We start from the raw sequence: 250,637 nt of genomic DNA, 5'->3' as shown, positions 1-250,637 counted from the left end.
ACCAAAAATAGACAATCGTTTAAATACCCATAATCTCCTATAAGCCCCTGCTGCAATCTTCTGTAGCTGCCGGAAACCTGTTGATAGAATAGAATAGAATAGAATAAATAGAACGTTATTGATCCTTTCACATCAGGGATGTGAAACACATTTTGTTCAGGGGCCCCTCACAGCCCAATTTCATCAAATGTTTTACTCTAAACCTCTCCTTTGTTGTGGCTTAGAGTATAAGTGATGAGATTGTCTACATTTTTGCAAACCAAACAATTACTAGCTCAAATTACTACAATCTAAACATAGAGGCAATTTTGATTTTACATTCTGGTGCAAAAATACAGTGATATGTCTAAACAACTTCTCCTCGCTGTTGCGTTATTCATGTTTTCACAAACTCACCCTGACAGTATGGCTATGAGGCATTTGCTCGCAGTGGGGCAGTGATCTTTCATGGCAGCATCACCAATATCCCAGCTTGGGTTACTCAGTGTTGTGTTGTCTTAGAAAATTTGTTTAAAAAAAAAAAGTTTTCTTAGAAGTTTTTAAGATTTTCTTGGTGGTTTGACGAGTCAGATTGGAGCCTGGTTTTGGCCCATGGGTCTTATATTTAACCCTGGTTAACATGAAATGGTTTTGTTTCAGCAACTGAAAACACACCGACACACCCACATCCCAACTTTCCACCCTTCCCATTATAGTTCAATTATAGATTTATGGGAAAAGTAAAACACACACATACACACGCACGCACGCACGCACGCACGCACACGTCCACAATGAGGTATGTGCCCCCCCCCCAAATGTGTGAAGTATGTTATTTTTCCCACCATGTGATTAAACTGAGTAGAGCTCCTGGAGAGGGAGAAGAACGTAGGCAGGTCACATCCAAATGAGGTTGCCAGTCCATCAGAGGGCTAAACACAGAGAGACTGAAAATCACACACCTACAGGACAATTTGCAGACACCAATTCATCTGACACCCGTCGTTGGACTGTGGCAAGAAACCCGATTTAAAAAAAAAGAAACACAAATGCACAGGTAGGGCTCCCAAGTCCACAATCTACCTCAGGATATTGTCTCTGCGACGACCACCATACCCTCATGAGAATATCATAAACAGAACTGGTCACATACTTGACTGTTCTTAAGTCTAACATTTCTGTGAAGTTAAACATTTACAATCTACCTATACCTTCGGGTCATGATTATTAAAGAAGCACATAATAAACAATTGCATCGATTTTTTGGGTCCTAATCATAAGGTATATAGGCTATTTTTCTTTCCTGAAGGCAAATATAAAAAAAAAAAAATGCATTATTTGTGATGAGGAAATGCTGAAAAATACAACAAAGGAGAGAGAAAAGAAACATGTCCGGTAATATAATACCTGCAGGCCTATGGCTGCTTGGGAGGGAATTATAAATGAAATTACTACGGTAAGACTGTCACGGGTTTAAATGCAAAGAAATAACAGACAGGAGGATTAGTCAGGAGCCACACGAGGCTCTGATAATGACAAAAGCACTAATGTGACACACACACACACGCACGCACGCACGCACGCACGCACGCACACACACACACACACACACACACACAAAGACCTAGGTGAATCTTGGATAATCACACAATAGGCTACTTGAACAGGGCTGCTGGGAAGCAGAACTGTAGGCTCATCTTCTGAGCTCATTCCAGGCTTTGTGTCGTATTGACCGCAATCTGACCTACTTTTGATTTCTGGGCACGGTAGTCTCATGTTTTCAGCATTAGCAGTATGACCACTGGATCATTCTCACCTGTTTTCGCATTGTTGGTTTTGATGGCTTTTTATTTTCATGTGTGCTTATATACAATATATTTTCTTCGGTGGCTTTTTTTTTTCCAAACTAAGATCACTGGGAGATGGAACTCATCCCCGATGATATTGGATGAAATTCAGGTTACACTCCGAAGGTCGCCAGCCCATCACAAGGCTGAAAACTGTCCACACACACTGTTACATAAATTGACCAGCATGCACCTCTATATACCTCAATTTATACAGACCCGATGAAAATATTACAAGCACATCAAATCTCACAGTGAGCAAATTCTATTGGAGTTATAGTTAAAGTACGACTCTATATGCATCCATCCACCTTGTACATAGCTTAACCAGCGTGGAGTTGCAGAGATGCTGAAGTTTTTAATTATCTTATGGGTGACCTTATGAGTGGGATTAATCTCCTTGTCACAACTTTTCACAATACCACTCATCTCCTTCAAACACCATGAATAAGATCCGTGCATGAGGCCAAACATGAATATTTGGTAACTCGTCTGTGTAATGACCAGATGAGGGCAGTAGAGGATTGCAAACCTTCTTTGTCTGGGCACTGGATTAACCATACCAGCGCGAGAGTCACAGTCTCAAATCATACACTAACATTAGTCTGTGCCCTTCAAAATGTGGAACAATCAATAGAAGTATTCGCCAAGGAAATTCAATCTGGAACATCATCATGTCGAAAAATGTATTTGACAACAAGAAAAATGGAGGAAAAAAGATTGTTATTGAAAGGACGATATTCTTAGGGACAAAAAAAAGGTAACATATTTTGTCTCCTTGTCCTTCAGTCAATTTGATACCAGAGCCAAGCTGATAGGAAGTCAGATATCATTCAGTTATTCTATAGTCCTGCTTCAGCACTGACTAACATTACTGCTCCATGCTGTCATTAATTAGTTATAGCAGCTTTTCTGCAGCCAAACAAACATCCATTCAGATGTCCAGATCTAACAATGCACCTTGACAACAGGCTTCCATGTGTTCATGAATATCTTATATAAAAAAGTAATGTTTTCTTTCACTACTCTTGAGCATGGCATTTAGAAAGTTTGGTTGCAGGAACAGTTGGAGGAGCTGGCCCTAAGTGACCCAGCAGCCACTAGTACAGGTGTCCACTCAGCAGGAGCTCGCCCCGAATTGGGGTATTTTCTGCTGCACTGTGGTTTCTACAGGATGATTGATCGGTTCTCTTTTGCCCACATTAAGTTTACTGCATGCTGCAGTTGGTGAAGTGAAAGAAGAAACTTGTTGACGTCCAATAATGGTATCCCATTATGCACACCCCTGGTTTGGTGTCTATGAATTAGTCCTCTCCAAGCATATAAATGATCATCCAGCACAATTATACATCTGAAAAAGCAAAAATCCAAACTATAGCATTGCGCTTTGCGCTGCAACGAGGTGTAGTGACTAGCACTCTCACAACATAACAATTGGGGCCCGGCTTGAGTCTGGGTTGAGCTTAGGGGGATTCCTGTGTACATGCCATAGGACTGGTGAACTGTCCAGGAGTTATTCTCCCTCCATTCATTGCCTCTTGGGGACTCCACGTAGTGACCTCGAGGTTGACGAAATGGTATGGAGGGTGAATGAATGGAGCATTGTTTGCCAGGCTTAAGCTATTTAAGAATGGAGAAATAAGTGCAAAACAATATAAGCAACAACAGACATTAACTATTTGTACATTTTTGTTGTTTTTAATTGGCACACTTCATGGCCAAAAGTTGGAAAATGTCTTTTGTATGTAAGTGTCTCCTTACAGCCCCCGGCTAGTTCAGTTGGTAGAGCATTAGACTCGCAATCTCAAGATAGTCGGTTCATGTCCCTCGCCGGGCGCCACCTTCCCATGGGCAGGAAAGGTTCTTAATCAGTGCAATGTGATCTGGGTGACAGTGCTCAGACTGCGACCAGGAAATGGATGGATGGATGTCTCCTTATGAAAAGCGGCAGTGAGAACATGTAATGTCCAGAGTTGTTGGGAGCCATTACACTATAGCTGCCCCTTTTGTTGCAGGCAGTCAGTTTAAAAAGTAGTGGTCTGTTCCTGAAGGTCCTGATGTGCTCCAAGTTCTTCCTGTTCTCCTTTGTAACCACAACAGCAGGTGTGTTCTCTGGTATTAATGATATAATTAATAATTAGGTTAGAAAGTTGAGTTCTGGTATATTAAATACCTTGAAATGGAAAAAGGAACAGAATAAACTATAAGAGATTTGAAAACTGAAGGAAAATATTACATTAACACTATTTTGTTATGAAAAAGTAAATGAGGCTTGCACGTATCTGGATTTCAAGGTTTCCTTTGCATTTTCAGTCGTGTTTTTCTTTCTCTTGATGTCAGAAACCCTCGAGGCATTCATCGCCATACATTTTAGTAAAACAGAACAAATTTAGAGTTTTAATGAAACGTTTGATTTGAAGTCTCTGTGTCATGACAGCGTTATCTTCGCCAGACGACCTCAAAGGCTGCTGTTGTCAAAGCTAACATTGGGTGGTAGGGTGCAGTGCCTGGTGCATCCCTTCAGCCTTTCATGCAGATGGATAGCCACTAATCCCACCATGAAGGTCACCGCTTTTTTCAAACCTGGCTCCGCACTGAAATGAAGGTACATGACTTGATCAGCATAATAGTTTTGTCTGCATGCTGCATTGCGATGCTCGACTTGGTGATCCCCACCAATAGGTCATGGCAGATAATTAAAGAGAGAATCTGAAGGAAATTCAATACACTCTATAACAAGTGTGTGTGTGTGTATGTGTGTGTGGGGGGGTTATTGGTATCCATAAACTTGATCTAAATCTTTTGTAAAGTGTCTCGTAGCTCCAAATCCTGCTGAAGAACACACAAAACCAACGGTATCTGAGCTGACTACAGTGGCGTCGCATTCTAGGCCTGTAAAGTACTAGAAAAGTCAAGAACGCTTTCAAAACTGTAGATCAGGATTGTTGTTTTTTTTTCATATCAAACAGCTTGGGTTGTCAAAGTAAGAAAAGTAAAGGCTTAATGAGTTCCAGGAATGGGTCCATTCTACCCATGTGAGGCAGTTCCAGGGTCTTAGTATTGCTCATGCAGCAGATCGGAGTATTTCCAGGCTGTTGCTACTCCATATCACTTCCAATACAAGGATACAACACGGGATAATGTTTCCCCAAATGCACATACTGCAGGAAAAAAAGAGTTTCTTTCTGTTAAAAGGGAGTTTTGTTTCTTCCCACTGTCATCAATATCGGTACAGTTTGCAATGTGGGATGTGAAGTGCTTCGGAAAGATTGATGTCGCAATTGGTGCTATATAAATAAAATCAAACAACAACAAGCAATATTTGTTCTAACCTCAAATGGCCATAGTGATAATGGAGTGAAGGCAATATAGGGACAAAGGAGATTTATTTACTGTGCAGGTATGGTGGTGTTGCCTCACCAGGGCTTGGTGGTCTTAGTGTGTGAAGTCTTGGCTTTCTCGCTTTGTTATTTCTGAGTGGTCCAGTTTTATTCCACACACAGAAGCGTGCAGACGTCATACAGTCAGTGGACTCCTCCAACCTGTACAGGGTGCACCCTGTTTTTCACCCATTGTCTGCTCGGTTTAACATCCACTTCCTGCTCTCTATTCTGAGTTGGATAAGCCATCTTCTATACAGATGGATTGTTGGATATATAAAGTTTGTTTGACTTTTTGATAGTGTTATTTAACGTCATCTGCGAGTGGGAAATATCCCCACACTTATCTTATCAAACTTCAGACTATAAGATAAAGTTAGTCTTTCTTTGCGAAAACTATCGCTACCAAAACAATATGAATTTAATTAGAGGAGCTCACCGTCTTCTTAATTACATTTATTAGTTTCTATGGTCCACTGAGTGCCCGCTAAAGAGTTGGAGATTTATTAAATTTAAAATTGTGCCACTTATTATATTCTCAAATATACACACTGCAATCTTCCTGTTTATATGCAAAGCAGTACCATTTCTATTCGTGAGTCTGCTCTGCTTGGCTGAGGGCTGTTAGGCGCCCCACACGGTCATTACTTTATAAAATGTGACAGTTTGTTCGGGGGAAAGACCAGACTGACGGTCCGGCAGGATTAGGAGAGAAATAACAGAGGAGTGTCTCTTCCCTTATTCACTGACCTTTATCTCAGGTCTTTAAAATTCTGCGGTTCGCTCTACCTGTTTGGCTTTATATCAGCCTGAATTTATCATCTCTGCTCCGCTCTTCGACATGACTGCGGCAGCCGTGTGCCCGATTCAAAACAAACCCTCCTTGAATTTCGGGATGTTCTCGTGGTGCTGTGTTTGTGCTCCGAGATCCGTCGTTACATTTTCGGTTTCAAGCGTTGCCAGCTCTCCGTGTCGGTTTTCACAACCGGCATGTTTCTTCCATGTCCAGCCCTGTCACAGCCGATATCCGCGGTGCAGGTGATGCCTCTGCTCACACTTCAGCATTGAGGAGGAAGTGAACTGGGGGGCACCTTCTTTTCCTCCCTTCCTGCCCGGCATGTGTGGGCAAGACTCGAATTCAATATTGACCCTATGGTGGGAATGTGACAGGAGAGGGCTGCCAGAGCCCGCTCAGACAAGCCTGCCAAAAACTATTTTCTCCCACTGTGCGAGCTGGAAACAGCTCTCTCTTTCTGCAGATCCCTCCCCGAACCGCACCGCCATGCATCAAGTGAAAGCCGAGACTCTTGACAGCATTACCTGCTTCGCAGCGCAGCGACTGTGGGGAGCAGTACTGCTTTGGGTGTGCGGACACACACAATTACGTACACCGCCTAATGGCGGACTCAGCAGGTGAGCTCCTTCATTCAGGCTGTTAGTGTTGCATTTCAACTCACTATGGACTTGTGAGTTTGTCATCTGTCTGCATCTGAATTCAGATGAAGAAAAAAAAGTTGTTGCGACCCAAAACTACTTCAGACTATTTGAACATAAAGTCCCACTGGATGACGGTACTTTGACTTTCAGTAACACTGTGAGGAACTTGTCTGTTAACTTTGACCAGGACTCATCCTTTGACTTTCATATGAAATAACTTTGCAGGGTCACGCTTACTAAAGAGCTGTTAGTCCCATGCTGTTCCACCAGAAGATTCCAGGAGTTTCTAGACTCGACTTTTATTCTCAGGCTTAGAATGCGAGTACTATACTGTAGTTGCAGCTGGCTCAGGTCTCCCTGGGCCATTTTGGAGTGTGGCTGCTATAGGTTTAGATGTTCTTGACTGCGCTAATCACCTCTGCTCTGTTTGTATGTCGCCATTGCATGTCATTCATTTTCATTCTCTCTCTTCTGTCGTCTGCCCTCTCCTCTCTCTATCTTCTCGCTTGAGAACTCTGTCACTTGTTAGATCTGCAGTTTGTGGATCCACTTGCTATTCTATATCCACTTCTTTGGTTCTATGTCTTTTTTTCCTTCTTCAGCCTCCAGACCCCAACGGGTGCGAACAGTAAGGTGCCTTCTCTGTGTCCAACGTTAATCTACGCTTGCTCATAAGGAACTGTTAGGTTTTCTGCTTTGCTTTCATTGAGTGAACACTGGCAGAGACATTGCCACGTTAGAATTGGCACTATACAGATAAGACTGTAATGGATTGTCTTCCAGGGAGTCACGACCACATTGAAATGGATGCCCAGAGTTCATCGTTGAAACACAACAAGAAACTTTTCTTCTATTTTCCAGGAGAGGCCTTCAGAATTAACCGACCACAATTTTAGACTTTCTCCAGACGTTTGTCTTTCCATCTGTTGGTCCGACTATGCATCTGTATGGTCTGTTTTTTTCATCTCCCTCCAATAAAACTCAAATTTCTTCACTAAAACTCCATCATTAGCTTTACTCAGGGGTTTAATCCAGATAGTCGTCACATAATATGCTGATTATGGCTCATTAACAGACATTTTTTTTGAATGCAAAGATATTAGAAAACAAACAAAACTGCATAATAAGTCATTTATACGTCTGGCATGTGGATTTTGAAGAGGAATCAAGCTGCAGGCTTGAAAAATGCGGCCGTCACTGTGCAAACACTTCAGGCGTCATCGAGAGCAAAGTAAAAGTGTAAATATCAGAGCAGATCTGCCAATCCACAGCAAGGAAGAATGTGACGCTTTAATTAAAAACAGCAAATCATTAGGTGCTGATGGGAAAAAAAAACCCAAACGAAACAAAAAACTGTTTTACATTAAACACTGTAAAAAAAAAAAAAAAAAACGGTGTTTGACATAATTCTCATTACACTTACCTGATTAAACAGCCGCAGTAGATGTTGAAGTAATCAGGTTCAGACTAGAATCAGCTGGACAAACTGCTGAAAAGTGACCCATCCCTGCTGCTGAGTTTGCTCCCCCGGAGCAGGTGCTCTCCTGGTGCGACCACTGAGCCACACCAGTTAATTAACACCACTCAAGTGTGTCAAGAGGAGGGAAGAAAAATTGCTGCCCTTTGTGGTGTCACACCCCGGGCCTGCAAGGCGTGACAAAAGAAGGGGAATGCTGTCGGGACTAGCAATGGATCCATTTTAAACTAACATGATAATAAATTAGAGGAGTATATTGAAAAGCGTAATAGACGCAGAGCCTATTACAATGGAACACAAAGGCAGTTGCGTTTCTGCATGTAATCTTGGGACACAGAATATAAGACACACTTGTAAACAGAGCAGCGGGAGGGAAAAATAGCAGTTGGTGCCTTACGACGGGAGTTGATGCCAAAATAGAACAAAGCTTGGTTATGAGTGTGTGTGTGTTTTGGTGACAGTTACCGCTTCATCAGGCTTTTAGGGGGCAGTGGAGCAATATCTTTTATACTATATATTGTCCTCCAACATTTGTGATAATTATGACTGTGCCTGTCTCTCTGTGTTTCCCACTGCCCCGCGATGCTGCACAGGATTAAATGGTATAGAAGATCATTGCATAAACAGCCAAACTGTTTCTTTAATCTGAAACAATGATGCCATATTCAATTTGACTCTATTCCCCCCAAGACCACTGAAAATCTAAATACCGTTTGTAGGTATGAATTCACTTTCCAAAGGAATAAGATCCTCATTCAAACAGTGCCTAATATCAAACATGATATACTTCCACCATAAGAAAAGTCATACTTTTCAAGCAAACTTCCATCCATCTTCTATATCTTTGTCCAATGTGAGGTGGAGGCGCAATGAAGCACCTGTCTCTGGCTGAGGGGAGGGCACACCATGGACAGGTCGTCCATCACAGAGACACACAGTCATGCAGCAATTTGAAATCACAGTTCAACCTCAAACATGTTTTTGGACTGTAATGAATAAAAGATATGGAGAAAACACACACACACACACACACACACACACACACACACACACACACACACACACACACACACACACACACACACACACACACACACACACACACACACACACACACACACACACACACACACACACACACACAGGAACAAGTCAACTCTGCAAGCAAAGGACTATACTCGAACACGAGACCTTCTCACTAGGCAGGGTGCGAGCAGGGTGCTCTTGCAAACTTTATTTCTTCATTTATTTCTTCATTATATCTCGTCTGCTGGGCTGATTGTCGAGGAACTGCAAGTCTTTGACGGATCAATGTTTGTTTGTACCCTGCGGCATTGCTTCCTCACAGTCGAGTGACTGACTTTTAAATATTTATCCCTACTCAAATACACACATCACTTTTGTTTCAGAGCAACCTAATGGACGTTAATACCTGATTAAAGGACAAAACCCACAATTTCCATTACAACTGGGTTTGCTTTCTGCTTACTATTCTTACTATTCGGCTTCTTATGATGTGGCAAAGGGCACACAGGACCGCGGTTACGATGCTGCTTGGTGGACCTAGTGCAGTGCAATGTATATATTACAGAGTTGGCATTTTTACACGCCAAGATCTCACCAACAGCACAAAGCAGTGGTTCCCAATCTGGGGTGTGTGAACCCCTTGGGCGTCAACATAAATCACTTGAGGGAGCCCAAGGCTTTGCATGCTCCGGGTTGTCAAAATTCTATTTTAGCATGTCAAAGACAAACACAACAGGAGGTAGTGCTAGAGTCTAGAGTCTTGGTAAACTGTCCACTGCATTGATACAGAAGGTTTCTGTCGTTTAATATTGTCGAGAGTCGGACTGTGTCTGCGCGATGTTTGGCGTCACTGTAATGTTTTGGCAAAGCAGAGATCAGAGAGGGAGTTTGGGAGTGCTTCAGTGAAAAAGGGTTGGGAAACACTGGTATAAAGAAAAAAATAAAATGACGAGAATTCCTATGTTACAGCAATCGGGTGAAATTTCCTCCAAACTGACTGTTCTACTGAAGCCAATCGCATCCTGCATTCATCCGTTCAGAGGTCCCTGTGTTCAAACTTCAGTCAAAACCTTAATTGGACTGCACAAACATGCCTTCTCGCTCCAGGTCCTGTTGTTTCGGGGCAGACCGGGGTTTGATTGGCAGCGTTTACACTTCCACAAGTGAACTGAGCCAACAACATATACACACACTAAGGTTTGTTTTGATCAGATCAAGCCTGACAAGTGTGAACACATCAAAACAAACTCAGAGGTGTTGTGGTCAGCACTCAACTTCACAGAGTGATTCTTCATGTCATTTAAATCACATCACTGACCTTGAGGCAGTTTTGTAGTCAAACAATAACACTGATAAAAAGCAAAACAAAAAAAACAAACATTGTAGCTTTTTTCAAAACATTTTTTTTGTACCTATATTGTGCAGCTGGTGACCATATTACACAAATAAACATAAAATAGATCCAAATATGTCAACAAAAAAAAACAAAACAAAAAAAAAAGGTTTAATTATAACACAGCCTCAAGGTGAGTGATGTGATTGACATGGTGTGGTTTGGTTCCTGATCAGTAGCAGTGACCATTACCAGAGGAAACATCAAAGAGACGGGGAGCAGCTCCCTGTTGGTGTCGACAAGCTGTCATGTTACCTTCATCTGCCTTCAAGCCTCAGTTTCTTAGCATCGGTGCTAAATAATTACCCACTTAGCCCCAGCAGCAGCAGCAGCGAGTCTCAGAATAACCCATCGCAGCAGAAATATATGGCACCACAATGACAGACAGGAGTTGTTTGGATTCTTTAATTTTTCTACAAAAATATTTTACATTAGAAAACACAGCTTGAAATATACAGTCCACTTGGTTTGCAGCAACCATGGAACATCTCAACGCAAATATATCTGTGTCTATATTTAAACTGTAGGTAAATATATCAGCAACAATAAATCTGGTTGCTATCTTGTGAGGTCTGCGGAGGATGTCGCCAGTAGAAGCTCGTAGGAAATAGTCGGTTAGCTGACCAACGCCATATGGACTCACTATCTATCTGTATTTATTACAATAAAAAAAATAAAAATAAAAAAATGCAACAAGACCAATACGATCTCTGACCATCATGGCAGGAAATGCGTCTGTGAAACTACTGCGTTTTGTGTAAATACACGAGCAATATTTCCTCGGCGAGCGTGGGCGTAAAGGATTTAAGCGAAGATGATGGCGTTAAAGCGAGGATGAAAGAGTCATGGATTTCAAACTTGTCTGACTGGTGCGACTAACATTCATTTGTCTCATTTCCCCCCCTCGTCCCCAGCAGTTGGCCTTTCTGTCGCTGCAACCGGGCTGGCATTCCCCCGTCTTCCTGTTTACGCCTCCGAACGCCATTCATCTAGCTGTCGGCATCCATCGCTCCAGTCGCAAGTCTTCCTGTCAGCTTCCCACGGGGCCATTCATCTGGAAACCAAACTATCCATCCACGCTACATCCCTGGATATGTTTCGCCTGTCTGCCTTGATATGTGCCACGGTGTCAGTCACCTGTCTAACCGCGGTATCTATATCCCAGCTTGTCATTTTTCACTCTGACTCCCAAGCTTTCAGGCAGGTCTTTTCCATCAGATCCTGTTTTTTTTTTTTTTTTCCCCTTCTGGGATCGGTGGACCTAAAGTCCAAACCGTGGCTATAAAGTTAACTGCAGCCAGCCTGAAGCTGAACCGCAGGAGTTGCGGGGATCACTGGGAGGCATTTAGCAAGTCTGTCGAGGGATGATTTGAAGCGATAGTTTGACATTTTGGGGAGATTCACTTCTTTCCCCCCTCTTGCTGAGAATTGCATGAAAAGATTGACGCTCCAGCTCTTTTTCAAAGGTCACAAAATCTGACTAATGGCATAAATTATGTGTCGTTTTTATACTTGTCAATTACGGAGGTACGACTCCAGGGAGTGCCCGATACCTCAAGCATGTTTGTTCAGCAGCTGGCAAAGTGAGTGCAGGTAGATCGCCTACTGTTAAAAAAAAAAACAACATCTGACAGTCGGAAAGCTCTGCTCCTCAAAGACAACAAGTCACAACGGCTTGAAGGTGCAACTTATCTAAAGTTTTGCCCGAATATTGAGGAACGAGGGGGCGCCGGTGACTTCACAAGGAAAAAGTAACAGAGGATGGCGGAGGTGTGAGGAGGCAGGTGTTTCAGATTTACTGGTTTTCATGGGACCTGTTGACCTTGTCGTCGATTGACGGCAACCGCGGTTGCCGCCAGTTGTAAAAAAATGAGAAAGTGGTGTAATAGTACTTGAAGCTGTTTTTAGCCCATGAGTGTATCAAGAAGTGGACATTTGATATTAACAGTTAAAAATTGTATGAATTAGTAGTTGGTTTGTTCAATCTGAGTTAATGCATCGTTTGTGGACTATGGCATAACAGTCTGTTATTTGTGTGATTTGTTCTATTTTTTTTTTTTTTTTACTGTTTTGAAAGGAAGTGACAACCTGAGAAAGTGTGGGCAACCCTGAAGTCGTACCTCTCTTCGTAGTTAAAAACGTTACGTGAGATCAGAATATTTTCTTTTTTTCATTAATCCTAAAATAATCAAATCCATAAAGCAAACAATAACATTTTGCTTGTTTTAATACAATTGTTGACTTCCACTAAATCAAACCAACAATAAAGCTTTACGAGAGCTCAATCGGCAAAATTAGTTGACTGCAAGGGAAACTGAATCTCAAATTGAATCAAAATACAGCGGCCTTTTAGAGTTACGAGTTAGAGCATCGATGCATTTAAAACATTGAGAATTTTAAATCAGCGTCCGTTTTACAGTTCTGTGGCGACTCTATAATAAACCCAATAGTGACGATAAAAAAAAAAAAAATGCTGCTGCACCACTTTAAATGAACTTATCAGTAATATTTTTAGCTGGGAAGAAGCATCATTGATTGAAACTGAGGTTTCAAAGATGATCGAATATAAGAAAAAAAAACTTTGAGAAGCAATGGATTAAAAAAACAACGTGACACATTAGATATCTGAGGCAGACACAACTCCCCTGCACAATCCCCCCCCCCCCCCCCTCTAATATTTGCTGGAAAGATATGAAAGTGGTATCAGCCTTCCCATCTCCCTCTCAGCAGGAAAGCACATTTCTCAAAACATGTACTTATTCCTCTAAGAGATTGATTTCAGAATACATTAAGCTTTCTTTACACCCAGGGACGCTCGGCGTTATTGCGGCAAACCTGACGTTCATGGAAAACTGTGTTGGCTTCAAGTGACTACTGTTGTATGTCGTGAACATGCACCCACCAGCCACTTTATTAGGTACACTATCATAAAATCTGATTTATACAGAGGAAAAGTGCTGGACTGCATTACGTTGATATTCTGCAACTCTCATGTATGTCAAATGGGCTAAAATAATTAACTATTACCCAGATCTGTTGACGTTATGGATGTTCCCTCCCGCTGGTGAGAGGATGTTTGATCAGACCCGGTCCTTTTCAACCCGGCCTTCATTCAATGAAAAAAAAAATTAAATAAAAAAAAACGGATGCAACTTCTGGTTTTGTGTGACTCAGTTTGTGATGCGCGACACTCCAGCTTCCTTCATCAGTGAGCCGACGCTTACCAAGTGTACCTCAAGATGCTATCTCACTGGGCTGTGACAAATAGCGAACGGAGTACGTGAAGGAGTTTCCAAACCATCAGAAACATTCACAGGGGTTCGCAATTTCCTCGAGTGACAACAGAGGCAAATGTGCTGCTTGAATTTTGAACATGTTCAAAAAAAAAAAAAAAAAAGAAAGTAAATCTGCACTATTTTCACTCCGCAAAACAGTCTCATAGTCATTGTGGATGTCTCAAGCTCTTCACAATATAGTTTGGGCCATTAAAGATTCAGCAGCTTCTGCTCTGGAGTTTCAAGAGACATGCACGCAAACTCCAGGCAGATTTTACTCAAATTCTAATTGGGAGTTTGTGTGACAAACGTAAACAACCAACGTGGTGTGAATCTGATGAAATTTGCATCTTTCATCACATTTTCTCTCAAAATAGTTGCGATTCATTGCAGCCCAGTGAGATACGTAGGTTTGGACAAGTTCGATGGTGTGATGATGATGATGATGATGATGATGATGATGATGATGATGATGGTATGCACTACCCATACTGCAAGGCGCTTTAGATGACCATCAAATGGCATGTTAAATAAATAACAGCAAAACAAAAGCAAAAAAGATACTGATTGATATTTAAATATGAACAAAATGTTCCAGTTTGTTGTTTTGGCTGAGTGTCCACCGGTCCCCCCACCGGTCCCCCCACCGGTCCCCCCACCGGTCCCCCCACCCACCCCGGTGAGTGTCCCTCTCTTTGTCTTGCACCCAAGCTGAAGAACTTTGCTTTAGCATCATAGCAGTTCAGATCGGAGGGCCAGCGAGAGCGTCCAGAGCGGCGGCAGCAGCCACATGGGGGACGGGGAGGGACGGGCGCCTAAAGGCGAGGCGGTGTCGGAGGTGCAGGAGCACACCTCGTACCCGTTCTCTGCGTGGTCGGGGTGCTGGTGCACGTTCACCCTCGTCTCGGTGCTTTTGGAATCAGCGTCCGGCGAGTCCGACTGCATCTCCGTGCACAGCAGCCAGTCCTTGGCGATGAGGCGGGGGAATCCCGCCTCCACCTCCATGTCGCTGCCCGGCACTCGCCAGTACTCCTTCCCGTTGAAGAAATAGGATGAACCTTTGGAGGGAAAGCGGAGGAGGACATATCAAGAAGATACCGTGGATCTGGAGAAAGACATGCAGCAGAAAAACAATACAAATTCATTCTTTCCATTTTTCTAACTTTGTGGGGCATTTCCATTTATGTAAAAGACTTCCCAGATGTCCCTATGTCTAATCAAAACTAAAATCTAACTGTACCTACAGTGTCAGATGCATGCGAGCCAAAGTTGATCCCTCCCGGTTGGACTTTGCAATTCCTGTGACGTTTTTGGCTCTACAAAGAACTAAATACAAGCTGCTCGTTAGAATGCAAAGCTGTGAGTGTAGCGTTGTGTTTTTGTGAATGTCATCACATATTGACCCCGCAAACATGCCATTGGATTGTGGGAGGAAGTCCGTGTGCCGAGGGAAAAACCCATGCACAGTTTGAATGTATAAACTCCACCCAAAAAGGACCTGACCCTGGAGTCAAAAGCAGGAACAGAAGTTCCAGGTTTTTTAAGCCCAGAGTGCTTTACCGCTACCTCACTGTGTGGCCACTAGAAAAAAACTTTTGAGATTTAAAAAAAGAAAGAAAAGAGCATTAGAAATATGATATAATATATAGAAATATAAACACAAAGCCTCACATTTAAAAAAAAAAACAAAACAGTTTTATTGTCCTCCATAGTAGCGAGTAAGAAGACCTCACTTTTTATGAGCAAAACAAAGGAAATAAAAATAAATTAGCCATGATTATAAAAGTGCTTCCACATGATGTCATTAGTGAGATTTACACAGAAACGAGGGGAAGAAAATGACCCCAAATGACTGAAGGTCTAAAAGGTGACCAAGACGGAAAAAAAAAGAAAAAAAAACTGCTTTTGTGCATAAAACTGCACCAATCACTGAAAGTAATGAGTGGAAAATGTTCATTATCCCAAGAAGGAGATGTGCCTGTTAGCGCAGGGAGCATAATGGGCTGCTTGCTCCAGAGATCTGGATTTTATGAAGGTGGTGAGGTATCACGATGAAAACTAGACGAATAAAAAAATCAAAAAAAGTTTGTTTTCGGGGAGCTCACATCATTGCTGGGGTCTTTAAGTGAACGTTACCAATGGAGTCAGGCTTTGGGTTTAACATGTGCTTACAGTTCCAGTGTGGGGAGCGGCGGCGGCTGATCGATGAGGAATGTTGGGCTGCTTTAGTGGCAACGGTATCAAACTGTTGTGCATATCATTTTCTAGAAAGAAAAGAGTTTTGTTCACAGTGCTGCACGGCGGATCAATAAGTCTATGTTGACATGTTCTCAGGAGTGAAGCCCTGCTTGGTTATGCCACAGGCATTTCTCATAGGAGGTTTTAATTTAAAGCAGCATTTCAAATAAAGCATCCAAGCTTGTAAATAGCATACTAATATTATTTTTCAGTACTGCTGCAAGCTTATGTTTTTGGACATACAGAGGCCTTTTCACACTATATGTAGAAAATGGATTCCCTTTATTAAATTATCATATATATATGAATGATGTAGCGAACCAGAGCTAGCAATATGGTGCACTGTCACAGAAATATCCCTTCACTACAAACATCACGGTCATGCTCCGTTTTATCTCCCAAATTGTAATAAGAAGTAAAATTCAAGTTTAACCGAATGGCAATTCTTGCTTTTAGACACTTAGATAAAGAGTGATAGGACACGTCTACATGACACGAGGGATGTTTTGGCAGCCTCTGGTGGTCGATGTGAATATGGCAGCGGCAGTGCGGTGGGAATTGCTTATAGGAGGCATAGACATTAAACATTTATATAAAATAAACATACCAGGAGGTTAAAATTAACATTCATTCAGGCCTCCCACATGTTTTCAAAGTCATTTTGGTTTCTCAAACTCCAATAAACAGCAACTGAACAACGTCGACAAGACGCTCAGTGTCCTAATGAGGGGAACAACTAATAATGAATGTTTTGAGTCTGAAGTCTTCAAATGGTCTCAAACTTGTTGGTGAATAGAGCAAACAAAGGAGTGTTTATGTTAACGAAAATGTAGACAAAAAAATAAACTAAAACCTGACAGTATATCTATCACAGAGTCGCTTCCAATCTGAGTGGAGGGTATTCCTACAACTATGCGGCTTTCATAAGAAGCTTTACCGTCACTGCACATGAAAACACAATCCAACCTAGTTTAGCAGCAATCTCTTGTCACAGCTACTATAAATACACATCTGAGTAACAATGTTAATATCAAGTACCATGAGTCAGATTTATATGGACCTGCACCACCTTTAATAAAGACATCAAACCTTGGCACTGATGAGAGCCGACAAGGACTATGCAGATGTACAATAATACCAACCTAAGTATGTTTACTTTCTCGGGTTTCCTTCAGAAAATGTCCCACTCCTCACTTGAAAAAAAAACATCTTTTGAAAAGACAATCGCAAAACCAGCAGTGTAGATATTCTTTTGCTGCCTTTCATGACTTGCTCTCTTTATGCCGAGATCACACAATGTCTCCTCATCATCCTCGTACTTATCTTCTTCTAAAAGCTGCCATTTCTCCAGGACTTCTGCCTCTCCGAAACTGCCACTCTGACTGCTGTTCACCACGAGTTGTCACCATGTCCTCTTCACTTCTCTCTGCTTTCTGCCTCGCCGTTCTCCCTTCATCCTCGGCTGGTGGAACTTGAAGCCGCCTAAAGGCAGATAAAGGCTTTGATGTGGCTCCAGTACCATTGCCCACAGGAATGCACAAGGCATACGTGGAAGTCTGTGTTCTTATTTCTATAAATGTGTGAAAATCTATGTGTCTTCCTTGAAAAAGCATGGGTTTTGGTGGAATGTGCTCTCTCTTGTCTGGCCAGTTTGTTTTTTTTGCACACACACACACACACATCACAGAGACGGAGATGGACCTCTGAAACTGGCAAAAAACCTAAAGCGCCAAGAGTCTCCGCACACTCATCCGGGAGTTGCCGCAGGTGAGAGAGGTGATGTCAGCTTCCGTCCCTCAGAGAGTGGACCGAGCACTCCATGCTAATGAGTTATTTCTGTGCTACAAGTGCTCGATCAAGGCCTAATCTGGAGAGCCACCTGATGCAAAAGAGGGAGTCGCTTTTTAAAAAGCGTCCAAAACAATGTCGGTTGAAGTGCAACTTATCAATCTCTTTGGGGAAAAGCACTAAAGCTTGTCCACGGCCATTGAGCCGTCATCATTACGAAAGAACAGCAGGTAACCTTTCTCAAACATCTGGGGACCGAACCCAGATCTGAGACTTGTGTCTCATCAAAGCAAATGTCAGGACCATGTTGGTTTTACAATGTGAGTCTCTGGAACAAATTAACTATCACAAGATTTCGCTTTTGCCTTACGACTGTTATAAAACGGTACTAATATATTACCCTTTTAATGTGGATTTATATCACAATATATCTTTATGACTGCTTCAGGCGCGGGCTGCATTTTGCCTATATATCTTTTTATGTGCCTTTAAAAGTCTCGATAGCGTGGATGCTTTGCACATTTTCTTTTCTCAAAACAACAGAACTATTCAAAAAATGACATAATATTGGAAGGAAATAACTGCATTTCAAATGGTAGAAGGAATCTGTACAAATGTGCAGAGGTTTTGAGCATCTGTTTCGGGGCCATGGCACAATCTGAAGCGAGTTGGCAGAATTTCTTTGCCGACTGAGTGGCATTTTGGCAGCACTAATTTGGAACGAGAGCAGACAGCCGGAGTCCAGAAAAGAAAAAAGTTTCACATATTAATTTCTACCAGTGACAGACACAACATAGATTTAGTACTGAGTGAGGCTGGGTGAAAGAATAGTGTTTTTGGTTGAAATTTCAAAAAAGCCCCATTCGTACAATCCTCCAGACAGTAACATGCAATGCATTCATTTATTCCAGAAACATGGGAAGCCATTAACTGTTCCCGGAAACTGACCTGCTTAGAAACATGGGGGTCAACAACAGCGAGCGGCAACAATTCCCTCCTGAGATCACCTTTCTACTACTCCGTGCAGACATAGTGGTCTGGTTGACTCCCCACACTGAGCCCACCATCCCCGGGGAGGAGGAAACGCAGGCTGCCAAAGAGCAGCCAAAATACCCAGAAAACCCCGCTGAGTGCAGGCAGGCACGGCGCACGATCACTGTTTTATTGGCTGGAGGAGGGCTGGTTTTTTAGTCCTCTGTTGCACGGGCTGCTGCCAATCATTTCACACCGAGACGTAACTGAAACAAACAGGGTGTTATCGTATGGGCGGCATCCTTTGCTTGCATTACATGAACTGCCAGGTGTATGTCACTGTGTGTAAAAAAAAAAAAGAAAAGTGGAATAAATGAAACTGCAGAACCGGGGCCCTCCGATCTTGACATATTTGGGACAAAAACTCGACAAAGGCGAGGGAAGCTGTGACTGAGGAACAAGGATGTAAACGGGAGACTTAACAAGTAAGAGAAGGATAAGAAATCCTCCAGGAGGGGTTCCAACATTCATCCATTGCTGACAATTCCTAGTTGGTGACCCAATTTAGCAGCAAATGGCTGAAGCTTATGGAAACAAAACAGACGAAGCTCTGAGATCCAAACTGAGGACAGACGTCTCAAATAATACAGTATACAGTATGAAACTGCTGGATTTGATTAGTCTTTCATCTACACGAAGGCCAGACAACTTATTTTTTACATCAGAGCAGACTATGACTATGGAATTATAATTTGAAATATCTTCAAAATGTTCATGAGAAAACATGTGAATTTGAAGAAAAATTTTATTTCAAAAAGCTGCTGAACTTCCAAGAGAATCTGACTTATTTTAGGTTTCCTAAAGTTTGGAAATTTGGTCTCTACCAATTAGGGACTACTGGGGCAAGTTATGGTTGACCCGTGGCAATGACTGACTTCAGCCGAAAAGTACTTGGAAAAACAAAAGAGGTGATTCATATATGAATTGTGAGCGCCACAAAATAACGGTTACCTTTTTCAAAACAACATTTTACTACTATTTCACGCGCTTGGACGCTCGAAAGACTTCAGTCTTCAGAGGACTAATTCCAGCTCAGCAGGTAAATCGTTCCAGGCTCAGTTCAAACTTCCATACCTACTTCTTACAATCTATTTGCCCGTACAAATGATCGGGAATACATGATCCCAATGTTTACCAGTATGTTAATACCACACATATTCACACCCGGCCAGCTGTGAGCTCGGAGGTACATATATTCTGGCTCAAGTGCATGCGTGCACTTCAATGCAGGTGCTTTGCATTTTATAAGAAGTAAAGACCTGCTTTACAGGCACAGACGCACAGAGTGTGTAAACATTACTGACATGGTGGATTTAGGCGTGACACGCTCTTCTTATGATCGCATTAGCACACCTCCTCCCATAAAGCCCACCACTTTCAAGGATGGGGGAGGGGGGGAGGAATAGCGGGGAAGGTTAGGAGAAAGTTTATAGAGAGGTGAAGGAGAGGGAAATGAGAAGGGAGGAACATTCCCGCCCACACAGCCTTCAGCGACTACAGTAATTGAATGGCAAAAACTATGCATACTTTTTATTGGTGTTTTTCTGTCGCCCTTTGTATGAATTTCTGTTTGAACATCATCTCAGGCTTTCTGTGGCGACATCAAAGCAGCGCACGATGCTTTAAATGCTCTGCTCTCAGGTATTTGATCGCTTTACATGTCACTGAAGTTATTCTAAAGCGACACATAAAGAATATTATGTTAATGTTTCCATACAATATAAACAGTATCAGTGATTTGTATGGAGTTGATATCAAACAGGTAAATGTAATGTGCTGAAGGGAAAACCACTAAAAACTAACTAGCCTCAACTTGTTCGGCCAGGCAATATCACTCTGTACAACCAGATGGTGTTTTGAGTAAATCTAACAGTGTAGTTCTTGGTACACAAAGAGCAGAAAAAAAGATTAGATCCTGAGAACAACGGCTGAAGCTCATTTTCAGGCTTTACACTGGAGGCGTGGACTTTATCGTAACTCTTTACAGCCACACACTATACGCGTATTTATTTCAATATTATATCCATTGTGAAATGATCGGAGGCCATTGTGCATCTTCTGAAGACATTGCATATCGATAAATCCAACAAATAATGCGCAAAATGATTATTTGATTCCTATATTGTCCTGTTTTAAAGTTTCTTTTATTACCTCATTACTCAAATTTCTTATTTTTTTTGTTTTAGACACCAGTGGCTAGGAAAGTACAATAAATTATTCATTCAAATTTTAAACACCTGGCATAATTCAGTGTAGATTTAAGAAAACTCAAAATAATAACATTTTTGTTTTTAGAATATATTATTGCCTGAGAAGCAAATGTAGAAAAAAAGATCATTTAACTTTTAAACAGTTATTTACGTTTTAGAATAAAAAATTAATCTCCATGTTTGCATACGGGTTGGTTATTAGAAAAAAACCCTCAAAATCGGGTATGTAATACAGAATACATCTGCGACCTGATATTAATTCTCTTGTGACCGACACGCAGCTTAATATGTCTTACCTGTTTCATTGCCTGGAAAATCTAATTTGCCACAGAAACATGCAATTCTGCACAAGCAGAACAACCCGATACAACAGATGGGTACTTCTCAACAATAGAACGATAGGATTTATGTCAGAAAAAGGTCATCGGTGACCGACGTGGTCTTTCTACAGTAACTGTCAAGTATTGGGTCAGTGGTTGACGATGTTTCACAAAAGCTCTGGGCCAATTTGCAGCAGTTAGCAGAAAAGCAATACTTCTCCATTTGGCTGTGAAACTACCGCCGATGTGTTTCCAGAAATGTCACAGATGATAAGAATTTTTTTGGAACCGGATTGATTCTATTCAAATAGAAAGCACTACCCCATGCCGTGTGATGAGACATCATTAATGCTCAGTGGCTCAGTGGCAACAGTGTGAGTGTGACACTTCAAAAAAAGGAGTGGAGTCTTTGCTGGGGACACGGAGGACCACAATCAGCTGAAAAGATGCTGATCAGTGTGTGAGAGGATGGCACTCACACACCTAAGTTTACCAAACAAATCACACTCAAAGTGGGAATGAGCCAACATGCTTTGGAGACGTACAAAGTAACTCAAGGAGAAGTGCTACAGAGTGAAAACCAAAGTGAAGACACAAATATATAGTTTGTTTTTGACGTTTGAGTCTTAGTAACAAACCAGCAACAAAGATTTGTCGCTTCAAGCTACTGTTTACAAATTACCAGCTGCCTGACAGCACAAAGGAAATCGAATGGTCGCGTAACTTGACAAATGTATGTTCTGAAACGATTATGTCTACTCTTAAATTGATATTTTACTGACTGTCAAATCCAAAACACACTTTTATGCCACATTCTGCACATTCCACTGACAAACCATGACACATAAATCATGGCATTGCGTAAAGGCAGTCACTGCATGACTGTCATCTGTGCACGCTTGAGTTGGATGTCCAACTGTGAGCAGGAAGTACTTTTCTGAAGAAGGAAATAAGAATCTGAAAGCTGTATTTAGTTTTCACTTTAAAACATATTATCCCCTTATAAACTGATGTATGTGGTGTGGTTAACCTCTCATGAAATGACAGTTTGCAATCCTATGTCAAACTCATAACGTAGCTGGTAACAATTTAGTACCAAGAATTAATGAGCTGCCATTTGGAATTATTTTTTTATTTACTTTGAAAAAATTTAATCGGGGAACTATCAATTCTTCAAATCATTACAAAAAAAATAAAAAATGACACCACCGGTTTGGAGTATATATATCATCTGTATACATAAGTTTGAGACACACTGGCATAGCAGCAGGAAAACTGGTTGAAAGGCAAATGGCTGAAGCTGAACTGAGAGCCGTTTTACTGCAGGTGGTCCACAGAGTGCATCATGATCAACAATGGGGAAGATCAACAGACGCTTTGTCTCAGTCCAGCGTTATAAGAAAGAAAAGATGACCGAGTACTCGGGAAGGGGTGGTGGTGGTGGTGGGGGGGGGGTGGGGGGGGGGGTGGTCAGGATCGACTGTGGCATGCTGATAGTGATAAGGTTAATGCAACAGAAACAATCTCTGCTGGAACTCCTTGATTAGATTGGAGATCTTGTCATCCCGTCTTAGTGCTTCTCAAACACTCCCTGTACATCTGACCGAGCGCGCTGGGCTCACACTGGCAACATGGATTAATTGAGGCCACCAGCTTGTAGAGTCGTAAAACACCCGACACGGCTCGCCACTGTGTTTGCAGTGTAAAGGTCAAGGCTGCTGTTGGCAAGCAGAGGGAGACGCGCACGTTCTCTCCAGTACGACTGACTCAGTGTCTCATAATCTAAAACGTTTGTTGTCGAGGAAACTCGAGCAGCGGGCTTCCGAAAGGTTCCCAAGTAATACAAACGTGCAGTGGCTTGATCTTCCGTATTTTGTCAGATTCATGATGGCATCATTGTGAAAAAACGCCTTGGGGAACCGAATGATGAATGCCAACTCAAAGAGGCTCCAAAGTGTCACATCAACTCATTGGAAACGGTTCACATCAGTGTCATTTAACCACCATGGGAGCATTTCATCAGCTACTCACCATCGGACCACCTCATGGCGTCGTCCAGATGAGGTGGTAGCCCCTTCCAGAGGCTGCTGTCTTTAGGGTAGCCCTGGTCCATGCGTCTTAGGTGGTCGTCATAGCGCCAGTAGTGGCTGTCCTTAAAGAAGTAGGTCTTATCATTGTGCAGCCAAACAAAGGCAGCGTCCACGCCTTCCATCGGGAGGCCAAAGTCACTAATGGGACGAGGGTAACCTTCCTCTACATTGTTGTCTTTAAATACCCAATACTTCAGACCTGGAGGGTTGGACACAGAGACACAAAGAAAACAAATATTCATATGTGGGGAAAAAAAGCCTCTTTATAGGTGAGAAATGAAGACACTCCACAGGGTTAAGTACTAAATGAATTCAAATTTTGTCAGCAGAGCAAAATACTTGTTGCCCTCTTTTATGTAAGTACAGTTATGTCAAATAGAATTATGTCAACAACGTGTTAATGTTTAAAAATCAGATCAAACACACACGTAATTATCAAAGCATTCATTCTTGCCATAAGTCAAACAATCTATCTTCTACTCCGTCAGGCGGTGGAGACAAATCCAGTCAACAATGGGTGAGGGCATAAGACAAGGCCGCCAGTCCTTCACAGGAAAGACAACCACACACATTCGCTGTAAATTAGATCACCGATTAACCTTACATGAGGAGGGAACTGGAGCTCAGGGAGAACATGCAGAACAGGAAGACCCAGCCTGAAGTCGAGCCAACAGCACTCGGCACGATATCAAGTTTATTGTTATCATACCCACAAAGGCCCAGAGCGTCTATCACCAGTTGGAATAGAAATATAGGATTCATTTCCCTTTAAGTGTTTTTACCTTCGTGGTTATTTAAAATATGTAAATTCATTCAGTTTAGTCGACAGTATATATGGTGCATTATGACATAACATTAATAATGCTTAATATCAAATCAAAATATAAAGGAAAAACAAAATGCTCCGATGCATCGACCACACACGCTGCACGTACAAGGTGTTTGTATGTTATGGGAGTAACTTGGAGGCAAAGACATTTTGACACACGGAGACGATTATCAAACAGCAACCAAAGACACCTGCAGCCAAGTTAAAGGGGGATCGACTACCTGACTGCCTTAACTAATAACAGGTGAAAACAGACATTAAACTGAGCTGAATGAGAATGACTGGCTGGTGAGAATAACCTGAATTCCAGCACACAGACTCACCTTTGAAAAACACTATCTTGTGATCCCCTGGTCTCTCGTACACAGCGTCCACACTGTCCAAATTAGGCGGGAGACCCCTCCAGAAACGGTTAATCTGAGCAGGACGAAGAGACACCAGGTTCTTCTCCCGAGTCAGCCGCCAGAAGTACTTCCCTGCGAGAGACAGGGACAGGAGTCAATCGATTTTAATCACTGCAAAATATTCTGTAGGTGTTTTTGTTGTCTTGGCTTTCTTAGTGGCAGACAGCGAGACATTTCTTTCTCAGTCTTACTGCAAACGAAGTATCTTGCTGTGAGACCAGCCTATCCCTGTGTGCGGCTCGACGTCTGCTCAAATAAATCACCGTGATCTCCCTGATTGGTCATGTGATGTACCCGTGAAAAACCTAGTGGAAGATGAACAAGAGCAGTTGATTCTGGAAGGAACAATAACTAATTATGAAAATAGGGAAACCTCAACTCACACTCACCATGTACACATGTATAATAAACAGTTATCACCGTGCTCTTATGAAAGGTGTTTTGGATGACGAAACCCCTTTTGATTTGTGAACGTACAAGTCAAGACTGGCCAATGAGCCAAACGGATCAATTTTGGGGCTCAGCACAAAATATTTATAGTGCGTGAAAGCCCAGCTACTGTAGGACCAATTTGTTTAGGCTGCAGAATACGTAATGGTGTGTGGGAATGTGATATGACCCCTCGGAGTCACGCATGACTTGGGTTTCTATCGATCACTGCAGCCACCACTCTGTCCCCTGGCTGGTTAATATCCCTTTGTGTTTTGCTTTATAGACTCACTCATTCCTGCTCCCGTCTGCCTCTTGCGTCGTTAAGCATGAGAATTAAAAAGCAGGTATGTTCCACATGAAACTCACGTTCCAAGCAAAACACAGTTTTTGTCTATTTGTGACACTGTTGCAATAAAACACTAATAAATATGCACTGCAACATCCTTTGAGTTTTGAGTGGAATCCCCAATGGGGCAGTTCGTATATTGGCAGCATCCAACCTCTGTTTATATGATTTATATTTATGCAGTTCAGTTTATGACTTCTGATTCTCAAACCTTGGCAGAGGGAAAGTAGCTCATTTGCATAAGAAAATGCAAGCAAGAGGATCAGTTTGTTACTCCAGGACAGGACAGTCCAATCAACTGAAGCTTTCCAAACCAACACTCAAAGCCTGACCAGGCTTGTGCCATGCTCTGATTCAACTTAATAACCAAAGAGAAGTTGTCACATGAACTAGTTGCTGGTACGACTGATTACTTGTCAGGTAAGATGTAGACTGTGCAGACCAATGGCCTCAATTCGACTGTTGCCTTCTAAAGGCATCAAGGGTACCTGGGTCAAATTGCCTTAATAAAATGACTTCAGTAATTTGCCGGGAAAAAATCACAGTACCCCGACATGAGGTATAACATAACTGGTAACATCTTGTGCTTTTAGGATTTGTTGTTTCGTGTACAGCCATGTACCATCTTTAATTTCCTGAAAACAAGCAAAGGTGTAACCAGCATAACAAATAACAAATATGTTATTAATGTTCTAGGTTCTTGTTAAAGCCGTGGTAGATCAAAACCCCTTGTGATTATGAGCTAATGAAACAAGAATGTGGTCCAATAATTTCATGATAATCAACCAAGTGAGGTCTGGATCACTCCAAAAGAAAATCCCATCTTCAAGGACCTGAGCCACTCAAGGTATGTGTGTACAAAAAAAAAAAAGTGTGCAACCATGACAATGCACACTGTAAGATGATCTACTCAAGCGGGGACGGGCAACTTTCATCATTGCCAAGTTCTGCTAAAAACTGAATCTATACATCTGCACAGCTAAACTGTAGCCAAGCACTTCTCTCACACGGATTTATGATGGGCTCACTTTCATTACTGTGAAATCCGCTCAATAAATTTGATTGATACCTGCTTCAAATATGCTTAATAAACTCAGCTGAGATGCTGCTCTTATTGTGGCGAGAGCCTCGCTGACTCTCCATGACTTTTATTTAGGCTTTCTACATAAAAAGATCTATTTTCTGTGTTGTACTTCTACTGAGGACTCATTATCTTTTATGAATCTCAATAGCTATAGCCAAATAGCCAAAATTCTCATTTATCTGCTGTAAAACTCCAAAATGTTGGACACCTTGCTCCAATAACACCCAAAACATGCTTTTTGGGGGCTTGGCACCGCATCTAGTGTCTAAACACAAGAAAAAATGTGTGAAAGAACTTCAATTGAAGGCTCTGGTTTGTAAGTGATGCATTACTCTCAGTTGATCACCTGCAAAATGCATGCAAACTGAAAGTGCAACCTGTCCATGAGCATGGAGTTTAGCCTGCTTTATAAAGAATCTAACTAAACCAGGAGATACAATTCTGTGAACAAGTACTATAAGGGACATCAGCAATAAATACATAATCATCAAATGTACAAAGCTACCTCTGACATTTATTCATGAGAATGGCTTTCGCCCTCTTCGTTCCCTCTCTCTCCGTTCCACTTCCTCCCCAAGAAAAGGTTGAATACCTTTAAAAAAGAAGGCCTCCCCTCGTATTTGGGCCACAGCGTCAAAGTGACTGGAGCATCTGTCCGGGGCGTCACGCGCCATCCTGGGAGAGGTGGAGTAAAGTTGGAGGAAGGACAAGAGACAGTTTCAGAAGAATGAAAGATCGCAAGAGTGGAACGAGAGAAAGGAACGATACATTAAAAGTCAAGTACGGAGATTATGTGGCTGTACATACTGCTGCTTTTGAGAAAATAACAAAAAAAATAAACCCCACAAACATACTAATCAGCCATAGGGAAACAAAATATTGATGAATTGGAAAACACAGATCTTTTTGTCACTGAACCACTTAGTGGGCAGGATGTATTTGACAATAAGTTGATGTGAAAGGGATAGCTGGGTCAGAGAAAACTCAGCAAAATTACAGTATCATGGCTGATCGGCTATGCATGCAGTTCATATGAAAAGACTCAACCTATTTAACATATTTTACACATTATAAAAAACAACAGCTAATTTTCGGCAACACTTGCCTTCAGGGAGCCTGTGAATTTGTGCATGCATGTGCATGTGTTTCCTTCAATTTAATTAAACATGGGGCGAAACGCTGCCACACCGACATGGCAAGGTCTTCCAGTTCGTTCATCCCCAGGGCTAACAAGTGATTTAAAACACTGACGTGGCCAGCCTGTCAATGATGTCGCCATTACCACCGACAGGCTGTGGGCTTGCGAGTGGGAGGCTAAGAGCCCCTGCACCAACAACAAAGATTTCTATTTAGAGGTTTATTAACCAAACGCTGCTGCCTCGTGGTGAGCATTTGTGACCCTTGTAGAGAATGATTCAGCTTTTCCATCTATCGAGAACAGACAGAGAGAAAAGTACCCCAGTCACGCAAAGTCAATTTTGCATGCCTGTTCATTCTAAAAAAGCAACATTGTCCTCGTGATTCAAAATTGCCATGCTTTGTCAAAACAAAGCACTGCATATTTTTGTCTGTGCACTTTTGACGCTTAATTTGATGTGTGCCAACAGATTTTATAATATTAATTAAGGAGACAATGGGGGTCTAGGGTTTGTTTAAGATGTCTTTATATAAGAACATCTCGAATGAAAGCAGAATGGCAATTAAATTCTAAACAAAGTGAGCTCAGATGGATGAAGTCAGTTTTCTCCCCAGTCATAACATAACGGGGAACGCTGCCATGAACACATTTCATGGTACTTTTAAAGGATTAAAGAGAGGATTATATCAAACTGAGGGAAGTTTGTGGATTTTGCTTTTTATATCTAAATCGGCACCTTTATCTCACATTTGTCTTGTAATGCACCATATTTTAATAAGTTATATATCGGGGGTTTTAAGCAATCGAATCAGGTCAACAGGACTTGGACGTACGTCTTTGAAGACATTTCTGCCTCTTATCCAAGAGGCTTCATTGGTTGAAGCTGTTCCTTGATTCGGTTGCCTCCTACCCGGACAAATGAGTCTATGCACAGACTTTTCGAGCTCTTAATGACAGTTATCAAACCAAATTGTTTGGCCCGTCTTCTTGAGCAAGCCACTCCATTTCTCTCAATTTAAGTAGCTTTCTTCAATCCTCTGCAGGTTTCAACTCTTGCCGTCGTCGTTCAATAATGTTAAGAACAAGGACTCTAGCTTACCCTTATTGCTGGCTTTTAAGCTGTGCAGCAACTTTGGGCTGCATGTTTGGATGAAAGGCACGACAAAAATAAAGTAAAAGTTCAAGACATGCAGTCATTGTGATTTTCTTTATTAATTTGACATACCTATTGATAATCACGTATCCGTTTGCACCATGCACTGGACTTTGCACACAGACTATTTGCTGTGAAATGGGAAAAGTGAATGTGGCCACAGCTAAATGCCGTGTCAACTGTTTGATCAAATTCTATATTACTTATCGGGCTTGTTGAGCAATAATTGTTTCAGTTCCAAGTCACATTTCGGAAAACATGACGGATCATGTTAAAGAAGGAAAACCTCGAGCAGAAAAAAAGATTAGACACTTTTTCCCCCTTCAACCTCTACATTGCAGTATTTACAGGCCGCAAGAGAGCCTTTAAGCATTTAACTGCTTTTCTCCGTTTATCTACTGTATAAGGGACATTTATCAAACCCTTTGCTCCAGTGTCTTTACAGATGCGGTGGACTGAGAGACCCGAGGGAACTTGGAAATGAATGAAGCCTGAATGTGTTTGAAAAGGAAAGCAAAAAAAAAACCATTGAGATTCGCTGGAAATGAATTGCGATAGAAGTGGGCGACTATACTTGTTTAGACCACAAGAATGATGTTTCACTAGATCTCCTACTTACAGCAGAGTGGACCTGTTCTCAGGAAGGTCCAGTAAAACGGGAGGTTCAGCCGTCGGAGACTGATTTCCCGGTCGAGTTGTGTGGGATACCGAGTCTCTGACACCTGGGAAGGTCAAATGGGATTGCATTTCAAGTCAATATACCAAAGATCAAACAACTTGTCATATAATCGTGGTATTTAGACAAAACTACAGTTACATGACCTCTCAAAATCCTGCATTTGATTAAATAAAATTAAAATGGCACTGTTGGATGATGATGGTGTTCCACCAACACTATACACTCATGGTAAGGATCACATAACTATTTTGACCAATAATAACATCCTGTTGGTCACGTTTCAGCATTGCCTTTGGATTTTCATTTCATTTTAGATGTTCTTTAAGCAACCATAGCATTCAAAATCCTTCATAAACATCCAGAAAAAAGTGGTGGTTCTCCTTTAGAATATTTCTATAACTGATAAAAAATAAACAGCATTTCTTTTTGAATATAAGCGTACGTGTTTATCTTTATCTTGTTCCAATTCATTTATCTATTCCACAGTCAGATCCTTCATGATCATTAGTTGCACATTGCTCGTCCACTGCTGCGATCTATATCAGGAAGTGGGGCGATAAGGTCATATGCCATAAAGAGGTCCAATTAAATGCATCTATGCTCTCATTAATCAATCGCCTTCCTCACGAGAACACGCTCCTCTTCCTCAGTGTCCCACACACATACAGAAAGGAGAGATGTGCATCTTAATACCGTAGAGCTGCCAAACGCGGACTTTATCCTCGTAGGGTAGATCGTACTTCAGGGGGTCTCCTACAGGACCCTGGTAGTACGGCCTCATGATGGACTCCATGGCTGACGTGTGGACCAGACCGATGGCGTGGCCGAACTCATGGACTGCAACCGCAAATAGATCCATCCCGTGAGACTCTGGAGGAGACACACAGAGTGGAAAACCATCCCTTTACATGATCACTAGCTCAAGGAAAGAAAAGTCTCGGAACGAGACGAGTTAGAATATGCATTTACAATGATGTTTATTTGAAGTAAAAAGTGGAGTGCAAAAAGGACGACACACTCTCTGCTTCTTAGAAGTGCTCTTTTAATTTATTTAGAAGAGAAATTGGACCAGTCAGAGAAGCAGATCAAGAATTCTGTGCACAACATATTTCTCCCTTTTTTTTTTTTTTGACAACTGCTGCCGTCCACTGGGGTAGTAAATTACTTAGCAAGAAAACTGCACACTCAAGATCATAAACACAGAAACGTTTTCCTTGCACTCGGCCATGTTTGCACGTGAGGCAGTTAGAGGAGACAGCAAGGATACTATTACTGAAGTTCAGCTTTTATCGCATCAACTTGTTGCTGAACATTCAAGAGTTTGGTAGAACCCGGACGGCCGCTGTTGGCATGTTTATCCCTTTTATGAGGAAACTCTATAGGTTGCGAGTTAAGAGGCATGACGAGCAGCTCTGGTGGCTGTGAGTGCTGTTAGGAATGTGCTGTAGCGAGATAACTATGGTAATACTGCCTGAGCCCCACGGCTGCCAATCAAAACCTAAGTGTGGAAAGACACCTAAAGTGGCTGCAGGCTACTTAATCACATTTCCCCGGATGTTCGGCTCAAAAGAAAAAGGCAAAGCTTCCCCCAAAAAAAAGTCCTCGTCTGGCTCTGCTAAGCGAGACAAAAACCTGAGGTTGTGAGATTTAGATTGGCACCGGCGTTGGTGCCAGCGTGTGGAGTTGAGCGAGCTTAAGAGTTCCTCGGTGGCGAGAGCCGAGGCCGCGTTCTGTTAACCTCATGTTGGCCTCAGCCCGAGAGCATCTCAACGCCACACTCCGTCAAGACACAAAAAGGACACATGGAGACACTTGCACTTTCGCTTACGACACCTGGGAAATTCAGGAGCCAAATGTCAACTCTAATCTTAAAACAGCAAGGGGGGGGGGGGGGGGGTAAAAAGGAGGGATCAGCGGAGAGAACAGGGACTCAGAACAAAGTAGGTACCATGTCATTGTATTTACAGTCCATCTGAGGTTGACAGAGGAAAATACCAGTGCCTGCGGACAAAGACAGGGCTGAGAGACTCGGGTGGAAGGACAAGATTCACCGAGCTAGACAACCACAGCAGGGGAAATGTGAGAATGAAAGAGAAGAAGAACATTTTGGAAAAAAACAGCAGCAACACATAATTACTGTCATGACTGATATGCAAAGTTGTTAACAATTAGAACTGTTTCCAGGGGATAATAATATCTTATTATGTTCTGAAAGTCATTACCTTAATGCACATGACACACTGATGGGTTCCTCTACCTTGGAAATACATAACTCACCAAGCAGCGCGCAACATTCGCTCAAAGTTTAATGAGGACAGTGCACTACGAGAAGACAGAAAGAATTGAGAACACAACCAGCCGAAGGGTATTCCGTTTTATCCTTGCAGAACTGAAACCCGGCAATGCCTGGGACTCAGTACTTCTATCGGAACAATATGTTATTTAATGTTTAATGCAGGTTAAATACTGGGATGAAACGACAAATTAATTCATATACAACCTTTCAATTTCAAAAACATTCTGGGTCACAGGAGCTAAACTTAGCGAACTCGGGGCAAAGGCAGGGTGCGTCCCACTCCATCACAGGGCAATCCTGAGAGACAGGCAATCACACACAGCCACGATCACACCTACAGGCAATTCAGGGTACTCAAACAAACTCATATGCATGTTTCCAGACTGTGGGACAAGAAGACGAAGGAAACACGCGTGTGCAGCAGAGAACATGAAAACTCCACAGAGAAAGAATTTGAACCCACAACCTTCTCACTATGAGGTAAATGTGTCATTCACTACACCACCATGCAGTTGTTTAATATTCAATGAAATGCAGTCTAATATTCTAGTTCATGGCATCACTTAGGACAACGAGTTAAGATGGAGCCAATTGGTGGAGGAGGATTTTTTTGGTCTGATGCAGAAATTCTAAAGTGGATTGATGCTTAAGTGACGGATGCAGCGTGTCTCCAATGAACGTCTTACTAAAATTTGCAAGGCCTTCCTGCTGTGAAAGACACTAAATGAGAAAATTCAAAATCCATGTTTAGCATTGATAACGTGTGAACTGACCAAAACAATCGGCAATACCACCACCTCATAGATTCAGAGATGCTGACTATTGACCGACAAGCTCGGTTTTTCGATTTTGTTTTGAGTCGGCTTTGGCCTGGATTACATGGCGACATATTTGGATCGCAGTCAACTACTGCTTCTTCTTTGCATGACACAACTTTCATTAATGGATTGCATAGTGACGTTTCCACTCCAGAGTTCGGAATTGAACAAAAGTCACACTAAATGCTACTCTATCTCATGTCTCCATCGCCTACTGGTATATACTTAACGATAGAGAAATATAACACACACACACACACAACCATTAATATGGACAAATTGAATCTACAGCGTCCGTAGGAAACCGGAGATCCATGACTGTTCTAAATTGAGTGCTCCATGAGGGCCTGCATTTTTGAGTGTCCACCTTAGGTCTTTCCTCATAGGCAGAGAAATTCACAGGATCGTCTGGCATCAGGTGACGATGTTATATGTTATTATCTATTTGTTCATTTTTCATGAAATGTTAAAATGTCTCTCCACAACCGATGAAGGTAAAAATGTGCCGTTTGTTTCTGGTATGTTTGAGTAATGTTGCTCAACAAATTAACTGGCATACAGATTAGGTTTTCTATTTTTGAAAGAACTTAAAACATTTATTCCGCCATGACAAACCACAAATGGCCCTCATATTTGGTTGATTTACTTTTCATCCAAGTGAAAATACACTTGAATCTTATTCGGGGCTGCAGGGTGGGTCAGAGGCTTCAGTTGAAATTGAAAGCTGACCATGCCATCCATGAAGAGGAATAAACCTGCTTCCTGAGAGGGCAGATTGGGTCTTTCTTGTTTTTATAAGAATTTATTCAAGACAAGAACAGGAATAAAAGCAAGCAACATGTATACCATAGGCTTCTTCAACTGAAACGTCATTATTAAACATGTAAAATGAGCTAAAAGTCAAGGTGAAATAGTTAAATACCACAATGTTCTCAAGTTTCAATGAGCTGGAGATTTTTCTTCCAGGTGCAAAAGAGAAAAACACTTGCATTCTGTTATTTATAATCACCTTGGCCTTGAGGAAAGTCCCAAATTGCTCCAGGCATTTGCATAGACAGCCTTTAAGAGCAAGAGAACGAGAGACTGCAAGGGCATCGAAAAAACATTCAAGGAATTGCTATCTTACTTTAGCATAGCACACGTATAACGTCTTCAGGGTTATGTTATGATTGCTATTGTCCAGCCATAAGAAGGTTTCCACCTCTTCATGGAGTACACACCCAGTGGCAGAAGCAGTTACCTTTATAAATGACAAAAGTCTTTCATTTCATTCTTCATCGCAGAGAGTGTGAACGGAGCCTTGAAAGCAGGAACATTTAACAAGGCAAGGGGATTCGCAGCCAGCATCTGTTCACGGTAACACGTCGTGTTTCCAGCACAAAGCCCGTCTTCCATCCGGCTGCTGTTCTACCATTAATTGGCAGGTGGAGACGTATTTATTTACTAGGATGATATTATTTGTTTTTACATGCCCTTTCACACCAACAGTTGTTTGCGCGAGATAATCGCGTAGGTTGCAGAGATAAACAGATTTAAATTGCACCTTCGTCACCGCCTCTCTCGCCTGACTCATTTGTTCTAAACCCCATCCACGCAGACAACGCTGGTGCCTCCGACGGACTCACGTCCTGACACTCCTGCAGCCCACTGGGGTGGTCTAATTGAAGCTAAAATGAGCTGGAGTAACATATGGCTCCAGGAGCTAACTGTTGAAAAGCAAAGAATGGAAATGAGCAGAGGTCCTGGCGTTATCGTGGTTTGGTCTCCAATGAAAGCTTTCAGCGCCATCCGTAGGGTGGCAGAACCTCTGCCCTCATGTTAAACATTTCTGTAAAGTACTGCAGTTAAAGAAAACGGACTCAGGTCGATCACCAACGCATTTCTTCTCAAACGAAAATGAACTTGCGGACCACGCTATTATTGGATACGTTCACCGACAAGCTCCATATTCAGGAAGTGACCATCTTTGGAGTCCCTCACTAAAACACCAGCTTTCCATCTACTTTACTGAAACACACACAGGGAACTTTTCTTTAGCTAAAAATGGACTGTGAAGTGAAAGGATTTTAAACATCTCAACAATTAGCTGACTAAATGAACTGAACGAATTCAATCAACTGACAGCCCGAGTACGTACTGAGGGTAAAGTGTATCACATGTTGTGTCCACTCCGGTGGTACAGCATCCCATGAAGACCAAAATAGAGGTGGAAAAGTCACATTCGTGTTCACTTTAGTTTGCACTCTAGATAACAATGTTAACGTTGGACCAAAACATGTAAAGAAAAAGCACATAAGATGCGTTTATGACACATCCAGCCAAGCTGTGACTTGGGTTTAATGCACTTAGGGAATATTGTGCCTGTATCTTTATGAAAAAAGGAATTCAATAAGAGCTTTTAAATTGTAGAAAAGAGTCAAAATCAGTGGCTGCAAGGAGGCAGCCATTCTGACTTCTGTCCCATTCTGTGCTTGGTCTGTTTTCAGCTCTTTGGTTCATGATGCATTCAAGCTTCAATAATGCTCTCCAGAACCAATTTGAAAGTGGACTGAGACCTGCTTTTTGCAAATGGTCTCAGTCCGCCTATTAGATGTGCACCAGCTTTTTGGAAGCCACTAAATTTGCCTCTAATAAAGGCTGCAGACTCCCCCTCTGATGTATCCATCCATCCATATATATTCTGGAGCTGATCCCGGCAGACTGTAGGGACAGGGAGGAAACTTTCTGGACAGGATACCAGCACCTCCCCTTTATGAGTTACCAAAACATTATAGAGACAAGAAGCCAATCAGTGGCACACACCAACTTTCACAAAAGTCATGGGCAGGTTCCTTCCTCCTCTGTTAATTTCACTCAGAAATACACGATGATTCAAGTTAAAAAAGCATTGTTTTTGCGTTTTGGCCAGTTCACCAACATACACAGACAGACGACAAAGTAGGATTGCTATTACAGGTGACGCTCAACTATAAAACTACCAAGTCCCAGGAGAACATTGACAGGAAGTCCAGAGGCTCTATTGTTGTTATTGTCCATCGACTCACACGTGTGCACCGTAGCAGCGTTTCAGAAAAGTTTCGTTTTACCACGTTCACATGGGGATGGAGTCTGAGTGTTTTCAAAAAGTTCCACCTTGAAAGCCGTTTTTAAAAAGAAAACGACACAGTTGTTGTGTAAACGGACCCCCAAAGTGCATGGAAAGTTTTCTGCTTTCACTTAAACGAGGCCTCGGGGTCCAATTCTGGTTTTCTTTTGTGCAAATTTCAATTCAACGCACATTCTTCACACTAAACCTGTGGGCATTTGTGTAGCAACCATATCATAGCCTTTGTATTTGAGCTGTTTAGTAGTTCAATCTGTGCCTCTGATTTACTGAACAGTTATTTAATTCAGTATGTTCTACTGAGTAGTGACTGGCAACATCTCCAACTGTACTGGAGCAAAACGTATGGCGTTTGCATCTGAAAATGAGCACAGGCTCTATTCAACACAAAACAGCACTTCGGGACAGTAATTATCAAATTGAGTTTTTACCACTATCTCTCTCCTGTTCCTCTCTCCTGTTCCTCTCTCTCTCTCTGTCTCTTTAAAGATAAGACTGATGATTCTGCCCAAAACAGTGTGTCCTCAACCCTGAAAAATCTCATCAGCATGCCAATCATTCACATAGTGCAGCTGGTAGTTTGCGTCACACACTATAGTTTGTGCTTCAGGGCCCAGCAGAGATATATTCCTTTCATTTTCTGATTGGAGTAAATTAAAGGAAACTTCTTTGCTTTTGAGTGCCTTATTTGTCTAAATTTAGGTAAGGAGTCTCATTGGAATTTTATGGAGCACACAGCTGCGCAATGTAGGGGCTCGCCGGACCACAAACACTGATTTACAGTGAATTAGAGACACAAATTAAGATTTGCGTGGCCATCTAAACATCTATTGCCAGTTTGACTGACTGAAAAGAATCAAGAGAAACGATCTCTTTCTGTCTGTCTGATTGAGAAGCTCTTTTTAACTCGGTTCATCTCAGGTTTTGAGGACCGACTTTAAGAATAAATCCCAGGAGTCGAGACAACAGACTTCAATGCACAGATATTGGTAAAACACTCTAATCACTAAAATATGTGACTTATTCTTGCAGGTTTTTCATTAAAAAGACAAACCCAGAGGATTAAAAAAAAAGTGGGCTCAATTAAGGTCATCGGGAATCTTAAAACTTCTTTTGTTGTGCGTGAGACACCAGACTTCATGACTATCAGAGTGTATTGGAGTATATTGTTTGTTAAGGGAAATGAAATCCTTTTATGCCCCCTCATAAGCTCCTGATAACAATCACCACTGCTTTAGTCACTGAAACCGTTGGATTTCCTATTCTCAGGTCTAACAAGAAAAATATTAATTATACAGTCTGAAAACACAGACGCGCAGCTCGCCACCGAAGTGCAGGCCGTGTTCCAGTTTTGAACCTTTGGCGAGTTTGGAAGTTCAAAACAGTTTTTTTTTTTAGCACAGACTTTCTCAATCTTCTCTATTTTACAGGAGTTTGAGGAGTCTCTCATAAAAGCTTTAATGAGATGTGATTCGGAATTTGATACATTGCCGTCCTTTTGTCTAGAGTCGTTTGATCCAAACAGATTTCTTTCACTCAGTCGTACAATACATGTGTGAGAGGCCCCGGCGCTTAAAAGTGATGTCCCTCACCTGGAGATCTGAAGGTCCAGGCCTCGTCGTCATCAAAGTGCGTATCGCCAGCTGTGAACCTCTCTCCGGGGAAAAAAGCATGCGCCACCGTCCCCCCCGGCCCGTCGAAGGGGTAGCCGTCGTCGTGGTCGGCCTTTGTGAAGTCGATTTGGATGTCCGCGTCGCTGCCTGCCACCTCGTGGAAGTTCAGCGGCGCGATGTCGCTCCAGACCTTCAAGGCGTAGTACATCAGGGCTCGAACAGTGTCCCTGCCGAGTAAGGCCGAATCCTTGGGGAAGGTCCTCACCCTGAGAGAGAGAGAGAGAGAGAGAGAGAGAGAGAGAGAGAGAGAGAGAGAGAGAGAGAGAACAGAGACCTTTTACAATCATGGCGAGAAGTAAATATACAATACAAATAGTGACGTGAGCTTGCAAACTAATAATCTTCTGCAGATTAAAGTCGTGCAGTCTCGTGAGTGTAGTTTCATGCACTCTTACTCGACAACAACACTTATTTCGTACTTGCAGATGTCGTTAATGGCTTGTTTAAAATCACATCTCTTCATGTTCTCAGATTGGATTTGCTAGAGGGGACAGTCGTGGACAAATTGACAAATGTTTGAAAATCCTCACCGTTTGTCATCACTTTTTTTTTTTTAAAGCATTTGAACATCTTTTCAAATGTACAGCACGGTTCGAACAGAGCCGCAAGCTTTCTTCTGACGGCCTTAGAGAGCTCTTTTGATGTCGGCGTGATGACACTTGATGCTTCAATAGCAAAGAGAACGGCACAGACTAAATGGCCGATGGGAGCAGCACGTCGCTTCTGACAAGGTTCTAATTGTTCACACCTGAAGCTCAAATTGTCTGGGTTTTAAAATGTAAAATGCGATTTGTATATATATAGGGGTATTTACATATTTCACAGAGCGTCAACATGATCGGGACTCTTAAGTGACGATTTCAATTCTAGTGAAAATAAAACACGGTATATGAACAAGAACAAGAAGTGTAGCGGTTGACACTCACGGCAACAAAAGCCCGTTTTTGATTCTGGGTTTGAGAGCCTTGCGGTGTGTGTGTGTGTGTGTGTGTGTGTGTGTGTGTGTGTGTGGGTGTGTGTGTGTGTGTGTGTGTTTGCCCTGTGATGGACGGTGTCAGCTCAGTTTGACTCCAGCGTACTGTGACTCTGCATGGATAAAACAAAAAGAGATTCTTTGTATAGAAATGAACATTGTTTTTTTCAGATTGCATATCTCTATTCCGAGCTCCCCCACTTTTGAGGAAAATATTGCCGTTTAACGGTCACTCGACACTTGGTCAATTTAGATTTGTTTCGGTAAACACCAACACTACAAACACAAATCAATGCAGGGCTGTGCTCAGAGAAAAGCACTTTAATACGCTGGAGGAGATCTGTTCACCCATCTCAGGGCCTTTCCCGTCCCGATGACCCGATGACGTTGTTTAACAGCAAAAAGGTGTCGAAGTGTCATTCTCTTGCCAACTTCTGAAGCACAACGGCTTCGGCCACGAGCAACATTTCAGTCCTTTCGTTCCCACACGAGCTGGAGAAGCAGCTGTTCCAACCACTCAGCTCGTAGCTTGAGGGTCACTGGACCTTTACAGTCAAAGTCAAACTTCTGAACACCTGCCAGAGGAGCTCACGCCAGCGAGATCTCTTTAATCCTTTAAATCACTGCCCCAGACATGTGCAAGGGAGCTCGGCCTTGTTTATTATCTGCTGCAGTTTTGTTCTCACTTATCACGGCTTATTTTTTTATCCACTCTTAACTTTGTTCTTGTTACTTTGACGGAATGACTTGAGACACCGTCAATTAAAAAAGGTGTTTTATCGTCTTTTAGATGAACATATTCTGCTGTAATTGGGTTGTTTTGTCATCGATGTGTGTGACCTATATAGCTGTGTTTAAATATTATAAGCCATGCATTATGTAAATGTACATTTAATTAATGATTATTTCATTCAATATCCTTACTTTCAGGGCAATACTCAATAGGAATAAAGCTGATATTCAAAAAAATGGAAAAGGTGTGCAAAATAATGTTAAACAGTAAAATCACTTAACAACGAAACGGAGGGAGCTAATAACCAGAAGCTTGTTGGTTTGAATCCCACTGCTACAGATCCTGACTGAGTCTGTAGGCAAAGTGCTTCACCCTCACTGGCATCTGGAGGCAAATAAAACATGTGACTCACACAATATGGTGCGGTGACCCTGGAGGTGTGCAGCAGAAATGCAAGCCACATTGAAAATTATAGATAATATGTATATTGTGTTTGATATACATTTGATTCACTCGAGTGTGTGAGTGCCTTTTAATGGTAGTCATGCATTATATGAATGTCCATTTGATGACTGATTAGAATGATTATGGATCTTTACTATCCGTATTTTAAGGCAATAAACCCAAACAAAGGAAAGAAAAACAAAAAAGAGATTCAAAGGTGTTACATTAGTGGAACTTGCTCCAATAGAGAAATAATAAATAGCAAACTTCTCGTTGGTATTATGTGGTTATTATGTGGATACCGTGATAATCAACCTCAACCACAACTTGTCCTACTTGAGTGGAAGTGACCAAGTACTCCAAACATAGAAAGTCCTGTGATTCTGGTTTGTTCTCCCCGTGGGAACTTCGGTTTCCTCCCACAAACCCAAACCAGCCAAGGGATTGCAAATGGTTTGTGTGTGTGTGTGTGTGTGTGTGTGTGTGTGTGTGTGTGTGTGTGTGTGTGTGTGTGTGTGTGTGTGTGTGTGTGTGTGTGTGTGTGTGTGTGTGTGTGTGTTCTGTCAACCTGAGCCCTGCATTTGCCCTCAGTTAGCTGGGATACACTTCAGAGGGCCGAGACTTCCAAAACGCTGTACAGAAGATGGATGGATGTCCTCACCTGCAAAAAACTATAAATATTACTATATACAGATGGAATCTATAGAGCAATGTAGTGTCATATAGTACATGCTACATTTCTCGACTCCACAGGGGTGATTTTTTACAAGTCACCATTTAACCTTAAGCACATGTGGTCGGACTGTGGGAGGAGATCAGGGTGCCCAGAGAAGAAGAGGAAGAACAGAACCACTGTGACGCCCCTCAGCTTCTGTCATCAATTCATAAGATATATAATGAATATTGACGCCATAACAACATAGCAAATCTGGATTTGATGAGAAATTTTAACATTTCGTATGTGAAAAATGCATTTTTCCATACAAAAGGCCAATTATATTATATTAGGCCCAACTTATATATGCAGCCAGGTAAACTCCCATCAGAAATATTGTGACAGTGATGTAAGAAATTAAACTGGATCATATTTGAGAGGATATGTGAGCTAAAACTGAAAGAAAAGCCATTTTTACAGTAAAGGTATACAAGATTTGAATGCAACTGAAGCAGATAATAATAAATAAACCACAGAATGGTTCCCATGGGTTGATCCATACTGGATCTTCTGATATTTCCTCTTAGTGCAGATCTAGGTGAATCCTAAATAAATTGTTTAGTCTATATTCATGTCTAGTTTTGCTGCTCCGGTTCTAAGGCAACAGTAGCTGATGAGGCATCATGTTCATATGACCGCTGACAAAGAGGACACGGCGAGTGTCATGTTTACAGCATCTCCAAGAAGTGCCGCTGGTCGAACCAGAATTTCCTTTTGTGCACCATCACTTTCCGTTGTATTAAAATCCCATGTCTGTTATGGCGTCAATCACACGGTGATGAAAGCCTCTTTCTATTAGGGATCATTGACTGAAGACAGCATCTCTATCACCGATACCATGAGGTGTCACTGATTGTGTCATAATGAAGTAACTGGCGGAAACCTCAAGACAAAATCGGATCCTGGTTTGGCTGTGGTTGTTGGCATTCTTCTTCACCATGTTTAACAGAAGCGAGATATCACTGAAGAGATTGTTTATTGAACTCTGAAGGCACATAATGAGCTGGTAATTCAAATTAAACATACTAAACAAACTCTGTAGATGAGTGAATAGCTGACTTACATTCGCCAAGGACCTTGAAAAATACCTTGGTCTTGATGTACTTTAAAAGGTAATTACTGGATGTGTAAATAAGCAAAGACTGCTTCATTCACTGGAGTAATAGTGTCATTTGCTAACTCAAAAGGCACCACATTATTCTCAGTCTGGCCGTCAGGACTGCAGCTCCACTGCTTAATGAAAGATTTAAAAGAGTTCTCCTATGGAAACATAAACTATTTGTTCCATCTATATGCAATACAGGATTTCCATCCTTTCATTATAAAACGGAAACCTTAAGCTCCAGCATCACATCTTCCCAGTGAAACCCTCTCAAGGTCACGGCAGCTTGCTGACATCCAGAGTTTGAGTGTGCATTAAGTGATATTTGCTCTGGCTCCTTCGCTGCAGAGAGGACTGGAGCAGCCCGTTGCTGTTCCGCTGCCACCACAATCTCTTTAACACATTCAGCCGCGCGAATGAGTTCATTAGTGCAGCTAATTAATGTATTAATTAGCAAATGCGTCTAAATCAACATGTTGTCACACAACACATGGACGGTGTTAGTGATGTTGGCTCGGAGCAATAAGGAAGTAGTCGCTTGAAAATGTGCTTTTCATCATTAGTATGCAAATGTATGCAGCCAGTCACTTCCAAATCTAATCAGATCATCCATTCTGTGGGGGAAACTCTGGGCGTACAGTACGGCTGACTTTTGTTTTTTTTCCTTTTGCTCTGTGGTTCATTTCTTCCTACTGTCTGAGTATCTATTCCTCACTGCTCACCGTAGTTAGCCAAGGTCACGGCAAAAAACCCTCAACGTCCAGAGACAAGAAGCTCACTTATTAGTCTTAATTCAGACAGACGAGGCGATTGTGTCTGTCTGTGTGTGTGTGTGTGTGTGTGTGTGTGTGTGTGTGTGTGTGTGTGTGTGTTGGAACATGTTTATGAGAGAGTGAAAGATGGAGGGGCGGAGTGTGTGGCTTTGTCAGCATGTATGTGCATCTAAATGGCGGGTGCATCGACATGTGAGCGAGGGTGCGTGCCGGTATGTAATTGCAGGTAAGTCCGCCAAGGTCAGAGCTTCCCTGCCCTGCATCTGAGATGAACCGGGGAGTCTCTGGGAACAGCTTGTGTTTACTTAGGAAGACTATAAGCGCATGAAAAATGAAGCAGGTGTCATTTCCCCTGCGGAGCCTGCTTTAAATTTGATTATCTTTACAGATCGCGACATGGAAGCTTGTCAGAGTGTCAATCTTACTCCTTGATTTTAACAACCTTATTGATTACACTTTAATCAAGCACCCGAGTGCGGTAAGATGTGATGTTTATTAAGCAGCTTGTCCTCATTAAGTCCACAACAGTGTGTGGTTTTATTAATTGTCTTGTTCTCCTGTCAAACTTTTATGACAGTAATAAATCTTTTTTTTTTTTTGTCCGCAGACATTAATATACACACTGCGGTGAATACATTTTTCAATAAATAAGGCGACAATAAAATTATAGGGGAAACTTTAAAAAAATATATTGTCAAACTGATTTTTTATTGAAGTAAACAGACATACTTTGCACTCCAAACACTGTTTACTGCATACCCAACACTACATTATGACTGATATAAAAAGCTATATGGACGAGGTTTGCAGCATTTAGCAACTCCATAACAAGATCTTTATCTTAGACACTGGATTTAAAAACTATATTATACTTAACACCAATTAGTGGCATTAAACATGGCTTCAGATGAATAACTTCAGTCATTTATAGCATCTAACTATACTTCAGAGATGACCCGGGCACCTACTGTATATTCACCACATATTAACGCTGTAATGAATCAAGTGAAAGAAGTGACGCCTGATGGGGGGAAGAAACAGAAGAAAATAGTTTCTACTAAGAGAAAGAAACCGCAGCATGGCATAATTGCTAGATGCAAAAGCAGGTATGTTTTTATAAGAAATGCTTGAGTTGTCTCAGTGTTCTTCGGATTATCGTACTTACCTATAACAACCACACACCCATTCTAAGACTCACACACTCCGGAGCGACACTATGATGTACAGTATGAACTGGGTGGGATGGAGGTGGGCTGCACCGTGTGGTAGTGGGATCGTTGAGAATTGCAGCTGCATGATGTTAGGTTAACATGCAATACTGTGAATTAATGTTTTTCCAAATAAGAGGCAATAACTATCTTTGTGAGTTAATTGTGATTCACTGGACCTTTGTTACATATTTAAAATTCTTTCATTTTGAATTGGTTGACAATGACGGCATCGTGCATAGAGACAAAACCTCCAGCGGTCTAATATGTGTATTGCACTTGTCGATATCATGAAAACAATAATTCTGTGATATATTGTGGAGCTCTAGCGAGAATAGAACTGATTCTAGGATGTAATCACTATTTCAGAAATGAAACAACAATGTAATATCTTAACTAAACTGTTTAATGAATTGAATGCAAACTAGCCCTCCATAAAACACAGAAAACAAATCTGTCATTTGAAGTGACAATCTAATTCTCTACTGCCACCTTGTGAGGGTTTTGATTTTTGCATTATTCTCCAGTGGAAATATCGCAAAGTACTCACAGGTTATTGTCCTCAGCCTAATAAAGACGTGTGTGTGTGTGTGTGTGTGTTTCTGTGATGTATACAAGACCTGTCCGTCCACCCTCTTTGCCTGTAGTGAGCTGGGATCGGCTTTAGCACCCTGCAAGTTGGATGAAGTAGTAAAAAACATGGATATGTGGGAATGGGGGATTGAACCATCAACCTGGGGAACTGGATCTACTCTACCAGCTGAAACAAAGCGATTGTAGGACAACTCGTCCACTGACAGCACCCTCAGAGGACAACTCGTTCGCGGATGAGATTTCAGAATTTGTTTGAGAAAATAAATCCTGTACAAAGTACTTTTACATATTATTTCTAATTGATATTTTACACATTTTTCATATATCCAGTATATGTCCATATGTCCAATGTGTTTGTGTCAAATATACTTAATAATCCTTCCAAATGTGTCAAATATACTTTGAAATCCAATCCTTCAAATCAATAATGCTGAAAAAAAATAAATAAATAGGGTTGCAGTTTTGTTCACCAAACAAAGCCGCTATTACCTATTTGTTATAAATACATGGGAACAATTTATCGGAGTCACATAAATCAGCAGCATTTGTGTAGTAAAGTGGCTTTGGCAACAGAGTAACCCTCCTGAGCCATTGTACAAGGCAACTCAAGATTGTGCTCCAATAACTGAATCACTTTCACCATTTTCACAGTGATCAGCAGTGCTGCCACACAGCAAGAGGACCCGGGTTTAATTCAGGCTGAGGCCTCTCTGTGTTCCATTAGCATATTCTTCCTGTGCCTGTATGGATATTTTTTTTTCCTTCCTCCCACAATCCAAAGGCAAAGACTGTGATGTTAATTGGTGACTGAACCGAACTAGACCCACCAAAGAAGGATAAATGAATGTATAAATAACGATCCTAAAGAAAAAGAGGCCTACTTAAAGACTTGTGAGCATATTTTCTTTAAGTTTATTGTATCTTAAGTCTTTGTCTTCTTTAAACCCTTCCAACAAAAAGAAAAAAGAAAGCGTGCATTTCATCTTTACAAATGCACGTTGAGGCCTTCATAGTGTAATGAAGTGGAAGTTTTGGGCTCATTCAAAACACTCAAGTCTGCTGTGACACTCCTCTCACTGTCGCATCTGTCCAGTCCGACTTTTCCATCACAGCAGTTAGTAGTTTGACATTTTCGGGGGACTTCGCTTCTTCGCTCTCTTGGTGGCTGAGTCTCACTGGGTCGTCTGACAAACTCAAGGTAATGATAAGTCTCCACGAAATCGATGCATCTGGCCAAGAGAATTCTGCCGGCACACAGTTTCCCGTAAAATCCCAATTTGTTGTTTTCACACTTTATTGTGTTTCTGTACAAACAAGATGAAATATGACAGCCCCGGAGAGGCTTGAAGCCTCGGTTAGAAAAAGCCGGTGCAGCCGTGTTCTTCTTGTATCCCTGTCTTTATAACTGAACTCCAGAAGCAGTGGCCGCGGAGCCCTCGGTGATCACACGCTCCCGACAGGCTGAACTATTATTTGGAGCTGCTGGAGGTCTGCATACATTATGGTTGCATGCTGCAAACATAATCGGAGAGGCACGCTGACGTTCACCTCTGCTCATTAAACCCCTCTTTAATTCTCACATACGCCTGTGAACAGCCTGCTCCCTTTCTCTTGTCCTGCTGTGCTGAACTTAATGTGACCAGGAGAGGAGAGTCAGGGCCCGAGCCAAAATACCGTGTCTGGGTGTTTGGTAACTAGTATATGATGTATAAACGGCTGTACAAGATTTCTGTGTGGAATTCACATGTTCTACCGATGTATCCAACCAATTTGCCGTGATTAATAAACATATGTAGTCTATTCTATGCGTGGAATTTCTCTGGATATTCCTTTTTCTTCCCACTGCACAAAAACACACTTTGGATCTAAATTAGTTACTTGAAACTGCGTGAATGTGACTGTGTGAGACTGTAATGGAGCGGCGACCTGCATTCACCCACTGTTGGCTGGGATTGGAGAGATAAAGCAGTGTACAAGATGGATGGACGCAATACATCATGCATTGTTACAATTTGACACAGACTTCAAAAAAAATAAAGATGGAATGTTAAAAAAAAAGAAAAGCAAAAAGTATTGACATACAGATTATTGAAGAATGAATTGAATATACTACAAAGAGGGAAAATAATTTAAATTCATTTTGGACCAACTGGTGGTGAAACCTCTCGTATCCTATTGGATTAGTTGGATAAAGATTAATATAATATACATATAATGATATGACATTATAGCAAATAGTGTGATTATCTTTAAATGTCAGTATAAAACTGCAAAAAGGAAAAAGAAAAACTCATCTCGTATGGTACATACAATGAATAAAATATTTTGTAGAGAAGAAGACCAGAAAACCAAACTTTGAATGCCTGCGATATTCTGACGCCTCAGGCGACACAGCGTTAGAAAGGCACTACAATACACCGTGTACTTTCAGAAGGAAAATTTGCTGTGCAACTATTCTTTACCGAAGCGGTGTCTGTGAAGTGTAACGTGGTCAAAGTATTACCAAAAACTAGACGCCGTGTCCTCCTTTAAAAGAAAGGGATTATTCAACGTGTTGGTGCACATCAACAAACAAACAAAAAAAAACATCCTCAGAGACTGTACAGGAGTGTAAGAGGTGACAGCTGTGAGGGAATCTTTAAAAGGAGGAAAAAATATTTATAAGCTTTGGCGCGACACATCCTGCCGTCCAGACAACATCTATTTCTACAGTAAGGAAGGCCTTACTTATTGAAGCAGGATGATCCCAAACCTCTTTGTGCTCATATTACCACACACCTCTCTACTAAACTGACCTGCCTGCAGTGCAGAGCTGTCACTCAGCGGAGGCGGCACTTTATGAAAACTGAAGAAGGGAAAAACAATAAAAAAAGGCCCCGAACATTTCCAAGCCACTGACAACCACAACAACTGGCTTTTATGGTTCGGACTTGTTTTTGTGTTTTTAATTCAGCCTCTACTGCAAGTATAGAGAATCCCCAGTGAAGGCGTCCGAAATCAACTCAGACTTCAAATCTGTAACTGATATCCAGCCCATCTAAGGCGAATTATTTCAATTTTATAGAACGATCAATGTGCAATGTTACCTTCATTTTTTCAATCCTTCACCGCTCTTGAATATCTCTGTGTAGATCTGATGTTACTGAGAGTTTCAGGTTACAGATTGTGTGGCAGGCTCTTGAATCTTGTCTTTCTTTACCCGCTCACACTGCTGAAGTCGTGAGGGTCACTGTGATGAATAGTGCCTGTATGGAAACCTCGATTTCTCCGCTTCTGCTTTTTTTCTTTCTTCTAAATATTGTAAACCACCTACGATTTAGAATCAAACAGTCGAAATCCTGTCAGATTTAAAAGGATAGAAACATTAGCGCTGCAGACACAGGGATAACAAATACTGGGTCTTCAAAATAAGATGTAAAGCATCTTTTTTTTTTTTTTTTGATTCAAGCTTCCATTTTCATTTTTGACTTTTTTAAAAAAAAATTTTTATTACATCTTATTCAATTAAATATGAGGTTAAATTGATTTGCACATCACAGCATTCAAAGACTCCGAAATAATTCTGGAATTTTACTTGTAGTTCCCCGAGCTGCTGTCATCACGATTATACTCACAGGGTTTTTTTTTTTAAGGCCGGCATAGGAATTACAAGCTGCACCAGGAGATGCTTTTCTCAGTTCGGCTTTCTCAGAATAAACTTGGGGGGGGGGGGCTGATGGCGCTGATGGCATAAATGTCTATCCCCCCCCCGAAATTTTACAACCGTGACTCACGAGCAGTTAGAGAGTGATAAGCGCATGAGCCAGCAGAGTTTAGAGAACAAAAAAAGTGCAGATGCAAGAGATTTTTGGTTGCAGCATAAAAGCGGGAGTCATCAGCGGCTCAGCGGTTGAAGGGCTGTTGAGCAGCAACAGAGATCCTGAGTGTGCATCATTGACTCACAAATAAATATCCGAGCACGGAGCGAACCGTCGGGAGCTTCCGCATCAATCAAACATAATACCTACATAAAGAACTGCTCACATCAAAGAGCAGCTTGACGCCACAGAGCAGGCGCGCCCGGACAGGTTGTGCCTCTTTAGCTTTTCACACGGAGGTCAGAGGAGGAGGAAAGAGAACGAGGAAGGTAGGGAGGGAAGAGAGGGGCCCACTGTGAGAGGCCGAGGAGCACCAAGCAGAGATGAGAGTAAAGCAGCCGAGCAAAGAGATGAAATATACGAGCCTGTGTCACTGGAGTCCCGATGATTTAATATCCGCTCACACACTTAGTCAAACATTAGTTCCAAATTAGATGATTAAATATGGTCTTGGTTGTACAAAAGAGATTATTTCTGTAGTTTTGCTGTACTACAATAAAATGAAGGCAGCACTTTCTAATTCTTTGTAATTGTTTTCACTGAAGTGGAAAATAAAGTTGAAGTCGTGTTGGATGAGTCAGCCTCCTCCTCTAATACAAAATGAATTATGTTCATTCGCGTCTCTTGAAGGTGTGAGTGTGTCGCGGTTGTTACTCCATGGGGCAAGAGCGTTTTCAAGTGAAAACGGAAAAACTTTCATGGCATTTTGGGGGTCCGTTTCTATGACAACGGTGCTTGGAACCACCGGAACCGCAACTTTCTGAAAGCACTTTAACTCAGTCTCCATGGAAACGGGAAAAGCAAAACTTTCCTGAAACACTGCTGCTGCACACACGCTGATTGGACAATAGATGGACAATAACAATAATGGCGGCCTCCAGAGAGTCGTGACTCCCAGTCGATATTCTCCTGCAACTTGGTAGTTTTATGGTTGCGAGTCACTATAATAGAAATCCAACTTCGTCATCTGTCCATACCCATCTCTGTGTACTCTCCATTGTTCATGTTTATAGTGTTTTGTTCTCTGCATGCACGTGTGTGTTGGTTTTGGTCTCATTACAAAAAACAGCAACTACTACTCGTCATTTTGTGTAAGCACACATCGTTTTCAAAATGTTGCGGTGTAAATGCAAAACTTTTCTGAAATGAAAACACAAAAATTCAAATGTTGGTGTAAAATGAGGCCTATGCCGGCCCATGTATGGCCTTGCTTACCGTCCAGAGTGGGCTCACCTATTAACAACTAAAAGCATCCTTTTGCACTTAAAATCAAAGAAGTTAGAATTAAGAAAAAGGAAAATACAAGACAACTGTTTGTTTGTTTGCATCGTAATATAAATCCAGAATTCGAGGGTAACCCAAAAGTTCACAAACGGCAGTGGGGCCGACTGGGTCATGACGTTGCAGCTCAACAGGATTTTGTTGTTGAGTTGGTTGATGGGGCCTGAACTCGTCCCTTCATTTCAACACTACTGGACGACAAGTGAGTCGTGAGCGCAGCCAACTGCAGCAGCAGCAGCAGCAGCAGCAGCAGCAGCAGCAGCAGCAGCAGCAGCAGCAGCAGCAGCAGCAGCAGCAGCATTGCACTCCCAACCCATCAATTAGTAACTACTTTAATTCTCTAAAATCAGGACAGGCTTGTTTCTGGAGACTCCTCCTAATTCTCTCCTGTCCACATAGGAAATCTTCAGTTTGCCAAGCTGTAAGTAAAAGGGAAGCTATTAAATGAGTACAAACACAGGCTTTGGTTACAGGCCAAATCTATTAGACTTTAAATCAATAGGGGGACGGCAAAGTTTTGCGATGCATTTTTGCCCACCACAACACAATCTAATCTTACTTGGAGAAGTTAACAAAAAACAAAAAAAACAGCAACAACATGTTGCAGAAGCAAAACCTCTAAGAACACAAGGATGGAATGCAAATAGCCACTCAGACATTCCGACTATATCACTGACAACTCATATAAATCACTTCATGCCGAATGCAGTGGGATGAATTCATCAACACTTGAAGTAATTGAAATAATGACAAGAAAATGAGCAAGTGTGATGGACGATTACGCAGTCAGTCATACAATTATATAGACATTAGATTTGAATTCATGTAATAATGTCTCTGGAATGTATATATATATATATATATATATATATTTTTTTTTTAATGTATTCAAGTGGGAAGAGCACTTATTAACATTTAGAGTTAAGGACATTTTAAAAATTGGTTTGTTATGAGTGCGTACGATTTATTGCTGCAGTGAAGAAAAGACCAACTGGAGCTACTGTTCAGCTGTGTTTTGCAATTAGAATGACACAAATCATTAGCTTCATGACACGGTCACGTTATACTATGGTCTTTTTTTTTTTTAAATGGTAGATCTGGTCTCTTCATGTGTCTCACTGTGGTTACCACTGATTGTTATCAGCTTCGCCTCATTGTCTCCTCACGTCCTGTGTGTGCGCATGTGAGTGTGCGTTGTGTTATTAGGGCCAGTTCATCTCACTACATGTCATGTTTTGTACCTCGCGTGTGAGTGTGTTCCTTCACTGCAGAGCATTTCTGTCATAGTTGATTTGGATCTCAATGTGACACTTGCATGTTTACTGATCACGTCATAGGTTGCAGTAAAGGCTTCTACAGACCTTGCAATTTAAAAAAAAAAAAAACGTAGGTACAAAAGGGAGTTTGATTGCAGAAGGTCACTCGTGACTGAATCGGATGTACTTCATAAGAATAAAAAAGTTACTCTGTAAGTTATCAACGTCGACATCTATATACCAATGCCTTCTGATAAATAAACAAACAAAGCTAATATAGAATGAAAATGTTGTTCTGGTAGAATTTCTTGAATCTAGTAGAATTGTGTCACCAGTCAGAGTTTTACCTCCTTGGGAATCTGCTCACCACTGCGTTAGTGCAACACCGGTGTCGATTTAATCACCATTTTCTCCATTCTCCTCGTTAAAGGGATGACGATTCTTATCCCACACAGTATGATCAGTTATCTCAGAAAGCAGCAGCAGTCACGGAACCAGTGCTTTTCTAAAACTGGTCGCAAAAAAACAAACAAAGAAAACAACAGGCTCGGCATCCTGAAGCTGCATTTTTGTTTTCGAGGCAACCGCAGTGCACTCTCACTGCATCGACAACAACAAAAAACAAGGTGCAAGTGCTCAGAAAGAAAAAGGCCAAGTGCAAATGGTCAAAACAAAAGTTTGGATTTTGATTTTATTTTTTATATCTTTTTAGTCTTAGTGGAAAACGGATTCTATTTTTACATTTTAGAAAATGACTGCAGAAATAGGGTGACGCGCGCCGTTACAATGATAAAGAGTGCTGTTTTCTTTTAATTATGCATATTTTTGGATGGATCCGAATCCAAGTCTGACAATTAAAGTCACATGATTGTGATTTAAATGCTACAATTTGTCTGGAAGAGAGTGTTGTGATGTGACAGCAGGATTTTTTTTCTATAATGCAAAGAAATAGGTATAAGGTGAAACTCTTTAAAGAAAATGCCTCTTTTACTGAATATGCAAGTGAAATGGAGAATTAGACAACAAAGTAATGACTAAATAACAAACCCATGAGTGAGTGTGAGTGTAACCACAGTTGTTTTAATCAGGCTTGGGGCACTATTGTCAACAATACCGTCACCAATTACTGTGCATACAGACTGAATTGAAGTTATTGAACTCATAAGTTGCTCTCAGTGGTTGATCAATTGGACACAGTGGTTTTACTTTCAGCTTCAATTTAGCAAACCTGTTCTCACCATCTTAGAGCGAAGAATCAGCACAGAATTTTAGATTTATTTTTATACACTTGTCAATTTGTATTGATCCGTCAACTTTGGCTGGGTGGAAAATAACACAATTTTCCATGACGGGACAGATTCAGAACACTTTTTTTTTTTTTTACTGCTTTACACAGCCTTTAATTGTTTTCACTTCAGTAGAGAATCAAAGGTGTAGAGAAACACACAGGGAACGTTTTGAAATGTTCTTTTTGGCTTTCGAAAGCCCACAAATTGGAGATGACTTCTTCCAAATAATAATATCTTAGCCAACCGCTTGAATTCTTTCAGAGCAGTACATGTTCGTTGTGAAAAAAAACTAAACAAAAACAGACCTGCCAAAGACTGCTCTCTTCTAATTCCCAGACTCAAGAGTGGGAATTTGCACTCTTCTGAGGTGTATAAGGAAGTCCCTCTATTAAAACTTCAAATCAATAATTATATGGTAAGTTTTTCCAATGCTCTTTGTTACTAATTGCGATATTTGGCAAAATCGGAGCCCACCCACCACCACCACCACATAAAGTACACCTAAAGGACAAACAGCCATCCAGGCACTTATTCTTTGGATTGCATGAAAATGCATGTCGAATACAATGAGATCTATTTCTCAACAGTTCAGGTATTTGATATAATTGGCAGGAAGGGGGAACATATCACTTAAAGTAGTGCAGATAATGGTAGAAATGTTCTACTCTATGCTATGGGAGGTTGGGCTTTTCTTACTACACCAGTTTTATATAAATTCTGATAAATGGGAGACTTCCTTTCAAATGGATGTGAAACCAGATCTTTGCAGAGTCTTTTATCCAAATGAATGTATAAATACACAACGAGGAAGTAAAAGGATTTTGTAATTACAGTCTCTTTTAAGCAATAGTGATCTGAGGAGAAATCACATGTTTGATTATAATTCAAAAAGTGCACCGCTTGTATGTGTAATTTCAGAAAGTGAAAACTACTTTCATCTTAATCGTACTCTTCATTTAGTTTCATCAAGTTTTTGTTTTCACATCTTAAACCAAAACTATGATAAGTCATTCCCCTGACCCACAAACCTTTCCTGTCGCTGCCCCCAGCCTGAAGCTGTCACAGCTGCCCCCCCGCCCCCCCACAGGGAAGGCCTACGTTAAACTAACTGCATACGAACTGCACTCATTACATACATGTTTGAAGCATTTTTTTAATTTAGAAAGCTAAACCAACAAAAAAAATTAATAAAAAGAAATGAATATAACATGTTAAAACCATTATATTGACGTTTATAATGCAGTGAGGGTCATTTAACAAACGTGGGGAAGACTGTCGAATGGAGAGTTGCTGTAAAGACACTGACAGCCTGTAGAAGCAGGGGAAGCCATAAATAATTGTTGCTGAGAGGGCTGGCTTTTAAAAGTGTGCTGGATCAAAGCAGATTCATGGAAAGTTGACTGGAAGGACAGAGTGGAGCTGGAAAAGGAGCAAAAACAGCAGGGATGAGAAACATGTGAAGCAGCGATTGAATTAGAAGGGGGGGGGGGCTTCAAAAGAAGTGGACTGAGGCTGGAGGCGGAGCACCAAGAGGAACCACACACAAATGTGTCCTGGAGATGGAATATGATGACAGTGAGATGAAAAGAGCATTTCATTTGGAAATTAGTATTAGCGAAAAAAAAGTACTGACGCTCAAGAGTTCAAGTGATCCATGTGATCTGCTGTCCACTCGGTTTCATCCGGTCCAGACCGGGAGAATTTGGAAGAAGCCCGTGGTTATATCTGCTGACATCTGTCCACTGCGCCAAAACAACTCAGAACGGCTTTGCTGACCGTGGTACAACCGAGCTTGATTGGCTGGCCAAACTGGCCCGACCTGAACCTCACCGAGATCTACGGTCTGCTGTCAAGGGGAAGATGAAAAATGACGGAGCCATAATACAGATGAGCTGAAGGCTGCTTTCAAAGCAACCTGAGCTTTATAACACATCAGCAGGGCCACAGGCTGATCGCATCCAGGCCAAGCCGCGTGGAGGCCAAGTATCTAATTGCAATATATTTTTTCTGAAGTTCGACTCTCCTGTGATACAAATCCTTTTTTGGAGTGATGCTATGAAATATTGTAACGTTGCGAGATTATGGCTTTTTGATGATCAGAATCCCTGAGCTATAAATACCAGGTATAAAACAAAAAAGCAGAATACATTGAAATTCTCCTGAAAGACTTTACACTACAGTAAAGTTTTTTTTGTTTCAATTTAATCAAGGAAAAAAACACATTGTGAAACTGGAATGTTAATATATGGTTGGTTTTTTTTTAGATCACTTCTAATCATCTCAAGTATTACATTAGATCAGCAACTATATTAGGAAATCAGTTCAACAGCATATTAAAATTAAGTTAAGTGAGATAATCAACAGAACCTGGGGAGATAATATCATAAATGCCACTGTGAATCAAAAGATATTGTAATGAGTAACTCGGATGTTTAGCCTGCCCTCATTTTGACAAGAAAAGCAGCAGGTGCCAGCAGTTGTGACTGAAACTGTAAACACAACTATGAATTTAATTATTGTATGGAAGTAGCATTTATTACAGTAAACTGACTGGGCCCGCCGCTAACTATCCAGTGAATTTAAAGTGATGCATGATGCCTTTATACCAGTGATAACGTGACAGTCCAACATGTGAACGAATCTGAAACAAGTGAGGAGTCCACACACTTAGAATAAAAGCCGAATAAATTCACATTCTCTTTCTTGGCAAGAGCTTCAGGCTGGAGAAATCTACAAAAGACACGAGGTCCGTACAGTACATCTTAATTTTCCGTAAATCTTGGCTGCTTTCCGCTGTTACTCAAATGTGAGAAGCTGCAAGCTGAGAGGTGGCTGCAAGCGAAGCGAGAAGAGATGCCGCCTTATGTTGCAGGGTAGAGTGGGGCCAAGCTGAAGGCAGTGTAAGGAGTGCGATTGGCAGTGGTTTCGGATGGCAGTAGTCAGAATGGAGAGCGGCGGAGAGAATATGTGGCGAGAAAAAGCCCAAACGTTCCAGTCATAAAACAGCAGGCCTTCTCAGAGGTGTGCATGCTGGTCCCCTGAAGCAGATGTTGACCGCTGTGTGATGTTGGATCGCTGCCACCTGATTTTTCCAGGTCAGACGAGACCTTATGAGAGGCTCACCGTCCCTCAAGCAATCATAATGTGACCCCCAAACAGGTCTGGCTGTGGGGTAAAAAAAAAAAAAAAAAAAAAGGGAGGGGTGGGGGGTGGGTGGGGGTGCGCGACTGAGAGCATACCGAGATGGAATTTTCTCTCCAAGGCGAAGCTATAGGGGCAAAGTCTCCCACTTAATTTATCATCAAAACACCATAGCCATCCTGACCCTGGTGACGAATGATTCATCCCTCATACATCGTCTCTCCTGCAGTCTGAGCAGTTTCCTTTGCTGCACCCAGTGGGTGCTGAGGAGCTTATATTACTCAGCTGATCCGGGCTCATGAGCCAGACCTCCACCCCGGCAAGCTGGGGTGGATGATTTCCTGAGATTTGTGTCAAATGCCAGCGTTGAGTAATAATCAGCGGTAAAAGCAGCCAAGAGGAACGTTAAGATATTGAAGACGGGATGACTTCCACCAACATGATCCCCTCATGAATAATATCTTTGTTATAGCACAAGTTCCCAGTTTGACTCTTACCAAACTCCTTGCAGTTGAAATGTCAATACATTTCGTGGCGAGATGAAAAATGTCATCAAAAAAAGTGAAATACCAGCTTCGCTGTGCTGTTACGCACCAGAATGGGGCTTGACAGTCTCCACTGCCATTTCACGGCGTCTCCTAAATGTTCCTTAAAAAACATTATGGGAATTCAAATTCGCAATTTCTGATGTGTAGAATAATCCAACGAGCCACAGGTCTGCAATAACACACATCCGGCCAGACCACAGCCTGTCTGAATGTTGTTCATACAAATTGACATGTCAAACTTCAGTCATTCATCTTCATACACCCACTCCGCCACAGGTTAGACTGTTAATATCAGAGGGACTCATCTCGTATCACAAAAAAAAGATGATTCATCTTATTCAATGCTCATGTAGGCTGCAATACATTGTGTACACAAAGAGCTTAGAAACCCGGGATAGCTGGACAAACTGAACGCGGGGACTGGAGAACACCAATGTAACTCTGAGGCAGTGCACATAAGGGAGGGAAGCTATTCTGTTGCCCCGTCACATAAAATTTGTTAAATATTGAAGAAAAGATAGCGATTTGAATACTTTCTTTTCGGGAAAGAGAAGGTTTTATATTTTGATCCTTCAAGCATTTGAACGAAGACATTTTAATTTGAAATACAATGTATAGGGAATATCTTTTTATTCTACATATCAGTGAGGCTCTATCAGCATCACTTTGACTGTAGTGGTGTCACATTTAAAAGCAGCATCCAGTTTATTTTTTGGAGTATTACACCAAGACATTTTATTCCATAAGTTCTCACAATGTCAACACCATCGATTTGTACGATTGCATGAGTATACCTTAGTTTTAGTTTTAATTAGTTTTGTTTAGATTCAGTGGCAATTTGTTTCTGTCAAACCATCTTGAATTTTCATATTTCTACAGTTATTGCTGTTCCTGTAACCCCCCCCCCCCCCCAATGCAAAGAAGCAGAAGAGAAGGACAAAGTCCAGAAAATTTACTTGGGCAGAATATTTATAACCGAGAGCAACGTAATATTTTCACCCAAGATACAAAACATGGTTAATGTTGGCATGGCAACAAGTAAGTGAGACATTTATTTCAACTTAAGTTCATTTCAACAGCAAAGAAAACACCATGTCATTCCAAGTTTACCGTTAGAATGAATTTTAGGAAATGGTACAAATGCCATTGAGAACAACCAACTAAGCCATTAGAAAAAAAAAACTAAATACGTTTAATTGCACTGACACAATCTGAAACAAGATGACGCCAATGCATGCTTATATTACATTTCCGTCTCGATATTCATATAGCACGTTTTCACATTAAACGACCGTTGCTTGTCTTGCTTCATGAGCTTCTCCACTGTTTCCAAAGTCCAAACTTTGTTTTCTGTGCTTCCTCTTAACTACCACAGCCCCCTCACTCCCTCTTGCTCCTCCAGCCTTCCCATCAGCTCCAAGTTCGTGCTTATCGACCTGTTTTTTCAATCCTCCAGTGCCCTGATGTCCTGCTTTCCCTCCGCATCTCGCTTCATTCTGCTTTCCCTCTGTCCTACCTTAGATCTATTAGGCCTCCCTGCTTCATCATTCCTCGCAGGTTTTGCTTTGGCCCATCTGGCCTCTGTGCCCCGCTGTCCTTAGCGGCAGGCTGGTCTCCAAAAGAGAAAATATGTATGGCTTTTTGCTCGAGTACATAAGGGCTGCCTTGAGCCAGTATTCCTCCAGAGAACACAAAAATACTGCTGCTCACTTTAATTCTGCTGCACTCGTGAGCTCGTGCTTAAATACAAACTGGAGTTAATTTAATTTTATAATCAGGTTTAGATGACTCATTTTTCTTTGCACAAAGTCGGATGAGGTTCATTTTCCTGTTGAGAATCGGCAAAACTAGTTAGTCATTGAAATCACTGCATTAGTCCCATCAGCAAAGAAAGCCGTGTGCTGAGACAGTCGGCATACCCCGCTCTCAAACCGAAGCCACGAGAATACTCCCGCGAACCAAACTCACTTTCGTCATAAACGAGGTCTCAGCATCACATATTCTGAAGGCATTGCCGAGATTTTCACAGCCTACCTGCCTGTTGCAGCATTTTCCAGCTGTCAGGTACACACTGCAGCTTGTGGCAACGCAACACCCAGCTAAACTGAGATGGCATGCTGACCCAGCTTGAAGAAAGTGTGAAACAGTATAAGGTAACAACACAGTGCTTACAGTGTTTTACACAGGAACATCCTGCTGCAGGTCTTTTTGTCTCTTTCACACGTCAAGTTACACAAGCTTTACTATACTTTTTTTTTTCTTTTTTTCCTCCCCATCATATGTGTGCAAAAAGCAGCAACAACATATCTGCTATGCCCTGAACTTAAACTGAAGCCGGTGGTGGTTTTGCTTCTAGAATGCATTTCACATCTACAAATATATTTAAAAAAATATTATTTATGACTACATCCACACATCTATCCACTGTAGGGTCATGACCCTGACTGTAAGACATTGGACTCAGAGGCGAGAGAGCAATCCACCATTCCACCATGCAAACCAGTGACTTAGCTTGAAATATAAGGCAACAGTTTACGTTAGGCGGTTTTCAGTTAAATGTATCGTCAACATGAACACCAAATAGGGTTTTTCTGTGTGGAGTTTAGGTGTGTGGGTTTTTTCTCAGGGCAGTCTCGTCCAAAAACATGTATAAAAGGTGAAAATCTCTCCCTCGCTGTTTGTAATGTTGTTGTGATGGACTGGTAGCCTGTCCAGGCTGTGACTGGCCTTCACCCACACACAGCTGAGATCTGCCCCAGCCCACATGACCTCAAGTTGTGATGTAGACGATGATGGATGCATGGATAGTTTAGCAGCGCTATCAGACACGTCCTATCATCTGCAGCTACACCACTCCCTAAATCTCAGATAAATCACCCAACCCATTACTGCACAATGAGAGCAATTTTTAGCAAAGATGTGGTGGACTGAGGAGGGTCAACTCGTTAGATTTCTCCTCATGAGCAGGAGAGAGATCTGATCACGTGGGAGTGGAGGGCGTGGGTGTATTTCTATATGAGTATTACTCTGTGTACAGATGCTATTACAATGTTTTTTAAGATGTTTTTCTGACCTTGTGTGCGTCTGACTCTTTGCTGTATCGATGCGTAGGCTGCTGATTTCAGCTGCCTGAACTGTAGAACTGGATATGTGGTTTAATGGACTTGGGAAATGGACCTCAATTACATCAGCACCATAAAAAAGGCTTTACACTTATTATCTAAATTCACCCATTCACACTCTCATGCGAGATGCCCACCCATTTATCAGGTGAATCTTTGGGGTTCAGAGTGATGTATGTCTGAGGACAATTCAACACATGGACAGAGGGGAGCCAGGGATCAAACTATTAATCATGGGATTTGAGAACAACCGGGTACACAAAGCCACAAAGGTTTAATCTAGCTCAGTTCAAATCCCTCAATCAATTGGACTGTAGAGCGAGGAACACTTGAAATATTACACATGAAGTTGACCTCTTTCCTCTAATGAGATGAGCTTATCCCGGTAAAGTATGTGAGAAAAAGAAGCCGATCCAAGAAGAGGCAATTTTTAAGAAAAGCTACTTGGTTTCAGTCATTTAATCTGTGGCAACTAAAGTTACTTTAAATGTCTTTTAGTTGTGATTGAACTATTTTTAATCCTAATGCGAAGAAGTAATCAGACTTCAATTAGACCCGATACATAATTTCCTGTTCAAGGAACGACATGGACAAACTATCTGTGATCTTCTCCCACTCAGACTGGCTTCGAATGTTTTCAGCTCGAATAAGCGACTCGATTTCTGCAGCGCGAGTTCACACACATCACACGACATGGCCGACACACCACCTCGGATCGCCTCCTCGCTGAAAGCCCCTTGATAGCGCGTGTGAATCAGCGCGGGTCAGCCATATGTTTCACTGCCTCCTCCTCTGGTGTTTAACACCGAGCTGTATCGCAGACAGATGGTCCAGCTGCTCAGAACATGCCCACATTATTTCATTGTGTGCTCTGCAAACTGCAAAAAGACTCTGTGACGAAGAAGCCGATCTTTAAGAATCACACCACCGACCTCAGTGTCGGTGAGGGACGGCATGTACTGAGGATGTTAATGTTGTAGAAATATCTTCACATTGGGAATACAGAATAATGTCATTTCTCTATATACATAACAAAAGTGAGAAAAAAAAATGTGTTTTGTGATTTTTTTTTTCTTGTGACTTCTTGACATGAAATGTTATACCAATGGAAAGTTTAACATACGGTTTTACAAATATTAGATATTGTAAAACAAAATAGGCTTGAACTGCTTCTGTTTTTCCATAAAAAGGACAACGTGCGAAGGGTTTGGCACTTTTTGTTGCAACTTCAAAGCTTCCTGTACGCCATTCTCTGGACAGTAAATACAACGAAAACAATCATTAAGAATAATAAAAAAAAAAAAACAACCTAAGATTCATTAACACATTGTGAATGCTCAGAGAAGGACATGTAGGAGGGTGTAACCTAAAATCAGTGGTTCACTTCAAAAATGGTGTAAAATGTATCCAAGTAAAACTCCTAAAAACTTAACTAAATATAGAATAACATTGATCATTTTGGGTCGTTCAGTCAATCACACCCAAATCAATAAAAAAAGTATAGTCGTACCCCCGTTTAATTATCAATTTGTAAATTCAAGTCATCTTTCTAAAAGGTTCCATCTCCCAGAGACCTTCAGAGATCCACCTTGCCTGATTTCAGACTACGACGGGCTGATATGACGTTCCCGCTCCTTCTGATGCAGAGCTTGTTGCTTGTATGTAGAAATATTTTCTGAACGAGTCTGGATGGCAAAGGGGAATTCATTCTGTGGCATTACCACTTTGGAACTGGACATGATGCTGATATATAAAGCTTACAAATAGTGTTTTTGTGGAGTCTGTGATTTCCCTTTGTCTCTTTGAGGTCTTGTCGTATGACCCGACTCTTGCAAATCTATGCATAGTTCTGTCTTTTTCTCTTTAACATTACTACTTGCATTTTTCATATTTTTCTCTCTTGTCTCAAGTCTTTAGCTTTTGTGAATTTCACACAGCGCGCCTTGCTGTTCGTCGTCACTGCACCTGAATCCAAGTGGACACTGCACTATTTTTTTCTCCCTCCACCAACTCAGCCTGTTCTTGTTCACATTCATCCTCGTCTTTAATATTGACGCTGATCACTGCTGCACGCCGGGGAGTGACCATACGTGATTAGTGGACGTAATTTCAACAAACAACTCACAGGAGCGGTAGTCACCTTCCCAGACACACAATAACATTTATTTACATGAAATTGCAAATCGCAGTCTGTTATATGGTTTTATAATTGCGCAGAAATTGCAAACACAGAAATTCTGATTGGAATTGCTATTAGATTAATCTTGCAGCACTAATTTCAGCCCCACTGAACGCTTTGCGATGCTCATGACCGACACAATCATGTCGAAATGCTGGATACGAAAGGCGGCATCCCACAGCACTGTGCTGCCAGGCTGGAGAGCAGCATGAGGAGTATGTGCCAGGCTGCTGTGGTTACGCACGGCTCTTCCACACGCGACTGAGGCTCCTGTTTGTTGAATTTCCAATATGTCAGAACTGAACAGTTCAATTCACCAAACGAGACTCCGCAGCAAGCTAAGCTGTTTGGCATTAGCAGAAGTTTGCAATAGTTTGCAAATACTTTCAAAGGCACAATGCTCGTACTCAACTATGCATGTTCTTTACAGATGTGGCAATTCAAAATGAAATAAACAAGAGTTTTCAAAAGTATGTTACCAAGTAGCATTATCAAAACAAAGAATTAATGCATTCAACACTTTGTGCTACACTGAAGGGCAGCGATGAGTGGTGGTAATCTATTGTAATATATGTAGGGATGCACAGATTGAAGAAAAAAACCCCAATGTGGATTAACAAAAAATATCTGGATACATTTACTCCAATAGTAGAACACTTCCCCTCTTTGCTTTAATTGTTTGCTGTTTTGTGTTATAATCTAGATGCCAAAAAAGTATCTTGAGTACTTAGTGTTAAAGCATTCACTATAAAATCCTGGAAAACGTTGAGGAAATGTGGCCCAGACATTTCCCTGACTATAAAACTATATCAAGACTGCAGGCAGTTTCGCTGACTTGCAGTATCCACATTTGTTTCAGGTTTGTGTCCGTTACAGCAATTATTTCTGGCTGCCTTCACATAGGTGCTATTAATTGTAATGGTGAACATGAGCGCATACAGGGGGAAAGAAAAACACCAAAAGCCTAATAGCTTATCATGTGGTTGCCAAGTAACAGCGAGACATGTCTCACTTCCAAAAAGCGTGCATAGGTGGTGTAGATAAGAACTGGCTCCATCTGTAGACGCTACGGTTTTATTGAGGTGCAACTTTTAACGGTCAGTCTTACTGCAGAGGGAACATCAGGGAGATGTTAGGTCATTTTCTTTTTCCCTACCTCCAGGAGAGATGTCTCTTGTTCCATTTGTTCTGAGGGTTCAGGCCTCTTTTCCTTCGCCCCGTCGTCACCTCAGACGCCTCGGACACATCTGGTAGTGAACATCTGGGAGTGTTCATTAGACCCAGCGTGTCCTGGTCTGAAAAGGAAGAATTAATTGTGATCTAAACTGAGGGGAATTAAACGTCTTAATTATGCATTGACACAATGCACCGCTTGTTCAATGCAAAGGGAGTGGGGGACAACAGAAGACGTGATTTATAGCGTTATACAACATCTGCAGCTTCAGTCGGTGTAACTCAACGCTACCGCTTTCATTCACTTGCATATGTCCACTAGAGGTTATAAGAAGCCATTTGGGCTGTGAATCATCCACTCTCACACACATACACACAATTATACTCATAGAAACCCCCCGCTGGACTCTCATATATACAGTACTCCCAGATATACAGTATGTTCAGACACAGCATCAAGCTTTGTACCCTTTAAAATGCTAGATGTGAAAGTCGATTGGTGCTGGGCGTGATACAGGTATGATGCTGTTTGAAGAGGACCATGATCTGTGTGTGTGTGTGTGTGTGTGTGTGTGTGTGTGTGTGTGTGTGTGTGTGTGTGTGTGTGTGTGTGTGTAGTATGAGGATGCCGATCTGTGCTGCAGGAAATTACAAGTACGGCGTGTAAGAGAGAAAAGTAGAGTGCACACTAATCAATACACTATTCTGTTTCTCACAGAGCAGGATTATCAATCACAGTTGGCACAAAGCAACGCTGTCGTTCGGCTTCGTGCGTGTGTGACAGCAAGTCTGATTTATGTTTACAAGGCGTTTCATGCTGTGTCAACAGCTGTGCAATGTAATCTGATACAGTACACCGGATTGAAATAAATATTTTCTAATTTTAAAGGTTTGTTGTGTTTGACTCGTGTTGATTCAACTCTTTCAAACGCCAGACTTTGTGTAGGCAGAATTGCATTATTTTGCAATGCATGCTTTACATTTTCTTATCAAATTACTTCGTGGCAGCCACATACCCAAGACTCCGGTCTCTTTCAGCCCGCCAAACTTCTGCATGGCCTTGATGGCATTGGTCAGAGCCTCCTTGGTCTGGAGCTGGCCCGTGACGGGGTCAGGGGGCGGGAGGTAGCCAAACTTGCTCAGCCAATCCTGGAGGGGAAACAGATGTCAATACATTGGATGTGGGACCAAATATTCAAAGCTCCTGATAAGAGTTTGATGCATTTTCATATTCACTGTGTGTGAATGTAAATCACTGTCATATAAAACAGACAACTTGCATGTAGCAGCTGTTTCAATAATTGTATTTAACAGTTGCATGAAAAAGGTACATATAACTCACTACACACATAATCACAGATGAAAAGCCCTAAGGTCTCAGATCATATGTAAATGATTGTAATCTTTTTAAGGAGGTGACGAGTGAGACCATGTCCTCGCCGCTCTGTCGTGTCATCATGCCCAGATCTAAAGAGCACTCCGGGACTTTCAGAGAAGAGGCTGAGGATGCCTATTAGTCCATGAAGGGATTCATAAAGATCTCCACATGATTTGAACCAAGCTATTCCACTGTGAGGACATTTATCTTTAAAGAACCACTAATTTTCCCCTTGACTGATCGCCCCTGCAATTCAGCCCAAGAGCAAAATGTTTGATGCGTAGAGAGGTCTCAAACATCCAAAAGACAGAGACTGCATAACTTTGATTTGCATGGGAAACATTCCAGAAGAGAAGCCTTCTCCCACCAAAATTCTAAAACTCGGATTAGGATTTGCTGGTATACTGGATGATATATCAATTATTTTTTTTAACCATTTAGTTCGGATCAACTCTGAGCCAGAGGATGGGCACACAGGTGAACAGCCCACTTGCAATAATGAACAAACTTCTAATCACCATGATCCCTAAAACATAAAGTAGATTTTGGCAGAATCTAAAGTATCTGGAGAAAATGCATGTCCACAGGGAGAATACGCCAACTCTACACAGAAAGACCTCAAGGGGTTAAAACTAAATCTTCTTAGTGTCGAGCACTACTGGGTATTGCTCCAAAAAGTCCCAAAATTTTAATTTAGGACACCAAGAAAAATCCAAAGCCTTGAATGTTTGGACACAAAATTTAATGACAACTTAAGTTTTACAAGTCAGATATAGTTATGCAATGCTTTAAAGGAAAATCAAGTACAGTCCAGAGAGAGTTCAGTAAATGTATTGGTAATGCTCCAACTCAGTGTAAAATTATTGCATAATTCTGCACATGCACAAGTAGATGGACACTATGTTGTGCAAAGCGGTAAGGAAGCAGGGCGAGATACATCAGATAAGCTCTGCTGTAATAAAAGTCGTTTAACAGTGTAGACTGAAAAAAATTGTCCTCTTTACAAAACAATATCATAAACAAGAATCATCTGATGCCAGTGAAACCAACAGAAACACACAATTTCTTTTGCAGTGGAGCGTCTACAAATTTCATGACAAGAAGAATATTCGACAAGAAACACAACGTTGCACTTAACAAATGAATTTATTTGAATTTACTGATACTGTGATTTAATTATTCGCCCAAGCTAGAAGTTTGAGGAAGAAACTTGGGTCTGTCTGTGATCTCGGCTGGTCGTTTTCACACTGCACATTCCGACCTCTCACAGCGGGGAAAAAGCACCCGGCGAAGCGCCTTTCATTAGCACTGGCTCAGTTCCATCCCCTTTTTTCCAGTAAACCGTGACAGCCAGGGAACCGCCACGATCCCAGCAACAACACTTTATCTAAATGGGATGCATGTGTTTTTAATATTAGCAATTACCACCGTGCTTTTCTGACATCTGTGACAAACGCCTGCTCTAGGGGAGGTCGTCATCGAGCATCATGGAGACAAAACAAAAGCACATGGAGCCCTGCCATCGATTGGATTACGCGGTGTTCATGCTGCGAAATGTCCAGATGCTAGTTCATCCGTTTCATCCCAGTATCAATTACGGTTTAGTTGGAGCGGCGCATTCCTGCAAGTCACATTTTGTCAAAATGCATTTAGCTCAATTTTTTTTATTTTGAAGGACAGCGTGAACACACACAGCAGGGGGGCAAGAGTAGAAAAGGTTCCTAATTAGTGCAGATATTTCCCTCTAATAACCTCCCGAAATTTGATTATGAAAACTATTAATATCCTGAAGGTTAATTTTCACCTCCTATGAATAATCACTGGCCCAGATTACAGCTGAATCTGCCCTCTTTATTCCTCTAATTGATTTTGACTGTTTCTGTTTCTATCTGCCTCTCTTTTGTCCTCCATCTCTCCTCGATCACCTCCCCTCCCATAGCTGCTCCGACAGTCTGGTTTTTTTTTAATGGGGTTTTTGATCACCACTCATCAGATTTGAGTGACGACGATCGATATTAAGGAAGTCGTTTTCTCTTGACAACACAGGGAAAAATCTATTAACGACATAATTGACTTTTAGCAGTTTCAAAACTGTCATTTCTGATATTTGTCCGCCATTATGCACTTTGCCGAACAAACGGAGTCCAAATATGAGACAGAAGAGCAAGTACAGGAAATTTGAAAGTATAAGTGGCAACCCTGACAATATTACTGCTGTTTATTTATAGATTTCTCTTTATTTAGATTGGTAAAACATCAGGCTCGCTGTATTAATTTGCTCTAAAATATAAAAGAATCAATATCCACAAAATTTGTTCTCGTACAGACCGTGGTTGAAAGTGCATCGGTGTGGCAAGAAATATGCTGATTCAATATAAATTAAAGATACATTTTTGCACCAATCAACCTGCGCGTTTACGGTTAGTAGCTGGATCGTGAGCTTGCAGCCTTTCAGAGAGGGATTTGCATGTTGTCCGAGGTACTACGGCTTCCTCTCAAAACTCCAAAGGCATACATACAAGATGTCATTAGGCTGACTAGTGATTCTCAATTGCCCTTAGGGGTGAATGTAAATAGGCTTTTACCTGAACTATTCTCGCATGCAATCATTCACCTATATCATGCTCGGTCTCATGCTGGGTTCCTGCACACTGCTGTGAGGAACACATGCAGTATATCACTCCTTTGTTATTTTGTGTCAATACTAACGGCTACATTTTAAAAGTTGTTCTCTGACAACCTGTCCAGCGTGTGGTCGGCCTTCACCCCAACAGGAGGAAGCAATATAAAAGATGTATCGATTCTTGAGGACATTTAAACCCCGTTTAGGATTTCAAGTGAAAACCGCACTAAATGTTTGTGCACCGATCTCCATTTTTTTTTTTTTATATAAACAGTGGAGATGCAATGTTTCTAGAAAGCACAGATCTGCACATGCACAGAGCACATCTGTGAGTAGATCAATTGCCACGGAAGACTCCAGATTGTTTGTGCTGCTCACTCTTTTGAATGCAATATCACTTCACATTTACTGCACCATCATCTGGTTCACATGGAGAGACTTTTTTCTTTTGAAAAAAACATATGGGCCTCTACGACAAAGAGTGACAGTTTATAGGCGCTTGAACGTTTACTGCATGGTATTTCCACGTGTCTCACTTTCAAAATGTGTCTGAACATGAAACCTTTCTGATTTGACACATGGCCAGAGCAAGACGGGAGCTTGAATGGCCAATCTTTGGATGAGAAGATATCTCACTGAGCCAGAGAGGCTCAGTGAGCATGTGTGACGGTTCATCCCTGCAATGGCGAGGCGACGTCTCCAGGATGCACGCTGCCTTCAGCCTACAAACGGATGATTTTGGATCCGCCATTCCTATAAAATTCTACCCTTGCACATACACATCAAGACAGTAAAATATGAGCATGAGATTGGTATTTTAATGGCCTGATTAATGTAAAAGAGGCAAGCCTCATTTATTCATCTAATAAAATTGAGGTAACTGTCTGTACTTCAATATTGGATGGTTCTCCTTCCACGTGGCGAAATGTCGGCCCACTGTGTTTAAAGAGACACGTGAATGAGGCTGCTTGACAAGTGACCGTAACATAATGGGCTTTAAAAACAACAACGAAAAGTGGTGACTGGCATTGTGAGAGGAGTGGAAGTGTAAAAAGAAACGGCTGATTCAGACAGGGTCGAAGCCTCCGCCAGGCGCGATTGACATGTGGTATGTATGTGTGGTCTGGGTCAAAAGGGATTGAGATGCAGGGGGGCAGGTATTGCTGAGCAGGAAGTTCCATATAATCACTTTATAGTTCAAACGCAGCCAAACCCACCTTTCAGCGCCTGCACGATATGTCAGCAAACCGCTGTGGCAGGATGTACAGAGGAAGAACTATAATGACATAAGTACATATTGATCTGTTGCTGGTTACTTTCTGTGTCAGTTTCTCAGAATCGCGCCACGAAAACAGAGCGCAGGGTCAGACACATAATACTGTAGCACCCTTGCACAGGCAGTTTCAGCACATTCCTCAAGGTCCACCTTGCGAACACTTCAACCTCGGCCATTCAATAAGAAGGAGGCTTCACTTCAGCACCGTGCCGCCACGAAAGTAGAACTATTTTAAAAGACAAACATGTTTGCTGCAGAAGCTTATCTTTAATGTATAAGTGCATCTTATGACTAATAAGTACATGAGGTGCACAGGTGGCATGAATATCAAGGAAAAAAACAGTGCGATCTTCTGTGTGCAGGCCTTCAGCTGTGTGCAGAGAGTTCCAGCCTTCACAGAACACCTTCAGCCACGTCTCGCGACCACTGGTCCCGCCTCCCAATTCACACTGGCCTATCAAATCAGCGCAGAGAGAGCAGGTGCATATTGATGTGATTATATTCAATTAAAGTACCTCTTCTTTAATGCGTCAACATGAGAAATTTATTTGTGAAGATGGAATGAATAACTGTTTAGGTTAATTGAAAAAAAAAAAAATATACATCTCTTTGCTCAATAAGGCAAAACATTAATTAGACTGTAACTTCAAGTAAGGTCCGCCGTATTTTAGCCCAAATCACAGTTCTTCAAAAACACCGACCCAGGCAGTGGCTGCAGAACCATAACATCCACCCGTCAATCCATCCATCCACTTTAAATACCCACATTATTGAAGGTAGAGTCATTAAAAGATGGAGATGAAATTGAGCTGACATTTCACAAAAGACAAGACAGACCTGACAACGCCCGCACACGGTTGAGAATTCAGCCTCAGCGATTAACCCAACCGATGTCTTTGGTTTGGGGTTTGGAAGCCAGCGAAAAAAATCAAGTCGTGCACAGAAAGCACATACAAAACTGCACCTAAAGGAGCTCTGAGCCCATATTTAAACTGGGGTACATTCATTGCGGCCTTACTGCCAAACTATGTTTCCATTTTACTGACGCCAGGGACTCTTTTAAAACCAAAAACTTTTTATTGTGCTCATATAAGTCATTTCTTGACTTCAGCAGTCACTGGTTATCAGGCAGTGAGCTGCCTTTTGTGTTACAGACGCAAGAGGCAAAAGAGTATATAGCTTTTCTTCTCACTTAGGGAATTCAATATGTTTTGGACTGTAAACACATAACAGCATTTATGCAACTACCGAAGAGGAAAGTAATAGGAAGAGTGAAATCAGTTGGAAAAATAATTCCCACATCGGGCGATTTTAATGAGATTTATGAGAAACTATTGCAAAATAGTTCACGTGTATACACTTGCGTTCTATATAGTGGCAACTTGTGCTTGTACAGCGGACAGTAACAAGGTGCTTTCAACAATCAGCAGGCTGTGTCATCCTCTATTTGTTAATTAGCAAATATATAAAGCAACACAGTGAGTAAAGTATATGTCTCCGAAGGCCACATTTGCTCATAGCACAATCCAAAAAGGAGATATCTTGTTGGGACAGCAAACATCTTGCTGTCATGCGGCGAGAGAAAATGTTGTATATGAGGAAATTATTGCGGCCACCCATTCAAGTTCATTCTCTCTGAATCTGTGATTAACTGCAGCGCAACGGGGCTGATGCAGATGGCTGAACCTCTAGTCCTCTTTAATCATGCATTATTAACCAATAGACACCAGGAAACAACAACACAGAGCAGTGTCTAAATTGCCACAGTCTTGTATCTTAAATGAGAAACATGAATTCATTAAATAAAAAAGAAAACGATGCTGCCCAGCATGGTGTCATTTTTGTGAGCTTTTGTTTTTTTTTCTCCAGACAATCTGTTTGGTATGATTTTGTAGTTCTTTTGCACAGCAGTGTGTGGCATAACTGTGTATGTTTTTTTTTGTTTTTTTTAACCATTTCTTCTCTATAAGCAGTAGCACAGAACTGAAAAACAACTGAGTCAAGTAAAGATCTGTCTCTCCAGGTTCCTGTGTTACATTATTCAATACGGTGTATAGGGAGGCAAACAGGGGAGGTCTCCTTGACACATCACCATTCTGTGCAAAAGCATATTTAAAAACCCTGTGCTCACATTTAACCACCTCTTCCATTTTTTTTCTTTTTGGGGGATAATGTCGAAATCTATATGCCATGATTAATCTCACTGCCTGGCAGCTGCTCGGCACACAAGCAGGTGCAGATTTGTTCTTGTACCAACATTTCTCAGTATCTGTATACGGCGAGTGTCTCAGTGGTTCCAGTGCCCTGCAGCTGTTTTTTTGAGAGACACACGCTTTGAATGTTATCAGGCCGACAAATAACCTTTGTTGATTCATATCAGCTCTATGGATATACGAAAGTAAGAACCAACTCCGCTTGCGAGTTGGCGCAGAATTCTCTTTTCAAGAGAAATCTCTGCATGCAATAACAAAAGCAGATCTGCTTTGTAATGGTTAAAAACATAAATATCCTGTTAAACATAAATGTAGGGTTAACGAACGCGCCCATAACATTATGACCATTTCTGTTTTAGCATGAAAATGTAATACTTCAGACTAAAAACACCTACTTTGATTGAATTATGGGCAGCAGATAGTTGGAGTGGTAAGCTTTCTCATGGGAGTCCCCAGTTTGACTTTCTCAGCCTTTCTGCGCAGAGTTTGCATACTCTCTTTGCCTGTGCAAGGGTTTTTTTCTCTCGGCGTACAAATTCCTCCCATTCAATTCAAAGACATGTAATTTAGGGTATATGTTCACTCTTAATTACCTGCTGGGGCATGAATGTTAGTATGTGTATTGGCGACCCATCCGAGAAGTGCTCTGTCCATCACCTGGATGAGCCAAGGTTAACGGGATTTATGTCTCCTACCTTCCAACATTGCCCTGTCAGTGTTACTGTGGCAAGTGAATGTTGCCATGATTTTCACTTGTTGGTTCCTAAAAGTTGTTCACTAGTAGTTAACAACGGCATGGCAGCTGCTCTGCTGGAGAGAGGAAGACCCTGGAGAGGGTGGTGAAGGCTCCCGAGAGGATTGTGGGAAGCAGTCTCCCCTCCACCACGGACATTTACACCAGCAGATGCAGGAAGAGGGCACTCCGCATCTTGAAGGACTGTACCCCGACAATAGAGAATCCTTGAATTATTGAACAAAAAAAAAAAAAAGAGATTCGCCACAACTTCTAAACTGTTCTTGAAATGAAATATTAGCTGCCGACAAGCAGAAATGGTTTTCGTGTTCAACAATTCTGCAGCCCACAAATGTCAGATGTCAGTCCGTGCACGGAACCGAGTGACCTTCATTTAACAAGGCAAAAGCGCGGAAGACAAAGACTCAGTTAATTCTTTATTTTTTCTGTCCTAACTTTTGCAAACTAGACTTTCGCAGTACTGTTCATTACAGTTTGGCAGCGCACATACTTCATTCCGTCGCGTGTTTGTGGCAACGAAACAAGGTCAGACTGTCAACAGTCCCAGAGTCTGTCATCAATCTAACTGTCAAGGCCGCCTACCGTTCGTAAAGGTGACTGTACAGTGACTATCAGCATGTATGTGTGGGGACAAGTGCGAGGGAAAGGACAGAATAAAGTCAAAACTTTAAACAGACTTGGCTACACTCTGAGCGAAGATGCACCTGAGGAAAACAAAGGCAAGAGGAGACGAGTGTAAAATAGGAATAAGGGAAGAGGAAGTAAAGACCGCGAGGGAAACTAAAGGAGACCTCTGATGAGACGGCCGTCTTAAGTGTTAAGATCTCCTAGTGCTCAGGGGAGCTTTCTGTTGTACAACCTTGTAAACATCAAACCAAACCACTGACTACGATTTCACACAACACCAGAGAGAAAGAGGGAGAGTGTAAATGTGAGTCACGCCTGAACCAAATGAATAAAATTGACCCCCAAAAAAAGAGGAAAAAATAAAACACCAAGAGATACACTCACACACACAAAAAAAAGCAGCATCCCATGTTTCCCATTTCTCTTTTTTTTCTACCTGACCTTCTTAAATGTAAACGTATGGTGGTTCAGAATGAGGCAGGACAACCAGGCAATGTATAAACAGAAGCAGCGACTCCCACAGCGTGTTTGAATACAAACACTGAGAGCTCAATCCATTAAAAAAAAAGGGAGAGTTTCTTGCCACACTGAGGTTTTAAAGTTCCCCAGACCATTTTCGCAGCTTTTTCCACTGTTAAAATGCGTTTCCTGTTCCACACGACATGAATTTGGGCCGTCGACGAAGTTTTTGTCTGTATGAATCCAGACAACTTTTAACAACTGCTCTTAAAACCAACAAAGGCAAGATACTGGCAGTAAAAAGGCGCACGTAAGGTTTTACAGTTTTTCAAATAAATTGTTCGCTTGGCTTTGTTATTTATACAAACGTATAAACCAGACCGAGGGGGGGATCTGTTTGAGAAAAGTAGGAGAGACATGAGAAAGGAATTGGATTTTTAGGAAGTTGATTCTCAACTTTGACAAGTCTTTTTTTTTTTTTTGGTCGATTGAAGGATAAATGTAGAGGCCAAATAAGAGTTATTGATATTTTGATAAGACCCTCACAATTTATTCTGTCTCCAGAGCTGCTAGTGTTTTTAAACAAAGATGGGGGGAAAAAAAAGAGTCTTGTGAAGAATCATATTACAGGATTTTCTTTTCTTTGTCAAAAGAAGGACGATACCTTCACAGAAGCAGGTACGAGATGTCATCAATCGCGCCAAAGGATAGTCTGACGGCTCACATGCGAGCTGGAAACACGACATCTGGAGATTTAGTAGAAATGCATGTTATTTTTGCACGACCCATTCCGAGTAAATGACAGACGAGAGGCCGGCTGCGTTTTCGTCACCGTCTCTCGGAGGGTAAATGAAGACCCGTTTGCGCGACGACGTTTCAAGTGAAAACGCAACGGTTTTGTGTTTCCGTTTCAGAAAAGATTAACCTTTGCACGGCAACGTTTTGAGAATGATGTCCTTCTCCGCTGAAATTGCGGAAATGCTGAAAACAATGCAGTTTTTATGTAGGGCCACCAGTGGGCGCTATTGTTTGCTTTTGTCAGGAAACCACATTCGCATGCAGAGAACAAGACGCTTTATAAACATCAACAATGGCGAGTACATGGACATTTGTTTGGACAGCCAAGAAGAAATAGCTCTTGTGGCTGACTCAACTATAAAACTTCTAAGTCCCAGGAGAATATCAGCCGGGAGTCGTGACACCCTGGAGGCAGCCATTGTTGTTACTGTCCATCTATTTACTACGGCTGTGGTGTGTGTGTGCACAGTAGCAGTTTCAGAAAACTTGCGTGGGAGTTGGAGGGTTTTTGAAAAGTTCCACCCTCAGAGCCGTTTTCTAAAAACTGCATTATTAGTGCCTCCAAGCACCGTTGTCGTGTAAACAGACCCCTAAAACACAACAAATGTTTTCATATTTCACTTGAAATGGTTGTCGCGTATACGAGGCCCAAGCTTCATTCTTTGATTGGAATAAGATTGACTCGACTATAATTTTAAAGTTTCGCCCTTTGTTAAAGAACGAAACAATAACTGATGCAATTTAAATGAAACATTTTGATGGACTTTAATTACTTTTATTGCCATGAGAATAATGATTTTTTGGGGTTATTGTTGAAAAGCCTGTCACTTCTAAGGCCTTTCATTATCTGAAACCTGCTCTCACAACTCACTGCACTTTCTAGCAGGCAGAGTTTGGCCCATTGGACTATATGTTTGACGCTCCAGTCTGAACTGAGGCTCCTGAGACCTCTACTATTTCCTACTATTATTATTTATCGGAATTACCTTCAAATTAAGTACATTCCGCTGGAAGAGGAAGACCCTCTCAACCTCAACTAAAATAGAAATCCAGATTTTCTTTGATGTTTTGCAACCGTAAATGAATCAGTAATTCCAAAGGTATGCATGTTGATTTGATAGACTTTGTTTAACAGACGTACACTCTCTGGAAATATGAATTATAATATTCATGTTTTCCTGTGGTTGATGTCTCAGTTGTCATGATGTTATTTTTGTGGCCCTCCTGATGAGAAAAGTTGCTCATCTGAGGTTTGAAGTGACATTATGACAATCTTGAGTTTAAGTCTACCAACTTAAAATCTACAAGAAGAACCTTTATTAATCTGTATGTGGGATTATAAAGGAGCAGGGCTCCCCACTATTTGTTGTTTTTGGTTCAACTCTGATCTTATTGCCGCTCTGAGCTGACATCTGAAAAGGGCTTCAATTACAAAGATAATCCATCTGTTTCTACCTCAGAAAATCCTCTAGTCCTTCACTTCCTATACTCATCTCCTCTCCCTCTATCCTCCATCCACCTCCTACCCTGACTCAGCGCAGCTCCTGCTCATCCTGACACAGGGGTCAGCTGGGGAACATGATTTGAATCAGTTTCCTCCGGAGCTCCGGCGCAGAGAGAAGAAAAGAGACACTGAAAAATGTAAGATTGACAAAACAACAACAGCACGTTAGCAAAGGCAGCGGAGAGACACAGCAGCAACGTGAAGTCCGTGTTCTCTGCTGGAGCTTCGTATATCTGCCAGGCCAAAACGAACAGGGGAAAAGACTCGACCTTAAACAGCACACTGCGGGAGAGTCGGAGAGACTGACGGCGTGGAGAAGGATGGAGAGAGGCGCCGCGTGAGGACTGCAGACATGGCAACATGGACCTCGTGCAGGAATGGGCGATTTGGATCATTGACAAAGTTACGACTCAATAACTCTAACATACATTCCGATCATGGTGAGCCGCTAAATGAAAATAACTCACCTAATACAGTATGGCAAATTACTTTGCATGTAAACAATAAATGCTAATAGATAAACTTAATTTGTACATTTCCATGGCACTGACACACCAATGGTGATGGCTGCCATTCAACACTTGACCTGGTCAAATGAGCCAATGATGTCTCATTGGAAAATGACAGAAGCTTCAGCAATTTTTGAAGTTTAATATTACAACAATTATAAGTTGTAAAAGATTTAGATGTTTTTGATTGGACCTTTCTCCGAACATGAACTGCACGGTGAGAGTCAGTACATACAAATTAGCTGAATTTAGACAGCAATTTGAGCGGCAACAAGTAAAATACGCGTGTAACTGACATACATTTTTCCTTGTTGTGATATCAATGCTTTTTGCCTATTAAAGCGGCACATAATAAAAACATTTGAAAACTCATTCTGCGTTTCATGAGCAGGCAGTATGAACACAGTTTCCCGACATGCAAATCCCCTCTTTTGTGTTTTTTTTTTTATCTGCTTCTTAATGAGACACTTTGAATTCCCACACTTGTTTTAATTTAGACATGAAGCTGTGCAGAGGAACTTCTGCAGCATCGGCGGGGGAAAGATGAAAGCATGAACACCGACCTGCATGAAGATTTACTCTGGCGATGTGAAATGTGTTGGATTTTTACATATGCAAGAGGAAACAGATTGGTAAACACAAAGGATAGATTTTACTCGCCGTCTCAACATATGTAATTTCATAAAATTACCAAAATTTATTCGAGGCTTTTTGCACATCCTATTTGCATGAAACAAAAACATTTGATTTAGGCGGCTGCATGCTGGATCGACCAGGCAGCAGTGATGCACAGAACAAATGACCACGCTACACTAAAGTGTTCACTGATAATTATAGTGATTATGTGGCATAGTTATCATTTCCCTCCATAAGCATAATGCTCATTGCTCAAAACTGGTACACTTTAATTATACGCTGCATTTTACAGGGCCGTTATAAGACTCCCTGCTACAGTCTTGCTCAACACTGTTTTACAGCCGAGAGCTTGGTCGTAGAAGTGAACCTGTGCACGGCATCTCCGAGCTTCCTGAGCACATAACCACGTGCAAGACGAATGCATAAACAGGTAATGTCATGGCCCATTCGCCTTGTACTTGCCTGTTTTTCATTCTCTGAGCAAATGTGTTTTTGAGTGGATGGCTGACTATCATTGCCTCCCGACAGTCCGCCCGGCAACCAACCTTTATTAACTTTAATTTTTTCAAACTTAATGCCCTTCAATACCAAGGCAAATTTTCCCATTTGCCCTCAAACCTAATCTTTGCCAAGATAACAGCACTGGGACACTGATAACAGCTAATTCTGACTCGCCAACATAATGGTGAGGTTTTATTCTCTGGTTGCACAAGGAACAGACATGTACGAATAAATGTAAATCATTCAATGGAGTGCAAATATTCCAACAAAGAGATGTTTAAAAAAAAAAGCAAAACAAACAAAACACTGCAGTTTAATAAAAAGCACGATATGTGTCGAAATGATTAAAGAAGTAACTCACACCTCTTTTATTGCTGTCAACCAATGAAAAGCGTCAGTGTAATTGTTTAATAAAGGAATATCTCACAGGTCATACTGTTGTGCTGAAAACAGGCACTCCTGTAATTATCTTGGGCCGAACCGCAGCCATGCTGACATTCAACACTCCCTCTCGTGTAACGTTGTTTAATAAGCATCAAAAGCCGTGCCATTGTTGTTTTGACATCGCTTCTCTTCATATTCTCTCTGGAGCTATGCCAACTCCTGACTTAGTGTATGAAGAGAACTCCACAAGTGAAGTTCATTTACCATTTGAAGACGCACTCGTGCACCAAAAATGGGGGCTGCCGCACAAAGTGTCCTACCCAAGGACAGGGAGAGACGACGATTCCAGTTGGCTATCTTGCCTAGAAAAACATTCAACATCGGTTACTAATCGGGTTCATGGCGATAGTTGAAACCAGAAGAAGAACGTCCTAGAAGTGGAATAGTTGCAGACTTGTCTCTTTCCTTTCGGTAATCCTTCATTGATTATACTTATTTTGTGTGCCTGTCATCAGGCATGATGTGAGGTCCAAACAAGCAGTTCTGTTTTTTTTTTTTTATCATTAGATTTACTACGCTTTCAGTGTAGGAACTTCCTGTTTCGCTTGAAAGATGTTGTCTGCATATTGTGCCTAGGATGGAGCCTTTACAAGTCTTTTCTTCGGGCACCAGGAATCTTTTCGAGCGCTGCAGCCACACCAGTTTTGAAGGTAGCAGTTAAATGCCCTTTGGCTACAACGTCTGATAGCTACCCCAAGGGAAATAAACCTTCAATTATCAATACATGAATAGATTGCCCATCGGCACACGCCTAATGGGATCGAACTGCCAATCACAAACATTGACAGAGAGTCCACAATGTAATCCACACCACAGTCGCCTCAATCAAGAAGCATTGACGTCAATGACTTCTTCCTCCAGCTGGTACAAACTCGAACGCAGGTTTTATTTGGTGCTTCAGCTCATCACCTTGAGACGCTGGTTGCATGTGATTATACCGACGAGATGAAATGGTTAAGGCAGAGCAATGGTGGCTACATATGTCCGTAGCGTCACTCATGTGTGATAATAATTGATAATAGGCGCAGTTAATGAGTCTGGAGTGTGTCGTTTTAGTTTCCTTTCTCCAAAAACCAAGCCATTACAGACTTTCACTCTGCCTGGAATAAAACAAAGCCTCTTTTTAGAACTGAAAAACTAATTAAACATCCCTTTATACAAGAGTTCTGAGATGACCTTTTGAAAAGTTTCAGCCAAGGTGCATCTGTGTCAAGCATTTAATATTAAGGAGTTTTAAAAAAAAATTAAATGTCAGACCCAGAGTACCTTGAACTTTTCTTTTTAGATAAAAATGAGAAGTCACAAGATGATTTTGAAGATTACAGTAAAAAAAAAAAAAAAAAAAAAGGAAACAAAAGACATCTTTATTTAAAAACCCTGGAGTGCTTCACCTCAGTTTGCCCTCTAAAACCACTAAAATTAAACAATACGAGAAGGAAACCTCTACACATAATACACCATAGGAGTTTGTTGTAAGCAGACACTGTTTTAGTGTATTGTGGGAAGCAAATGGAGGCCGATAACCACTGCATTATATTTTGCCACTGTGGTAATTCACTTAAAAACATTAGTTGAGCTAATGTAGTCGGCATGCGGCCTCCCCAGTTTAATCGTCCCTGAATATGCAAAGCAACAAGTAAGTCACCCGGGCGTATAACACAATTGTCAAATATTTGCTTCAGCTCCAAAGCACTCAGTTCCACTAAACAACAAATCCAGTATGCATTTCATCCACACTTCTGAATAAAACAAATTCGATTCTTACCGTATTCTCATTTCTGTTATGCCGTAATTTAATAGTTCACACATACATTTTGCATGCTCCCTCTGCGCTGATCCCGCTCTCCAGGACACTCATACAAATCGTCAGTGAGAATTAAATGGGATGTTTAATCATCTGAGGTTTTGTTTGCTCTTTGTCATGCTACATTTTCTGTAAAATGCAATGCGTCTGCACTGAAATGCCAAGTCCTGGTCAGTGGCAATCCAATTATACAGCAGGTGAAAGGCAACACGATGCACATCTTGTTCAATACAACTTCTTTGTCTCTTCCTTCCCTCCACTTTCTCCCTGTTGGATCAATGCTCCTTGTACGGAGACATTTTCTGAAGAAAACAAGAACGATCCTCCACCAAAGCGATGGAAGTGTACGACAGCGCACGCACGCACACAAAAAGACGGAGGCGCGCTGCCTTCGCGTCGACTGCTTTCCCTCGCCCTCCTGTTACAGATTAAAGTCTTGCAACATCATACAAACACAGCCTGTCAGATGGAATGAATTCTCTTCCCGATTCCCCCCCCAAAAGGTCAACGTTCACCGTGCACATCCCCTCAGCCATCTATGTAAAGCTCAGTCTGTTTCATCCGGCTGCTGTGAGCTCCTCCATCCAACTAAACCTCCCTCTGTTTTTTCCCTGATGAGCAGCTGCTGAGTCCCGCCGACCTCAGCGTTATTGACAAGAAATGAGTCACCAGGAGACGTTTAACCCCGCGACCCGGACTGTCTCTTGGCGTTCAGCGAGGCAGCGTTGGACACTTTGGTGTTTACATTGTTGTGCAATGCCTCGGGAAAAGGGGGCAGGCCTGGACTTTCTTGTCTGATAAATGGTTTTGAAGCAGTGAGATTAGCAGCACCTGCCAGGAGATATGTTCTATAAAGTGCTTTTGCACACCGGAAGGCTTCATTTGCTGAGTGGTTACACGGCTACTCCACCAACACACTGAAATACTACGAGAATGCATCTCAAGATTTGGTGTTTTGAAGAAAAACCTGTGAATGGTTTATTCAACAACGTGCTCATTGATAAAGAAAAAGGCTGAAACTGCAGTTAAGAGCAGCTCTCAAGTGATGAAGTGATCGATTTCACTCACTTTGTCCAGTTTTGTTTTTTTTCCCCTCTTCATTTGAAGACCTTTTCATACATTATTGATTCTATTGGTGATTCAAATACTTTCAGGAGTTGTTTTTTTTTTTTCAGTGCTGGAAAAGTTTTAGTATTCATTATATCTATGCATTATGTGCTTCTGCAAATACACAACGTATTCAGAATGTTTGAAAACAAACCTTGGAGCAAGTGCTGCGACAGTGCAACTCATTTGTATAAGAAGTCCACACTCTCATCCAAACAGGAGGCTTTAGAAAGATCGTCTGGGAATGGAGCTGTACAGTGGTGCAGTGGTTCGCACTTTTGCCGCTCAGCAAGACGGCCTTGGTCTCAATGCCGGGCCTTTCTGAGCGGAGTTTGGATTTCTCTGTGCGAGTTTGTTTTTTTCTCCAAGTACTCCATGTTGTTCCTCAGAAAACGTTAATATGGTGAACCTAAATTTAAACACCAATGTGTATGACTGTCTTTGTCCTGTGATGTACTGGTAATCAGAGCGTATGCTGTGGTCAGCTCCAGCGACCCTGACCTGGAAAAGCCTGTATGGGAGAAGGATGTTTTGAGACTTATATTTAAATCTGACGAGGTCTTGTATTGTATTGTAATGGCTGTACAATGAACAAATTCCTTAAAGAGATTGTAAGTTATATAACACAATTTACGTCATGACAGCTGTTCAGCATGTGTTTCTGGATGTTAAAAATGCATTCGAAGATATAGAGTAAATGAGTTCACACTTACATAGTGCTTTTTCCAATGATTTAACAGCCCCCAAAGCACTTTACATCCACTCATTCACGCATATATTCGCACACTAATTAAGGCAGCCGCCATGCAAGGCGCTTAAGTCCATCCATTGGGAGCAATTTGGAGCTCAAGGACACTTTCTATATATAGACAGATGGGGCCTACATGTTGAACCTACAATATCCCGATTGAGGGATGACCCCCTATACCAACTCTGCCACGGTTGACCCAACCAACTTTGTTTGTCCGAGGTAACACAAGCACGAACACTGCATTAATCACATTTTATCGCTCCGTTTGACAGTCACACAAGATCGTCAAAGGCTCTTCCAGAATTTCCGCATTGCGCCTCCGCAGACCATTTTGAACCGAAGATGTGGTAACATAACGTAACATAACAGTCCTTAAAATATTTCCATTGATGGTGGGTGGCATTCTCCTATTTTTCTAAAGTTATAGTGAGTTGCTATTTCACACCAGGAGTTCTGAGCCATCTGGTTATCTTTATACTCTCTCAAATTGGGATTGTACAGATGGGGATACTGGCAGATCTCCTCACACAAGCGCTCAGTAGGCGTTCACTGTTGTCGTCTGCGCGGTTACAAAAATTGGGCTACACCTGGTCGACAGCAGAGGGGTCCGTGTGGACCCTCAGGGGTGGGTGAGGATATTTACATCACATGGACCAACTCGGGCACAGAAAGTATGAATTGGCCTTTAGAAGAGAGACATTATTATTATTGCAGATTGGTGAAGTTTAAGCTGTTTGATGAGATTTAGGAAAAGCTCACGTTGGGTTTGAAATTAGCACGTGTAACATTGAGTACTTTGACTTTAAATGACATGGGCTTTGTTATTCTTTACATGACATTATCAGATTACTACAACCACGAGAGAGGGTCATCAGAGCTACTTTTGTGCTCAGTAGAAAAAACTTTTTACAGCACTTCAATGCTCAATACATCCACGATGTTCTGAAATGGCATAATATTTCTCCGGATACTCGGCAGACGACAACAACATTACTCTGCATTCTTTACTTTATATTGTCTCAGATGATGATGCTCGTAGGATGTAACTATATTTGTTGCACACCGTGTTTAATTTATTGTTTGTGTAATCCAACAAACCCACATGCTTTCACACATAAAAGGATGACTGTTGTCTTCCAAACACATCTCCTGGACAACCATAATTCTGTTAAAAAGAAAAAAAAACCCGTAGTGTCACATTAATCAGCAGCTTCCAGCCAGACGGAGTTCTTTAAAGCGTCTCGCTCCATAACGCGTGAGGAGTGCATGCAATAGCGGCAGTGATGCTATCATTCCCCAAAGCAGTGGGAGCAGCTTTCCATGTTTTATATGTCAGCAGCTTATTCGGAGAAATGGTTTACTTATAGCATTACATTGGGATGATATAACAGGCGGGCAACGGCAGCCTGTGTGTTTGACTAAGACGCTCATAAAAACCGAAAGCACGGGTGGACTTTCAAAGCAAACACCATTTCCTGAAGAAATGAAAAGATTTAGTTTCACCTGTGCAAACCGAGCGAGTGAAAGAAACAGGATATAAAAAATATAAAAAAAAAGAAAAAAAGAAAAAGGAATAGCAGGAGAGTGAAATTACAGGTTCCGTACAGGGATGGCGGCACAGCCTCGGAAACATGTTTGATCACACTCCTACTCGGAGGCACGGCACAAAAACAAAAACAAAAAGAAATTAACCTGAATGGAGACATTATCTGTTTGCCTGTGATCTATTTCCCTTCACTGCTAGTCTCAGTTCCCACAAACAAACAGGGCTTCCTTCTTTTCAACTGGAGAGCAACACTCACTCGCCAAAAGAAATACGAGCCGGACTTTCTGCCAGCAGGAGAGCCAGACGACAACTGTGATTTAGTGCTTTGGAGATAACGGCTCTGACCTATGACAGGAATGTTTACAGGCCACAGTACTTGCCGGTTCTCAGCAGTGCGAAGATGAGTCTCTTAAGTACTTTCAACAGAACGGAAGGGATCATCGCTGATTGCAAATGTTTAATATCACTAATAAGTCACCCGTGTTCTCAGAAAACACGTGCAGTTAAAAGTTAATTTATCTGACCGAGCTCAACTGAACCATCTGATATCGTAATTTAAAGCTCCCCTCCAGACATGGTTTACAATGGGCATAAAATACTATCCATTTCCCAAGAATGCATGTATCTTGGATAAATCATTTGAATCACTTTCTTTCTAATTAAAATATCCGGTGTCTGTTAGGGTATAAGCCTTTTTTCATTTGTGAAATCTCGCTGCTGTAAAGAGGAGGTGTCACAGTTTTCTGCACGCTGGAGGTTTCAAGCCTACTGTTTCCAAATTCTACAAATAAATTCACTTTATCTGCACAGTGTGTGAACTACAATTTGCTGGGAAAAAATGTTTGATGGTGTTATACTTTTTATCCATTTTTTTTGTTATGACGCTTTTTTGTTTTCTTTTTTTGGCTCAGTGACAAAAGTGACAACATCAGGGTTCACTTGAGCCCATGGAGATCAGCACCAACCCACAACCTAAGCTGGATAATGCAATTTTAAATACCGAATGGGCCACTTGGTTAAATACCTAAACTAAGGCAGTGTTGAAGGTCAAGGTCACTTTATTTGTAAACATGGGTAGATTTGTCCTGCAGGAAGTGATTGCATTTGGCACGCCATAACAAACAACACACACTGAACGGGACAGGCAGGTACTTGATCAACTGACAAAGCAAAACAAGACAAAACAAAACCGCCATTCACCAAATTAAAAATATAAAATAGACAAGATCAAGAGAGATAAAAATGGAACACAATTTAAAAAAATTCTTAGGGCAATAAAACCCGTTTCTGAGATAAACAAAAAAAAAAAACAATAATCAGGACAAGAATATACAATTGAAATCTAGATGATAGACAGAGCTAATAAATACAATGAATAAACAATAAAATATTACACATCGAGTCTGCTTTGCGCTCATACATTTTTAAAACCGGACCAAAAAATACTGAATTTAGAGGCCGAACCTCCACAACAATGCCGCATGCTGCAATAAATAAAACCTAATGCATTTTGGATATTTAGAGAACTTGCAGACAGCCTATAAATTGTATAACGAAATCATAACAACAGCAGAAAATACTGTGATATGCAAATGAGTTATAAACTGTGAAGATTTCTAAAGACCATGGTTCACTTACAGCTCTTTGTTATGAGCTGTTTTGGACTTTAAAGGTCCCATATTATGCAATACTTACTTTATGATGGGTTTCTAACAGTAATGTGTGTCCCCCATAGCCTTTGTATGAGACCCCAGAAATGAAGAAAGTCTGTCATCTCCCTCACTTACTTGCTCCACCTGTCAGTGAACGTGTGCTCATACAGGCGAATCACAGATTTTCCCTTCATGACATCACTCCGACAGCGAGATGAGCTCTGCCCTCTTAAATTACAAGCGGGCACCTTTGTTTTTTGATTTTCTTGCAAACATTACCAGAAAACAGACATAGGCATGGCCAGACACAGCTCATTAGCATTTAAAGGTACAGACACAGAAACAGCCTGTTTTCAGTAGAGCTCATTCGAGGGACCTTTAGACCGGATGAAATTCAGGACCGAGGCTGGATTTGGGGCAACAAACTTTGAATATAATGTTATTGAACTTCTGAAAACTAGGTGAAATTGTTGAAAAACTGTATAATAAGGGGACTTTTAATCAAACCGAATGAGAGTACATTTGCAAGACCTAATTTTCAAGCTTACTTGGTTCGATTGTTTCATGTGCACCAGGGTGCAAATGTCAGTGTTTACACATCTACAAGTGGACAAGACTGAGGCAGAAGATGTTACCAGGGTTTGTTTTAACCAGACCAAACATGAGAGGTGAGAACAAACCCTTCCTCTGAGGCTCACTCGGGCTAAATAGGTTATCACAATTTATTCTGCAACATAAAACATCAGGAAATACTCAAAATGTAGTGTTCTGAAGCTTTTTATCTACCTTAAAATGATGGTTCGTTTCAAGAGGTCATTACTCAAATACACACTACTACACTTATTGAGACATCTAGTTCAGCAACCTTGAACTATTCAACTTGTATTTTGTATTACTGAAGTAAGTGGTGACATTTATGCAAAGGAGGTAAAGGCTTGAAACTAATTAAAAGGTGATAAGATCATATTTCATGACAAACCATGAGGTTTGTTTTTTACACATTTTATTTGCTGCAAAAGTCTATGAAACCAATGTAACAATTCTATTGGCTATTTGTGGAAAAAAAAGACAGAAAATGGAACTTTTCCATAAAACTGCGTCATCCTTCCAGCACACTATAAAACTAGGATTAGTTTCATGCTTAAAAAAAAAAAAAAAAATCATTGTGTACATTTTGTTATTCTGTAAATGATCATGAAAACAGCTATCCCGTTTGACACTCTGCACAAAGACTCGTCTGTGAAGCTCACACATCCATAGGAACAAAGAGGAAATCATACCGAGCTGCAGAATCGGGTCAGTAAACAATTTTGTTCCCTAAAAGTTGACGCAGTGAGAAAAAAAGACAGCACCGACTTCAGAGGTGGTGGCAAATTGAGATATTTAACATTTAGCATTTCAGAGGATCCGTTCATGGAGGCGCTCAAGAAGAACAAGTGTCTCACAGAAAACATGCATTTGAATTCTCAGTCAATGCAGAATGTAGAGAGAAATGAAGTTACTGAATAGGTGGTCATTCCAAGCGACATTTACCTCAACAGATAGACACATCTGCCAACAAGCACAGGGCGCGTCGCCACACCGAGAAGGAACACTTTGCTATAACTACCCATGAATACTTGATTGATACCTGGAAATAGCAGAAGAAGCAACAGAGGGGAAACAACTGGCGGAAAAAATGAATTTCCTGCTGTGGGAATAAGGCGACACGATCACCATCTTGTAATCACGGTGTTGAGCCAGCACCGCAGGAGCACTTTCACAAGCCAACGGGGTCGAACACATGAGTCACTTCTGGTTATTTCATTGTACACCGTAGGACTATTTATGTTTTGTGTATTTTTACTCTCCAGGTAGCATAGAATGCCGCTTCCATCAGATAAACTGGCTGCACAGTGACTCACGGTGACATAGGTTGGCCAATTGTTGTCACAATATACAAAAGGGTTGATATGTATGCAGCGGTGATGCAGACAATGCACGGAGATGCACTTGTGGTGCCACTGGAAAATAATAAGAATGTCTACAATTTTGGTGACGGTATTAATTGCTTCAGTTTGTTGGTTTAAGTGTTTCTCTTTGGAAAGAAAATAACAGGTGTTAGTGGTCTCCTTGGTGATATTGGTCCCCCCAGCAGGCCAGTTAATAAGCTATTAAACCAAACCCTAAGCAGTTAAGTGGTACAAAAACGATTTCGGACAACTATTTCAGTTTCAAATATCACATTTGGATATGATGAATCCAGTTTCTGCAGTGGGGTATCATGAAAATAATCTCCCTTTTGTCATCTCACAAATTCCATGTTTTATTCTAAGACATTTTTTTTAAATTAATATGTTTAAACATTATATGTTTTTAACCACAGGCATGTGATTACAGCCTACCAGTTTTAGTCAGATGGCACACAGCTTGCTGAACAGAGACTATTTTCTCCAACCTGAATTTGTAGCAAAGACTCCCACAAATCATCAATTATTAACTTCTTGATCCTGCAAACAGGACAGTTTCGACAAGGGCTACTGCCAAAGCTGGTAAAAGTCAGCACCCCTGACCTATATTGGAGGACCTACAACAAACTGGTATAAACAGTCAGCCTCTCCATCACTGCAATTCAAAAACAGTGAACTCTGAATTCAATTTAGTTTAAAACAAATCTTATATGGGTGAAACTTGAAGCAACCCTTAAATGAAATATGTTCCCACGGCTGTGTCGACTGCATATCTTTTATATTTGTTAACATTCTGTGGTAATGAGCAGCCATACCCAGCATCATAGTACCCTGACTACACAATCTTTGCATGCTTTGTGTTTTCGTCGCAGGATATCCTTGTACTGACTTTGAATCTATCACCTGTAATACAGATGATAATACATTTCTTAAGCCTGATGTTTAAGCTCCATCCCCCTGCATTTCTCTCATACTGTAATCTATCTGCTCAGGATGAAGGTCACTTTACTGCAACTTGAGGGAATAAAAAAAATAAAACTCACACAAGCCCCTAAATCTTTGAATGCATGACACAGGTACAAACTGCAGTGTATTCATTAAAAAGTGTCCTTTATCCTGCATTTTAGTCCTTCAATGTATCCTCTGTAATAACTTACCGGCATACAGAATTTCTTTTCTACACTGGAACCACTTTTAAAGTGTGCAATTCAAAGATCAAACCTCTTCAATGTAAATCCCACAGAAAACCTATACTGGCAGGGGGGTTGTGGGTGTGGTTGATGCGTGCAACACGGCGCGATGAGTGAGAAACTTAAACAGTCATGCCGAGAGGGCACCACAGTAACGACATATGTTGACCCCGGGGTCGCGCTTAATCTGAGATGTTCCTACAGGGTGTGTGTGTGTGTGTGTGTGTGTGTGTGTGTGTGTGTGTGTGTGTCTGAGTGCGCGCGTGTGTGTATTTGCAAGTATGTGACATTCACACTTGCAAGCATGATGTCAGAGAGGGTAAGAAGGGACTAAATGGAAACTCGGTGTGGCATTTTTTTTTTTTTTTCTTTTTCAGCGTTCAGAAGCTTGAGACCCCACACACAGAGAACGAAAAGGAATGACTAGAGGCGCTGCAGGTCACACATTTTGAACTGCTGACATTCTTGTATTGATTTTCCTCCTGTCCCTTTCCGTCTTATCCTTTTATTCACAAAAACAAAAAGGTGAAATGAATATATCTTGGCACTGGATCGAGCGGCGCTGTGTAATGTCTTTTAGCCATTTTTTAACTTGCAAAAAGATGAACTAGCTGCACGCCTTGTGCCTCCCAAAAAGGGTGAATATTTGATTTACATTCATCTGGTGGCCAGAAACTCCACGTGAATGCTAATGCGGCCCTTTGTCTCCTGGATGTGCAAACGGGTGACAGTTTGGCACTTTCTGCAAAAACTTCTTAAAGCGACAATATTGTGGATGTGTGTTCAGATTAATGTGGAGTTTGTCTTCCTCTCAGGGAGTTAAAAAAAGAAAAAAAGAAAATCAATTAGTTTAACATTTCCTATATTTTAATCACAATCTTGGGTTCTTTTTTGGTGTTTCCAACCATGAAGTCCAATTTCACTTGACGGTCCCTTGGGGGAGGGGGGGGGGGTTGATGGAGGAGAGAGGGAGTGACGGTGGAAGGGAGCAGGAGAAGACTTAAACCCCTCTCTGTCTATTGTGTGGAGCGATGTACGTAGGCTGGAGAAAGGAGACGAGCAAAGGACGCAGGAGAGCCCTCTGCTTGAGAAGAACACAATGGGTACATATTGACAACAGTTTTATCCGCTGCAGGAAAAAAAGCTCCGGGAGAATAAATAGGCAGCAAAAGAACTGGCAATTTTTCAACAGGTGTGAAAAGACAGGAAATTGATAAAAGTCTTAAGATTTATAAAGCTTATCATCGCTGATTCAAGTATTTTGTTTTTGTTTTTTTATTCTAAACCAAAACGAGCAACAACCACTTCCACTCTGGATAACATAGACTAAAGCCGCTCAAAGATTGAACCAGTGGTTTCCTACATTTTTCATCCTCACGTTCTGCGTTGTTTGGGTTGCATTTTACATGTTGATGAGTTTTTAATTATATGTGATTTTTTTTTCCCCTCTTCCTCCCTGTAAACCTCATTTCGCAGCCGGCTTTAAAATGCTTGTTTGCTGCCGCGATGTTGTGTCTGTCTCACTGTGAGTTTGAATGACAAGAGACATATCAGGGTGTTTCAGCCCCAGGGGCAGTAACAAAGGAGAAACAGTGACCGTGTGAATGCATGAGTCCCTATGGTGGGAACGGGTTAAAGTCATTTTACAAAAAAATTCTCTTTAATTTGAATAAATATTTACCCTTTTATTATTCCTGTTGCTTGTAAAAGGTAAGACATGCGTAACTCTTTTTTTTTTTTCTTCTGGAAAATGTAAAAGCCGCGAGAGAAATAGAGCTTCGTGTTCATATATTAGAGTAGATTTATGCAATATAACCTTCTAAGCACAAACAAGACTTCCAGACGTGTCATATATCTGTAACTTGAGCTTCTCAGCACCGTCATAAACACACAGGAAGATTGAATAACTGCCAGATATTGAATGTTTAAGTTATTGTCCTTCGCTCTGTAATTAATCGTTTTCTCCACCCTTCAGACTTCACTGGTGGTCCCCAGAAAAAGCGGTCCTAAATTAACACGCAATTAATAGTTGTATGATGAACTATAATAGTAGTCTAGTGTCTGCATGCAGTACTTGAAGAAATTCCAGTGGCTGTAAAAGTACCACCCCCAGTAAGTCTGGGCTCCGTCATATTGCAAAAGGTTCATTTGCCTTCTTTCATGTGAGTCACATTCACTGAAAATTGAACAGATCATTTCTACTGTGCCATTATCAAAAACCTGTCTGGTCTATTACCAGCCGAGATTCACCTGATCTCTGCTCAACATTTATGGCTTTTAAACGTTTTCCTGTGTTACATCATGTCTGCACACTCCCCTCTGCCAATCAATGACACCTCTCAAAACATAGCACTTATAAACACGAAACGCACCGGAGACGGTCCCCGGAGACACATTAGACCTCACATAAAAGCTGCAGCAGCACTACAAAAAAATAAAATGAAATAATATGCAGGTCCAGACAGTATCCGTCTTTCCGCACCTTGCCATCGCTCCTCTGCCTCAAAAATAGCAAGGCCCTCTCTTGATGTCTCACAGGCCCTTTTTTTTTAGGAAGGTTTATGACTGATGTGCCTGATTAAAATAGAATAAGAAACACTTTAGAAAGCACACTTTTAAAAAGCCGATGACAGTGGCGTGGTCCGTCACACATCCATCCATCTCAAGATATTAGTGTCACATAGACTTAGAGTCACCTTTTCTTGACAAATCTTACTTCAACTTGTGAGGGACGTCGCTTCAAAAAAAAAAAAAGAAAAAAAAAGAGGCCCACTGGGATTTGAAAAATGTGTGGCCATTCTATCTTGTGCACACATTTTACTGCGGCGAGATAAAGAAAAATGACAACGGCAAGCATTAGAAACCTGGGGGTTTTTTTTTTCTGGGGGTTAACGCACAATGTATGTTTAAGTGCACGTATCGCTTAAAGCCGACTTCCACATCTGAAAGATGAACAAGTGAAGTTACTTCTCCAAAGATTCGTGAAAATGTGTTCAATAAATAAAAAGATAGGACGGTGAGGAATTTCCAGATTGTGGTATCTGCACAGCTCTGTACAGATGATAACGTAAAATAAAAAATACAGTTTGATGTGAAATACAGTGGGCTGTACAGAGAAGTGACACAGCCTGTGTGCCTCAGATTGAGGCCAAAGCACTCCCGGCACTGAAAAGAGCAAACATGAAGAAGGAATTATGGATAATATACTCCGATGTTCGGTGTCCATTCAGGAAATTATTTGAAATCTTGCCTGATTTTCACGTACCATACATTTTTATAGATCAAGTCCACGAAGAACTAGAACTGGCAATCCTTTGCAATCATCCACACGACCAGAAGATGTATTTTTAGTTTTTAAAAACGGATTACAAAGTGGGGACATTATAAAATGCCAAGTCGGTTTTGAGGTGTGAAAGGACAAAGACGCACATGGAAAACGATGATGTCTCTCAACCCCACACGCCACCCCCACCCACCCCAAAACTCGCCATCCTCTTGACATCACTTAATAACAACAATAATGGCGGACTAAAGGAGTATTCTCAGTGTCTTCTTCTGGGGGTTTGCATGCTCTGTGCCTTCTTTTGCAGTTTTGGTGTATTTATGTGGCCGTTACAGCACCACCTAAAGGCCTGGCATGGTTACTACATTGTTTTGAGCCATGGTCATAGTGATGTGTGGATGGAATTTTTTTTAACACTGACGGGGACAAAAAATTGCATTTTGGCTTGTGTGGACTGGCCCTGAGAAAAACAGACCCTATTTACTCAACGTTTCATGTCAATTTTCTATGGCCGTGGTGCATAGCAGCGTTTCAGAAATGTTGTGTTTTCAGTGGCTACGAGCACCGATGTCATGGAAACTGACCCCAAAAATACAACAACGGTTTTCTGTTTTCACTGAATACTTAATGTCTCCAGCAGCCCTGGGCCAACGGTCCTCACGTTGGTCCTGTGTGGTAGACCGCCAACAGGAGATATACAGTAGGTTTGTCCGAATCAGATGCCTGAAAGCCCACCTCTTGGCATCAGTTTTTATTTTTCAACTGAACCAACAATTTTCAGCTCTGCAGGTTAAAACAGTAAATACTACAGACTATACAATAATAATCCATACTATAATTGATTACATAACAACAGTATAGAAACATTTCCATATTTTGTCACGTCAAACAATTATTCCTTTTTTTGTCTAAATTTAAAACCTTTTCTCCTTTTTTCATTTTAATCATAAAAGCTTATTCACCGGTCCCCTGGCTAGCTCAGTTGAGCTCAGTTGAGACTCACAATCTCAGGGTAGTGGGTTCGTGTCCCACGCCGGGCGCCACCTTCCCGTGGGCTCACCACCTGCAGGAAGGTTCTTAAATGGTGCATTGTGATCTGGGTGACGGTGCTCAGACTGTCACCCCCGCGACCCGGAAACGGATAAGCGGAAGAAAATGAATGAATGAATGAGCTTATTCACCTAATGCAGCCCCGATTTATAAGAAACAGGCATGATTATCCAATGTGGCTGTCTTCTATGCAATTGGACAATAAAATTAAGATTTGCCAAGGCTAGAACATCTGACTCAGACGGATTATCTTCCTGTATCAAGTGTTAAGCAGCATCCACCCACATCGAATTATACTTGGGTCAGAGGTGAGAAACTTAGTACTTTTCGTTGCGGAAGTCGTCTCACGTCTGTGTATTTGTAAGCAGTATCTTTTAAAAGGCAGTTTTACATAATGAATGCCCGCTTTCCTTCAAGAGCTATTCTACCGACAACGTTTCATTTATTACACATAAAAAAAAATAAACAAATAAAAAAAAGAGACATTTCCAAAAGGCCATACAAAGTGTAAAAGTAGTGGGCAAGCAATCCTGGCTTGCTTGGGTTCAGAGTTTGGACACTTCTGCTCTAATCGCAAGTGCCTCACATTTTTGTAGTTGAGCTATTGTGTGATTCGATAAGTTCAATGCTGGGGCAGGTGGAGTTCATGTCCATCAGTGTAGCCTCTCCAAATACACCATCATCTATTTTTCATCCATTTCCAATGTGTTGACCTTCTCCCGTCTCCTCTTGGCTCCGAGACATAGACATGAAATTTTAAATCAAAACCATTTCTTTATTCATCGATTCATTTCTTTTTTGTCGACTCCAGCTGATGCAGCGGTAATGGCATGAGGATTGCTTTCTGTAGTTTGCGCTTATCTGGAGCAGTAATGCCTCTCTAAGATCCAAACTTCTTATGATAGGACGACTATCTCAGATGGAGCAAAGTTTTTTTACTTGCTTTGGGAACGCTGTGTTGCGGGGACTGTGGACTACTTTCTGTGTCTTTCTGCCAAACTCAGTGGCCTGGTTTGTTGCCGTCTACGTGACACCAACTTTATTTGGGTTCACCAGGGTGTTATGCCGCAGCTAATTGGGAAGCGTTAAGCACATTCCTGAAGTTTCATACCGAGTGTGAGGTCGTACGTGCTGTACATGTTTCAGACTTCTCTCTTTTTCACTTCTCTCCTTCTACATTATGCAAATGCGTGAAGACCACTTTCTGTTTTGCACCTACGGTGCTTCTGTGTTTATATCAGTGGAATGTGCATGAAAAACCCAAACTTCCTAAGGAAAATAAATAATACATTGCCTCCCACTACCTGTGATGGGCTGCAAGACTATCAACCCATTACTTAGTGTATTTGCATAAAAATCCTGATAATGTTTGCTGAAACACACACAAAAAAAAAAATAGTTAGGTTAGGAGGATGTATTCACCAAGTACCCACATGAGCAAAACATTATGTGGAGGCCAAAGCTGACTGCAAGCAGAGCTTCCAGTCGTCACAGTGCACTCGCAGTCTGCATCCGATATATTGCAGCCATTATCTAATAAAGTGTAGGCATCAGCGTTGATATGTATGAGCTTTCACGTCCTTTTAAAAGCGGTCACCAGAGAGCAAATAATCACAGTGCCGCAGGAATCTGTGGCGTTCTCTGCCGTACTGTAAGCAAAATGAAAAACAGAGGTGGGATGCAATTATGTGTTGGGGAAGATGGCCTCATTATGTTCAGACCAGCTGGTACCCGACTCAAAAGACTTTACTTAAGTGGGTTGACATGCTGTGTTAGTATTCATAGTATGCTTTGCAGACAAAGATGAACATGGCACCACCCCAACCGCCACACGTGAAAGAATTGAGTACCGCTGCTATGGCAAAGGCAATCACAACCTGGACAGCTCACCAGTCCATCCCAGGTTACAGGATAAAACTACTTAAAACCAAATTATGTTCATTTATCATTGACAGCAGGAAAACAATCCTGTGGATCAACGTTGAAAACAGCTGTTATATCGCAGAAGTTTATTGAAAGGTAATCTGACAAATTGCACATAATTCCACTCCCCCCCCCGTCACCAGACAGATGCTGCTGTGTCTCAGGTAAACCTTCGTCTTTTCAAAGTTTGATTTAGGTGGGGAAAAGGGTTAACAGTGCTATTTACGTTTGGCTTTGGACACAAACGGAGCTCGTTTCTCGAATCAGTTAACTCTGAAAAGTTGGAGGCAGGATGTTTTGTACAGACACCTAAAAACTGCACTTTTTCTGCTGTTGCACTACACATATTTCACATCAACTGCAGCATGTGGTCCGACCAGCTTATTCAGTGTAGCGAGAGTAAAGTACGTGGTTTCGAAGACGGCCAGTGTTTCATGAAGTGAGATGAGACGACATCAGCTGCAGTGTTGGTCATCATAATTTTCTGGCTCTGCATTCACCTATTTGTGCCAGCTGACGTTGAATGTAGCTTAAATACATTCTGAAAGTTTTGCATCCGGACGAGTCCAAGTACGACTCACGAAGGACGACACTGCTTAAAATAGGCCATTTGCAAGCCAATGTGTTCTGCTATACTGTACGAGTTGCAATTAAACAGAATCTCACAGTATTTCAATTGACAGAGCTTCATTTCATCTTTGATGCCTTGCTGAGCTGAGAGACCACTTAGGATAAGGAGCTGTTGATGTGATAAAAATTGCTGGCTGAGAGAGAACAGTATCATTTTCCTGAGGGGGGGCTTCAGAAGCAGATGGTTTCCTGGGTGGAAAGGGTCAGTCGAGCACTTTCTTGTTGATTTCTTGGCTCTGCCCACGTGCAGATTGTCAGTTGAGAGCGGTTAGTGGCTGGACAGACTCAATGCCTCGTGTCGAACTGTATTTAATCTGGCTTATTCTCCTCCAGCACAAGAGGGACGTTTGTCTTCTGGGATGCAAGAAAGTATGGTGGACGTCGATCTCGACAACGACGAGGTGAGAGATTCCCACAGAAGTCAGTGCAGGGCTGAACTGTTTTACGTCTGCTGAGCTGCAAAGCGAGCCGGTGAGTTTGTGTCATCTGAGAACATCACCAGATGTACAGTAGAATTAACAAAGCACAGGAAGAAACACGAGTAAACAACCCTATTGGCAGAGTTGGCCGCTGCTTTATGCATCGTCTCAACAAGAAGCCACAAACGCCACATGAAATCTGTATTTGCTCCAGAGTTTGCTTCTCTTTTCCCTTCAGTGCCTTTTGTTCCTTTGCCGGCTTTAGGAACACGATATCCTTGGACATCATAGTAAAATAAAGATCCATGCCAGGGTGGGCTACTTATAGCGCAGGGGCAAATAGCACATGACAGAGTTAAAACAAACTTTAAAAAAAGAAATAAAAACTACTCTGAATAAGACAGAGCAGTACATTAATGAAGAGTTGCAACCACAATTTGCTGTGAGTCACTGCTTGGATGTTTATCTTCAGCTTCACCGAGCACATCCATCCAGTCATCCATCTTCCTTCCCAATTACTCCACACGGGACCACAATGATAATATAGAGAAAAAGCAGCTCAGTCATCACTCTCCCTACAACTTCCACATGATCTTCCTACGGATGGGCTGGCGGACACTTTGTGAGTTATGGCCTTTGTGGTGAGGAAGAGCTTGCTTGGCTTCAGAAACTCCAGATGTATGCCACCAGGGGAAATATGCCACCGGTTGGCTCCCCCAAGGTGGAAAAGTCCCATCAACCTTCCCACCACTCAATAAAAGCCAAAATAGGGAAGAAATGCAATGCTGCTCATACAGTATAGCAGATATCTGGTCATATTGTGGAATTGACCAAAAACTTATTCTAACATATTAAATATTTTTATAATTTTAATGTTACGCTTCAGGACAACCACTAATACAGTAGAACTTGCACTAGAAAAAAAGACCTGTTCTTCAATTACTCTTTCTTGATGTCATGTGTTCCTCACTTTGTCTCCCCCTTCTGTCAGTAGCAACGCAGAAAAAAGCTTCACAAAACAGAACACCAGTGTTCATGAGATGTAAAACCTAGGTGTCTTAAAAAAAAAATAAAAATGCTTTCAAACATATTTTTAGGATTTACAAAAAAGACAAAGCAAGTTGTTTGGACACGCCGCCTCTGTGATTGCAAGGGAACTAAAAGCGTAAAGAAAGCCAAGGAGTGACATGTACCAATATTCATCTGCCGGATTCAAAGCCACTATGTTACAAGCAGATGGCACAAACCCCGGCTTGCTGAAGCACTCAATCACCTCATTAGACAAGTACTTCCATCTAATGTGCTTATAATGGAACACATGGCTGACTTGTTGTAAAGATACGTACCGCTGGATGGGCTTGCTTTAGCAGCCAGTTTCCGTTGGTAGCCGCGTGTCAATGTTTAATTACGTATATCTGACACTCGCGCATAATTCAAATATGATTCAATTTAGCGGGCCCACGTGAAGCAACAAAAGTGTGCACGAGAGCGAGAGTGTGACAGCGGGGATTAAAATACGGCTGGTAAGTGAATCATTTAATCCGTGGCTTAGAGACAGCTGGTTCTACCGAGAGCTGAGACACAACTCCTGGGTTGTTGAATGAGGCGGCGGAGGAGAGGAAAAGAGTGACAGACAGACGGGAATGGGGGGGGGGGGGGGGGGGGGGGGGGGGGGGTGTGAAAAAGCGAGAGGTTTAAAAACAGCACCCCCATTTCTCTCTCTTCAGATCTTCAACGCTAAGTGACCGAGACATGCCTGGTTAATGGAGGCTGCCATTTGTTCAATCCTGTTAAATACGGAGCAGTGAAAGAGAGGGAAGGATGGAGAGATTGAAGGAGAGTTGGTAATAGAGAGAATTGATCTGAAAGGCCGGAGCGCCCGGGGTAACGGAACAGGGACAGCCGTGCAATGTAATGAATGTAATGACTCGCGAGCTGTGCATGTGGGGCACAGTGACCCGTTGGTCAAAGAGACCATCTTGTGACTGAAAAAGTTGGTCTGAACCTTTTGCCTGACTCAAAGGTGCTTCATCGTCACGCCTGAGCACGGTTGTTGCGCTATGCAGGGCCCTTGCATGCTTTTGAATGGTCCCCTCACACATATCACTGATCAGGCACAGGGCGACGTTACTCCATTCTACAGCTGCATGTCTCCCGACGAGCCGAGTGACATAACGGCCACCATCTGCGTTTGGAAAAGCTCGCCGTGCAGATGTCTGAAGCAGCTCAAACAATCTCAGACGTCACAGAAGGCTCGCTGAAACAAGCGTACCGAGCGCACACGCATGGAGTCGACCCAGATGTTTGGTGCACGTACTACACGTGGCTCAAAATTAGAAAAAAACTTCATATTAAAATCACTGCAACCAAAATGATCATGGTTATCTAGATTCTGATATGTTCGTAGAATATCCTGAAAATGCCCATAATGTGCTGACAAACTAAAATCGAATGTGTTTTCATACCGAAAACCACAAAATCAGCCATTTTCAATTACACTACACTGTTTGGATATTTATGGTTATAGTACCATGCAACTGACTATATTTATCAATATGATGCAATGTATATTATTAATGTAATTACTCCAACATGACTCATTTTTAGTACTTCAGGTCAGGAAAAATCCCCCTTTGTAGAGTTTCAAATTGGAAAGATGCTTTTTTCTTTCTTTTTTTTAACTATACAGAAAGTATGGACCATTGCTGCTCTTAGCAATTATTTTCATCAAGCATGCTGTGAAGACCCGTACATAGCGTCAATCAACTTCCCATCAGCACTCTTGTCACTTTATAAAAAAACTAATGAAACACTTTCAGATTGATGTTTGTGAACTTTATAAAATCCTCAAAAGGTTTGTCACGATGCTTTCATGACTGGAAAAACATGTTTATCCTCCCCATTGTATACGTGGGACTAATTTTAGACACTATTGATGAAACTTTTTTTTTTTTAAATGTACAGCTTTTTAAGAAAGTTGGAAGAAATAAAATGATCAAAAACTTCACAATGGCCAACTATTACATCGACGACTGTTTATTCTCTGCTGTAACATCATGTTCGATATTTTATGGCGTACTCAAATACAAGGTGAACGATTTTCTTTTCTCATTTTGGGCTGACAAACAAATTGAACAAACAAGCTCTTCTTTATAATGTCAGGCAGACGCCGTCATTCCAGACCGGTGCTATCCTGGTGCTCCACATTCTTCATCACCTTTTGTCACTCTGTTTCTCTGACTTTTTTTTAACACTTTTAAAGATGTCCGCCACCATCTGATCACACAGGCCACGTAAAGGTGGATTGTCTATCTATTGCATCACTCATCCACCACTCTGCTCCAGCAGCAACTATCTTTTAGACTCCTACGCTAAGACAATTTCTAAGATTCTGCTTGGCAATGATTTCCATCCATCCATCCATTCATCCATATTTGTAAAAATGACTCATTGTTCACAGGACCTCTACTGTTAAAGAAATAATAGATATGTTAAGTCGCAATACATGTTTCACAGTCCAGACTGTAGCATCTGGCGGTACTAAACACCAGTCAACTTTTCTTACTAAAATATCTGCCAGATGAACAGAAAAGCGTTTTTTTTCTCAACTGAATGTGACACTCAATGTTGTATAGAGAAGTTTTCACAAGGCCTCGGGAGGATTTTTATCTGTTGTCACAACAAGCCCTCCTGTTCTATAAAGTGATATCTTTGCTTTATTTAATTCATCTATGACTCCTCGCCAGGCCATTACTTCTTTTGCTCATACTTTCCAGCTGACTGACCGCCCCTGCAGTGCATTTCTGCTTTATACCGACTGATATCTAGTTCAACAGAAAGAAACTTCTCGCACCAACTTTAGCTTTCCGGCGGGCTCGTCTTACCTCCGTGCCACACTGATCCAGACGACTGGCAGAAAGATGGCTCTTTATTATCCACATTTGAAAACGACCCAAACCCGGGGTTCTTCGACTCTGGTGCGATGTGACAGTCATGGACAATTGCTATCAGACATGCTGCTTTCAAAGACATGAAAATGTTTTTCATGTTGAACAAGAAAAAAGAAAAAAAAAGAAAAAGTACTTTACAATAAGTCAAACAGTGATGGGAGCAAAGCTCGCACTACACTTGGGGAGCAATTTGAGGTTCACGGCCTCCTTCGACCCATTACTTCAGATGTGCCGACTTACACCCACCCCCGACGAGGCTGAGGGAGTCCACGTCCAGCCCTCTATTGATGTTGCTAATGTCAGTTCAAGGGGGGGGGAGCTACAACGGGAGAGAAACGGATCATTGACACATCGTTTTAGTCACCTCAGTGCAAAGTCCTTCAATGTAGGACATTCCAAGTTTAGAAAACAAAACAACAAACTCACTCATAGAGAAAGAAAATGGGGCCAAGAAGGATATTAGGAAAGTACTGCAAATAATACGTATAGCAGGGGTCTGAAAACTGCAAACTTTAGGAGTGGTTTTTTTGCCCACTTTCCACCCAACCCTGTTCAACATTTCGAATGGACAATGCTCATGAGCTTGCAGCGATAGTTTTGTTATATTTACCAAAACTGTCGCTTATGCTGAATTTATGACATTTAACATTTTAACAGTCAAAGCCATTCCAAGCTGTTCTTCCGTGTTCATTTTTAACAATTTCTCTTCATCGTTCAGTTTAATATTGAACTGTCTGATTTGTCACATCTGTCCCTCGATCTGCGAGATAAAAGATTGTCTGTTGTGCAACATAGTTAAAAGAAGATAAACATGCTTATTCACACATCATTTTGTGAAAGCAGCAGGAAGCAATCGAGAGGCTGTGCCTAATATACATAATATTTACTTTTACAATATAGATGTACACCTACTCACATAGTCATAACAACTAGGAATCATAACACCATTAAAGACACAAATAAAACATAATTTAATGTGTTTACAAGGGACAGATTTATATATACATATAATATGTAATGAATCCAAGTGCGGCGGAGCATTGCGATGATGATTTTGAAAGTGGAGATGAGGTGTGAAAAGGGACACACTGGTGAATAGGGGTGCAGGTGGGCTCATTTAAATAAGACATCCTAAAAAGCATAAAACAAAGCATCACAAGACCTTTTTCACACCGAAGTTCAGGAGTTGTGAGTTTGTTTCTCTTATCCGAGGTCACAACTTTATGACCTTTTACAATGCACATATAATTAAACCAACACGTTGCTATATCATGTGAGCAAAAACAAATTACCATTAGTGGTTTGTTATAAATGTGGCAAATACGTGCCTTAATTTCTGAACAATGAATATGCAACCCTAAAGTAAAGCATCCAATTAATGTAGATTAGAGAACAAACCTCCCTAACAGAGTGTTTTATGTGCCTGGGTGTTCTATTTATGGGCTTGGCTATTGTTCTGCCGGTCCCATCAAAGTGTGGAGAACAGCTCTGCAAAGCTGCGCTGCACTACAAAGGTGTCAGTCTTCCCACAGCTGTCAAGAGTCCCGTGGACTTCTGACAAGCACTGGACAAGATTATACACCAAATGGCATATCTTATGTTTGCCCCAAAGGGGGATTCACACAGAGTGCGTGCAGTAAAAATAAGTCAGCCTAAGTTTTAAGATAAACAAACTGATGGCTTTTGGAGCCAATTAGGACATGCCCCTGCAACAAGAACGTTATTTAAAAAGGCAGAAGAATCAGAGGCTCGACTCTGGGGAAAAAGCCCCCAAACCTTCTTTGAAGTTTCTCTCTCTCCGTGGGCGGTAATGTGGCATGGCATCCAGCCAAAGCCCACAAACACTAGGATTGAATAACGCCTTGCCTGGTGCCCCTGCTATGGTATTCATCATGTATGCCACAATAAAAAAAAGAAATATGCAAAGTCACACACACACACGCAAACACACACACACAGATATGAATATAAAGGCAGGCGCGTGCACACGCAGTTGATTGCTTGACAGATCTGCTCAACTGTCAACATCTGCAGCTTCTCTGCCAGGAATAATCTCTAACTTCGGAATGTGGGTCTGAAAGGCAGAATTTGGGAGTGGGTTTCAGTCAGGACAAAGTTTTATGCGTGACCGTCTGAATAAATTCATTTAACTGAGACGGCTGCTTCGCCACTGTTTAGGTGCGCGCTTCGATGCCTTTGCCGGTTTATTGGTTTGTGAAGAATTCATGTTAAGTTAGAAGAGATGTCAGCTATAAGTTGAAATGAGCTGCAGGAATATATGTGAGCGTATTTATGGCTCTCGAAGGCACATTACAGGCCAGGCGGTTCAGCTATGATCTATAGTTCATGACTACACTTACTGAGAACTGTTGGGCAACTGGTCATAATCTCAAACACATTGTAGAGAGCAACATACTGTAAAAATGCAGAAAAATGTTTATATAAAACACGCCGAGTGTCAAGTGACAGATTCTAAAAGTATTGTGGGTTGTTGCTCGGAGCACAGAGGGGACATAAGAATACAAATCAACCACTTTTTCAACGCAAAGTGATAAAACTGCGGATGGTATTTGTTTTATAGCAGTTGTAAAAAGTATCTATTTTGCACAGCCCCAATAAATTGACTGACTTAAACCCTGAAGTGTGAACATACACTAAAATTGTGCCACATATTGGATGCCAGAATACACTTTGCAAACTATCAATATGTGTATAAGTTAAAGTCTGATATCCGGCATCTTCAAATATTTGTTTCATACTAAATTCTACATGTAAGAATATGATCTGTGTGGGGTGGAAATTAACTATTTAATAGCTTCTATATAATTCTTTATTGATGATAGTTTAGACTTTTCATAACTTGTACCGCAGGAGACAATGTTGGATCTCTTTAAATGATCACCACTGTGAAAAAACTCAACACACAACAGCAACAGCCACAACATTAAGAATAACAGCCATTTTCCATTCAGTCACACATGAGGCTGATAACCATAAGTTTAGACGTGAAATATTAAAGTTTCACAGCAAAAAAAATTTATCAGAAATCTATTACAGGAATGGATGATCGCATCGGAAAAGTCACTCATAAAGTTCCTGTCTTCACCAGGAAATATACACCTTCCTGAATAATAGCAAGCACCGAGAGGGTGAGTAAGACTGAATTTACCCTGTTGAGACTCTGCTACATTAAAATATAACCAATAGAAAAATAGCAGGGATAACAATAGGAAGAATGAACCACTCATTAAAAAAAAAAACATGAGGTGAATTAATTCAGGCCAAATCCTAACCCGTAATGTGTTATTAATGTATTTCACTTAGTCATGTCAAGGAATGTCCAGCATGTTGACATGGTTCAAAAACATTAACATACAAAATGCTATTGGTTGCCACAAAAAAAAACAAAAAAACATCTCGTTGTGCCACAGAGGACGGACTACTTGGTATCAGTGTTTACCAGCTTGCTTTAAGTAAATATTGTTTTGTTCACTGATGCTGGGTGAAAAAGTCAGGGCAAGGCACCGAGCTGTTTGCATGGCCTGACTTTCCATCCTTCCCACTGACCTCCCTGTGCATAATGTTGTTCTTGCGCCTTTGGCACAGTCTTTTCTTGCAAGTGGAACATCTTTCTAAATCTGGAAAGGTTACAATAGCAGCGATGATGTATGTGATGAACGTTACAACTCGCACAACACTCCATGGTAAAAGCCAGTCATTTATAAAAAACTAATTGTGCACTTGCCTGCTTTACCCCACTTTGGGTTTTTTTTTTTTTTTTTAAGGCTGTTAATGTTGCATAAGGATGCATAGACACAATGTCTATACCCTGATTCATTTGAACACAAATCGTTTCATACAAGCAAATGAAAATACAATCACCTCTTAGAGAAAAAATAAAGGAAAATAAAGGGCATTTTATTTCGAAGCCTTTACAACCCACAGCAGCACCAGGTGATGAGCAGCTATTGTGACACCTGTGAAAGGTTTTTCTGAGAAAAGAAGACTCGGACCAGAGGGGAAGACGAGGTGGGGACGAGCTTATGCTGCTCTGTGTCTGTGTGTGTGTGTGTGTGTGTGTGTGAGAGAGAGAGTGGAAGTGTACCGCACCTGCAGAGACATGAACTGTCTGGATATGTGCCGTCTCATTACGGAAGAGAAGCTGAGAAGAGCTGCGCTGTGCCCAGCAGCAGTAATACTGCTGCAGAAAAAAAAAAAAAGAAATGACGGCCACGCGGTGAATCAGCTCTCATGCCTTCACAGCCAGACACTGAAACCTACGGCAGTGAGTTCACGCCACAAGAAAGTCCAGCTTCAAGGCTGAAGAATGGAAGGTTGAATTGGACAAAATGAGAAGCGGAGGGAGTTTTCTTGCTTTGCAATGTGACAGAGCTGCAGCCTGGGAGTCGGGGCATCATCATCATCATCACCTCGAGACTCAACAAGCAGCTTGTCCATGTATGCAAAAGTCTGGACTAATTTATTTCATGGCTTGGCTGTAACTTTTCAGTGTCTTCATTCCTAATGCCTTCTTTACTCTCCATGCTTGTTGTCAGCAAGTGTGTGTGTGTGTGTGTGTGTGTGTGTGTGTGTGTGTGTGTGTGTGTGTGTGTGTGTGTGTGTGTGTGTGTGTGTGTGTGTGTGTGTGTGTGTGTGTGTGTGTGTGTTTTCAACTAGTCTGGATGAAGCTGCGATACGCTCATGGGTAATGAGATTCTCATCTGCCACATGTGCAGCTGCAGAGCCAAATATAAAACAATATAAAACGGTATAGGCTAAGTAAAAATCCAAGTAGAGATGCATTATTTTCATAACACTGGGGGTCGATTTATTCGATTTTAATCTAAAATCTAAAAAAACAAAAATCATTTGTCCTCAAGTAAAACAATCAACAGTTTTCCTAGATACACAGGTCAAAAACTCTAAAATTCCATTTCAATCCAAACTGTTCATTTGGTGTTTCCACTTTATAATAACGATAATACATATTTAAAGTACCTATCAAAACACCTGTCAACACTGTAGAAATACGAAACGGGAACAATCAACAGATGAAAACTCACACGCAGAACAAAAGATGTAATAATTACAGTACAGAAGCTTGAACAGGTGAGTTTTGAGCGTGGATAGGAACAGGGAAAAGAGTTGATGTTGTGAATGTCCGGAAGCACCGGGTTCCAGATTTGGGGAGCAGAGCGGACATTATATTAACAATGACTCGTGGTGGGGAAGTCTGGATGTCTATAATTTGTGTGTCATCCATTTCAATTCGCCATTTAAGGCTTTATGCCCTTTTATCCCCCTGCAGCTGCAACGGCACCATATGTAGAGGTTTTTCCTCTGGTTTCTCTTTTGTGCTGCATCCACAGGTTTTGTGCAGAAAACGAGGGAATGATGATAGTTCAGATATGATTTCACACTAAATTATAGCTCAAAAAGTATTCTTGTTATTTTGTCATTTTTGACTGTTAATTTTATTTGTTGAAGTAATTTTTTTTTTTATTTACTCAGTGAAAATACTAAACAATTTTGGGGTATAGAGTCTGTTTATAATAATTTTGTGAGCATTCCTTAATTCATTATAAAAAGCTGAGACTTTTCAAAAATGCACGACTCATGCTTGTACCTGTCTTTAATCAGATTTACACAATCGAGTGACATTATTCTCCGTCTCTAAACAGACCCTGGACAGCAGACTGCTGAAGTTGCGAGTTGCTGAACGAGCATGGAAAGGACACCACACCAACTCAAGAGTACAAACAGAGAATTGTTTGTCTTTTGGAGTGAAAGGAAGGCCCTTCACGAAGAACGATTTTGATTTTCTTCATAGTTTGATCTAATCAACAACCAGTGTAAGCCTGACTTGATACTATTGTCAGTTATGATAATGCCATAACATCAAAAAATCTGGCATAACACCATTATTACAAAATCAATGTTCTAGATTGTGTGCCTATATTATGGGCAACTTAAGTTTACAATGAAAATGTCATCCTGTTTACCAGAGGGCCAGATTGTAATGGACTACTTAACGATACATGAGAAGCTACTAATTTAACTACACTTACTGAATTAAAATACCTGCATTTGATTATTTTATCGTTAAAACACATTAAGTTTTTGCAGTATTTAAATAAGAATTGCAACTCAATTATGGCTTCCAATGAGGATAATTGACTGTTTTCCTTGCATCAACCATTTATAAGAAATCTCTGAAGGGCCTTAAAAAAAGGCAGGTGAGGGCCACCAGTCTCCCATGTCTGGTCACATATCGTTCATCCTCAATAACAGAGCGCCAAAATGTGACCAAGTGTTTTTATCACATAGACGAACGTGAACGATCGTTACTATTTTCATTAAAACTTAAATACGTCAATAAACTTTCAAACAAAAAATATGCTAACTTTTTGATAACGGGACGACAAGCTGCAGAGACCCCGTAACAAAGACTAAATGCGGCCTGCCATCAACTAGCGGCACATGTACGAGCTAGTTATACCTAAAAAAAATAATGTTGACACCATAGGAAAATGGAAAATGTTTATGTAAAGTGTGCATGTTTTTGTCCTGTGTCTGCATTACTCCCAAATCAAGATCTTAAAGTCGATTGAAACTTATATATATATATATATGCATGCACTTTCTAAGATAAGCTGTTGACCCATACAACCAGGTAGGCACAATACAGAAGTTAAGATCGGAAGGTGAAGAAATGTAGAAACAAATCAGACAAGTTACAATTGAGGAAACAAAAAACAAAAACGGGAAGATCTAAGAAGTGTACTTGAGTTTATGAAGCTGCCGGGTTTTTGTTTACCTCAGCACTACTTCAAACAATAGAAGAGCTTCAAGCAAGCGTGGTTGCAAAGAGTATCTGGCAGGCTGCGCTCTGATGTAAAAATGCACCTTCTTTCTAATAATACATGCATTAAAAATGTATTGAAAAATTGCAATGCCCTTCAGCAACCCCTCTTTGATGTAGACATCAGCATACACTACAACCCAGGGTACATGGTGCATAGAGTTCTTTTTGGTTGATTAAGTAAAAGCTTTGAGAGTAACCAAATACACAGAACGCCATTATGTAATATGGCGAGATACAAACTTCTGCAAAACAGCAGTAAAAGCAGCTGAAGTCGGCAATGTCCTTCATCGAGTTTGAGGGACCACACTGTCATCGCTATAGCACACCTCGGTGTCAGTGGGAGGAGAAAAAAAATCACTTTTCAACAAAACATGTTTCAACAGGTCAACATTATGTAAAAAACTGAAAAATAAACAAAAAACAAAGAAAACCTACCACTCTACACAAAACATTGTTGCAGCAAACAAAAAAGTCACTGACATAGCAGTGTCTGTTGGACTCCCCCACCGTGCAAAGAAGATTCTAAAAATCCGTATGCGTGTAACCTGCTTTCCATAGTGAAAGAACATGAACCTGGGGCCCTATTTACCCGTTTACACGTCACTACGGTTCAAGTGAAAACGCATAGTTTTTGCAATTTCTTTTTTTTCTCAGAAAATGTTGATGTTTACACAACAACGTTTTGAAAACTATTCATATGGCAACAGCAGAAACGCTGAAAACTTACTTTTCATGTTGGACCATCAGTGGGTGCCTTTTGCTTTTGTAATGAAACTACACAAGCGCACAGAGAATACTCTAAAAACATAAACAGTGGCGAGTACATGGACATTTGTACGGACAGATGATAATGTTGGATTGCTCTTATGTTTGACTCTCAATTATAAAACTACAAAATCCCAGGAGGATATGGACCGGGGGTCCTGCCATCCTGCAGGCCGCCACTGTTGTTATTGTCCACCCAGTCACGCATGTGCAGAAGAAATATTTGCTATGGCCGTAGTGCAGCGGTAGCAGCGTTTTAGAAGAGTTTTGTTTCACCTCGTTTAAATGTAGACAGAGTCAGAACAAAAGGTTGCATTTTCAGTGATTCGCAGCAGGAAAAAAAAGTTTAAAGAAAGTTTAAGACAGTGTAAACTGACACCCTAAATGCAACGGAACTTTGTCCGTTTTCACCTGTTAAAGTGATGAACATTAGTGATCATTTAAAAAGCTGAATCGGCTCCGTAGCGATAGATCAAATAACTACAGAAGACTCGCTTTATAACGGGGCCGCCAAACACACCAACGTACTTCAGTTCCGCACTAAGAGTAATATATATGAAAAAGACTGATCCATCCCGGAGTTCATTCAATAAATATGCAAAACAGAGGCCTTGCTGTGATTGCCCTCTTCACAGACAATGCTTGTAAATATGCTAACATATTCTTACATCTGTAGTCTTGTCACTTCCACCGTCCTGCTGCAGAAACTCTGCCCTGCTCCGTGGCTCTACAGGCAGCGGTGCACTCACCGAGGGTGGCTTCGCTCCCGCTCACAAATTAATGGCTGCTCGAGTCAGATCAACAATGGATTACAGACATGCTGTCAGACCTGAGAATTTGTTTTGCATCTACAAGTTTAATGAATGTCAGCATCTGAAATAAAATCAATACATAGCCGGAGCCTGTGTGCTCATATGCTGATATTTCGTTCCCCCGAATTCATAGAACAGGACTTCACAGTATATGCAGATACAGACTATGTGCTTCACCCAAGTGCAGGAATACCCTGATCATACTTTTAAATTTGAACATCAATACCTTCCCAACACTTACATTCCTGAATGATCACGATTTTGACGGCAAAGTTACATGAATATCAGCTTATGCAGAACCAAGTGAGTGGATCCAACAAGGCAGACTGAGCGTTCTGGGTATTAACAAATCTCCCAACAGGGGTTATTTCTTTGGTCGATATTTTACTTCAAATTGTAAAAAAAAAAAATCCAATCTAATTTAATTGCTTGAAAACACAAAAAGACAGTTTAGAAAGCCGAGCTGAAGGAAAAGTCTCCAGACGATTCGAAGTCGACGGTTACGAATCTTAAACAGAAAGGGTGGGGGAAAAAAACTATGTTGTGACTGCCTTCAAGAATCAGGAACAGCCACAGAAAAACAAAACCTCCAACTTGGTAAACTGAAGAAGATTCTGGAGATTTCTCTTGTTGCATCAGTTCACGAGTTCAGCTTAATCCAGGTGAGATTATATCTGGAACAGGATCTAATTCATACACAGGTGCACTGGCCACCCGCCATTTTTCTCTGAAATTTGATGAGTTTACCAGATTTCAACAAGCATCCTGATCATCACATTGCTTGTTCTTTTGTTGAGGATGTGTAATTAGATTAATTGTCACTGAGGGAGACACATTTTGATATCACTCTTTTTTTGTTTGTCTCCCATTGGGCTGGAGTGAGAGGGGAGGAAAAACATTTCAAATATCTAATTAGCCAATGAATAATGGCTGAGCTAATAGGCACCTCAAGATACAATCTTGGATGTAACAGTTACACTCCAAATTAATGTGGCTGTGTGCACTGTGCTGTGGGACAAGTGATTCTACTCTCTATGGCAAAGTCTGATCTTTATGCCTTAATGTTTATTGCATCCAAGTTTTTATTATGCTTCTAAAAGACATTACTCACAGGCGTTGGCCAAACACTCAAAGTCTCCCAGTTGTGCAATTTGTCTGTCTGTCTGTCTGTCTCTCTTTTTATTTTTTTGATTTTTGCTCAGAGGTGCAGACGTAATGTGTCCTCATCTATTGAATTGAAAGTTAATTCCACAGCACACATCAAGCGTTCCCTTAGAAACTTCTTATTTTTCCTTTTCTAACAACTTTATGCACAAACTCTCCTTCAGTTTTGTCATGAGAGCACCCAGAAAGCCTACAGTGGCAGTCACGTCTTTGCCAATGTCTTTATATATATATATATATATATATATATATACACACACACGTTTCTTCTCAGCACATAGAAACACATTCATTACAATGCTGCAAGATCTCGCCAGTGAACTTCATAGCAGTGTTTTTATTGCTTTGTGATTTTTTTTTCCCCCCAGTTCATTTGGTGAATCTGTGGATTATTTTAACCATAACTGGCAAGCAGCACAACTGCACACAGCACTGTAATTACAAAACCTGCTGAGCCCTCTGAATGGCATTCCCAATGAAAACTTTGATCTGGCGTACCACTTGAAAGGGAGGCCGCGCATCTCAGCTAAAATAGGACGGCCACATGATTTGGAGGTTCGTATGAGGACAGCCTGAGGAGTGAGCCAGTTTGCATCTTAATCCATCGTCTTTGAAACCAGTTGAAGCCAACGGGAGATGGACCTTATTCAGCCGTGGAAAACTGTAATTTCCTTCTAAATTGCTAACTAAATTCGATGCACTACTAATGTATACTCAATATGTGGCAGTGCCAAAACCAGCCTGAAATTCTGAATGAAAAATGTTCTTTTAAAAGGACACAGCAATACCAGAATAAATGATATAGTTTAAATGAGCGCTTGAAATCAATTTCCATCATGTGGTTGCATTTAGAGATGTTCTTTCTCCATTTTCCATTTAGGCTTTGCCAAAGCCAACCGTCTTCTTCCAATGCTCTCTGGCTCCTATATCATTCCTCACTGAATCCATGAATCCCTTCACTGGTCTTGCTGTTCTCCTCCTGCCTCACACACCCATCCTCAGCATGCCTTTTCCTACAGCGGCATAATCGCTTCCATATACATGACAGAAACCATCTCAACCTCATCTCTCTCACATTCCCACAAAACCGGCCAATACGAGCTCTCCCACCAACAGAGGCATTCTTAAGCCCGTCTATTCGGCTCACTCCCAGAGAAAACCTCCACAATTTCAGCTCCAGTATGTCAAGTTCTGAATTGTTTCCTTTTTTGGTCAGTGTTTAAATCTATGAAATTAACTCGGACTCTTGGATCATATAAACATTATTTATTAAGTGAAAGCTAAAACAGGTATTACCAGTATCACAGAAGGCTGTAAATGTTCAGAAAGTATGGATACACACAAAGTGACGCAAAACTGACAAGAATGTGGGACAGAAGGATGGAAGGCATGAGAGTACAGGGTGCATGAGCCATAAATAAAAACACCAGACAAGATGGACAGACACAGCACTATTAAGCTACAAGTGGAGACAGATAAAACACAACTAAACGTGAACGGAATAGAAACACAGACAGCACTACCAGTGTGCGGTGTAGTGGAATTCTGGGAGGCGGTGAGGCTCAGAAATGTTGGGAGCCCCACCAATAAAAGTGGTCCAGCAGAGAAATGGAACAGAAGCCACACCAACTGTGATCAGTAACAATGTGCGGGGTCTAAAGAGCCACACAGCTTGCCTATGGTGACATGGACTGGCTCTTTACAAGTTGTCCCAATAGAAGCTGCTCAGTCAGGTGGAGCAAGCATCCTTTGATAGACACACACTCAAAACACCAGGACCCAGGCTTGAATTTGAATGCCAGCTTGTATTTTGTGGAGGTATAAACTGATGCATAAATGTTTCTCCTACACCAGGCAATGATTTTTGTTTTGGTGTTTTACGGATGAGTAAATATTGTCAGTCGTCATGCAAGTCTTGTCTTTGGGGTGGGGGGTGGGGGGTGGGGGGGTTGGACAAGTATACTTGGTTTTCCAACTCACTTTTATCAATAAATCACAAACTGTCTGCACAGCTACATTTTCTGAGAGCCTTCATGTTTCAGGGGGTTAAAGCAGCAGTCTTGATAAATTACTCTGCCTGTAAGTTAGGGAGTGACACTCACTTTGTCTGTTGCCTGCATCTGTTTTCAACGTTATATGTGTGAAATTAGTCCATTAAATGCCCACAGCCGTCTGAAGCCAGCAAGACAGACGCGTTGATAAATCGACAGGCTCCAATTTGAGAAAGGCTGCGACCGAGCACGGCGCCATTATGCACGACCATTTACTTTGATTAAATCACATGCAAATGACAGCAGGCTGTTACAACACAACAGCACACATTTCTTACAACTTTGTATTCTCCCCATTTATGTGCCAGACGCCGGCGCTCATCAGCCTCTTGCATCATTGCCTTTTTTCTTCCCAAATGTGTTGTCTCGAGTTTTTTTAGTTTTTTTTTTGTTTTGAATTTGCTGCCATGCAAAATTGTGAGATTTGATGTGAAGATTTAGATTGCGATTAGATGCACTACTTGGGTATTCTTTACTTCTTTATGAATATCCATACATTTCTTTTGTACTGTGCTTCACGTAGATGAAGCAGGATATCAAATGTGCTGAAAAACAGCCACTAATCTTTTGTGCCCAAGGCCTTTAACTTTTTAGAAATGAAAGACTTGATACTTTGTCATAATGTGCAATTCTCCATCTCAACCTGTATATTAGCAATTTCCACCATAGTCTGTTGGGAAACAACATTTTTGTACATGACAAACTCACAAGTAAATTCTTTTTGTCTCCTTTTGTCATTTATGCATTTAACCAACACCACCAGCCATAACCCCATTACCTGGTATAATGAAGCCCTTAATAATGTACTTTCTTTCACTTATGTAGTGCTAAGACCAATATGGTGATCCAGAAACTTTAGTCTTAAGACCAAGCTGAAGATCTTCAAGAGTAACCAAAAACATCACAGTTCCAACCTTGGGATCCGATGGCCTTTGGTAATCTGTGATGAAAATCTATGAGATATTACCAGAATGGCACACCAAATACGCAGAAGGAAGTGAAAGTGGATCGGGCACACACTCCAGGGCTGTGTCACAAGACGAGCGCCCTCTTGGGACCCGCAGGGCAAGAGAAAACTGGGCCGCTCCAAACAGAGCTGGAAATGATCAGCAGAACAGGAACTGCGACACACTGGGTCAGACTGATAAAATCACCAGATTAGCTCAAGATCATTTGGACTGGCATATTTCTGTGGCTGTCGAACCAACTCCATGGCACTGATTTGAAAATATTCGAGGATTCATAGCAATTAAACAACTGTTGCCTTAATAAAGTTGACTTTATACATTGAAACATTGGGTGTATTCCTCTTCGCTTCACAATTATTACTTTATAAGACCTGGTGAGGAACACATGGAACGACATGGTCTTGTACTCATTCCTTACCCAGAAGATGAGACGCTTCTCTCTGCTGTCTCGTGAAATAAAACTTCTATCGCTGCCTGGAGGCAAGTAAAGTTGCAGTTTACATCAATGACTGTAAAGTCTCGTTGAATGGAGACACTGAGGACGTTTGAGGAATAAAACCGTTTGACTGAGAAGATGCAGCACAAATGAGGAGAATTGTGTGAAAATTGTGATATTCCATCAACAAAACATGAGGTTCAGGCAACCTTGATTTCTGACCATCATGATCCGACAATCTTGCAAATACTATTCAAATCAAACATTTGTAAAGCACCTTCTGTGTAGGTTGGTATAATTCAACGTGTCTGTTGGTATTCCAGTTCCCCCCTTCCATCAAAAACGTGGATTTGAGGTTGACTGGTGACTCCAAATTGCCTGCAGGCATGCATGAGTGCATGTTTGCAACGTGATAGGCAACTTCTCCATCGGCCTTTGTCAGCTGAGATCAACTCCTTTCACAACCTTAAGTGGGATAAAGCCCAGCAGGAGATAAAAAGATGGACGGTTTCTCTCTTAAGGACTTCTAGAAAGCCACTTGTGAAATGACAGTTTGACCAGCAAAATCCAATGGATTTATCTTTGAGCAAGAGGGATCATGTTGCCTAAATTAGAGGTATTCCCTTAGACATGTTTCAGAGACGTTGTTGAAAAGAAAAGCTGGGAAATGGTGAGACAACCAAAAAAACATGTCTGAGTGGACACATATGCAGTCAATTAGAAAACGCTGTGCACCAACACTACTAATGTTTACTGGTTTTCCAGGTTTCAAAATCCAATGCTTTCAATAATTCAGGAGTATGGAGTAGGCTCCCAAAACATTACAACTCCATTTTGGAAAACCGCCCCCAGTGCATGAAGTTCTGCTTGCATCCTGTCAGGTTATATTGGGAGATCGATGTTTGCCCTGTCTGAAAGCATGCACACGTCTCACAGCTGCCACAGATCAGTCCAACAACACCTTGCTACAGTGGCAGCCAATGAGGTGTCACAGCTCTTGAGACCCTCTTTAAATTGTCACGAACTCCTCACTAATACTGACAGTCTGCTCAGAAACTTGCACGTCTCTGGAGAACTTTTACGCTTAACACAGCGGAGGTGACAGATTGGATGGGAGCAGACTGAAGGACTGGTTTTCCCTCTTTCCCGAGAAGCTGAGCGAGTGCTACATGTTACGCACTGAAACATTCGTTCACTGTCAATCTCTACGGAGACGTAAGACTCTCTTCAGCGTTCAAATCTTCGCCCACATGACATAGTTCCTGAAATAATCTCCTCGCCCTGAATAGGAGTCCCTTGATGCATCTCTGCAGACAGGAGGTCACACTGGTTGAGGGAAATGGGACAGTGGTGCTAAAAGTATTCTAATGACCCTCAACGAGACAGCAGTAATAGATTTACACAGAAACAAGCGTCCACAGTCCTCATCACTCATTTCAAACCACTGGATAATCAATCCTCCCACATAATGCATCTCTATGCAGAATATGCATCTGTCTTTCTCTGCGAGTTTCACTTATTTCTTTTCTTGACCCTTACTTATTTTAGTCCAGCGATCCTTGACTGTCACTGCATTCAATTTCCTCTTTAAGCTTCCTCCATCCACAAGCCTCTGGGTGTAATCAGAGGAACCATGATGTGCAAGGAGAAAGAAAGTGCTCGGGTAGAATGGGAGGAGAAAGACCGAAGACAACTCGAATCTTTGTGAAATATAGAGAAATCAGGTGCCGATCAGCGTGGCGATACTGTTTGGGGTATTTTGATTGCAATGCTGAAACAATTATTTAAAAAATTGCTCAATCACCTGTAAAACACACATATGCCACAATTTGTTTAAGTCAGATGAGTAGGGAAAGCCTAGATTTTCATAAGCATAACAGCAGGGTTTTTTGGGGGTTTTTATTTACAGATTCCCAGCTGAATTGATTGAAAAATTGTTTTCAGAGCATCTATTGTGTATTGGAGTGTAGGTCACCCATGTTTTAGAGGTGCTCAGAGCCCAGTTTACTATTTACAGTAAAAAAAAATAAAAAAAAATAAAAAAGAAGCTTCTGGTTGAGATTAATCTTCCAAAAGAGAAAAAGAAGAGGCACTCGGAGACAAAAATCAGCACAGCTGCTGTCAAGCACATTTGTATTCAAGTTTGTCTTCATTAAATGCATCTAAAACGTTTTACCATCATCGAAAACTGAATTGTTTTGCCAGTATTTCTTTACTCATTGTATAAGCTGTAAGCTTCAAGCATTTTATATATTAAAATACTTCTGGCCTGGTTATATGTATGATAAAGAAAAAAGTAAAAACGTCTGACCTTATGAAATCTTCTACTATTTAAACATGAGGTATTTTTCATTTTCATGTCTTATAACCATTTGCTATGGCTGTGGTGCACATGCGGTAGTGGCACCATTTTCAAAAAGTTGCATTTCCAACCATTTACACGAGTACAGGATGTTTTCGAAAAGTTACACCTTGGGAGTCATTCTCACAAACGTGCAAATTCAGTGGTTCTGACCACTGTTGTCATATGAACAGACGCTCAAAACGCAGTGAAAGTTGTGCGTTTTCACTTGAAAATGTTGTTTCAAGAGAATGTTGGTGTTGGAGGTGGACTGGAGCTGCTAAAGCAGAACTTCACTCATAAGTGACTATGCACACATTCACATCCACAGGCGATTTTATTGTTGGCCATTAACCTTCAAGGCATTTTAGACTGTGGTAGGAAACCAGTGGATCCAGAGAAAAACCCACACACCCACGTGGGCAGTTTTCCTCAAAGTGGAAAGCCATCTGACCACAGAGCTCTTTTGATTCACAACTTTATTCATCTGTATGATTTTGCTCAGCAAATTAATTTTTTCTTCCTCTAAGAGCACTGCTTGTGTGTTAAAAGACAATTTTGCACAGAGAGGCAACTTTTTAGGACATATCCATAAAGCACTGAATGTTGAAAATTAAAATGCAAGAATGCAAAAGTTGTACAACATGATGCACTTTAAATAACTGAACTGTAGATGTGATTTTTATTTCATTCCCTTTGACTTGTAATATTAGATTTTGGATTTTTAAAAGGGGACATGGTTGAAACAGTTTGGGAACCACTGCACGAGGAGAACACGCCACGCTCATGCAGAAAGGCTTCAATCCCGGATTTGAGCCGAGGATTTTATCAGTACCACAACATGCTTTTCTCTTGCTTTCAGAAGGTGGTCAACAGGTACCATAAAAACCAGTAGAACAGAAAAATGTCAGCCCTCCATTTTGCCTTTTCACATGTGACGTCACCCACTTCACCACACAGCGAGTTGTGATAATCACAAAAATGCCGCCGACATTTTGAACGATCGTCATCTTGTCTGGATTGTGACGAGGAGAAATCTAATCTTGCCTGCGCCATACCTCAATCACATGACAGTCGAGTAGTTCGTAAGGCACACAATCTCCTCCCACCACATTTCCAATCTGCCGGACATCCCCACAGATGTATTGGACATCAGCAAATCCTACATCCAATGTCACTTCAAGACTCCGAATGGCTTCTACACACTGTGCGATTTTAACTATCTTAGTACCCACAGCCTCTCACACTGTACGAGACAAATCTAAATAATCATGTCTGCAGACTGCATGAGGGCAATGCGAGCCGAGTCGGAGCAGACCCGACCGGATTTCGCAAGAATGAAAGGTCATAAGCGTGCGCCATCCATTCAGGGAAAAGAAAGGCAGGAAAAAAACACACGGCGCTCTCGCTGTTGAGGCATTCTTATGTGGCATTGTGCATTTCACCATTGTAGGTAAAATAAGCATGTGTGGAAAAAGACCCAATACACTGATCAGCGTAGGTCTGAGCGTCTGTCCTGCGTATTTCCAGTGTCGCACGGGTAACTGCGTTAGTTAAGACGCAATCGCGGCCGCCGCCACGATCACCCTGAATATCAGACACGGTCTGATATGGATCCTAGGCCGTCCATGAATTCGCCAAAATGAGCGGCCCGTTAAAGCCGCGACCCAAGATTTCGACGACTCTCCCACGACCCAACCTTTCATCTCTGACGGTTGAATTGTGTGTGGGAGCGTTAAAATGTTTTACTCATCCAAAATAAGCCAAAAAGGACGCCAACAACAGTTTTGATGTCATATTCTGGAAAATATATTTGTCCGATTTCTGGTCCTAGATGCACATTCAAGACTTGATGAGATTATTTTGACATTTTGCATGAGGGGAGATTGAGCGGGGGGAGGTAAAAAGGGGCCAAGAGAGGGGGAGCAAGTCACTCCCCAGGAATTGATGCCAGATGGTGTTCTCGTCGAAGAAAATTAAACCGCAAAATGAAAGTGAGCAATGGACTTTGGCGGTTTGTGGTCGCCCTTCCAGGCTCGCACAGCCTTGAGGTTCGGAGAGCATTGAGTGAACGTGTTGAAACGGGGTTTCCTTAATGAACAACACCCCACACGTAGATGAATGTACAGTAGTTTAGGTAACTTATCGGTCGCTAATCTGGTCAGTACATGCTCGTTTATGAAAAGGTAAGCTCAACGTGTTCAGGTGAATGGTTTCTCTGGAAGCCCTCACGGTGACACTCCAGTGGAGGAAGTACTCCTCATGAGGAACATAATATGATGAGAGGGAAAACACACAGCAGATTACGTTTTAGTTGTTATGACTCAGTTCCCTCAAGTGCTGAAATTGCAAATTGAAGCAATGCCGCGATATATCAAGCTGGATTGTAGCAAAGCTATAAAATGAACACTCCTTATCTGTGCTTGAGCATGTGGCTGAGTTGCTAAAGGACTTAGTGTGAGGTTCTTATGAGGACACGCGCCATACATAAGACTCAGAATCTCAACTAAGTCCCGGAATTGGATGTGAACGACGGGGGATTATTTTTTCCCCGGTTGTTTTCATATTTCTAAGTCCTCTGCGAGAAGCAGCCCTGATCAGCTATGATCAGACTGACTCTGAGGAACACCCACACATGTACGCGCATGGGCGGAGATCCCCGGCAGCGAGAGAGTTATGTGTACAATCATCTGATAATATCTGTTCTTTACAGCCCGCCCAGTAGTGCAGAATGATGCTCCCTGTGTGTCCTCTGCCTCCCTGGTGACAAGAAATCAGTCACTGGCCAACCAATAATCATCTGAGCTGTCTCCACCGATACCCACCTCACTCTGTCTTTCATGATGAACTACGGGCCAGAGTTGGCTTATACTGCTTAGATCGACTCAGCTCTGTGATCAAACGTGTGACTCTTTCTACAATACATAAAGCAGGGAAACCTTATTTCTAAGGAAACTTATCTGGATTGCATTCTTTTTAAGTGGTTTCCCTCCACCTATAAGATTGTATAAAAACACTAACAATCATCAGCTATGAAGCTCTGCATATTGCCCTACGTGGGCTAAGAGACTTAATCACTTATTTCAATGGACGAGTTGCAACTTTAAACCTCAGCTATCCACCTTCTTCTTCTCAAACCTGTACTCCTTTCAAACTTCCAACATGGTGGTTGGATGTGTGCAGCTTCCAAAGAAAAAGTAATGTGATTTCTTTACACCAAAAGAATAATAATAAATAAATAAAAATTGTAATAAGAACCCACCCGGCACTTTGACATGGGAACTCACTGGGAGCGGTCAAGCTGGGTTCAAAACTATAAACTTGAAAGGTGCTTTCATGTCTTTGCAGTTCTCGAACAGGAAGTTTATAAGTGTGGCCCATAAGTGTACATCATGTTACTTTTCAATTGCTCCCATGTTTCTCAAATGTATGGCGACTATGCAACAACTGTCATCTTGGAGCTTTAAGGTCTAAGGACACTCTTCACACTCTTTTTTTGGATAATTTGATATATTCTCTTTGAAATATTTGATAAGCTTTAATAGTCTGCAACATATAGTTGGGCTATGACAGCTGCAGGAACTTCTAAAACTGTGTATTAACAATACTTCCACTTCTTTGCTCCACTGCAGTTTGAAGCTCTCTGGGAGAGGAAGTTTATTTTATATACTCAAGTCAATTCTTCCCCACTTTCTATGTGCATTACTCACATATAATGTAGTGGGCTCTGGACTTTTCCAATACTGGGTGACCTACGCACAAATCCGTCCTTGAATGCGAGTCACACGTATCACAATTTAATGCTATATAATGGACTAATGCCATTGCGTCATATTAGAAAACACTCTCATTGTCAAAGTTCTAACCCCTAATTAGCATTAACAGAACTTGCTAGAATTACTGTGACGGTTTCAAAGGATCAGACTTGTGCTTCCAGTAAACTTCCCGCAGACGCTCAATTGAATTGTGATTCCTGGGATTTTCGAGGACAAGTCAACACTTTAGAGATCCTCAAACTAAAGAAAATCCAGAATTTCTTTGAAGAAGTTGGCTGAAACAATGTTTGGTTGGTGAACATAACAGCCACACCAGAACCTTACCGGTTCTGCAGGCCGCTTCGTGCACGTCCTCATATTATCAAACAGACCATCCAGGATCCCAACTATTAACGCTGATTCAACAGATCCCTGCAACTTTAGCCAATCCTCGCAACTTTTCCGCAATTTCCCAATCGTCGGGCAATTTAGACCGTGATGTCGGAACAGCTTTTTCTATTTCAGCTTTCACATCGGCATATTTATCATCCAAGATTAGGGCTTAAGACAGATAAAAAAAAACTGTTTCTGAATGTCTTACACAAGAGTGGCACGAGACTGTTTTCTCCAATTTTGAAGGCTGGATTCTGGTTTGTGCTCCACAGTTTGTGGCGTCGTGCTCCATGCAGCGCCTGCTGCTGCTCCCACACTGCAGGTGCAAATTCCGCGAGCGACACACCAGTACGCTGCACCGTGCAGTGCAGTGGTGTGCCGGTCGTGAACGAAAAAGAAGCTTTGAACGTAGCAGGAAAATAATGAGTCAAATGATGTTTTTCCTCTATAACAACTCTGGAACTTCTCCCGGTTTAATGGTGTTTGCTCCGTTTTGGTTAATTTGATGTTTTCTGTGCTGATGTTAGTCAATATTTACTAATTTAATATAATTACTTATGTAATTTATATCCTGTCTTATATGATTTTCTGTCTATATTCTCTGTGGAACAATGCTTAAAGGAATTTTCCCGTGGGATTAATAAACTATTTCCATTCTATTCTGTCAACATTTTCTGGAAAAGAAGGACGAATCCACTAAAATCAGGTACAAGAACAGCTGAAAATGTAATGAAACGTTTAACATCATTAATTGTAATTGAAACTTCATAAATACGGGACAAGTTAGTTATTTCTATATGTTCCAAAACTACTGCATTTAATGGAACTTCAGAAGCTGTGTCAGCCTCTGCAAAGCCTATTTTATTACATATATGTCGTCCTTTCAATCTCTTGTTTGTTATGTTAAGGTGATAAAGAGGGTTAGACCATTACATTTTTTTTTTTTTTAAAAATCTACTTTTATCACAACTTTCTGTAAAAGCTCCCGCGAACTCTGGGATTTTTGCCAACGCAAAAAAAATCCAGTGAAATCCGAGAGGGACTGATCAAAGATAATGCGGCTCTGCACAGCAAACGCCACCGTTTTCTATTCTTGCAGATCCCAACGCTGACGCTCACATGTACAGGACATCCACCACAACTGTGACAAGAGCGCTCCGACTGTCGCTGTGCAGCCTCGCATGCAGCGAGGTTGTTGATGTTTTCATATCATATCATGGCATCTCAGCGTTTTCCACTCTGCAAGACAAACTGCCGTTGAAATAAAGTTGCATTGTGGACCTATGAAATGCTCCAGCCCCAAAAATAAACTGAGCTTTTCAAATAATATTCAGATTTCACCTGCCAGACTAACCTCTGGAGTATTACATAATGGGTTTCTCTCAACGAGGATTGGCTCCAGGAAAGAAAAGAAAAAGTGCTGGTTAATATTGAAGGAATGGCAGTTCTCATTGCACAGGGTGCCTCTCGTTTACCATGAAGCATATTTACGGCCACACAAAGCAGGGCAAAGCATTCCAGGTCCACTCCGACTACAGGCTGCATGGAGGACTTTAAATGCAGGACTGTTTCCACCTCCGATATCATTTTGCCCACTGCAGTAAATTGTAGAAGATTGCTGCCGTTACCACAGCTTCTCATCCGGTGACACCGCTGTGCTTGTGTGTCACAGTTCATCCAATCTTGACAGATGAATTTGTGTAAAAAAAAACAACAATTTAAAAAAAAAGAAAAGATATCTCATGCTAGTCTTTTTTTCTTTTCGCTCGATGACAGTGATTTTTCTTCCAGTTGAAATATCTGTCGGTTTCTTGCGGTGCACTATATCGCCTCGGTTTTAAATCTTCGTCATTTCATCAAACTAAAACCTCACATGAGGTTTTTGTGCGCCCACGCCTTAATGAACAAATTGCAGATTTCTTTATGAAAAAAAAACAAGTTCTTGTACAACACCTGCTGAATGAACAATGAGGTGAGGGTGGTTATTCCCGAGTGACAGGAGCCTTCATTCACGCTGAGGCCAGGAAATTAAATGAGGTAATCATTTAAAGGGGGGGGGGGGGGGGCAGAGCTTCTCCCACGGTGTAATAAACTGCCTCAAGGCTTTTGTTTTCCAGCTAAAGCCAGCAGTAAAACCAAGGGAGGATTGTGCACAGGCCTTTTCTTTTTTTTTAAAAAACTGTTGTCAAAAGTTGGCCAAATTGACCTTTTGGAGAAACAGAAAAATTTCTGATTTGAAGCTGGAGAGCATCCGACCATGTCTTGACGTCAAGCGTGCTGCCATCCACCTGATCGCAGGAGCGTGCCGCTTCGCACACCCGGAGAAAAAAAAAAACCCCGGATGCTTTGTACGACTGTGTGCACGGTTCGTCTTCTATGACATAACTTCTATGACTGCAGGAAGACAACAACGTACCATGTTATCTGTTAGCCCACACGCCATTGGAAAAAGAAATAGCTATCAAAAAAAATTACACAAGTTCAAATAAAACCTGTCTGGTGTGCAAGATCTGTCAGTGTGAAGCGAATCAAAGACAAATCAGAGGAAAGATGAAGCGCTTTAAAGTGTAAAAAAAACCTTGAAGGGAAAACACAAGTAAAGAAACAGAAACTGATCTATTTTTGAGCTCTTGTTCTTTTTCTCTTTAAGGGAAAAAAAAAAAAAAAACTTAATCCCCATGTGTAGGTTTTAGAAAAGAGTTTAGGGGCTGAAAGAAAGCAAAAAGTAGGGATGAGTGCCGGCAAAAACCAACGCTATCCTGGGGATTAAAAAAAGAAGACGATAATCAGCTTTTGGCAAACCCAGCACTTGCACTTTCTAAAAGGAATATATTGCATTTTCTCACATGTGCATCCAGCCCTGCTGATCGTCCATCAGCTATCTACAGACACGTACAGTGGTGAACTCACACGCCGCTTGTCATCATCGCAGCTCTTCGTCTTTGCATCCAGCAGCCTTGGCCGTGGGGCTACATGCTGCTGCTCGGTGACGAAGACGACGACGACGACGATGATGTATAACCACTTACCACTTCACAGTCTGTGTGTATTTCAACATCCATCTCCCCTCCCGGGCGAGCGTATGAAAATATAATGTATTAAAATCATTGGCAAAATGACTTCTTGAGCTGCTTCTCCCTTCAGACACAAAAAGAAAATGACTACAGGTTTTCCCAATGAAAATGTCTTTTTGCCAAGAACACAAAGTGATTACTTCGTGTCCTCCATCAATGGAGCTGCCTATTCCCCCTGAATTCTTTTAGTTCAATCCACTGATCCGCCACACAGCAGAGGAGTGGATCGTTTGTTTGAAACACAGCAATTTTCTCGACTCTTTCCAAAGGCATTACTGAGGAAGCACCGGTGTGCTCGGAGTCTCTCAGAATAAGGTGGGAAGAGGTCGATCAATCATTGAAACAAAACCATTCACCAACTTGATTCCTTTTTTAAAAAAAAATTTTTTTTTTAATGAGCTCATTCCTGAAATAAGATCAGGTTCACATGAGAGTTTTCTTCTCCCTCAATCACGCAGTGTGGAAGATACCGCCACTCTCCCTGCCTTGTGAATGGGACTGCAGAGCGCTGTTAAAATTCAGGGCAAGTATTTGGAGAAGACAGCTCTTGCTGCTTTTTTTTTTTTTTTTTTGCTGGACCTTCCAGAGTAGCCCAAGAGGGAGAGGGAGGGAGAGGGAGGGGGAGGGGGGGGGGGCAGAGCGAAAACCAGCGAGCGCACTGTTACCCTGAAGCATCTGCAGGAAAAAAAAATTATCTGAACATGCACATGATAGAAAAACTTCAGAGAGGGAAAGGCAAATATGGAGGAGTAAAAAAAATTATTAAATAAAAACTTACCACTCCGGTGTCCAGCTGCTCGGTGGTCTGAGAGGGAGCCGCTCCGATCAGCGGCAACACGCACAAGATCTGCACCAGCAGCAGCAGCAGCATCTCACCGCAAATATTCCTCATCCACACGTGAAGGAGCAGGGAGAGCATGATGCCCTTATGACAGGCTGGTCCTGCAGGGCTCAGACGCCGACCCCGACAGCCGCATCCACGGGATAAATCACACGCTTGACACGCGCCGTGAAAGGTGCCCGGATATATAAAGTCTCTACCTCACCGTGGAGCGCAGGCACATAAAACACATGAAAGCCGGTGAAACTGTTTCAACCATGAGGGCAGTTTATTCTCCCTTCTGACAGAAAAAAAAAAAAACAAAGAAACCAAAAAAAATAAAATAAAAAACTTGTCTCCAAACTCCAACAGGGTGAACAGAGAGACACGCAGCGTCCCCCCGTCGGCTCTCACAGTCCAAACAGAGGAGGGTCCGTCCCTCGAAGCCAGAGTCGCGAGCTCTACGCGCCGTCGCTGCGTCTCCGCAAATGAAAGCAGCTGCGCGGCGCGCGCGTCTGTGTCGCGAGCAGCTCAGCCTCAAGCCAAGTGCAATAACCCATTCAAGTTCCGGCGATCAGCCCCGAATAAAATCCCCACGAAACAATTATTACAAGAAAAATAAAAAAAAAAGAGCTCTGAGGTTTTCACGGTTTCATAAAGACTCTGAGCCACTGCTGATACTGTGATTCAAGGTTGGAGATACAAAGACATACAAACAAACATAATTGTGAACGTCAAATATTTAGGTCATAAACTTCCCTACTAAGTGGAAGTTTAACTTCTCTCCTTGTAATTTTTGATATTTTCTTTCTCTTTGGACTGCTCTTAATTTGAATTGCCCTGAACCTAAATTATACAGTTTGCAGGCTAAACAGGTAATTGAGCCTCACAAACCTTCTATTTCCTTTTATAGTATATGTGTACTGTGGCACATGTACAGTTCAGATGAACTGTATTGCTCTCTTCTTAATTTTCTACCTCTTTATGTATTTATGTGGCACATACACAGACTGCACTTTCAATGTAATTGTTTTTAACAGAGACAGTCGAGACTGTTCTCATTCTGCTTCTTCAAATGAAAACAATCATTTGTTGCACAGTCTAGATATTCACACATTTAACTCAAAACATTTGATTTGCTCGTACAAATATCCACATAATTAAAAGTCATATTTTCTCCGACTGTGCTGAAATGAGATTCCTGCTGTCACGCCACCCAAACAAATCACATTGTGAGTGGCACAGTTCTTAATAATTCTCAAGTAGTTTTTTTTTTTGTGTGCTGTTATTTTGAATTTCGTTCCTCAAACTTCCTCTGGATGACACTGAATCTTTGGTGTGACTTTATTGAAACAGCTGTAAGGGAATTTGAATTAACATTTGAGTGGTTTCTAAATCAATGTGGACTTCAATCAGGAATAATCAATAGAAGAATAAAATAATAGTGTGTTAGGATGATAATTAGAATATGGTAGCCTACAAAAGGAGAAGGGTGGTTGGATTTGGTTGCACTGCTGATAAGATAATATGAAAATGCATGATCAACTGACCACTGCTGCTACCTCTGACAAATAATATAAGCATCATTATACATTTTTCTAACATGGTTCTGAAGGGCACCTTGAAGTAAACAGGGACCTGACGAGTATCATAAAGGCTGCGGCACACTTTGCGATTTTTGCCCATCCAAGACGAAAGACAGCACTCATGAGAGAATTGTGGGGATATCTTTGGTTGTGGCTCTGAGTCGGTAGTCATACATCGAACTACCAACAGGTTCAAGGACGGCTGTTGTCGTGGTTTTGTGAGCAAAGACAACCTGCAAGAAAATTCAGACGGAGTCAGATATTTGGAGTGATCATGACGGCTGCTGTGACCCGAAACCTGTTTGTTCCATTTACATGTGGTGTGTTTCGCTGGAAAATGAAAGACCATAAAAGTAAATGGTGGCATGAAATGCAAGTCGATGCTTACTGCTTAGTACTTACTTCAAAGTTGGCCGCTCTGTTCGAGACACAATTCCAAGAGGGGATTCCTCTCCAAACACATAAATGCCACAATAGTGACACAATTATTGACTCACTAAAAAAAAAAAAAAAAATCCCTGAAGTGATAATAACTCTGCGATGTAACAGATAAGTTATTGAACAACATTCTACACATTCAAAACTATTAACAAATGACTTAGGAAAATAATAATAAGGTCAGTTAAAAAAAAAAAAAAAATCAAATAAGGTTGCATGTTCCTTTCACCTTGATATACCTCACATCACATCCTTAATATATCATTGTCTTTAAATATATGTAGCGGTGATCTTGAGGTTTCTTCAAACTTGTGACTGCAGGGGTTAAAATCTCACTTTCCCACTGGGGGCAGCATCAAGAAGACCTTCCAGCTTAAGTAAAACTTATGGCGAGTCAAATATGCAGACCACAATCCGGTGTGACGACCCAGAAAAGAGCAGCCAAAGGACCGGAGCCACCACCGTCTTTAAGGATGAACCATGCAAATGTAATTATTCAGGAAGTTAGAACAAGTAGCCTCTCTTAACATTCAGTTCCCTTAAAGTAGTCTGACTTCCAAAAGGTTAATGACCTCTGCCCAGGAGCCTGCCCTGCTCATAAAACTCTGTGGACTTTTGGAGACGACTCACTCGCGAGCAGGACTGCATTGAGAGGATAAAGGATGGCTGGTGTCTGGAAAGGCTCGCCCGGCTAAGTAGGGAATACAGGCCATTACACTTTTTTTTGTTCCAACCATGGCAGAACCTCAGGACATTATGGGCGCAAACTGACAAATAAGATCTTTCACCTGAAGGAACCGAGCTCAAAGGCCAAATATGTTCAATTATCCACCCTCATGAAATGTCCTCGAGACAGACTCTGAATCTTATTAGCTCAATCCAGCTCTGACCTGAAGATGACCCGGCACCGCGGCACTCAGGCCTCTCTCAGGATGAAATACAATAAATAAATAAATAAATCAAAAAACACCAGCCAAGATTTACTTTACTTTTGTGTTCATTGCGAGGATTCAACGTTGGTTTTAACATCAAGGGGAAATTTATCATTGAAAACTGAAATGGTATTGCAGACGCATGGACACTTCTGTGCCCGCCCTTCACGCACACGCCGAGACGTTTAAGCATCCCAACTGTTCTACCAGTCTGCTTTGATAGGCAGTCTCCGAAACCCAACGGCACTTTCACAAATGAATCGCTTCTCGTCCTTTATTGCACCACGGAACTAATGATTTGACTGAAAGTGAACACATAATGAGCGCCTTGTCACGAGCACCCACACACAGACACAAATTATGCTCAACCAGTTGCCGTGACCCTCATATCTCCATTTCAAACCATTCTCTATGGAAATATAATATAATTACATCCCACCGGTAGGTCTGAACTGGTGGTGCCATTTAAAGTCCAGAAGCACCACAACGTGCCGGGGAAATTCTTTGGAAATTAACTGACACCCATTTAAATCCACGTGTCAGCACAAGTTTGTTCCTGTAAATGATTGAAGTGAACGTTTGTAAAATGCAGAGGAATTTTCTTCCCTTTCGTCACGTTAATACATTTGACCATTTTTAATAGATCTTAACAAGAAAGCGTAAACATTTGCCAAACGCACGAGACATAGGCTACTGTTAATTTAAAATGTTATGAGAAATAATACACGCACTGTAAATGGACAATACTGCTTATTAAAACCTGCTTTGGACTTCCACTGGAGAGAAACAATTTTGCTAAATATCTGGAGACGTTTTGCCATCAATCAGCTGATCAATCAGTCCACAAAAGTGCAAGTGACACATACACGCAGCGCCTCCCTGGGTGCTCCCTTCTCTTATTCAGATCCATTACGGCAGTCATTCATCACTGGTCTAGAGGAGGGCGATGTGAAAAATGTGCTTTTTGCCGGCAGGGCCAAGTTCTACCTCCTCAGTGCTGCCGGCTCCAAACTCCTCAACTTTACTGCTTCCCGTCGCAGCCACATACTGTATGTCTTATAGCCATGGCATTATGATAATTGTAGCATCTAAATATTGCGTCTTCCAGCGTGTCCGCTGGCAAAAGAGAGGCTCAAGCCATTCCGTGTGTCGCATGAACAGAAGGTTAAAACATCCTTTTACTCTTCTCAGTCTGCCGCGCGTACGTATCTTTAGTGAAATATCGCACAGTTTCCCCCCGACTATTCCTCACCCAAATTTGACACATTTCTTCATGTCAGATCCTGCAATTACAGGACATCTCATTGCCAAGTGTGGCTGTGGCATGAATAGACAATGCTGCCTTTTATTACACAGCATGGTTGAAATACAATCTGCCAAGGCAATGAAGGGGATGTGTATTTTGATTGCGAAGGCTCCCAATTCTGGAAATAAATGAACATCCTGCCACCGTGTCTCGTAGAAACACTGAGGAACTGTTGAACCTGCTTTTTTTTGGGACTTACTGGGGATGTTGTTTGAATAGCGAGACAGTGGTTGATTGTAAATTTTAATAAGATAATTCACGGCTAATGTAATTCGTGTTCACACTTTCGACTCAACTTAATGGACTTTCCCATTAATCAAGTTAACACTGGGTATTAAAAACCAACACGGCATTCATTAATCTTTCTGCTTATCCTCTTTCTCTGTATTTTACTTGAGACATCATCACAATTTGAATGTTTTCACTCCTTTTCAGTATTATCCCCCCCAGCATAATATTAGTGGATTAGAAATATTTTCTTATCTCTCACATTTCTCAAGGTTATTTTAAGAAGAAAAAAAAAAAAAAAAGTAAAAGCAACAAAGACGGCAGAGTAATAAATATTATGATGATGAAGACAATTACGACTATCCATGGCCAGACCCATTACTGATTAAAAATAGCTTCTGTGCTTCTCCTTGTCTTATCATCTATTACGTGGAAATATATGAAGCGAAGCATGAAAACACCAAGTGCAATTTTCAAATGTTAAAAAGTTCATTTGACATTGTTATTACTAATCAGTATAAATAGATAAATTACTGTATCAATGCCACTGCATTTTCATGTACTCCAATCCACGCTGCAACCCCATGGGTATGAGTGATTATGTTTGCTAGATTACAGGGCGTGTACCACGGGTATCCAGATGTCAATGTGGTTTTCACCCTCCTGTAGAATAAGTGGAGGCAAGATTATCTTATGTTCTCATTATTGATTGCTGCTAATAAGGGAACCTAACATTACGCAGGAGGTTATTGCTGACTTATACTACAGCTTTTGTACTTTAACTTGACAAAAAAAAAAAAAAAAAAACTATTGACTGAAGCCTAAAATTTTATAAAGGATAAGTAAATAGCCATTTGTTTGTCATTTCTAACCTCCAACTTCTGTCGCCCACATTTTGTGAAAACTTATGAAAATGTCAAGCTCCTGTAACTATGCAACTGGGAATAACTGTTTATCTCAATTTTATTCAACACTTTCATTTATTTGTGCCGTGTGCCATTACTTGTTTAAAGGAATATTCCTATTATGTGATGGCTGTAAGCTGTGCAAGGTGTACCCTACTTGTACTGCCACAGACCTTTCACCCTGAGCTGGATAATTACTCTTGGAGGTCGAAAAGTCTTGTTTGCTTGTTTATTTATTCATGACAGAAGGAGGAGAGGCTGATTTTGAGCTTTTCTCACAGTGATCCAGAAAGAAACAGCCATGCAGTCTGAACATTTTTCTTTGGGCTATTATTGGCACATTTTGGAGTCTATCCTATTGGTCTATTCTCATCCACTGTGCTGCAGCAGCGATGAGAGCAGTCCAAATTGTTCCCACACAAAAGGGTCTTCTTGAGTAATTCAAAATGGACTTTTCTCCCGTTGTCTACTGAAGGAGCGCAGCTCTATTCATGCCGGCACGTGTTGGGCAGAACACGGGAGGAACACCCCAGAGAGGACGGTGGTCTATTGTGGGCCAGGAGAAATTCCGTTCTGATAAATGCAAATCCCACATCTGTCACCCCGGGGAGGTCTGAATGTTAAAAAAGAAAGCTTAATTAGTCTTCCATTCTTCAAATGTGTGTCTGGAAAAATGGTTGAGGACAAATGATGATAGTTACGTAGTGAAAGGCCAGACAGGAAATCAGGAGCTGTTGGGCGAGGACTGATATATGCGCCGGGAATTTGTTATATATTTGCAAGACTTACAGTAGTACGGGCTTGCTGTCAGAGAAAATATAATAAAAAAAATCTTTTCAGACACAAAAGCAGAAATTATGCAGGGCTGGAGAGGTCCCACTTCAATATGTGGAGTACCGCACTCCTCTTATTATAAGGACCTAATTTAAAAAAAAAAAAGAAAAAAGAAAAAAGCCAGTAGAGTGGCATTCCTCCATGAGATTGTTTCGCATGTGTAACCGTGATACGAGTGCGTGTTTGTGCGTTTGCTCTGGGCTGATCTGAGCTGCGCTGAATTTCGCTGCCCGCTGCACATCCATTACAATAAATGATAAAGCATTGTATCTATTCTTAACATCAGCGAATCCCCTATGGCACTATGTGTGTATTTCTCTCTGTACTCTTGTCCCTCCAAAGACCGGGCTGTTTATTGAAGTCTTTTTCTCCTGAGATCAATAAAAACATGTCATATCTTATAAAAGGCGAGCCTGTCAGACGTTCTCACCATCCTGGAACCAAGACTCTTTTACCATTAACGTCATCGACTCTTAAGAAAACCTCAGTGTACGGTCAATATTTTAAGAATCAGTCCTTCCAGATATATATAGTAGACGCTCATTTCATAAAGAATACTCAACAATGAAGCTGGAGTCATGGGACTACGAGCTGAGCTTAACTGAGCTTACAGTAAAGCCTGGGAACAAAGGCAGAGCAGCTACCCAGGCTCTGTTAAGAGGTTAAAACATTTAAAGATGACCAATTAAAGCATTTTGTCCCGTTTTCTGCAAACACATACAGAAACCAATGCGTTTTCTTGCCATGCAACTTGCTGCAACCTCTCATCAAAACATTACAATCTAAAACCATTCGTGAACACTCAGCTTGATTTTTGTCATTGAAAAAGGCTCATAAAAAGGAAAAGAAAAGAAATACCAATCTTAATATGACCATACGTGGACGGACAAGGCTTTTATGTCGAAATATGACAAATCAAACAAAATATAAATTAAATTCAGCTCATTCAACCCAATAGTATGTTCAAGGTTATAGCCGTCATTGGACCAGCGGTTACAGTACATCTTGCTCTTGAAATATTTTTAACAATGACAATGTTTTGTCAGAAGCTCTTGCCCACGGATACAAAGGACATCTGCTGGTATTGTGACAAATTCCATCACATAAATCAACAGTTTGGAAAAACTGGCTGTTTGGATTAGATTGAAGCACTACGCTTCAAACTTGAAGTGGAAAAGTGTACAGTAAAAGTTAGTGGCTATGTTTTATGTTGTGTTGATAGTTATGTTACAGAAAGGCCGTATAACAAAGGATTGCATAGCTGACAAAACGCAGCAGTTTGAAATGACGGCCCTTTTTTCATTGTTTAATACGTTTTTGTAACGGTCACACTCACTGATGACAATGGGGCCGCCAACGTTAAGATTAGAGAGTTCCATAACATGAAACCACAATCTTCCCTCACGTATGTTTAAATCAGTGGTTTTCTAAAATGGAAAGGCCTATTCCATCAAACCACTCAGGTCTCCTCGCCGTCTGCACTGCACCTTGGTGCACGCATGTCCTTTCCATGTCTCGGCGGGCAGTACATGACACTAACGTGACACTGGTACACTATCTGCTAATGGAATAGATGTATTACATGATTTGCGGCGATACGGGGCTGTCACGTATACAGGCCCAATCAGAGAGAGAGAGAGACGTGAGATGAGAGAAATATTGCTTGCGTCACGAGAACATGCTTTCCTCTTTGTCCGCCGAAGACGGTGTCTGTTACTGTCAGTGTTACAGCGCTTGATGTGGCAAGAAGGGACCCGCACCTGCTCCTGCTCTGTCACAGAGGCTGCTCTAATAGAAAACGTGCTCTGTGTTAAGAACTCGCTCATCGCATTGGTAAGACCTCAGTGCGAGCCATCAGTGAGAGCCATCAATGATTTAGATCAACAGCACTCTCCCTGCTCCTTAACAGGATCCGCAGGTGTGCTCGTGCTATCATTCATCAGTGAAATATTATCAGTTCCCCCTCCAGATACCTGCAGTGGCACTCAACGCGCTGGTTCTTCACCCTCTATCTGCCTCACTAACAATGAGTAACATCTCTTTTTATCAATCATATTCATTGCCCGGTGAACTATTGTGCCAAGAGAAGTGTAATTAATGAGCTGTAATTGAAAGGGACTCGACTGATAATAAACCTTTTGGTCAGATTCTTGTCGGACTCCAGAGAACATGGAGCGAATGGGTAGGTTGCAGTTATTTTGCCTCCATCAAGCGAGAGATCACAAGGAAAGGGAAGAACAAAATGATATCTGGCAAACTGCGGACATCAAGATTACACTTGATTTTATCTCCGATTGGCCGGCCACCCTGCACACGTTTGAACAGGAAGGAAAGTTGTGCCTGGACGCGTTCCCATGAATTTTATCATGTTGCTCTCTTCCCTTTAAACACTGAAAATATGTAAGGGCTGTGCTACATACAGACATATCAGCTACTTCTGTGTGTGTGTGACTTTACTTTTTGTTTGTCCTTGTCTCTTCTTTCGCTCACTTCACTGCCTTATTAGTACACATACTTGAGGTTGTTGAGTTCATCCTAACCCCGACCCCAGTACCTTACTCTAACTATATCAGGTACATCTCCATGTATTTGTTTTATCGTGAACTATGAGTAAGAACTTGCTTTTCAGACTCATAAATGGGCTCCACAATCCACAGCGGATTATTGGCCTTTACACTACGCGCAGCAATTCCAACAGAATATCCCCTTCCTATCCAAGTGGAAGCCGCAGTCTTCATTTGCCATTCCTCAGAATGAACATCACTACCTGTCCATCATCCTAGACTTCACCTCATGCCTCAGTGGAACTGTATTATCATACCTATCACACCCTCTTTGCCTCTTTTTTGACCTTAAATAAGCCATGTCAGTTTCGTTTCCTCATACATGGTTTCACCTATGGTCCCCCCCCCCCCCCCCCCCCCCCCCCCCCCCCCGAGCTGTCAGGATTCCCCATTTACCTGCAACAATCTTCAGTCAGCTCCTATCAGGCCAAACACAGCCGACAAAAGTTCAGCCCAAAAGAAGTCATGGCAGCGTCTGAAAGCTCCTTGGTCACATCCACAATGCCACCACAAAGCACTCCGGCAGTGAGCATTAACATCTTCCCCCTCAGTCGAGGCTTCTCAGTGCATTGTGTTCATAGTCGGAACAATTTCATTAGTTTGCCATTAATGAGTCAGAAAACGAACCGCAACATCATTTTTCGCTTTAGCTGCAGCAGATGGGAGAAAGTTAAATCGGACATGGATGTGTACGCTGATCTTACTCGCACTTGTTGCCATTTTTTCTGTTGCTGCTTCAATTAATGCAGCTGGGTGGTTGTGTAGGAAGGTTAATTTCTTATTCGTAATACCATCATGGTATTAGTAGTGTGATTTAAGTGTGATTTAAAACTATTTACAGAACGAAGAAACTTATTATCTTAACCGCCAAAATAAACAGAGACTTTGTTCACTTTTAAAGTTACTCTGCCAGAAAGAGTCTTTAAAATATACATCCCAATAAATGTATGACTTCTGCACAGAGAATAAACCAATACACGAAAAACAAGACCATTACCACTCAATTCCACGAATATCCAAAATGCAGTTGACCTAAATCGTTTGTTTACAAACCAACCAGAATTTGTAGCCATCAAACTGTGTTTTGAATTTACTAACTGACGTCATCTTCGGAATCCTCCCACATGGATTTCTGGGATATTAAAGATGGCGTTGCAGCAGCTCGAAACGAAACAAAACAAAACGAAAATATCAACATTTGGCCGATTTGGGACGAAAAAAAAAAAAGCCAGACTTTCTCAAAGAAAGATTATTCAAGCCACGAGAACAGTCTCAAATGTTGTGAAACTGATTGATAATCCTTTTTCCAGTGCGAATCAAGATCTTGTGAGATCAAGTGTACAAATGGGATCTTGGTTTGGGAATCTTTGGGAATTTCCGTGAGAGATGTCAACAAACCCGGGCATCCTTCATGAAATACTGTATAAATGCTGGAAAAACTGAATGTAATGAGGACTTTCATTGAGAAAGGTATTGACAACGTATTACAGATGTACATCAATAACTAAAACTGGTTCCTAAACGTTTCATTTTTCCCGTGTGAATTCTGGTAGTAACTTTAGACAACATTTCAAGTGAAAATGGATTGTTTTTGCATTTCCATTTTAGAAAAATGTGACTTTTACACAGCAACATTTTGAAAACGATGTCTGTTTACACGGAAACACTGAAAATGACATTCTTGTCTTTTAGCGCCACAAATGGGTACTGTTGGTTGTTTTTGTAAAGAAACCACACAGGCATGCATGACAATAATATCCTACAAACATAGTTTATACTATATTGTTTATGATTTCAAAAAGTTCCACCTTGGAAACCGTTTTCAAAAAGTTGTATTTTCATTGGCCAAGAGCACAAATCTTGTGGTATAAACAGGGACTTACTCCAAATTGTAATACTTATTAGGATAAGCCAAGATTGCTTATAGAATAGTCTACATGACAAGAGGTACATTGTAAAATAATTCTATAAACACATTTTAACAAGATGTCCAATTCGCTTTTTTTTGAAGTAACCAAATAATGTTTGTAAAATTACTAGTCAGTTAAAATGAGCTTATATATATGTTTAGTAACCAGAGGATCTGGAGTTTAACTGTTGCCAATCTTTATTGAGTAGCAAATGTTTCACATACTCTCACTTTGATTATTCAAAAGCATTTCATATGAAAGTACCAAAAATAAAAAAATAATATTGCCAAGGAGTCTGCAAATATACCTATTTGCTTTGTTGTCTATATAAACTCAACTCCTTTGTCATATTTGTCATCATTTCAAGTTTGAAAAACTAAAAATGTAATATTTTACAGTTCTGAAAACACAAACCAGGAGATTTTGACAGGATTTTTGCATTTAGTGTTAAATAGGTAATGACACACTAACAAGGTAAGAAGCACTAAAATTTTAATTTGTATTCAGGAAAAGATAAAAAGTGAAAGTGGCTCAGATCGAGTTTGAGACAGATTTCTTTTGACTATTTTCTTTTTGTATCTATTACTTATTTGGATGTGCCTTTCATGTAAAAAAAAAAAAAAAAAGAGGCTTGATTGTTAAACTGTTGTTATACAATTTCTCCCTTCATGCTCAAAGTAATTTAACAGCTTTAGATGTTGTGTTTTTGTAAAGAAGACATGGGTGGCATTCAATTTCAGCCCAGCAGCCTACTTCAACAACTCTGTGCCTCCACCAGAGAGAGTATCGGGTCTTTGAAGTCAAGTGCAAAGTAAGTGTGTTTGGGAACAGTTTGTCAATGGCCCTCTGGGAACGATTTCGACCTAAAGGACAAGGGCCAGGGGAACAAAGGAGCTAAATGTCAAAAAAAAAAGAAAAAAAGTTGACTTACATTGTCATTGCCTGTGCAATCCTAATAAGAGATGTTTTGGCTGTGTTAAATACAATGGGACACTCAGCCTGCACCACCTGAAAATTTCAATGGTGTCAATTTACTTAAAGCATCAATAAACCAACGACTTCCTGTTTTGAAATGGTTGAATTCATAATAATTCATGTTAACATCGAATAACAGGTCACAGCAGCAATGCCTTTGTTCTGTGAGGAAAGCTCACTTTGGAAATCACTTCAGTATTTCCCTTTAAACCTTATTGATCGATTGTTTTATGGCAATTTTTACTATATGGCATTTATTTCCAAAGACTCATTATGAGTTAATGACAACGGGCCTCTCCATAACACTTTGCATATGATCCTCCTCAGTGAGCACAAGGTTGCTGAGTCCTACATCTCACGGCCAGCCTCCTTTTAATATCACCACCGTGGGGAAAGTTATGATGAACAGCATTCAAATCTTAAAAGTGCTGCACATTCATATACACTGCACCTCCAAGTATGTGACGTTCTGCGTCCAGTCGTTCACAAGAATACAAGCAGATACTGTTGAAAATTCTCCTCCGAAAATCTGTCATTCTTGTCAAGCAGTTTCATTAACAGCTTTGGTGTCTCGTCAGTGCAGCATGTTTTAGAGGCAAACTCATGATCAATGGAACATTTAAACTTGAGGTTAGAGGCTTTTTAGCTTCAAATTATGCTATATTTGTTATTCTTTGATAGCCGCCCATCTTCTGTATTGCTTCATCTAACTCAGGGTCGGAGGGCGTTGAAAGCAATATCAGAAGGCAGCGTACAGCTCAGATGTCAGTCCATCACAGAGCAGGACAGGCAATTACACACAAACACGCTCACAACCAAGGGATGGTTTAGAACCACCAACTAGCCTCAATTACATGTTTTTTTGGCTGTGAGAAGAGCTTGTTTTTATTTTATAGATTTTCGGGGGGAAAGACAGCTCAATATGAATACATTTGTTGTGTGAAGTAATGACAATTCAATTAGTTCACCACATTTTGATGTGACGTAATATATTATAATGACACATCAAGTTTGATTCAACTTGTGTAAAATTATTACGGTTTAAGAGAGTGGATTTTTATGCAATTATCGAGTAAAATCAACTCATCTGCATTAGGATTGTAATGGGCTCTCGTTCCTGCAGCTTTAGGGGCTCGGTAGGACATGAATGATCAGCTTAATGTACTGTAACGCTGCCATTTCTTTAGGATCGAATCAGAGGTATGACCGTCGCGACCATAAACAATGTAATAAGAATTCAACTTGGCCACAGAAGATGACACCCTTTATCAGTTCTGAGCCCTGCGTCTTAAGAGCTCCATTAAAGGGCTCTGTCTCTTTGAAGAGAAATTATGCAGCACATGGCTCGAGTTCCCTGAACACAGGTGGGCCCCCTCTAACCACTGTCTGTGCGGTTCCTGTAGTTAAAAGGAATTAGTAATTTGTCAGAGGGCCTAATCCCCAGTGGGGAACCCTCACATGCAAATTATCGCTGTACAGAGCCGAAGCTGAGTGGCCCTAAGAGGCGTCTAAGTGCGTGATCGTAAAAATAATGTTACAGTGGGCAACTGCATTGTTTTACTTTCATGAGATGCATATTGATCACAGAGTGCATTTCCATTTGTTGTTAGTGGCAATGGCATAGATTACATGCTTGATTAAACCTGTGGCTTTGCCCCAGTCATAGCTCAGGGTAATCAATTGTGACATGCTCGATGCGAGAAGGCTGCACAAAGACACTGTAAAACAGATGAGTGTCCCAACTTTAACATTTACCGTTTGCTTCCTCTCAAGAGCCACGAGGAAAAGAATATTTAAACAGGACGGGTCAAGAGCGTCAAGTTGTAGATATGCATTTTTCATTTTCCCGTGTGCAGAGTGTAGTATCAGTTCGTCATCAAGAACACGGGATAGACATAAGTGATCACCGATCCCACCGCATTAAATGAAACATGAAATGGTGAATAAGCTTTACAAATGTAGCACACGCTATCGCTGCAGCAGTCCTTTACACCATCATTCACACACCGGTGGTGACGGCTGCCGTGCAAGGTGCTCGCACACCATTGGGAGCAGCTTGAGGATCAGTGCCTTGCCCAAAGACATGTAAAGACACAGAGCAGGGCGGGTTAAAGTGCCAACCTTTGACAAGATGAGCCGCTCTCTACACATCTACGCAACTGATCCACCAATGTCCATGACACAGTGGAGCAGGGGCGCCAAACATAAGGCCCGTGGACCAAAACCAGCCTGCAAGAGGCTCAAATCTGGCAAAACATTTCAAGAAGACATGGATTTTTAAAAAAAAATCCATTTCTTAAGAGTCGCGGACACAACACTGCCATGAGATAGCATCTTTCGTGGCATTGCGGAAAAGCAAACATAATGCAACAGTGACAGGAGGAGGTATTTTAGTGGCATTTTGCTGTATTTCCCACCAGAAAGTATAATTATGATTGGCTTTATCTTCCGATTGTAATCATTTTCCTTAGTAATTATTTGGTTCTGCCAAAATATTAGACAGTTTCATCACTTATAGTATGTGCCACAACATAGAAAAACTCAAGTCAGCGCTGTTGGAATAATTTATTGCGAGTTAAAATAGCTCTGATTTAGAAACCGGGCAAGTTATGTCACTACATATGTTGAAAACATTACTTAAAACTCTTTGGAGTCCTGAGTATGTTGATTTAAAAGTGAAAACCACTAAGCTTTCTGACATTATTGATGTAGTTCATGACTTGTGATTTAGAAAAACAACAACAAAACAACACAACACAACACAGAAACAGGCTGCAAAAGATGTCTGCAACCCTTCCATGGAGAAACTGGAAGACTCTAACATGAATCATGGCTGTCAAACAAAGATAGTTGCCAGAAAGCATTGCCTCTTTCTTGAACCAGAGATTTTCTTCACTTGTTGGCAGAGCGTCAGTTTTTACTCTCACAGTACAGTTTGGGGATTTATTGAAGATACTTCTGTGTGATTTTGAGTCACCGTGGTATCCAGTCTGCCCTCAGGTCACTTCTCAGATTTGGTGATTAGGCTGATAATGTTTGTCATTTACTGCGACCTGCTGCTCTTTATCTGAGCATGAATAGATTCACAAATGCCATATAAACTCCCAGACACACTGTATAGATGCACAGGAGTGATGTCATCTGTCATGTTTACTCACATCGTGTTGATTATTCAAGGCTAATTTCAAATTAAATCAAAAGGGCTGTTCCTTCCGGTGTCGTTGGTGTTTTATATCATATATTATAATATAGCATATCTACTTATACGTCTTCACTTCAGGTTTTCATAAAATCACAAGGGAAAGATGTCTTCAACACGGCAGCACCTCGACTTTTAGTTTCACAACCCCGTAAGCAATATAAGGTAAAACCCACAACAGCAACAATTTTAATCACAAAGACTTTTAACTGGAGTTAAATCAGGTGGTACCTGTTTCGGAAACACACCTGGCATCATTTCTCAACGGTTTCTAAGAATTGCACTTTGAATGAAACGAGCGCATGGTGATTTGATGACTATGATTATTGTACTATTTGTTGGGAGTTGAGTTGTTAGAATTGGTTGAATAGGAATGTTTTCGAGCACATTATTATAAGGCCGTCAAATTTACAGACGTGATCAACTGTAAACAAATAGGTCATTTTCTTTTTTTTGTGCTGGAGGTTTTCAAAACTCACTCTGCTCTGATGATAAGGACTTATTATGTTTCGAAAGTCCTCTAAGTGTCGGTTATACATAGAAGCGGAGGCAGTTTTGTTTTTTGAGGCTTTTCTTTCAGGTGGCTATTTTGAAAAAAAAAAAAAAAAAAAAAGTCCCTCGAGCATAAGCACTTAAACGGTCTGCAATGCGAGCGGAGACTGTGACAAGGAAACAGCTTGCTTCTCTGTGTATATGTTTAGGCGTTGGGCGGTCCATTAAGCTTCATTTATTCAATGTTAATAAGTGTCAGCACAGCGAGGACTAGTTAGCGTTGCTTGCTCTCCCTGGGCTCTGCGGCGCTGTGACTCTGACAGATAACAAACAGCTGCACCATAGGGGATGCGGCAAACCAATACATCATGGAAGCAACAGTCAACTTCCCCTATCCTCCTTCTTCTTCTTCTTCTTCTTCTTCTCTCTCTCTATATTCCCTTTTCATCCGCTCTTCACACATCGGGTTATTGCATCGCCCATGTCATTCGTGTAATTTGTTTTTGTCAGTGCTTGCCGCTCGTCTTTGAAGGCCTGCTGTGTCTCAGCTGCAAAACAATAAAAAAAAAAAAATGAAACATTGGCGACCAGCAAGCACGGTGGCTCAAAGGAAAGATCAATCCTAAGTTATTTGCATTGTCGCAGTTTGTGAGGGACCGCCTCAGAGCTTAAAGGTCGGAGTCAAAGAAAGTCTCTAGTCCAGGCACTCGAGGACAAAAAATAGATAAGATTTATCTTAGTACGAGTGGTAAAGAACACAAACAAAAACATGCGGTATCTTTTATAGGTATTATAAGAACAGAGCGAAACACTACGAAAAGGTATGAACATGGTACATGATTCTCTACACCAGTGTTTTATTCAACAGACAGAATTAGGTCATGAGAACACCCTAAGGACTCTAATTAAAAGATCTACCATTAGCAAATAACTGTAAAACAGTGGGGTTAATAGCTATTTAGTTATCCAGCTTCATTTCCAGCCTGCAGCTTCCCATGATTCCTATACAGAATAAGTTGGCACATCGCTGAAACGCCTGTGGTTGTTTCAGGTACATTGTTTCTTAGCCATTGTTAAATATGCAGATCTGGTGGAATATTCCAATTTTAACCTGTCAAATAGTTTATTTACATTTCTGTAATTAATATTTTTGAGAGAAGAACAAGAAAAGGATAAAAAAAAAAGATGAACTGCTGAATGGAAACACCGAGTTTAGAGATACTTGTTGCCCTGAAGACAACACATTAATTAGTTGATTGGAATTTACGATGCCAAATGTTTTGGCTTTGACAGTTTCACAAGCTGTGTTAAGGTTTTGCTCGCATAAAAGGCGACATAAATCAAACCACAGCAGCTGTCAGGGCTTTGCAGGTAACTGTGTATTGGCACAGAGGTGGGGGAGTGAAGGACATCAGTACTGTGTATGGATAGAATAAGAAAGGAAATGTTGAGGAGTTATTTCAGAAATCGAGACGTATTGCTGCAGCGGGCTCAATTTCACTGAGCTTCCGGTTTGAGTGTATAAAACACTCCACATAATTACATTCTCTCTCCCCCCCAAAAAAGTAAAGATACATACAATAGAAGAGAGTTGCTCTCCTGCTGCTTTGGTTCAGATGAAACTTCAAAACATAACATCAGATATTCAGGATACAAACACGAGTCTTTTTTTCCTTCTAATCAAGCCCATCCAGCAAACCTACCGATGCCGATGTTACTTCCTTAGATCAGGGGTGTCAAACATATGGCACTAACTCTTTATCGGGGGAAAACTGCAATTAAAACACTCAGTTTAATTTTCAATGAACGTAATGACTGCTACCTATTTATTTACCATGGATCAAACAGCGATGCCACATCGAAATTCTCGCAAAGTTAAAGCGAGACAAGTGGCATTCGCGTCAAAGCCAAACTGTGAGGTTGAATCTGTGAGCACTAGACGCTGACGTCTAAAAGCTACAAGCAGTAGAATGTTTGCCAGACAGAACCCAAGGATGAGGAGTGCACAAGAAAGTTTATGTAGACTTTGCAGAGTATACACGCAGTCAAATGACTGAGAGCAAAGCTGCAGGTTCTGAGCAGAACTCCACGGAACGCTGCCATTCCTGGTCTTTCTTCAGCTCATTTAGAAGAGCAACAGGCCGTTTTGTCGCCTGGTATCTGGGGACGTCGACTAATCGGAGCTTATGACGCCTCGTGGGTCAAGGCAGTTTGACTCTTCTGACAATAGTGTAAGTTTCAGGGAAACTTGAAAACTAAATCTGCTCCTGAAAGCAAAATATTCTACCTCAGTAACTATCCTTCACCAACATTTGGCTGAAAAGAAATTCTTTGGCAGATCAGATTTCAGATGATTCAACTGATGTAGCTCTAAGAGTGCGCAAGGTCGAATTGTTTGTTGGAACAGAATTTGAATTAAAAAGATTTGCCACAAATGGGAGATATTCGTGTTGCATATTTCACGGTTTTCTGCAGCTGAAGGCTTCTTGAAAAGGAACATAATGAAATTTCATTTATTTGTCTTTAAAATACCAGCGTGTGCAAGTGTTTGGAAAGAAAAAATGTTGTAATAAATGTATACTTGAAACGCCCTCATTCCAAATCCCAAACAAAGGAAACATGTAGAACTGTCTTCATTTATAGATTCTTGTTCTATTTTGTCACAGGTCTGGCCCCTGGAACTATGAGTTGATGAAACAATGAGCCACAAATACTCTGACGTTGTTCAATTTTGTACCTGTCATATCTGCCACCGCCACTAGAGGTCACTTTTTACGCTCAGAAGTGGAAATAAACAAACTTTGCCAACCGATGCTTTGCAGAAACGCACAATTCAATATTTTCTCTCATGCCTGGGATGAGTAATCTCCACCCGCTGACTTGCAGAAATGCACTGCAGATTTTGGTGCAACACGTATCTTAACTCTGATATTTTCCATCCAAAAAAACCTGCATCCTCCAACTAAATTTCATTTCCTCAGTGGAGCAGTAAAGAGTGGCACACTCCTGGTGATATTTATGATCCTGTGGTTCTGCCAAGCATTTCAAGATATTCAGAAATATTTCCAACTATCTGCCCCCCCCCCCATCTCCCACTCCTCACAATGATGTGCACTTATGGTGTGCTTTGCAACGTCCACATATCCATTTCACACGGCTGTGAACAGTCTCGCCGGGCTGATTCCGACAATATATTCTCAAATAAGACCTCCTGTAAATCCCTATCAATTGACACACGGTGGATGGCCACCTCTCCCCCCACATAACTCCAACTTAAATTGGAAGCTAATCTGGCACAACCTGCAACGATATTGCTGGAGAACTGATCATCAAGTTGGAAATTGTGATTTCATAGACAGAACAGACGTCGCCTCGACGCCACAGAACTGCATCCCGTGCACTCAAAATGCAGCAGCACAGTTTCTCATGTGGATTGGAAGTGTTTTGAGAAAGTTTATTTTTTTGTAAATAAACGTTATCAAGAATGTTCTCCGAAGAAATGTGTTACATGCCACATGTCTTGATAATTCGAGCTTGGGCACTGTGTGTGAGGCGCAGAAGTGTCTGGATAGATGATATTAGAGCTGCAATGTGACTTAACTCTTAGTAGAAGGAAAGCTTGTCCATCTGTCAATTAACAACTGGCACGTTTTGACTTGACATGGAACTCAGGAAGCACAGGACTGCTGATATGATGCCTGAACACACACATACAGGGCCAAATGGGATGTTTTTTCTCAGTCTTTTGCATTTTGGTTCTCCACTAAAGTCTCTTGTTTCACAGGGGAAAAAAAGAATTTCCTGAGTGGAGTTTGCTCCCTCAGACGAAAACCAATGCAAACTAACTAACCATAATTTAATAATCCCCTTACGCATTTTCCTTTTCTGCCTTTACCCATCCTATTTCTGGGATGCAATGGTCCCGGGAGCTGTTGTTGGGGGTTATAGGGATCCAGAGTGGCGACTTGTCCGCTCTGAGATTCAAACTTGCAAACTTTGATCCTGAGTTTGCTTCTCCTGTCACCACTGCCCATCAATTCTCACCTATTAATATGATCATGTACATCAATTAAGGTAATTGATGACACTGTACTACTAGGTGTTTGTTTTTGTGTGTGTGTGTGTGTGGTTGTCTTTCTGTTTTTTGTGTTTGACCTGTGATGGACTGATGACCTGTTTAGGATGTACTCGGTTTAACGCAGAATCTGACTGTGATGGAGCGGCTCCATCAGCAACGGGGCAACAACACACGCACGCGCTCGCCCGCACTCCGCCCCTGCTGTTACGCAGGCAGCGGAGACCCTCGGTCAGTGAAAGCGCAGTGACACCCGATCGCATACACACACATACACACCCTGCGTAGCAGACGGCACACCACGATACACGCCACACTCATTTCCTCATTCCCCTCCGTATTTCTCATGACATCATTCACTGAATTCATCTTTCGTTCCCCACCTGTTAGCATGTTTTTGTTCATTTTATTAGACAAATGAAGTGTTCTAAAGTAGGATGTGAATATTATTTGTTTTATGAAATAATGATTGGTGAAGATGACTCAATCACACCCCTGGGAGGGGCGTAACAGTATAAAAGCAGTGGGCAAAGCTGCAGAAGGGAGTCATTCCTTGAAGTTGCACTGTGGAGCAACACGACTCAGACTAGAACTGTTCTTTTCAAACCCACCAGCTAAAGGAAGAGCTGGGATCAGGTTATGTTTTTCTGTTCTTGTTGTAAATATTTTTCTCACTGTATATAACGAGCACCGGCACTGTTTGGGGACAATAAAAGAAAAAGTCGACTTGCCATTTGGAGTTGCTGTGGTTGTTCTTTGAACGGGAGCGAACCCCACCACACTGACCACATTGACTCTGCCACCAGCCACAAAGATCATCCCTTTAATCATTTTGTTGTGTGTTTTTGCTCTTTGACCAACTCAACCATTGTTGCTGGTTTCTCTCCTTGCATAGATATGAAGCAGAAGGACTAATGTGATCCCAGTAATACCTGACAACATGCGTCACAAGAACACTTGATGGCCAAGGTAATTAGAGGGCAACACAATGTTTTAACTGAAGGCGCCTGATTATAAACGTATATCTATTATCATCACTGCATTATCGCGGTGAGTGACTGATGTTCTTCACCAAGTGATCTACTGTCGCAAACCAAACCAAAAACCCTTCTCACGCATTTTCTTTCAGGATCATTGTATTCTCAACACACCCCGCCGTGTATGTGACGGTGGAGAGGTGGAATGGTTTATGGCGACTCCTCAGCTCCATTGTATCAGAAAGTCAACAGGCGAGATGGCGTCCGAGCGAACAGGTGAGGCAGCACGCACACACGCACGCACGTATACACAGTAATGAGTTATGTGTTGTGCCTATGTCATATCTCTGTTGTGGGCAGCTGCTGGCTGTTAAGAAAGTTACGAGCAAGAGGGGGACTTCTGTGTTAAAGGGGGCTCAAGGGGAATGGGGCTATAACTTCTTTATGGTTTCCATGACATCCAAGCTGCAATGTGTGTCTGGTCAGGAGTCCCCAAAGGCCATAAATGTCTTTGACAATGGCACATTGATAGAATTCGTGTAAGGAACTAAAACGATCCAACCATCTCTCTTTTAACTGGTTTGATACCTTTCAAATAGCATGGTCCATTTTATCAAAAGTAGAGATGAGCTGAAAAACAGCGTAGGTTAAATTTGTCTACAAAAAACCCCATCTGAGTCAAAGCCCCTGTTTACACGACAATATTTTCAAGTGAAAACAGAAAACTTTCATTGCAATATTAAAGTGACAATGGCGCCACTGAAAACGCACCTGCTCAAAAGTAAAGTTTTTTAAGTTCGAAAACACTTCAAATCCATCCACATGTAAACGAGGGAAAACACAACTTTTCTGAACCGCTGCTATTGTGCATGCGCACTATGTCCATAACGAATAGTTCTTCTTCACATGCACGAGCAGATGGACAATAACGAAACAGTGGCATGACTCCCAGTCCACGTTCTCCTGGGACTTGGTTGTTTTACAGTTGAGAGTCACTGTGCCAGAAATCCAATTTTATACTCTGTTCATATGCATAAGAACGTTCAGGTACTCGCCATTGTCAATGTTCATATTGGATTGTTCCCTGTGTGCATGTGTATGAAATGAAAACCATTTTCAGTGTTATCTGTGTAAATGGACAAAGTTTTCAAAAATGCTGCCACGTCAATGCAAAACTTTTCCGACACAAAAATGCGAAAATGTTGTGTTTTTCACTTGAAACGTCACTTAAACGTGGCTTCAGTGAGGATTTGTTAGTCTGGGAAGATTTGACACATTTTACGATGTTAACAGATGTTGACATTTATAGGCAATAGAACTTACGTAACTCTTCTTGTGCCAGTTTGTTTTCTATATATAATCTGCAAATTTTGTTTGCTTTTGTCCTAAAGCTTTTAAATTCCACGACACTGATAACTGATTTTGATGAAAAAAAAACAGCTTAACCTTCACTTATTTTTTTTATATCCTGAATTAGATCCTTTCAGAAATTAAAGAGAAAGAAATGTGACCCATGACATGGACATTTCTTCCTCGCTCCCATGATGCTCTTTGGTGCCACCTTCCTAAACGTGGGTATTTTAAAAAGGAGACATCAATTAAAAATGCCGATGTTACTTGCAGATAAAAAAAACAAGCTGAAAGTCATTCCGCTGTCGCATTTCTTTTTTTTTTTTAAACATATCCCTCCGTCTGCGGTGGGATCCACAAAGGTTGTCACAACTATTTCAAAATTCATTATTCAGTGTGTCAGTGTGACATTTTTCGAGCCAAAGTCATGTTTTAACCTTGTGCCTGATCATTTATTTATGAAAAAAAAGTAACACATGTTTAGAAAAAAAGACAAAGTTAATGGCGATACAGAGCTCCATCCCAGCTGTTATTGATGCGATTGTCAGTTCAGACATTTGTCGGTTTGCTGTTTGACATTCATATCATGTACACGTATGTGACCTGTCGTAACCTTTTGCCAGATTACTTATTCATATGAACACAGTTCAGATAAATGTGCCCTGCTCTGGGCTTATTATTCCATTTCCTCTTTTGATTCCCCCAGTAAATTAACATTAATGGAATCATCAGAGTGCAAGTAAACAGACTGCAGTCTTTTTGGTGCCGCATAAGTGCGCACTGCTCTGTTCCTGGTCTTTTTGTGCTGTTTATCCATCATCTTTGTGTCCGAGAATGTTTTCCTAAACTTCATTTAACTTTCTGATCTTTTGACACAAGGAGCACTGACTTTCCATCCACTCGGCTTCTCATTTGGAAATTCCATTTGGCTTAATAAATAAGTCATGTTATTGTGTACTAGGTCCAAACCTTGCCTCCGTCCACTTCATGAATTCTGCTTGCTCGTGTATTTTTTTCCTGCTTCGATGTGACTGTTATATTCAGGCTTTTCCGGAGAATAAATGAACAGCAGGGTAGTAAGAGTTTTGACTGTTGAAATTGGCAACCTGACAAGACTATTTTGGGATTAAGGTGTAAAATAACAGTGTCAACCACATTTTCTGTCTGTTTACACGGCGCCAGTGTGCAGATGCACTGTATCCGCAATGTTTTTAATCTGACCTCCCAAGATTCTTTCACGGCCGCTATTCCCTCTTGCAGAGACTGCAAGAGGCGACAGAGCCTGTTACTGCGCATGCGCATCTCTCCCCCTCCCTCCTGCTCACCCAGTTGTAAACAAACATGGCGGCCGCGTAGTGGTACGACTCACGGTCTATATTCTAGTTTTATCGTTCATATCAGTAGTTTAATAGTTGAGACTCACCCCCGATAGCATCCGATGCGTCATCAGTCCTTACGGATGTCAGGTTCTCTCCATTTTCTTCACGTATATAGTGTATTGCTCTCTGCACACATGTCGGTGTACTTTCATTACAAAATCAAGCAACAGCGCCCTCCAGTGGACCGGCATAATAACTACATCGTTGTCTCTGTGTCCGCTGCTGCAGCGTAAACACACTGAAACATGCACGTGAGGTTAAAAGGTGAGCCTCACTTGCCCAAAGGTGTGAATGTGAGGTGTGAGGATATCACTCTCTGTTTGCCCTGTTAAACAATGACAAGCATTTCAGGGTGTTCCCTTCTTTTATTTATTGTTAGGTTGGTTTTGTCTTAAATGCTCTGCAACCAATTCAATGAAGTGGTATAGAAAATATATTCTATATCCAATCTGCTTTTAAATAAATGTTAATCACTGCCAGAGTTAGAGGGATAAAGAATAATTCAGCACATGGAATGATGAATAAACCTGCTTAAAAAATATAGCCTCACCAGTGTCACTCAGCACATTCAAGGACTTGTCACTAAGCTTTGGGCATTCATCTTTAAGTCCCAGGAGTTACTGTGCGAGGTGTGTTTTAATGGGCTGAGGTAATTTCTTTCATGCTCCAGAGTTCAATGGAATGTTTTCCTCACACTTAAACCTCAGACACTGAAGCGTGTTCAACACCGGAACATGCCTTGCTTTCCCCAGATTGCTCACCTTGGTGCTCCAGCTGGAACTCTTGTCGCTCGTGCTCCATCCTGAAAAGCCTCACAACATTGTACTGTCACACTCTGTTGAGTGCTCACATTTTTTGCCCCTCTACCCCAATTTCTCTGTTTGGCACTTTGCCTGAGAGGACACCATTGCTCTGTTGGAGTCGCCACTAGGGTCTCTCACACTTTTTGTTTGAAATATTTGATTGTCCTTTCGCCACTGAGCCCCGGAGCGGCTTGTATACAGTTCTCCCTGGAGAGTCTGTTGTGATATAAATGCGTGACCATGATCTGTAGGAATACATGCTTGAAAATGTGAAGTCACTTCCAGCTCTACAGGGAGAAGCACGCAAACATCGCTAACAGCCTTAAAGAGATGCAAATGTAGCTCTGGGTCTTGTTAGGTTGAGGTCATTGACTTCCTCAAAAATGCACAAAGCACATCAACCTTATTTGGTTGCATTATGCCTTCCTAAATCATATCTAATCTGGTTAATATTTTCTTTTTGCGAAGGATATTGGATGCAGATTGGTGGCAAAACATTTTTGATTAAGTCACAAACCAACTAAATTGTGTAAAAAGTAAAGTTTTTCAAAAACTGAGCCCAATTGAATTGCAAATTATTTCTCAGAAACACCCAGTTTTAAACAGTCTGCCTTCTCAAGAAGCCCCTTCTATTATCTGACTTGAGACAGCGATCACTGTGGCCCCACAATAGCATGTGATGTTCTCTGAAAGATGAATGTACCCTTCAGAGGGGTCAGACCTTCAAAATGTCAGTTGTTAGATTTAGTAATGCATAACCCACTGGCAATCTTTAAGCAGCTTCTCTAAGACGTTGTTGTCCCTCATAAATCTTGAAAATGTCCTCTGTGCTTTTGTTGGGACACAAATGAGTAGAGACAGGCTATGAATTGTAAAACCACCATTTTTTTTTTTTTTTTTTTAAAGCAGCAGCACCTTTGACGAAGAGCTGCATCAATGATCACTTACATCATTCACTGAACGTGAACTAATAGAAACTTGAAATGATTATTCAGCTCCTTTTTGTTAAACACAACTAAAGATGTCACACATTTGAATAACAGTGTAAAACGGTAAGGTTTGCCCAGGGACCCAAGACGCCAGACACCGCCATTTTCCGAGCAGGAGCTTATCTTATTAGATCAAACCATCCATCTTCTACGCTGCCTAATCTTGTGCAGGGTCGTGGGTTCACTGGAGCCAATCCCAGCTGACCATGGGTGAAGGCAGGGTACGCCCTGGACAGGTTGACGTTCCATCACAGGGCACACACAGAGACACACAACCACACACACTCGCATTCACGCCGAGGGGCAATTCAGAGTCACCAAATACCCTCACATGCACACAACAAGAGAACATGCAAACTCCCCACAGGAAGGCCCCAGAAGGTGTTTGAACCTGGACCCTCTCACTGTCAGGCGAGGGCGCTAACCACTGCGCCACCAAAGCAAACCAACAGGAGATGAGACGGTAGAACGTCCAGACACACAGAACACAGACTGAGACACTGGAAAGCTACAGATGAACCAACAACCAGAACTCACAGAAGATGCCCAACATATACCACAGCCACACAAGCATATGTTTATCTATTTCTTTTATTGAGTCAGTCATTCCCCAAAACAAGTTTGATACTGACATGTGATTAATAGCAAATAATCTATTTAAAAAACAAACAAAAAACAAGTGAAATAGTGAAAAAATTGGATTTTGATGCAGGAACTCGTGGTATTTAACATACAAATAGTGATGAATAAGATAGTTGTGGAAATTCATTTTAAAGCCTTGGTTCAGCTGTCCTGCCTGTACTGTCACCATGTCACTCTTCTCCCCTCACATTGAATTAACAAGCTCCAAAGTAGTAGAGTACCGCTTAGGTTATTTCAAGAGTACACAATGGGTCCTTCAAATTCACACTGCTGACACCACGCCCTCCCACACACACACACACACACACACACACACACACACACACACACACACACACACACACACACACACACACACACACACACACACACACACACACACACACACACACACACACACACACACACACACACACACACACACACACACACACACACACACACACACACACACACACACACACACACACACATACGCACGCACACACCCACACACAGTGAATCCTCGGCGGTGTCCTGCCTATCCCGGTGACACTCCATTTACCTGTTCCATTAAACCCTAAAGGGCCGACCTAATATAGTGATTTATTTACAGCCAAGGATCACTGAAGCACACTTAAAATCACGCTTTTCACACACCGGCCCATTTGTTTGAATACGTAGCATGAAATAAAAATGTTCATTTATCCATCCTGGGGCAGCCGGCAGTATTTCAGCCTGGTGACACTATGGGAACTATGATCCTCAGTCAATCCTAATCATATAAACTATCTGGATGCATGAACGTAAGAAAGGATTAATTACAGGATGAAGGAGGATCCATAGTCATTCCCATTTTTCAATTTAACTGGATTATCATCATCTCCCTTAGCTCCATGAAATTGCCTAAGCTGCCCATAGTCTGATACATATTTGCCCATAGACACTTGTGCCCTTCAGTGAGCAATAAAGTAGAGTGTATAGGGGAACCATTACCTTCCATGAAAGGATCGCACATCCATATTTCTTTCTGATCCTCCACTTCATGTTTTCAACCTCTTTTGGCTTCTGTTTCCCACTCTACCGTATTCCTATTTTTGCTGTTCCTCTTTATCTCTATTTATTTTCTAAATCCATTCATGCCTATTTACTGTCCCACACAGCTGCCAATCACAATCAGTTGCCATCTCGTCTTCCCTCTTTCCCTTTTTGTGATCATTTTCTGGTTTTGGTCCCCTCTCTCCATTCATCCCTCCATCCCATCACATTCATTCAGCCTTTCAAATGAATTGGCGTAATGGCCCCAGCCTTTGTGCGACCGAGTCCTGGAAAACAAAAAGCGTGCACACAAGTGCATCTTTGCACTTCTTTCACACAAGTACACTATAGCTCTGTGCAAGCAGCTTTGCACACATGCACAGTCAACAGTAGGAAACATATATAGCACACAAGAGCAACACATTTTTATCTCTTAGCGAAACACTTTTTGTGATGAAACTGCCGGCGTCCCATAGAAAAAGGGAAGCTTTTGATTTATCTGTGCAGTGATTTGATTGGGTAACCCTTTCATGGCACTCCATTAATTAGCGGCCGGGTAAGTAAATGGCAGGGTGGAGCATACCAGAAAGGACAAGTGGGGGGCTGGGGCTTTTTCCTTAATTACCTCAGTAACTCTGAGGAGCATCTGCAGAGAGAAGAGAGGATCAAAGAGCATGAGGAATAAAGTCTCGAGCAGAGCAGCCAGCAGAATTTCTCCATCGTTTGTCTCGCCTCTGCAGCTTCCTCTCTGCCGAGGAGCCAGCGTCCATTTTCAGTTTCCAAGTGCACGCAACATTTCGGCCGTGCAAGTTTAATCTCCAGGTGTTATCTGAGGCGAGGCCACAGAGACAGCAGGCGAGCTTAATGTGGTTTAGATGCCTCTCTTCCACCGCAACATCTCCCGGCTCCTCTCGGGGGGGGGGGGGATTCCGAGGTGAGTCCAAACAAGATGTTCATCGGCCATACCAGAAAAAACCCAAGACGGCCTTATCAGGTCCACCTCACCTGACTCCACTCTGTGTAAAAAGGAGCATTCACTCTCCTCTGGGCTCGATCTGAACCCACCTTTTTTTTTTAACGGGGGGGTAATTTGTGTTGATAACAAGTTCTGAGTCATCTGTATTGACAAAGATATTGAGCTAAACCTAACACTTTACACTTTGAATCTTTTACCTTTTTATTGCCCACAACTATTTATTAGCGGGAAAAATGAAAATAAATGATTTATAACTTCATCTCTCTCCTCCAAACAAATCAGTTTTGCAGCTTTGTGGGACAAAATAAACTTGTGAATCACTCAAAACTCAAATCCGGGGGATTTTGTTTGTTTGCTTCTCCTGGTGGCCAGTCCAGGACAAACACAGAATCTAATAACTGAGGCTCAGACCAGTCAAGGGGTTTCTGCTGTTTACCTTGTTCCCAGTCTTTCCAATGTTGCCTGTATGACTTTTGACTATCCCCTGCAGAATACAGGGATGGTCAAGTATAACAGTCTGTTATGCTGGGCGACATCTTGGCATTCCACACCCTCAAAAAAAAATCAAAAATAAATAAAAATACCTTCCACCTTCCACCGACAAATGATGTTTGCAAAGAGCCTTTCAAAGGCGACATCCTCAATATGTTATTTGTACCAACGGACTTACTAGTAACCCACTTTGTCTGCACCACACCAATGTCCATGCCAATGTGTAGGAAAGGGGTTAAAAATGCAAATGTGTGACTGCAGAATGCCAAACAAAAATTTCTCAGAATTATTTCTGGATGCAGCCATACCTCATCATTCTTTTCTTTCTTTTTTTTTCTTTGAGAAACCAAATACGTGTAAAATATGGGCTCCATTCAAAAGCATTTACACCAGTGTTAAAATTTAAGTGGCCAGTTGGCTAAAGAACGAAGAAATATTGACATCAAAGTCTCTCTGGTAATATGTCTTAAGCACCAAGAGTGGGAAATCCCATGTTCTGACAGTGTTGGGTGAGACAAAAAAAAAATGGCAGGAGGTCCACCAATGAGATATCAGGGATAAGACAATAATTTGTTTTCATATTGAAAGATCATCATTTCCACCATGCCTGATTGTCTAGATTTGTCAGTGCACAGAGCTGTTCTAATCTGGTTAGAACATCAGTAAAGCTCTTGTTTGTCTTACTTAAATATTTCAACTGCAGATCAATAGAAGTTCTGCTTTCGCCTCACTGGGACCGAAGTCTGCCGAAAACCTGACCACATAATACAAACAAACATGAAAATATTTGCACTATATTATGCTACCAGGTCAATATTGCCTCACTGTCTGTCAAGGCTTTGACTCTGTTTTATCTTTTAACTGCAGCTTGCCTTGAGTCTTCCAGCGCCATAGCTCGAAGAGTGTGCGTCAGGAACCCAATACACATTAGGAATATGAGAAAGCTTTGACTTCAAATTACTTGAAAGCTGTTTTACTTCAATAATGTTGGTGATATGGTAGTTTTTTTTATTTGTTCAAGAGAGTGTTTGGCACCACTCAGCATGACAACATTGACGTTGAATGTATAATTAAAGGTAGCATACCTCACTACTAATATTTGACTTTTGGCAAAGAAACTAAAAATGCAAGGGGTCTGCCTCAGTTTATAATGGTAAAAATGTGAGATGAATGAAGCATCTCGAGTACCCTGCAACCTTATTACAGTTTCATATCATTGCAATGTTTTTGGAGACGTTGCTTTTGATAAGTATTAAGAATTTTTCACATATCTTATTCATCTGTTTGTCACACAGGACTTTCCTGTAATCAAATGTTGGATTTCATGTTGTGAGGTAGAAGTGGTGAAAGTTGTCCAAAATGAGGTAAGAAAGTTAGAAAAAAAAAAAAGGAAATTTAAAAAAGGATTGTGGAAAGAATCTTTCACAGAATAGATTACATTGATTATAATAGTTACAAACAATTGTACACATTTCCTGCTCCTCCAGCGGCCATTTATATGTTACTGCATAGATATTCAATTGATCTAAAACCCTTATATCATCATAGTTTGTTTATCTCATACTTTCCTTGATGACCAAAACATCCTGCAAAGTTTTATCATCTTGCTGCGAGAACCTTCCCATTCACAAAATTAATTACAATGAAATGCCCCATAATCCTGTAACATCTGCTCTCCTCTAAATTAAAGTTTCCAAGTTAAGCAACGTAATAGACAATGTAAGAATTGTAATTTTGCAATTAAAAAAGAAGCACCAGGATCATTTCCCACAAGAAACTGTTCAAATTAAAAAACCTGGACAGCAATGTGGTTGTTTTTTTCTTTTCTTTTTAAAGAATATGTATCAGAGTTTGAGAAAGAAAGGATCCTAGAAACTACTGGGGGTATGTATCTACTCTGTTTATTTACAGGAGCCACCACAGCAAGTCATTGTCTTGTTTTGTAAACTTGGACGGGTTATATGTCAGATGTGGTTCCTGCTGCTGCTGGCATTTCAACCCAATTCCCCTATACTCAAGGTCAAAACCTGAAGCACCACCAAGGGGGACACAGGAAGAAAGAAAATGAGAATATAGCACACACACACCCCCCCCAAAAAAAATAAAAAAAGCCTGTGCAAGTGACTTTGTGTTTGTATTCTTCTCCATATAGTGGTGTTGCTCTGTTGTGAGGAACCCATATACCACCACACTCAAAGCAGGAGTCAAAGCACAACTAAACTTATATAATCAGTGCCAGTATGATCCGTCTAATGAGCCTGAAGAACAGCTGTGAACACATGGTTTATTGAATAATAGATGCGATGGGCCGGTGGTTCCAGCACTAATCAAACCTCACTGGCCACAGGTGGAATAAATCTGTAATACAATAGCAGCCGTGTACATCTGGCCAAGAGGTAGAGCGGAGAAGATCTATTGATGGATGATCCGGCTGTAAGGATCCATACGTAGTGTGGAGATAGTTTATTAAGGTGCCGTGTCTATGAAGTGTGAGGCCGCCACATAAACTGTAAGGACGGAGGAGGCGGGCTTGATCCCCCTAAAGCCCTTAATCCTGACATGAGTTGCACTTTGGTCCACATGACACGCTTCTTGGTAGCATGTGCCATTTCATGTTTGAGTGCACGTATCGGCCGCTTTATCTGAACATGAGTAAGCTCATCATCACATCTGGGCTTTTCTTCCTGGAAGGATCAGTCTCCCGCAGGCTCAGTGTGGAATATATCATCCTTTATCCAATTCCCAGGTGGTGGCGGCTCTGCAGGCAACACATGCGGAGTGACTCCATGTTCCACTGATCTTGGCCCCGCGATTAAGTGTCTCTTTGTACCACTCGGTGTACACCCGCTCCGTTTTCAAGACGGGGGCAAAAAATGAAAAGCCCCTCGCCGGTGGGAAGTCGTTGTAGGAAGCCATGTCAATTATGTACCTGTGGAGCGCAAGATGAGTCTTGATAATAACGGAGTAGGAATTCAGAGCTCCTGCACATTCATGTTCCAATGGCAGAACAAAGCAGGACTGAAACGGTCGTTTGTCTTGCAAACGTGTCACTTTTCTCCGCATGTGAGAAAGCAGCCGCAGTGTCGCACGCACACACCCCCACCCACCCACACACCCACACACACACACACACACACACACACACACACACACACACACACACACACACACACAGAGAAAAATGAGAGCGAATGACAGGAAATAATTAAATATAAGATTGGTAGGATTCAGTCAGACATTTTTTACCCATCTTTTGGCCGAGAATAGCTTCATAAAAAGAGCCCCTTTGAGGAGGATCGAGTAACATCACACATCAGCGAAAAGGGTTGTTTAATAATACAGTATGAACTGGCACCTCTGGGATTAAAGATCAGATCTTTGAACACTGCAGCACATCAATCTGACAGGGCCACAAACAATAAACTTCTCATTCAATCAAACTGACTGTAAAGACAACAACACTTTAGGCAGTTTATGGCAATCAATCGACTTGAGCTAAATTGGGAACCAATGGGAAAGCGTCTACATTTCTAATTATTCCTCTTATCTGGAGAAAATGCATTGAGGTCGAGGTTAAAGTTCACCTAGACTTTAATCAGATTTGGCATAAATACTCTCAATCTTTACAAGAAAAAAGTTTAAAGAAGTATGCATTCATCCCGGATCCCTGCAGACTACGTGGTAAGAGAGAGACGAGAGATAGAATCACTAATTAACTTCAAACATGTTGGGTTTTTTTTGTTTTTGTTTTTTTCTTTTACTAAGGGTGGAAACCAGAGTACTTTGACAAGATCCAAGCGCTCCCACTTAAACCGGGTACATTCTCGCCATACTGCTAAACCACTGGACCACTTCATTAAAAAAAAAGGTACACTCTGAGATGTACTCAAGTACAAAAGTAAAATGTAAAAAAGAAATTTCACTTTTACTGATACATGACGACTTCCGTTAACTCATCTTCAACTTTTTATTTCTTCATGTAATCATCAGTGATGTTCGGCGATTCCTTGTAAATTAATCAGCTTGTGCAGCATCAGTATGTTAATTTGTGCTTGGTCATTAGAACGGGTCGCGTCTCACTTAGAAGGTTGCAGATATGATCCACCGTCTCCCACTGTCCATATGTCAAAGTGCCCTTGAGCAAAACAGTGAACGCCAAATTGCTCCCAGTGGATAGATTGAGATTGAGGGCCTTTGCGTGGCAACTGTCCCCATCGGTGTGTGAGTGATAATGGGTGAACGCGACTCACATTGCGAAGCCGTAAAAGCAGTGGGAAAGCGCCATACAAGTGGAATCCCATCTACTATGAGACAGTTAGCCTCACGCGCTTTGATCATTTCACTGTATCTCTGGATCATCATCAAAGAGGTTAACATGAGCAATGAGCCAGTTTGATCAAAGTAAGGAGTAGAACGTATGGACATCTGTAGAGTTAAATATGTAGTATTCTGTAAACTTTTCTATACTTTTAAAGTACATTTCGATACAAATCAGGTCAACAACACTTGAAAGAAGTTGAGCTTGAAGGCAGTCTATAGTGGAACCTTATAAAGTCCAATGAGACCACTGCAAAATAACAACAACAACAACAAAAATACTAAACATAACTGTGCTCTCTTGCAGCTGACAGATTTGACCAGGATTCTTGTTAAAAACAACCAGAAGCTGGAGCGTTGCACCTCTGATAGTCATTACAGTGTTCTCAAGACCTCTGCTGTATATACGATAGATATAGTTCCAAAACACAGATATTGAACTTTGAAGTTGGCACGCACTCATCCCACCAGCATAAAATCTAAATAAATCCAGGCATCCGAGCTGATGGAGGATTAACTAATGAGCCCACATAATATGTGCAGGTTTTGCTCACAAAAACATTAAATATGTATGCTCAGTATGTATGTAATTACCATGGCTAATGGAACCAAACATAATGAAATACAGTTGTGTGACATGGTTGAGCAGCGTGTTTATCAGTGTAACGACAAAATAAAATGTGCTGTGATACATCGTTCATGTTTGCCATTGATGAGCGGTGCTTGAATTGATTAAAATGACTGACATGTCCTGCAAGGTAAGCTTGTTTATGTTGCATCATTCAGAAGCGAAGCAGTTCAAGGTACTTGGAAACACGCAGAAGGGTAAAATTAAGGGAGCGTAAAAATTCAGTTTGAAATACGGAAAAACAAAACCCACAAGCAAAACAATACACAGTTGAAAACATTAAAGCAAACATAAAGCCACGGCCATGGCAGACATATATACAAACAGTAGCTGGATGATGATGATAAAAAAAGAACTAGGTTACATAACTACTTCACTGGTAAGATGAAATAAACAGCAGTGTGCTAATCTCTGATTTAAATGAGACGACGAGAACTTTAAATAAGTAAAACAAACAAATGAGCAATTAAATCATTGTCCTTTCAGCCTGACATGAAACTAATGTGTGTAAAAAGGATCCGGTGCATCTCCAGAAGACTGCACTGGACATTGCAGGCTACAGTATGATCATTTTTAGAGGACATTTCTCAACCACCACAGGCTGTCTGGACAGGGAAGATAGGAGCAGGTTGTACTGGACATTTCATTTTTTGGGGGGTTGGGGGGATGTGTTAATTTTCATCCTCTATTCTTCAGCTGTGGCATACAGCATGAATTCTAAATTATTAATTGCATTACATAGAGACAGTCCAGCTCCTTACTACCAGGAATCATTGGAATCTTTCACAGGATATCACTGTAAGAAAAAAAGAAAAAAAAAGCTGTATTATTTTCTCTGTATTTAGCCACACATCAATCAATCAATAGACTAAATGCCACAAGCATCAATAAATCACTCCTCCCATCAAGCTTCCTCACACTCCGCTGCGGTTTGTTGGAAACTAACCAAATCATCGCAGGGATCAACAGGCGGCACCTCAAAATCAACAAACTCCTCCATCTCTGCGTGAAACAGCTCCGCCGTTCTACCAACATGCCATTACTGAATTCACTCATCTGTAACTCGATGGAGGCCTCAGCGGGGGCCCCGGCTAAATAGAGTATGTGTTTCACTTCGATTGGCATAAAACATACAATACTCACTCACCTCTTTCATTTTCTAAAATGTATTGATCCCACAACTCTCATGACTCCATGTGAGCGATCCATCAGGAGTCATTGAGGTCATTCAGCCCCAGATTGCAATTGATCTGTTAAAAGTTGACTGTGGGACGCCAGGGAGTAAAGGACATCTTTCCAGCTCAAGGAGAGCAGCTTAAGTGAGTATTAGAGGCGGGACTCATGCTCTGTTGAGTGCGCACCTCTTCAATTAGAGTTAAGCTCAGACATCAATGGAATCAAGGAAGAGGATTTGAGTGCTCCTCTTCCTTTCCTCGGTTCTTGTGGGATGTTCTTGTGGCAGCCAACTTTTGCATGCGGCCCCTTTTCACAGAGCCGATAAGAGCCATTGTAGTGGCCGTCTATTCATTGGTCCTTTGCCTCCGCAAGGACGTTCCAAGGGCTATCCATATAAAGATGCACTTATCTGTCTGCATTAAAAGCAAGGTATTCATCTTTGCCTTGGGCTTCTCACTTAACATTCTGAAACAACTGTTTAACAGACACCGAGCGTGTTTAATTGACGCGCCGTTCTCAGAGCAAACCGCTTCATGTTTAAAAGAACTCTTGAAGTCATACTAAATGATGAAAATAGCCCAAATTTTCTCCTCGGTGCACATTTAAAGCAATGCTCCATGAACACAGAAGTGATGCAGATTGCAGGATGCAGATTGTTTCCCAGAAAGACTTGTGATGCTTTCATTATCTTTTGATTACATTTCCATTTCGAATTGAAAGTGATTATATCCCCCTGCCTGCCAGCAACCACGGCAGAAGCCAGATCTGGGGTAGTTCCCTCAAACCAGCATAACAGCATAATGGAGCCTTTTCAATGGATACTGAAAAAAAACCCAAAAACAGGAGATTGGTAGAGAAATGTGCTTATGCTTGTATCAAACGTTTTTTTTTTTTTCTGTATCAAAACATGGATATCAAAGCAGGATTTTAAAAAAATAAATGTTTTTTAGAGAATTATGGTCCGTCAACATTTGCTTCAGACTAATACATAATCAACCACTTGATGGAATTGCTTTCATCCGGTCTTGATATCAAGAGGTTAAATATTTAGTTAGTTTACCATGAAAATGAGCGCCTTCATGTTCCCCTCTGGATGTGCTGATGCTATTTTCATGTTCTATTTTGCACTACCTGGGACATTTCCCTCAGGGGCGAGCGCCCAGAAGCACAAAATCAGAAAATGATGGTAAAAGAGATTGTTTTGATGAAGATAGAAGATGAATTAAAGGGCAAGACAGGAAACAAAAAAAAAAAAAAAAAGAGGGAGAATTCCATTAGAAACAGATGGTTGGATAAATAGGGAAAAAAGAGGCAGAACAAGGTCAATGAACAAGGGTTGGGAGTGATCAGGAGTGAGTGCACAGATAAAGGATGGTGACCAAAAGTACCAGGCCAAACCCATCAGCTTTGGGAGAGTAGTCACTCAATGAAAATATATCGACAACATGGAAAGTGACACAAAAAAAACAAAAACTGTGCACAATGTGTGTGACCATGACATAAATCACAAGCAGCTGGAACAACTGAAAATCCTTAAATACTCACATTTTGCATTCTTGACCAAACACACTTTCACAAGATATTTTTCACCACTGATTACAGCCGATATCAGCTGTACCTAAAATAAGCACATTATTCCTCCTTACTCCTTATGGCTTGAACTTCCACTTCCTTCCTAAGTATATAACACAGGTGCATTTAAAGTGTCTGCAACATCCACGTCTAGTTTACCAGCAGATAGTTTAATCACAAGGTGCAATGCAGGGTTCAACGAGGTTGCATCAGATTAACCACATGCTTGTTTTGGCGGTGACATCTCCTCGTCCATTTAAAAGCCAGTTGTGCTTGTCCCTTGAAAGGCTGCTATTGTAAAAGCAGAATGGAAGGAACAAACTCCAACACCTAATTACTATCCTTAAAAAGAGTCTTCAGGTAGGGTCTTTTTTTAAATCCCTTAAATGAAATACAAATGCCTCTACTTACTTTTTCCAACACAGGAGTCTTACTTTGGTTCTAATTCTATTAGGCTATTAGGAATGGCAACCTTTGTTTGTTTCCTTCAGAGCATTGCATGCACCAAGGGCATATTCCAAATAAAACTCTGAGCAAATGTTTAGAAGCAAGCACACTCATTCATACATCGTCATTAGAGATTACTTAAAAAGAGCTTCACTCTCAAACTTTCAGTATGTTTGAGTAGTTTACGGTATTGGCACTTTCTGGACTCACAATAGTTCAGAATAGCTGATACCAACTAGTACTTTACACCATTTTGTATCTACCTGGTTTCAAACCTTTCCATATTTAGTGTGCGTGTTCTCCATGGTGGCAACCTGTCCAGGGTGGAACCTTCCCTCCTCCATAGTTAGCTGGGTTTGGCTACAGCATCTTTCGACCATGAACTGGATAAAGCGGAAGCGGTGTAGAAGATGGATGAGTGGATGATTGGATAAAAGTATATTTTGTAAGCCTTGTAAAAGTTGACAAAAATAAATATATATATATATACACACACACATATATATATATATACACAGTATATATCAACTTTTCTTATCTTAAATCGGAGCTCTGTTGCTCAATTACACATATTTTCCATTACCTCAAGAATGCATTGTTGATTTTATGACCAGCATGGGCACTCAGATGAGCACATATACTACTTTAATAACATAGGCTGGACAGCGAAAAGACACCTGCACCATCCTGAGACTGAAAAAGGGGAAGTGAAATAAAGACCCTTTTGTGAGTAGTTTCTCTTTTAGTTCACAAGACCAGACAGGAAATAGTCATTTATTGACTTGACTGTAGAGGCCAGCAGCCTCAGTGGATATTGCACTCCAACAAACCACCGCCAGTCTGAAGTCGCTTTGGGGCTCCCCCGGGGTTCCTGCAAAAAGGGACGGCGCACTAGGAAAGCTGGGCATGGATGACAAGAATATAAGAACATAGCATGAAACATAATACAAAAATAATGTGGAATTCGACATTAGTTTAAAAAAAGCACAGATTAGAAAGAAAAAAAAAAGCTAAGAAGCCGTCATAAGCAGATAATCGTCTTTATCCTGTCAGATTATGACTAAAATTGACTTCATAAGACGCATCGAATGCATTATGTATAAATTTCAACATTTTCAATATCACAACTTCTCCTCAATCCCGTTGTCACAGTCACGCCACATTAAGGTGGAGGAGCCTCATCTCTGTGGCTCAGTAATTGTAAAGGAAGCTTTCCTTTATTCTTTTCACACACGTTTGGTTTGGCGATGTGAGCAGAAGATCCAGTCTCATGAATATGGCATGACCTCAGCTGACTTTGTGGAAAAATATCAATCTTTACAAACTGCTTAATGCAAACTCCTGAACCACGGATCCAGAATTATATTATGTACGACAGGCTTGGCAAGGGAATCAAAAATAATGGTGTACTTCTCAAATATTTCCACTTCCTGATCTATTCTGAGCCTAAACACTAAAGTTTAGGTTATGTTATTTTTTCTAATTATACTACCTGTGTTTTGTTCTGTCTTGTATTTAACTTTTGGAAGGCGCCTATAAATAAAATGCCTTATTACTATCATAATGAATATGTGTCTTTAAGTTCTATAACTGAAATTACTCAAAGTCTTAGTTTCCCTGGAACTGCAAGACTTCAAATGTTGCAAGAGCTTATGTTTATGTTGGATGACACTAAAATCAGGGATCAATTTTCTCTTACATTCTGCCTTGAAATATCCTGGAGATACTTTGTCATATGCTGAATGATTCAACCTCACCAGCTTCAACCACTGTTTTGGCAACTGAGGTCAAATCTGACCTCTTATTGCATTTTTGCACCTTTTCTTTCAGCTCTTTCTTCACTTGCCATCCTCTTATCTCCAATTTAGGTTTTGACTCCCCGTGAGCAGTCTAGTTGAACTCCATTCAGTCGATTCATTTCCCTCAAGTAACACTGCGGCACGTCAGCTGCTCACGCCCACCATACCCACCTCACCACATCCTCCCTCCACACATTCCCAACGCTTCAAACTATAGTGCAGCCTCACGCGCTAACAGCCGACTGATATCAGCCACATGCCTCTTTTCTCTGCATGTGAAGCGATCACACATCCCAGACGCTTCCTCCTTCTGGAGAAGTGACTTCACTTTCAGTCAAACAAGAAGTTCCATTCCAAAATCGTTGCAAGAATAAAAATCCCCCACAATGTTTAATTTATGTTGATTCGTCACACATAAACCAACACATTTTTAAGACCTTTTTCATAGAATTCCAAATTAAGTATCACAAAATTTCATGAGCTCCAGTTCTTTTTTCCCCCCCAACTACAGAATTTTTTAACAGAAGGGAAAATAATCACATTAAGACTAAAAAAAACAAAACTTATATTTTAGTTTTGTACATTTTCAATGGGGGCCACACAGTGGAACAGCGGTTAACGCTCTCACCTCACAGCGAGATTGTTGTGGGTTCAAATAGTGACCAGCCTTTTTGTGTGGAGTTCGCATGTTCTCCCCATGCATGCGTGGGTTTCATCTGGGCATTTAATTTTTTCCCCCCACAATCCAAAAACATGCATGTGAGGATAAAAATGTGTCTGAAATATTCCATTTAAATTCTACTTGCTCCTTTTTTATCATGATTTCTAGTTTTTTTTTTTTTTTTTTAAATAACTCAAAAAAGTATGGGAGAAAGAGACACACTGCCCCGTGTCCTCATCAGAAAATACCATCCACCCCGATGGGTACTTCACGAATCGCACCTTGCATGTTTCAGTTCAAATGCGGCAGGGATAAGCCTGTGTCTTACAGACTGCTGGAGGTATTCAAAAACAGTCAGCTCGCAGACTTTCCATCAAAATGAGATATGTGAGGGTTTTAGTACAAAGTAGAAGTCTAATGTCCAGATAGCTATCTAGCTAGCTAGATAGATAGCTAGATAGATAGATAGATAGATAGATTCCACTTGGCACTTAGCAGTGTGGTTTTGAGGGAAAACAAAAATCAGGATAACAATTCATCTGAGATTAAAGTTTTATGATTCTTTGTCTGGGTCTGTCTGGTGGATTCGGCAGACTGCACCGGCTCGATCAGGCTGGCAAAATAAAACACCCCCGGGATGGCGGAAAGGGATCAGCCAAGAGTAACAGGAAAGCGGTTCATTACACACAACAATTGTCTTGTGGGCCGTGGAGTTACAGTTGAAGTGTGCTATAGAAGAGGTGAACGTCTGAGCGTTGGGCCTATTGGCGCGATTGTTTTTTGTCTTTGCCCAAAACTTAATGAATTGCCAATGAACCATATCCTCACATCAGACGGAGCTGAAGCTGCTAGACAAAAGGCGGGTAATTCTAAACTTTAACATTTTTCACCAACATGGAAATAGACACTGTGAGCTGTCTTGCCTTGAACTGACCAGACTGACCTTACCTTTGCAGAACCTGGCTCGGAGGGGGTGGCTCTCTGCAGTTCCAGTTGGGTGAGGGGATATGAAGCTACCAAAAAACGGCAAATATAAATATCATAAGTGAAATCGGATGTTTTCAAATGATGGTTACATGAGGAATGATCATCAGGAAACTGTTTTTTTTTTTAATGTGTCTTTTGCTTGTGTTTACAATGGAATGACTGCTTGGAGCACTCAGAGTCCACAAACAGTCGGGTATTTTCATGGAGGAAGTTCTCAAACACATCAGAGGGTTTAAGCAAGTACATCTGAATTTGAAAAAAACAAACAAACTGCAATCGAGGAGATGATCTATCACAAAGTCAAAAAGGTAAGGTGCCACAAAAAACACAAAGTGTCTTGATAATATAGTCGGAAAACAAAAAGTGGTGGTGAGCCAGATGAGAAAAATGACTCTTCATTGTTAACAACAGCATATCTGCTGGAAGTTTGCAGTCACTGTGACTCCAGATATTTTGGTCTCGTGTCGATTCTTGTTGACTCAACACTCACAGACGTCATACCAACAGGGGGAAAAAAAAAATAACACAGCCTACCACGAGACACTTATCTCATTCAACCTCGGGGACGTGCACAGGAAACGTCATCATCCAAGTCTGACCCATTGACCCCTTGACAGTCTGTGCAATGAGCGCATGGCCCTCAGCATGTTTGAAAAGAAACATGACCTGCTTCCTTTTGGTCTGGTCCCATAATTAGGCCCTGACATGTGCTGCTAAACTCTGAATGGTCCGCCCACTCCAGGTTGTAGTGATACCTTTTCAGCTTGCTTCACTCGCTTCTCACCAAGTTGAGAATTTGTCAGGAGGACTTATTATAACAGTAATATGTAAACGGCTGGACAGCGAAGCATGTTTAGAAAGAAATGACGTACAAAGTGAGTGCAGCAGCAGTGGGGAGCAGGTTAATACAGCTGTCATTGAAGTGGAAAAGGTAAAAAAAAGAAAAAGAAAATCCCTTTTCCCTGTAGAAAACTCAGAGGGGCTCTGTGTCACAGCTCTGTTATTGCTTGGCTGCTACGTAGGTGGTCGAGGTTATGTTGTTGTAGACTCACATACTGCTCGGTGGTCAAAAGCCAGATCAGATGCTCAGGACTACTATAAGGGGGAAAGCCATCGTGCCTGCCAGTCAGAGTGAAGCTCAGACAGGCTGCGACCTCCCTCTTTGTCGAACGTGGAGAGGCTGGCGTGTAGAATCAGGGGCGAGCAATAGAGCACCGCAGCCAAAGAAAAAGGCTTGAACACAGAGCGGACCAGAATTCAGCTGAAAGAAAGAGAAATGTTTTGATTCAGTTGTTTGACAGGCAGGAGGAAGTCTACTGGGGGAAGCAGTACCAGGACCGGAGGTCAACAGAAGACATACGTATACGGCACCCACTGGCTCCCTCAGCGATACTTTTGGAGTAATAATGGCCCTAATGAAGAGCCTCCCTCACCCGCCACTCCAACCATTTTGAGGCGAAGAGCACTCCCTGCAGAGGGAAGCAACCACTCTCCTTTTATTAGGAGATATTAGATGTGACTGGGCTGTTCTGCTGACTGGTAGCTCATTATCAGAAAAAGTGCATTACCTCTGCAAGCGTGTTTAACCAACGGCTCCTCCAACCTACGTCTTCTTATGAGGAGGGGAGAGGAGTATAAAAGGAAGATAAAGAGGAAGAAAATTAGAACGATTTTCATGTGCATTCCAAGGAAGGTAGTACAGAGCCCACCAAGCACATCAGTGAACGACAGTTTAGCCTTTGGAGAGAATGCAAATCAGGCAACACCAAAGGAAATGATGTGCACTGTGGGAACAAACTGTTCCACCAAGTGGAAACTCTCACAGCAAACCTCACATGCGAGAGGACAATACTGAAGCGGTCCTATCTAAACCCCTCAGAGGAGAAGTATAATGCAAACTCCCAGGCTTCAGGCTTGGTGGTCAGGCATTCAGCGTCACTCAATAGGGGTCTCTCCTAATTACAGTGGGACTGGCTTCACATCCAGGGTTATTCGGGGGGAACTGTTTCAGGAGCTGCCCGGGTTCAAGAGTTTGGAGTCGAAGCAACATACCGGCTAGAGTTTTTGCTCCAGGAGAACAATGGGTGCTTTACACCGAGTGAAGTCCAGGAACACAGAGGCTGGCTGGCTGTGAGAACAAGCCAAGAGACAGCAACATGGGAGAGGAGGAGTGAGCTAAAAACAGGAACAGCTGCTGCTGCCGCTGTCCTCACACTCAAAGCAAAAGCCCAAGTGATCCTTCCCCCTGTATTGATTGGCCCTCTTGCACTGGGAAGACAAGGAGGGGGATGTAGACAGACCCCACACAGACACACATAGCATCCAGCAGAGCCCTCCTGGATCACACGCTGCTGAATTGGAAAAGAATAAGGAGACAGGTGAAGTGAGTCAATTCATACATAATGAGAGCCAGAAGAATGCGGTGGACAAAAACAACTGTCTATCTAGGTCCTGCACGTGTGTGTGTGTGTGTGTGTGTGTGTGTGTGTGTGTGTGTGTGTGTGTGTGTGTGTGTGTGTAGAGTGTGTGAGTTGGTAAGTGGTTTTAAAAGCACCGGGGAAGATCTCTCCCTTCTGTGTTGCTCCACTAAGAGGGGTAAAACAATTGAAGCATGCACTTGAAGGCACTCAAACATTTTCAGCTGGCTGTAAAATTGATGTTGAAGAGGAAGAAGGTGAAAAAAAAAACAAGACAAAAAGAAGGAGCTCAAGTGTTGTCCACAGCTGTACTCGCAATAATAAGTGCAGAGTGTACATGTGTCTATGTTTAGAGTGATTCCCGCCTGTGTCTCAGTGGTGTATGTTTTCAAAAAAAAAAAATCCCACATGGGTTTGGCACACAGCAACTGGCAGGCAGCATCCAAAAGCTCAGCAGTATGTGATATAAAGGGTCAGCATGATATGAGGCTGCAACAGCATGATCACACATATCAACCGTGCTGAGGAAACATTTTCTTTCTTCTTAACCTCGCTCGTAGCTACAGCGTATTTATAGCATATTTGCATAAAAGCCAGCAAGCAGCTGTGTCAACACCTTTTCTTCATCAACTTGTTAAAGGGGATTTCCTCATAGTACCAATGTGGCAACCCGGTCGATGATGAGAATGGAGCTGAGATGTTTTTGAACATGGTTGGAAATAAAACTGACAAGAACTCGACAGGATCCCAATAAAGAGAAGGTCAGGTTTGGCATACCTACATCCTGGGAGCTACACAACCCTGAGTTTGAGCCCCACTGGTAGAGAGAACCTGCATATGTTCAATAAGTCAAGACTTGTTCTTCTCACGGTGATCCATACATCTGCTCTGAAAACAGCTTTGGTTTTGTTAACAAAGCCACGCTCCCCTTTAATGCTCTGCCTGCTCTGAGGTATATTATCTTATTGTGTTATGTTTAGTGTAATCTATAAGAAAACAAATAGACAACCTGCATTTCAGCTTCAGAAGGGTGTGATTAGATGAATAAATAATGCTGATTAAACCACCAACAAATGGTATTTCAGCTTGAAATATGGCGATATTGTTTTAGTTTAAAAATACGGAAATACATTTCAAGATCCGTTGTAGTAAGGTTGTGGGTTGAAATATGACCTTTCTGTGGGGAGTTTGCATGTTTTCTCTGTCCTTGCATGTTGCCCCCCCCGCCCCCGGTCAGAAACATGAATATGAATAGTATAGAAGATGGATGAAAACAAGGTACAACTAAAAACCTTGAGCACTTTTTTTTTTTACAATCCAACAAAGAATTTAAGAGGGTTTGAAGTTGCCTGAAACAATGTGAAACAGGTATTTGTTGACCTTCTGGAAAAAAAAAAGCATTGCAATCAGATATTGTCTGAAATGATTTGTATAAAGAACAAGCATTAACCCATAATGTTTTATTTTTTATTGTTTTATTTTTTCTTTAATAGCAAATATTAACTCTTTTTTTCTTTCTGAAATTGAAGAAACACAAGCAAATATCAAAATCTGGATATGAATAGACCCATTATCTCCACAAACTGAAATGTTACATCTTCACTGGGCAAAGCCTAACGGGATGGGATTAATATGTTGAACTCATTCTTGCTCACTTCCACTTTAGGAACTTATTTCCTAATATTTAAAAATGTTTTCAGATTTCCTATAAAATGGCACAAAATATGATTAAATTGGGATTTCCCATCAGTCTGATGGTATGAATTTTAGTGACGACGAAACGTGTCAAGCAGCTGTTGCAACGATCAAATGAAAAATAAGAACAGTGCAACAAGTATTACTCTGTTAAGGCCAGGGAGAGTTTTTGGTGTTTTTGTTCCTTTCTATTATGAAGGCAAGTGGCCTTTTCTCCTTTGTCCTTTCAGCTCCGTCTTATCAGTTTTTACTGCAGCTGCCACTTTAAGAAAAAATAAAATAAAATACTGTAAATTATACTGATTAAAACAGATGGAGAACAGTATCGGCCTAATGTAACACTAATGAGAACTGTCCTCTTTATTCTTGCGATGAGAAAAAGATTTTTTATTTTTTTTGCCATCCTTCCTCCTCTCAATATCCTTTCACTTCTTTTCCCCTCCATTTCCTCTTCTGTCTTCAATAGAGACTAAAGACAAGAAAATCAATGCCAAAACCACAATATTGTGCAGTGTCAGGCTGAGTCAGGTGCTACACAGTATTCCAACGATTGGTCTTTTTTGAAATCAGGGCCAACAAAAAGAAAAAAAAAAGAAAAAAAGAAAATCACTCTGTTATTTAGTGCAGGTTGACAAGGATCACTGTCTGGATGTGTAGTGACTGAAAAGAAAAAAAAAAAAAAAAAGGTACCAATATGTTTCAGATAAATGTTTTTTCTTCAATTTTCATGGCCCCTGAAACAATTTTATAGAAGCAAGTGGCTGCAAGGACAAATTAGATGTCTGTTTGATTCAATATTTCCTTGAGATGTGTTAAACTTTCCCATTAGTTAGTATTCTTCATGAAAAGGTGGAAACGCTTACCTACAGTCTTGTATGTCGTCAGTCCACAACAGAGTTCAGAAAATATTTATTGGCTTCATTAACATCACATATCTTCACTTAAAATCGCCACCAAGAAACTTTCCCTGTAGTATAAAACCTGTTTTGGCTGTAAATAACTGGTGTATATATAGTTGTTATTTTTTAATGTTGACATGTCCTCCTATTACACTTGTGAAAATGTCTCTTTTTAATCTGATTGGCTACAAATAATCCATATAAAAGCAATAACAACAAAATGAGGACAAAAAAAACAAAACATTAGAAAGTACTATTTGAGCCAGACCAAGCAGAGTCCATTTAATTATTAGCAAGCTTTGTCTAAAAAGGTCAGTCAGTCCAGCCTCAGGAGGTTTGACGTGTGGACGGACTACTTTGACCAAACAACCTGAAAGTGCTGACGTTGATGGAAAACCTTGGAGGACAGAGAGTTTGAAACTCCATCAGTATGAACACGGCCGAAATGGAAGCGCAGTCCAATAAAATATAGTAAAGATTGGAGTTTACGCCACAGAAAGCTTACGGTCAATAATAGCAAACAAAATTAGAAGGGATTTTGTGGAGGGGAAAAGAATAAAAAAAAAAAAAAAAAATGGACTGCCTAAAGTCACAGGTAGAAAATAAGAAACCGGCCAATTTCAGACCTCCGTTTATTGCACTATCCCGAGCTTCCAAACGGCAAGTTCACTGTCAGCTCTCAGCAGCATCGAGGAGAATTTCCTTCCTTTCTCATTCATCTGAGCTCCCTGTTCTCCCTCCAAGCATTCTCACCGGCACAAAGCTATTTACCAGGATGAACACTCTTGCTTGTGACGTCTGAGCTTCCAGAAACAAGCGGGACTAAATCGGTCCTTGATATCACGTGACTTTCGATTTTCTGTGGCAGATGGGAAGTGAACATTGGACGAGCAACAGATGAAGGTTTTACATATAAAAGCCTGGCTGGGAAGCCACAAGAAAAGAAAAAGAAAACTTCACTGGAGGCTTAAATTAAACCCGAAAGGTCAAACACTGGCTGGAGAAAATTAATCCGGTGTTTGGTTACTGGCTCACTGTCAATAATAAGTAGTCAAAGTCCAGCAGAGGTAAACACTCTGGTGTTGGGAGGCTTCAGAAGCTCCTGGTCGAACAGAGAGATGAGAATATCTGGGTCTTTTCCAAAAAAATCAGATCACAAAGCTAGATTATTGAAATCCTTTACTTCTCTGCAAAGTTAAACTGCATCATGACAACAACAGAAAGTGTCTGGGTTGACAGCACGTTCTATAATGACATTAGAACGACTACACGGCTGCTATTGAATTAGAAAATGATCAAAATGCTAAAGAAGCCATGTTGCTTCGAGGCTTCGAGCTCAGTTTTCCTTCTCAATTAGCTCAAAATATACACTTTGGAAAGAACTGAGCCGCATCAGGCACAGAAGAAGACAACGCCAGATCCAAGTATCCTGTGCCGTTTCAATCGCTGTTTCAAAAGTGATGAAATAACTTCGGTTGGGAACTCGGACCCTTTGAGATGGAAATTCTGCTTTGCTTGAAGAAATCCTTTTTCAACGGGGAATGGGAGAGGCCTGCAGAGATGTGCTCTCCGAGCTCCTTTTTGTGTCGCCTTGAAAGAAGTCGTTCTTTTTGCAGCATCGGCACAGTGTTTTCCTAACCTTGCAAATCTCACGAGGATCTCGACCCGCATGTTATCTGGTCCCTGTGGGTCAAGAGGAATGTCAGGGAACGCAAACCTAAGTAAACTGCTACTTATTTACTCACTTTTCTACATAGATTTTCGGGTTGGAAAAATAGAAATAGATAGAATAGAAATAGAAAAATAGATAAGACACAAAACAAACACAGAGTCGACATCCTCCACAATGGTTACAAAAAGAGCCACAGACAATAATGGAGAAATAAAACAACAATAAGAAGACATAAAATGACACAGAACCAAGTCCATGGGTTAATCTGTCCCTTAGGACGCTGTTTTGGTTTGGGTTTTTTTGTTTTTCTATTTTGCCTCAAGCAAATGCTGTGGACCCACTTCCCGATCTCCGAATCTCTAATTTGCCAAAACATTATAGTGCGGCCAATTGCTGGTGGATGTGTCCATCCCCTCAAACACACAAAGGCAGGAGCATCCAAACTCATAGTCTTGATGGTGGAAAGTGTGTTCTTGAGGTTTTTCTTCGACATTTGCTAAATGAATTTGGACAACCTCAGAAAGCAATTTGGAGTATATAAACCAGATGAAAAATTATTCTCAGTCCACAAACACAAAAGTTATTTGTTGAGTTCATGTAATTTAATCATGTCACACATTTCCATCTATTCATATTAAGTAGATTGAATTCCTTTTATTCATATTATCTGAACAACATGTGTTAGAATGAACCATTTAACAACAAGAAACTCAATAAACTCATGGTAATCCAACATATTTCTGATATGTAAACTGAAAAAACTGCATAGTTAATTTTTTTTTTTTAAGCGTACAGACAAATTCCAATTGTCTGCACAGTAAGTCATTTAACTCGTATACCATGTTTGACAAGTTCCATTCACTACAGTTTCATCCTGCGCAATAACACTTGTGCGTCATGACCGGGATTTGTGATCACCGCGGTTTTCCTTCAGCCCGCCGAGAAGATTAACAATTGAGTTGTTGACTATAACACTCTCCACCGCGGGACAATAGCTCCTGACAGCACACCACCAACTAGGCCCGGATTAGATCGCAGGATTCGGGACACGATTCAAGTTATAGTAATTACAGCATACACAATGAAGTGTTTCCGTGATGACAGTGCTCCAAATCGCCTATTCACAGATGAGAGCAGTTTATGACTGAGATTCTTGGCACACGCCAACATAGTGATTTTCTGTCTATTTCGTGATTCTTTTTCCTCCAGGAAAAAAAAAAAAAAAAAAGAAGAAGAAGAAGAAAAGATCTGTTGACTTTCAGATCCCAGGGGCTATTATCGCGCTGCTGTTGTTGCACGGAGACAGGGATGTGATGTGACTAACTATAAATGGAATAACCACAGGTGTGTTTGCCAGCGTTGTACTGTATGCCACCCTGCAAGTAGCGGAATACCTTCCCGACACAAAATGTCTCTGCCTCTGCACATGCTGGAGCGAAAAACACGATTATTTTACCCGTTCCAATAAGACCAATGTAATGCAATTGCACTCTGGAATGCTGCAAAGTTGAAGAGTATAAACGACAACTCTTCGAGTATTGTGTGTTTTGACTGAAGACATAAGGTGGGTAATGACCTTCTCTCTTCTGGTTTGGATCCCACGGAAAAGCTCAATTCTGGCAACGGCAGTGTGCAGGGAAATCTGCCTGGGGAAAGCAGAATGTAATCGCTATCCATCATAAAGCCACCGTCCTGAGCACTTCTCTCTCGATAGAGGAGGAGGATTGGTTCCATCTCTCTGCTGATTTCAGCCTTTTTTTTTTCCAATCTCGATCTGGGGTCAGAGATCTCAATGGGATTGTGTAAGGGAGGGGGGGGGGGGTCTCCCTGCTGTGCTGTTAACATTTAAATTTTGGCTTCTTCTGTTGGTCGTTATCCTTCTGAATCCCACAACAGTTTATTACCTTAACTTTTGCTACTACCCAAACCCACAGCTTTTGCCCTGAGTGATTTCAGGTCAACCAAAACGAGGTGCTCAGACCCTAAAAATAAAGGCAGATACGCAGCTGTTATATTTAATGTCAGTTTCCAGCCTTTGCACACACAGGTCGCAATCAGAGAATCGGCAGGTCAACTGGACTCGAAATCAAATCAGGAAAAAGAAACATTTCTGTAAAGTTCAGCCGGTGGACAACACAGAAACTCACTGGACACTGGCTGCGTATAACTAGACGGCTGATTGGACAGGAAGACCTGGAGCTTTAGACTTGGTTAAAACAGGGGTTTTCTTAGGTTACACTTACACTGCAAGACCTGATGCTCAGATCGGATCCGCTGCCTAAATCTGATTTATTTGATCGTGTGGTTATACCTGTTTTTATCAAGTGACACCATACGTGATTCTGGGGATTACCCTCGACTTCAATGTCAGAAACATTGTGAACGTGTACTTGTAGTGTTTGTAAACTTCAGGCCACATCATAGCCAAACGCTAACTGTGTTTCATGCTGACGTTCGCCAAACTTCGCCGGGATCTTTGGGGAGGAAAAGCGCCAGCAATTGCATCTTTTGAATATTGTAGCTCTGGCAGGGCGTGCTATGAGTGGATCACTGAGATATCATTTTGGAACTTGGAGTTCGGACTTTATTAAAATAGACTGTAATGCATCATCCAACAAAGAGGGATTTGATCGGCTGGAACACCCATGAGTGTAACACTCATGGCGTCACACAGTTATAACATAACCTGCACCGAGCAGGGTGTTAACTTCCTGTGTGAGTTAAGGTGCTATCGTGAGAATCAGTGAGACTTCGAGATTACCGTTTTTATTCATGGTGTGTTTGTTGCCTGGGAATGGAGAGGAACACAAAACAAAAGCTTTATGGAAAAACCAAAGACATTGGGTTTTTTGGCGTTGACACGGGATCAGTTTCTGTTACTGATCAAACAGCAACAGAAACTGAAAACCAACAGGTATAATTACTATAATCTTGGAGAAAGAGTCTTGGCAAATAACATCCCATAATCCCTTTCCCAGTTCCCCCGACAGCGTCACCGGCGTCCCTCAGCCACCTCTGCCATATGCTGCAATTAGTCCTCCTCTCCCCAAAGACATGTGACCTCCACAACTGACCACTGTGCCAGATTTTCCTCCTGTCCGAAAGCCTCCATGCTTCTCATTTGTCTGCTGCACGTTCACTATTTTTGCAACACGATAAGCTTGATGGTTGCACATTTGAGACGTAATGAAAACCTGATCCACCTGGTTCACGTCGCATTGGCCCACATCCTATACATACCTGATTTATTTCCACATATGAATGAGGTGTGTATCCTATATCAAAATATCAGAATGCATGCGTCTCTTTCTTGCTTACACTGTCCAAATACATCTTCGACCTGTGCCACATCGGAGCAGAATAATTGAAATTGGGTCACGGAACACTGACAGTGTATAAGGTCATATTTACACGGCCCCCTGGCCTCCACATTCTGGCCCCGGGATTCTTCCCGTCGCTGTGCTCCAACTGAAGCTCTCCGACGCCGCCCACACAATTTGAAAAAACGCTGCTTCACCATATTGACCTGAAAGTTTTCGGTTTAGTTTAGTGTTCGTTTTGTACGAATCCCAGTTGAAGATTCGACGTCATAAACACTCCCCGTGAAGCTTGTTCGGTGGAAGCAAGTTGAAATCTGAAAAGTGACAAGAGCCACCGTCACAGCCTCCATGTGCACTCTTATTCAATAACATTCTCTTCAGACATTAATCAGCATTTTTCTGGACCTCTTGCAGACGTGGCGTACTCTTTCAGGTTGAAAAGTACAGTTACTAATATACTTGTATTTCAATTTGTCTTTTGGATGATACTTACAAACAAGATCCGTCTTTCCACTGCTCCATATTTATTCAAAGTTGTATTCACTTCTGAGACCAAAGAGTCAGTGGATGGTGATGAAAACAGATTTGTGAATCATGACTTTGTTGTCTCATCCTTTGCTCTCACTTTGTTATTCATCTCGCCATCTCCCCACTTTTATCTGCTGCCGCTGTATTAACAACGTATATAAAGTAGTTCAAACTGGCTCCACCTCCAGCAGCTCCAACAACAACTTGGCACTGACACGCCGATGATTCACTATTAACAATCCAGTGGCGTCATATACTATAATATACAAGCCGGGAGGACCAAAACAGTAAATTTATGAGTTGATGTTTGGAAATGATGAGACTGACCTTCACTGGAAGTTGACTGACTGACTGACTGACTGACTGCTGCTTCATCTGTGTTTTTCTTCACAGCACAGGAAAAGTAGAAATACAATAATTCTGTCACGCATTCAAGAGGCACTCACACAATATTATGCTTACCATCATAGCCCCTCTTCTTTTAATATTTTGAATAATTTGACCCGCGGAATATTGTAATCAGATGTAACGCTGACATCAGTCAGGCATCCCGTCACTCTTACTTTTACTTTTAAACACAATAATCTACTTTACAGTGGGTGAGCAAAGAACAGCTGCTAGGACCCAGTCTATCAATACATGCGAGGCTGCTAATGAACACTTACAACTAATGTTATGTTATATTACTGATAATTAGCGCTGGATTGTCTCTGTCAATAAGTTTATGCTGTTAATGTGCTGGTCAATAATATTGTGACGTGAGCTCATTCACTCATTCACTCATTAAGTTCAGCTGAAGTTACACAATTTCTGTTGGGAGTCAGATTGCGGTTGCACACTTGTTTAGTTTTTTTCAGTCCATTTGTGTTAATTAGTCTTTATGAAAGTTCAATATTTTCATTTGTAAGTGCTTCACTGCACACACCATAAAGTTACCAAACATACGCCATGTCCTCTCTTCACAGCCTGTCTGCTTTTTCTCTTTTGTATAATTTCATAAATGTTTGCACAGTTTCATGTGGATTATTAATTTGACTGGTGTTTGCAGCTACACTGCATAGTTGAATATAAGTCGAGTAAAACTCCAGTGTCATTCCAAATATTTTGAGCCCGTCTGTCTTTCGGGGTTTTTTTTTTAAATAAAAATATGAACAGCAAAAAGCAGGTTTTAATAGGATAAGACAATGTTTTTATAGGGTTACAATTACATGACGATTATTGGGGGACTTCCAAGCGGTGGGAAGCGCTGGATTTTTCACACTTACAACCAGACACACAAGATCAAGTTCTACTGCACATGTTGTAAACGCGTGTTGAAAAGCCACCAAATTACTTTATTGTTCCACTGAAAATGTTTAGGTTGAAGCCATAAATGATACAAAGGCACACATCCAGACAAATAAAAGCACAAAACATGGAAAATTAATATAGAGGCACTGACCAGCCTGATGACAAAAAAGAAAAAAAAGCTTATTTACCCCAAATTGTCATGCTTGACTATTGTGTTTCTCATTCTTTCTTTTCCCAATGCAGTTACTCAAGAAAATGGCTGGTAGTTCTAGTTGTTCTTGAACCAAAAAGTCTCCAGCTGAATAGAATATATATATATATATAAGAAATATATCTCTGTATAGTGAGGATATTGATATGTCACTGAGCATCGTTGCAGAAGAATGAATGGACAAAGGTCACAGTGATCTTGACTTTTAACCGGCCATGTTTACGATTATTTGAACCAAGCTTGACAGGAAAAAAAAAAAAATGTATCTGTGAGTCACACGAATGTGAATACCACATTTAAATAAAATTCCCTCCAGGATTCCTAAACATATTGTGTTCATAGTAAAATGACCTTTCCACCTGTTTTCTCTAAAATCCGACCAGTCTGAAGTGAAAGTTTGTGAACATGTAAATTCCCTCTGGGGTTTCCTGAAGTTTTGCTTTCACTAAACATGAGGTCACTCTGAATTTGACCCTTCATTTTTTTATTTTTTTTTGCTGTCATCTAAATCACATCAGTTCATGTTTGATTCGGAGCAAACATGTATGCATAATTTGACATGTCAGGGGGGAATTGTGGGATCTATCCAGACCAGCAGAAACAGCCAACATAAAAAGTCGCAATAGACTTAAAATACTTCCCATTTTTGAAATATTTGCATATTTTGGTTGATGCCAAACATTTGAAGGAATTTCACGGTAGCCCTTTATCATTGGCAAGTAATTAACTAAAAATAACTTGTAGACAAGCACAAAATTGTTGTAACAAGACTTCTGCGTTAAACTTCTCATATATTGACATAAAGTGTCACATTTTCCTGAGAAAACCCTTCTAAATCCCAGTTAGTGCACAATGTTGCCTTCTTTGGTGATTTTATTTAGAAAATGTGAGAGATTGTGACACAATCCTTGAAGCCAGGACTTGTTACAAATAGCACAACACAGTAAAGGACAGTAGTACTAAATAGTTTATAGGTGATATTTACCACTTCAATACATTTGTAAGCTGTAAATCAAAAAAAATAAAAAATTGATTTTGAGCTGTTTTACAATTTTAATAAGTAAATTTCACATTGTGGTGTTAATTTTTCTAAACTTTGTGATTTAAAAAGTCTTGACGAGAAGTGAAATTTTAAGCTTTAAGCTCGAGCGACAGTGTGAACACACTCCCTTTAATGCCACAATATTATCAGCAGGTCACATGGATGCTGTTCATTGGCTGCAGCTTTAACACCCGAGGCTCCTGAGTGGAGGCCGCATTAGAAACGGGACATTTAAACCCACCAGAGGCTCAATTCTCCAGTCGAACTGTTGAATTACAAGTCAGAGACCCTGACTCAACTCTTCTCTCGCTACCGTCTGCGAGAGATTAGATTTGTGCTTGTGGATTCAGACAAAGACAATTTAGGTGCTTTTGTTGTAAAGTACTACTGTGTTTTGGTTCGGGAGTTTTCGATTGGCTTTAATGACGACTTTTGTAAAAAAAAAAAAAGTGTAAATAGTTTAGGTTCAGCTTCAGTTGAGTTTACAGCTGTAGGGGACGGCTGCCATTTGTTTTATTCAAAGCTGTCTCCTGTTACCCGAGGGAGGTGGGATAGCAAATGCTGTTTTTTTCTTTTGTTCTTTTTCTTTTCTTTCTTAGGGTTGGTTAGTTTAGGGGTTATCTGGTTGAGTGTTCTGGCCTTCGGTACACCCGGAAGTTTTGCTGCTTTAGTGTTTGTGCTGCACTTCAGTAGGTGTCTTGTATATGGAATAACGTGGATTGGGACGTTGAATTCTCTAGCACTTTATCGACGCAAGGTAATCAACGGTGCTTTATAAAGGAAATTAAAGAAATACATTAGAACAAGGTGGTTGAGAATCTTAACCCTAAGCCATCGAGATAATTAAAACAAAGCAAACAATAAAAGAAGAATCAATAAAAGCAAAAGCTTTATTAAGATAAAGGTAATAAACTAAGCACAATCTATTGTTTAATGGAAAGCCCGGGCAAATAATAATGTTTTAAGTCCTGATTTAAATTAAGTGAGTATGTCAGCAGCCCTCAGGTGTTCGGGAAATTTGTTCCACAGGTGAGGAACATAGGAACTAAAAGCTGCTTCGCCTTGTTTGCCTCTGACTCGCTGAACACAGAGTAAACCTCTTCCTGATGTTTCATATTCTACTAGTAAATCTGACATGTATTTAGGCCCAAGACCATTCAAAGCTTTATAGATAAGACGTACGTTTTTGAAGTGGATCACTTGACGCATAGACAGCCAGTGCAGGGATTGGAGCTCAAGTGTATGTGCTCCACCCTCTTTGTGTTGGCGTAATGTGTCGCCACCCTCTTTGTGTTGGAGTAATGTGTCGCCACCCTCTTTGTGTTGGAGTAATGTGCGCCACCCTCTTTGTGTTGGCGTAATGTGTCGCCACCCTCTTTGTGTTGGAGTAATGTGTCGCCACCCTCTTTGTGTTGGAGTAATGTGTCGCCACCCTCTTTGTGTTGGAGTAATGTGCGCCACCCTCTTTGTGTTGGAGTAATGTGCGCCACCCTCTTTGTGTTGGAGTAATGTGCGCCACCCTCTTTGTGTTGGAGTAATGTGCGCCACCCTCTTTGTGTTGGAGTAATGTGCGCCACCCTCTTTGTGTTGGAGTAATGTGCGCCACCCTCTTTGTGTTGGAGTAATGTGTCGCCACCCTCTTTGTGTTGGTGTAATGTGTCGCCACCCTCTTTGTGTTGGTGAGGATCTTGGAAGAGCTGCAGTTGTCTGCTAGACTTTTTTACAGAGATCTGTAAAGACAATAATCCAACCGACTAAAAATAAATGCATGAACACGTTTCTCTGAATCTTGTTTGGACAAAAATCCCTTAATTCTTGCAATATTTTTCGGATGGTAGTAAGCTAATTTTGTTATTGTCCTAATGAGGTTGTTAAATTTCAGGTCCGAGTCCATAATTACGCCCAGAGTTCTGGCTTGATTTGATCTCCTGAGTGACCTGGAGTCAAGATGAGTGGCGACCTTTAATTTTCCTCTTTGTGACCGTGAAGAATTACCTCCGTTCTTTTCTTGCTGTTCAGTTGCAAAAAGTTCTGACACATCCACTCATTAATTTAATTTATGCACTTACTCAGCAAGTATACGAGGCTGTGGTCATCACATAGCTGACTTGAATAAAAACAGACTTTTTTGATAATAAGAAAAATGGCAGGTTTGATATGGGCCAGTGATTATCGATTCCTGATTTATCCAGACGGACAGAGAGACAATCACGTAATCAAACTTACACTTTTTTTTTTTTTTTTTATCTCATATACACTTTATGGAAAAAAGCATGAAAACCTAATCCTGGATTCAATATTATCGCTTTTAGGCGAATACTAATCACAGCCCTTGGACCTTGGAAGTTGAAGTCCGGTACACAGAACTACTACCTCCTGTACTTTTTTTAATAAGTGAAATTACACATCATATTTACTTTACATTACATTGAGTTTGAATGATTAAAATAATGTATGTTTTGAAACCGATTCCTTTTTCACCGCGATTTCTTGTGAAACATTGCGTGCAGGTAATGCAAGCCGTTAAAAGAAAGAGTCTCCTTTAGTTGCCAACATCTCTCCCTCCGGCGGATTCACAAATCACAGCCTGCCCATATGTATTCCTGAGCTATGGTGTAGGATGGCTATGAGTATGCAAACAGACAAATAAACTTCTATTAGGTTGAAAAATGAATGACAAAAAGACACAGGAAGAAAATTGAACCCATAGAAAGAATACAAAAGAGGAGTGGGAGAGCAAAGAAACAGAAATAAATCAAAACCTAAATAGGATTGAAGCCGATGTTTTATGCAAGGATATGCATACCAATGATGAACAACAATCAGTTGTAGAACACAGAAGGTTGATGCTGAATTGTCAGTGTTCGAGCGTCACCTCGGCTGCTCCATCCATCTCAAATACGTATGTAGATTTGTGTGAAGCCCTCAACAGGCACGAGTACCGAGGGCTATAAATTACATTGCACCCAAAAGGAGATGGCGATACACCAACGATAAAATCCAAGCATAATGGCACTTCCCGGTTCCATTGTTTGTTTGTTATTCCAAAGACGATGGTTAAACCCACAGCCAAGACCGAATTTGACACTGCCTTGCCTGCAGCAGGTCACTGCATGCGAGATAAAAATGGCTTCTTAGCTCGAGCCATCATGGCAGGATGTCTAAACTACCTTGCAGAAAGCAGGAGCATTAAGGACGGCAATCACATTAAGTGGATCGGACGGGGGCTTTGAAGCACATCGTCTGCTCTGCTTAGCGTGAGAGCAGGGACACACTTTAAACCCCCCCCCCCCCCCCCAACTATAAGAGGTACACGAAGTTAAGACTGAGGGCACCTTTCTTCCAGACAAAGACATAGCGGTCTAATTAAGAGCAGTGGCAACAAGGTGGAGAGGAGAAGTCTGCAGTCTCTCGGACTCTCAGTCTCAGCGGTGGTACACGGAGCGTACAGTCAGACGCGGGGCTGAGCGTTTGGAATACAGATAGGTAAACAGATAGGCAGACGCAAACAGGAACACAGAGGAAATCCATCTCATCCCAGACTCTTGTTTACCATCGGGAACTCTGCCAGCCGGCTCTCTTTCTTCATGCCACGTGTCTTAATTAGACCACTGTGTCTCTGTCTGGGTCGGCGGCCAAGGTGCCTTGTGTCCTCGTTCCATGTGCAGCTCGCTCCTCTCGTCGGTGCTCTGATCGCATCTGTCAAAAGCCACCTCGGCGCGCTTCCCTCTGTCCCCCGTGAAATATATTGGATCTGCAAGCACTGATTACACTAAAGTGCTGCAGTATTTCTTCAAAATTAAACATCAGACCACCAAAGGACGGAGTCATATGGCGCGTCGACAGCATGTCAAGTCCTGTCACGGTTAGCCGAGGAGCTGGATCATCGTAATGCTCGGCCATAAAGTTGTGAATATAGACACGAATTGCCGTTTGGGAATGGAACCTTGCCTTTTTCGCCACCGACTTCTTTTATCCCGCCCGCCTAGTCTCATCTACTTATGCGTCTGGCTGAATTACGACGCATTCAGGTCCCGTAAAGCAAACAAATCACTCCCCTGCCCTCGTGTTTCGCTCTAACTGCTCGCCTGAGTGACTTTGCCAGCGCACACTCTCCCATTCTGCTGGCGCGTCCTGCTTACACACACATACACACACACACACACACACACACACACACTCTCTGCCCGTGTGAGTTAATGAAATTGCAAATGCCAGGCAGCAACTCAGTGTGGAATCAATCTGTGCAGATGTGAAGAAGTTGATTTGATTACATCTAAAGTTGTGATTTAATATTTGTCTGAAGTCTTGTGGGTATTATGGTCACCACTGAGGGATGAACGGTCCAAACAGAGCCCTTATTCTTGTGACTTATGTGCTCTAATGTGTTGGGCTAATAAGCACTTTTTCCACCACTCTGAGAGCTTTTGTCTTTAAGCACTGTCGGATGTTAAAAATGATTATGGCTTTTGTCACCTTCATCATGTTTCCACAACTATAACCTGTCTTTGAAAGGCAATTCTTAGATTATTAAGACCTGAAGAATAGATTGTTTGTCGATTTTTCAGTTTCTATATTTGCAAGTATTCAGTAATTCATGCAGGTCGATCTGTCAGGCTGCATGACGGCGTCGCGGTTCAAGCTTTCACCTTCCAGTCGGGGGCTTTTCTGTTTAGTTTGTCTCCCACAGTCTAAAAACATGTTTACAGGAGTAATATTCACAGTACAAATGCTTGAAAGTGTGAATATGAGTGTGTTCAACGTGCGATAAACCTGGTGTCTGCTTCTCAACCTGCCTTACTGTGTGAAAATGACGTGTTGTCTGTGTGCGAGCCCGTTGAGTCACCGACGACCTCGGATAGCCTCCATCCAGCTTCTGCAAACCTAACTTGGATAAAGTGTGCGTAAAAAAATGACACCGCTTTTCTTATGTTCGTACCTTCAAATAAAGTTATCAACAAATTTCTCTTTTGACTTCATATTGGACTCTTCTCGTGGATTCAAGTGCTGTCCTTGATTTTCTCTCCAACATGTTTCCTCATCAAACATCCGGCTTCCAGTAGCATTTGTCATCATCTTCCCTTAAGTTTTAATTCTCACTGCGGGCTGATAAAACTGTGTGGCAGCATAATCCACAATCTTAACGCTATAAAGACCCTCTTTTTCGCATTATTGGTAGAAGAATGTAAAAACAAATCAGTAGGAAGAATAATGGCAATGCCACATTGGTCAACTGCAGAAGTAGAAAAAACAAATATTCATCAAAAGGAGATTCAAAAGTTGTAAATACATTTTAAATAAAGACGAAATGTTTTATTTTTTTTGGTAGGATCATTTCAAATAGATTAATTATTCAAGCCATTTCCAAACAAACCCGCATTATGTCTGTTGTTTCTCGTCTCTGAGGCAAATTTACATGTAAAGCTCTTTGTGTGACATTTTAGTGGATGGAACGTGCCCGACAGGAAGGCTGACTGATTGATTAGAGGTTGTCATAAATCATGTATTGAAGCTGGCACAGTCGGATCCTCCTACTGCTCATCTATAGAACCGTTTGGAGGTAATTCATCAAGACAGACGACGCTCACATCGGCTGAACAAACTGCAAATACATTGGAAAATTTGTGCGAAGCCGCAATCAAAGACTTATTTCTACGCATCCAGTGAGATTAGTTTTGGGGTCAAGGATTGTGAGAGACACCGATCAAGTTTTTGCGTTTCATTAAATCATTCACAAATGGATTCCGCTGCTCGCGTGTATAATGCCTCCACTTATTGACTCTTGACTGTCTCCGAGGAGTTAACCTCCAAGGGTTGCGTTTTGTTTTGAGACGTAATCAGCTCTGCGTGCAAAAGGCGTCTTTGTGGATTTGAACCAGAAGAACAGACATCATGAACACTCTCCTGAAAACCACTTTTCAATCACTTCTAATTAGAGAGGCTAAAAGAAGCTTTAGAAAAAAACAAACAAAAAAAAAACCCTGATGAGTGGAGGTCAACACAACCTTGTTGGTCCATACTCTCTTCAGCTTTCATAGAACCTTTACTATTATGACCGTTACCGCAGAGTAACTGAAATTGTTCTCTTACAAAATATGTTACCAATTACATAAAATGAACGAGGGGGTTAAAACACGATGAGACAAGCCACTTGACGGCAGAAGCAGCGTCCTTCTTGCCTCTGTTACAGACATGAAACATGGGCCAGACAAGCTGAACAGTACACAAACTTCATGTGCTTAAAAAAGAACTATGAGACTATCTGCTTTCTTAATAAAGGGATCCAGGCATGTCCCTCACATAAATCTTTCTCTCTCGACTCGGTTTGACTCATACTTATCTATTCCTCAGCGGTAGCACACAATTACCCGTTAAAAAATGCTGCATAAGGCATCACTCGCCTTCCTTATCAAAGCCGGTGCAGCTGTACAGACAGATAAAGGGCAAACATAATAAAATGAGTGTCTTTTTGCATGAGCTGGTATGGCCAAATGGATGATTTTGACCGTAGTGTGGTACAGTAGAAGACATTTGCAGATAGAGATGAAGGATGCCCCCGCCCCCCCAAAAACAATCCAGTTTATTTTATGAATCTTTCACTGAAATTCAGGAGGTTCTTCATTTACTGGCGTGTCAAACCATGCAGTATTTCTTCAACTGCAAAAACAGGCTCCGATTGCTCGTAATCGTCAGGCGATTCATGTTTGTGGGATATCTGCATGATCGCTCATCTTCCTCCTCCAAGTTGTACAGTTGAGACTCCTCTGCGGCGAAACCTGTTTAAATTTAGACCTAGTGACTGAGCCCAGCTTAGAAATTAATCTAATAATTGGCGGACAGATGTTATTTATGCGCCAATTTTTTTTTGTCTTTTTGATATTCATAGAGCAATCTTTTTTTTCCTTTTCTGTTAATGTTTAACATTTTTGTTAATATTTCATTCTCAACTGTATACTGGTCAGGAACAGCAACAAGTTGGTGGTTTGTATGATGTTTGTGCAAATGTGCCAGATTGTGGAAACATGTTTTAGTCTTTTAAATATATAGATTGAAAAAAGGCAAAAGGGCCATAAAACAGTAAGAAAGGTTTGATAAGATAATGAACATACAACTGTTAATGCAAAATTTTTTTCATTGAAACATTAGAATAAGTCACACATTTAAACCACCCGACACTAAGCGAAGACAATACATAGGTATTTAGTCATGATCCACGATGTCCCACATACTAAAGACAATCACAATATCGTGAAGTCTGAAGAGTTTTTATATCAGTTAAAAACGCTCCATGCAATATTTATTTCAATTTGTCCGTCCGTCTTTCCCATTGTCATCAAACACAGCGCGTTCCAAACGCCTCGGGGTCACAACTTCGGTCTCACTCTCCAATAAACCGATCAGACAGTGGAGGTCGAAGGCCACCGTGTTCTCACACAACATGTGAAGGAGCCACAGGCGCCAAGTCTGCGGAGACTCCAAGGCTTCATGACCAAACAAAATCATTTGACTGGAATTAGTTTTTGTGCACAATCCCCTCCCCTTTAGCCCCTCAGCCAATCATTGCAAAGCACCGCTGGTCTCATTTCAGTCACAGGGAGGACTGATTGATCGGAGGTGCTGCCATTGCTGTTTAACTACTTAACTTGAGCAGGTACCATCAGAGTAATTCAGCCCGATATGTCGCCAAGAAATCCTATTCGATTTTAAATATAAAGGTATTCTTTAAAAACCTTACCGTTAGTTTTTCTAAACATATTAATCACACTTCTTACACTTTTGAGTCACAATATATCCTAGAGTTTGAATTTGTCCTCACCTTTCATGATAAGCTGTTTTTTTTTGTTGTTTTTTTTTTAATTAAAAAATATTCCTGCAAAGCACACAAAAGTAATTTTGACGACTTGATTTATAATCCGGATTTCTTCTCAAAAATGTAATATATAGAGGATGAAGGCAATCTCGGAATCGATCACTTATTAATATTGTCCTGAAGTTGGTGCTACTCGTCGTCAGAAGTCAACAAACATGATTTTATGGACGTTGTGACTCGATTTCACACACGTTTCATGAAAACTCAGGTGGTTTGGGATTTTGTTAGAGGACCAAAAAAAAATTAACAAAAGGCACTTTTTAATTGCTGAAATTTCCAAATCAGACGGATTCTCAAAAAAGGTGAAGAAACGAACGACAAACCAAAAGAAACAGCAAAATATGCAGAGAAGGAACAGAGACTAATCCTGGGGAGAACAGATCAGAACAGGTTAAGAAAGCAAGGCTCAGGTGCACAGACAATGGGATCTGAGCGAACAAAACAAACTAACAACTCACAGGCCTGTGAAAGACACAGACACAAAGAAAGAAGGAGAGAAACAAGGCACAGCAAACAACAATCAAGGGTAATGAGGGGAGTTAAGGCCAGGCAATGACACTGAACTGAGAATAGACGTGAACAAAAAAATAAAAAAATAAATAAAAGAGAGAAGAAAAACACTGAACGACATGAAATACAAGAACACCTGGAAACACAAACCATGACAACAGGCCAATGCACGGCAAATAAACTACTCGCACAACGATAGTCTCCTTTACCGAAAACAGCTTGAAAAGTTCCAAATGAGAAAAACTCTCTCACCGATCCCATCGTCAGTCGACAGCTCCATATCGTGTAGTTTTGCTGACGGAAGTTTTAACTCATCCATATTCCAGTTTGGCGGTTGTTTCCGCTGCTCTGCTTCGGCCATCATATTCACCCAGACACGAGGGGCACCTGTTAATTTAATGCAGGGCAGCTCGACGCCGCCGCAGAGTAAAACCTTCTCATGCCGCCCCTCAGTTTATGGCAAGTGTACCTAATGAATTTCCCAGCGAGCGTATTGTATTGTCAGCACTTTATTTCTCAATGAAACACTCACTTAATACCTTTTATTTCACCCTTCACATCAATGTCAAGTGCAGCTTGAGCTGACTATAGGAGGCGTACAACCTGCAGGCAGTTTTAGTGTGAGGGGGTGAATAACAGGGCAGGCACGCCGCCGTAAAAAAGGAACGCAGCCCGCGTAGTAGTTTATTAGACCAGTGTCAGAACGGTGTGGTCACATAAAGAAAATCGATGAGGTAAATAAAGGGAGCCCCTCAATGCTTTTATAGACGGCATATTTTAGCTGTTATGTTGTCGTTTGTTGTAGGGCTCTGCGCTGGCACGGCATGAAGGACTTGACTTGTTACTCCTCGTACTGCGTGTACCCTAACCTGCTGTCCATGACTTGGATTTGTTCCAAACGACTCTTGGAGTTTTACTCCGAACCTTAAAATTCAGCTCTGCAGTTACCTAACAGTTCACGTGAAATCAATAGTATAAAAAAGCTTTCTGCCCATCCTGAACAAGCCTCAAACAAAGCAAAAGAGCTGGCAAATGGTAGGACTGCAGTTGGGCTTCCGACTGTTGCTGCTGTCCCTCCTTTTGACCTTTTCCGTGAGGCGTTCGGCTTCATCCCTTCAAAGTGGCGAAGCACAGGAGGGAAAGTCAAGTGAGGGGGCTTAAAAAAAACTCCCCCGCGAACCTAGAGCTTGAAAGTGGTCAAGCTGGTTTGCGTACCAAAATGTCACCTGGTGTGTAGTACGTGTGTGTGAACTACATGACACACAGTCTTCAGTTCTCACAGCTCATTGTTCGTCCGGCGGGGAGGAAGAAATCTCTCCTTCCTCCCGGAACCGTCTTCGCGGCTTTGTGCAGGTTTAAAAAGGTGCCGATTTCTCCAAAGTGTAATTATTTTTAAATGTCACTTCATCAGTAGGAGCAGTTCATTATAATCTTGAGAACAAAAATGCACTATTTGCTTTTGTGTTAAACAATTTGGGGTTTTTTGTTTTCTTTATGGGGTCTGACAGTATGAGACCTAAATATGTTACAATTGTTTGAAGACAGCAACACAACTGGATCTATGGTCTGAAGCTGGGGTGTGAAAGCAGGCAGAGTAATAAAGCTAAATGGCATCAAGAGTGAAAAATAACCTAGATATTTGTGTAAATCCATTCTTTTGGGTGATTTAGTCAAAATTGATGCATTTCCTGGTCAAAAACTGAGGTATCATGAAAATACAAGCTGATTGTCAGATTGTATAATCTAGCTTGAGTCTTTTGGGAAGAGTACATCTTTGCTTCCTCATCCATATTTACAGACACTTTCATTACATATCTTCATTTGTGATTTATTCCACCTAAGTTAATAAGATATTTACTGTTGTTGATTTGACAGATTTGTATATAGTTTGAGTCTTTATATTTGTGTTTAATATCTTCTTCACCAAGTGTGTCAGAGAATATAAAAGGTTTGACGTTTGGCTCAGAGGAGAACTCAAGACACCGGATAACATTGGAAGTGGAACGGGAGCTCATATTTTTTTTTTTCCAGCACGGAAAAACTAAACATCTAAATGACCAACATAACAAAGTGCTTGAGATCACGGGAATATAATGAGGAGACCCTGCAAAGTCCAAACACAGACTGAGGCACCGGTGAGCTCGAAACACAGATGAACCAACAACTAGAACACGCGGAAGAAGTTTCATATATACCGTCGCCACCAGGTGCAGACAGCCACATACTCAAACAACACAGGTGAAACACATCAGGCCAGGGAACAATCAGACACAGGGGGGGGGAAGTCAAGCAAGAAACTAAATATTTGTCTTAGGGCTGCTATAGTTTAAGAAGCACAGATTTTTCTCTGTCTAAATGAATGTTTAATGTAATTTACTGTTGAGTTTTGTTTGACTGCCATGTTTTTTGATGTTATGTGTTTTGGAGCCCGTAGAAATTAGATGGCTTATCTGATGAGCTTTTGAATAAACGAAATAATAATAGAAATAATGCAGCTTTACATTATTTCACATCACAGAATAAAATATATACATTAGTTAGTTTTCAACATCTGCAATAAGACTAAATATATATATATATATATATAATGTTTGAATTATAGAAAATGACACCCAAAATGACTGTTAGAGATGTCTGAATGTCAAGTGAAATGATCTAAAAGTAGAAAGACTAGAAATTAGTAAAAAGAAAAATGAATAAAATCAATCATCCACTACGATGAAATATACTCTCCTGTCGCCTGATTAAACATTTGAATGAAATCGAGCTAATTAACTACCAGTTACCAGCTTTTTAAAAGTCGCGTTAGCTGATAAAGGAGCAATATGTTTATAACTTGTTTCCACACCGCTCCTTTTTTCTCTATTTCATCATTGTGATTTAGGAGACTGCAGACTTCTTATATTAGCAATATGATTAAAAACTACTGCTTCCATCGACCGGTCCAGAACCGTTACGGCAGGCTGAAGCACAGATATTGAGTGGTTGTGGGGTGACGGAAAAACTGCTTTGTATAAGTAGTTTATATGCTAAATTGTATAGATAGTTGAGCCGGTGTTTATAGTGAGGGCTGATCAAATCAAAAAATAAATAAATTAACTGATCACCATCAACGAGAAAACTCGAGAAACTCCTGAAGGAGCTTCTCACTTTGCTTCGCTGGCGTTTCCTCGATGACAGAGGTCAGAGCTGTTCGAAAAATCCTTTGGGTCAGTTGAGATATTCCTCACAGTGCGGGAGAACACTGACTTTAAACGATAGATCTCTTTATGAATGACACTGGAGCAGCGACGTGTCGTTCAGATGCTTTTTGCTGGTGTTTTAAGTTCGTCATAATAATTTGTCATCCTGATAATAGGCAGAACAGCTCTTCTGTGAAAACCTCACCTCCTCATTTGACGACGTTTATATGCAGATGATGCCGACCTTTACTTACGAGTTAATGTGAGGGATAATTATTATCATTCTCGTGATCCAACATATTAAAAAAAATTTGCAAAATCATGGAGGGCTGTAAAACAAAAAAAAACTTTAAATGTGGGAAGAACGAAAAAAAAAAAAAAAGAAAAGAGAAAAACATTTTCCACTGTGTGTGTGAGTGTTTTTTTCTTTAAGTATCCTGTTTGTTTGAGAATTGATTTTGACGTTTTATTGATTACCATTAAGGCTCGGCCCCGGCTTTAAAAGAGCCGTTGTCCCTGGTGAGCCACCACCCTGCCTCGGGTAATCAACCCGGAGTTTACTAACAATTTCTGCACCGCAGTTTAAACAAGCAGTGGGTCACGACGAGCGGCACCTCTGCTGTCGAGGCAGGAGCAGGAAGCCGGAGGTTATCAACCAATCAACTGCTGAGTTTTCAAAAGGTTATCGGCGATGCTCCCGTGACAGTAAAACTTCATGCAGCCGGGTGGAGGTGAAGTCTCGGGGCAGAAAAACAATTTCTCTTCTTTCTTTCCCGTCAGCGTGTCCCAAGTGCAGGGGAAGGACAGGAGACTGGTGTTCAGACTTCATCACGTGTTGAGAAAACAACCGTCCCGTTGAATTTCAACGTTTCCGGCCCTAATTATCCTTAAAATGAGCAAATATTTTTGCATGCCCTTTCATTGCTTACAGAATAAGGACTTGATGAATTGTACGGCAGCACACGCTCCGGACCAGGTGGAAATGAAACAGGGTGGACTGCGGAGTCAAAGGCGGTATGTTTTTGACCTTTCGGGGGGTGAGATAAAATTGAGAGAATTGAAGAAAGAAATAGCAAACCACCGACACTCGGCAGGTTAGAAGGCTCATAAAGTGCAGAGCACAAACAGAGACATGCTCGGAAGGAGGAGAGGAGAAACACACATACGCTACGTAAACGCAGTCCACCAGCAGCCCAAACCCACGGCGGCAGAAATATGTGATGGTTCGGATCCACCTGAATCAGCCCAAACCATCACATTTGTCAAGTGAAGATTTAAACTAACCGGCCGTTTGTTGCGTTGCGGTTTCGGGAGAACCTGCGTTTACATGGAGTCACTCCAGTACTAAATCATCTCCGTCTGTAATGAGTCAAGTTGTAGAGAAACACCTAAACTCTTCACCGTCACTTTGAAACCCTGCTCGCAAAGTCCATGTGCAGTGCCGCGAAAACGTATTTGCCACATTCTCAAATTCTTTTTTTTTGCATATTTCCCCCACTTTAATGTGACTGACCTGAGCTGAGACGAGAGAGGCCTGCAGTCGCTTGTGCTCTTGCGGTAGTTTCGTTCGGCCGGCGACTCCTGGGAAGCTTCAGGTGGACGTCAACGACTTTATTCCTCATCTGTTCTTTGGAACGCGGCATTTTGTTGAAGCTTTTTGAGAGCTTCCATTATGCCAGACAGGTTCTATTTAAGGAACGTCTTGATTGGACAGGTGTGGGGGGAATCAAGTTTGGGGCGTGGTCAATGAAAATGGACCCAGCTTTCCAAAAGAAATGTCATCAATTGAAAACAGCAAGCGACTTCAGGTTGGCCAACATTCACAGCTCAGAGTGGTTGAAAGTGGATGAATTTGTGTCATAGTGACAGTAATGTCCATCTCACGTGTGGATGTGTTTACAGGACATAAAATGTTTTTGTTTTTTTAAAAATGTGACACTTTCAGTGAAGTTTGACAGTAAAACGATGAAAAACAAACAGCAGAGGAATCTCTTTGTTGTTCAAATTAAGGGGTGCTTGTTGAGAGAGAGCAGAACATGTTATTTTAGAAAGACCACGTTGTCCCTGAAACACGCCGCCAATCTTCTTTTCACTGATTGTCCTCTGAAAAGCTTTGGCTAATGCCATCATCCCACAGATTCACATCCTCATCAACCAGAGGTGACCGCCGATTAATGTCACCCCTCGGTGAGAACCAGGCGACCTGTGTCCTGCGCTCAAACGGCTTTGTTAGTTCACAATCACAACTTGAGAGAAGATTTGATGAAGGACTTCAATTTTGCGTTTGGTAGTCATCCATGATGTTAATTCTTAATGAAAACTTTGCAGAAAATTTTTTCAGGAAAAGAAACATTGCTCAGATGGAAAACAGTACAGACGACCATTAAAGTGTGACAACTGAATCGTGGTCTACGCTCACTGTGTTGCTTAGTCAGGGTTTTTGTATTTCAATCACCTTAATACACATTTTTGTCTTCAAGAATCTTCACGTGACATTTGGGTCACATTCATTATTGTAAAAGATATGTTCAAGGAATAGGGGTGCACCAGCTTTTATCCCTTTGCGATGATGTCGCAACACAAGCCAGATGTATATTCACATTTTTAGGTTCCTCGTCAGAACCGACAGCAAAATCTCCTCAGTCGAATTTATAAAAACTTGCTCAAAGAGGTTTGATTGAATGAAAACTCGACCATTGTCCACTTTCTTTTTTTTGTTTAAATACAATGAGAGGATGAAAAGCCACGAGTAAATCAGAACTGAAATTTTTATTGGCAACTGCAAAGCTGCATTAAAGTCATTACAGTACAGTCCAGCAGAACAGAACTCGAAGGCCACACAAAGTTGAGAACGGTAAGATCTGAAACTGATTTTGGGGGAAAAAAAAAAAAAAAAAAAGAGTGATGCGGGACAGAAACCAGTATAGGGGAGGTCCAGAAGAAAGAAAAACAACAGCACACAAGTAGCAGGGGGTAGGTGGGGATGAAATCATCAAAACATAATCCTTCATAGAAGGAGACACTAAATGCTTTCAGCAGCAGGAGGTGATGGGATACATTATTTTAACTCATTAAAATCTGAAGCAACATTATAGTGGACTTCTCTTTAGAACTGGGCCTGTTGCAACACATCTGGACAGGTTCGAACGATGCGACACTTTAATTATTTCCGTATCAGAGGCTCCCTGCAAACTGGTAATCCGTGTACTGGTGAGTGGCGTTCTGGCGGTCAGGTGTTAAAACGACACAACTTTGTATCTGTTGACACTCAAATCAAAATTCAAATGGATAAACGCAGAGATCTGAAACAGACACCGGCTCAGATATTGGGGCGTTGTATTCGCTGACTGGCCGAGAAGAGGTTGGCTTGTGGCTGAGAGAAAGTCGTCCTCCCTTCAGGAGTTGGCGGATTGGAAGGTCTTGGAGGAGGCGAGCATGGCTCGCACTTTGGCCATCAGGTCCTGAAAATGAAACAAGACAGAGGGAGACGACAATAAATGACGAGCCGTCACTCCTGCAGGTGGATAAGAGAGACGATGGATTCATCGCAGGTTCCAGAGGGTGCCCTCTAGTGGCTGCAGTACTTATGAAAGGAGCAATGCTGAAAATGGGAATATGGAGTATTGGAGTAGTGCTGCTACTTACTCGCAAATTATAGTTTATCTGAGAGACCATGAGGGTCAGAAATGTCACTTTGACTTTTAATTTGCTAGATTTGTCGCTTTTCTTTTCAGAACCCGCGAGGAAGAATGAACTCTGAATGAACTCGCTATACATTTGTTGGGTACATATCGTCACCGGCTGGTGAGATAAAGACACCTGCAGGGATGATGCTGAAAAAAAAAGTGTTTTTCATTCATTTTCTCTTCGTTAGACTTGTTGACGTTCTGCCTCCTCGCCAAGTTGATTAAAAAACTCGCGGCTGAGCCGAGGACCAACACAAACAAAGAACCAGCTGACAGGATGAATCAGGTTGATCTGGAAACAACTCCCTGCTCTCTTAACTGTGTATCACAGCTCCTTAATGAAGAATAATTTCAGCCATAATTAATCATCAACTTAGTCTCGCAGGCTTGAAAGAGCTGCTGCTGCAATGGGGACTCCTGAATGGAGCCTCAGGTGCTTTTAAGTGCGCCGAGTGTTTTCTCAGCACGGACCACCTTGATGCGTGCATGAATGAACCGTCTCACTTGTTCGAATGCTGAAAGTCCGTGAGCGGGATTGGGTTTGACAAGACACTGGAAGTGGGATTTTAAAAAGAGAGGCGAAAGTAGAAGCACACTTTTTCGAGCAGTGTTACGTATTACATCTCTATAGCTATAAAAAAGAAAAAAAAAAAAAAGGTGTTTGAGAGGCGTTCCCCTATTTGCTTCTGCCATTTTTGCCAAGAAATCGCGATAAAGCAATCAATTTATTTGACTGATTGTTAGTTGATATTAAGTTTACTAATCCTGGATAAAATGCAACACAGCGGCTTAAAAGAACCAAGTGAACTATGGAAGTAATCACAAATGGTGACTCGTCCTATAAAAGGTTAAAAACACACACTTCAGAACTGAAGAATGAAAACTTAAGAGTAGGTAAAGTTTACAAGCAAGGCTTCATATAGAGACATAACTGATTCCAAGGATTCAGGCAAAAAAACTAACAAAACTACTGACAGGATGAGGCTGCTTTAATAATTTGAAATCTAACTGCAGTAAACATAATCCACCAGAATATGCTCTAAGCCGGGGGTGTCAAATACATTTTACTTCAGGGGCCACATACAGCATAGTCATCTCGACTGGGCTGATCAGGTAGAATTAGTGCCATAATATCCTTGAAAAGGATGATTTTCAGTCGTTGTTGGCAAAGAGTATATCTTCTATCTATCTCAAAAATGACTACAATCTCAACATAAAGCCAATTTTAATGAAACCTTGTGCAAAATACAGTGAAATGTCCAGAAAAGTTCTATAGCTGTTGCATTACGACATGTTTTTACAAACTCACCCTGACAACATGGCTTCGAGGTTCATGGTCGTCTGGTAGCAATGAGATCGCTATCTTTCATGGCAGCATCGCCAAATCTCAGCTCGGGTCTGGGTTTTATCTCGTGTCAGCTACTCTTAACAAAAGTGTTCAAAAATCAATGATTTACCATTTGCTTGGTGGTTTGGCCAGATTTGGAGCATCTTCCGGGCCGGTTTTTGGCCCACGAGCCTTATGTTCGACACCGTCTCTGAGCCGTTCACATCTACAGACCACTAATTATTCAATCGTTCTTTTCTAGTTTCCTGGTTGCTCTGTAAACAAGTGGATGAACCGCTGTTGTAAAAAAAACAAAACTGTGTGGAGCAATAACCTGCGCAAGCATAGCGATTCCGGCAAAAAAGGAGCTGTGAAATGCAGTTTTTACTATTTACTTTCTTCTTTCGCCAAACGTTTCAGGTAGGAAAGGTAAATTTGGGCCGACTGGAGGGGCGGCGGGAGCGACAACTGCTTGCCGAGCAGAACAGGAAGTGATAATTTGCATCCCACGAGTGACTCATACACGCATGGACAAATATCCACCCCTGAGCTCTGCTGACAGACGAGACAAATTAACAGCTGTAATCACAGAGGGAAGGAGCTGTCATATCAAATCACTCCAAAGGCGGCTTCTCTCAAAACCCTGGTGGTATTTGAGTACACGCACACGTGCACAATGTTCGTGCAAACGCGAGGAATAAATGCACTGTTATTAGCGAGTGGCTGGAAAGCTGCATGTAGCCTTGGTGAATAAAATGGCAACAGAACCTACAGTACATGAATAGATCATCAAACATCCTGACTGTCACACTTGGGATCCTCGACTTTAACTTTATGTAATACTTAAAGGGAGCGACGCTCGCGCACAGCGTGGAATGTCAATAAACAATGGGTGGGATGTTAATGTAAATATTTCTCATAATACCCCTGTTCCTGTAAAAGGAATAAAAACAGCCACATTACAGTAATCCAGCTCAGGGCTTAGTTTCACCGAGAAACAAAGCACTCCACAGTGAACACTCTGGATTCCTTAATCCACTAAGATGTGATCGCTCCATTGTCGTATTGTCGTCTCTGACATTCACCGGCTTGATACACTTTCCTGGTCAGAGGACTTTCATGGCAGTTGTGCAGAGTTGGCACACACCACAATATAAATAACTTATAATATAACTATTTCCTACACATTTTCAGGCATGTTAAACTTGATATATGACTTATGTACTGTATGTAAATAAGTAAGTATAGGTACTGCAGCAAATCTGGTTTCCGTGATGACATCAGAAGTACGGCGTTTACGAGGCTTCATTAAAGATTCAGTACTATCAGACTATCTATGCCTCTTGTGCTGCATTAAAAAGCGGCGTATAAGACCACGCGTGAAAAACAGAAAGAAACCGAGCGGAAAAGTGTTTTGACCAACGTCGTCATGGAAACATGATGCTCTGATGGTCGGTGCCACGTTTGGATCAAAGTGCTAAAAGTGGGTGTGAACGCAAACAGTACGGACGACAATGCATCAAATAAGGTCTGGAGTAAGAAGTCTGAAAGAAAAAATAAATAAATAAATAAATAAATAATAATAATAATAATAATAATAATAATAAAACGAGCTATCAGTGAGGACGTGAATCAGACAGTCCAGGTTCAAATTCAAGAGGTTCCAAACTATTTCAAAAATATTTAGGAATCGCAACGGTAAGACGTTCAAAAGGGGGGAAAAAAATAAATAAATACAAATGATGCCAACACACTCACAGCAAGGATAAGCCACAGCTCTCTTAATTTCAGGTCTATAATCTACTTTAAAGAGGGCGTCTACAAGGAAGCGGCAGAAGAAGAGTGGACGGGGAACAGAGGGGGGGAAAAGACAAACATGAACTAAATGAGGGATGGGACGAGAAGACACCCTCGGGGAGGCTGAGCCCATTAGGCAGATGAGGATGCGCTGAATTATTCAAGATGTGTTAGTAAAACATCACAGACGGGGTAGAAGTGGTTAGTGGTCTTGAATGGGTGCGCGGCGCAACATCGTGTTTCCACGAGTTGGTTAATGACGCTACAAAGGTGGGGGGGGGGGGGAGCAAGAAAAGGAAATACGGGCTTTGTGATTTCTTTTTTTTTTTTTTGGGAGCTGAAGATGACAGAGAGGCACCGAGAGATGTGAAACCTGTGATTTAGTATCTGGGCTGCATCTGGTCAGCAAACACCAGGAGCTCATTCGGAGACGCACTCAGTCTCTCTCTCGCCCACACAGACATTGGCCGAGGGAGAAGATAAGCATTATTTCAATGCAGGTTGCGCCAGTGTTCACGGAACAGCCGCCGTTGGCTTTCTGTTCACATTGTGTTGACCTCCATTACCTCACGTCCTGGTTACCTCTCGAACACTATCTCGCACTGCAGTTCCCCCACATTGTGGTCTTGTCGGTGCAACGCTTCGATCAGTGCAGCTCTCGCCTACCTCGGCTACGCCGTCGTTTACCGACTAAAAAATATAAACGCACACCTGCAAACTCAGTTGTGTGCTTCGTCGCAAAGTTTTCCAAGGCCGCCTGCGAAGTGGACACTAACCGAGTCGATGGCAAAGCTGCAACGAGTGCAAACGCCTTTGCATCGAAGGTTGTTGTTAAACGTGATTCTCAATGTTCTCGCATTGATTAGATGAATGGAAATGTAACTGCGGAAGAGGCAAATTAGACTTTCCAACATTTCAATCTCATTGGACAATAGCGACACGCGATCATGCGCTGACCTCTGCGCACTTCAAAACAATGCGTCTTTCTTGCGGAAGCGATCCGTGCGCGTGCATCCGATCCTGCCGCGCGTCTCAAGGCGGCGTTATGGCGGCTGTAAATTGGACGCCGGGATTCTGAACGGGGAGAGCGGTGCTCCGGGGGGGGTCACGGCTTATTGATGAGGTGTGCGAGGTTGCATTGTGAGTAACGAGCGTGTGCCACTTACTCCTTGTTTCGCTCATCTGCATGAGATAAAACAGGAGAACGCCGACAAGTTGGCCGAATTCAATTCCCCGCCGGCGGCCCAGTCATCCCATTACAATAAACAATGAGACAAAGTCATCAGTCAATACTTATTTCCTTTTGGTCCGGGGGCAATTTGTCATTGTCTGAGCCACACAAGCAGAGGAGTCTTAGATCGCAGCATGTTGCCACGTTCAATGCAGGGGGCGTCATGACGATGTACAGGTGCGTAAATGCTTTAATAGTGAGATAGTGTCGTGTTTTTTGCGCTTTAATAAATCAAAGCTGTATGGTTGTAGTGGGGAACGGATCAGAACGCACGGTATATTCACAGACACAGTTTGACAAACGTGTAGAAACAGCTTTATAACAGTATGAAATGTAATGCAAAAATCCATTTTAAGGGTAAAAAGATGTTAATCAAACTGTTCGTGGAGTTTTTTTTTTGCTTTCCCCTTTTAAAATTCTTTCATTCTCGTTCAATGAAACAATGTTAAATGTCTGATGTTTTATCCTGCACTCAAAGGTATTTCCTAGTTATGCAGATTCTACAAATGCCCTGATGAACATTGCGATTCATATAAAACTTTGTGGCCAGCTTCGGTGTGTGTGTGATACATTAAGTGCAGCACTTCCACTTTCCAATGACAAATGTTTCGTAGGGACCTTTCAACTCAGCAGCACCAATGACAGCAAGTGTACTTGGCTGCATTTCTCCACACTTGAACACAGTAAATTAATAACGTCGTAAAGTATCAGCATTTCTTTTTTCTTTTTTTTTGCATCACTTCACAGAGAGAATTTGTCTCCACTTTCTCACAGCAATGTGTTTTTATGCTGCGACTGAAGCCGAATTCAAAAAGCTGGGAAAGTGTGTGGGATGTCACGTTCAATTGATTCGTGGCCGTGCACTCGTCTTTCTCGAAACAAACAGGAAGTACTAAACACATTTCCACTGGAGTGCCACCGTCTCGTGCAGAAAATGCTTTACAACTTCACGGTGGCATCTCGCACCTTTGGCCGCATGTTGTCTAATTTTAATGCCGACGCTGAATTGCTGCGATGATAAAAAATTTGCGGCGGCAGAGGCGAGCAAAAAGTGCAGCTTGCAAAGAAAGTGCCATTTTGACAAATGCTACATGCAAATGCCAGAAAGCAGCTCCCGACAGAGCCTCGTGGTTGATTACTGTAATTTTACAGCTGAAGTGCCCTGAGATGTCTTTAACACCAAACAGGAAACCAACGTGGACAGGTCCATGGCAACTATCCAATCAGAGAGCCATCTCCATGTTTGTTCCGCTGTGTTTGTCTTTGAAATCCGCAATAATTGATATATTTTTTTGGACCATCCAGAGTACAGCAAAATATGTTGTGAATAACATCACGTTAATAAGGGCTTATTTTTTCTTCTGACTGATACAATGCTGAGTGGTTACAGTTTGTTTTCAGAGTATTTCTAGTTAAAGCCGACTGCAAGTCGTGACTGTGGAAGAGAACTGAAAAGCTCAAGACCAGAAAGTCAAATAAGGAGCCAAAACTCACCATAAATGTCAGTAAAGACAGCTTTTTTTTTTTTAGTATTGAGGTTATAATCATTTGCAGTTGCTGTCGCAAACTGTGGCTTTAAAAACAAAAACTGTGTTTTCATTCGCCCACCTTAGAGAACAACGGAGCTGCAAAGCTTCATTAAAAAAAAGAAACTGACAACTTACTGTACTGTGCTAAGTACCTCAATGGAAGAGGTAACTCGCCTTCCCACTTGGATTTCCAAGTACTGGAAGACAGTTTCAAGGCCATGTATTAGTTCAGCCTGCTTCCTCAGCAAAGAGGTGAAATTCTGACTCTCACACGATTCTCGCAGCCGGGGGCAAGTTCGGCGAGGCCTTCGCTTACGCCTGCAGCTAAACTGGCACTGATCACATTCAGCCCAGCTCCTTCTAAACTCTTGGCTGAGGTCCCAGAATGAGTGCGAGGGGCGGCTGTGCGATTCCAGCCAAGGCGAGCTGCTACACTTGCAAGACTGAAACTGTCTTGTGTGTTTAAAATAGGCGCGTATCGCCTTGACATCGAACATGACCCTGTCGAGAAATACAGGGGTGGCGGTTCACTAATGAGGTCTAATGCAAAAGCACAAGAAAGAGAAGTCTGAGAATCAGTTGATGGTAAGCTTGTCAGACATCGTTGACAACATCCATCTTCATGTAAAGGAACATGTTGTCAGCCTGCTTTGAGCAGGGTTATAAAAGAAATGCTCAGTTGACTTTTCATGAGAGTTTTAACTACATGGCAGGACCGATAATCCTAAAACGTTGGTGCTGTCTGCTCCCCCACAACCGTTGGAAAGACTCAATATGCTGAGGGTGATCGCTCATGTGTGAAAGCTACAGGACGAGTTAATAAGACGCTTGATGTCAAACTGCTTTGTTCAGCGCTGTTTACGGAGTCTTCGCCACACGGTTAAGACCGCATTGCACTGCCAAACACTGTGGCCATCTTGTTCCTACTCTCACCTCACAGTGAGAAGGACTGACTCAGCTCCAGGTCTGGGCCTGTCTGAGTGGAGTTTACATGATCTAGCTGCACACACTTGGGTTTCTCCAGACACCGCCGCTCGAAAATTTTGCTGTCGACAAGAATGTGCATGTGATTGGTCGACTCGGTGTGGTATTATACAGCTGGAGATCTGTCCAGTGAACGCTCTGTTCTGTTCGACCTTAGCTCACAGGTTGTTGTTTGTTAACGGATGATGGATGAGTTTGTTACGGAAGAGTGGTGCAAGAATGACTGTTGATTAAAGAGTTAAATTTAACCTCAAACATATTTCAGTGCACAGTTAAAGCACACTGTTGGAGCTGAATGACTACGTGTACAACTTTACAAGAAGGATGCTGTGAAACAAGCAGCCCCCCCCCCACCCCCCCACCCACCACTGGAACAAGGACATTTAGTCAGAAATAAAGAACACGGTCACGTGCTGGTTATCTTTTGAAGGAACAAACTGCAAAACCATGGCGAACTGAAGCCTGAGCGGAAGGAGTATTATCTAGAGTTAGATTTACAAAGACCCGAGTCAAACCCACTTTAACAAAGCCCCGTCAACACTTTCACCCGCTCAACAGAAAACCTTCTCTCCCAATGTGACCCTCAATGTGCTTCAAACAGATAAATCTGCAAGTTTGAAAATGTGACTTGGACTAGTTTGTAAGAGAGCAGACACACCAAAGCTGTAAAGGCATAATGATGACACGTCTTTGACAGCCTCTGTAGTCCCATTCAGCCACTCGTTAGCAACCGTCCTTTTCAAACAGCTTCAAAACCCAGGAGTGAAGTATTTACTGACATTTTCTTTTTAGGTTGGGAAGAGAAAAAAAGAAACTCTATTGAGCCTGCGTTAACGACAGACCTTATTTCAGGCATCCAACCAAAAAAAAACTGATGGAAAAAAAACTGATCCCTTTATGGACAATGGCACCAAAACTGATTGTTTCTTTTTGGGTTTCAGGACTCATTTGTAGGATACTTGCTTCCATTCAGCGTTTCATTTAATAGAAACCCACGCTTGCATTGCTACACACAATCCCAACATTGTCAACTGCCAACATTGTGAGAACTTTTCAAATAACTATATATATATATATATATATATATATATATATATATATATATATATATATATGTATTTTTAAAGGTGCAAAGATTAATTCAGATCAGAGTTGAAAGTGGACTTTACTTAGTTTGACTGGAATCAAACTGCTCACCCTAATATTTGAGCACAAACCCAGTCCATAACATGTAATTGACTTTTAGAGTATCAAAATGATGTGTGTTAGCAGAAAGATGTGTATGTAAAGACATTTGTATGTAAGGAGATGTGTTAATAGGTACTTTATATTTGAAAATGTGTTTGATGTGTTTTTGAGCTTATCCGGCTTCTGTAAAGTTACGTTTGAAACCATCAAGCTCTTCTGCTGTGCTACTTAGTGTTGGAAATGCTCTTTAGGTTACAAAACAACCCAACAAGACTTGAGCCTGCTCGTCTACATTGAGGGCAAAGAAAACCCACTGAGGTGGAGGTTGAGACGCACAAATCTCGGTGCATACAAATTTCACAGCAAATTTTTAAATCCGTTTTGTTTACAGCTACACGAATTAAAGGTTTCAGGAAACGGATATAAAAACATGACGAGAACTTGAGTGTAACGCAGACGTGTCGTAAAACCCCTACGGAGGGCGGTACAGAAGGTATGTTAATATATATAAAAAGGGATTTAGGTAACACTGCACAATAATGTCCCAGGGTAAAGCTATAAAAGCTTGGGATATTTTGAACTGCACTTTCCATCCGTCCCTTCTGCATGATGGAAACAAAACAACAGCACTCAGTACTTTTATTGGGCTGGCTGTAAACTCCAGCAAAGGACGTATCGAGGATAAAAGCAAAGAACAATACCTGAGTTATTTTGGACTGAACGGAGGATACTATGGATGAGGACACGGCTTTGTCTTTCTCCTGGGATCCCCCCCTAGGAGAGACGAGAAAGAAAACATGGGAGAGAGAAGTGAAAAATCAATCATGTTAACAGGAGGGCATATGCAATATTCATGATATTTTCTGAAAATTGGACAGGCATCAAGAGCAGGAGAGAGGAGGAACAGAACAAAGAGGTAGAAAAGGGGAAGAAGCAGGCAAGCTGCAAAAACTCAAAAATACCCATTTTGAGCCATAACGGCACCAAATGCAGCAGAGATACGATCAGGCAGGCGGTGCCAGAACCGCGGGCCTTCCGTTCAACCTTGCACGCTCTTGTTGAAAGCTTTCAAACTCTTTACTGTCAAACATTTCATAATTTATCAACGATCGTTTTTATGAAATGGAACAAAACCATGTGCACGAAGTTGATTGAGCGCAGCAGTGTGGAGCAGACCGACGCTGATGTTGAGTTTACAGGCTCAAGAAGCGAAGAAGGGGAAATATTTCTCTTCGTGCTGCAACTCGTTCCCTCTTGGCATTATTATTATGGTATCCTGCTCCAGTTCATTCCCTTCATAAAAGCAAAGTAAACAGCAAAACTTAAAATGACAGCCAGCGTCCTTTCATCCAGTTTATTGGCGAGGTGCTCGCGGAAGGAAAAGTACACGTTTCGAAAACAACAAAATGAGGGAAAACAGGCCAATCGTCTCCTTCGACGGTTTATGTGGCGACTCAAAATCCTTGTGACCTACTGGGAAGAAAACAAACCAATTACTCCACACAAGCCCAGAGGTTTTCACGTGTAGCACAGGCCATCACAAGGCTGATCGTCTCAGCGAAGTCGGATGCTGCTCGAGATGATTCAGCGTGAAATGTCAAAATGGACACAACAGCAGTGTCGTTCTGTTTCTTGACCATGCAAGTTAAAATATTTACACGATTTTCCCTCATTTAAAATGTTTCTGTGTGAATGTTAAAAGTTGCATCGGGCTCCACATGTTAGACTCACAGCCTTTGTTCACCAATTCCATTTTATACATGTGAGAAATCCACCAGCCCTGATCTTGACATTTGTGTGGTGTGTGTGTGTGTGTGTGTGTATATATATATATATATATATGAACCCCAAGAGGTAGGATTTAGAATATCAATATATCATCATATTATATATTCATGGGTATTCAGCATTAATCTGTAATAGGCATATTTTATTTATCAACTTCTACAAATGTGCCGTCCTTCACACTGTGCGTCTGTGACTGAGGTCACATAAGAGAGAAAATAACTCCAGAACACAAACTTGCTGGTTCAGATGTAGAATTGGATGGAAATGATGGTCGTAGCTGGAGAAACATATCCCGGGTGACTACATTCTTTTGGCGTGAACGATTACAGGGCTATGCAGCTGCATGACATTGGGTAACTTGTTCATGTTCTTGCTTTTGTCCTCTAACAAACAGAAGTGAATGTATGCAGCTCTAAGTGTGGAGAATCTCTCAAAGAGCAGAGCAGCAACAGCAGGACATCTGAGGGGACTGTTTCTGTTTCCAGCCTCTTTGCCTTGTGACCTTGAATCTAAAAGATGAAAGCCATAAGATGAGCGTTCGCTGTGTTTAGTGGATCTTTTTTCTTTTTCTTTTTTTAAAGGTAGGAACTGCTCTTAATGCAGAAGAACTCCTGTAAATTACCAGCCCACAATAAGCTGTTTGGCCTTTTGACAGGTGTTACAAGACCACACCAGCTGAAGTGCTGAATTATGAACAGTGTTTCATTCAATGCAATAGATTCTGTGCAAACCAATAAGTGGTAATCTGTTAGTGTTAATACAGATGTGAAATGGAGCCGATTTACACCTTCTCGTCCTCCTCCAAACGAGCCTTTCCACTCTCCATGAAGAGACTCCGAGTCGCAACTGGGAAATGTATTTAAATGCCGATCTGAATTATTGACAGGCTTGCAGTGGAGTTACCTTGACTGGGCCAGGCTGGAGGCAGGGCTTGCTGACTGGGACAAAACTCTGCTGGGTGAGGAATAAGGGGAGACGGAGGAAACAGCAGTTAGCATCTGCCCTGAGGATGACAAGAAGCTCCTCCTTTGTTCAGCAGGCGACCTGAGAGACAAAAGCAAGGAGCGAGCAGAGGGAGGTAAATATTTTAGAGTGAGCTGATAAGGCTTCATAATACTCAGTACATCAGAAGGGCAGAAAAACCTTTTTCCAACATATTCCGACAACCTCATGCACTTTTATCATTTCAAAGAGTGAAACCAAACAAAGCTAGTTATTCAAACAACATCAGCACATTATCACTCTTGTACTGTTTCATCAACATGGTCTCTTTCATCTAGTTTCTTAAGGCTTCCAAAGACGATTTTAGCAGTCTTATCAGTGTATGAGCAGCTACACTGTACACTGGATTCGAGGTGAAGAGTACTTTGTAACCCTTATGGACAACAGTGTCCTGTATGACACAAATGTACTCCATCAGTGCTTTCAGGAAACAAACCAAACGGTTGTTGTAGCAGCATTAATGTGGAGTGCAAAAGCTCGGTGTTGAAGTAAATGGAGAATGTGGACGTGGTCCAAAATCTTCTCTCCTCAAGGGAAAAGATTGTTATGTCATCACGTCACATCCAGCTGCATTTCTGTTGGCTGTTCGTCACTGTCGCTCGGACGATGAGTCAGACATTGTCAAGATTATCTCTGAATGTTTGTGGCGCTATAATTATGATGGTTGTCGACGAACCCCTCTCAATGCACCACATAAGAGCATAGACTTGAACCCATGATCAAAGAGATCGCCATGATTGCCCACCTTTAGTCTCAGATGGACAAAATACCAGCGTAGAGTGTTTCTTGACGAGCAACCACTCTGTGATACAGACACTAAGGACAAATTACTGCAACAAGCAAACAAGAAAAACCGAGGACTGCAACACGAACCAAGGCAGGGGTTTCTTTACAGTGTCTTGAAAGAGAGTGCACTATAGAAACAACATTAAAATGATGGATGTCCAATTGAGAAAGAGGTGAGATCAAATGATGGCTCATCAGTCACACGTAGTCTTCTTCCTCATTTCTGCAGCCCGTGAGCCATTAGCCGAAGAAATCCACCAATAAGCAAAGACATTTTAACAGAAAGAATTTGAACCGATGATGCAAATTTTTTGAGGAATTTAGGGTGAAAATGATCAAATGTGTACCTGTTGATTAAGCATACACACTTAACTTAAATTAGCATCACAGTTAGTTTTTTCATCACGTCAGTAGACAAGACTGTCCCATCTCTTTATGATGAAGGAGGTCAACTTATACTCTGGCCCCCTGGTATTAGATATAGATATTTTTTTTTTGTTTAAAAAGTAAGTTTAACGAAGGAAACCATCGCACAAAAAGGCGGTAGAACCACAGCAGATTGGATTCCCTGTTCGTTTCTGCTGTAGCAGTGCCAGTTTTAAAACAGACACAGCTGTGTGTGAGACGGTTCGCCAAGGACTAACGGCACCTGCTCTTCGATTTACCTGGATCTGGAATGCCCTCTCGGTGGACCGGAGCTGCTGCTGCTGGGATGATGGCGCTCACGCTCCCGCTCTCTCTCCTCGTGTCTCCTGTCTGAAGAAGCGCCCCTCCGGTCCCTCCTCCCTGGGGAGTGTGAACGCGATCTATGCGAACAGGAAGACAAAGACGGTGTAGGTAAGGAGAATCGCAGGAGGCCGACAACGGAAGAGGAGATAACACATTTAAGAAACAAGTGACGAAGACGAAGAGGTTGTTAAAATGAAAGCAGCATTCAGAATGATTTTCTTTAGATTCAAACTAAACTGACAAATTAGATTAATGTGTCTATTTAACAACTATTTCATGATCGGATTGTGACCCATTCAAGTGGATTTAACACAGCAACAGGGTCACAGGCAAAAACACAGAATTCCCTAAAACATTTTAATAAAAAGTATGTGGAATAGATGACAATAGAACAAAAAGAGCCTTTTCTGAGCTTTCCCAGAAAGAAAACTGTATCAAATATTTATAGATGACCTGGGAGATTAATTACCTTTTCAGATTGTTTTCATAAAGGGCAGAGCTAAACTCGTTCTGGCCCTCTGGGAAATATGCAGATCATGCATGTCATTTACAAATATCAAATAACAAAACTAAATGAGGAGATTAAACTTCAAACTCAAGACAGTAAAGAGCAAACTTGACTGCACTGCACAAACCCCAGCGCATTCTGAGAGAGAGGACTGCTTGTGAAGAGCTTTAGTCAAGAGGTTTACACTTCCCCGGAACACTGTTGCTCCAACAAGTAAGTTAAAAAAAAATAAAAATAAGAGAAGGGAATACAACTATTTCTCTGGGTTTTTTTTTGTGACAGTTGTGAGTTAATAAAGCAATAGATAGTTGTGGACATTATTATCTTATGGTTATGAGAAATAAGCGTGCTTCCTTATATTTTCACCACTGCCGATAAGAGGTACTAAAAAAAACTTGTCCGGTTTGTTTTGCTCTTGTGGTCGTGTTGAAAATGAAACCAATTATTGCATTCAAGGCCAATCTTTCCAAAAAAACCAGCTGAGTAATAGGAATGTTAATAGGAATGTGTTTTTTCTACCATTTCCTTTGATAATTTGTCATGACGGTGCAGTGGTTAGCAATGTTTCATACTGAGAAGGACGTATATTAAAATACAGGTCAGGCTTTTCTGTGAAGAATTTCCAGGACTAAGGTTTCCTCCTACAGTACAAAGATACATGACGTGAAGTTAACTGGTGACTAGGTGTGAATGTGAGTGTGCAATTATCCATTTCTCTGCGCTTGTCGTGTGACGGACTGGTGACTTGTCCAGAATGTATCCTGCCTTCGCCCATTGTTGATCCTGAACTGGATGAAGCAATATTGCGTTTCTCCAGATAACAATACCATCTGGTGATGTTTTCAAAAAACAATTTCAACAATTTCTGATGTGTCATGTTCACGTGGAGTCTTTGAAATTTGCAAGTCCATGAAAATATTTTGAAGTACCCGTTTGATTGCTGACTAACTCCTGTGACGACAGCCATACAGTGAGATAAATGTGCACATAAAAATCTGGGCTGTATCAGGACCTGTGACCAGGTTCCAGTCCGCTGAATCGTAAAGAAAATGAATCATGGGGTGTGAGGGGATGACGTCAGCTGCGAGTCAGAGTGTAATTGATTCTACAGTTTCTTACCGAGACCTGCGGGATCGTCTATAGGCACTGGGAAGGGAGACTTTGTTCTTCGATCTTGACCTTGATCTCGACCTCCTCTTGTGTTTTTTCTTCTTTTTGTCTTTGTCCCTACCTTTATTCCTCTCTCGATCTCTCTCTCGATCTCTATCCCTATTTCTATCCCGGTCTCTATTCCTGTCTCTGTCTCTGTCTCTGTCTCGATCTCGATCCCGGTCTCTATCTCTATCACGATCCCGGTCTCTATCTCTGATTCGATCTGATCCCTTGGAGGTAGTGTAAGAGGATGATGAGGACGCGGCCTCCCTGCTGCGGTACGCTGCATGATTCTCCGCAGAGAGCCTTTGATCCTGAGGATACACAGGCAGTGCCGGTCCCACTTGAGGAGGAGCAGGATCAGGCGGAGCAGAAAAGGCTTCCTGCAGCTGAAGAGAAAAGCAGATAGAGGGGAGAAAGAGCAAAGACACCACATCAGTGTTATCAGCAGTGTCTGTGAGTTGTTGGTTTTTTTGTTGCGTTATTATTCTGGACAATCCTCTACTTTTAGATTGAAAGAAAGAGAAAACCAAACACTGATTAGATGAAACTGTCAATCTTTGTTGGCGTCAAAGACGCGGAACAAATTCTCAAACGATTTATATCTCCAGAGGATCAATAAGGAAGTCTGTCAACTCTAAGAGATGCTGGTGAAGCACGAGATTGGCTCATGTATGCTATTTTCATGTGGGTGCCACGTATTGATGGTGATAGGAGAATTACTAAAACAAGAAACAGTTTATTTGATATGGATGAAGTAATTTCTCTAAAGAAGATGGAGTTGTTTTTGGTTTTGTTTCCACCACGTCTCTTATCTACAGAGGTTCTAAATATCTAAAAAGAGAATCTAAAGTGTTTGCCTTTCTTATCTTTTTGTTTGGTTTGGATTCATTTGTGGGCTCCGGCTTGCTCGTGTATTTGAAAATAATTAATAAACCTTATTAAATATTTAAACACTTTTCTTGAAACATTTAACAGTGAAATATGAGAATAAAACATGATCTGTTCTTGATGTATTTTCTAAATTGAGCTTCAGCTACAGTGACAAAGGTTGAAGGAGAAAGATGTGCTTGAGGGGAATTTTTAAGATTTGTATTTATTTTTTTAATCGCCATTCATGTTCTGAAAACAGGATCGTAACCAGCTTGCCCAGGAAAGTCAAAGTCCCTCTTGGGAAATTTTTACTCATAAAAAAAGAAAGAAAAAAAAACCAAAACATCAACAAACATAGTCAGCTGATTAAAAGATGTTGCAGTTTAGACAACACAGTGAAGCCCTCCAGCTACACACTGAGTTACAACAGTCAGCTGCAAAGTGCTTCTAATTACCCCAATGTGAGTCTGTCTGCGCATTTTAGCATTTTAGCTGCTGCTGCATTCACAGCCGGGAAAAATGGCTCTGGCCCATCAGTGGATTAAACACGGCTCTAAATCTTCAGAGGTCAGATTTTATCTCCTGAGGTTGGATCGCAGATTGCACACGAGGCCACTCTGTTCATGTAGGAGCTCCTGATTGAAGGGACACGTGAAATGGCGCACTCTCTATGCTAATATTAACATAAAACGATGAGACAGGCAGGACGTGAAATAATGAACGATGAAGACACACGAGCCAGAAAGGAAAGGTGTGTGGTATTTTGCGTGGGCGTTATATTAGCTACTAATGTACAGCTTGTGTCGTGTCCCTGTCGAGCCGAACACGTACAAAGCTCTTCAATCTCTTCACGTCAGCAAACCGCACATCCTCGCCATCTGTTAAATTTAGTCAGAAATGGGTGGAGCGCGACAAAAGAGAAGGGGAGGGACAGGGAGAAATGGAGATGGCTCGGATGATGATGAAAGACGATGAAAGATGGAGGTGGACATGGTGGAGGAGCAGTAGGCGCGGGAGAAACAAAAGGATGTGATAACGAAAGAGGACAATCAGTAAATATCTGAAGGTACACAGGAACATGGGGGGGGGGGGGGGGGGGGGGGGGGTTGTTGGTGTTGTGTTTTATACACCATCTGGCTTCTGGGTGAAGAGAGAGATAATGAAATGATAAGAAGTATGGCTCTGGTTTAAAATTAGGACTGGCGTATGGGAGGCTTATCCCGACACCAGGCATGGGAAATGTCGACCTTCTCACACCTGCTCGGGGAAGATACGGAAGTTCGCACAGTCAGAGGGGGAACAATGAAAAAGTGGAAAGGAGAGGATTGCATTCTGTCCGTCTTGATGATTACTAAAAACAGCCTAGTATTAAGTGATCATTTAAGACACTGAGCTGCATACGTCTTTTTTTTTATTTAGAATTTATTTTTATGTTTATTGCGAGTTAATGCAATTGGACACGAGTCATTCATGACGGGTTCAAGAGGAGGGCAGCCACCACTAATGCATGACAAACAACAACCAAGAACCTTACCTTTAACAGACAGGCGACACCAGCGATGTCTATTTGAGTGAAATTGGTAAAAACTATCTAACATAGCATCATATAAGTCAGATGAAAGCCTTCATTACACAACCTTGATGAACCGACATATAGAAGAACATGATTCCAAATTACAGCATGTTTTAGAGTCTTCATTGTCCCAGCCTTGTAAGAGACCCAACACACTAAACTCCCTGACTTTCCAAAAATGAAGCATCAATTGGCAAGATGACAGCCGGAATTTTCACAGAAACTAAAAGTTTTGATAATAAAAGGAAGGCGGAATCTTTTTTTCTGTTCCTAAAAAAATGGTACCTTCAAAGTGCTTCATTTAATGAGTGAATCAATGCACAGGCTTGTACTGCTTTATTTATCTGGCTTTCACTTTGACTCTAATTTAGTGTTCCAATCAGGAGGTAAATTCTCCTCTTCGCTCGAACAATTACACGCCACCTCTTGCTGCCCCAGCAGGGTGTCCCTTATGCACGTGGACTGTCTTATGACTACCGATTTCCAGTAGCACTATAACACACTCACTGGGAACATCATTAGGTTTATTCCACCAAGTACTTGTCAGTGCAACCAGCTAATGAAACACCAATCAGACATCGAGTACTTTGGGGTCTGTGCACATGTTCAAGGAAGTTCAAACTGAGGATCAAAGCTGGGATAACGGTTGGTAAAACTGACTTTCAACATTGCATGCCTGTTGGTGTAAGACAGCCTCCATTAAGCATTTCCGCAATGGTGGATCTTGTTAGGATAGGTAAGGCAGAAGACTATTTCCGAATGCTCAACATAAACTCTTGACAAGAGCAGAAAGTCAAGCAAGGTTCCGCTTTGATTACCTATGAACAGACTTCTGAGGCTCTTCAAAGTTGGACGAGAACCAAATGAAAACGTCACCTTGTCGTTTGGTCCAGTCAGAATATGCAGTTCAGACTCTTGTGACCACAATTCAAGCTCCTGGTCATGGCGGCAATTTAATAATGATGGTGGGCCCTTCGCTTCCTGCAGAAAGTTGTTCTGATGTCGACTATTTCTACGTTTGCGACCACAATGAACCATCTTCCGATACCTTTGAGGAGTCAAACTGCTATTCAAGTTGACAGTGACTTCACTGGACTGACGTCGTCTTAACAGAAACCAGATCATAGTCCTACAGAGCCCCAGTGGGATGCTTGATTTCACTATGAACTGAAATTTCGAGAATGCCTCCAATCGTTGTTAAATGCCATTTTGAATGCATTAAGGTGCACCTTTTTATGTGGTTTGTCAGGGTGGTTATTCTACTCAGTCTTCGACTTTACAGCATACGTATAGAGCAAAACCTCTGATGTAGGGATGCCCTAAAATCCAAGGGCAAGTGTCCCTTTATCGGAGGGACAGGCTATGAGTACAAAATGTAGGACCAGTTGAGATTGAATGAACCAAACACCAAATATGTTATGGAAGAAATATACTTATTTAAAAGCACGTAACCGAACCAATAAACATGTATATAATATATACAAAGATGTATACGAAATTAATACAAAATAAAATGTTACTTCAGGGGCCACATACAATCCAGTTTGAGTGGGCCAGACCAGTAAAATAGTGCCATAATAACCTTTTAATTTACACAGTTAACAGTTAAAAGCCTGTCCGTGCACGCAGATTCATCCGCGCAGTACAGGGTGTCCGTTCTTCCCAGGTCCACTCGCCAGAGGTTCTACTGTAAACCAATTTAACAATCTATAATTTCTGTTAAATCAAACAAGAACATCCATTTGTTTAACAGGAGAAGTTATGGTCATTAGAAAATCCTCAGACCACAATTTTTTTAGTTTTCCTTCACTCTTACTCAGTGATAAGGGACCACTAAGTGTGCACGGACTCATCACCCTCACCCGAAGTTTACCAGTAGCTACGTTTTCTAAAGAGGGCTTTGCTCTCATCTCAGTTGTTGGATTTCCACCTTCAGCTGGCTCGGTGTTTGCTGTATGTGGGATTTTGCCTTCTTGGCCTCTTTTGGTTCATATCCTCTTCTGGTTTTGTTTTGTTCCCTGGAGTGACTCCCATTTTTGGCTTTTCTTTTAGTTTTTTGTCTGTCTCCTTTGAGGACTTTAGTGTATTGTTGGGGCTTCAGAACCTATTTTTTTTTGTACTTTGTATTTGCTTCGCCATTGTTTGATGTGGCTAAACGCAATGCATTTGTTACTTTCCCTCGCCAATCCACCCAGTCTATGACTTTTGTTAAGGGGGTGACATAACATTAAGTCAATTACTTCAGTCTTGTTTAGAGCAAGGAGGATCTTTCCGAGCTTCTGGGTGGGGAAAAGAATGACAGAGCTAGAGCAGTAGCGACGGCAGCCTGCCCACGGCCACCTGTCCGAACAGGCTGGAGGCCAGTTCACTACGCACCAGTTGGACTGACATGAGGTGGTGACATGCGACATTCATCACACAGGCCGGCGATCTACACATCAAATGGCCACCGAGTCTTATTTACACTATAAAGTCTTCGTCCCCTTTATGTGCAGTTTAATGCGGCAGACAAAGTAGCCTTTAAAGTTGGCATTAGTACGCCAGCACGAGATCATAAAAGATTTTTTTTTTTTAAACAGAAAATCTGCATTATCTATTGGACACCAAGACCGAGAACAGGCAGCTTAAAGAATAAAATGTTGTAAACATTTAAGCTTTTATAAAATCTTTCATAATAAACACAGCAGATTGGCTTTTTTCAACCACCATGTGTGCTATAAAGATTTTAATGACAGGATTATTTATTTGCCAAAATGGAGTAAGCATTAAAAAAAAAAGAAAAGAAAAAAGTTTCTTCTACCTTTACAACACATCCAAATACTGTAGGTATTTTGACTACCTCATTCCATTGACCAGTAATAAAAAAAAGACCTGTGCTTTTTTGTTGTTGAGTGCAAGTCTTGACTTTTAAGACAAGTTGACTTTTGTGAAACAGATTTATTTGTGAAGTTAGGAAAATAAAAAAACATTTAAAAATATATAAGTATATCAGCAAACACGACTTAACCTTTTTCAGAACAGTGCACTCTGGTTCAAGGAATAGATGCAAAGCCTTATTATCTATGCCATCAGCTGCACCAGGAAAAACCTATTCTGCATACAGATGCAACCTCAGGAAGAAAGCTGCCCATAAGAAAAGCACGCCGGCCTTGCAACTGAGTTATAAGCACAGACTCAGCTCTTCAGCTCGACTTCAACACGGTTCATCTGCTGTACACACAAAAAAGGCTCGGGATGGACGGTGTTTGCTAAAATTCACTTAAACGGCATGTCAAAGAGACATTTTAATCCAGAGACATTAAGAAGTGAATCAATGTTTACATACGTCCATTTCAACAGCGAGATGCAACGTGAGTGTGTTAGAAATGACGCCGACATGTTGAAGACCTGTAACTCGCTGTCATAGTAAAGAGAGAAAGCCAAATCGTATAGGTTGAAATGAAAATGAAAAGTAAATAGAAAGGACTGGCTAAGACATGTGCCTTACTACCTCGTTCACCAGTGTGAAGTTGTAGATGTTATAAGAAATGTATAGGAAAGTGGTTATTCTCACATAACGAACATTATGTAAAGTCTGGTAGTAAGCAAGTTATCTTCCTTATATTTATGTGTAATTGAAGACAATACTGTGCTTATATTTAGCTGGTTGGAATCAATTGTAGTTTGGGATGTTTATGGACATTTGATCTGTAACTACTAAGAATTCACAACATTATGTGGTTGCATTTTATTGTCTTCTTGTCACTTACAAAGTTGAAATAAACATTCTTAACTGATACTTAAGTCTACACACAAGATCTGTGTGCATATTAACTTACACACAAAGGGGTCCTGCACTGGGTCTCATTTTTTCTCCTTTACATGGCCACAAATGTTCCCTTCCATTTTATCAGCGATGACACAAAACTTGATCTATTTTTGCTCATATTTAATAAAAAATGTACTGTATCGAAACAACGGTTTGCCCTCAGGAGCTACAATCTGTACTTGTTTACTCAAATGTAAAAATGCAGCTGTTTTATTTTGAGGTGTCGTACTCATTCTCTTTGACTGAGTCTCTCGTTTGAGTAAACACAACACTTCAAATCAAAGAGGTGAAAATGAAACTGAACAATCTGATAAGACGGGCTGTTGTTTAAGTTGTGCAGGGATCATTTTTAACTCACTGCAACTAAGCTGTGCACCTCCATATCCCAAAGCCTAATCAGTTTTAATGCTCACAAGATTAAAGGACATAAGGTGGTCGGGGAAGAGAAAGAGAAGTTATGCTTTCAATCTAGTTGCTGGTGTTAGTATGACCTTCCTGTACACCCTGCATCTATTCTCCAAAAGACACATCCCGTCTTATCAGGATTAAGACTAGCATTATTTTGTCACATCTACGCCGAAGCAAAGGGGAATTTGTTCTCTGCATTAAACCCACCGAATAAGGAGTAGCGGGCAGCCACTGTGCAGCACCTGGGAGGTATTCTGGCTTTGAGGGTGGCAATGAGGATGGAGCCCTTCGATTGGTACATATCGGTTTACAGGACAGTTATAATGGTTTATGGTTCAAGACAGTTTGATATGGTGCCTCGGACCGCAATGAATGGCAAAGCAGGTTAGGATTGGCAGAGAGTATGCTGAGCACAGTGGTGACAGGGATGATTTTTGCTCAGCAGTGTTTGTCCATGTCTTTTACTCGTCCACTGCGTCAAAAGAGATGTACTCAAACACTGAATTTATGAACTATATGCATTTATGTAATGTCATTGAATTTGAAAGTTATCACATTCTGATATAAAGTGACACGACTTTACATTCATGAGGTGTGACTTGAAATGACAGACATTCAAACCTTGGGACTTGCTTGTGGATTTGGATCAACTACTCGCTATGATTTGAGGGGAAATGAATAATCAGTCCAGCGGGAAATTAACCAACCTAACATCTACCATACAGGGCACACTGGCAGGCAATGTAGAGTCACAACTATCCAAAAAGCAGGGAATGATGCAAACTGAAACGTCTCACTTTGAGGCACCAAAATAAAAAAAAAATAAATAAAAAAATAAAAAAACACCCACTGATCAGTCCTTCTGTTAAAAATAGAAACACTGACCCGAGTTTATCGGCCCAAACCTACCTCAAGCTGTGCACACGAGTCGAGCTTGGCTCTTCTGGCCTCGGGCTCTCCAGCGAGCGGGCTGCGGAGAGTCTGTAGGAAGAGCGCTGCCTTCCGCTTCCTCTCTGCTTGAAGCTGTTTCTCCTTGGACTCCTTAGAAGCCTGGGCCAGCTTCTCCCTGGCTGCAGCTGCGAGACGATCCTCCAGTTTCTGCTTGGCTAAGGGCGGAGAGACGAGAGGGTAAACACAGGAGAGATGAATTTAATTGTGGTCACAGTGCCATTTTTGTTTTTATCACAGCTTGATACATTTCCGACTAAGTGGTGGTAAATGTGGAGAAGGATAAGAGAAAAACAGAAAAAGGTGTTCCTGAACACGAGTAATAAAATAAAATAAAGGCTTTAACCAGATAAAGAAAATACAGAAAGAGGCAAGGAAAGATACCGGGGGGTGAATAAAAGTATTGAAAGGTATAAAAAGTAAAAAAAAAAAGAAAAAGAAAGAAAAAGAAAAAGAAAAAAAAAGAAAAAGAAAAAGAAAAATGTACAGAGAACATCACGTTGAGAGTCATTTGTCACTCTTAGTGTCAAATTTACCTGAGGTGAAGTTTGGCATTTTTCAGAGTTTCTACCAAGTGCAGCACATTGAGAAGTTCCGAGTTTGAAATAAATGTCCTGATTAACTCGCTGGTGAGATATTACCTCATGTGAGTCGGCGGAAAAGTGAAGTGGGTGGGAACACGTGGGTGGAGAGGAAGAATACTTCTGAGTCGACAAGAGTTAAAGGGGGAAATGCTCAGCTGGAGAAATGAGTTACGCAGATGAAGTGACAGAAACGGGTAAGGGACTGGTAGGTAAGGCGAGGGAGAGCATGAAATTGGTAGCTGAGAGCAACAGCATGAGCGAGAGAACGGAAAGAAGACCAACAGGGAAGTCAAAAGCAAGAAAACAAGGTTGTTGTTTTTTTGTTTTTGTTTTTTTTAAGTTATGCAACCACTGGGGCTACTGTTATCTCTTCAGGGGTTAAAAATACGGCTGTCTGCTGAAGCAAATCATATTTGAGTACAGTGAACAACAGCTAAGTGGAGCAGAATCCATCTGTACCCGCAGACAATGACACAGCACAGCGTCCTGCCCAGCCTGAGCCAGACTACTGCATTTATATACTTAATTTGACTTCGCTTATCACCAAAGGCAATCATGCTTTCCTTTCTTTCGCTTTCTGTCGTGTGTTTTGCATTAAAGTTGTCGTTCAACCTGACAAGTGTTAAAAAAATTTTTTTTAAATCCAGTCAAATGACTAATCATCTTGCTGAAAACTAATTTGACACCCGAGTCATTTGCCAAACTGAGAAACAATCTCCGGTGTGCAAGTGCTTTGGAGTGGGCTGCTTTTCTTTGTTTCACTTGACTGTATTTAATGATTGAAGGCTAAACCGAAAACATGAAATGATAGATAGAAAATAAAAGTAATTGTGTTTACTTTTAATTGGAGGACGACATTAAAAATTTTTAAACTGCAGTCATCATTCAATGAACACAATGAAAATACCCCCCCCACACACACACACACACATTACTTTTCACTCTTTTATTTCCAAAAATGGCGCCGTGCCTCTTTCACCATGTCAGTTTCAATCCCAGAGAAAACAAACTTTTCCTCTTTATCGTTACACTATTGCTGTGCTCCGATTGCATTTTGAACAGATCCATGTTTTTCCTAAAACTAGTCAAATGATTATTTTCTTAATTTAATTGAGGTGCTACACATGTGCATCAGAGAAGTGAGAAGCAAGTTTTACATCACTTGACTCTACTGTGTGCATCTCTTTTGAGAAGGTCAGACTCTTTAATATTAATCATCTCTCATTCTTGATTTAGTTTAGTGTCAAAGTGTCACTCTATAATGACTGAAAGGAAGACTTTATCTTCAGCCCTTTGGCACAGCAAAGGACAAAACTGCTGGACCCTGTTGGCTGAGCCTCCCAAGTTTACTGCCCGTTTCAAATGCTATCTATATAAAATTCAAACAAATGTAGTGTACAAATAAATCTGATTTTGTGGGCTTCATTTCATCTCTGTGCCACTTTATGTGGGCGGCCACGAGGTATTTATTCGCTGTAAGGACGAAATGTCGGAGGTTGCTCATGTTGCCTGTTTATTGTTGTTGTGTGACCCCCTCTGAAGTTAACGTCCACCTTGGATGCAAAACGCTCCAAAATGGAAACTTTCCAAATCCCCACCAGCCAGAATGATAATCATCTCATTTCTTTCTGTGCCAAACACAGGTTTCCATAGGCCTTGTTATGAATACAGAGCCATCTTAGACAATGTGTAGGTGCAACAGCAAAATGAATGCAAAATGTTATGTGACATCACAAACAATTTGCTGTTTTTGTGTGAGAACAAATTTGTTTAAAGATTACATGAAGATTTGTGAACCAGAGCAGAATATGTTCTGTTTGTATGAGCAGCCCTTTTTTTTCTTTGAATCCCCCTCAGTTTTCCTCTGAAGGCAGCCAAGTACCCTGTCTCCAGGCTGCAGTTGTAAAATATGGACAAAACAAAAAGCAAAAATGCAATAGAATTATTTTTTTTATGAAAAGCAATGTTTTACTCGTGTAATCCAGATCTCAAAAAGGGGTTAACTTGTAATTTTGTTTGACATGTAGGAATATAATTTTGACACATTGTCAAGGTGTCCTTTCACCACACTCCAGGGGAATCCTGGATCCCAGGTTTGAAAGATTGTCAAGAGAACCATAACAGACACTACAAAGCTCCAGAGAAATAGGACTTTGCAGCTGATCCAGCCGATAGTTTAAAAATAGTTTACCCTTATAGTGACAAATATACTGAGAACTGTTATTTGATACTCTGTCAGAAGAAGAAAACTGTCTATAAATGTTTAAATGCCAGAAATGCGGCGGGCAAAACAAGACTTAGACAAATTTCTGAGACCAAGATTCACTATCATAGTTCTGAGTCTTACTGATTTAGGATAAACATTTCCAGATACTCTGTGGTATTTTAGAGTTTAAAGCACCACTATTAAACATGCACATCCATTGGGAGACGCTTGCAGCCTGAACGATTTATGTACTTATCACTGGAAACGGCATTTAGTCTGGTGTGTGTGTGTGTGTGTGTGTGTGTGTGTGTGTGTGTGTGTGTGTGTGTGTGTGTGTGTGTGTGTGCGTGTGTGTGTGTGTGTTTTCCAGCCCATCAATACAGATTAGTGTTTGCTGTCTGCCACCGATTCTCCTGCTATCTGATCAAGTTAGGTCTGCTGACTGACAGCCACTTTGCTGCATGGCAAAGCCAATTCAGTCAGCTTTTTATTAGGCCCTTCAGCCCCTTTCTCCGGCCGCCAGTCAGCTCCGAGAGAGGCCCCATGACAATGGAAGACCGTTCTATTGAACCTCAACAGTGACCCGTTGCCCCATTGATGCTGAAACGCGGCAAATTTGTCTTTGACAATCGGCCTTTCTTCTGTACTTTTGCCGGTTTCTTTGGGGTGTGAAGGTGATGATTGCATTTCTGCTTCAGCCGAGGAAAAAGAGACGCTAAAATCTGCATCTTCAAAGACGTACGCGGTCTCTGAGGCATTTGGCTGCACAGGTGACGAGAGGGCTGACACCTCAGTCATGTTGCTAAAGAGATTTAGTGAGCGAGATTAGACTTATCACACAAGTCTTTACAGAGAGCGCTTACAAAATCCACCGTGCAGAAATCACTTCTAATTGCTAAAAATAATTGCTCCCAAATCGGCTCCATTTTACTTCTTTGTATTAAAGATATTATTGCCCAGAGTCACACGTTATAGAAAAAACTGCTGTAATATTGTTCATGGTCATTTGCTTTTTATAGCTTGAGAATTAACTATTTTAGATTTAATGGATGAGGTTTCAAAGCACAGATGTCTCGGCACCTGTTAAATTTACAATCAGCAGAAGTCATCAGTTCTGATGAACCCATAAAGACATACAGTGTACGATACACGGCACAACAAACTAGTTCAACAACTTCAATATCGGCGCATTGAGTACACCAGTCAAGTCGAGTTGAATTTCCTTGATCTGAATCACAGAGCAGCTCAAATTATTTTGGGGAAAGAAATGGACCTCATTGCCGCTGTGTGGCCATTCAAATGGGCTTGAAGCTGCGATTTCGCAGTTGTGGAAAACAAAACAAAAAACCAACAAATCAATGTGAAGTATATCCGTGTCGAGTAGAAAATGGAATGTGCTTTTTAAATTAACATCCAGTGACACAGCTGGAAATAAAACCTCGCATTGGTATGCCGCTGCCATATAGTTGACGTTAATATCTGTCCAGAATCATAATTAATGTAGAAAAGGCTGTTAAACAATTTATGAAAATGTCTTGAGCTTAGGCTGAAATATTGCACCGCACAAACGTGGGGTTGTAGTCACCATTCATCAACACAGAGACCAAAAAAGCAGCGCGCGTGTGCACACACACACACACACACACACACACACACACACACACACACACACACACACACACACACACACACACACACACACACACACACACACACACACACACACATGATTTAACCTAACAAACATGTCTTTGGGTTAGACAAAAGGAAACACCTAGCTTAAACTGTCATGAAACATTGCAACTGACATGCAAACCCGATACAAAAGGGTCGTAGCCGAGAAGCAAACCAGGGTTTTTATAGTCAGTCAGCAAGCATAATACCACTCCACCATGTTACAGTTCTCTTGACTAATAAAACCAAACAGGTTTATCTCTGAGCAATACTTATTGTTGGCGGTAAAGTTGAAATAAATAGCTTACAGCACTTTAAAGAATGAGTGTGACCACAGTGTTCTTGATATTTGACCTTAGGTCATCACATCCTAACTAAACCATTTCATGAGTCATTTTATTCTGTAATTTGTTATAAACTTATCGGCTGTTTTTCTTTTCTTATCTTACATACATTTATATCATTTTTAAATTCATTCAGTGGCAATTATTTTTCCTCTACATCTGTAGCATTGCAAAAAATGTAATCCTGACAGGATCAATGTTGTTCGGCCTGTCTGACAGCTGCATGTTTTTTATCGGTAAAAGCACAGTGTAAACTCTCTTCTCAAAGGTTTTATATGAATAAATGTATTCATTGTCATAAAACTAAAGTCTGAGTGAGAAGAAACGTGTTTGCCAAATATAAAGAGACCATCTAAAGTACATACGAACACACAACGTCACCAAGGTAATGACTTCAGAGTACTGCTGATGGCCGGGAAGACGGATAACAATACACAAGTATTCTGAGGGATGCTTGTTTATATATATATATCCTTGGAAATAGTATGGGCAACATGCATATGGCAGGAAATGGCATTGTTATTCTCTCAGTTATATACGAAGTAGCTTTCAGTAAAAATGCATTATTTATTATTGCGGTACCGACCTGTATATGCATCTGTCTTTTATTTTCATGATGGAAAGTCACTAAGGCATTACTATCGTTAGGAAGACTGAGCAGAGCCAGAATGCAATGCTCTACATTCATGACCAAACAAAAGAGAGATGGGGGGGGGGAGGGAATATATATCTCCATTACGCCTTTGGGAGAAATGTATGATGTCGTTTATTGTGCTACATTACTTGCCCCTCACTGCAGAGTACGTCCTGTCAAGAGAATTTACAATTCACTCTTTGTAGATTTACCCCCCCCCTCCCCTTTTTTTCTACCAATTCTAAGTTCTAGAAAGCCATAATATGCATGGAGGCATGACAAAGGTGCCTCCTGTACTTACTGCTCCTGCTGAAACAGAGGAAAAAAGGCCATAGAGCTGTGGAAATCTCCATTAGACGTGTTTTAAACAACCTGTCATAGGCAAAATAAGACATGGAGTCTTTCCAGTAATCCCACCTTTCTCCCTCATTCTTTTGTGGATTTGGATTGGCACCTGCTCTGCCCTGAATTGTTTGTAGTAGAAAAGTCGTTCCAACGCCAAAACAACCAGTTTGTTCGCCGGATGAAAGGTGGGACTTTTTTTTTTAAACATAGTTTGTTGGAAATATTCGACCTCCTACAATGTGAAAAAAGAACATTCAGATTCAAAAAGGATGCAGCGCTCAGAAATCCCAAACAAAGTGGAACAGGCTGAAGAAAATCTGCAGATCCCTTTTCACTGGTGCCACTTCCACTATTTCCAAGCCAAGGTCAAGTTTTCACCGAACTGTGAGAAACTTCACCCTCTCTCGCCAAACCCGAACAAGTCGAAATCTCACGCTCTGGCAATTCTGTTTTTGGAGTAAAACTTTTGTTGAGCGGGTTGTGGTGGATCACGCCGAGGTGAAAGTCATTTAGATAATTAGCAGCCCGTGTGTGACCTGTACTGCCTTTTCTGTCGCACTGCTGCTGCACACGGCTTTCAATGGCAACAGGCTGAAAACAAGACAAGCAGCTCTTCCTCTTCTTCAGTAACTGTGAGAACTGTTGAACAGATTATTGCAAATACAAATAGGATGGCACCCTTCCGTTGCGAGGAGATAGGCACATTTTTTCCTCTTTTATTAGTTTATATTGAATGAAAAAAACATTTTATTCTTTTTACATTCTGTCATGTATTCATTTCGTTTATCATCTCATTGATTCTTCACGGGTGAGCTTCAGGTTCTATCAAATTCCATACATTTATATGGTTTGGAATATCTGTACATATGTGACCAAGGTTATATGCACCCTTGTTCACGTGCACAAGGTTGATTTGTAAGTTTATGCTGTGTATTTCTGCATCTATTACTCCTTTTACTGTTCCTGCGTCTGTTGAGAAGCACTTCGATTTACATTTTATTGTCTGAAAGGTGTTATGTAAATCAAGCTTGAGTGAGGTTAGGCATACTATCTCTGTGTTCTTTATGCCCAAAGAGTTACCTTGTTTTGCCTCCAATTCCTCCAGACTGAGCGTCGGTTTCTTCTCCTCTGGGGTCGAGACTGGCGGTGGCTCTTTGTCGATCATCATAGCTCCACCAATCACGGCCTCCAGCTGCTCGTCATTCATCAACTTGAAGAAAGCAAACATGACCATTTTGTTATCAGACGTGTGTTTCCCGAGAAGAAAAAGTGCCCTCGAGAATATTCCAATAGGAATTAGACCTTGTCCTCGTCTGAGTCATCGTCCAGGCGAACTCTGTTCTTCTCCAGTGGCAGCATGTCAGTTTCCTTTGCCTTGATGGCAAAGCAGATGGGCGCAAAGGAGGCTGCAATGGCACAGAGACGGGAGGTTAAATTGCAATTGGTAGGGACCTAACAGGATTTCGGCGAGAGCTCATCCATAAGTGCGCCCTCTGAGCATATGAAAACTATATGAGAAGCAGAGGAAAAGCTCAAGACAAGTTGGGAGACTGACGTGGCAAAAGAAAAGCAAGAAATACGAAAGTGGAAGAGAGTTTACAAAACACGAAATGGATATACACAGAGTGGCAAACAGACAGGCTGCATGAGCGGCATAATACAAAGTATTTCTATTTTCTAATCAAATATCTGTGCTCCAGTAGAGATGAAAAAGGCAGCGTGTTTCTCTCCCTCAAGACGTAACCTTAATATAGGACCTTGATCTTTATTGTGTAGAGCCAGATAGTTTACTTGTGTGCTACTGTGAGTAGTTATTAGTTTTGCTGGGCCTGTTCCATGATGTGTCACATCCCAACAGCCTGTGTGAGTGTAAGCCTTCATTTGCATATCTGCGCATGTTTACGGCTCCCGCCAGCATAGTGGTAAGCAGACTCTTTCATCTTTGCACAGACATTTCTGGTCTGATATCGCCAAATGAAATTGCCAGCATAAATGCCAATATACTTGCAGGCGGCTGCACATAAACACGAACCATGCAACTCATCGGCACACTCACATACACACTGGGGCAAAAAAAGCTACCGCATTCTCAATTAATCAGATTTACCAGGGGGGGGCTTTGCATCTTATTTTAAGAAGGAAGTAAAGGGAACGGAGCGTTGTGTGTGAATCTGTGTCTCTTTGTTTGTGTTAATGTCTCACCTTTTGTCAACTTGGAGTCTTTAGATGAGTCCGATTGAAGCGTATCATCATCGGTTACACTCTACATGAAGGAGAGAGGGAAAAAAAACTGTCAGGTGACAATTTCTTTTGAATAATTAATAGTGCAATTTGTCCAGAAACACAGTAATTTCTACATCATTCAGTATTGTACAACTTAAGACTGTGGGGAGTTTTTATCGAAAGAGAGACGTACAAACAGAGAAGACAATACAAGTCAAAACAAAAGAAAACACAACAATCAATCACATAACAGACTCGGTCCACAGAACATAAAATCTGTGTTGGCATCGATGAGATAGGCAGGAATGATACCATCATATGTCTAGTCATTTGAAAGTCGAAAAATGCATTGATATATCAGCCGCTTTCATCCACTCACTGACACACCGATGGTAACAGCTGCAGTTAAAGGTGCTCTAACACCTTTGGGTGCCTAACGACAACCTTACACACAGAAACAGGGAAATGGTATTAAAACCACCAAAAGTGTGATGATAAGCTCTCCACCATCAAACCACAACATTAGTGTCCAGGAGATAGCCTCTTAGACAAGAGTTCCTGATGACTTGTGAGGAGTCTGCCCCAGTCCAAAATAGTTCACTTTGTGGTTTAGTGAACGTTATAATCTGACTGGAGGATGGAAACCTCAGACTGCTCCTTCTTTGTAACACCAGCTATAGATCAAAGGTGAGTCCTGCGCAGCTCCATAGAGATGCACGCCCTTCTTTCAAGTGTGTTGAAGCAGACAGTGATTGATTGAGTGCGGAACTAGAGGCCGGGATTGCCCGCCTTCACAGCTCAAGTCGCTCCAGTCTTCGTTGGGAAACTCGTATGAAAGTGGATCGTTGCTCTCTTGATGTAAACAGCGATTTCATTTTGGTGTATACGTAACATACAGCACGGTCGGGATTTACGATTGGTTTCTACTCTTAACTCCATAATTTTGATGTGAATCGGTGTTGCAATTAAACCAGTAGCACTTGGTAGACAGATGGTGCTGAAAATTAGATTTCTATGGAAATCTGCATGTCCTCATTTTTCCATGATATTCTTTCACGGTAAGTTGGGTACAGCGGAGCAGTACATGGAAAGGGTGGATTAAAGAAAGTTTGAAGGACAGAATTATACTGGCTTGATGGTTGAAATCAACGCAATTTTGTACGTGTGGTCAGACTTTTGCGCGGAGTCGGTCACGGATGGATCTGAAATGTTAAAAATGAGCCCCTTCAGTGCACCAGCCTCCAGTGGAACCATAACTGTTGCGTTTAATAATTCTAATTATTCCTCTGTGGGGTGCTGTGCACGGTTAACTCTGGACGTCCCCCTGCTGTGCTTCAGTGGATGTTTCTGGAGAGAGTCCAGTTGTGAAGAACTGAGAGTCACGCCGCTGGCCTAATGTTCTGTTCTTTGGTACTTTTATATTGCCATAGAGGGAGGCAGGATGCCATTAATGAAAGTCGAAGACTGTACAGTATCAAGCCAGTGTGAGAGGGTGAGTATGTTTCCTGATTTTACGCTCAGGCCACAGTAATGGATTGTAAAATTCACTTTTCTACCGTCACAGACCTTTAAATCCCATTCAACGGGCAAAGAATATAATGCAGAACACTAATTTGAGTTCTAACCACCTTAAAAGGATAAATCAATTAGCATGTGAATACTCTAATTTCACAATGGATTTGTTTGGATAAAAACTAAATCAGTCTGGTGTCCAATCAGCAGCTGATTAGTCTGTTTTCCTTAATTTATCTGTTAATTTTAGGAGCTTGTTCTCATCACAATGTGACCTTCTGCATAATTAGAAAAGAAAAAAAACAGAACACTGTCTGCAAGAAATCCATTATTTTAAACAAGTGTACGCCTTAAAGATGCCGGGCCTGGTTGGCATTCAAAGATCAACTTATGGCAGCTTCTTCAATGTGAATTAGGGTCAAGTATGTTGTGGCAAAAGCAAAAGCGATTTCCACAAATTGTGGTCTGTTTTGTGAAATGAAACATCCAATCCACTTAATTCCTCATAAGAAAGGTACCAAAGGAAATCAAATGACGCATAAACTGGGTATTTAGCATTCATGAAAAGGAAAAAAAAGTGCACTTGAACATCAGAGTCAATCAAAACAAAAGATGTAGTGTCTCTGTTTGAATAAATATTTATCAGGCACTCACAAACTGAAAACTATGACCTTCAAAGAGGGTACGTGAGAAAATACAAATATTCTTAGATGTATTATTGTTCACAAAACAGTTTTATTTGACATTCTTTGTCATTATTATTTTTTTATTTTTTATTTTAATGATCACGGCAGTCAGCCGCGCATTCGCCACAAAAGTTGTGATCGAATATATAACCCCATCAAATCTGCAAAAGTCGATAATGCATAAGTGACAATCAGCTGTAACTAAATAAAAAATAATAATAATTTCCACACGGCTGACAGTGTTTCTCCTTCCCCGATTGGCTGCCGGGGGTCGGTATGCAGAATATCATTGTCGTGACGCACTTTGAACTGTTGAAGTTCTTGTGCACATCAACCCAATAATGTTATCTATGCAACCCTAATTATATATGATTAAACATTTCTGCTGCTCACTTCTCTTTTCCCACCCATCTACTTATCTAGAAGTGTAATTAGTAGCCTTTCAATGTTTCACTGTATGGCCTGGTTTCCTCATATCTTGACAAAGCCTTTTTAGCTTTTAAGCTTTGGCTTGTATGCACAGGCAAGCGCAATCAGAAACCCTCTGCAGTGATACCTGGACAGAGTGCTTTTAGCTGCCCTCCCAAATATAAACCACTGATGGAATGAGATGGAAAAGTAGTGATGAGAGACTATCCCACAGGAGAGAAAGGGGGAAAAAAAAAAAAAAAAACCTCTACTCTCATAAAATACATTTTATCATGTTTGAAGAACGCTTCAAAGGCAACTTCCTATCATTCAGCTGTAATTGAACAGTCCTTTCAACTGTCAAAGCACTTTACCAACACCCCGGAGGATAAACTCAGAAAAAAATGCCGAAAAAAAAGAAGGCGGGGGGGGGGGGGGGGACACAAAACTTCTAAAATCAAAGCTCACAAGAGACAAAGCAGGACGAAACACTACAAGAACTGTCTGGAGGAGCCCTCAGCTGAGAAATGCAGGAATCAAATTGTTCTCACATCTACACCTTTACCTTAGAGGAACAGCTCTCCTTCTGGTAGTGGGGAAGTGATAAGCTGGAGTGTGACCAGTTCAGGAAAAAAAAAAAGACCCTTCGCCAGCTAAATGTGTCAAGCATTCAGCTTCGTTGCGTCTTTCCGGTCGGTTCAAAATATCCTTTAAGCTTGAGACGGTGGTAAAATGTTGAGCCAGATACAGAACATTGTACTTAATGTGTTAAATTGACTTAATTACGGATAATCTGACAGCAGCGGGGCTGAAAGCGGCCGTGCTGTATATCCTCTATAAGCCTGCAGTGCTAAACACAAAATCAACTCTTAACATGACGGCTTGTCAAGCGGATGTAACATCATTACAAACATCGACTGCACATTTGGTGAACTATTTTTGTTTTTGATTGAATACAACACATGGAACTTTATTTTCCTTCACTTCTTAGCCAGAAACAAACTCAATTCCTTCCAAGTGAGGCGTTTTATGGTTTATAAATTATGAAGTTTTCCCAAAAGTGGGGCTAAACTTTCTTTCGATACCGATACTGTGTTGATTAGTAACGTGTTACTCTGTTATGACCTTTTTACTGTGGTACTATTTCCAAAACAAGGGTTCATTTTAAAGTTATTTATCCAAGACACTGTGCGTTGCTATTATAGCGTCCCAAAGCCGCTATATTATGAAACAAAACTCTGCCGCTCCTCCATTCTCCTCCAAACAGAAACAGCGCATGCATGCAGTCTGCACGCTAAACCTGACCCGCCCCCTTCTCCACTCTCAGCCAATCACAGGACAAATCGGTCTTATGGTGCGTTCAGGTCACGTAAAAGAATGGGAACAAACTAACGTCATCAATAAACCTTAACATTGCAATCAGCCCCCCTTTTTCCAATCAATCAATGAAAGACTCATGAGGTAATAAATACAACAAAGAATGAAGGTAAAAGGTTAAATCTGTATAAGCAGGAGTTTTTGGTAAAACTGGTTGTCATTGTTATGTTGAGATAAAGCTGCTGAAAGTAACTAAAAAGTTACTTGTAGTCTAACTTAGTTACTTTTAAAAAACAAGTAATCATTAAATTAACTACGTTACATTTTAAAGGCGCAACCAGTAATAAGTAATCAGATTACTTTTTCAAGTTGACTGTGGCAACACTGATACCGGAGCAAGAATAAAAGCACAACTTTTACTGATTGTTTGTGAGGATCGTCACTTCAGATTGGGCACTTCAGCTCCTTCCGTTCCATTTTAGAGGTAAAATATCATCAAACAGATAATGTCCAGGTTAAATAACTGACTAATTACAAAGTAACTCCACCGCATCCACTTTAACAGCTCAGCTTGTAAAGCATTTATTGACGCGTAGAATTCAACACTTAGTGAAAGCTAATGACTTTAAGAGCCTTTCTCATGTTTTTCATTAACTCTGAAATTCTCAACAGTCGTCACTCGAAGCAACAATATCTGCATCTCATTAGCCGCAGCACAAAAGACAAGCGCATGGCGGGTTTCTTGATAGGAACACTGTGCAGCTGCAACTTGGCAGAGCCTCGCCTGTGCATAAAGGGCCACACTTCTCTGCTCTCTGACAAGCTAATGGATTCGATTCATCGTAAGACAAATCGCCCTTCTGTAAAATTCACTCTCTTTTTGCGTTTCCCTCCTTATTCCAACAAAACACACCAAAAAAAGCCCTGGATATCCATCCACCCGTGTTCTACACTGCTTTATCACAAACTGTCGGGCCGACACCAGATGAAAAGTGTTGTCAATGAAGGCATTATCATATACACACATCAGCAGCTTTTGAAGGATCTTTTGGTCGACTTCACTTTGTCCGGTCGTTCCTATTTAAGAGATTTTTAGATAGAGAACAGGTGTGCAGTAATCAGGCCTGGGTGTGGCGACAGGAATTGAACTCAGGCGTGATCAACCACAGTGACGTTTTAACAGGAGCGGCGGGGCAAACGCTTTTTCACACAGGGCCATGTAGCTTTGGATTTTTTTTCTTCCTCATTAATAAAACCTTTCATTTAAAAACTGCATTTTGTGTTTACTTGTGTTATCTTTGACTAATGTTTAAATTAGTCTGATGATCTGAAACATTTAAGTGTGGAAAACATGCAAAAAATCAGGAAGGGGGCAAACACTTTTTCACACCACTGGGGGAAAAAAGGCCAAGAAAGGAGAATGCTCCAAAAAATGTCAATGTCAAATTAGTGCAATGGAATGCAAATTACAGATAAAGAAAGACATTGCTTAAAATACACGTTTCCTTTGGTTAGACAGGGTGGTTATATCCCAGTGATGTGGCAATACCACGTCTGAGAAAAACAAATTTGCTGCAAAGACAGATTGACAGAACAGATAGAGACTACCACTGACACACCAGTGAATTGTGAATGCAAATGTCATGCAGCTTTTCGAGAAAATCAAACCATAATGGAATTGCCACTTTAAAGGTGTATGGCTCAACCAACCCAGCAAATCTGCCGCTGAGAATCATGTCTTGTGTTTGAAGTCTGGGAATATTTACACATGTATGAAGTCCGGGTTTCCATGCGAGAAGACATTTATAAACAGGACAGTAAATATGAAATCGCAGTGAGTTTGATCTGTGACCACTTCAAATGAGATGTGCGCGTGTACATTTTGAATACATCTCTAAGGGAATCCAGGAGTTGAAAAGAAGACGTATATTCCCCGGCGCGAGTATAAAGAGATGTGCAAAGAAAAGCGGATTGGAAGTAACTGTCCCTGGTATAGTTAAGAGTAAAAGTAATACTGCATGTTTTTATAATAATGGCTTGGATTTATATGTTTTCTTTCGAGGTGACTCAAAGCACGTAGAGAAACCATTATTCCCGGTAAGCTACATTGCCTGGGGCATGCTGACAGAGGCGTGGCTACCTACCACCACCAACATTCATGTACAATTCATACAATGTGGTCAAAGTGCCTTGCCCAAGGACACAACAGAAATGACTTGAATAGAGCAGGATTTGAACCACCAACCCTTCGGTTATTAGACAACCCACCCTACCACTGACCCATGGTCGCCCCGTCACTCCTACACACTATGCATGTTCCCACACAAATGATTGCTGAATTTCCACATGCTTGCTGGTTCCCTAACAAATGCTCAATGTCACTGTGCGACACAGATCCTTTGCTGTCATTTAGTATCATCTGCTTTGCATCCAAGCTTCGCTCTTTGGGTTGTACAAGAACATTTTACGTTGTTGCTTGACTGACATAGACCTAATTGCAAGGATCTTCTTCATTTCTTTAACCCCACTGGTTTTGTAAAGCCTTTTCTTCCCCTGTGTCCATGACAGCGACGCTACTCAAGGGCCAAATGAGTCACTGCTTTATTGAGCTATTCAGGGCTTTATATGGGAGCTTTAATCTTTTATGAATCTGTAGCGGCTCCGATGCAAATGATGAAACTGTAGCAGTACAGTCATTATAACGGTTATAATTCATTATCTCGAAACTGTGTTTATTACATCTTCATTCCATGAGTATGTGGAGCGTGTACGGTCAACAGTCTCAAACACATTCTGGTGTCGAAAGTACAACTTCTGATTGAAGGTGATGGGATTAGGACAAGAGTGCTAAGTGGTGCAGAAAAACAGCGAAAGATCAATTTGCGCACACGCACCAACACACGCACACAATAATGTACCTCTGACAGAGCCCTTCCTTCCTTCTGCATGAAGTAATTCTTCTTGAACTCATAATAGGTGTTGTACTGATTCCAAGACTGCAGAAAGTCAAATCTACAGTGGACAGAAAGGAGAACAGGTAGGGAATGAGATGAGAGGTGAGCACTCATAAAAGATGAGGTAGAGGATGATGAAGAGGCTCAGCGGTGTCTGAAAGGCAAAGCAACTCAGAAGACCTGATTGTAATCCCAGATTTATTTCCGGGCTGGATCGCTTACCGGGGGTCGTTCTTGGCACGGACGCTGGCCTCAAACTTCACGCCGTTCCTGGCCACGTACTCCGCCAGCTTGTCGATGACAGGCTGGGTGTCGGGTGGCGGGGGGATGATGGCTGGTGCTGTTGATGTGTGAGCGGGAGTTTCAGCTTTCTGGCTGTTTTTGGGAGAAAATTCAAGATGTCAGTCTTAGCTTTTAAAACCTGCCAGTTCGCACTTGTGCCTAATTACTCTCTGCATTAGTGTCAACGGAAATTATTACTCTTCACACACTAAATCTGATAAACACTCTCCCGACCAGTAATTAAAGCTACGAGACACGGAGTAACAAAAAATAAATAAATAAAAAATCCATATCATTTAACATGATCAACACCAAAGAACCTAATCAAGATTCCATTAAATCAGATTCATGTGACTATATTCCTGATAAAGCAAAATTAAATTACATTTTTAACGATAATGAGGCTCTCATAAGGACGAGCGGATGTCCATTCCTTCCTACCTGGTTTCTGGCACGCTCACTGGCACTGCAGGGCTGGGGACTTGGGGAATGGGAACCGGAGCTGGTGCTGCCACTGTGACTGACTCAGCAGGAGCGGGCGGAGTCCCCAAAGGTGGCATGGCTTCAGTCGAAGCAGGGGGGACCATGACAGCTGGAGGCATGTTGTTATAGTACGAGCTTGCCTCTATACCTGGTGGAGGCGGGGCGAGGCAGAACGAGCCATCGGGGAGCATGTAGTACCCGTAGTACATCGCTGCTGCGTTTGCTGTAAACGAATGAGGAGGAAATCATTATATAGAGCGCCTCCCTGATATAAATTAGTTGTGCTTGATAGGGAACAAACACTTCTGTCGATTCTAGTAGGATGTATGGATGGACGTGCTGCGTTGTGAGTGTGGTGCATAAGATGAAACGGCTCGGCTTTGTTCATGAATTAGTTGGAATTAAATGGGTCTGCTAAGAAAAGTAGACACAAATAGCACAATGCAAAGATGTTTTTCATTCCGAAATACCGGCTTCAACTGTATCCAATTTCAGCATTTGATCAGGCATCAAAAACTTGCAATTCAGTAGTAAGCTTTAAGCGTGAGGGGTGTTTTCGCTTGTACCCCTCCCTTGTACAGTTCAATAGAAAAGCTATAAATTATGTAAAATCATTATTTATAATGTATGTGGGATGATGAGGCATTTATAACAGTAAAAAGTTGACCGTTTGATTCATTTCAGGCCCTTGCATCATGAAATGGCTCTACATTAACCTCAGTAAAGAACATCAAGCGGTTAGGGGAAAGTCGTCTGCCTCAGCAAATTAAAACTGTCAAACTGGGCTTGTCTGGTCAGCCTATAAATAACAGAAATATCATGACGTTGAATTTAGAGTTTTTAAGGCAGGAAAAATGGAAAGCCTGGTGTCAAAGAAAGCCTTTGATGATCACGCTAAGTTTCTCAAGAAATTATTTTAATATGGCACATTGACCCCAAATCCCATACTTTGCCTCCATTCTACAAATGGGGTATTTGGAGTAATTAGTAAGACTTTAAACTCTGTTGGAGAAGGCGGACCAAAGAAATTCAAAAAGCTAAAAACATCAATACGGATGTGGGAAACAGACTTCAGAAGCGGAGCAGAGAAGACATTCATTATATAGTAGTGAAGGGCTTTTCGATTCCTGAAGCGGGCCCTGTTTTATATGTACGCTTTATTTCTATGCTGTGTTTGATGCATCCTATTAGATGGACTCATTTAATCTGCAAGAGGACAAAAATATAAATCAGCCCGAGATTTGGGTCACAAATAAGGTTATTTGGAATATTGAAAGGAGGCGGGGTTTAAGGGAGACAGGAATGGGAAGGGGCAACATGAGGACAGGAACAAAATAAATGGCCAGCGTCACGGTAAACAGTGTGATATTAACACATTACTCACTGAGCTGCTTGACTTTGATGACACATCGAATTTTCTCAAGCCAGGAAAATTGAAAGCCAAAGCGGGGGCTCTCGTTTACAAGCTGGGTCGTGTGACGCAAGCTAAAGTGTGTAAGCAGGGTGCCAAAATCAAAATATAGCGGAGTGGTATGCCAAAACAGATGGAGCAACAATGCGATGCCCAATATACTTCTCTGATCAACTTTCACTTTGATGTCTTTATTTGAAATCAAATAGTCTTATTGTTTGGTTTTTAGCAAGTATAATTGGGTCAGAGTAATGATGATATCCATTAAACTCCTGGTTTTAAAGGTGGGACGAGCCCTTCCTGGGGGGCAGCAGGGAGACAGAAACAGGAAAAAAAAAATCTGTTTTCTAATTCACAGTATGATTTTGGCCTTTTAATTTTAAATAGATCTATGTGAAAAGAATCACAGTGAGGGGGAAAAGTGATCACTTATTTTATCAAACAAATATTTTTTTTAGAAGTGATTTATACCGTTATTGTAATAGAGAAGAAAATATATAAAATAAGCTCTAACGGTAAATTCCTACCCCACCGGGCTGCGATAACTCGACTGTGAGAAGACAAATATAAGTGGATACACCTAAATGTGCAAATTATAAATTACTCACCTTTACGGCCGTCTTCTAACAAACACAAAAAAGCCGTGTAAGGTCACAGACTATTTTGCTAATATTAAACATATTCAAAATTCACACGACATGGTTTCGATGAGCTTGTTGAAAAGCCTTCAACTCGCATGAGGCAGGCTCTGCTATTGTTGGTCGATGGATCTTAACGGCTGTTAATAACATCTTGGAATGTCAGAAACATTAGGAGGTCTGGAATTCAAGCAATAATTACTAATTGGCATCAAGGAAGGGAATGGCGGCTGGTAATGCACTTCCCCGTACAAAATAGGGGGGGGAAAGATGTCTCACTAAATTCTAGTCTGCATAGCGAGAATACGAGTCGTCACATACGCCGAGGCAGATCTGCAGACAGCAGATCTGCAGACAGCCGCTCGTACACCTGTTACGTCTTGTGTGCTGCCTGTGTGAACATCTTTGTTCTGTGCTGTGTTGATACATCAATTAAGTCAGTTGTTTGTACCAGGATCCAGACAGCCATCTTCAAACTGTACCACAAATCGCTTGCTCTCATAAAGATGCAAATGTGCAATCAAAACTATTAAGGGGAAAACTTGCCATATTTCCATACACTACTCCGATTAAGGAAGCTTCATGTGAATCATGAGGTTGCGCCAGATGGCATCACAGTGTGAAGAAATGCTCTCGATGAAAATAACAGAGAAAGACAAAACAAAACAAACATGTACTATTACAGAGAGTCACTACTTGGGTCACTTTTATAAGGTGGTACTAAATAAATAATACCCCAACACAAAAAAACAAAATTAAAAAATGAAACATGTCTATAAGTGAAACATTTTGATGGCTGCTCCCTGTTTTCACGCTGCGTCTCTGTGAGATATTGATGTTGGATTTTTTTGTGGCTTTCTTTGTAAAATCCATAATCTCCAAAATCTGATTGGATTATTGCTATCCAGTTGCACTTTGTTGTCCTGCCCATGCACTCCACGTGTAGACCTGCTCCCTTCGCCTCCCGCTCACCTGTCTGCTAATCCCACTCTCTGTCAGGTTCCTCTCTGCTATCCTGTTGGCCCTGCAGCGGTAGGATTCTCTCTATTGGAACTTTTTATTGCACCAAGGAAATGTACCAACCTAATAAAGTGGTGAGGTCAAGCCACACAATATCCCTGATGTCATTCAACCCGATCAAAACAGGATGAATAAACACAAGTTTCGAAACGCTTTAGGATTAAGGTGAAGTCTGCAACGATGTCAATCATCATGAATAAAAGGTACACTTCGCCTTGTACGCCGGCGTTTATTTTACAATACCAACAAAATTCTACTGTTTGAGTTCCCTCCATTTAAAAATGTAATTTTGATTCATTTCAAAAGCGTGACCTTTGACACTTCCTCGTAATGTTTTATATGGGAGGCATGACGGTTAACAACATCCTGAGTGGCTCTTACTCATCTTTAGGTTTTCAAAGGAGCTCCTATAATTGCAATTGGTCAAAGTCTGTGTTGAACAGGTCACTTCCACCTTTCAAGTAGTTGTGAAGTGCACGGCTCCACTAAGAAATGAGTCACAGAAAAACCTTTTATTCTTAAGAACATTAAACTAGTTTTAAGGCCACGAAGAAGCTCTGTGATATTCTGGTACTTCAGTTTTTTATTTAATGTGTCCATTTGTCAAAGCTTGTGAAAGTGTGACTCTTGAGAGGGACTATAATGGGAATGCTTTAAAGTTTAAAACCTCTCTGGTTTGAACTTAGAAATCATGGATTAATTCATATGGCTGCCAGTGAGCCCCTCTAATCATTTTGAAGAAATAAAACTGTGCATTATATCTGAATCACCGTTTGCATCTGCATTCAGATCATGCCTTGTTTCGTTCCCTTGACCAGCTGATGTAACCAATGCCTCTTACGCGAGACGAAACACACTACACGAACCAAAGAACACCACGTCTATTTAAGGCTGAGCAGACCCACGTCCTCGTCTCTGTTAGGGTTAGGGTGAGTCTGTGAGCTGATAAGATCTGATGCTTCACGTCTATAGAAGAATATGGTCAGCTGCAGCAACAAGAACTTGTGTTGAAGAACCAGCAGAGACAGAACAATATAAGCAAAGGGTTGTTCAAGAGTAAAAAGATACATTTTTGTAGTCAAAAGTCTCACAGTAAATTACAAGCTTAATGTTGCACCATCAGCAGAAGGGCTTCCGACAATCAAAAAAAGAAAATCAGACGAGTTCTGCGCTTAAACAAAAGCAACACTGTCACGCCAAAATAATAAGTGGTTTAGATGGAGGTGCACAGATGAAAGAAACTCCACACAACACACACTGGAGTTTGTGCTCTGATTCCTCTGACAATGTTAAAGTAAAACCGGCAATGGAACAACAACAACATCTTCACACAGAGTGCAAAGTTTTCCAAACTCTCCGTCTCTGTTAGAAAACCTTTCTGCAACACTAAGTACTACACAAGCGCATTACGGTTTTAGTAAACAGTTGTGCTCATGAACGAGTGGATGATCGAAAATAACTGGAGGAATCCAGAGTGCTAATTGTGATTGAATTTTACAGCACTTCTCCAACAAATTTACTAGACTGGGTCATATCTGGAGACTTTCTTTCCCTCCTCATAAGTCACATACCGAGAAGCCCTATCAGAAAAACTGTTTCTAAGAGTTTGAATGTCTCCATCAGTGCACGTGAACTTCATAAACACAGTTACCACTAGTGGTGTCGTGTGCAAACGGGCGTTTCTGTGTTTTCTAAACGTTGCATTCTGAATGCAAAACGTTTCTGTAACCAAAACAATGATGTTGTCGGTCGACTGTTATGAAAGAGAAAAAAAAAAAACCACTCACGGTCAGTGGGGTACTGTGGCTGCGCAGTAGCTGCAGCTTCCTCTGGTTTGGTTGTCACTGCCGCCGTGCCATTTCTTTCCTGTTGGGCTTTTCGCACGAGAGCTGCCAGCGGATGGTCCGGGTCCATTACTTTCAAAGGCTAGAAAGGAACCAGGTCAGTCATGGTGAAAATAATATTTCAGATAATCAGGGTATTTGGTTACATTTAAACATTTTTAGCCTCATGCCATGTGCTCTACACCAGTCATTTAAACCACAGTTGCCAGACACCCTTGATCAGGGCACCAGAGACTTCGCCCTCTCTGAGATTGTAAACATCTGACAACGAGAGAATTCCCTTTCTAGATTTTTCGTTTTACAATAACTTTACGTTTATTTTACTACGTGATAACTTCAAGTGAGCTGAGCTGAATTGCATATTAAAAAAATCTAACTAAATTATTTTGAACATATTTTTGTTTCTTTCTATAGCAAGGCAACACCTCCACAATCTTGTTTCTGTCTGAAATCACCGTCAATGAATGTTTAGCTTGGAGCATTTTAACGTACTATCTGATTATGGTCTCTCTCTAAGAACTCAACCTCTACTACCCAGTTGTCTTTCATCCGTCCGTGGGGGGGGGGGGGGTCCTGGACCTCAGGATGGAAAGTTAGGGCACGTAAGCGTTTATTTCTGTACTAATCAATTCTGCATTTATGAAGTGAATCCTGCACATGTTTGAGTCATGCCACAACGAATACAGCCTACAGTTTATGAGCGAGCTATGCTTCAACCAAAACATGTTCCTGGAAGATACTTTGAATTTCCTCAAAATTATAGAGTAAGTCATCACTTTTTTTTTTTTTTTTTTTTTTAAACAATCCAGAACCTTTAGGGGATCTTGGTGATTTTGAAAAAAGTAAGAATCTCACAATTCAATTCGATGTCATTACCTTGACCAGCTCCTCCAGACGAGAACACTTTTTAGGGGCAAAGAGGCTTGGATGGAGGTAGCTACCATCCCCATCTTCATCCGAATCCGAGTGAGAATCTGCAAAAAAGGATCAGAAAATGTAAAGAATGTATGTCTGAAAAACATGTTTGAGATCATCAATAATTCATATCGGTCTTTTGGTCTGCAATATTGGGTTTGATGATTTATGTATCACCGCTCTGATATGTATGCATGCCACTTATTCACACACACATTCTGCACATTTAATTTTTTACGTGTTCGTGCGGACTGCAGTGGATTGGCGGGGGGGGGGGGGGGGCGCTCGTTTCTTCAACTCACCCTGCGACTCGTCCTGCTTGCTGGTGGAGATGAGGTTGTATCGACCTTCCTTCATGGTTCGCAGGATGTGTCTGTAATACGGGTTCAGGTAATGGTCAAAGCGGAGAAAGTCAAACTGGGAGTTACCGGACTGCTTGGCTTTCAGGACAATCTCAAACTGAGCCCCCTGCTGACACACAAAGTTCGCCGTCCTCTCAATGATGTTGTGGGTCTTGACGGTGGCCGGCTACAAAAGAAAACAAAAAACATGGCACATTTCTTAAGAACACATCGGAAACACCCCCAAAAAAATGTAAATAAATCACATGACTGAAAATTGAATGTAACTCCTGCAGGTCCCAGAAACAGTACCATCTATGATCCCAATCAATAGTTTGTACTGAGTGGCTTTAAAATTCAAGTGTCAAAACCATGAAAAGGAATCGATGCTCAGTGTGTCTCAAACGTTTTCCTTCCAGGCGCTCTTATGCTCATTGCGATGACATTAAGTCTGAAAATACGGATGAGGTGGAAATCAGCAGAACAAGAAATGGTCCATTATTCATTCATTATTGGTCGCCTTTATGTGCGTGCAATGATTAATCATTGTCATTACTAAAAGACTACAAGAGAAATGCAGCAATCTCCGAAAGAACACACATATCTCATCAGGAAGAAAGTCCTAATAAATAGCAGCTTTCAAAACAGTGGCCAAGAAGACGCCAATGCCCCTGTGCCCACGCACCATTATTGTGTTTTAAGCTGCCAAGGACTTTCTAACTTACAAGGACCATTCTCACTTCAATTAAAGAACTTGGCCATTAAGGGAAAAGGGTGCATTTTATATTTAAGTGATCTATGTGTGGTAAACATCGTCACTTAATATCAATAAAAGAGCAAAAATGTCGACCACAATACACATATAAAGCGTGTTAGCACCTTGAACGTTTTATGTACCATTCACAGCTCCGCCTTAGGCCATTAAATACTGAAATAAGAGTGATCAGTGTTTTGACTCGAGAGTTTCAATTTGGTTTCAAAGTATCACTTCACTGCCTTTCGGTAAATATCTGCTACTGTTTGGGTCTGATCACACAAAAACTTACTCAAGCGAGCCTATATAATCTGTAAGTGATGCATCTGTTGTACATTACGTGGTACAGAGTCACTTTTGCCCTAAGATTGTTTTTTGACAATATTTCTTGGCCTGGTAGTTGTAATGTCCCATATTTGGCCGAATGAGTGAATATTTTATCTAAATCTTTTGACATTAAGATTGAAACGATCCGTGGTCACAATGGTATATCAAACACTCACATTTTATTTATTGATTGATTTATTTAACCATTTGATGAATGAACAATGGACTGAAGAAAAAAAAAACTGGGACAATGAAAATAGGATGACTCCATTCGGAGCTCAGGAATCAAGATTTCATCCCCAGTGAAACTCAAAATTGCAAACTTCATACTTTATTTACTCCCTTGATAGCGACATGCTTAATGAGGAAAATACACTTCAATGTATTCACAAAGAATTACTTTGCAAACGTACAGCAAGGTAAACACAATGAATAATAGATGGGCATTATATATTGTAGCAATGACGTGCTGTGTATGTATGCACATATAAGAGTGTTCTGCTTGTTGTCTACAGAGTACAGTAGATACTGAATATGCACACAGTCCAGCGCTGTCTTAAAGCTCGCCCCTTCTTGTCATGCATAACAAAGTGGCAGCTGTAGGGAGTCGTCGGGGCCTTGGTTACTGACACCAGATAGAACAAAGCAGCAGCTATTTACATTATTCAGTATAAGGTTGCTACTGCAGTTTTCATTGGGCGGTATGTTGTTGTCTATTTTATAAGAATATACACATTTAATGAGATTCATTAATTCATATTATACATTTTAAGGGCGCTGCTTGAGTCTAGATTCTGCTCACAACTTTTGCCTGTACAGTCAGACTTATAGCTAATTAGGACATTTTTTAAGGTGGATGTCATTGCATTTTAATTAGCAGCAGCATACAAATATATACTCTTCTTTGTTGTTTTTGTTTTGCTACAAAGTTTGCATGCTGTTATTCCCCCAACTGGATTCAAACTGATTCCAGGGGATGTAAATAAATGGGGTTATATAACACATGGAGCATACATAGTGTACATACAAACAAACAAAAAAAACATACTTGCTGTATAGATGAGCACAGTACACTTGGGGTATCAACATCAGTAAGGTAGCAGAATATCTACCACTCACCAGCTCCACATCAGGAGGGATGGTCAGCCCTGCGGGAGCCACGAACGGTTCTTCGCTCTCTTCAGGCTCAGTCTCCTCTGTGCATGTGAGGAAGCAACAAAAGCCGTTTTCATTACCCGACGGAAACCAAGTTCAAGAGAAGACACCTGTCTGTTTTTCCTACCATTTGTGCAGTAACAATCTTACTCCGATTTGATAGGAGCATTTTCTTTTCAATTTGAAATAAAAACTCAATAGCTTGAACACATGCATCCCACGATTTATGCAAAAACAATCGCGCCAGCCTTGTGGCTTTGTTCCAGCATGGTTATGTTTGAAGGTACCCGACTGTTTACTATTATAAAATGGCAGTTTGCAGAACAATTCCTCGCCCTTTGCGGCGCATCCCGACGCACGTAACAAGACCGGCATACAACAAACCCCATGTGAAAAGCGGCTAAGAACAGTAGCAGGCTAATGGATGTGATGCATGAATAGATGAGAGCACATTTCTTGGCCCAGTGAGTGAAAAGTTTCAGCTTGAAGAATTGTCGGATGGATAATCGCACAGCTGTATCCAAATATACGCAATACAGAATTTACATAACACCAAAGCAATTCAAGTCTTTGGACTTCACCGCAATGCTAAACAAGAAGCCAAGAACACAGAGCAAAGTCAATGATATCAATCTCAGTGTTAAATTCAAACAACGCACAGATGTCGACAAAATTAGATAAATAAACATTTTCTTGCGTTAACATTTGTAAGTCTATTTATTGATTCATTCGTGTGCATACATTAGGTTGAAATGAAAAAATGTACTTTGTGTTTTAGGTCGTTTGAGCAGTTTCGGTCATTTTTTTAGGCAATGTAGCCACTTTTAGCTATGTAACCGTTTCAAAATAACATTTATGCTTTTCTTGGCGGCAAAAGTAAACTAATCTGTCCAGCGTCCACATTTAATTAAACTATTTAAATTGGAAATAATTATTTATTTGGATTTATTCATCTTGTTGCGGTTGGAAAGTCAACATTCAATATTAAAATAATGAACCATTCTCTTATGTGAGCGTCCCAGTAGTCAACAAAAACCGTGAGATAAGAGGTGACTTTGAAAGGTAAACTGATGTCACCAAAATAAAAGATATTTATTCACACAAATATTGGTGGATGCCACAGGGAGCCAGTACAGAGGAGCTACATGAGGTCAAAGCGTCATGGGATGCAGACCCCCGATCGGAATGACAATGTGTGTCCAGGTGAAAATCGTGTATATTTGTTTCACATTTTTTAGTGTAGATAATGTATAAAGTGATTAAAAGTCCTTAAAGGAAAGAAAAAAATATCTAGATGTCACTTGGCCTGACATGTTGTAAGGCTCACTTAAATATTGGCTTTTGTCTCGGCCTGATAGCCATATAGAGTGTGTTCACGTCATCTTATATCAGCCCATTATGTTTGCCAATAACGTTATGAAGTTGTAAAAGATTTGTTACAACCATGATTGACAGTGTTGCAGAGTCTGTATCCTCAATGAATGAATATGAAAACTCTTCTATCCACTAAACCTGCAAAAAGAACTATTTTCATTTCAATAAAACACAGCCATACTTATATATTATTACATTATTGGCTGGAGTTACGACATACTGGAAGGATATTTTTATATGTTACTTCAATCATGTAATAACGCGTTACAATATTGGCAACATTTTTGGTTAAGATAAATTATCAAATATTGTCAGTTGCATTTTTTATTTAAAAGCCAAAATTATTATATAATTTGTTGTTACAGAGCTGCAATTGTAAGGCATGTTCTCAATCATCACACCAGTTACATACCTGCATTATTTCAACTTTTAATTGGATAGTGCTGCTCAGTGGGATACAATTTAGGAATCCAGCTGGTGGTGAGACATTTTAACAAGATTGATTTTTCAACGCAATTCAAAAAATATTGAAAAGCGACAGTGTGGACAACCTTCACTCAGAAGCTCGATACACATGGAAAGTCAGACAGTGTGTTTACAGTCTGGTGGAATGGTGCGAGCAAAGTGGATGGCTTAAGAAGCGCTCAACAAATACACACCATATATTCAGTTAAAGTCATGAAATTCACTAGAGTGAAAATACGGATGTGCAAGTCGAAGGAAGTCCAAAAATGAAACATGTTCATCCTGTTTTGACATAAAACACATAAGACAACGACACTGCAATTAACCTTTTGGCTTGTTTGGTTTTCCTTCTGAAGAGGAAATAACAGTGATGATGTTTTCTGACGGGTATTCTGATCATGTGTCTCTGTATCCGTCAGCCCAAACGTGGCCTTTTTGACAGCATTGCATTTGCATGTCTGTGGAGAAGGCTTTTCTCTCCCCCCCCCCTTTTTTTTTTTAAAGACCACATTTGCATTTATGATAATGTCAAAGACTTTAAAGAAAGAGTTTTGCTGGAAGTAGATCAAATGGCCAATGGGACACATGACCCTTACTGGCATGCTCCCCAAAGGCCGGTTGTTCTGCCATCGGGAGCTTCGGCAGACATATTAATACCATGAACTCAACTCTATGAAGTCCCCACAGAGACCGAGCGGCGTCTTGTCTGTGTAGCTGTCAGGTCACAAGTGCTTCCAGCAATCTCTACATCAAATATTTAAGAAGTGCTTACGTGCGTGCAGAATTTGAGTTTTAAGCCCTGAGAGTGAGCACATTCATGGAAAGTGTTGAAACACAGGTCTGTTTAGGGGTTCAAAGACCTTTATTACAGCGGGTTCACGCTGATGAACCAAAGGTCTAAAGGGGCGTTTAGTCAGAGACGAAGCTCATTGGTTTACAAACCACCTGATTACACATTCTTGTCTAAGCTCTACGATTTAAAGACCTACGTACTGCCATTCCAAATTTGGCCTCATTTTTCCATAACCAAGAACCCATAAGTCAGGCGATCTGGAGTGATGCGAGCACTCACCGGATTCCTTGTTGGCCGCCGCCTCCTCCTCCTCGGTAGGCTGGGAAGGGTCGTAGTAATCCGCGCTGTATTTGAAAGCCACCGCATTGTAAGTGCCTTCATCCGCCAGAGCCTCACTCAGACGCTTGTACTCCTCCTCTGTGGAAGAAGTGAGCCGAGAAAGATTTGAATAACATAAACCTGTTAGAAACTCCATCATTATCCCAAATCAGCAGATTCTTCAAGTGATCGTGTAAGCAGCATGATTCTGATAAGACTCATCAAGTAGATGCAGTTAGCTGATTATGTGAAATCCAATGAACACATCTGGATTTATCCCCTGTGAGTTGAAGTCTACATGCAATGTGTAACCTATTCATCCGACTCACGACTTGCTCTTGCATCTGTGCAAGTGGAGGACAAAAAAATGCCAGATATAATGTACAGCATCTGAAAGAAAACACTTCTGGAGTGTGGAATCGATCAATTAACCACAGGCACGGCAGTGTTTAACAAGACAAGATGTTTTGCAATCAACAGAAAGTTTGCTATATGAAATTGTAACTCAAAACAGCCGATGACTGACTGAAAATTCTAAAGTGGGAGTTTTCAATTGCAACGAACTGATGACTGCAATTAACTGCTCTCTTATCGGGCTCAAGTGTTCGTTCTAATTTGAAGTTGAATGAACAAACTCATAGCAGTAGAAAAAGCACAATAATACATAGATGCTCTCGTATGTTGTGGTGCCTGATGTAAACTCTAAGACCATGTGTGTGCACAGTTTGTTCTGATTCATTCCGCTGGATGCGACAGTGAACCTGATGTGGTTAACAAATCACTGAAGGTAAACAAAAGTGCATGGGGAAAAGGATAAAATGTCACTCGTTTAGCACCAACTTGGAGGATAGAACCTTCTGTTGGGTCAGAATGCATTCACGACACAAACACAGCTCTCCCGAATGCGACTGTGAGTGAGACCGATCCCTGGGGTCTCTCTGCAGCTACTTTTTGTTTCATCTGATATAGACAGTAATTCATAAAAGCAAGCTTATGTTTGGAGCATACAGCACAACAATGGCTTTGATATTTTTGGATACCTGACAAAAAGGCTCCCTTGAATGCATGTATTTATACTTTTAAAGGATTTTTGTCCAATTATAAACAAACCCCGGGTCTTTGATCAGTGTTAATGTGGTCAAAATTAGAACAAAGCCCTAATGAAAGTCTATATAATAGCAGGATACCGACAATGGGAATGTTACTGATACTATGAATACTACAGATCCTATTTGAAATTCAGACAGTGTATATCCACAATGATTACAGCGAGAACAGAAACAAAAGTTAAGTGTTGCCAATGCATTGATGTATTTCTAGCCGCTTGTCACAATATCAGCATGGAACGGCACATATTGACTTTCTCATTTGTTTTGGTTCTTTTTATATTAAAATTGGTCAAATCGGATTTTATTGGAGAGCTGCATGCTGCCCATTGATCTGCTTACTCTGACAAACACAATGACAATAGGACCGACTGTGAAAACTCCTTGGTTTCTATGTACACACTGAATCAATGTCAGTTTTCTGTGTACACTGGAAAATTGCCCATTCACGTTGATATGAGTGGCCCACAGCCGATTACAGCAACTTGCACTGAACAGCGCCGACGACTGCAGCTTTGCCTACGTCCACAGCCGAAGTGAAGAAACACAATCAATTGTGTGAAGAAGGCTGGAGAAACAGCAAATGAGGAGGCTCCTACGTTGGACTTAAAGCCTAAAGGTACCGGCTCACAGGTTGACTGCATCATTCTTCATACTGGTGGATGTAGGTTTACTATGCGACAAAGTATTTAGGACTACTTTGGTCTTAAAGTCGTGACTGACTGAAGGGCTTTGTGGATTTCTGCCTGATATTGAAAGATTATCTCACTTTGCCAACCTGCCTCTTCACTGAGGAGGTAAAGCAGATAAATGCCAGTGAAGATGTGAACTTTTAAGAGCTTTGTTGGCACTGTGGGGAGATTCAGCATGATGTCTGCTGAATCAGTTATTTCTCTGCTGACTTTGTTTTATCTTCGATAAATATATATCTTTTTGTTTTCAGCCCTCACTTGATTATCTTGCCAGAGCTAACAGGATCTGTCACGTGCACTTATTGTGATGATAACTCCGAGACTGTTTATAATTCCTCGAAAATAAGTTAACAGATAAAAAAAAAAAAAAAAAAACAAGAGCGGAGAAACACGTTATTGTGCTCCTATGCAACTCATTACAGTGGCTCCGCCAAATTTCCACGTTGTGAGTGTTCATTCACCGTGGACACTCACCAGCATACCATACATTTAACGCTACATGGATTGCACATATATTACATTTTCCACTGATTTAGCAGGCCCCAAAGCACTTTGCAATGTGAAGTCTCATTCACCCACTCACACACCAGGGGCGGCGGCTGTCATGCGACCGACTCAGTCCATCAACAGGGAGCAGTTTACGGAAATCCAAAAGTGTCTTGCTCAAGGGCACTTCGACGTGGACAGATGGGGGGGGGGGGACTCAAAACTGCAAGATCCTATTGAGACACAATCCACTCTACTGCCTGCTCTACCGCCCCCAATAATGTCAAAAGCTGAATGTTACAATTACAATTCAACAGATCTCAAATCTACATCAATCCAGGTTACCTAGTGCTAAAACCCTTTTTAATCATTGCGGTTTTTTAGAATTTTTTTTAACAAATAATAATGAAATAATGAAGTTTCAATTGTGATATACAGTGGTAAACATTATACAACATTTTCAGGTGTTTTGAATAGAATCGAAAGAAAGAACAGCATTTTTTAATTTTCTTTTTAACATTTTAGATACTTTACCGATTTGGCTCTTATTTTAAGCAGTTTTGCAAGATTTGAGTTGTTTTTTAAGCCATTTTAGCTGTTTTTGTGATTTTAGCCTTTCCTTTTTTTTTTTTTTTTTTTTTTTTTTTTTTTAAAGCTCTTAATAGCCAAGAGTCCTTTTGAACATGACTGGTGGGTAAATATTCTAGAAATAAGATGAAACGTTCATTGACGTAGAATTTTGTGAAAGCTTCAGGAAGCCACAGGTTGCACGTCCCTGGTATAGGATCATCACACTGATGCCAGCCCTCATTTTTAGAAGCTTCAGCGAATGCAGCATTGTCTCGTAAAACTGCCCTTCAACTATTAAAAAAATAAAATAAAATCAATTAATGAAAGACGAGAAAATATTCTGTCAGAAATTTTACGATGCAAGTTAAAATGACCGCGCAAGAAAGTCTGGCACAATCTCCTTCAGAGGTGTACTATACACAAATAAATCATTTATGTTCATGAATGCTTTCTATTTGACCAACATTAACAAATATTGACTCCAATTAAGGCAGTTTAGTCTATTTTGTCAACACAATCCTTGCAGTGTCTGAGAACCTACATTTCTTATATGATCTAAGAAAGCATGTCAGGGATTATCTTATTTTGTGGAGCTACAAAGATAATAAGGAACAGAAGTCCTTGCAAAACTTGCACTCAGAAAAAACAACAACCTCGGAATGTTCTGCCCAGCAAGATTGGATAGTCAACTAATTTCTTTTGAATATTTCCAGATTTTGCTCAGTCCTGCTGTGCCAGCTGAAGCAGCAAAAGAGGGTCAGGAAAGGATAGCTGCTGCTAATGCCGAGAGAGAGATGTGGGAGAGGAAGAGGCGGAGGAGAGAAAACGCCACCAAAAGGCTTCCGCAGGAGAGCCAACTGAAGCAGAAGCAACAGGTGATGGCAAAATCAGAGAGGCACAGAGGCATATTTCTCAGGAAAAAAGGCCTCATTTCTATTCTTTTGTGCCTCATGAACAGGACGACAGCAGGCAATGAAGCGCTAGACTATTGTTTGGTTATTTCGATTCTCACAAAGTACTTGGCAATCAAAATAACTGCCAGAGTCCCCTATGCAGAAGACGCTTGACTTAAAAAAGTCAGGACCTTTGCATGTCGAGCCCCTGTGACCCGCCCCTTTCTTCTGAAATTCTTGAAGATCTTTAGTCTAATGAAGAAAGAAAAATAAAATAAGGGCAACACTCCAACAAAAACTATCAATACTTGTGCTGCTTTCCTAGTGTGCCTTCAGTGGACAGATGGGTAATAGCCTGAGTGAATGAGGTCAGGCCTCCAAATTCAAGGGCAAAGCAGCCTGGGGGATGGACCTTCTGCAGTTAGAGTGAGAGCGCCTGTGTGACACAAACCATTAGCTGACTCATTCTCCCCTGTCAGTTTGGGCATAGGACACCATATTTCACTTAAAACTGTGGCTTATTAATTCAATTACATTCATTAGGTCTGTCTTTTGCGAGGGTGCTTTGTCATCAACACAGCCAGTTTCATTATAATTTGCGAGTGCCCTGGATGAGTCGTAATCGATTTCCATAGAGATGAAAGCACTTGCGCTCACGAGTCAAAGCGGGGCCTTTTTTTAAAAGACAGAAAGCTGAAAACACTTTGAATGGAGGGGTTGGGGGTGTCACTCCGCTCGGAGAACTTGCCCAGGGAAATCACATTTTGTAAACAAGCAGAGATTAAAGTGTGCTGCGGATGCAAACGTTGCCATTTTCCTGTTTGTACAGCTCGGCCTGTCGACCGCGGGTGACGATAACGCAGGAGAACTGCAACAACAGGATGCAGGTCTGGATGGTCACTCAAACACAGATTTAGCTGGGACAAGAGTAAGTCGACCGACAGGAGCTCAACAGATGACTTTACAAATGTCATGAGTATAATGATATCTGAGTGATGGAGTTGATAATGAATGCCAGGTGTCTCATTGCTGCTGTGCTGCGTTGATAAGCTCGAGTTATGTTTGGCTCTGCAAACTCAGCCATTACACTGCTGTCAAGTCTAAAAATCAGCTGCCTCATCAGGACGTCACTCACATTAACTTACCTGGTTACTGATTTGTAAGCAATTTTGATTAAAGAACAGAGCAATGACACACATGCAGGAAACAAAGTTTCCCTTTCTTAAAATACAGTAAATTCACAGTGGTACTCGTGAGAGAAAGATAATTAATGATCTGAAATTATTTCAATGCAAGAATATAATGGAACATTAACTAAATTTAATTGACAAACTCACAAGATTTGGTTATTTGTGTGTTTACGTATTAAACCTGACCATTATGTACTACTGCATATCTCTTCATATGAAATGTGAACACATGAATAATAAAGTTAAAGCTTACAAATGGTTGTATTGCATATGAAAAGATGCAGGGCTTTTAACTTAAATAAATAAACAATACAAGACGGCACAACACAATTGTTGCTTTGAGAATTCTTAAAAGAACCGTAGAGCAGATTTTTGTTATAGCCTGTGCTGCAGGGAGCTCAATTTCAGCAATCACGTTTGGTTCAATCATAAATATGAGAAAAAATCGTAAAGTCATAATCAACTTTAATCAGATAATTTCATCAGTGGCTTGTAACTTTTAAAAACATATTAGCCAGGGGAGCTGATGAGCAAAAAATCTGTGTTCAACCATTGGAACTGGTGTGCATGTAATGCCGCTCGATTCAAAAGAGGCTCAGCAGTGACATGGGGTTATCTGACGAAAAACAGTAGTCACTTCTTGTGTGAAACCATCTCGTATGTTGTTACATACTCTGTGGTACAACTCCAGTGAGGCAGTGTCTGAAATATAATGTCAAGACAGAAGGACATACTGCAGATCCAATAGCTTTAAAAGCATCAGTCACTTGGTTACAGACTAGATTGTGTGCGTGTGAAAAGGAGTGATTAATATCCTCTCTGCAAGACATTGACTGAACACAGAATATACTGTCGTCGTGTGTTGTAGATAGCTGTGCATCAAATGTTTGGATCAACAAAATACATTTAAAAAAATAATAAAAACTACCAATTATTACATTGTGACAGTAAGTGTCTGTTCAGTTGTTCTACTTCACAGTGATCGCAAAAGAAATTCACCACAAGGACAGTCAAGGACAAGACTTCAGTGTCCCGCCTGCAGGCCTGATAATTACATTGTAATGAAAACTACAAATTGAAAACCATGTAAGAAAAAAAAGAAAGAAAAAGAAAAATACATAATTTAACTGCCATTCTTTTAATCTACATTTATGACTGACATTCAGTTCAAACTCCAAAAAGGTTTTGTGTAGTCTTAAAGCATTTTGGCCTTTTTATGAAAAACCACCATTGGGCCAATTCATACTGAAACAAATGTAAACACAACGCTTTTGGTTTTGCTCCCATTTGTCATGAGTTGAAATCAAAGATCTAAGAGTTTTTTCTACATACGCAAAAGGCCAATTTCTCTGAAATATTGTTCACAATTGTATTTAAACCACCTCACAGGTGTGGCATATCAACATGCTTAGACAACATTTATTATTGCACAGGTGTGCCTTATGCTGGACACAATAAGGCCGCGTTTTACACGTACCTGGGTATTTAAAAAACGGTGATCTTTCTCTGCGTTTGAGCCTTGCATTTACACATTAGCACAGCTACAAGTCACCACAAACGATGATTCCTAAAAACTCCAGCCACAGTACAGAAAAACTGAGTCTCCGTTTGCATCTAAAGGGAGGTAGGCGGATATTTACGTCACAATTCGTGACGTTCTGGTTTTTTTCCAGGATTCTGATTGGCTATCATGACTTCATGCTTCTCGTTACACTGCCCCCTACAGGCTCATAGTAGCTCTGAACTAGGTGTATGTGGGTCCGTGTAAATGTTTTTTTTTTGTAAACGATCAGGTGTAAATGAAGATTACTTTTGGAAACGTAGAGTGGGAAATATCAGTTTTTGTAAAAACCCAGGTAGGAGGGCAAAAGGTGTGAGTGTGATCACACAGTGGAACACATTTCCTTCACATAGTTAGTCAGGTTGTTGAGTGTTGCCTGTAGAATGTTCGTCCACTCCTCTTTAATGGCTGTGTGAAGCTGCTGGATAGTGGCAAGAACCGGAACACGCTGTTGTATACGTTGATCCAGAGCATCCCAAACACGCTCAATGGGTGACCTGTCTGCGGAGTATGCTGGCCAAGCAAGAACTGGAATATTTTCAGCTTCCAGGAATTTTGTACAGATCCTTGTAACAAGGGGGCATGCATTATCATGCTTCAACACAAGGTCTTGGATGAATGGCCCGACAACAGGCCTCAGGATCTCGTCACGGCGTCTCTGTGCATTAAAAATGCACCTGTGTTCGTTGTCCATAACATACGCCTGCCCATACCATAACCCCACCGCCACCATGGGCCACTCGATTCACAATGTTGACATCAACAAACGCTCACCCACACGACGCCATACATGCCGTCTGCCCTGTACAGTAAAAACCAAGATTCATCCGTGAAGAGAACTCCTCTCCAAAGTGCCAGATGCCATTGAATGTGAGCATTTTCCCACTGAAGTCGGTTCCAACAACAAAGTGCAGTTTGACAGCTTGTGCAGAAATTCTTTGGTTAAGCAAGCCCATTGTTGTAGCAGTGTTTGGATGGCTGCTCTCAGAAGATCTTGGAGGTGAAGATGCTGGATGTGAAGGTTCTGGGCTGATGTGATTACATATCTGCGGTTGTGAAGCCTGTCGGATGTACTGTCAAATTCTCTAAAACACCATTGGAGACGGCTTATGGTAGAGAAATTTACATTTAATCCACGGGCAACAGCTCTGGTTGATATTCCTGCAGTCAGCATGCAAATTTCACACTCCCTAAATGCTTGATACATCTGTGGCATTGTGTTGTATGATAAAACTACACGTTTTAGAGTTGACTTCCTTTTATTGTGGCCAGCCTAAGACACATCTGTGAAATAATCCTGCTGTCTAGTCAGCATCTTGATATGCCACATCTGTGAGGTGGATGGAATATCTCGGCAAAGGAGAAGCGCTCACTAACAGATTTAGACACATTTGTGAACAATATTTGAGAGGAATTGGTCTTTTGTGTGTATAGCAAAAGTTCTCGATCTTTTGAGTTCGGCTCATGAAAAACGGGAGCAAAAACAAAAGTGTTGCGTTTAGATTTTGCCCAGTGTATTTTATGCTATTGAATGCTACAACAGGCTTCACATTTACCTTGTCGGGCCTCCTCTTCCAGCAGGTCAGTGTGCAGAGCCAGATACCTCTCTTCATCGCAAAGCGCTTCGATCCTGGCTTCTTCCTCCGACAGCTGGTAGGACGTATTCCATGACCCGCTGTCATACTCTGATAGGTCATGCAAGTGACCACGCCCATCGTATCTGTTGAATGATAAAAAGGATTAGAGGGAAGGGAGTTTACTAAGCTTTAAACATAACACATGGTCCTACTTACCAAGGTAGTGGGGGTGTAAAACCACAATTTACAGCATTAAACTGTTCTACTTCTCCAAGTCTGCCATAACTGTATAATACTAGAAAGTCTAATATTGTCTGACAATATTAATTTAACACAATAATGTCCTAAATATGAGCCTGGATTTTTTTATACTACTCTGAATATAGCTTTAAGCTTTTATTCCCCTCCTGGACAAATATTACAAACAAGAACCCTACATCCAAACAAACAAAAAACAAAATTTAAAAAAAGAAAGACAAACAAAGCAACTCGCCTCTTACCTTACAGGGATCAATTTCCCCCCCTGTAACATTCATCATTACTTCTACATCTGCAAAGAAAGTTACATTCACACAAACCCGAGCACATAAATACCTATCCGTAAGAACCCAAATGGACGACATTTTCCAGGGTTCGTCCCTCTACGCCATCTCTCTGTTGCAGTTTCTTCACGGAGACAAAGAAAAGGGGGTGCTGTGGAGGGCATTCGGGGTTTGGAAGGACCCCTTAGCCTACCTTGCTGTAGGAAAAACTGGGTTATGTGATAAAGACACACATACACAGGCCGTACAAATGAAACATAAGTCGGTGGCAGTGACCGCAGACCAAGGTGATTCACCAGAGTTAGATCAAATGCATTGAGAAGAGCATTGGATGCTTTTGCAAGGAGACCACAACAAGGTTACTCCCTCACCTGCAGAAACATTGAAGACGAAAGCGGCTTTCAGCATTTTTAGTGGTTGAACTGCATATTGGCCCAAATACTGTGTCCTTATGAATCACCTCAACTACAGTGACTTGGTCAGAATTTGCTCTGGTCATGTACATATCTGCAAAAATAATAGGTCACACAGTAGTGACTCTGGGCTTAATCAGAAGATAAAATTAGACGTATTCATTTTGAAGCCATCGTGTGCATATAATGTATTTTTCCAGAGGAAATTCCTCTAACATGCCAAGACGCAAAGCCTGGTTTTGGAACAGAAATTCGACTGTCCCGTTTGCAAATTTAAGATGCACGTCAAGCTTCAAACACAACAGCTCTGATACAAAGTGATTTAATCTGTTGCACACGTGGTTAACCAACACAGCTCTTGTCACTTGTATGAGCGCCGCTGCACTGTTGACTGATCGTGTTTGGGGAGCCTGGAAGGCTTTTTGCATGTTAGCATGTTATCGCAGCAATTTCTGATACAATTTACTGTCAGTTCTGGACGTCCAAAGACACATCAGCGTGCAATAAATAAAATGAAAGCATTCGTCGTTATATTTTGGGGGGTGTCCACAGGCTTCTGCAAGACAAAACTCCCGAGGGTTCGCAAACGGACAGGAGAGATGGTTAGCATAGTGTTTCGGCTCTACGTTTGTTCAACCGACCTATCAATCAGGATGCTCTTGTCCCCCATCCATGGGATAAGATGTTTTCCATGATCGTGGTAAAGAGCCTTTTCGTCGTCCCGAAACAGTTTGCAGGCATAGCCGAACACCAAGAGGTCGGCGTATTTATCACTGTCACTCACATCCTTCTTCACTGGCTTGTTGTCTTTCTTTGCCGCTCCTCGGCGATACATTTCCCAGATACTTGGCAAAAATCCCGGTGGCTTACAAGACAGACCAACACAGACGGTGCTGCGATGGTAATGTGTTGAGCAAATAGCAGACAGGCGGTCCAAGTGTGAAAATAATCCTCAGCGTTTTGGCCCAAAACAAATTTCTACACACAGAGTGCCGCCATGTTGGACAGGGAGTAAATGTAGCTGCGTGTTCCCTCAGCACATTCGCGACGTTGTTAACTTGCTAAAAAAATATTGAATCAGCGTCAAGAAAAGCTACATTCATCAATATGAATAAAGATTTCTAATTGTGTTCTTCTTGGTTGATGTCTCATTTTTAAGGAGACTTATTTTTCAGTGTGTTAATTTTAGTTTGTGTTGAAAGTGCTGATCTGAAATTGATCAGTTCTCTATGTAAACACCCCCAACCGAAGTGAGGCCGCACGTTGGGTGAATATAATTCACACTAGTTAAAGGGTCAGAAACAAAGTATTGAAGAATAAAGTGTGCAAACCATAGCCCAGTAAATAAAAATAGGAATAAACAAACAAACAAATAAATAAATAAATAAATGGCTAAATAAATAAATAACATCAGATGTCAAGCTAGTGAAGTTAAACTTTAGGAAAAAAATGTATGATCCTAAAAACGTGTATTATTGTTAAGGCTACAGCTGCATGGTGGAGCAGTGGTTAGCACTCTCACCTCACAACAAGAAGCTGTGGGTTCAAACACTGGCTGGGGCCTTTCTGTGTGGAGTTTGCATGTTTACTCCTTGTGTGAGATTAATTGGTGACTCTAAATTGCACTTAGGTGTGACTGTGATGTCTGGCTCTGTGTTTGTCCTGTGATGGACTGGCAACCTGTCCATTTTGTACCCTGCCCTCACCCATAGTTAACTTGGATTGGCTCAAGCACCTCACAACTTTGACTTTGAAAGCAACATTATATATTGTTTTGAAATGGGATCTTAAAGGACATTTATTCTTAGCTTTCAAAACATGCAACATTATTAACAGGTCTGTGGTTATACCCAACAGCTGGAACCACAGCCATTTTGGTTTCAAAGAGTAACTCTAACTCAATGTTGATCTGATGAGGTGGTTCTTGCAAACTTAATTACTCTGTTATGTCACATTTGGTACACATTTTTCCAAGAGGTGAAGATTATACGGTTGTGTTTAAAAAAATAATGCAACCCAAGGTCTCAATTTTTGTTAGTTGAAGAAATGTCACGTTTGAGATCGCAGTTACTCAAACTTAAGGATGAACTGACGATGATGTTGTCGTTATTGGTAACACTGTTTTAAGATGAAATATATGAGGGCACACAATAACTAAAACAGTAACTGATTGTGGTCAGTAACATTGACACTCAATGAAACTGAGTATAAAACAGTTAAGAGCAAAACTCTTACCAGGAGGTCACTAGTGAGGCAGTCATTTCTCCACCCAAGGCTTGGTGGTGGCGTAACATATTTATTTACCTGAAATTATATAATAAAATGAATATGCTGAAGCAACTGGCACTCTAACTAAAGCTCATTTGGCTTATGCAGTCCATCTCATACCCATTGTCATGATGGTACTAACAGGATTTATCAAAGTACGAAACATTGATCAGAATTTGCTCCAGCACCTCTTGATGAAAAGGATGAAACAGTGCAAAACATGATTGTATTGATAGAACTATTACAGGATTGCAACTCCCCATAGTGCCCAGTCATCTTCCCTCATCCAACATGCTAAGCTTGTAATGTTAAAAAATGCAGTTATCAGAAGTGTTTTTGCTGGATTTATATGCTCATTAATAGAGGTGATTCAAATAATCTGGATAAATTACTAAATAATTTAAATTTACTAGAAGTCCCCATTTTTTAAACAAGTGAGTTACTTTTTCCACAGTAAGTGCATTACAAAATATCAAAGCAAAGGTACTCTTGCATGCCTTTTACTTGTTTCTTAAAGCAATTTTGTAGTTTTGCTTTGACACATTGGCTGAACAAGACCCCCGGCTAGGTCAGTTGGTAGAGCATGAGATTCACAATCTCAGGGTAGTGGGTTTGTGTCCCACGCTGGGCGCCACCTTCCCGTGGGCTCACCACCTGCAGGAAGGTTCTTAATCAGGTGCAATGTGATCTGAGTGACGGTGCTGAGACTGTCACCCCTGCGACCTGGAAACGGATAAGCGGAAGAAAATGGATGGATGGATGGATGGACATTGGCTGAACTGTTAGCACTGAATGGACCAGTCCGATGACTAAATGAGCTGAAGTTAGTCTTGTTATGTCAGGTATTGCTGATCCTGGAGGAATCTTTATTTCGATACTCTCTGTTCCAACACACCTGGATTCAATGAATGTGTCCTCACGCTCAACAAAACCTTGATAACCAGACATTCATTATAATCAGCCGTGTTAAATCAGGGGCACAGGGAAACCATGCAGGACTGTGACCCTCCGGGACCGAGAGTGTTCAACTATAATTTGGATGTTTGTTCTTTAAATATATTGAAATTATTATAATAGAAACACTGCTCAAAAAAAAACTGCGAAAATGAACTAAAAATGTACTGACAGCAGCAGACTGTCTAAATTTATTTAAGGCTCATAATGGATGACATGTTCTGTGGGTATATAGACAGGCGTTGGTGTTACTTCTTGCCAGACATCTATCATGTCAGTGAGACTGAGGTAGCACAGAATTAATGAGGCGCTCCTCCTCAGGTAAACACAACTTTGCTGGAGAGCTGATTCTCCCTATAGACAAAGGCTTCAGATATCACTCCTTATTGATAAAAGAGCGGGACATCTTTCCAATAACTTTGAAACAAGTTATACATTTCCTGGCTCCCGTGTAATTAATTCTATCCCAGTATTCTCTTACTCATGTGCTTCTGCGAAAAAAACGATTGCATTACATAACACTGAAAATTGGTAGCCTACTTAAAAACCCTTAAATTTAAACCAATGAAACCTCAGTTTTGAAGAATACTGTGCAGCTTAGCTTTAACTCACTTGTTCCATATCAATCACTACTCGTTAAAAAAAAAACCCAGTGAAATCATATATTAAATCACATGGAACTTGAATAACAATGTGAGATAAAAGACATTCAAGAGTATTTTGTATTGAGTTGTGATGCATTCACACAAACAGTGGCCTGATTTCATGTTACATATAACAGCGGCTTCATAAACCAGAAGTACACAGCTGGTACGTTGCAGTCACACAAAGCATGTTGGCTTTGTGTCCCTGGCCACAAAGGTTTTTATCTCCCCTCTCTATTATTTACAAGCTCTTGTTGTGTTTTGTTAGGTTTGTCTATAAGTTCTCTCGAAAGCAGAGACAGAAACCATTACAGAGCCAGGGAGTGCAAGAGGCGTTTTCCAGACAAGGATCTGAGGCACTGCAGTGAATACACCTGTGTGTAGGGTAGAAATGCACATGGGATGTTGATGGTTCAATTTGTTAGTAACCATCCTCAACAGTGGAGCTAAAGCATATTAAATAATACAGCGTATGCAGTAATGTGTCCTCTGTTAATCTTCACACAGTGGCAGCTGTGAAGTAATAAGCGAGGTCCATTCATGAACACATTCACCACGTGCAGTGTGCACAGAAACAAGATGAAGGATTCGAGGACTCTGTTTTCCACTTTTATCGCTACTTAAACTTATTGAAATACTACATATGGATACCAATTGTGTTCTAATAATATTTTTTTACCTTATCATGGTCTATATGATTTGTGTTTTCTGTACTTGATCTGTGCGTAGATTTCACATTTACCAGCCCCAAGTCTAACTTTGTTGTACTCGTCAAAAGGGGCCGCATATTTGTCGGTTTTAAACCCACAGTTACACAAATTAGCCCTAATTACCACATTGATGTACAGATATTTTGGTGTATATGTTGTT

General features: G+C 41.2%; 2 protein-coding genes across 5 annotated transcripts; both read right to left on the bottom strand.

The window, feature by feature from the left end:
* Window positions 1-14,546: 14,546 nt before the first annotated feature.
* Window positions 14,547-120,354, bottom strand: LOC308117504 (matrix metalloproteinase-17-like; the record flags this gene model as incomplete). Its single annotated transcript, XM_080476422.1, has 10 exons — window positions 14,547-14,872; window positions 23,434-23,691; window positions 24,645-24,797; window positions 27,180-27,262; window positions 29,498-29,600; window positions 30,251-30,427; window positions 37,367-37,653; window positions 61,819-61,957; window positions 62,852-62,984; window positions 120,214-120,354. The coding sequence occupies 10 exons, from the start codon at window positions 120,352-120,354 to the stop codon at window positions 14,547-14,549; spliced, it is 1,800 nt and encodes a 599-aa protein (XP_080332548.1).
* A 66,942-nt stretch (window positions 120,355-187,296) lies between these two features.
* sfswap (splicing factor SWAP) lies at window positions 187,297-246,914 on the bottom strand. Of its 4 annotated transcripts, XM_080476669.1 has the most exons (20): window positions 246,543-246,914; window positions 245,541-245,612; window positions 244,926-245,089; window positions 236,833-236,970; window positions 233,886-233,962; window positions 231,647-231,872; window positions 231,306-231,403; window positions 230,373-230,511; window positions 225,475-225,739; window positions 224,974-225,126; window positions 224,716-224,809; window positions 217,854-217,914; window positions 216,954-217,057; window positions 216,732-216,861; window positions 209,826-210,022; window positions 202,222-202,643; window positions 200,531-200,671; window positions 198,981-199,121; window positions 196,991-197,063; window positions 187,298-188,008 (listed from the first exon to the last, which is right to left on the bottom strand). In XM_080476669.1, the coding sequence occupies exons 2-20, from the start codon at window positions 245,567-245,569 to the stop codon at window positions 187,943-187,945; spliced, it is 2,718 nt and encodes a 905-aa protein (XP_080332795.1). In that variant the 5' UTR covers window positions 245,570-245,612; window positions 246,543-246,914; the 3' UTR covers window positions 187,298-187,942. The 4 variants fall into 4 exon arrangements, with proteins under 4 accessions (XP_080332792.1, XP_080332795.1, XP_080332794.1 ...); XM_080476666.1 differs by lacking the exon at window positions 245,541-245,612 and having other exon boundaries at window positions 187,297-188,008; window positions 246,543-246,907; XM_080476668.1 differs by having other exon boundaries at window positions 245,541-246,914.
* Window positions 246,915-250,637: the final 3,723 nt, after the last annotated feature.

The sequence above is a fragment of the Lipophrys pholis genome, assembly GCF_963383615.2.
Source record: "Lipophrys pholis genome assembly, chromosome: 12".
In the NCBI taxonomy this organism is placed as follows: Eukaryota; Metazoa; Chordata; class Actinopteri; order Blenniiformes; family Blenniidae; genus Lipophrys; species Lipophrys pholis.
The sequence above is the reverse complement of the archived record's forward strand: the minus strand, read 5'-3'. Positions and strand labels throughout refer to the sequence as shown.

Excerpts from the sequence above, each read along its gene's own strand:
- sfswap (XM_080476666.1), bottom strand. The coding sequence starts at position 246,736 with ATGTATCGCCGAGGAGCGGCAAAGAAAGACAACAAGCCAGTGAAGAAG. Across the intron at positions 210,023-216,731 it reads GGAATTGGAGGCAAAACAAG|CCAAGCAGAAACTGGAGGAT; the intron begins GTAACTCTTTGG and ends CTCCGCCCTTAG. Across the intron at positions 202,644-209,825 it reads ACTCGTGTGCACAGCTTGAG|CTGCAGGAAGCCTTTTCTGC; the intron begins GTAGGTTTGGGC and ends TTTTCTCTTCAG.